The 288358-nt window shown below is 44.9% G+C and overlaps 2 protein-coding genes and 1 long non-coding RNA gene across 4 annotated transcripts in view; 1 reads left to right on the top strand and 2 right to left on the bottom strand.

The window, feature by feature from the left end:
• Positions 1–27576, bottom strand: part of gnat1 (guanine nucleotide binding protein (G protein), alpha transducing activity polypeptide 1) — a 65496-nt gene extending 37920 nt beyond the window's left edge. The window contains exon 1 of the mRNA XM_055648062.1: positions 26801–27576. Coding sequence (XP_055504037.1) covers positions 26801–27128 — 328 coding nt within the window. The 5' untranslated portion in view covers positions 27129–27576. The remainder of the gene's footprint in view (positions 1–26800) is intronic.
• A 23509-nt stretch (positions 27577–51085) lies between these two features.
• Positions 51086–260237, bottom strand: sema3fb (sema domain, immunoglobulin domain (Ig), short basic domain, secreted, (semaphorin) 3Fb). 2 transcript variants are annotated; one of them, XM_055648059.1, is made up of 18 exons: positions 259595–260237; positions 254563–254709; positions 123058–123218; positions 116655–116717; positions 110435–110554; positions 103617–103710; positions 99457–99576; positions 87673–87809; positions 86085–86199; positions 70776–70845; positions 68520–68664; positions 66011–66233; positions 65118–65206; positions 63419–63460; positions 61857–62014; positions 58172–58239; positions 57227–57360; positions 51086–53960 (listed from the first exon to the last, which is right to left on the bottom strand). In XM_055648059.1, exons 2-18 carry the CDS (start codon positions 254663–254665, stop codon positions 53517–53519), a joined length of 2286 nt encoding a protein of 761 aa, XP_055504034.1. In that variant the 5' UTR covers positions 254666–254709; positions 259595–260237; the 3' UTR covers positions 51086–53516. The 2 variants fall into 2 exon arrangements, with proteins under 2 accessions (XP_055504034.1, XP_055504035.1); XM_055648060.1 differs by lacking the exon at positions 259595–260237 and adding an exon at positions 258801–259051.
• Positions 258244–287189, top strand: LOC129704746 (uncharacterized). Its single transcript, XR_008724769.1, has 3 exons — positions 258244–258416; positions 286038–286127; positions 286972–287189. It is a non-coding gene; the product is annotated as an uncharacterized LOC129704746 (long non-coding RNA).
• The last annotated feature ends 1169 nt before the right edge of the window (positions 287190–288358 follow it).

The raw sequence follows: 288358 nt of genomic DNA, 5'->3' as shown, positions 1-288358 counted from the left end.
AAATCCAGTTACTTTAGACTTTAGAGATACAGCCCGGAAACGGGCCCTTCGGCCCATCGAGTCCACGCCGACCAGCGATCACTGTCACCGTACACCAACACTATCCTGCATACTGGCAGCAACTCACAATTTACAGAAGCCAATTAGCTTACAAACCACTATGTCTTTGGAGTGTGGGAGGTAAACGGAGCACGCAGAGAAAAGCTACACGGTGACAGGGAAGAATGTACAAACTCCATCCAGACAGCACCCGTAGTCAGGATCGAATCTGGGTTTCTGGCGATGTAAGTTAGCAACTCTGCTGCTGCACAACTATGCCACCCTACTTGAAGTTGTAAGGTTCAATATTGAGGCTGCAACGTGCTACATTTCTTGCATTTTATTCAGGCGGCAAAAATAGTCGAGGCCTGGATAGAACTGAAATAAGGGCTGTTTCAAATAACCCTCACCAAAGGTGAGCAAAACATGGGCCCATGCAGGTGCCCATGCAGACATCCTGGATGTTGAAAAAATGAGAGGAGTTGAAGGAGAGGTTACTCAAAGTGAGAACAAGTTCAGCCAAGTGAACGAGGATGTTGGTGGAGGTCAACTGGTTGGGTCTTTGCTCTGGGAAGCACTAGAGGGCCCTCAGACTACCTGGGAATGGGATGGCGATGTAAAGACAATATACTTCCATGGTGAAGATGACTCCTTTGGGACAATGGACAAAGTGGCAGTGAGGAACTAAGGTGTTATAGAATGCGTAGGAAAGAACTGCAAGTGAATGAAGTTTGAAGAAGACTTCCGACCCGAAACGTCACCCATCCTTTTTCTCCACAGATGCTGCCTGACCCGTTGAGTTACTCCAACGTTTTGTGTCTATCTGCTGTGTTATTGATACAAGTGGGATGAGACTGGCAGGAGAAGTTGGTAGGGATAAGAGGAGGGGGGAAGATGTGTCTGGTGGTGGAATCTCTGAAGGTGGTGGCAATCACTGATGTGGAGGGTATGTTGAATGTGGAGGCTGGTGGGTTGGAAAGTTAGGACCATGGGCTCTCTATTGTTCCTCTGCCTCAATGAGAAGGGGTGAGAGTACAGAGGTAGGAAGAGGTCGGTTTGGTGGGGCAAGAGCAGGTTAAACCAATGGGCCTGCCAGGGCAGCCCTGTTTATAGAATTTGGGCAGCAGATAGATCCCTAGAGGTGTTCTCCTAACCTACACCCTCACAACTAAATGGATGCAACGTGATTGCAAATCTTAGCATTGAGGTTATCAGATCCATCTTGGGTAATGGGAGCGCGTGTTACATAATTAACAGGGTATTTGGAGTTAAAATACAACTCTGTCATGACCGACTGACCGGACCAACCAGCTCAAAGGGCTGAAGGCTCTTCTCTTGTCCCAATGTAATCCCCGCGGAGCTATTAATTAACAATGAGGATGTCGGCAGAGGTGAACTCTTAACAATGTGCGCTTGTTTTAATTTCATTATAAGAACAGTTAAAATATTTCACCATGAAAGAGAATTCATTGTCATCGGAGATCCACCTGTCAGTGATGGTGCACTAGATTCAGGTACGATGGAGGTTTTATTAGGAAGGTATTTCTTTCAGAGAATAATACAACGGCTGCTTTCACTAACTGTTCATAAGGTGCAAGATCACATCACCTGTAACTTGCACCAACTTATTAAAAATAGCTGCATTTAATGAAAATGTTGCATAAGGGCAGCACAGAGGCACAGCCGGTAGAGATGCTGCCCGGCAGCACCAGAGACCCCGGTTCGATCCTGACCTCAGTTGCCCCCGATATCTGTCTGAAGAAGGGTCTCGACCCGAAACGTCGCCTATTCCTTTTTTCCATAGATGCTGCCTCACCCGCTGAGTTTCTCCAGCATTATTTGTCTACCTTCAGTTGCTCTCAATGTGGAGTTTGCACGTTCTTCCTGTGACTGCGTGGGCGTCCTCCGGGTGCCCTGGTTTCCTCCCACATCTGAAAGTCGTGTGGGCTTTTAGGTTAGTTGGCCTCTGTAAAACTGCCCCAGGTGTGTAGAGAGAGAGAGAGAGAGTCTGATAAGATAGAACTAGTGTAAACATTTGATCAATGGTAAGGCTGGACTCAGTGGGCTGAAGTGCCTGTTTCCATGCTGTATCTCTAAACTGCATTTATTTCTAACCTGCACCATGCATCCTCCTCATTTCTACAGAATCACTACAGAATCTTGTACAGAATCACTAGCGTTATAATTTTGAGGGTGTTTTGGGAGGGGGACAGGTGGGAAGGGCTGATATTAATGTCAGTGGGAATAGTGACACATCACTATCATTACACTATAAGCAGATCTGAAGGATCGACAGCAGGTCGGATGGACAGGCTGAGTGGAGGCAGGGCTGAGTGCAATAAAGCTAATCTCATTTGCAATGCAGTGCAACTTACTGCTGGAGCTGCCTTTCAGTTCCTTTCCTGGCTGCAGTGAAGACCATAAGATATAGATAGGAGCAGAATTAGGCCATTTGGCCCATCGATTCTGCTCTGCCATTCGATCATGGCTGATCTATTTCTCCCTCTGAACCCCATTCTCCTGCCTTCTCCCCATAACTTTTGATGCCCTTACTAATCAAGAATCTTTCCATCTCCCATTTAAAAATATCAAATGACTTGGTTTCCGACCCGAAACGTGACCTATTTATGTTCTCCAGAGATGTTGTCTGGCCAGCTGAGTTACTCCAGCGCTTTTTGTGTTTTAAACATTAGCTATGTTTCTCTTAACACAGATTCAATGAATTCCACAGGTTCACAACCCCCTGGCTAAAATAATTCCTTCTCATCTACATTCTAAAGGTACTTTTTATTCTGAGGCTCTGCCTCTGGTGCTAGACTCTCCCACGTCCACTCTACCTAAACCGTACAAAGACAGGCAAGTGAAAACATTTTACTGCACTATATTCATTAACCGGGCATTCTTCTGACCAAAGGAATCCTCACCCCTTGTAGTGTTTGAAAAGTTAATGACGTGTTACTCAGCCTGCTTTGTAATGAGTGGCTCATTAAGCATGTCTGCAGGAGTTGGTTCCTCATTTTTGCTGCCCTTGGTTATAGATTACCAGGTCTGCTCAGTTCAGTTTTCCTACTTCCTACCTCATACCAAGCAGTGGGTACATGGGCAGAAAACGGCAAAGCAAAGGGTCATTTCTGACTCTTAGCTCTGTGCAAATGGTCTGGTTTGGAAGCTAGAACAGAAAATGCTGAAAATACTTAGCAGGTCAGGCCGCATCTGTGGGAAGAGAAATAGAACTAATGTTTAGGTTTAAGTTTATTATTGTCATGTGTGCCAATGCAGGGTGAAAAGCTATGTTTTGCATGCAATTCCTTCAGATCAGTTACACCATATGTGCATACAGTCAAGTCAAACTAAAGTACAATAGATAGTGCAGAGGGGGGAAGATACAGAGTGCAGAATGTAGTTCTCAGCATTGTAGTGCATCAGTCAAGAGACAAAGTCCAATATCCACAAAGGGGTAGAGGTGAATCTGACAATACACAAGCTTGTGGAAGGACTATCCAGAAGTCTGATAACGGAGGGGAAGAACCTGTTCCTGAGTCTGGTGGTGCACACTATCAACCTTCTGGTCGACAGTTCTGATAAAGCATCTTCAACATAAAATGTTAGCCAGGGAGACCCAAGGAACTGCAGATTTACCAAAAAAAGGCACAATGTGCTAGATAGGTGGCATTTCGGGTCAGGACCCATCTGAAAAAAGGTCCCAGCCTGAAGCATCACTCCAACACTTTGCGTTTTGGAAACATTAGCCATGTTTCTTTTAGCGCAGATTCAACTAACCTGCTAAGTGTTTCCACCAGTTTCTGTGTTTTTTCTAGATATCCAGTTATTGTTGTTCACTGGTTTATAAGTGACTTGAACCTTGATTGAGCTAAGCTGGATAAGGAACAACAGGATCGCTTGTGTTGTTTGTATAATATCTTCTTAAAATATCAAAGGAAGCCATTTGACCCATTGAGTCTTTGCCAACTCTCTGATTGATTGATTAAAACATACAGCATGGAAATAGGCCATTCGGCCCATCAGGTTAAAACCGACCACTGATCACCCCTTCGCACTAGCTCTATGTTGTCCCACTTTCTCATCCACTCCCTACTCACGAGGGACAATTTACAGAAGCCAATTAACCTACAAAGCTGCACATCTTTGCGATGTGGAAGGAAACTGGGGCTCCTGGAGGAAACCCATGTGGTCACAGGGGAAAAAGTGCAAACTCCACACAGACAGCACCCAAGGTCAGGATCGAACCTGGGCCTCAATCACATCAATTCCCCAACCCCATTTATTTCTCTGTAACCTATTCTCCCTCCACCACTCCTGCCTATCACCAACACCAGGGATAAATTACTATAGCCAATTAACCAGCCAGCACAATGCTATGGGATGTGGTGGGAAACAAGACCACCCAGAAAGACAATGTAATCCTGTAGAGAATGATCCTGTTGGTCAGGATCAAGCCTGGGTCGCTGGATGCATGTTATAGCTGCACTAGTTGGTTCCTCATTGTGCTGCCCTTGGTTATAGAGCACCAGGCCTCACAAACTTCAGATATGAGATTCTAGGAGGTGACCTCGTTTTCCCGAGGATGAGAGGTTTAATAGATATTCTAATCGTGGCAGGGAACGGGTTAGATTGGGAGAGAGCATTTTCTATTCTATACAATCACAAAGGGAATAGATCGGGTGAATGCACAGAGTCCTCTACCCAGAGTAGGGGAATCAGCTTCCCAATTGTTACCAGGCAAGTGAACCATCCTAACAGCAACTAGAGAGTGGTCCTGAGCTACAATCTACCTCATTGGAGACCCTCAGACTATCTTGAACCGGAATTCACTGGACCATCTTGCACTAATCAATATTCCTCTATCATGTATCTGCACACTGTGGATGGCTCAATTGTAATAATGCATAGTCTTTACGCTGATTGGTTAACATGCAACACAGCTCTTCACTGTACCCCGCTACTAGTGACACTAAACTAAACTAAACTCAAGAACCAAAGGATCTGGGTTTAAAGTGAGGGGGGAACCTGAGGGGGGAACTTTTTCACACAGAGGGTGGTGGGCATATGGAACGAGGAGGCAGTTGAGGCAGGTATTGAGGCAGATACGGGCCAAACATGGGCAGGTGCGACTAGCTTAGATGGGGCATCTTGGTCGCCATGGGCAAGTTGGGCTAAAGGACCTGTTCCTGTGCTGCATGACTCTGTAAAGGTCGGTAACTGGAGAATATATATTTATGAGCATATCATGAGAGAATAGGAAAGACCCATAATCATAATCATTATCAGAGACATAAATAATGGCGTTGGGGGGGGGGGGGGGGGGGGGGGAAAGATATTTGTAACACAGAAAAAAGAAGCAATGATGTGCCCCCATTAAGCCATGAACTCAGCCTCTCAGAGATATTCCCTTTCTTCTGCCCATCTCTCACCTGCCGTCACAATCTTATTTTACACCTCTTTCCTAGGTCCAAAGAAACATTTGCCGCTTCTCTTTCCAAAGATGCTGCCGGACCTGCTGTTTCCAGCACTGTCTGATTTTATTCCAGATTTGCAGCATCTGCACTTCCTACGAGATCATTTTAAAATAATTAGTGACAGGATGAAAGAGGAATTGAAAGAATTTTTCTTTTCGGAGTTAGAATCTCTCATCAAAATTAAAGAGCACTTGCGTGTGCAAAGACATGCTTGGAGTGCAGGGGCTATGGGGCAAGAGCATTTATTGGACTTTGGAAATGATGGCAAAACATGGCAGCGCCCGCAAATGTAAATATGCAAAAAGAATTTCACTGTGCAGTTGCACCTGTTACAAATAAAGTACCAGTGAACCATTGATGTGTAATTAGTTTGCAATATTCTATCTCATGCACCATTGACACTATAGATAAATGGATGTGCTATATACTCCCATGAATGTGGCACAGTGGCGCAGTATTAGAGTTGCTGCCTTACAGCGCCAGACACCTGGGCTCAATCCTGATTACGGGTGCTGTCTGTACGAAGTTTGCATGTTCTCTCTGTGACCTGTGTGGGTTTACTCTGGGTGCTCTGGTTTCCTCCCACACTCCACAGATGTACAGGTTTGTAGGTTAATTGGCTCGGTGAAATTGCATAATTGTCCCTAGTGTGTGTGTGTGTGTGTGTGTGTGTGTGTGTGTGTGTGTGTGTGTGCGATAGTGTTAATGTGTGGGGATCGCTGGTCGGCGTGGAATCGGTGGGCCGAAGGGCCTGTTTCCGCGCTGTATCGCTGAAACTAAAAAAACGAAAACTATATTTGACCACTTGAAATCTGATGTTTGACATTTCCAAATAATTCCCTGCCTCCTGCTGATGTATGTCAACCAAGGGAAATCAAACAACAGTTAGTATGTGGTTATTTTCACTTTCTGGAGTACCTGGAAGAGTTACAGGCAGCGGCTGTCTGAATATCTTATCGCTTCACTTCATGTGGAAGAGATTACTTGCGACATTTTGATGTAATTGGTGCTTTTCTTGGAAGGCTGTGGGAGGTACGCAGCAAAATGAATAAATGTGGAGCATATTGATGAGGTGATTTAACGGGAGAAAATAAGCCCCTTCAAATATTTGCATTGAGACTTTCTTGATGGCTGCCAAGCTTTATAATTGCATGGTGATTATTATTTTAATGGCATGATTGGTCTTTGTTAAAGATTCCTACCTGTAGAGAAGGAAGATTACAATACGGGTTCACTCTGCTCGAAATAAAAGACTTTTTATCTCAGTGACAAGGTGGGCAGAGAGGAAAAAAAGGAAACTGTGTGTGTTGGATATTGTGCCTTTGTTGCCTCAATTCAGGTAATTCCTGTAACGTTTAAGAAATTATGAACTCCGCGGTTTAGATGTGGGCAACATATGGTGGTGAATCTGTGAAATTCATTGCCAGAGAAGGCTGTGGAGGCCAAGTCAATGGATATTTTTTAAGACGGGGATTGGAGATTAATGTCAGGGGTTATGGGGAGAAGACAGGAGAATGGGGGCGACAGGGAAAGATAGATCAGACATGATTGAAGAAAGTTGAATACATTTTATTAGTCAAGTATGTATACATACAAGGAATTTGTATGAATGGCAGAGTAGACTTAATGGGCTGAGTGGCCTAATTACATAGAAACATAGAAAATAGGTGCAGGAGGAGGCCATTCGGCCCTTTGAGCCAGCATTGTGATCATGGCTGATTGTCCCCTATCAATAACCCGTGTCTGCCTTCTCCCCATATCCCTTGACTCCACTAGCCCTAGAGTTCTATCTAACTCTCCCTTAAATCCATCCAGTGACCTGGCCTCCACTGCCCTCTGTGGCAGGGAATTCCATAAATTCACAACTCTCTGGGAGAAAAAGTTGTTTTCTCACCTCAGCCTTAAATGACCTCCCCTTTATTCTTATTCTGCTCCTAGAGCTTATGAATTTATGAATATGTTGGGCTTGTTATTCTTGAATAAAGATTTCATCCTTCTGGACATCCTTCCCAAATGCAAACAAAGGCAATAACCCAGATTTTTCTTGTCAAATTTGTGATAAGTTTAACATCTCTGTGTTTACTAACGTGCTGATTATCCAGCAGCTTGTGGTAAAAAAATAAATCTCCAAGGAGTTAGTGAATTGCCCCCAGTTTGTTGGGTGATATTGCCCACGGGGTATTGGACTGGTGAAATCAGCAGTCAGCTACCACGTGCAGTGCATGTTAATGGACCACTACACTTGCCGTGGTGCTAACAAGCAGTGTAAGCATCTTTCTAATGAGGACTTCTATAATTTATATTCTTTGATATAGATTTTTATATTCCTGCCATGCCAAGCAAACTCTTAAGCCTATGTACTAAATGCTAGCTAGACAATTCTAATATTTTAAATGCAATGGTTTTCTTTTTTTGTTTTATTTAACTATCCACTCACCATCTTGGTCTATTTTTTAAATCTTTCTTCATTTCCCTTTCAAATATTCCTTGGAGACACTCGGACTGTCTTGGATCGGACTTTACCAGCTTTATCTTGTACTGAACGCTGTTCCCTTCATCATGTGTCTGTACACTGTGTTTGGCTCAATTGTAATCATGTATTGTTTTTCCGTTGACTGGTTAGCATGCAACAAAAGCATTTCAACGTACCTTGGTACACGTGACAGTTCAGTTTATTGTCACGTGTACCGAGGTACAGTGAAAAGCTTTAGTTGCTTGCTCAGCAGAAAGACAATACATGATTGCAAACCAGCCTTTCACATGTAAAGGGAATAACGTTTAGTGCAAGGAAAAGCCAGTAAAGTCCGATCAAGGATCAAGTCCAACAATAAATTAAAATTGAAGAAGGGTTTCGGCCCGAAAGCCAGTAAAGTCCGATCAAGGATCAAGTCCACCAATAAACTAAACTAAACTAATTGTGTCACCAAATGCATTGTCTTCTCTGTCATTCTCTAACCTTCTATGTCATTGGTTGAGGAGGTAGACTGTGGCGCCACCATTCATCCAGGCCTCTCATTGGCCTGTTGATCTCGGCCGGCTCCTCCAGCAAGTTCAAAGTCAAGCTTGCGATGGTTCTAATGGTGCCTCATGCTAAGATGTCCCGTGCAATTCAAAGCTGGGCCAAAGGATCTATCAATTTGAGAAGCTTAGGTAAGGCCCCATGAGCCATCTCGGTGGTTGTGAAGGCAAGCAGTGAAGTTGAGGTCATTTTGATTATCTGCTTTGGAATAAACCAGACTAATGGTATAATCCTCAAAGCTCTTGGAATGACCCGAGGCAGGGAAAGGCCCTATAAATGTCATACTTTTATTTTCCCATTGTTACGTTTTTATAACATCTCTGTGTGAACTTTTCCCATTGTGATTTTTTTTATGGATTGGAATTGAGAAATTTAATTGGCTTCACAATGCTAGGGGGTGTCCTATGGTTATGAAAGATTTACACAGAGAGTTGTGGGGCCTGGAACGCATTGCCAGGCGTAGTGGTGGAGGCGTTTAAGAAGCTTTTTTGATAGGCACATGGATGTGCAGAGAATAGAGGGATATGAATCATGTTCAGGCAGATGAGATCAGTTTAACTTGGCAACATATTTGACACAAACATTATGAGCTGTACTGTTCTATGTACTTTTATATTCTAAGCTGGACCTCTTTAGTGTAAGATTGGGTGAATCACTGACATTTGGAAATTCTACAGATGTGAAAATATTTCTTCACCATCGGCTATAACTCATATTTAAGAGAATCTCCGAGTGAACGTACAAACATTTAAGTTTCCCTGCCCGAAATGTGACATATCCATGTCCTCCAGAGATGCTGCCTAGTCCACTGATTTACTTCAGCACTTTGTATCTTTTTTTTTTTGTCAATCAGTATCTGCAGTTACTTGTGACTAACCATATAACCATATAACCATATAACAATTACAGCACGGAAACAGGCCATCTCGGCCCTACAAGTCCATGCCGAACAAATTTTTTCCCCCTTAGTCCCACCTGCCTGCACTCGTACCATAACCCTCCATTCCTTTCTCATCCATATGCCTATCCAATTTATTTTTAAATGATACCAATGAACCTGCCTCCACCACTTCCACTGGGAGCTCATTCCACACCGCCACCACTCTCTGCGTAAAGAAGTTCCCCCTCATATTACCCCTAAACTTCTGTCCCTTAATTCTGAAGTCATGTCCTCTTGTTTGAATCTTCCCTATTCTCAAAGGGAAAAGCTTGTCCACATCAACTCTGTCTATCCCTCTCATCATTTTAAAGACCTCTATCAAGTCCCCCCTTAACCTTCTGCGCTCCAGAGAATAAAGACCTAACTTATTCAACCTATCTCTGTAACTTAGTTGTTGAAACCCAGGCAACATTCTAGTAAATCTCCTCTGTACTCTCTCTATTTTGTTGACATCCTTCCTATAATTGGGCGAAAAATTGTACACCATACTCCAGATTTGGTCTCACCACTACTAAACTGTTCCTAAATTGTCAGTTAACACTAAAACAAGTTAATTAGAAAAGGATTGTGCAGAGGTTGCGTTGCTGCCGTACAGCATCAGAGACTCGGATTTGATCCTGACCACTGGTCCTGTCCGTACAGTGTGTGTACATTCTCCCCGTGACTGCGTGGGCGCTCTGGTTTCCACCCTCACTCCAATGATGTACAGGTTTGTAGATTAATTGGCTTTAGTAAAAATTGTAAATTAACCCTAGTGTGTAGGATAGTGCTTGCGTACGGGGAACGCTGGTCAACGCGGACTCGGTGGGCCAAAGTGCCTATTTCCACACCGTATCTCTAAACTAAAACTAAACTAAACTAAACAGAGAGAGAAATTGAAACAAATATAATCTAACTATGACTGAAACCAACAGTTTTGTACTTCCTTAGATTCAAGGTAGATGTGTCTATTTTATTTAGATGAGACAGTTATCTAATCTAAAGGGGATCAGGATCTATGGCCAGTGACCTATACATCATGCTGAACATAGATAGAAGCAATCTTTTAAAGTACAGTCACTCCCTTACTCAAAGTAATCCTTGGGATTAGTCTACTTCAAAGAGAATAATGGTTGCTAGGTAACCTTTGCATTAACTAGCTGTTCATTATGTACAAAATGACAGGGTCAAGCAAAAGTCGTCCTTGGCACTTTTGAAATTAGGCCTGATAATCTCCAGCTCATAAAATTCTTTCCAAAAGTCTCTAATTACAAACTGTCTTTGAACATCTCATCAATTCAATTCTTGATGGAATATTGTCTGCATTATTATTGTTTATTGTTGCAGGAAGGAACTGCAGATGCTGGTTTAAATCGAAGATAGACACAAAATGCTGGGGTAACTCAGTGGGACAGGTAGCATCTTTGGATAGAAGGTGATGTTTCGGGTTGACACTCTGAAGAAGGGTTTCGACCTGAGATTGCACCCATTCCTTCTATCTAGAGATGCTGTCTACCCCGCTGAGTTACTCCAGCATTTTGTGTCCATCTTACTGTTTTAGTTCTGACAAGCCTCACGTTATATCCTGGTCATGGTCCAATCTTACGTATGAGATCCCAGCACTTCACACATCTTTTACCAGCTCCTCCGATTAGTTTAGTTTTAGAGATACAGAGTGGACAGAGTGTCCGTGCCGACCAACGATACTAGGTTTATGTTATTCCAGATTTGTATCCTACACTCAAGGGGTAATTTACAGAAGCCAATTATCTTACAATCCTACATGTCTTTGGAATGTGGGAGGAAACTGGAGACCCATGTGGTCACAGGGAGAACGTGCAAACTCCATACAGACATCACCCGTAGTCAGGATCGAACCCAGTTCTCTGGCGCTGTAAAGGCAGCAACTCTACCGCTGTGCCACCGTGCCACCAGATGGACTGTGAAGATGCATAGAACAATAGCAGATAGTTAAACTGATCTATAGTGTCAAGGAAAGGCCAATTAGAAGAAGTAACACATTTTGCTGCTGAACACTGATTGGAGTTGGCCATTCGCTACACAGTTTTAAAAAATGCCATTCGGAGGATGTAGATATCATTGGCAATACAGACAATTATTGTTTATCCTTCATTACTCTGCATTGTGGAAGCAGTTGAGAGTCAACCCTTCTGGTCGGCTTGAAGTCACACATGGGCCAGGCCAGATAAGCACGGCATAGTTCATAGTTCCTTCCCTGAAGGATATAGAGAACCAGATAGGGTTTTACAGTAATCCAATTGTTTCATGCGTGCTGTTACTGACACCTGTTTTTGAGCAAGGTACAGATTGATTTAATTATTTGAATTTAAATCCTCAATGGCTATGGTGATATTCAAGCAGACGTCTCTGACTCAGTGATTCAGTATTCTGACTGCAGGCTCTGTTAGTTAATCACTGTGCCCCATCACACAGTGAGCCTTGCTTTTTGAGACGAGACGTTGACTTCTTTCTTTCATACGCTAGGGAGGCACAGTGGCGCAGTTGGGAGAGTTGATTTCTCACAGCGCCAGGGACCCTGGTTTGATCCTGACCTTGGGTATTGTCTGTGTTGAATTTGCACATTCTGTTTGTGACCACGTGGGTTTCCACCGGGTGCCCTGTTTTCCCTTCCACATCCCAAAGACGTGTGGGTTTGTAGGGTAGTTGACCTCTGTGCCTATTTTGCAGGAAGTAGATGCGATAGTGTGAGAACATAGAACAGATGGTTGAAGCTTGGTGTGGGTTCGGTAGGCCCGACGGGCCTGTTTCCATGTTGTTATATCTTAAAACGAATCTAAACAGGAGGTCTGATCCTTGTAACAATACCAAAGGGATATTGGGTTGCCAGAAAGAGGAATCATCACTGATATGAAAAACTTGAAAATGCCAACATGAGAAACTCGGTGAATTTAATATTTGAAAAATAGTAATGGTAAAAATAACTCAATGTTTTTATAGAAATTAAAAGAAATTACAGATCAATACTATCATTGATTTTCCAATGGGAATTAGAATTGTAAAACTGCAAATGGTTTAGGAAAATATCGGCAGTTCAACATCTACTCATAGAATCTATGACCGAAGCTAAGTTATGAGATGCATTGTCTTTGCTTCAGGAGGTCAGGTTGAATTAATTCAGGTCTTCAACATGTTTCTAAAACCATCAGCATAGGAGGTACGTGGAAGTAGATTGTTTATGTGAGGGCCTCCAGAATAATGTGGTCCATTTTTAAGATACGAGACAAATCATCTGTAAATGAAATCAGGAAGAGCCCGTTCACATGTCTGAAGAAGACAAGTAGTCTGAAGAAGGGTTTTGACCCGAAACGTTGCCCATTTCCTTCGCTCCAAAGGTGCTGCCTCACCCACTGAGTTTCTGCAGCATTTTTGTCTATCTTCCATTCACATGGAAATCCATTTCCCAAAAAGGTAGTGGATGCTGGTCAATGATATTTCAAAACTGAGATGGACAGATTTCTATGAATAATGTGACTCAGAAGATACGTGTAACTGAAAAAATCTGTTATCCCATGGAATGGTGGAATATGTTTGGACTGGCTGCAGTCTGACAGTAATATTTTGTTCTGCGATATTCAACCTGCCAAGTTCCTTGAACCGGAACAATTGTGGTAATATTGAAGTTAAATAATGAGATTAATATCCAGAGGGCAAGATTATTGTGCCAGAGAACTGGGTTCAATCCTGACTATGTGTGCATGGGGTCTGTACGTTCTCCCTGTGACTGCGTGGGTTTTCCCCAGGTGCTCCGGTTTCCTCCCACGCTGCAAAGACGTGCAGGTATGTAGGCTAATTGACTGTGGTAAAAATAAAATTGGAATTTGTCCCTAGTGTGCAGGATAGTGCTAGTGTACGGGGTAATTACTGGTCGGCATGGACTCGGTGGGCCGAAGGGCCTGTTTCAGCACTGTATCTCTAAAATCTATTGACTGGATTGTGAATCCCACCAATATATAGCTAGTGGCTTTTCCCCGCCCATGTTTAATTGTGTGAATTAGAATTATCCTCAACATTACTGGTCACCCAGCTTGTGAATTAGTCCAACAACATCCTTCAGGGAAGAGAATATTTCATCATTATCTGTTTTAACCTTTATGTGACTCCAGGCCCACTGACCTCTGCAAGGGCACTTGCTTCATGAATACCAGGACAGGAAATAAATGCTAGCGTCGTCAGTGATGCCCACATCCTGCAAATGATTAAATTTATTAAAAAAACACGTTCTATCTTGTTCCGCCCGCACTATTCTACCTGGAATCCATTCCACATGTTGCTTCTGCTGTGTGCAGAAAATATCTTGATATCTGACTTTAATTTGCCTTGCACTAGTTTGAACTTGCTACTTCTGTAATTTAATTTAAAGAAATAAAGTAATTTCCTTTCTTGATATCCTTTGTTATCTTAGCATGCTTGTTCGAGATGAGTGTCAAGCTTTTTGGTCTGTGCTATAATTTAGTGCAGACTGAGTATCAATAATATCATGAAAGTTGTCAAGTGAAGGACTATTTGGGCCATCATGCTGTGCTAGTTCTTTGTAAGACAATCGGTTATTCCTACATTATCTCTGATTCTACTTGCGTGTTGACATCAGGATTTCACCCTGTTTTCTATTACCCCTCGTGAGCGCCGGTTAACTCTTTAAAAGGTGAGCTCACGGTCAGCTGCTTTGATATGTGATTTAACAATACGTTTCTGCTACCTTGCTCCTTACTGAATGTACATTAAATGTCTGAAGAGTCCCCACCCGAAACGTTGCCCATCCATGTCATCCAGAGATGCTGCTTGACCAACTGACTTAGTGTTCTGTGCAGTATTCCAGCATCTGCCATTCTTTTTGACTACATTAAATGTTTATGTTGGCCATAGGATCTTGGTCCTAAGTTCTAGGAGCAGTATTAGGCCATACGGCCCATCAAGTCTACTCCGCCATTCAATCATGGCTGATCTATCTTTCCCTCTCAACCCCATTCTCCTGCCTTCTCCCCATAAGTTCTGACTCCCAGACTAATCAAGAATCTATCCATCTCTACCTAAATAATATCCATTAATGGCCTCCACAGCCTTCTGTGGCAATTAATTCCACAGATTCACCACCCTCTGACTAAAGAAATTCCTCTTCATCTCCTTTACAAAAGTTACATCCTTTTATCCTGAGGCTATGGCCTCTGGTCCTAGACTCTCGCACCATGATCAAGTGTAAGGATTCAATTCCACTGCTCTCCAGAGTAATCAATGGATTAGCAACAGTGTTCTTCACTGAAGATCAGTAGATCACTGATGAAGCTCAAGGAAATGTTATCCACAGACCAGAGCAAATTTCTATTCCCTGACCTGGAAGGTTGGCATTAGGCCCACCATCTGATCAGTTTACACTCTGGCAGTAGATGTTTCAACATCCTGAGGGGTAAACACCCGAAATATCGCCTGCTTCCTCTTCTCTTTGCAGATGCTAACTAACTTGCCGTGGGTCCTAGTGTTTTGCTTTCCATACCACAGCTTGAAGCCACGTTCTTCCCACAGAAATTATAACCAGCGACGCAGCTGTTTCCTGGCTCCTGGGTCAGTGAGTATTCCCAAGCCAGGGATAGTGGGAAGGATCCAGTTTCGTATCATTGGCAGGCGTTGACAATTTGGACAGCTCCAGTTTTGAAAGAGTACACATGAGGTACTTCTCATGTTTCCTCCTCCTCCTTTGCTTCTACCATTTGAATATTCCTGGCAAGTCTATTCCTTCCCATTTGTAGCGTGAAACTCTTGTCGAAGGCGAAGGAAATCTCCCCGAGAGTTATTTGCATTGATATCCTCGCCACTCTTCATCCCGCGAAGAATATTGTTTACCTTTCCTCCATTTTCCACTTTGTGTCACCATCGATCACTCCGACAAGAAAATTGGCACATGTCTGCAGCATCTTTCAAGGATTCAGGATGTCCTAAAGTTCCGCACTATTAATAACATACTTTTGAAGTGTAGTCACTGGAGTAAACTAGGAAACACGTCTGCTGTGTTTTTGAGCATAACAAGCTCAGAGAAGAAGTATGTTCAGCTTAGTTTTGTTTAGTTTGGAGATACAGCGTGGAAGCAGGACCTTTGGCCCACCAAGACCGTGCCGACCAGCGATCCCCGTACACTAGTTCTATCCTACGCACTAGGGACAATTTACAGAATCCAATCAACCTACAAACCTGCACGTCCTTAGAATGTGGGAGGAAATTGAAGCACCTGGAGAAAACCCACGGGGAGAACGTACAAACTCCGTACAGACAGCACCTGTAGTCAGGATCGAACCTGGGTCTCTTGTGCTGTGAGGCAGTAATCCTACCGCTGCGCCACTGTGCCGCAATAAGAAAATAATCACTGTTTGTTAAGTGGTCCAAGAGAATTCTTGCTCATCCTCAGAGTAGTCTTTTGCCACTATTTGTATCCAGGTAGGGTCTCAGTTTAATAACACACCCTAAGGTCAGCATCTCGGAAATCACAACTGCTCGCTATTGGGATTTTTTGGTCTCGACTTTGTGGTCAAGTCCTTGGAGTGGGATAATTCCCGACGGCTGCCACACATGTAAGTATTCTCTGGAACCTCAGCTACCATGTGCACGGTGATATTCCTCTATGTTATAACCAGCACGCCATAATCATAAAAAAATACACACCAGTAAAGGAACCATATATTACCCCTGACAAATCGTCGGGAGGTTACAGCTTCTCGGGTACCTGAATCTTTGCTAATATTTCAATAACAATAGGTAAATAGTCAGAGGTTCTTGCGATAGCATAACGATCAACGCACACTGGGCTAGTTAGCATATAGGTCAAAAGTAGACTAGAACCCTGTTATTGTTAGCCCAATGATGTATATCTGCTTCAAGGTGTGGAGGTCAGTGTCTACAGTGTCAAGAATGATGTTTCCATGTCCCTTGACGACCTATTTGAGTGGCACCATTAATTTAGTGCTAATTGGTGTCGTGTGATGGAGAGATATTTTTTTTGTTGGAGTTCATTCTCCTGTATATTAAACCTGTCCAAATACTCGTTTCTTTAAAGGTACCCATACCAGGCAGAAAGCGGAGACTTTAATTCAAAGCCTGCCCTTCGTTTGACCCCGTGGAGGAAGAGAGAAAGAGCAACGTTCAAAGACAGTTCATCGGTAACTGCAATGTTCCTTTGTGTGGGTTTTAATATACCTGATGATGAGTCTGTTGGAGCACAGATTATTACAGCGGGTTATTATATTTGGCACACTGGTTATATCGCTTTGGGATACAATATACCGCAGTTGCTGGAATCTGGAGCAAAAAAACAAATTGCTAGAGGAATTCAGCGGGCCAGGCAACTTTGTGTTTTATATTGCCTTATTACACTGCTGACAAACATGCGGGCAAGCGCGAGAGAATATGTTGCAGTGTATTGCGTACAAACTCTTTCTGCCATTACTAATTCAGCAATTGTGACTTGTATCTCTCCACTTTTTACTGATCTGCCATTGCTGGCCATTCACTAAATTCCTACATTCCCTTAAACGATTACCACTCTTCCATTATTTTTAGTTTTAGAGATACAGCGCGGAAACAGGCCCTTCGGCCCACCGAGTCCGTGTCGACCAGCGATCGCCGTGCACTAGCACTATCCTCCACTCTGGGGATAATTTACAATTTTTACCGAAGCCAATTAAACTTACAAAATTCTTAAGGGGTTGGACAGGCTAGATGCAGGAAGATTGTTCCCGATGTTAGGGAAGTCCAGGACAAGGGGTCACAGCTTAAGGATAAGGGGGAAATCCTTTAAAACCGAGATGAGAAGAACTTTTTTCCCACAGAGAGTGGTGAATCTCTGGAACTCTCTGCCACAGAGGGTAGTTAAGGCCAGTTCATTGGCTATATTTAAGAGGGAGTTAGATGTGGCCCTTGTGGCTAAGGGGATCAGGGGGTATGGAGAGAAGGCAGGTACGGGATACTGAGTTGGATGATCAGCCATGATCATATTGAATGGCGGTGCAGGCTCGAAGGGCCGAATGGCCTACTCCTGCACCTAATTTCTATGTTTCTATGTTTCTAACCTGTAAACTTCTACATCTTTGGAGTGTGGGAGGAAACTGGAGCACCCGGGCAAAACCCACACAGTCACAGGGAGAATGTGTCGTGTGGTCTGGTACGCAAAATATTCTCATTCAGAGCGAATCAGTAAAGACTTAATTAAAATTATTTTATCATATCAAATGCTTGATATTAACATTCATACTCACAATTTGGTGAAATTCATTAAAAGCATCATTTGATACCATTCATTAATTTAAGTTCATGATTCTTCCTGATGGATTGACATAATCCTCAAAATGCACAGCAGAAAGTTAGTTACATTAACTGTTGTGAAAAGAATGCATTGCGCACATTATTATAACTTCCTACAAACAGGCCCATTTTTGACAGTGGTTGTAGTTTGTATGTAGGTTGACATAAAAAGCTGGAGTAACTCAACGGGTCAGACAGCACCTCTGGAGAAAAGGAATAGGTGACGATTTGGGCCGAGTCCCTTCTTCAGACTGTCACCTATTATTTTTCTCCAGAGATGTTGTCTGACCCACTGAGTTACTCTGAGTCACCCTTCTTAAGGGTCTCGACCTGAAACGTCAACCATTCCTTCTCTCCAGAGATGCTGACTCCTCGATATCTTGCAGCTCTGATCTTGCTCCCCCTGATCTATTCCTATCAAGGTCAGAGTTCCTCTTGTCCTCCGCTTCCACCCCATCAGCCGTTGCATACAACATATAATCCTCCAACATTTTCTCCACCTCCAGCGGGATCCCACTGCTGGCCGCATCTTCTCATCTCCACCCCTTTCTGCTTTTTGCGGAGACCGTTCCCTAAGCAATCTCCTGGTCAACTTGTCTCTTCCCACCCAAACCACCCCCTCCGCAGGTACTTTCCCCTGTAACCGCAGGAGATGCAACACCTGTCACTTTACCCCTCCCCTCCTCGACTCCATCCAAGGAACCAAACAGTCTTTCCAGGTGAGATAGAGGTTCACCTGCACCTCCTCCAACCTCATCTACTGCATCCGCTGTTCCAGATGTCAACTCCTGTACATCAGCGAGACCAAGCGCAGGCTCGGCGATCATTCCGTTGAACACCTCCGCTCAGCCCGTCTTAACCGACCTGATCTCCCGGTTGCTCAGCACTTTAACTCCCCCTCCCATTCCCAATCTGACCTATCTGTCCTGGGCCTCCTCCAGTGTCAGAGTGAGGCCCAGGGCAAATTGGAGGAACGGCACTTCATATTTTGTTTGGGTAGCTTACACCCTAGCTGTATGAACATTGACTTCTCTAACTTCAAGTAGACCTTGCTTTCCCTCTCTCTCCATCCCCTCCCCATTCCCAGTTCTCCCACCAGTCTTACTGTCTCCGACTACATTCTATCTCTGACCCGACCCCTCCCCTGACATCAGTCTGAAGAAGGGTCTCGATCCGAAACATCACCCATTCCTTCTCTCCAGAGATGCTACCTGTCCCACTGAGTTACTCCAGCATTTTACTCCAGTCTACCACAGGATATTAAGTAGCTGGAATCCCCTATAACTAAGAGAGCTTAAAGCAAGGTGTATCTGAAGTGGAACAATTCAATGTGACTAATTCCATGCTTCGAGATGTTTAGAGCAATGTTGTATTTCACAGATCATTGAAATACAGCTCGCAATGAAACAGAACGGTATTGAACTATTTCACACAGAAAGGTGGGTAGCCTGCTCATTTCCCACTTTTATCCACCAATAGAAATATACTGGTTGAAGATCATAGCCCGAGCGGACATGGACTTTGTGAGAGGGGAGGATGAGCAGCAGAGGTCATGGTCCATACTGTGGAGGAAGGAATTGCAGATGCTGCTTTACACCAAAGATAGACACAGAATGCTGGAGTAACTCAGCAGGTCAGGTAGCATCTCTAGATATAAGGAATGGGTGACGTTTCGGGTCGACACCCATCTTCAGATGTCGGGCTGCCAGACCCGCTGAGTTACTCCACCATTTTGGGTCCATAATGGTCCATATTGTCACAGAAGTCAGAAGGGAGATTCGGTCCAAAAATAATTTAGGAACATTTGACCTCCAGGGCTACAGTCTCCAGTTTACTACCTGTGCCACATACTAGTGAGGCAAGAAATAGAAAGATCGTGCAGTTCAATACGAGTCTAAGGAGTTGGTACAGGACGGAAGGCTTTCGATATATGGATCATTGGGATTACTTCGAGTCAGGAGAGACCCTGTGCAAGGGTGACAGGTTGAACCTGAACTGGTGGGGAAGCAATATCCTCCCAGGGATATTAAATGAGAGCTTAAACAGGGAAGTGGGAACCAGAGCAGCAGGTCAGGAAGTGGAGGGACTGATGGAAAGGTTAGAGATTATGACAAGTATGAGGTTGAGAGGGAGAGATAGATCAGCCATGATTGAATGGCGGAGTAGACTTGATGGGCCAAATGATCTAATTCTGCTCCTATAACTTATGAAGTAAGTCTGAAAGGACGGAAATGCCGGGACAGGTTAATGAACATAGTAAGATTGATAGGCTGAAGTGTTTGTATCAACCTGAGGAGTATTATGGGTAAAGCAGATGAACTAAGAGCCTGGATCAGTGCATGGAACTTCATCATCTACATCCTCCCCCTTGGTCAGATACTCCGCCACTTCAACCTGGACTTCCACTGTTACGCCGATGACACCCAGATCTACCTCGGCACCAAATCCCCCCACAACCCCCCTCTCTCCCATATCAACTCCTGTTTGTCAGCTAAAAAAACCTGGATGCAACATAACTTCCTCAAACTCAACAGCGATAAGACAGAATTCCTCCTCATAGGCTCCAAAGCCACACTCAGCAAAATCAATAACCCCACTCTCAACATCGACGGCACCACTGTCTCCTCATCTCCCCAGGCCCGCAACCTTGGCGTGATCTTTGATTCCACCCTTTCCCTTGTGCCTCACATCCGCCATGTCATTAAAACCTCCTTCTTTCATCTCCGCAACATCGCCAAACTCAGACCCTCTCTCCCACCGCCCGCTGCTGAAAGACTCATCCATGCCTTCATCTCCTCCCGACTGGACTATTGCAACTCACTTCTCCTTGGCATCAGCTCCACCTACATCAACCGACTCCAACTGGTCCAGAACGCAGCCGCCCGACTCATCACCCACACCAAATCCTGGCATCACATCACTCCAGTCCTCAAACAACTTCACTGGCTTCCCATCTCCCACCGGATCACCGACAAAATCCTTATCCTCACCTACAAAGCCCTCCACCATCTGGCCCCCCCATATCTCACTGACCTCCTCTCCCCCTACCAACCCTCAGATCCACATCAGCCGGTCTCCTCTCCATCCACAAGTCCAACCTCCGCAGTTTTGGGGACAGAGCCTTCTCCAGGGCAGCTCCCAGGCTCTTGAACTCCCTCCCCCAACTGATCCGCAATTCCGTGTCCCTCACCATCTTCCAGTCCCGCCTCAAGACCCATCTCTTCACCTCTGCCTATCATTAACCCCACGTTCCCCCTCCCTTTTCATCTGTGCATTAATTGCCTCATATTGTGTTTTGTATTGAATTCTGTATTTACTTTGTGTACTAGTCATGTCTCTACTATTTATTTCATTCCCCTTACATGTTTTTCCTCTACCTGCTAAATCTTTGTAAGGTGTCCTTGAGACTCTTGAAAGGCGCCCATAAATAAAATTTATTATTATTATTATTATAATGATGTGGCCATTACAGAGACTTGGTTGCAAGAGGGAGAGGACTAACAGCCTGAGGTTCCAGGGGTTTGATGTTTTTGAGGGATGGGAAAAAGTTGGAGATGGGTTTAGTTTTGTTTAGAGGTTCCGAATGGAAACAGGCCCTTCAGCTCACCAAGTCCGTGCAGACCAGCGATCAACGTAGACTAGCACTATCCTACACACATGAGAATTTTACAATTTTACCAAAGCCACTTGTACAAAAGGGATGTACAAAAACATTGTGTGTGGCATTTTGAGGCACCGAGGGTTCACCTGTGATTAGCTACGTCAAAAAATCAAGAATCGTGAAATAATGTAATAAAAATTAACTACAGATGCAGCTTTATACCAAAGAGAGACACAAAATGCTGGAGTAACTCTGGAGAAAATGGATAGGTGAAGTTTCGGGTCGGGACACTTCTTCAGACTGAATCTGAATCAATTTATATCCTGTAACATTAAGCTGTGTTCATGGAGAATTACCTCTCTTGATCATTCTGAAGAAGGATCACGACCCAAAACATCACCGTTCCATTTTCTCCAGAGATGCTGCCTGACCTGCTGAATTACTTCAGCATTTTGGGTCTATCTTAAGAAAGTTTGAGTCAATTATCCCACGTTTATTTTCCCTGCGTTTAGCTGTAGGAAGTGAAACGTGTTCCTTGTCTTTATCCAGCAATGGTTCGTCGGCTGGTAGTTGTGGTGAATGCTGTGGCTTTACACCCCTTGGACAATCAACATTAGGAGTCATGGATTTTAATAGCAAAAGTATTATAAAAGAATGGGAATATAACATAAAATAATATATTATATTTTAATATAATAGGTGTTATAATATATTATAATAGGGTGGTGCAGCTGGTAGAGCTACTGCCTCTCAGTGCCAGAAATCCGGATTTGATCCTGGCCTCAGGTGCTGCTTGAGTGGAGTTTGCACGTTCTCCCTGTGGTCACATGGGTTTCCTCCATGCTCTGATTTCCTCCCTCATCTGAAAGATGGGCTGCGTAGTTTAATTGCCCTCAGTAAAATCCCTCTAGTGTGTTGGAAGTGGATGTGAAACTTGGATAACAGAAAACTAATGTGAACAGGTCTTCCTATTGTGATGGCCGGTGTGGGGGTTTGCGGGCTGAATGGCCTGTTTCCAGGCTGTATCTTTGAAAAAAAGATATCAAGGGCCAGAGCATTGCAATTCACCAAGTAAACAACTGGTTTTGGAGAAGAAATCAAATGTTTTCGGTGTCTCTCTGTATGATGGTTTGATATAGCATTTGTTCATCTTGCAATTCTCCCAATTGGTTCATGGAATTGAAAGTTGTTTGCAATGTAAAAAGTGTGGCCAATATAGCAGCAGTCATATTGCATTATTGTTCAGTCAGTCTGCAGGTGAGGGTCAGCTGTGACTGATGTTCATGAAGCATTTTTAAATTGCTGGCATATGTGTGTATGTGTGCAAATATGTCTGTTTGCAAAGCTCCTCTAAAAACAGTCATACTAATGTCTTGCCCAAGTGACCTCACCGGGGCTTTGTAGACACAAGGAACTGCAGATGCTGGTTTACATTAAACAGCACAGTGCTGGAATAACTCAAGGGGTCAGATGGCATTTTTGGAGAACATGTGTTGGTGACTCTTCTTCAGAAGCTACCTAGTTTGTTCCGAACTCTCATTCTGAATCCTGTCAGAAGCTCTCTCCCTTTCCCCCCCTCTCCCCCTCTCCCCCTCCTCCTTTCTCACAATCTCTCTCTCTCTCTCTCTCCCTCTCCCTCCCCCCCTCCCCCTCTCCCTCTCCCCCTCTCCCTCGCCCCCTTCGTCTCTCTCCCTCTCTCCCTCTCTGTCTCTCTGTCTCTTTCTCCTTCCCCTCTCTCGCTCTATCTCTCTGTAATGCACTTTGTGTTTTATCTCCATATTTGATCAAAATGTGAATACTCCTATGACTAAGAGGATTCATGATTCTGTGCACAATCCAGGTTAGATAACAATGAACTTAATCTTGAATACACTATCAATTTATCTCCTGCGGCATTAAGCTGTAGATATCTAGAATTACCTCTAACGATTGTTCACGCTGCATTGAATATCTAAGTACTTCACCTGCAGTAAAATCAGGTATGTAATGATTGGCACCAATAGCCTTTAACAATTATTAAGACATATAAGTTAAAGACTGTATCAGATGAATTGCTCCACTGAATATATACAATAAATAGACGATTCGCCTGTCATCAACCAAATATGTCCAAGAATCATTCTCTGATTACTGTTATCTTGTTCAATTACAGGAACTGAAGACTTTACCATGGTGTCAGAGCTAACATTAATCACTCAACCAACAATTGATTATTCCTGCACTGCAGGGCTGCACAGTGGTGCAGGATTAGAGCAGCTACCTCACAGCATCCGGAATCTGGATTCAATCCTCATCTCGGGTGCTGTCTGCGTGGAGTTTGCACGTATTCCCTGTGTCTGTGTGGGTTTTCTCCGGGTGCCTGGAATCCTCCCACATCTCAAAGTGCGGGTGTGTAGGTTACTTGGCCTCTGTAATTTGCCTCTCGTGTGCAGGGAGTGGATATGAAAGTGGGATAACATAGAACTAGTGGGAATGGGTGATCGATGATTGATGTGGACTCAGTGGACCGAAGGGCCTGTTTCCATGCTGTGCCTTTAAACGATTCAATGATTCAATGCTGTGAACAAATTGGTGTCTGGAATTCCCACATTACAATAATGACTGCATGTCCAAAGTATTTCATATACTTTTCTGTCCATTCAGATGGCACGGTATTGTAAAAGGCATTATATGAATTTAAATCATGTTTTCCCTTTTCGATTTTAGTACATGTTGAAACAATACTGGGACATAAAGAAAGGAACTGATGCCGGCAATGGTGTTATGTAAATACAGGGCACACATATGGATCTTTTCTCTTTTGATGGATTAATAGTATTTTAATATACATCAGCTAGTTGATGAGATGGATACAAGCACATTGAGTTGCTAGTGTGCCTGCAATAATTGCCATTGTATAAAACAGCAAATGCAAGTAGAATAATAACTTTAACCAGAATTAACATTAAGGATATACATATCAAGGAAAAAAAGAAATGTGTTCATCCACTTGTTCCAAAAGGACAATATAGGAACATTGAATAGATGAAATAGGTCTGAAGAAGTGTCTTGTCCCGAGACATAACCTATTCCTTTTCTCCAGAGATGCTGTCTGACCCGCTGAGTTACTCCTGCTTTTTGTGTCTATCTTCAAATGAAATAGAGTGCTAGAAATAACTTATTTGTGTGTTTATAGGAAGAGTTTCTACCCACTGACAACGCAGTGGTGCGGCAGTTATTGCTGCTACCTCTCAGCTTCAGTCTTGACATCTGGTGCTGTCTGTGCGGAGTTTTCACGTTCTCTCTGCAATTGTCTACATTTCCTCTGGTTTCCTCCCACATTCTAAAGACTGTAAACTGCCTCTTAATGTAGGTAAATGGGGGGGAAATGGTCAAAGATTAGCAGGTGTGGGAGAGAATAAGGTGCAGAGGTTTGGTGGAATACGGAGAGGGTCAAATTGGGACTAATTGGATGGTACTCCTGTGAGCCAACATGGAATCATTGGGCCAAATGGCCACCCTCTATGTCATTAAAAATTATAAGATGGCAACTCTATCCTACGATGATCGGAAAGTTGGGTGAACATTGCATAAAAGTAAGACATTCTCAGAAGTGTATGGTAGAAAGTTCTCTTATCAGCCGGCACTGTTTGGATCATAGTATTCCATGCATCACAACACAGTTCAGACACACTGATTAGTTTAAAGATGCACTTAAGCAGAAGGCTGGAGAAGCTGAAACCATTTAAAAATTGGTTCAGAGATGTCTTCAAAGTCTTTCACAAGGAAAGTCTTTATTTATATAACCCATGTCAGACCTGATGATGCTTCAAAGTAGTTTTTAGCCAGGAAAGTAATTTTTGAAATGTAGTCAATGAAGGGAACAACACATTCTTTTTGCCTCACAGAAAGCTTCCACACACATGACTATAATAATCGGCCTTTGTGATAAAAGTTGAAGAATAAATATTAGTTGAACCGCATTGGCAAGTTATATCAAGATGAAGGTATATCTAGCGAGACGTAACAAAGGGCTCTTGTGTGATCGATGGCCACTGTAATGAATTGAAAGCAGTAACTTGAATAAAGTGGTTACAAAATACTTTTGAAAAGACATTCAGGAAAGCATAATAGACAAAAGAAAATAATAGATATTAAACCGATTGCCCTGTTAATAAGTAAATTCATTGTTGTCACTTACTTTAAACTCTGACCCACATTGTGGAAAAAATACCTTCTTTATTGGATCGTGTTCAACAATGACAAATGGTTGAATAATTTGCCCAGTGTGCTGGAGAATAGATGGTACTTACTGCAGGATGCCATGGATGTGGGATTTATTAACTCTAATGGCCATTATTTATTCTATATCTTTACACTGTGCTTATGTGAAGGCATATACTTAGATATGGTGATTGGCTGCAAACAGGTTCCCGAATATAAATGGAGCAAATGATAGCTCAGGGTTAACTGTTCAAGACATTGTGGCCATGATATGTTTTAAGAATACTCAATGATGAGCCATCAGAGGCAGCTAAGGATCACAGGCTGATCTTCATTTCTCATTGATGTACGAGGTGCTTTTAAAGCAATATGGGCGGCAAGGTGGTGCAGCGGTAGAGTTGCTGCCTTACAGGCGCCTGGGACCTGGGTTCGATCCTGACACACAGAGTTTATACATTCTCCCTGTGACATGCATGGGTTTTCTCCGGGATCTCTGGTTTTATCTCACACTCCAAAGACATACACGCTTTGTACAATTGTAACTTGTCCCTTGTCTGTGTAGTGTGCGGGGCGGATGTTTGGTGCGGACTCGCTGGGCCGACAGGCCTGTTTCCGTGCTGTATCTCTAAAATAAACTAAAGAAAACTAAAATAAAAACTTTCACTTTGCAACAATAAACATACATGTGACAATAAAATAAACAAATACTGTATAGTCATTCTTCCTCTGGATTTCAATCACAGTAAGTAGGAGTTTTATTGAGTAATACAGGAACATTTGCTGAAACTAATTGCAAAAGGGATCTTTTCATTGTCTGATTACGGAAAGCATAATGACTATTGAATGCTCATTATGAGCTTCAGTATAATAAATGACTAATTTAATAGTTGGAGGTGCAATTAAGTGATATTTAGGAATTGAAAGGAGCACATTTCGTATAGAACCGTTCTGCCAAAGGTGTTCGTTTAAGTTAATTTTCTCTTGTGTAATCTTTTACAATAGGTAAGAGGAGAGCACGAGATTTCAGTCTTCATTAATCAGCTTCCATAGTAAAGCCTTTATGCACGTAACTCCTTATCAGCGGCTGGTTAGGCAGCTACACAAACACAGAGGTGTTGCAGTTTCATCTACATTTATCCTTAACAATACGTTGAACTCAATGTCTAGATGCGAAGGCAAAGACATCTTTCTTTGGCCTTGCCTCTTGGTTTACCCACCCAGCAGTAGAAGCTTCACCGTCCTCGCATCTTTCTCAGCATCTTCTTTCAGCTTCTTTTCCAGCTCCCTGGAATGTTTCTCCTCAGCGCTGGCTCCTGCTCCCATTTCGACAACCAGAGTCGGCAACTGCTGCTCCCCTTCGTCTATTAGACTCGCCTCACTCGCCCTGCGTGAGTCTGACCCGGCTTTCTCTTCTGTGGCCAGAGTCCCTGCTCCAGGGAGGGAGGCCGTCACTGGAGCTGCATGGGGATCAACCACGGGCTCTGAATAAACTCCAGATCTGCCATTCAGCACTTCTGAGAGGGATTTTGAGTTGGGGCACGCCATGTGAGGATTGTATTCCAATCAGGGACAAGGGCAAGGACAGAATAGAGAATGGTGTGTTCAACGGAATTAATAGACTTGCTACCGTCAGCTGAAGCTGTGGGCCAAATGGAGGCAAATCCTTAAATCTCCAAGCTGTTGCTGCAGTCAGAAATAGGTCTGGGCTGAATTATACCCAAGGGATCCTCTGTTTGTGTGTGTGTGTGGGTGGCTTACTTGTAGGAACTTAGTTGGAAAATCTATGTTCATATTGAAATTATTCTCATTATTGTTGCTTGTAATATTAGTAGGACATCATTGAGATACTAGGCTGATTTGCAAAATAAGCAAGTCTTTCCTTAGTTGACATTTCAACATTCCTTTCTAGATTGTGATACAGTTTGATGCAGTCACATCATTGGAGATGAATCATAATTAGAATAGTCTCTGTCTCTGTCTCTCTGTCTCTGTCTCTGTCTCTGTCTCTGTCTCTGTCTCTCTGTCTCTGTCTCTGTCTCTGTCTCTGACTCGCTGTCTCTGTCTCTCTGCCCTTCTCTGTCTCCCACTTGTCTTTCTCTTAGTCTTCCTGACTATCTCTCTCTGCCTCACTATCTGTCTTTCTCTGTCTCTCTCCCTGTCTGTTTTGCTCTCTGTCTCTCTCTCTGTCTCTCTTTCTCCGTCTCCCTGTCTCTGTCTCTCTGTCTGTCTCCCTCTTTCTCTCTTTCTCCACCTGCCACTCTCTGACTCTCTCTGTCTATCCCTCTATCTGTCTCACGATCTGTCTCTCTGCCTCTGTCCATCTTGCTTTTTTTACTTTCTTTTTTTCTCTCTCACGGACAAATGGAGGAAATCAATATCAGCCTCACTCTCTTGTCCTTAGAGATTTGATAGCTATGTTCACAGCTTAGAATGTGTAAAACCCTCTGATGTGATTACAGCTTCTGCAAGACAACTTGTCAAGTTTGATTGACCCCAATCCCATCCAAGCAGAGGAAGCTGAGTTGAGGCCTTAACTAGTTAATGATCCATTGGATCATTTATTTAGACCTGGAAGAGAAGGCAGTTCCTTGGTTTAATAGATCATCCAAAGGTCTGGATCTATCATTGTGCTGTTGTCCCCTCAGAGTTGCGCAGGAGAGTGAACGTAGATTTTTGTGCTACTGTTAATAGAATGTAGCTCAAATCCACGCATGACTGATTCAGGAGCAAGAACTGAACCACAAATAAAGCACTCGGCAAGTGTTCTTTGCACTCTGCCCAAACCTACCCTGCATAATTGAATAGGAAGATCTATAGAAGGAGTACAGGTGCACAGTTTTCCTGACGTGTCGAGTCAGGTGAATACCGTGGTGAAGAAGGCGTTTGGTTTCTGTGCCTTCGTTGGATAGGATATTAAGCACAACAGTTGGGACATCATGTACAGGTGTACAAGCCGTTGGTGAGACCGGACGTGGAGTATTGGGGTGGGAGATTGCAACCAACACGTGGTCCGCCCTGTTTCAACGAATGCAATCAATCTGCCGTGCAAAATCAAATAAGATCAAATAGAACAAGTTGTCCTGCAACTTTAGGCTGTGCACGCCATTAGCAAGAAGAAGACATGGGGTACTGTGCCGCCCAGCTACAGGAACGATGTCATTACGTTGGAAAGGGTGCAGAAGACCTTCTCGGGATGTTACCCGGGCTTGCGGGCATGAATTGTAGGGAGAGGGTGGATATTTTGAGATGTTTTACTTTGGATCATAGGAGGCTGTGGGGTGACCTGATTGAGGTTTACAAGATCATGAGGGGCATGGATAAAGTGAATGGACATCATCATTTTCCAAGGGTAGATGATTCTAAAACTACCGTAGATGCTTGAAGTGATGGGGGAGACATTTATGGGGGACCACAGGGCAACATTTTCACATGGAGACTGGTCCACATCTGGAATGAGCTGCTATAGAAGCTGAACAATTACTTTTAAATGACATTTAGACAGATATATGTCTAGGAATGTTCAGAGGGTTATTGCCCAAATTTTCACACACAGAGTGGTGAATCTCCGGAACTCTCTGCCACAGAGGATAGTTGAGGCCAGTTCATTGGCTATATTTAAGAGGGAGTTAGATGTGGCCCTTGTGGCTAAAGGGATCAGGGGTTATGGAGAGAAGGCAGGTACGGGATACTGAGTTGGATGATCAGATTGAATGGCGGTGCAGGCTCGAAGGGCCGAATGGCCTACTCCTGCACCTATTTTCTATGTATCTATGTATCTAAATGTAGAAAACAGCAACTAGAATAGAATAGAATAGTTTCTTTATTGTCATTGTAACATGAGCCATGTACAACAAAATTTAAAAATGTCAGCCAGTCAGTGCACCATTCAAACATTTCTAAAAGCTAACGATACATACAAGGTAAAATATTAAAAGATAAACAACTAAATAAATATCATGAAAATAGCACGCATAAACACCCAACCCTCCATCCTTCTGTCGATTTCACAGTGTACCACAGTCCCTTAGTTTGTCTCGCCCCTGCGTTCCTTGGCGGCTACATTTAGTTATTTTATAGCAGTGGGGTAAAAACTGTTTTTTAGTCTGTTCGTCCTTGTCCTTGTAGATCTGTACCGTCTGCCTGACGGCAACAGTTCAAACAGGGAGTGTCCGGGGTGGGCCTAGCCTGTTTCTATGCTGTATCTCTAAATAAAAGCAACGACACTCATGAAGTTGCAAATTGCTTCAACATCCTTTGTCTAACCAACTGATTATCAACATCTTCCCCTGCCTCTATCAAACTGTTGCTCATCAGGCTTTGTCCTTCCCCTTCTCTCTTCCAGCCCACTTTCTCACCACCCACCACAATCAGTCTGAAGAAGGGTCCCGACCTAAAACAAGTAAAATACTTTTCCTTTTGATACCTTTCATGCATTAGTTCTTTGTACATTTTCATATCTCTGGTTTCCCTTTCCCCTGAATCTAATTCTGAAGAGGGGTCTTGACCCGAAACGTCACCCATTCCTTTTTTCCAGAGATGCTGCCTGTCCTGCAGAGTCACTCCAGCATTTTGTGTGTATCTTCAACCTAAAACATCACCTGTCCATGTTCTCCAGGGATGCTGCCTGACACGCGGAGTTACTCCAGCACTTTGTGTCTTTTATTGTCGAACATCCATCTGGTCCTGTTAAAGATACCCATTGCGGCTGAGTATGGTACTGAGGGAGTACTCATCCTGATAGATACCAGCTCCATTGTTGGCTGCCAATAATTTTGACAACTGATCACTTAGTGGAACCTAGGAAAGATCTCTTCATGCATGCCAACACAGACACACAATTACATCCTGTACTGAGGCAGCACACAGGACAACATCTCACCATAGATAGACACAAAGTGCTGGAGTAATTCAGTGGGTCAGGGCAGCATCTCTGGAGAATAAGTGAAGGGTCAGGACCCCATTCTTCAGAGATGCTCCCTGACGCACTGAGTTAAGGGGCTGTCCCACTGCGGCAACCTAATTGGTGAGTTTAGAAGAGTTTAGAAGAGTTTGAAAAAATGTCATGTTGAAGACCTCCTTCGACTATGTAGAAGACTAGCTTCGGGAAAATTGGCCACAGAATAATGGAGAGTGAAGACAACCTCCTTCGATCTCCTTCGACCTCCTTCGACTATGTTGCAGACTATCCACCATTAACTTTGACTATCCGCGATTACTTACGAATAAAATGCCGACTTACTACGACCTACTTCGACTAAACCCACGAGTAAACAAAATATTGATTTTTTTTCCATGGCAACTTTTTTTTACTCGCGGGCATTTTTCAACATGTTGATAAATACTCCGCGACCTAGCTGAGGCCTCGAGTACGCGGGGACTACTCTCGAGCATGAAGGAGAGTTACAAAGACCTCCTAGGACCTCATGTCGACCACGCTGCGAGTATGTCTAGGGCAAACTCGTCTGAACTCGCGGATTATGTCACCGCAGTGGGACAGCCCCATTCACTCCAGCACTTTCTGCCTATCCCTGATATAAACCAGTATCTGCAGTTCTTCGTTTCTACATGAAATCTCGCCATGTTGTAAATAATTAAATCTGCCACAAGCAGGCTTAGAAGGTTCCAGAAGTTTCAAAGGACACTTTATCTGGTTGGCACTGAATGCATGATTCACCAGCATGGAATCATACAGCAGAGAGAAGATCCCTTTTGTCCATTTTCCCAATGCCAACCATGAGTTATCTTGTGGAGACACATGGAACTCCAGATGCTGGAACCTTGAGTAAATCACAAAGTGCTGGAGTAACTCAACAGGTCAGGCAGCATCTCTGGAGGGCATGGATAGGCAACGTTTTGAGTCAGGGCCCATCTGCAACCTGAAGAAAGTTCCTGAGCCAAAATGTCACTTGACCAGGTCCTCCAGAGATTCAGACTGACCTGCTGAGTTACTCCAGCACTGTGTTTTAATGAAGCACATAGCACTGTTTACCAGGATTGATGTGTAGCCTTTGTTATGCCATTTATGAATCAAGTATTTTACCGAGATATAATGTGGAGAGAGTATGAGCTTTGACCATCCTCTGACAGATTCTTCCACATATCATCTTAAACCAATACCCACTAGTTTTAGACTCCCTTACCCTGGGAAAAAGACTGTGAGTATTCATATCTACTCCGATCATAATGTTATAAACCTCTGTAAGAACACCCCTCAGCACCAAAGATAATAAACCTCTATGATCTTTGCTTAGCACTTCTTCACTTCAGGAAAACCAGTCCCAGCCTCTCCCATCTCTCCAGTCCAGGTGGCATCATTGTGAATCTTGCCTGCACCCTCTCTAGTTTGATCACACCCTTCCTGTACCATGGCAACCAGAATTGCATGTATTATTCCAAATGCAGTCTAACGATATTTTGTACAACTGTAACATGACATCCCAATTCTTGTGCTCAGTCCCACAGCTTTAAGAGTCTGTCCCACGAGCATGCGACTGCATGCGGCAAGCGCGACCAAACCGGAAGCGGGGGCCGTGCGGAGGTCGAGTGATCCCATACAAGTTGATGTGTAGTTCGAGCGAAGTCCGCGGGAAGTTCGCGCTAGGCGTACAGCGTCATGACGCGGCGCCCATCGAGGCGGTGCGTACGGCCTCAATGCGGCTGCGGGCAGGCAGGCGGTTGCCGCGCGGAATATTTGGACAGTCAGTTTTTCGGAGCCCCGAGCGATGTCGGGACCAGCTCCGCACAACTCCATATGGCTCCGGCGATCGAAGTGGGACCAGCCCCGCAAGGCCCTACGGCTCAAGTGACCACGTTAGGTCGCGCTTGCTGCATGCAGTCGCATGCTCGTGGGACAGGCCCTTTAGACTTCAGACTTTAAAGATACAGGGCAGAAACAGGCCCTTTGGCCCACCAAGTCCTGCTGACCAGCAATCACCCGTACACTAGTTCTATCCTACACACTGGGGGGCAATTTACAGAAGCCAATCAACCTACAGACCTGTACGTCTTTGGAGTGTGGGAGGAAATCGGAGCATCTGGGGAAAACCCATGTGGTCACAGGGAGAATGTACAAACTCCATACAGACAGCGCCCGTAGTCAGGATCGAACCCAGGTCTCTGGCGTGATGAGGCAGCAACTTTCCTGTTAAGCCACCGTGCCACTGTTTAGACATATGTTTAGATTTAATGTCTCTGGTATTCAGACATATTATTTTTAATTTTTGGATTGTGTTTTGTGTTATACACTATCCCACAAAGGTAATAATCATGTAGGTACACAAAAAAGCTGGAGAAACTCAGCGGGTGCAGCAGCATCTATGGAGCGAAGGAGATAGGTAACGTTTCGGGCCGAAACCCTTCTTCAGACTGAATACATAATCATGTATTGTCTTTCCACTGACTGATTCTCACACAACAAAAGCTTCACATTGTACCTCGTTACATGTGGCAATAAACTAACTTAATGCGTAATCAATCTCAGTAGATGCTTCAATTGTACTAAACATATCGATTAGATAATTCCTTTGTCTTATACATCAAAGGAAATAACATTTGTATATTTATGCTCCCTTCACAACCACAGCGATGTAAATAAATGCATAAAAAAAGACAGAAAGTGCTGGAATAACTCAGCGGGTGATAAGAGAAGTGTTGGGTCACTTTCTTCAGAAGTCTGGATAGGTGACGTTTCGGGTCAGGGCCCTTCTTCTGAATCTTGACCCAAATCGTCACCTCTTCCTTCTCTCCAGAGATGCTGCCTGACCCGCTGAGTTACACCAGCAATCCAGCACTCCAGTTTTTGTAAACTAGCATCTGCTGTGCCTTGTTTCTGCACAAATAAATGTGTGTTGTGAAGCAGAATTAAAGGTGGTTCAGAGTCCAGTTTTCCCATATGTTGGAGATGGGGAGGGAATTAATTTTAGTGGCAGTACAATTGTGTTGGATGAACATTGAGAACGTTTCTTGTACACTGCCTTTGATGTAAGTCAGGGCTGCCGACATTGGGTGAGGGTTGAGAGTGAGAAATTGCGAGGGAGGGTAGAGACCGTGGGGGGGAGGGTGTGGGAGGAGGGTGTTCCCCCTCCCATAGAGGCTCCAGAGACACTCACCCGGTCCACTCCTGGCTCCGGGCCGGGGTTGAAACTCCATGGGGTGTGGACAGAGCGGTCGACGGACATAGAGCTGCTGGAGGTGAGGGTGGGAGGTGTGTGCCGTGCCTCAGGGAGTAAGGGGGAGGCGGGTTGGTGCTGGTAGTTTGATAGCCCTGCTTTAAACCGACCCCCTCTAGTGCTTGAATCACATATCCTGGGAAAAAGACTATAGAAACATAGAAACATAGAAACATAGAAATTAGGTGCAGGAGTAGGCCATTCGGCCCTTCGAGCCTGCACCGCCATTCAATATGATCATGACTGATCATCCAACTCAGTATCCCGTACCTGCCTTCTCTCCATACCCCCTGATCCCCTTAGCCACAAGGGCCACATCTAACTCCCTCTTAAATATAGCCAATGAACTGGCCTCAACTACCCTCTGTGGCAGAGAGTTCCAGAGATTCACCACTCTCTGTGTGAAAAAAGTTCTTCTCATCTCGGTTTTAAAGGATTTCCCTCTTATCCTTAAGCTGTGACCCCTTGTCCTGGACTTCCCTAACATCGGAAACAATCTTCCTGCATCTAGCCTGTCCAACCCCTTAAGAATTTTGTAAGTTTCTATAAGATCCCCTCTCAATCTCCTAAATTCTAGAGAGTATAAACCAAGTCTATCCAGTCTTTCTTCATAAGACAGCCCTGACATCCCAGGAATCAGTCTGGTGAACCGTCTCTGCACTCCCTCTATGGCAATAATGTCCTTCCTCAGATTTGGAGACCAAAACTGTACGCAATACTCCAGGTGTGGTCTCACCAAGACCCTGTACAACTGCAGTAGAACCTCCCTGCTCCTATACTCAAATCCTTTTGCTATGAAAGCTAACATACCATACCATTTGACACCCAGGTCTCGTTGCATCTCCCCCTTTCCCAATCGGCCACCATTTAGATAATAGTCTGCTTTCCCGTTTTTGCCACCAAAATGGATAACCTCACATTTATCCACATTATACTGCATCTGCCAAACATTTGCCCACTCGCCCAGCCTATCCAAGTCACCTTGCAGGTTACACAGAAAAGCTGGAGAAACTCAGCGGGTGCAGCAGCATCTATGGAGCGAAGGAAATAGGCAACGTTTCGGGCCGAAACCCTTCTTCAGACTGATCAGGGGTGGGGGTGGGTGGGGACAAGAAAGGGAAAAGGAGGAGTAGCCGGAAGGCTGGAGGGTGGGAGGAGACAGCAGGGGAGCTGAGGAAGGGGAGGAGACAGCAAGGACTAACAGAATTGGGAGAAGTCGATGTTCATGCCCCCGGGGTGCAGACTCCCCAAACGGAATATGAGGTGCTGTTCCTCCAATTTCCGGTGCTGCTCGCTGTGGCCATGGAGGAGACCCAGGACAGAGAGGTCAGAGACGGAGTGGGAGGGGGAGTTGAAGTGCTGAGCCACCGGGAGGTCAGCTAGGTTATTGCGGACCGAGCGGAGGTGTTCGGCGAAACGATCGCCCAACCTCCGCTTGGTCTCACCGATATAGATCTGCTGACATCTAGAGCAGCGGACGCAATAGATGAGGTTGGAAGAGATGCAGGTAAACCTCTGTCGCACCTGGAACGATTGCTTGGGTCCCTGAAAGGAGTTGAGGGGGGAGGTAAAGGGACAAGTGTTGCATCTGCTGCGGCCGCAAGGGAAAGTGCCCGGGGAGGGGGTGGACCGAGAGGGAAGGGAAGAATTGACAAGGGAGTTATGGAGGGAGCGGTCTTTGCGGAAGGCAGATATGGGGGGAGATGGGAAGATGTGGCCAGTAGTGGGGTCACGTTGGAGGTGGCGAAACTGACGGAGGATTATTTTTTGTATGTGATGGCTGGTGGGGTGAAAGGTGAGGACTAGGGGGACTCGGCCCTTGTTGCGAGTGCGGGGATGGGGAGAGAGAGCAGTGTTGCGGGGTATGGAAGAGACCCTGGTGCGAGCCTCATTTATGGTGGAGGAGGGGAACCCCCGTTCCCTGAATAGTGAGGACATTTCAGATGTCCTGGTGTGGAACGCCTCATCCGTGGAGCAGATACGGCGTAGACGGAGGAATTGGGAGTAGGGGATGGAGTCCTTACAGGAAGCAGGGTGGGAAGAAGTGTAGTCCAGATAGCCATGGGAGTCAGTGGGTTTATAGTGTATGTCGGTTAGAAGTCTATCACCTGCAATGGAGATAGTGAGGTCAAGGAATGGTAGGGAAGTGTCGGAGATGGTCCAGGTGTATTTCAGTGCCGGGTGGAAATTAGTGGTGAAGTGGATGAAGTCAGTCAGTTGTGTGCGGGTGCAGGAGGTGGCACCAAAGCAGTCGTCGATGTAGCGGAGGTAGAGGTTGGGGATGGGGCCCTGGTATGTATGGAACAAGGATTGTTCGACGTAACCTACAAATAGGCAGGCATAGCTGGGGCCCATGCGTGTGCCCATAGCTACGCCTTGTATTTGGAGGAAGTGGGAGGAGTCGAACTCGAAGTTATTGAGGGTAAGGACCAGCTCCGCTAGGCGGCGGAGAGTGTCAGTGGCTGGGTATGGGTTGCTTCTCTGGTCGAGGAAGAACCGGAGGGCTGTGAGACCATCGTGGTGGGGGATGGAGGTGTATAGTGATTGGACGTCCATGGTGAAGATGAGGGGGTGAGGGCCTAGAGAATTGAATGCGCGGAGACGACGGAGAGTGTCTGAGGTGTCTTGGACATAGGTAGGGAGGGATTTAACCAAGGGTGATAGGATGGAGTCAAGGTATTTGGAAATGAGTTCGGTGGGGCACGAACAGGCGGAGACAATGGGTCTTCCGGGACAATCTGGTTTGTGGATTTTAGGGAGAAGGTAAAATCGGGCTGTGCGGGGCTGGGGAACGATGAGGTTGGAGGCTCGGTCGGGTAGGGCATTGGAGTGGTTGAAGTTGGTGATGGTGCTGGAGATGGTGGCCTGGTGCTCGTCAGTGGGGTCATGGTCCAGGGGTAAGTAGGAGGAGGTGTCCGATAGTTGGCGCGTGGCCTCAGCTTTGTAGAGATCGGCGCGCCAGACTACCACGGCACCTCCCTTGTCAGCGGGTTTGATAACCAAATCTGGGTTGTTGCGTAGTGAGTCGATGGCAGAGCGTTCCTGTGGTGAGAGATTGGAGTGAGACAGGGGAGTGGAGAAGTTGAGGCGGTTGATGTCGCGACGGCAGTTATTGATAAAAAGTTCTAAAGCCGGAAATTGGCCACGAGGGGGGTTCCACGAGGAGGGGGTGCGTTGGAGACGGGAAAAGGGGTCATCAGTGGGGGGCGAGGACTCCTTCCCATGGAAGAAAGCTGTGAGGCGGAGGCGACGGTAGAAGCGCTCCAAGTCGTGGTGTGCGCGGAATTCATTGAGGTGGGGACGGAGGGGGACAAAGGTAAGACCTCTGTTGAGGACGGACCGTTCGGTGTTGGAGAGGGCACCTTAGCATCCTCCTCACAGCTAACACTGCCCCCCCAGCAACTATGCATTTAGCAATGTTACAAAATTTTGAGATTTAAAAAATCAAGTCTGCAATTTATCCCATCAGATAAAGCATAAAAAGAAGTTTAATTTGACACCTAATTCACTTTCATATCAAGAGTCAAGAGTCAAGAGTCAATTTAATTGTAATTTGGACCCCTAGAGGTCCAAACGAAATGCCGTTTCTGCAGCCATACATTACACACAAATAGACCCAGACACAACATAATTACATTTTACATAAACATCCATCACATAGCTGTGATGGAAGGCCAAAAAAAACTTATCTCTCCACTGCACTCTCCCCCCCCCCGATGTCAGAGTCAAAGTCAAAGCCCCCGGCTGGCGATGGCGATTGTCCCGCGGCCATTGAAGCCACGCCGGGTGGTGCGAGGTCGCACACCGGGTCTTGGTGTTGGAGCCCCCGGTGTGCGCTCGTAAAGTCCCGCGGCCGTTCCAGCCGCGCGGGGCAATGGTGTTAGGCCCCGCTCCAGGAGCTCTTCGACCCCGCACTCGGGCGGGAGAATTCGCCGTTGCAGAAGCCCCGAAAAGCGGTCTCTCTCCAGGGAGCCGCGGGTCTCCCGGCGTCGCTGTCCGTAGACCCGCAGCAGCAGCCTCCGACTCAGCAGCAGCAGCAGCAGCGGCAACGCTCCTCCACCGCTCCGGACTCGGCCAGCCCCGCGACGGCGACGGTGAGTAGCACCAGAGTCCCCGGCTCCTCCTGTTGGAGGCCGCTCCTCGTTGCGGCCTCAACGACAATGGAAACCCGACGAGAAAAGGTCGGGTCTCCAGTGCAGGGAGAGATTTAAAAAGTTTCCCCCCCCACCCCCTCACACACACACCCCAACAAAAAAATAACAAAAACTACATTGAAACACAGACAGAAAATAATAAAAACGCGGACAGACTGCAGAGGCCGCTGCTGGCCAGAGCCGCGCCGCCTACCGGATATCTCAAGTAATAAAAATGTTATGGCCATTTGCATACTCGGAAATTAGTATCTTGTTCCCTATTGATTTTCTATGGACATAACAAAAAAGTTGTGATCATGGACAGTCAAAAGCCCATAACCTTCTTAAAAATTAAGAGAACTGAATGAATTTTTCAGTTATCATAGATTGAACCATTCTGAAACAAATATAAAATAATCTTACTTGGATGACCTGAAATTAAAGCATATAATTAGTTAGTTACCCACTTGTAGCTAATTTCAAACTTCAATTACTAGATCTAAACATCCATCCATTTCTTAATAAATGATTAACATTTTTAAATAGCCTAAGTGTCCAAATAATATTCACAAATAATTCACAATAAAACATGATTTTTAAATCTCATTTACATCAATTTATAGGCCAAATGGAAGGAATTTAGTGTTCAATTGCTGTAAATTAAAGTCCATTTTAAATCAGCTTTCTAGTGGGTTCCTGTGAACGCGCTGGTTTAGAACGTTCACATTGCGCTGGATTTGTGCCCTCAAATGCCCAGAAAAATGCTGCGGGATATAAAGAGCCCAAAATGAACTACTCGCTATAGTAAACTTTGTATAAAGGGGTCTTAAGAAGCCCCTTTTAATGTAAAAATAAGGTACATACCTTTAATTGTTTGCTTTATAAATCCCTGGGGCTGCGAGAGGTCGCGGGTTGAGAGAGTGATTTTAAAACTATTATAACTATTATTCGAGGCCTATAAAACTAATAATACCTTTTGCGACGGGGTCTTTCAGCGATTTTTCGTTAATGATTTACTAGGCTGAACATCTTCGATTGGAACATATATATAAATCGCGTTTTAAACCCGCCCCCTCTAAACAGCGCCAAAATCGCGCACACGGGCTTAGGCAGATTCTCAGCGACGATTCAGGTAGGTTTTGCAACATACCTAATGCATTCACCTGATATTCCCCTCATCGTTTTTACTCACCTCTAAAACAATTTTTGCTTTATTTTGAACTTTCAGCGCCCGCAGATATTTAAGCGTGAGAAATTTTGTGATCAGCGTGAGAGCATAAGAATTTTGTGAAATGCGTGAGTCCCACGCTCAATGTGTGAGAGTTGGCAGTCCTGCTAATAATGCAAACATTTTATGCAAGTTCCAATTGTTTGGACAAAAATCACTTATTACTGCTTTATAACAGTTAAGTTACTTTAAGACCATTTCAGAAATGATGGCACTCGACAAACAATCAACTAACAAATTAAAGCAAACTAAAAAGAAATAACATGTTCCCTTTCCTGACTCTACCTCATAAGTACTTTAACGCTGTTAACAGAGCAAAGGGATATTAATCTCAAGAATCAAAATGGGGAAAGTGGGGGCAATTTTGCTTAAATGGTCATTCTAAGTCCATTCAGATCTTGATAGAGTCAGAGTTATACAACATGTACGTGGCTGGCCCAATTTGTCCATAATGATCAAGTTGGCATTCTGCGTGCCCAGGGACTGGCTGCCGTTCCCAGATCAGCTTGCGTCGCAGGGACTGGCTGCAGTTCTCACGTCGGTTCGCCTGCCCCGACCCTGCAAAAACGAATTGAAAAAAAACGTGGTTTTTCGGGTTATGGGCCGGATTCAGCCCGTGTCCCGTAGGTTGCCGAACCCCGTCCTAGATGTTTGGCCCCATTGTGGTCCTCCCCATGTTTTACAACCGATTCACCTGGTTAGTTTTATCTCCGGCTGCTTCATGTTGTCGGCGGCTGCACATCCAACCAAGAAAGAAGAGAAGAGAAGAGATGCAACGTCACTCACAGCCGCCAACTGACGCGTTTCCCCAGACTGCACAGATCGTTGTGATACGGCGCAAAAAGACAAACTGTGCAGGGACTGAAGACATTCTGTCATCAGCGTGAGAATTGGCTGAAATGCGTGACTCTCACGCTCAAAGCGTTTGAGTTGGCAGCCCTGTCTAAGGCCAGGATGTGACAACAGACACACAGGGAGACACATACACAAAGGAAGACACACACACACACACACACACACAGGGGAGACACACACACACACACACAGGGACACAGACACACACACACACAGGGACACACACACACAGGGACACACACACACACACACAGGGAGATACAGACACACGGGTAGACACACACACAAACAGGGAGACACACAGAGACACGCACCCACACACAAGGAGACTCACACAGGGAAACAGACACACACACACACCTTTCCTTCCCCCCCTCCATCCTCCCCCTCCCTCCCTCTTTCCTCCCCCCGTTCCTCTCTCTTTCCTCCCCTCACGCTCTTTCCTCACCCTCGCTCTTTTTCCTCACACTTCCTCTTTCTCCCCTTTCTTCTTCCCTTCCTTCAATCCATTACTCCATTCCCTCCCCCTGTCTCTCTTTGCCTCCATCCCTCCCTTTTTTTCTTTCTCTCTCTCTCTTTCTCCCCTCCCTCTCTTTCCCCGGCCGCCCAATGGGGAGTCTGGCGGGCACGGTGTAGCGTGGATTGGCGGCGCTGGCGCTGCCGTGTGAGTTGAAGGGCAGGAGGGAGGGAGGGAGCGAGGTTGCCGCGGCAGCCGGAAGCGCAGCGCTCGCAGACGGCGCACAAAAGCGCTGACACCCGCTGCCCGGGACCGACGCGCTTCCCCAATCCGTGCAGATAGATCGCTGTCATGTGGCGCAAAGAGACAAACTGTGCAGCAAAGATCCTATAGCTCTGCTATGCAGCTCCACTATAGGATCTTTGCTGTGCAGGGACTGAAGTCAGCGTGAGAATTCTGTCTTCAGCGTGAGGGCGTGAGAATTGGCTGAAATGCGTGAGTGTCACGCTCAAAGCATGAGAGTTGGCAGCCCTGTGTAAGTGAACGTCACTCCTGGTGGTGATACTGTAAAGATTTGTATATACTTTTAAGTTGCTTAGGGTGTCATTATATCATGAATCATACTGTAAGTTTGCAGTTTCAACAGTTAGTAATTTACCATATGTTACCTGTGGAGTGTTGGGAGTTATTTTAAATATGTTTTCAATTGTGTTCTCTTCCCCTTGTTAAGTTTGGCACAAGGCCCCTGCTGCCTTCTCTGAGGTCGCTTTGCATGGTGCAGCCTGCAATCGTTTCTGATCCATTAATTACACAGCTCCAAGCAGTTGCCTAACTGTATTATAGTGATGGAGACACAAGGAACTGCAGATGCTGGTTAACACAAAAAAAGACACAAAACTGCTGGAGTAACTCAGTGGATCAGGCAGCATCTCTGGAGATGCTGAGTCTGAAGAAGAGTTCCAACCCAAAACGTCACCCATCTTTTTTCTCCAGAGATGCTGCCTGACCCGCCGAGATACTCCAGCACTTTGTGCCTAGCTCTGGAAAACATGGATAGGTAACATTTCGGATCAGGATTATTCTTCAGTCTGAAGAAAGATCCCGACCTGAAAGATCCCGACCCACTTTAGTGTTCATCTGTGCTTCACACATTGACCAGGTTTGGATGGGTTTATTTAAGATATGACCAAGACATGTGTCTCCTGTCATAATGTCTGAAGGTGAGCAGGCATTGCCAAGAATTTGGTTCACTTGAAATTATTTTCTGAGGTCAGGTGCTGAAGGATGTGGAGCAGAGGCAGGTAAAAATATTGTAATTCGGTCAAATATAATTTGATAAATTAAAAGATCAGGACGTTGTGATTCCTCTTTCTCCTGCTCATCCATCAACATCACTGATCTTTTCACTGGGAGTATATTTGTATTGTTTTAATTTAGTTTAGTTTAGAGGCACGGGATGGAAACATGCCCTTCGGCCCATTGAGTCCGCTCCTACCATTGATCACCCGTTCACACTAGTTCTGTGTTATTCCACTGTTTCATCCATTCCCTCCACACCAGGGACAATATGCAGAGGCCAATTAACCTACAAACCCAGGTGACCTTGGGGATGCAGGGGGAAACCAGAGCACTTGGATGAAATCCATGGGGCGACAGGGAGAACGTGTAAGCTCCACACAGACAACTCTACCAGCCTCCCTACTAGAACAAAATATTATAATATATATTATATTAAAAGGTGATGTCTGTACAGAGTTTGTACATTCTCCCTATGACTGTGCGATGCCTTGGTTTCCTCCCACACTCCAAAGATGTGCAGGTGTGTAGGTTAATAGGCTTCAATTAAATTGCCCCTAATGTGTAGGATAGCACTGGTGTATGGGTAATCATTGGTTGGTGGAGACTCGATGGGCTGAATGGACTATTTCCATGCTGTATCTCTAAACTACACTGAACAAAACTAAAGTAAACTAAAGTAAACAAAGCTAATCTAAGCTAAACTAAATTAAACTAAACTACACTAGACTAGACTACACTAGACTACACTACACTACACTACACTAGACTACACTACACTACACTACACTACACTAGACTACACTACACTAGACTACTACACTACACTACACTACACTACACTACACTACACTACACTACTACTACACTACTACACTACACTACACTACACTACACTACACTACACTAGACTACACTACACTAGACTACACTAGACTACACTACTACTACACTACACTACACTCTACACACGACACTACACTACACTACACTACACTACACTACACTACACTACACTACACTACACTACACTACACTACACTACACTACACTACACTACACTACACTACACTACACTACACTACACTACACTACACTAGACTACACTACACTAGACTACACTAGACTACACTACACTACACTAGACTACACTACACTACACTACACTACACTACACTACACTACACTACACTACACTACACTACACTACACTACACTACACTACACTACACTACACTACACTACACTACACTACACTACACTAGACTACACTACACTACACTACACTACACTACACTACACTACACTACACTACACTACACTACACTACACTACACTACACTACACTACACTACACTACACTACACTACACTACACTACACTACACTACACTACACTACACTACACTACACTACACTACACTACACTACACTACACTACACTACACTACACTACACTACACTACACTACACTACACTACACTACACTACACTACACTACGCTACACTACACTACACTACACTACACTACACTACACTACACTACACTACACTACACTACACTACACTACACTACACTACACCACACTACACTAGACTACACAACACTACACTACACTACACTACACTACACTACACTACACTACACTACACTACACCACACTACACTAGACTAGACTACACTACACTACACTACACTACACTACACCACACTACACTAAACTGGTTGAAGGGATTGTTTTTTGGCCAAAGCAAATGGAAAAGAAGGTAATGATGGTACACAGGGTACCTAGGAAAGAAAAGCCAGGAAATATATGGGCTGATAAAGACATAACTAACAACAATGAATCAGTGGAATTCTTTGCCAGAGAAGGCTGTGGAGGCCAAGTGGGTGGATATTTTTAAGGCAGAGATAGATAGATTCTTCATTAGTACAGGTGTCAGAGGTTATGGGAGAGAAGGCAGGAAGGAGAATGGGGTTAGGAGGGAGAGATGGATCAGCCATGATTGAATGGCGGAGTAGACTTGATGGGCCGAAAGGTCAAATTCTACTCCTACTCCCTATGACCTTATGAGATGAGAAATGCCGAAGGACCAGTGAAGTGGAAGTTTAGTGGAATTTGCGATGTCCGTGTAAGTTGCAGAGATTGCAAGTGGAAGGAGTTATAACGAAGTGTCGATGGGAATCAGAAGCAAGTATAGGCGGAGGGTGATGGTGGTGCCGTATGCTACCTTATTCACAACCTCTTCACATCTCTAAGCTTTCCCCACTCTCATCACATATTAGTTTTCCAGTAGAACTTTGCTTCATTTTACATGATAAATGGTGATCCTGCCCTATTCTGATTTCAGGGTCTGACGTATGAGTTGGCTAATATGTTTTTGTAAACAGGTATTGAATATTAATCCTTGAGACCAGGGACAAGGTTGCCCTTTGATATATTTTGTATGCTTATTTTGCTTGGTCATATTTTTGGCAATGAATGGTTGAGTGCCTTTGTAAACTAGTTTACTTTTTACCTCCTGCTGTCAAAACATGTCGTTGTTTTTTGTAAGCTCCTTGTCCAATAATATTTCGCTGGGAATATTTTGTGGTCTCCAGTTGCTTTGAGCGCCCTGTGCTATGAAAGCACATATTTAGAAGGATTAGCCTTGAAATGCGCAAGGTGTATGTAGCATAATCCAAATTGAGTAATTGAAGACAAGGATTCCACAAATATTGAATTCTCCAGCTGTTAAATTATAAATTGTTTCACCAACACAGCGCTATATTTGTTTAGTGAGGGTAGTAGTCATGTCATAGAGTCATACAACGTGGAAGCAGGCCCTGCTGCCCACTTTGCCCACAATGACCAACGTGCCCCATCTACACTTATCTCACCTATCTATGTTGGGCCCATATCCCGCTAATCATATTCTATCCATGCACCTATTTAGTGTTGAGATAGCACCTGCCTCAATAACCACCACCAGCAGCTTGTTCCATACACCTACAACCCTTTGTGTAATGGTATTACCCCTCAAGTTCCCATTAAATCTTTCCCCCCCCTCACCTTAAGCCGATGTCCTCTCGTTCTCGATTCCCCTATGCTGGGTAAAACTTTCTGTACATTTACCCAATCTATTCCTCTCATGATCTTATGCACCTCTATAACATCATCTCTTATCCACCTGTGCTCCAAGGAATAAAGTCCTAGCCTGCTCAACCTCTCCCTATAGCTCAGGCACTCAAGTACTGACAACTTCCTGGTAAATATTTTCTGTACACTTTTCAGCTTAACAACATCTTTCCTGCAACAGGATGACCAAAACGTATTTTCATCAGATCTCACAACTTCTGCTCCCCGTGTTATTCCAAGCAATGGACAATAAGGTTGAAAATGTATTAGTGTCTAACCCTTCATGAGCCCATCTCAGAAATCCACCACCAGGTAGGCGGAGACTGCTCAGGATGACTTTCATCACTCCTTCAATGTGAGCAACCACATGGCTGGTTGGGAGCCCCTGGCCTGGGGAAACCAGGAGCATGATATAGTCTCACAGTGTTCAGGCTACTGGGCTTTCAGTGATTGGGGTTGCACAGCGCCATAGACCCAGGTTCAATCCTCCCTACGGGTGCTGTTGAGGGCGGCACAGTGTCGCAAAGGTAAAGCCTGAGATCTTCATTAACTGAAGGATTAACCCAAAAGACAAAAGATGGCATGGTGGCGTAGCGGTAGAGTTGCTGCCTTACTGCGTCAGAGATCCGGGTTCAATCCTGACTGCGAGTGCTGCCTGTATGGAGTTTGCACGTTCTCCCCGTGACCTTGTGTGGTTTTTGCCGTTGCTCCAGTTTCTTCTCACATTCCAAAGATGTGCAAGTTTGTAAGTTAATTGGCTCTTGTAAAAAAATGTCCAGAGCATGTAGGATAAACTAAAGTTTAGTTTACTTTAGAGATACAGCGCGGAAACAGACCATTCGGCCCACAGACACCACGCCAACCATCATTCGTCCGTCCACCCTAGTTTTATGTGATCATACTTTCTCATCACTCCCTACACACGAGGGACAATTTATAGAGGCCAATTAACCTGCAAACTCATCTTCCGGACGTCGAAGGAAACCGGAGCATCTGGAGGAAACCCAAGTGGTCACAGGGCGAACATGCAAACTCCACACCGGCAGCACTCGATGTCAGTATTGAAGCCAAGTCTCTGCTGTGAGCTGTACCATTGTGTTCTACCAGTTGTACCACTGCGTTCTACAGTCATATCCAGATATGGCAGTTTTGAGTGTTCTGCAGATGTTGGCTTGTGGGCTGTACGACGCCCTGATCAAATGAACTTCCCAAACGTGACAGTTTCTGGGTTAATTGTTGGAGAGCCTGCATTTCTATTAACCATAGACATTTTGTGCTTTCTGAAGTAAACTTAAATGACTGTGAGGGTGGTACAGTGGCGCAGCGGTACGGTTGCTGCCTTACAGCGCCAGAGACTCGGGTTCGATCCTGACTATGGGTCCATGTCTTCTGGAGCTGCTGCCTGAGCAGCTGAGTCCAGCAAACAAAAAAAAGACCCAAAGTACTGGAGTAATTCAGTGCTCAGACAGCATCTCTGGTGAACATGGATAGGTGACATTTCGGGTCAGGATCCTTCTTCAGTCACCTATCCATGTTCTCCAGAGATGCTGCCTGATCCTTTGAGTTACTCCAGCACCTTGTGTCTTTTTTTGTAGGCCAATCTCTGCAGTTCCTTGTTTATCTGAGGTACTCCAGCACTTTGCTCAAGATTCTGCCATCTGCCGTTCCTTGTTTCTCCGTTCTGCTTCTATATCTGACCTTAGTGAAATGAATTTCGGAGATGGAGATAAAGCATTGACCTGCTTTAGATAATGTGTTTAGCATCATCATCCAGGCATTTTTGCTTCTAATATTTGCTTAGAGCTCCTCAAGTGGCTCAGCTGGTAACAGCAGGTGAAGGTTGTGATAAGTAGCAGTGTGACTGAGAGATGTACTGAACAATCTGATGTTGACGTTTTTAGAATGAGGCCTTACATAGATACATAGACAATAGGTGGAGGAGTAGGCCATTCGGCCCTTCGAGCCAGCAGCGCCATTCAATGTGATCATGGCTGATCGTCCACAATCAGTACCCGTTCCTGCCTTCCCACATGCCCCTTGATTCTGCTAGCCCTAAGAGCTCTATCTAACTTTCTTTTGAATGCATCCACTGCCTTCTGAGGCAAATAATTCCACAAATTCACAACTCTCTGTGTGACAAAGTTTTTCCTCATCTCAGTTCTAAATGGCCTACCACTTATTCTTAAACTGTAGCCCCTGGTTCTGGACTCCCCCAACATCGGGAACATGTTTCCTGCATCCAGCGTGTCCAATCCTTTAATAATTTAAAAAGTTTTGCCTCTCATCCTTCTAAATTCCAGTGAATACAAGCCCCTTCTTTCATCTTATGACAGTCCCGTCATCCCGGGGATTAACCTTGTGAACCTACGCTGCACTCCCTCTATAGCATGAATATCTTTCCTCAATTCAGGAGACCAAAACAGCACACAATACTTCAGGTGTGGTCTCTCCAGGGCCCTGTACAATTGTCTGCAGAAGGACCTCTTTGCTCCTATACTCAACTCCTCGTGTTATGAAGGCCAACATGCCATTAGCTTTCTTCACTTCAATTTGAGCCTTAATGGCTCCTGTAAGTATATTGTCAGAACAAGTTGTAGAGCTATTAAGAAATACTCCAAGTAATGATCCAACAGATTTATTAGCATATAATAAAGTTATACAGCAAGTTGTCACCACTGTGACCACATACCGACTACCCGCTAGTGTCTAGAAGCGTTACTAATAATTGGCGAGAGTATGGTAAAACCCAGACTGGATTATAGATCTGAGTGATGTATGGCATGTGTGTATTAGTATTAGGTAAGACAGATCTACACAAGTGTAGTGGGAACTGGTCAACTTTGTTCTCCCTGGTTAAAAGCTGGAAGGTGCGAGGTCCCTTCACTGAGGAAAGGAAGGAAGCACATATCAGTCTGCTTGGGGTGGCACAGTGTTTAATAGCCGCTGCCTTGCACCTCCAGCAGTCTGTGTTCGATCCTCACCCCAGGTGTTGATTGTGTGAAGTTTACCCATGTGCACATTCTCTGTGTGTCTGTGTGGGCTTTCACCAGGTGCTCCAGCTCCCCCCACCCCCCCACCACATCTCAATGGTGAGCAGAAGGGTTAACAGGCTGCTGTAAATGAGGCCTGGTGTAGATGGGCGACAGTGGAATCTGGAATTGTTGATGGTCATGTCAAAGCGAAAGGTTAAAGGGAAATGAGGGGAGGAATGGGACTGATTTCAGGGTCAGCATAGCCTTGATGGGCTAAGGAGTCTCTTTCTCTGTAATTAGAAAAATCTGAGCAGTAGACGGTGCAGCGGTAGAATTGCTGCCTTACAGCGCCATAGACCCGAGTCCAATTAGCTTTACAGAGTTTGTACGTTTTCCCCACCACAGCGTGGGTTTTGTCCGGTTTCCTCCCACATTCTAAAGACGTACAGGTTTGCAGGTCAATTGCCTTTGGTAAAGATTGTAAATTGTTCCCAGTGTGTAGGATAATGCTAGTGGACGGGGATTGTTGGACGGCACGGACTTGATGGGCTGAAGGGCCTGTTTCCGTGCTGTATCTCTCTAAAAAAAACTAGGTGCGTCCCAAAATTGCCCACTAAGGTGAAAGCACTTGGTTGTAATTCTTGCGCTCACGGCCCAGACCTCCATTCATGGAGACACAAGAGAGTGCAGATACTATAATCTTCAAGAAAAAAAAAATCGCTAAGAAATTCAGCCGGCCAGACGGCATCCATGGGGAGAAAAGAGCTGGGAAGATTTTGGGGCCCAGACCCTTCTTCAAACTGTTTTTATGGTTGTGTAATGACTTACAAAGTGGAGACCAGAAATTCAAGCAGCCATTATTGCTGGGTTAATCGCTGGATGTGGATACATTCTCCAGAAGATATTGCCTTCCCAGCCCATTTCCCCAGAGAATATGGGAGCAGAATCCCTTCAAGCCTGTACCCATGTTCAGCACAATTAATGCAGATCCATTGCTGAAGCCCTCAATCCTTCAAAAGGACACAAAGTGCTGGAGTAACTCAGCAGGTTACATGGTTAGGTGACGTTTCGGGTTGAGAACCTCCTTCAGAAAGCTGGAGGTGGGGGGATGGGGAGGAAAAAACTGGAGGTAGGTAAATGGTTGGAACAAAGGCCAGAGATAACAAAGGAAGGTTTAGTTTAGTTTAGTTTAGCTTAGTTTAAGAGAGAGATAAAGCATGGAAGCAGGTCCTTCGTCCCACTGAGTTCACGCCAATCAGTGATCACAAGCATTATCCTACACACTAGGGACAATTTACAAACTTTATGAAAGCCAATTAACCTACAAACCTGTGCGTCTTTGGAATGTGGGAGGAAACCGGAGCACCCGAGGAACATCCATGTGGTCACGGAGAACGTACAGACAGCGCCCATAGTTAGGATTGAGCCTGGGTCTCTGGCGCTGTAAGGCAGCAACTCTAATGCTGTGCCACCATGCCACCCTTTGTCCTTTGGTTCATCCTTCGGTTAATGAAGATCTCAGATTTACAAATGTTACATCGTATTCAACATCAGAGCATTCCAAATGTCGACTGCCCTCTGAGTTCACTCATGGAAATGGTGGCTCCAATTTTTAGACCATGCCTCCTTGCCGTAGATCCCCGAAGCACCTTATGGAGTTATCCCCCGGGGCAATAAATAAACTGTTGGAGGAACTCAGTGGTTCAAGCAGCATCCTTGCAGGGAAATGGACAGACGTTTCAGTTCAGGGCCCTTCTTTAGTCTGAAGCCTATTCTCGATCCTTTGATTAATGAAGATTTACTCATCTTGGTTTCAAAGTTTTTCATCTCAGCAAACATCAGCGAATTCTATTTTGGACTAGAAAACTGCCTGACCAGCTATGTTCCTCCAGCAGTTTGCTTTTCGCTCAAGATTCAAGAGTCAAGAGTGTTTTATTGTCAAATGTCCCAAAAGGGAAGATCAAATTCTTACTTGCAGCAGCACAACAGACATATAAACATAGTAGTCTGTAAACACCATTTTAACCAACAAAAAGATGTTCAGTACATTTAAAAAACAAACCATCAATAATAGTGCAAATAATAATAAAAAATATCCCCCCCAGTCAATGCAATTCAGAGCTTAGTGGGAGGTTTTAGTGTTTAATAGCCTGATGATTCTTTGGAAGAAGTTGCTCCAGAAACTGGGTGTTACAGTTTACTTGTTTCTATACCTTCTTCCCGATGACAGGAGTTAAATGAGAGTGTGATTTAATTAAAATTTTAATTTTAATTTAGAGATACCGTGTGGAAACAGGCCCGCCTTTGGCACACCGAGTCCACACAGAACATTTCACCCATACACCAGTTCTATCCTAGACGATTTACAGAAGCCAATTAACTAACAAACCTGCACGTCTTTGAAATGTGGGAGGGAACCAGACCACCCAGAGTAAACCCACACAGTCACAGGGAGAATGTACAAACTCCGTACAGACAGCACCCGTAGTCAGGATTGAACCAGGTCCCTGGCGCTCTGCCACTAATTCGCCCAGGGTTTTGAGGCAGCAACTAATTAAGGTATTCCAGCATCAGCAGTGTAGGAAGGAACTGCAGATGCTGGATTACACCAAAGATAGACACCAAATGCTGGAGTAACTCAGCGGTTCAGGCAACATCTCTAGCGAAAAGGAATAGGTGATGTCTCGGGTCGAGACCCTTCTTCAGACTGAAGATGGTCTCGACGCAGAAACATCACCCATTCCTTTTCTCCAGAGATACCGCTTGACCCGCTGAGTTACCCCAGCATTTGGTGTCTGACCCGCTGAGTTACTCCAGCATTTGGTGTCTATCTCCAGCATCTGCAGTCTCTTGTGTGTGTGTGTGTTTAAAATCTATATAGGTTGAAATCAGTCACAGCAATAAAAATAATAATGACTGGAATCTGCAAGTGCGATTTACATTAAAGAGATGAGCCAGTATTTATTTGGTTTGCTGTTATCCACAGGAACTCTGTGTTATTTCACTCCACTGTCATTTGCACCAAACATGAATAACAAATACACTCAAGAATCTTTCTTTTCTTTGATTTACAAGTATTTACATGTAACAGAATATATGTTCACTGACATTTGAGCCAAGTTTAATAAAGTTATTAAAAATAAACTTGCTTCCTTTAAAAAACAAATATTAGAAGCTGGGTTAAGTGACATCACAGAATATATTATATACCATTACTGGAGAAATGCACCAAGGGGAGGAATTATTGATGCGCATTTTGCCAGCACACAATTTAGTTTTTTTTTTAATGTTCTTTTAATAAAAGTAACGGCACCAACAACAAAAAAATTCATTTAGAAAAAAAACATGACCAACTTTAACAAATTATACATCCTTTTCTTCCAAAGCTATTTCATTTATGACAGTAAGTAAAATCAAAGAGCAGTCTGAGTGTAGACTATTAATGCATTCTAATATAAAATACAATGCAAGTTTTAAAAAAATCTACAGGTGAGACTGAATAATTGTTAAAGAAGCTTCCTATTCACCTGAATTGAGGCATGATAACTTAATGCTCTAGAGTCTGTACATTTGTCACTGATACCATATTTCTGCTTGGAAATTCCCAATCCTTTGTGTGTTTTCTTCCATAATACTGCCAGGATGCGTGAGGAGGTCTACATAGGGCATGAAATGCCTGCACGGACAGTGAGATACTCTTGAGCTGTGCATTGTCTGTGATCCTGTGCAATTTAGCCAAGGAACTATGATCAGCATTCAGCTTCTCTATGTGATGTTTCCGAACAGGAACTGTGTCTGCTCTCCGCTGCATTAGGAGATAGAGGGAAATATTTTGCGATATCACAGGCACTCCCCGACTTACGAAACCTGTGGTCCCTGTATCTGTGCTCCCCCCGTGGTCTCCACGTCGGAGCTCCCCCGTGGTCCCTGCATTGGTGCTCTCCCGTGGTCCCTGCATCGGAGCTACCCTGTGGTCTCCACGTTGGAGCTCCCCCATGGTCCCTGCATCAGAGCTATCCTGTAGTCTCCACGTTGGAGCTCCCATGTTGACTCTGCGTTGAGCTCCCTTGTGGTCTCCAACTGGTACTATACAGTATGAATAGTTTATTTATGTGTGCGCAGTAGCACTTCCATTTCCGACTTACCTAACATCTAGCTTATGAAAGGGTCTGCTGGATATAACCCGGTACGTAAGTTGGGGAGCGTCTGTACAGTATATCCATTCTATTTTGGAGGATTTCGGTTTATGGCTCCTTGTCTCCTATTTCTTTTAAGCCTCTGGATCGAAACGTTATCTTATTGTTGAGATATTGGCCATGATCCAACCACTTTTCCCCCCTTCCCGCACCCCACATCCCCCACCTTCTCCAGCACTGCTGGAGCATTCGAGGGTCTCCGGAACTTTGGAGGTTGAGGGGAGACTTGATAGAGCTATCTAAAATGATGAGAGGCATAGATAGAGTGGGCAGTCAGAGCCTTTTCCCCCATGGTGGAAATGTCTAATGCTAGAGGGTTTAGCTATAAGGTGGGAGGCGGCATGTTTAATGGAGATGTGCGGGGCAGGTTTTTTTTTTACACAGAGAGTAGTGGGGGCCTGGAACGCATTGCCAAGGGTGGAGATATGATAGTGGTGTTTAAGAAGCTTTTAGATAGGCACATGGAAGTGCAGGGAATAGAGGGATATGGTTCATGTGCAGGCAGATTAGATCAGTTTAACTTGGCATCACGCTCGGCACGAACAATGTGGGCCGAAGGGCCCTTTCCTGTGCTGGACTGTTCTATGTTCTGTGTAACTGATGAGATTGCTGCAGAGAAGTTTATATTCCCGGTAACTATGGAGTTCGGTCCCATGTGGTACAGAGATGCGGGAATGATGGGGACAGTGGATGCTGAGGTTTTGGTTGGATTTCCCATGAATTGATGGAAAAGTCCCATCTTATAGCTGTGAAGGGTCAGTCTAGATGTTTGGCTGTTTAGGTTAGGAACTGTAATGGCTGAACGTATTTTTGATTCCCCTTCTGGGAAAGGGAGCTGGTGAAGTATTTAAAGTTTAGGCTTTTGGAAGAGCAAACGGATGAATTATCCATGAAAATGGCCCAAGCTGAGACAAAGAGATGCTCAGGAGTCAAGAGTGCGTTCCTTACCAGTTGAGTATCTATCCATCCTCTCCATTTTATACAATGAACTCATTTGCCCCTTAGAGCTCTGGGCTCCTGCTTTTTTTTTTCCCAGCCAATGCAGGATGAAGCAATAATCACCATAAGAAGACACAAAGAGCTGGAGTAACTCAGTGGCTCAGGCAGCGTCCCGAGAGAACATGGATAGTTGATGTATCGGGCCGGGGCCCTTCTTCAGACTCGAAACGCCACGTTCTCCAGAGGCGCTGCCAGACCCCGCTGACTCGAGTTTCTCCAGCACCTTGTGTCTTCTTTGTCAATCAGCATCTGCAGCCCCTTGTTTCTACAATAACCAACAGACCTAGTTGATAGGGTACAACCAAAATACTTTACAATGCCTTAAAGTTATGGGACAATTCAGGAGAATACTGCTCCCATTGTGAGTACCTACATATCATACATAATGTCATGGGGCCTGTTGTAAGTACAAGGAAGTTGAATTATCATACTATATACAGCCTACAATAAATACTGTCTGTTGTAAGGGTAGTTATACTTTATATTAAAGAAATTCTAATCTCCCAGAGCTTCATGTTTGCTGGAGAATGGATGTGTGGTAATTTCTGCGGCTCCGGGGTTTTTTCTGTTCTCGGATGGGCTTGGGTTTGAGCTGCTTGTTGAGGTTTTCCTTCTGGATGTGGGTCGGCCGTTGCCAATAGTCCTCGCAGTACTGGTTGATGAGTCCCATCTCCGGTTGGCTCAGGAGCTGTAGCAAGTCCTTGTATCCGGGGTTCGGGCTCCTGGAGGTGGCGGGGCTGCCAACGTGCAGGTTGGCGACGCCCGGCGACAGCCCGCCCTGCGAGAGCACGGCGTTGACCGTGTTGTTGTTCAGTACCCGGAGGTGCACCCGCGCCAGCACGTGCTTGAAGTTGTTCTCCGTGGCCGTGCACTGATACGTTCCGCCGTCCGCCATCTGCAGGGCTCGGAGGAGAAGACCTTGGCCTGTCCTTACCAGCCGCTCATCTACCTTGATCTAGACGGTCGAGAGAGAGAGAGAGAAGGGGTGGCAGAGGAGAACAGTGTCAATGGCGGATTAATACAGCTTCCAAATCTACGTGGAAACAAAGAACTGCAGATGCTGGAGTAACTCAACCGGTCAGGCAGCATCTCTGGAGGACATTCTGAAGATTCCCGACCCGAAACGTCGCCTATTCCTTTTCTCCAGAGATACTGCCCAACCGGCTGAGTTACACCAGTGTCTATCTCTGCAGGACATTGGGTAATGTAAATCAGTCTGACAAAGGGTCCTAACCCAAAACTTTACCTATCCAATGTTCTCCAGAGTTGCTGCATGACCTGTTTTGTTACTCCAGCACTTTGTGTCTTTCTCTGCTAATATCTCTTTGGGAATTTCCCAAGCTCGTGAAAGCCAGTACACTAACACTGTCACACTAGAGACATTTACAATTTTACCAAAGCCAATTAACCTACAAATTTGTACGTCTTTGGAGTGTGGGAGGAAATCAGGGAGAACGTACAAACTCTGTGCAGACAGCACTCGTAGTCAGGATCGAACTCTGATCTCCGGCGCTGTTTGTCAGCAGTTCTATTGCCGCGCCACCGCCTGATCCGCTGAGTACTCAGCACTTTGTGTATTAGTTATTGCAGAAATGCACCCAGAGTTTACTTTCGTGTATCATCTCTCTTTGGTGTGCCACTGTGCCACCCATGAGGCCTGTTCCAATATCCCGGTTCTGGACAGATGCAGACACACTGATCTGTTCCATGGTCCCATCCATGGGATGATGCCTCTAGATCCTGCAACCAGTTCACCATCATGCCCAGGCAACAGCAGAAAGACAAGGCAGACAAAAATGCTGGAGAAACTCAGCGGGTGAGGCGGCATCTATGGAGCAAAAGAAATAGGCAACGTTTCGGGTCGAAACCCTTCTCCACACTCCAGACTTCTCCAGCCACTGCGAAATCTCCTCAAGGTATTCCTACTTTGAAGAAGTTCTTCTCCTCCCTCCGAATCCATAGATGCTGCCTCACCCGCTGAGTTTCTCCAGCATTTTTGCCTACCTTCGATTTTCCAGACTCTGCAGTTCCTTCTTAAACTTTAAGTAGAAGGACAAGTGTGCCCCAATCTTCCTGAATGCAGGAGGCCGATGTACAGGGATCACAGTAACAAGCCCTGACTTCTACCTTTCAGGCCACGTTTTTCACAGCAGCTGGTAACAGCCTGAACGCAAATCCCAGGTGTATAGCGGCATGTTGGTCCGCTGAGGTGAGTCTGTGCTGAAATGGGGAGCTTATTTTTTTATTGTGAGTCTAGGCAGGAATGCTGAGCTACTTATCGAATAATAATGTACGGACTTGCTAACGCGTGAAATATTATTCATTGGGAACCCTTGGGGTCAAGAGCTGTTGGTCCATAAATTAGCCACTCCAAACCTAGTTTCCATGCAGAAAGCACCACGCTGAGCTCTCGTTCCCTTTTACACAGCCTCGGTATAATTAGAGTGCTCTTTCGAAGGGCTCACTAATGTTATTATGCTCCTTCAGAAGAGTTAACTGCCATTCCTGTGCCTCTCGAAACCCATCATTGTGCCTTTTGAGATAGTCTGCCTTCTAATTATAGAATGTCTTTAGATAGGGCTTGCTGAAAGTGTCGTGTCTAAAGTGCTTTCTCAGCTTTAGTTAACCCTTCACATTGCTTACTTGCATGTTTCTGCATTTGTCTGCTGCGATCACCCTTGGATGGAGAAACTGCACGTTTTAAATCAATGGTTCAGCCGACCACTATCACATCTTACTAGCTTCCTGCGTAGATGTTACAGCGAGTGGCTGATATCCTGAACACTGTGTCAGGGGAGATGATGGAATCATAAACAATGTCTATATTTAAGGGGCAGTTAGACAGATACTGAAATTGGTAAGGCGTAGAAGGAGATGGTTCTGATGCAAGTCAACGGGATTAGTTAGCTGAGTAAGAAAAATCAGCATGAACATAGTGGGCCAAAGGGCCCATTTCTGCACGTACAACTTGATGAAAGCTATGCAAAAAGATAGTAGAAACAAGGAACTGCAGTTACTGGCCTACAAAAAAGAACACAATGTGCTGGAGTAATTCAACAGGTCAGGCAGCATACCTGGAGAGCATGGATAGGTTTTATGTCGGGACCCTTCTTAGAGTCACAGTGTGGAAACAGGACCTTTGATCCAATATGCCCACACTGACCAACATGCCCCATCTACTGGTTCCATCTGTCTGTGTTTGGCCCATAACCCTCTAAACCTTCCCCATCCATGTGCCTGTCTAAATGTTTCTGAACTGTTGTGATAGTACCTGCCTCAACTATCTCATCTGGTAGCTTGTTCCATATACCTACCACCCTTTAGGTAAAAACGTTACCCCTCAAGTTCCTTGTAAATCTTTTTGCCCTCACTTTAAACCAATGTCCTCTTGGCTCTCGATTCCCCAGCTATGAGGATCTGGACTCTTCAGTGGAGGTTTGCTGTGAATGTGTTAAGTCTTGCACAACGATCACCGCGAAAACCCTTCCCATTTAGCAAAGGTCCTTCCTGCTTGGGTTGTGCATGGCCCTGTTCCTGACCGGCTTTGGGTGAAAGACAATGATAAGCACCGCCCTTTCCATGTGAAAGGAAGTGCCGCAGCCCCAGTGCCGAGTGACTCATTTCCCACCAGCTGAGGATCAACGGCTGATGGGGACACGTGGACCGCTGGTCTTGGGAAATTCTCACATCAGTGCCGGAGACCTACGTCAGCTGGGGGGCTCCTCCCTGGTGGCATGAACAATGGTTTGAGATGGTGGTTCCTGTTCTATGGAGTGTGTCAGGTGGTACCTCCGGACAACATAGAAAGGTGACCATTCGGGTCGGGTTTCGATGGTGATAAGCATATGGGGTGAAGAATTCAAGATTCAAGATTCAAGAGAGTTTATTGTCATGTGTCCCAGATAGGACAATGAAATTCTTGCTTTCAATGCTTTGATAGGACAATTTAGAAAAACATTGATGCATACAATTTTACATAGACCATTCGGCCCAACTGATCAATGCAAAATTGTATGCATTTTATCAACGGTGCACACTTTAGTGATGTCTTCAACCCTCCCCCCCCCCCCCCCCCCCACCTACTCTGCAAATACAAGCTCAGATGCCCCTGAAGGAATATAAACCTTTTTATTGCCCATGAAATTAGTGAAAGGTCATAGCGTAGACCCTGGTGATTGAACGCTGGGAAAGGGTGGGTCAGATATTATCCACGCCATTTACCTCCTTCTTCCGGTCGCTGCCAAGTCGCTGTAGCACCCACTTTATGCTGGCCTGGGGTGATTTGGGCTGGCACTCCAGGAACGTGCTACTGCCTTCCACACCATACTGCTCCGTCTCCACCGTTTTCCTGTTAGCTGTCAACGTATCGATAGAGCGTTAGGACTCAGCGTGATACCACCTCACCATTAGAATGCACAAGGATACTCTACAATTGTACAAACACACACACACCATCTTGCATAAAAGGGACACAAAGTGCTGGAGTAACTCAGCGGGCCAGGCCGCATCTCAAATATCACTGTACCTTAATTGGTGCATGTGACAATAAATGTGAACTTGATCAGAGCTAAAACGCTCAGAGATTAGAGTGGGCAGGCAGAATCTTTTTTTCTCGGGATGGAAAAATCAAAAACTAGTGGGCCTGGATTTAAGATGAGAGGGGCCAAGTTTAAAGGAGTTGTGCGGGGCAATTTTATTTTACACAGAGGGTGGTGAGTTTCTGGAACGTGCTGCTAGGGTTGGGTATGAGGCAGATCTGTTAGTGGATAGGCTTGGGGGTTAAAACATGTACGTGAAAACCCCTTTTGGATAGACATATGGATATGCAGTGAATGGAAGAATATGCGTTATGGTCGGGTGGATAAATGATGGTCTTCGTATCATATTCAGCATGTGGGCTGAAGGGCCTGATCTTGTGCTGTGCTGGTCAATGTTTTATGTTCCAAAATGCAAAGTCACACATCTTAAAATATTTTAGTGTGCTCAAATCCCACTGTACTTTACATTTAAGAGATTTAAAGCTATTGTACAACTGGTAGTTGTTGTTTTTTGATATCTCATTGTGTTCGTACCTCTAACACACCCTTGCCTCTCACTATAATGCCCATCACACAGAACTAAGGTGATGTCCACCTTCTGGGGACTAGGAAAAGTCTCAGCACTCACCGTTGGAGTTGTAGCCTCGGCATTGCCGGATCGGGTTGCCATGCCGCACGTCTTGCCTCCGGCTTCGCCTGTCAAAACCAAAGGAGAACGGGTTCCGGTGAGAGCTGTCAACATGCATTTTGCAGTGCTTAGTTTATTATTGTTTCCAGTGGAAATAATCATCTTTGTTCATTGTGTACTAAGATTCAACATCAAAGCATCCCAGATTGGTCGACCATCCTCCACCAAATAAATCAGTGTGCCTGATTTACCTTTCCTCACATTTTATATTTCATTCATTCATTAACTACAAACCCGAACGTCTTTGGGATGTGGGAGGAAATCTCAGCACCTGGAGGAAACCCATGCGGTCAGAGGGAGAACGTGCAAACTCCGCACAGATAGCACCCGAGGTCAGGTTTACAAACTGCACAGCTTGCCAACCAGCATGGCTGCAGACCCGCACAATACCAGAGTTACACATGGGGCTGTTTGTTTGAATATTGCTATTTTCTTGAAATGCATTTATGTTGTTGTTCTATTGATGGGCCATCATTGATCATATAATGCAGAAATCAGCCATTTGGCCCGACATGGCTGTTCTGGCTCCTCAATTCATTCTAGCTCGTGTACTCTTACATCAAAAGTCTCTCCTCGTTATGCATTCATCCAAGGTATTTTGAAGGTTACCATAAAATCTCACTCCAATTTTCAAGGTGGCACAATATAGTTCTCAAAAATCTTCAGCATAAAATAATCAACTTCATCTCCCAATGTATCTTTTTCTGATCTTCTTAAATTGTCATCTGTTTACACTCCCATCTCCAGCAGTGGAAAGTGGCTCCTTTTACATAATCCATCAAAAGCCCTTCATCAATGTGCTTCAGTTAGACTGACAAGTGCAATTACACATTGCATCTCACAGCTGGCTGTGACATATCCTATTGGGAAAGAATCTTAATAAGTAACTTTGTAGTTGAATACAAAGCCTGGCAATGACGTTTGTCCCTGTAGTGTCAAACAAATTTAAATCCAATTTACTTTCCCATCGAGTGCGATAAATAGTAATTGATTTATTAGTCGGGCTGATCCTATAGAGGTGTATAAGATCATGAGGAGAAAATATAAGGTAAAAACACAGAGTAAGGGAATCAAGAACCCGTTATGTACTGTGTACTATTTTTCTCCCATGATGTACTATGTTTATATATTCTGTTGTGCTGCAGCAAGTAAGAATTTCATTGTCCTATCTGGGACATATGACAATAAAACACTCTTGACACTTGACTCTTGACTTGAGGGGACATAGATTTAAGGTGAGAGGGGAAAGATTCAATTGGAACCTGAGGGGTAACTTTTTCATGCTGGTATATACTGTAGAACAAGCTGATAGAAGAGATAGTTGTCACGGGCGATGGAGGAGACCAAGTCTGGGTATTTTTAAAGCTGAGATTGACAGGTTCTTGATTAGTAAGGGCATCAAATGTTAATAAAGGAGAATATGGTGGAGAGCAAAAAATAGATCAGCCATAATCCAATAGCGGAGCAGACTCGATGGGCTGAATGGCCTAATTCTGCTACCACGTTTTATGGTCTTAGTATTTTAGTTGAGGTAGGTAAAATAACAACATTTAATAGTTAATATGGACAGGTAGTTTAGTTTAGAGATACAGCGCGGAAACAGGCACTTTGGCCCACCGAGTCCACACCTACCAGCGATCCCCACACATTAACACTATCCAACACGCACCAGGCACAATTTACACTTAGACCAAGTCAATTAACCTACAAACCTGTACTTCTTTGCAGTCTGGGAGGAAACCGAAGATCACGGAGAAAACCCACGCTGTCATGGGGAGACCATACAAACTCCGTACAGACAGCACCCGTAGTCGGGATCGAACCCAAGTCTCAGGCGCTGCAAGCGCTGTAAGACAGCAACTCTACCACTGCGCCACCATGCCGCCCGTACATGGTAGATGCATAGGAAAGCTTAAAGGAATATGGGCTAAATGCGGGCAGGTAGGACTAGGGGCATCGTGGTCGGCAAGGGAAAGTTGGGCCAAAGCGCCTGTTTCTGTGCTGTATGCCGAGTCGCTGTAACGTGGACTTGGGTTATTTTGGCTTATCCATGATGTATTAGTACGTAATAAGAAAGTGTGAGACAAAAGAGAACGGTGGGACCGTTGGACATGGGGCGGCACAGTGGTAATGTTGCTGCCTCAGCGCCAGAGACCCGGGTTTGATCCTGACTTCGGGTGTTGTCTGTGTGGACATTGCATTTTCCTCCTGTGACCGCGTGGTTTTCCTCCCACAGTCCACAGATGTATAGGTTTGTAGGATCATTGGTTTTTATAAAAATTATAAATTGTCCCTATGTAGGATAGTGTTGGTGTACGGGGTGATCGCTGGTTGGTGCAGACTCAGTAGGCACGAAGGATCTGTTTCCACGCTGTATCTCTCAAGTCTAAAAGAGAACAAACTTACTTATTGCAGCTTTTGGGAGTCAAGATGTATTTTGCCCCATCTCTGCATTTGTCAGAATTTAATACTCTCCTGTGGGAAAACTGCACAAAAACTGTGACCCTCAGCATTGAGTTTCAAGATGCAACCTCTCATGAAAAGTGACACAGACCAACTACTTCACATCAACGTTCCTGGAGTGCGCGTGACACAAAATGCCTGCTTTTTAAGAGCCAAGGAATTCCCAAACCAAATTTATGTCAGACATTTCAATTTGACAGATGCTATTGGAAAACTTGCTATGGACTTGACTGTCAAACTGAGGCAACATTTGGGGATGGGGACAGGATAAGATGGATCACATAATTATTTTCTAAAAAAAAAAGAAACCACTTAAAACACAAGATCACGGAAAGGGATTAAATGTGTTTAAGTAACTTTGATTAATTAACATTTTTTACAAATTACATGAAACATTCCTCTTTTTTGACGGCCATTCCTCACCAATAGTGACACTGAACTTGCGCCTGCCACAGGTTCAGTTGGGAGATTTTCTAGCTTACCTTGGCAGAAGTTGCAAGAAGTTGGGGGCAGCACAATGGTACAGTTCATGGAGCTGCTGCCTGACAACGCCAGAGGCACGGGTTCGATCCCGACCTCGGGCGCCGTTTGAGTGGAATTTGCATATTCTCTCTCTCTGACCGCATGGGTTTCCTCCTGCACCCCAAACACGTGCGGGCTCGCAGGCTAATTGGTCTCTTGAAATTACCCCTAGTGTGTAGAGAGGGGATGTGAAAGTGGGATAACAGAACTAATGTGATCACCCCTGGCACCAAAATGGGGCCTCTAGCATGTGGACTCAGTGGGCTGTTCTGTACATTCTACAAACCGGGTGATTGTGCTCATGTATGGTGATAGTCTTCCTGATCTGTATGCAAAAAATGTATTTCACTGGTACACGTGGTTCTTGAATAGTACGGTTGTCAGGGGTTATAGGGAGAAGGCAGCAGAATGGGGTTTAGAGGGGAAAATAGATCAGCCAAGATTGAATGACAGAGTGGACTTGATGGGCCGAATGGCCTAATTCTGCTCCTGCAACGTATGAACTTATGAACGAGATAATAAAGAAACCATTGACAATTTTGTGCAAAAGATATAACATTGAAGTCCAATAAAGTCCGATCAAAGATAGTTCAAAGGTCCCCAGTGAGCACAACTGGTGACAAAGTCCATTGTCAGTTACCTCTTGGACGATGCCAAATATCTGGAACAAGCATTGCCGTCCCAAGCACAGTATGGGTCTCTAGCAAGGCAGCAGTCAGCACAGGCCTCTCCGTAAACATCGCAGCGGTGAAGGGTAACCTGCGTAATGCCCAAGGCAGAGCCGACATACAACTGTTGCTGCAGAAGAATGAAAAACAAACAAAGGCTAAGACTAAATCTGGAGCTGACCATTTCTGAACAAGATTAGTCATGGCGTCATACAATGTGGAAACAGGCCCTTTGACCCATCTTGGCCACATCTACCGACATGTCCCATCTACACTAGTCCCACCAACCTGTTTGTTAGAGTGAATAAGAGAGTCAGTTCATAAATCTCTTTTCCATGGTACATTAAATTATTCTCTTTAGACCATAAAGAACCCAGGCATAAATGTAACACATGGAAAACTAATCAGATGTGTAAAATATGCTGCTTTTTCGTGCCGATGTTTGGCACCAAATTGATTGTACATGATGTTTAGACTGGGAGCTGTGGCTCCGAGTCAGAAGATTGTGGGTTCAAGACCACTCTGGAGACCTAAGGGCCTGTCCCACTTGGGCGTCATTTGCGTGTCACGCAGATGGAGCGCGAAGATTTTGTACATCCCAAAATCACGCGCGTCACTGCCTACGTCACCACGCACCATGTGCGAGTAATGCGCTACCCCATCCGCACCAGTCCCACCTCTGTGCACCTGGTCCGTGGCCCTCAAAACCTGTCCTATCCATCTACCTGTCCAATTGGTTCTTAATCGTTAACTTAAATTGTCAAACTCTACACTGGTGGCCACGTGCATTCCAGGGATTAGATAAGATAGTGGATCCTTAGTCAGCCTGAGAATTCTTTAGCTTGGCACATCAGAAACACAGTCGCTCCGACAGAGCAGCTAGTCATATCTCAATATTACATACGAAACTAGGACTTTATTTTTTTTTACTTTACAGATTCAGCACGGCAACAGGCCCTTCAGCCCACTGAGTCTGCACCGACCAGCGATCACCCCGTACATTAACTTATACACACTGGGGACAATTTTACAACCTACCCAAGCTAATTAACCTACAAACCTGTACATCTTTAGAGTGTGGGAGGAAACTGGGGCACCCGGAAAAAAAACAGGGAGAACGTACAAACACTGTACAGACAGCACCCATAGTCAGGATCGAACCCAATTCTCTGGCAGTGTGACATAGCTGCACCATTGTATCGCCCTACAGTAAGCCTGTAGTAACTTGGCATCCTGTTCGGTACGAACACTGTGGGCCGAAGGGCCTGTTCCAGTGCTGTGATTAAAGCCACTCAGATCCATCAGTTTCTAGCTGTTTAATAAAAACTGCTGCTTCAGTACTTTTTCCGCTTATCCCGTTATCTCTTGAATAAGATTTCAAATCGTCCAAGCTTTATTAAAGGAAGCTTTAAGCTTTTTCACCATTATTGAAAACGTGGAACTAATTATTTTAATTTGATTTTCTTCCATTAAACATAAACTGTACCACAAACTGAAGATTTAGGGATCAAACAAGTAACAGAGGGATCCTCACCCTTTTGGAAGAGATCTTCATTGTCCTCAATTGTGTCGGCGTCTGTAAAATTCAATGCAGTTGATCATTAATGCATGGTAGATGCACGTCAAGTAAATTAAATTGTAACATCAATTGCAAGTTTTAACTCTTCCTGTGGCTGATGCAGTTTGGAAGAGACGCAACCTTGGTTATTGTGTTTTTGGCTCTTTGCTCTCTCTTTCTGCCACGAATTGTCATAAGTGAGAATTGTTGTATGATGATTCAATTCAATGATTCAACGATTCAAGTCAATGATTCAACGACACTTTATTGTCCAATGTACCCAGGTACAGTGAAATGCTTTGTTTTGCATACAACCCGGTAAAACCATACAAGTGAACAAGAGTCGCCACGTTTTCGGTGCCGACACAGTTACAAAAAGTTAATTGAACAGTTTTATCTTTTACTCGCAAGGGCAAACCAGGGACAAGGTATAGTTGGTGATCTTGTTCTCAAATCCCATCTCAATCATCTCTTGCAATCTGACCATTGTAGAGACCTATGCTCCTCTAATTCTGATCTCTTCACCATTATTGAATGTTATTGCTGATGACTTTACTGATCTATCACTGATGATTATATTTCATCTACAAAGGCACAAAACTCTGAAATTACACTGCCCTTCAAACCTCTCCAATTCTCCTTCTTCATTTAACATGTAAGATCTTTAATCTTGCTTTTGCCCGAACCATCTATGTTGCTCACTTTCTGTCATATCATAAATAAAATGTAAAGGTACCTTTGAGAACAGAGTGTATCACATAGATTGATCGCAATACATTGCTGTAATAGACACCTACTGCCCAGTTGAAAGCTACTGCCTTCAATAAAGGATGTTCAGCCCTACTTCCAGAAACACAAAGACAACCATAGACACTGCAACAGTGAATCTTGTGAAATACCTTGCAATATTTTGCTTCTTTAAAAATATTAGTGACATTTGATTTGTTTTATAGAGTCGCACAGTGTGGAAACAGGCCCTTCAGTCTAACTTGTCGACCACATGTCCCATCTACATGTCCAACTTGCCTGCGCTTCGCCCATACCCCTCTAAATCTGTCTAATTGCTAATTGCTTAAATGTTGCAATAGTCCCTGCCGCAACTCCCTCCTCCAACAGCTCGTTCCATACACTATTTGTTTGATATTGCTGGCATTATCAACACTCTGAACATGAATACTATAGTGGCAAATGGCTTGGAGTGAGATGAGGACAGAGAATGTATGAGTACTTCGTAACCAGAAATATTTGTCATTTAAAAAAACTATATTAGCACTCGTGACTTGAGAGTGGTCCCTATTAGGAAATTAATAGTTTTAAAACAAATCTTTAAAATTGGGGCGATTTGGTATTGTAAACTGACTGCTGCTATTGGAGAGGTGTGGTGTTGACCTATCTGGTTTACACATTTTCATCAAATTCTTGCCAAGTTCTACCACTCACCTACACACTAGAGCAAATTACTGTGGCATTTAAACTGCCGACCTGCCTGCTTTTGGGATATGTGAGGAAACCCATGTGGGAGAACATGCAAACTCCACACAGACAGCACCGGAGGTTGCGATTGAACCTGCGTCCCCACTGCCTGCACATCTGTGTCACCATTAAAAAATACTTCGGCCTCTTGTAAAATGCAGCAGCTTTACTGTTGTGTAGTTCTGAAAAAATTGACAATGACCTTGAAAACCTCGACCTCTTCAAGCATCAGTTCTTCAGTTTCCATGTCATCCTTGGGCAACACGATGACTTTCTGCACTGTCCCCCGATCTGCATGGGAAAAAGCAGGAAGAACAGTGAATGGACTGCAATGGAGGGTTTCACCTTCATCCTGTGAATGAGTTGAGAGCATCATTCAGGTTGCAGTCAGACTACAGAATCCAGCGGCCATCACAGAGACACCGTGAACTAGAAATCACAGGAGATTGCAAAATGCTGACAATTGCTTATGCAGTGGAAAGTAGTTTTGATTTGATAAATCAGGTGGATCACATACAGTTTAGTTGCTGCTGTCATTATGCAGAGCAAATATGGGACTCCCAACTCAGTAACATTATGGGAGCACCACTCCCCACTCCCCACATAGATAGGGTTGGTTTATGAAGGAGGCCTCCCACCATCTCCTCCAGGGGAATGAAATGTAAGTTGGGGTCTTGCCCCAAGAATGAATGAAAGGAAATAGCAGTTTGTGCCTGAGTTCTGTGATTTACCTGTGTTGAAATCAGTCCACAGTCATTTGGAGGTAAACGTGGATTATATTTGTGATTGTCATTCAGTGTGATCTCCACTCGTTAAACTGATCTGATCTGTTAGCACATGATTCACATCTCTCTTTTGCCAGCACTTCTGCAGTATGTGCCTCTTAAATGCCACAATCATATTTGCCTCCACCACCACCCCCCAGGCAATGCGTTCCAGCCCACCATTACTCGCTGTCTAATAAAAACTCCCCCTCTCACCTTATACTTATGTCCTCTAAGTGTTGGACATTTCCACCCAGCTTCCTGCCCTACCCACATCCCTCCCGCTGTATTTGGGTAGGAAAGGGTTAATTGTTCTCGCTGGATCCATTACCTGTGCCGAGGAAAAGCACCTCATATCGTCCATCTGCTGCATCCACCTGGTCCACGGCAATGGTGGTGAATTCATAGTCCACGTTGGTCCTGACCACCAGAGGTCGCTTGTGCACTGGATAGATGACATTGTACATGGTGGGATGGTTCCTCATGAAGTTAATCACTTCGTCCGGATAATCTTTTGTAGATTTCATTAAAGGTGTAAAGGTGCCGCCGGGACACTGCAAAACATATCAAGAAGAAAATCCCCTCAATTAAAAAGTTCACGTTTGGACATGTACATGGGGGGTAGGAAAGGTATCGAGGGATTTGGGCTAGACACGAGCAAATGGGACTCGCTTGGTTGTGTCATGTTGTAATCAGCTTGAAGAAGGGTTCCGACCAGAAACGTCACCTATCCATGTTCTCCAGAGATGCTGCCTGAATCGTTGAGTTACCCCAGAGCTTTTGGGGTGGGACATTCTGGTCGGCATGGACAATTGGACCGAAGGGCCTGTTTCCATGCTGTATGACTCTGTGACATGTTGTCCATGCCAATCTATGGGTATGGCTCAAATAGTATGGCTATGGGTAAGTTGAAGAAGGGTCCTGACCAAAAGGATGTCGCCTATCCATGTTCTCCTGAGATGCTGCCTTACCTGCTGAGTTACTCCAGCACTTTGTGTCTTCCCCAGCACTGGGTCACTGGGTAGAGGTCTCAGTGTCTGGTCAGAGAGCATTGTGAGATCAAGTCCTACTCCAGAAATCTTAGAACATGGTGTTCGTGGTGGCCATTTTGGGCCCAGGAAGATCCCAGCATCAACAATAATGGCAGACACGTAATCACCCTTGATCATGTCGGCCCTGGCATCAATGTTGGCAATGCCACTCTCTCCCACTGTCTGTTTACAAGTGGATGGATATCATTAGTTATAGGAGCAGAATTAGGTCATTCGGCCCATCAAGTCAACTCCGCCATGGCTGATCAACCTTTCCCCTCTCAACCCCATTCTCTTACCTTCTCCCCTTAACCCCTGACCCCCGTACTAATCAAGAATCTATCAATCTCCACCTTAAAAATATCCATTGACTTGGCCTTCACAACATTCTGTGGCAATGAATTCCACAGATTCACCACCCTCTGACTGAAGAAATTCCTCCTCATCTAATTTCTAAAAGGTACGTCCTTGTATTCTGCTGCTGTGCCCTCTGGTCTTAGATTCTCCCACTAGTGGAAACATACTCTCCACATCCACTCTATCAAGGCGTTTCACTGTCCGGTAAGTTTCAATGAGGTCCTCTCCCCCCCCCCCCCCCCCTCCCCCTCATCCATCTTTCCCACGAATTTTCCATGAGTATTCGGTCACAATTTTTTTTAGACGTTTCCTCTTAACAGAAGAAGCAGCTCAGCTGTTCCCATGACTTCATTGGCAGGGAGGAGGCCCAGTTATTTTTGACCAGCTCCACTAACTGGCACCGACTGAAAGCCATTTGCTGCAGAGGATGACGCAAATAGCTGTCCCACCCCGTCGATATCAATGAAAAAGTATTCTTAAAGGGGTCGCCTTTGAAGCTCGCGTTATCTGATTGCTGCTGTAATAATGGTGCAGCGGGTTATTGCAGGCTTTGCTCAGAAGGGTGTGGAGGATAAGCCCTTATCCTCTGAAAGAGGAAATGTAATGATTCCCAGTTGAAGCTGTGGTACAGGGAGGGTGCTATTAACCTTCACAGGGTCTTCCTGTCAGAGGAATCTTTTACTCTGTTACACCTACCAACTAATACTACCTAGAAGGAGATTAGACATCAATAAATGTTATGACAGATAAAGGAGTCAGATTAATACAGATAAAGGACTCTTTCAAAGAACAAAGAGGGACCGTTGGGGATTACATTGAATAATTGTAACTTTGTCTATGGCCCATACTTTGTGCATGATGCGCAAAACAAAGAATGTCACCGTGACACGTCCCGTGATAAATCCAAGATAGCGCCCAACCCAGGCGACTATTTGCGTGCTAATCACAGATGTGGATATACAATCATATATTACAATCGCTCCACACTCTTAATAAACACTGTTTCATGTATTGTAATCATGTATTGTCTTTCCGCTGACTGGATAGCACGCGACAAAAGGCTTTTCACCGTACCTCGGTACACGTGACAATAAACTAAACAGAACTGAGCAAAGCATCAATCAATTGATCAATATTTCAGGGTCTGCAAACTCTCTGACCGTGAATCATCCAGTAGGGAGGAAGAGCAGGGGAACATGTGACGGAAACAAACGTGGAGGAGTCCCCACGCTTCCTGAGGATCAGTGGACACGAATTGGCTGAACGAACCAAAGTCATAACTCTGTGTCTCCAGGGAGTGCATTCTTCCTCTCCAGAACAAGCAGATGGAGCCACATCATGAACTCTAGTGGGTAGAAGGCCGTGAGTATTTTGCTTCAGATGCAGAAGACCAATCTACCACCCTCCCTCCCGCACTCAGCGATGGGGAGAAAGTTCAGCCACGTTACTTACGGTGCCGGGCCTGGGGTACGGTATCTTCTTCGTGTAAGGCATCCACTGGTAATTCGGCCCTTCCTTGTGGGCGAAGGGCCCGTTGAAGACCGTACGGATGTCGGTCATTGAGTACACACACACAGCCGACCCTTTAAATACTGATCTGTTGACACAAGAATGAACAGACCATGAATGAATGGCCGGTCAGAACGCACAATAATTCCCGGTTTTTAATAAGAAGGATAAAGATCGTGAAATGACACTGGGAGTGTGTAGAGGTAATGCTGTTGCAAGGAATATTGCAGTGATATGGTGGTGCATTCATACTCTTAGGGGTCATTTTAATCAAGAGTGTTTAATTGTCATATGAACCGACAACGAAATAATGAAACACTAAGCAGCATAACAAGCCCACAAACATCAATAACATATAATGAAAAATGCCAATAAATTATTAACCACAATAGTGCAAAACCTAAAGTCCTTTGTGCAACTAAAGACAGTCCATAGAAGTTCGTAGCTGAGGTTAGTATTGTGTGGTGTTCAAGAGCCTGATGGTTGTTGGGAAGTAGCTATTCCTGAACCTGATGGTCAGACTTGTGTACCTTCTTCCTGATGGTAGGAGTTAAATAAGAATGGGGGCAGGGTGGTGTGTGTTTTTTTTTTAAATGAAAGTGGCTACCTTTTTGAGGCAACCTCCCTCTAGATCCCTTCAATGGTGGGGAGGTCAGTGCATGTGATGGGCTGGGCAATGTCCACCACTCTGATTACGCAGAATTCTAATTCACCTAATTATCTTTCAGGGGGTGATTCACTTCTCCTGGGATTTTACACGATATATATCTCAGGGTTTTACTCTCTCCTGTCTTCTGATCACTTTGGTCAATTTGTTTCATCAAATTGGTTTCCATTTCCAGATCTGCTTTCTCGTTTGGATCATAAGGTCAGGATTTGAGGTCCTGTGCCATCTTGCTATTCACTGGTGGGTGGCTCATTGGCATGACTGCTCTCTGGCAACAAGATGGTAGGATTCTGAAGCAACCTGACATTGGCACTGCATGGCCTCGCTGAGGACCTACCTACATGCAGAGGGTGGTGGATATATGGAACAAGCGACCTGGGGAGGTAGTTGAGGCAGGTACTACAGCAACAGTTAAAATACGTTTGGACAGGTAAATGGATAGGAAATGTTTAGAGGGATATGGGCCAAACTAGTGGGACTAGTGTAGATGGGGCATCTTGGTTGGCATGGGCAAGTTGGGCTGAAGGGCTTGTTTCTGTGCCGTGATGACTCTATGGCCCAACATGCAGGTGCTGTGTGGTGCTGAACTTCAGCCGTTTGTTGCAAAGGGCCATTTGACCTCCTGCATTTGTAATGGCTTTGTGAAAGAGCCACCCAATAGTTTCACCAGCCTTTGAACCACCCCTCAATGCCCTGTTACAGTACAGAGACAACGAAATCCCTCAATACCCTGTTACAAGTATTGATAAATCATCCAGATAAGCACATACAGATATCTTCACATTCCAACAACCTTCTGCGTGCGCAGTTTTCTTCAGACTTCTAGAGATACAGCGAGGAAGTAGGTCCTCCGTCCCACCGAGCCCGCACTAACCATCGATCACCTTGCACACTAGCACTATCCTGCACATGAGCGACAATGTACAGAAGCCAATTTATCTGCCAACTTGCACGTCTTTGGAGCGTGGGAGGAAACCCGAGCACCTGGAGAAAATCCACGCGGTCACAGGGAGAACGTACAAACTCCATACAGACAGCACCCGTAATCAGGATCGAACCCAGGTCTCTGGCGCTGTAAGGCAACAACTCTACCACTGTACCACCCACCCCACTTCCTCTAAGTTCTTGCTTCAACCACCTAGCAGCCATTGTCTCCATTTACCATGGTCCCAGTAAATATATCTGAGGGTTTTACTCTCCCCACCCGAGTCCACACTGAACAGCGATCCCCATGCACAAGCACTATTCTACACACTAGGGACAATTCACAATTCTTACTGAAGACAATTAACCGACAAACTTTACATCTTTGGAACTGTTCTAACTAACTGAATTCTGAAAAAGTTCCTGCCTAATCCATAAAATTAAAGTTGCTCTTTCTTCCAGTAATACAACACATGGAAATGCAAAGTGTGACTAAATCATTTCTTCAGGGTGGTTGCGATGATAAGGTAACGTTTGTAGAACAAATTTGTTAATTTTGTGCCTCGTATGATCAACCCATTCCTGAACGGAGTCCCCATTGTACCTACCCCGAGGCTGTGAATGCAGCGTAGATGATCGGGTTCTTTATGTCTTGGGTCTGTTGAATGAAGATGTCCTCTGGAGAGAAAGAGGGGAAAAAAAGTGTTACTTGCTTTCGGCTTTGAGCACAGTCAGAAGTCGGATAATATACTTTGGCCAAATTACCAAGCCGCCCTACTAAATAACAAGGGCAATCTGTTGCTTGGCGCAGGGTGTTACCCCATCCCACCTGCGGCAAGGTTAAGGCTTGTTTCTTAAGTGAAGGATGTTATGATGGATGGGAAGCAAAAGTCACTGAGACTGGAAAAGTAATGCATCATCTGCAAAGGTTGTTTCCGCATTCCCGAGGTGAAACAGTAGGAAATTAACTTAGCTACAAGATCGTTGTTAATGATTGTGGTTTGTACAGGAATTGTCTGAGACCCGCCATCTGTTTCTCCATCTTCAATTCTAATTGCCTGTCAAGCGTGGAGTCCCAAGTCTGCGACCTATTACTCCAGTGTCTTTTCACTGGTGTAGTCCATCAGAGCCCTGCCAGCAACGTAAGTGCTTCAGGACATTTTACTACCTGAAAGACACGGTGTTGATGGCAGGTCTCCCTCGGTGACTCGGGGTAATAATAGTGGGTTCCCTGAGCCGTGGAAAGCTGCTAAAGCAATGACGCAGTGCGTTCCTGAATCCTACTGCCTTTGCGCCTATTCCTTTCCACGGACATGCAGCCAAGTGAACAAGTCCTTGACCTTCAGCTTGCCGCATTAACCACCATTAAGTCAGAGAACGGAGAACAAAATAAAAGCACTAAATAGTTGCCGTTAATAAATAATAGGGGTACATTAACCAAGTCCCTATCCCTCCGAGCCAATGTACTTTTGTGTACTTTATACCAGCTGAACTGATAATGATTGAGAACAATGCAGCTTTCTCTTAAAACATTAGACATTACGGAGTGTTAAACTGTTAAAACCACATCTATTCAATTAAGATCACGGATTGAGTTCATAATAAGTCCTGAAAAACTCTTCAACACCAGGTTCAAGATAGTATATATTTAGCATTGGGAGCAGGAATCACAGGTTCATTTTAAAACAAACGCTCGTGTTTAGTTTAGAGATACTACATGGAAAGAGGCCCTTCGGCCCACTGAGTCCACACTGACCATCAATCACCCATGTACACAAGTTCACATGTTATCTCACTTTCACACCCAATCCCTACACACAAGGGGCAATCCACGTCTTGGAGATGTGGGAGGAAACCGGAGCACCCGGAGGAAATCCGCTCGGTTACAGGGATAACATGCAAACCCCACACAGACAGCGCCCGAGGTCAGGATCGAACCCGGGTCTCTGGCGCTATGAGGCAGCAGCCCTACCAGCTGCCCCACTGTGCCACCCTAAGTTAAGCAGGCATGACGAGGTTTTAACAAGCATTTTGAAGATCGGTAAAGAAGGGGAGAAACAGAGGAAGGGAATTCCAGAGTTAGAGGTTTGTCATCACTGTTACCAATATTGGATCAATTAATTTCAGACTGTGACCATCATCATCTCCCAGTTAGGCCTCGTGTTTAATGTCAGCCTATCAGCCAGAGCTTGGTGAGACTTGAAGAGCTGGCAGGCTGCTGCCGTTCGGTTCGAAGGTTCAACGTAATATATTGATTCAACTGTGGTGCTGGTGTCAGCCCATGTCCGAGACTGTTAGCAAAGTGTGTGCTCAGTGACAAGGGAGTTCAAAGAAGATGTCAACACTCATACCAGATTACTCTGACCTGAACACAGTGAATTAGTGGATTACTCTTCCACTATTTGTTTCCCAGGTCTGGACCCTATCATTTAGACGGCATATCTCTGGTTCTAATGAGTTTGCAATGCACCGCAACTGTGTGTAACAAGGGGAAGGGAGACTTCTCCTTCAATGTTTTAACTATTCAAAGACAGCCCATTACATAAAAATAAATCTCCTTAATGGTTATCAGGTCTCCCGAGTCCTATAAACTAATCAAAAAACATGGGAAAAAGTTGCTGATAGGTTTATTGATTTTACATAACAATTCTTTGTTTGAACTACCCGTAACTCCCAGAACACAAAACTAATGAGTCTGGAACATGGACTGAGCCAAATATCTTAGTTAAGTTTATAGGACTTGATATTATAATCCCTGCTATAATTGGCACCTTCTAAATATCTTGAGTGGGGGTCGGGGTAAAGACTTCATTGGGGTCATCAGGTGGGCACCCTCCTTCCTTGGTGTTTCGTTGATAGGCCCACGGCACCTCCAGAAGGCTCAACAGCAACACCTGGCATTGCAGATGCGCTCCCCTCTATTTGACCCCTCTTGCTGGTCATTTTGCAGCCCAGTTGGAGTCCTTCCTCTTCAGCCACAGCCAGTGGCTGCTTCGCTCGGCAGCCTCTGACAGCGACCTCAGGAACCCCATTCCCTTCAGGAGTCTGGTTGTTGACATGGCTACAAACCCTCTACAACCAGCCTCTACAGGGAGCACATGAGTACGCCAGCCGCATTGTTCTGCCTCGGCTGCTACGTCTGAATACTTCAGACATTTGCGTTCATGCGACTTCACTAACTGCAGCCTCCCAAGGCACAGTTAACTCCACGAATGTACAGGGACTTCGGTGAGGTTGACCCCAAGATCAGGTTCAGCCTGAGATTAGTTGTGATCATCTCTGGTGGATAGATGAGCTTCTGGTCTAGATCAGCCTGCATTTTCCAGTCCCGGGCAGTGTCCAGGAGGGTCAGTTCCTTTCTTGCAAATGGCTTCTGTGGAAGTTGTCCTGACTTTACAAAAGGGGTGGTGTTCGAGAAACCAGGCGTTGGAGGAGGGAGGGCATTGGTGGTAGTCCTCCTTCCTTCCAAGGTACTCGCCAGTTGTCGCAAGACCTGATTGTTCCTCCAGGTGTAGCGGCCTTGTGAAAGACTGGTTTTGCAGCCAGTGAGGATGTGCCTTAATGTTGCTGGGGTTTGGCAGAGAGTACATGATGGATCTTCTCCAAGCCACTGGTTTAGGTTCTTGAGTGTGGGAAGAACATCGTAGGTGGCTCTGATGATGAAGCTAAGACGGCTTCCTTCCACTTCCCACAGGGGTTTAGACAGTCACCAGTCTGGTGAGACAGTGGAGCTAATGAAGAATACATGCATTATAGATCCAGCCTGAATGTGTGTGTAATTGCACGCCAATTACACGGCGTATAGAAGCAGTAACTGTCTTATGCTGGTGTTTAGCTTCCAGGCGAGTGTGAGTCCAAACCTCATCTGCCTGCCTTGTTCCGTTACAACACCAATCAGGTGACAATGAGATGGCCTGTGCTTCAATTATTGGGGCATTGTATAGCCTCACCTACTCTACCCTGCCTTAAACTGCTTGCATGTATCCACACAATCATCAAATCGATAAGTCCCAGACATAATGGAGGTCATGTATAGGAACTGCAGATGCTAGTTTACATTGAAGAAAGACACAAAATTGCCAACCCGAAACGTCACCCATTCCTTCTATTCAGAGATGCTGCCTGTCCCACTGAGTTACTCCAGCATTTTGTGTCCATCTCAATTCCTATATTCTGTCAATTGCATTGTAAAACAAGCATCATGATTATTCATGGCCATATTTGCTTGAGGGCATGTATTTAATGTGATCACAAACGATCACACTCACTATTCACCCTGTTCTGTTCCATTCAAGGAAAAAGTATTAAGATTATATATTTAACAAAATGTATTTCCTTGCACTTACATTCAACCCCATTATATATTGTGTGTACTTTATACCAGAAAAACATAAGCGACATAGGAAAGGGGAATAGAAATTTCTAGAATTCACGACTAATCTGCTGCTTTACACCCTTGAATTTCATCGTTTGCTAATAAAATCTAGGAAACGCAGATTTTAAAGTGACACTTGACACAGAAGCAATTCTTATTTATTGAATTGAAACATCTAATAATTCTATTTAGTGTAGACACATTTCACAAATTGAACGAACTGGCTCTGAACTTTGGCTTCTGGTCTGAAACTCCCCAGTCAACCTCTGTATAGCTTCCATCACCCCTGAGAATAAGGTACAAAGCCTCTTCCTTTGGTACGTCTGCCTATTTGGACACCTGTCTCTCTGGCCCTACGTCCAATGCATTGATGTTCCTAGTGAACAGAAGCCCTCCCTCACCAGAACCCCATGGGACACCTCTTCCCACATTCAACCAACTGGAAGTGATTTTCAAGCCTTCACAAAGGAAAATGCAAAGATTGTCCGCAGTGAATGGTTCCACTTTTCCAATTATGGCAATGAATGTATCAAGTGCTGTTATGTTAAACGCTGTTTTTGGAAAGGCCTTGCTGTCAGCTTTGACTCCCGTGAATGACCTTTGCAACAAAGCTCTTTTGGTCAAGAAGTTGTAGGACTTTGTGTTGGACATTGGATTGTACCTATGATTTCCCACCATGTCGCTATCAACCATGCACCAGAATGGGAGGGAAATCAGTTTTGTATATTGCCATGTGTACTGAGCTACAGTGAAAAGCTTTTGTTATGTGTTAACCAGTCAGCGGGAAGACTATACATGATTACAATCGAGCGGTCCACAGTGTATCGATATGAGATAAAGGGGATAATGTTTAATGCAAGATGAAGTGCAGTAAAGTCAGGATATAATATACTGTGATATACCATAGGCTATCTTTATCAGTAGAAGCACCTTCGAACTGTTATATATTTAAAGCACAATGCCATTGGTATACAGTATATTGTCATCACACTAACACAAAAATTAGTATCTGAATACCAGGATAAATAAGGCGAAGGAAAAAGGCAACGTTTCAGGTCGAGACCCTTCTTCAGACTTCACGGTCTGAAGAAGGGTCTCGACCCGAAACGTTGCCTATTTCCTTCGCTCTATAGATGATGCCTCACCTGCTGAGTTTCTATAGAGCAAAGGAAATAGGCAACGTTTCAGGTTGAGACCCTTCTTCAGACCCGAAACGTTGCCTATTTCCTTCGCCTTATTTATCCTGGTATTCAGATACTCATTTTTGTGGCATTGTGCTTTCTCCAGAATTTTTGTCTACCTTTGATTTTCTAGCATCTGCAGTTCCTTCTTAAGCAGGATAAATAAGGCCACATTTTAGAAATATATTAATACACAAGCTTCTTTGTGTAAGAAAGGAATTCATGTAAATTGTAAAGTCAGTGATCACGAAGAGCTTGTTAAAATTCTACTTAAAATTGCCGTAGCCACGAGGGCACTTCTTTCATTTATTCATGGGATGTGAACAAAGGTTTCAAGGCCAGATTTTTTACCTCAGTATTTTGTGTTCTCCAGAGATGCTGCCCGACCCATTGAGTTACTCCAGCATTTTGTATCTATCTTTGGTATGAACCAGCATTAGCAGTTCATTTTTTTTAATCATAACAAGGCCTGTATTTGTTACTATCCTCAATTGTTTAATTTAGTTTAGTTTAGAAATAACGTGTGGAAACAGACCCTACAGTTCACCGTGACCACACTGATCATCGATCACACGTACACTAGTTCTATGGTATCTCATTTTCTCATCCTTACACATGAGGGGCAATTTACAGACACCAAATACCCCACAAACACGCACGTCTTTGGAAAGTAGGAGGAACCCACGTGATCACAGGGAGAATGTACAAACTCCATACAGACAGCACCCATGGTCAGTATTGAACTGTGGGGCAGCAGCTCCTGAGCAGCTCCTACATTTGTCGTCTGTACAGATTAGCTACCATATTCCCTACATTACAACAGTGACCACACTTTACAAGTAATTAGCCCCAATCCCCCTGGTACAGTATATACTCAGACTGCAAATAGCCCTATGATGTAAGCAATTTACTGTTCCTTTAGCAAGCATGCACTGCTTTGCTTTTTGTTGTGTAGGCTATTGTTTCTCTCCTTGAACAGATTCTTTATCCCATTTTCCTGTCTGTTCTCATGGGTAACACCATGAAAGTGTAATGACTTGGATTTGACTGGAAATAAGAAATAAATTGGTTTTGCTCTCCAGCCAAGACAGGGAGACCACTGCAGGGGAGATCAGATCACACCATGCCATAGGTTGGTTCAAATGACCAAACTATTCCTAAATTGACAATGTTCTCGAAACGAAGTGTCCATTTTGGGGAGTTCTCTCCCATAAGGCTTGGAATCATCACAACAGGCTAAAAAATCATGTTCCATCATAGTTCTGTTGCCGCACAGACTGCTGGGGTGATTTATGCTGAAACGCAGGGTTGTTTTTTTCCACAACATTTGTACAGGTGTTGCAAATATACACTGGGTTGTTTTCCAGGAACCTTATTTTCCTTTCCCTTCATCCACTCCCGGATAATCATTATAGAGTCAAACGGCATGGAAACAGGCCCTTCGGCCCACCATGTCCATGCTGATCATCAATCACCGTATCAGGGGCGACTTACCAAACGTTGTCTGTCCACTTCACCTAACACAAGAAAAACAACTGTAAATATTAATACCATGACTGAAAAATTAATTCTACTTTTTTGATGCTGTGCTGAATAAATATTTGTTTGAATAACACAAGATGGACACAAAAAGCTGGAGTAACTCAGGAGGACAGACAGCATCTCTGGAGAGAAGGAATAGGAGACATTTCGGGTCGAGACCTTTCCTTAATGGAGCATCATAACCATGGGAAATCCCTTCCCTCCCATTTTCTGTGCAAAGTTTATTTGATCATTCTCTTAGTTTAGTTTAAAGATACAGCATGGAGGCAAGTCCATTGGTCCACCAAGTCCACAGACGTTCCCTCACCCGTCAACATTAGTTCGATGTTGTCGCATTCTCTACACATTAGCAGCAATTTTACAGCTGACAATTAGCCTACAATCCCGCAAGTCTTTGAGGTGGTCTCAGGAAGAACGTGCAAACTCCACACAGGCAGCACTCAAGATCGGGATCGAACCTGGGTCTATGGTGCTGTGGGGCAGTAGCTCTGCCATTGTGCCGTCTCATAGACTTATGAGACTGTATATGAAGACTGAAACTATGCCTAATGTACTATGAAACAAAAAAAAAAACTGCCGGAGGAACTCGGTGGATCAGACAGCCTCTGTGGATGGACATGGTCAGATAATGTTTCGGGTCTGGACCCTTTTGCAGATTGACTCCTAAACTAAGGAAGTTTGGCATGTCTCCAAAGACACACCACATTCTACAGATGTGCCATAGAAAGCATCCTATCAGCATGCACCACAACCTATTGGGCAACTGCTCTGCTCAATATCAAGTCCAATACTCAAATGTAAAATTCTGTAACAAACTGATCATACATTGGAGGTGCGGGCTAGTAAATGCAATTAAACTCCTGCCTGCTATCCGTTTCCATTTGAACTCTAACCAAGCCACAGCGGTGTAAAATGGTGGGTTAGCTTCATGTTTCTGGTGGTTTTTGTTTTGTCTATGTAGTTGAGCAGGCCATTAAATAAGCTGTCTGACTAAAATCTGCAAATTGATTCATATTTTATCTGCATTGATGTACAAATCCTGATCATAGCAGAACTTTTCTTGGCAAAGCTGCAAGGACTGACAAGGACCTAATAACATAAGACATACGGGCTTATTTTCCAGTAATAAATCAAGAATTCACCTTTGACACGATCAAGTAACATGTGCAGACTCAATGTCTAAAGCAAGAAATCAAATTTGTCAAGTAGTCACACTTCCGACAGGGATTAGTTCTTTATCTGACTATCTCGCTGTTCCATTTTGTGCACAAACATGGCTTATTCAAAGTGCCCAACCATGAACATAAGGGGGGGGGGGGGGGGGGGGGGAAGGGGGGTCGAGCAAACATGACCGTTGAGCAATATGACGTGAAGTCATTTTTATTTTCTCGACGAGCTTATTTTTTTAACGTGTCAGGATAAGGGGCCTGTTGAAAGTTGGGCGACAAGGCATCCGGGTGTGCCAGTCATGGCAAGTTGCTGAGGGGTTGGGAATGAGCTGGCAGCATTCCCAACTCGCAGCCAGGAAGGATGAATATTGTCCATTCCCTGAGGGAATGGTCCACCCTTTGTTTGTCTGTTTCCTCAACAAGTTGAGTTGAGTTGAGTTTACTTTCGAGATACAGAGTGGAAATAGACCCTTTGGCCCACTGTGTCCACGCCGACCAACGATCACCCGTACACTAGTTACGTGTTATTCCAGTTTTGCATCCTACACACCAGGGGGCAATTTTCAGAAGCCAATTAACCTACAAACGTGCAAGTCTATGAAGTGTGGGAGGAAACTGGAGCACCAGGAGAAAACCCACACGGTCACGAGATGAACGTACAAACTCCATGCAGACAGCAAAAACCAAATTAAATTCAAACTTGGGTCTCTGGCGCTGTAAGGCAGCAACTCTACCAGCTGTGCCACAGTAGAATTTGAGATTAAGAATGGAGCGTCTGGGCTTGTATACACTGGAATTTAGAAGGATGAGAGGGTATCTTATTGAAATATACAAGATTATTAAGGGATTGGACACGCTGGACGCAGGAAACATGTTCCCTATGTTGGGGGAGTCCAGAACCAGGAGCCACAGTTTAAGAATAAGGAGTAGGCCATTTAGAATGGAGATGAGGAAAAACCTTTTCACCCAGAGAGTTGTGAATCTGTGGAATTCCGCTGCCTCAGAATACAATGGAGGCCAATTCTCTGGATACTTTCAAAAGCGAGCTAGATTACTATTTTACTATCTTTAGTTTTTTTTGCTAGAGATATTGCGCGGAAACAGGTCCTTCGGCCCATCGAGTCTGCGCCGACCATCGATAATCCTGTACATTAACACTGTTCTACACACACTAGGGACAATTTACACATACACCAAACCAATTAACCTGCACACCCGTACAGCTTTGGAGTGCAGGAGGAAACCGAAGATCTCGGAGAAAACCCACGCAGTCACGGGGAGAAGGTACAAACTCCGAACAGACAGCATCTGTAGTCGGGATCGAACCTGGGTCTCCAGCGTGGCAAGCAACGCAAGGTAGCAACGCTACCGCTGCGCCACCATGCCGCCCTGAAAAATCTCGTATAGTCTTTCTGCTTGGTTTTGGCTTTCTCTCATTCTGACACAAGATGCTGCTCGAAGATCACACTCAGCAATATCACTGTGTACATTTTAATTGGAGTTTCACTCTGCACAAACCAGGAAGATTGAGGGGACTCGAGAGATTGCAGTGCGATTTATTCCAGACTATGAGGCCTCCTGCAGTGGACTATCTGTATGTGATCTCCCTGGGTTGGGAATCTCCACAGTCAAGACCAGACGGTGGAAAATGAGAGTGATGTGTGTTCGATGTTCCCATTAGCTGTCTGTTTTGCAATACACACAGAAACTAAATATTATCATTAGTTTAATGGATAATGACAGAAAACAAAAAAACAGTCATCACCTTAATTGTTGAACACTTTGCAAATACTTTACTTATTCCAAATCAGTGCAATGCTTCAACATAAATCTTGCAGGAGTATTATTTTCCTGCTTTAAAAAAAAAAGTAAATATGCCACTGGGAAATTAACTGCAGCTATTTGGAAGTAAAGTGTTGTTTGATTGGCACAAAGTAATCCCCAGGCATTCACATTGAGCAGGTCCCTATCAATTGCCGGAGGTCTTTTAATTCCTCTGCATGTTTTCAGTGGATGAGATGACCCAGCTGGTGAGAGGGTCATGGAAGGGATGGAGGCAAGTCAGCGCAGGTTGGGGGTAGGGGAGGAGGGTGGTTGCAAACAAATCTGTCACAGTGGTGCAGCGGTAGAGATGCTGCCAGGGACCCAGGTTCAATCCTGACTACGGGTGCTGTCTGTACGGAGTTTGTACGTTCTCCACGTGACCGGGTGGGTTTTCTCTGGGAGATCCGGTTTCCTCCCACATTCCAAAACGTACAGGTTTGTAGGTTCATTGGTTTCGATAAAATAATTGATTTTTCCTGGCGTGGAGGATAGTGCCAGTGTACGGGATGATCGCTGGTCGGTGCGGACTCAGTGGGCTGAAGGGAATGTTTCCGCAATGTATCTGCAAAGTTACAGAAGGCTGTGGAGGCCAAATCAATGTACATTTTTAAGGCGGATTCTTGCTTAGTACGGGTGTCAGGGATTATGCGGAAAAAGTAGGAGAATAGATAGATCAGCCATGATTGAATGGCGAAGTAGACTTGATGGGCTGAATGGTCTCATTCTGTTCCTATAACTTATGAACTTATTACCAACATAAACATTCAATGTAGTCACAAGGAACTGCAGATGCTGGAATACAACATACAGCACGAAGTACTGGAGTATCTCAGTGGGTCAGGCAGCATCTCCTGATGACATGGATAGGCAACGTCTCCGGTTGGGACTCTTCAGACACTCAATCTAAAGTCGAAACTACGGGACGGAGAGAGCTGTAGAGAAACACGGGCCAGTTGACCCCCTCGCACCGCAGAAGTAAAATCAAATACTTCCTGTCAACATGCCGGCTAATGAGATCCTTCATTAGGGACACTCTGGTTACAGAATTGAAGACGAACATGGGACGTGTGAGAGGCCTCCGAGAGCAGTCATCGCAGATCCAGCAAAGGCATCACTCCTCGACACCCCCGAGGCTGGCAATGGGCCCAGACTCTCTAATGATTTAATCTACAACAACCGAGCCGCCAATGGCATCCCGTCACTCAATAATCTTCACATCGTTTCTGAAGGAGAATTTAAAAGAAGCCTCTGATTTCATGGAAATAAGTTTTGTTACTAATAAACTGACTGTTTTTAAATGGATTGCTATTGGATTTATTGAAATGCTTTGCTGTTTCTGGAGTGGAGGGGGGGGGGGGGGGGGGGGGGGGGGGGGGGGGGGGGGGGGGGGGGGAGGGGAATCTTTTGATACTTTCCAGGAGTTCAAGGCGAGGCCTGATGCCCTCGTTGTAATGAGAAGTGAATTATTTCTTTCCCTCCCACTGACATTTTGATGTCATTAATTCTGTTGCGTTGCAGATGGTTTAGAGCATAATCTGTACCATTCTGTGACACCTCCCTCAAACAGTTCCCAGTCGTAGGAAACCAGATGGACCCGTTCCATCTCATTGAGTCATATTTATCTCTCATTTCTAAATTGCGTGTGTCTCATGGAGGCGATATAGTGAACCCCTAGTTTTAAACACAAAACGGAATATAAAACATACAAAACCAGGAATGATTGAGGTAACATATGATGAGCGTTTGAAGGCACTGGGGGGGGATGAGGGGGAACCTCGTTGAAACTTACCGAATAGTGACAAGCCTGGATAAAACGGATGTGGAGAGGATGTTTCCACTAGTGGGAGAGTCTAGGACCAGAGCCCATAGCCTCAGAATAAAATGAAGTACCTTTAGAAAGGAGATGAGGAGGAATTTCTTTAGTCAGAGGCTGGTGAATCGGTGGAATTCATTGCCAAAGATGGCTGTGGAGGCCAAGTCATTGGGTATTTTTTAAGATGACAGATTCTTAATTAGTACGGGTGTCAGAGGTTATGGGGAGAAGGCAGGAGAATGGGGTTGAGAGGGAAGGATAAATCAGCCAAGATTGAATGCCATGGGACGAATGGCCTACTTCTGCTCCTATACCGTATGAACATAAACTGTTCACACTGCTCCTTTAATGATTTCCAGGTGTCCAAAGTACTTTGGCCTTATGCAACATAGAACATAGAACAGGCCCTTCGGCCCACAATGTCTGTGCTGAACATAATGCCAAGACCAATTCTAATCCATATCCTTCCCTTACTTTTCTATGCATATGCCTATCCAAAAGATTCTTAAAGGCCACTATTGTATCTGGCCCAACCTCCACCCACAACTCTTGTCATTGTTGTAATGTAGGCAATAGATTAATGCCTTACCATGGTGATTAGATAAACTGTTAGCAGTAATGATGATTTAGGGTTAAACATATAAAATTATTAAGGGATTGGACAGGCTAGATGCAGGAAACAATGTTCCCGAGGGATTCAAGAAAAAGGGGTCACAGTTTAAGAATAAGGGGTTGGCCATTTAGGACTGAGATGGGGAAACACTTTTTCACCCAGAGAGTTGTGAATCTGTAGAATCCTCTGCCACAGATGGCAGCGGAGGCCAATTCACTGGATGTTTTCAAGAGATATAGCTCTTAGGGCTAACAGAATCAAGGGATATGGGGAGAAAGCAGGAACAGGGTACTGATTTAGGATGTTTAAGAAGAAACTGCAGATGCTGGAAAACCGAAGGTAGACAAAAATGCTGGAGAAACTCAGCGGGTGAGGCAGCATCTATGGAGCGAAGAAAATAGGCAAAGTTTCGGGCCGAAACCCTTCTTCTGAAGAAGTGTTTCGGCCCAAAACATTGGTGATTTGGTGATTTTGTGCTATGGTGGGGGGTGTGTTACCACTGTTTTGTTTTGTATCGTGTTCGTAAATTAATTATTTTTGATACAAAAGATAACCATGCACATTCTTAGGATGTGGAAAGACTACAGAGGACCTAGAGGAAACCCATGTAGTCTCAGAGTCTGGTGGGGACACTCCTCAAACAGGGGAAGGGATATCACCCCAGGAGGCCACATGAGTAGCATGGGTATTTAGTTTTGCTTAAAGTTAGTTGCAAACAATACTGGGTATGACACTAATGAATGTATAGATGCTGAAAATGCCTGAAGAGTTTTTGCACGGTTTTGGTTTTGTAAATATATTTATTCTGAATATACCTGTAGTTTAAAAGAAAATGTGGTCTCATAGGGAATGTGAAAACCCCACACAGACAGCCCTTAAGTCAGGGGTCACTGGAGATGTGAGACAGCAGCTCTATTATCTGTACAGAATTGGGTATGTTTAGTTCACCCATACACTAGCCCTATCCCACACACTTGGGACAATTTACAGAAGCAAATTAACCTACAAACCTGCATATCTTTGGAGTGTGGAAGGAAACTGGAGCACCCGGAGAAAACCCATGCGGTCCCGTACAGAGAGCACCGTAGTCAGGATGGAACCCAGGTCTCTGGCTCTGTAAGACAGCAACTCTACCACTGCGCCACTATGCCGCCTCTACACACAGGATGAGGGTACATGTCCAATCAGTGGCTACACTGAGCTAAGATGCATACTCAAGTAGAGTGCATTCTGGGCCTGAGTGCATCTTTGGGCCATTGCTTGGTCATATTCATGGTCCATCTACACTTCACGCTGCCTCAGTGGACCAGTGTCACCCTGGTCACTCGCTCTTCTCCCCTCTCCCATCAGGCACGAAGTGCAGAAGCTTGAAAACACACACCTCCAGATTCAGGGACAGTTTCTTCCCAGCTGTTATCAGCAACTGAATGTTCCTCTCATAAGCTAGAGAATGGTCCTGACCTCCCACCTAACTGATTGGAGACCTTTGAACCATCTTTAATCGGACTTTATCTTGCACTAAATGTTGTACCCTTTATCCTTTATCTGAACACTGTGGATGGTTTGATTGTAATCACGTGTCAGGCAGTACAGCAGTTGAGTTGCTGCCTTACAGCGCCAGTGGCTTGGATTCGATCTTGACTATGAATTCTGTTTGGACGGAGTTTGTATGTTCCCCATACGACTGCATGGGTTTGCTCCGGGTGCTCCGGTTTCCTCCCACATTCCAAAGACGTACATGTTTGTAGGTTGATTAGCTTCGTTAATAATTGTAAATTGTCCCTCGTGTGTAGGATAGAGTTAGTGTGGTCGTTGGTTGGCATGGACTCAGTGGGCTGAAGGGCCTATTTCCATGCTGTGTCTCTAAATTTAAAGTCTAAAGTCTAGTCTTTGACTGGTTGTCACCCAAAGAAAAGCTCTTTACTGTACACCCGACAATAATAAACTAGACTAAACTAAACATGGCACGGACTGAACCACAGTGTTAACTGAGTCAATGCACCTGACAGACTATAGAGATGCTGGTGGTTCTTCTGCCCCACGGACTCACTGTGTAATAGATCTGGACAGACTGACTGAACAAGCGATTCTCCTCACAACCCACAGCAACCCCTCGGCTGAAACCCGGTACTATTACTCTTCACTTATGCATCATTACCCAATCTCTACTTAGGACTTCTCCTTGACTTTGATTGAAAGCCTAACATGTGGAAACCATCTCAGTTTAGAAGTAGCTGTGACCTTTAACAAAGGGGCTTACGATTTTATGGTGCAGGCAATGGCCATTTGTAGCGGAGTACCCGGAATGGAGAGACAGAGAACAGATAACAGCCAGTACATCCTCCCACTGCACCATCAAGTGGAAATTAACTCGATAACCTCCTCCGAAAATCTTCCAAGTTCATCTTGAGCAGGGGTAAGAAGAGCATTTGGAATTTGGGTGTGAATTAAGGTTAAGAAAGAAGTTTAGAAGTGATCCGAGGAAGTTTTTGCTCTCGCAAAGGGTGATTGATATCTGGAACATGTTGCATGATATAAACAGTTTGAGAGCTCCAACAGAGGGAGTTCTTCATGTAATTAGTGGCTGGTGGAGGCAGATAGTTTCACAGCATTTAAAAAAAGATCTGAACTGGTATTTGAATTGCCAAGAATCATCAAACTGAATTTAAAAACATATAGAGTCACTGGGCACTGAAGGAGGCCATTCAGCCCTCTCTCTTTATGATGGCACTTCAATAGAGTTATCCAACCGGTTCCATCTCATTGAGTCATGGAGTAATTCAGCAAGTAAACAGGCCCTTTGGTCCAATTTACTCATGCCAACCAACATGCCTCAACTACACTAGTCCCACCGGTCTGCATTTGGCCCATATCCCTCTGAACCTATCTTATCCATGTACCTGTCCAAATGTTTTTTGAATGTTGTGATAGTACCTGCCTCTACTGCCTCCCATGGCAGCTCGTTCCATACACCTACCACCCTTTGTGTAAATAAAGTTGCCCCTCTGGTTCCTATTAAATCTTTCCCCCCTCGCCATAACATCTCACCTGATGGCTACCTCTCCTTGTATCCTCCTCAGAGCCTCCAAGGGAGGCTAAGGACCAAGTGTTGGTAAATGGAATTGGTGTAGATAGGTGTATGATTGTCAGCATAGGCATGGTGGGCCAAAGGGCCTGTTTCGATGCTGTGTGAGTCTATGGCTATGAATTCCAAGCCAGAGCCTGCTTGCAAATCCTCATTATTGCCACTAGATGCTGCTGAAATGAGAGTGCTAACAGATTGTGCTGTGAAAACAGAGAGTGCTAACAGAAACACTCTTCCATCAGCCCGGCAACCTTTAACACAATAAAATGAGCCATGGCCTCTGTTGACCATTAACTGGTAATTTGCAACACTTACGGAGTTCATCAAAGTGCGTTTCGATTCCATCAGGGCCTGGTACTGAGCAGATGAGCCGGGCTTTGAGGAATGTGCTCCATTTATTGACAAGGCAGCAGTGACCCCCATCATCATTCTGTAAAAGAAAGGGATTTAAGTGGTAGGAACTGACAATTCCAACTTGTTCACCTTTTACTCTCCAGGTGGAGAGTGGTAACAAGGTTATTGACTAATCAAGGCAATCATTCTCAGTCAATTTTCATTCATTAGACCTGGACACTAGTTTAGTTTAGAGATACAGTGTGGAAACAGGCCCTTCGGCCCACTGAGTCTGTGCCGACCATTGATCACACATACACTAGTTCTATCCTACACACTAGGGGTAAATTTTCAGAAGCCAATTAACCTACAAGACTTTACGTCTTTGGAGTGCGGGAGGAAACCGGAGCACCCGGAGAAAACCCACGCAGTCACTGGGAGAACGCACAAACTCCGAAGAGAGAGTACCCGTAGTCAGGATCGAACCGGGATCTCTGGCGCTGTAGATTTATGCATGTGCTGAGCGAGGTATCCATTCCTTATCCATGAAAGATCCTTTTAATTTCTTGGTCCCTTTGCAAACTTTAATCTATGAAAACATACAAACCAAATAGAGTGTCTAACGAAGACACATGGAACTGCAGATGTTGGTTTACAAAAAAAAAAGATACAAAGTGGTGTAGTTTACAACAGTTCAGGCAGCATCTCCGGTGATGTTTCGGGTCCGGACACTTCACCAAACTGGTCCAGACCCGAAACGTCTCCTATCCATGTTCTCCAGAGATTTTGTCTGACCTCCTAAGTTACTCCAGCACTTTGTGTCTCTTAGAGTGTCCAATTAATGATCTCATTGGTGTTTCTGGGACCTTGTTGGGTTCTGATTCACAGACAATTTGCCCACATCTGTGCCCACACTTCCAAAATTGATGAGTTGCTTCCGAGGTATGTTGGAATATCCAGGGGCACACACACAAGATACAGACACTCCCCAACTTACATAGGATTGCGTTCCGTAAACCCTTACGTAAAACAGATTATATGTACGTCGTAATCACCAGCCCCATCCCCTGCCTGAAATAACTCACAGAGTCTAAACCCGAACCGTCACCTATCCGTGTTCTCCAGAGATACTGTCCAATCCGCTGCCTGCCTGGTGCCACTGAGAGTATTAATTCTCTCAATGGCGTCTGGCTATGCCTAGGGCCCCGACTGCAGTGCACGTTTTTCTGGGTAAGCACGGCCGCCATTACCAGCTTGTGAAACTTGAGTGATCATACAGTGTTGTGCAAATTACAAACTGCCCTGACTGCACCAGGAACGGCGCACAGAATTGTTTACATATGTGTGAGTGTACATGAAGTCGTCTATCGTGTAAGTTGAGGAGTGTCTGTATAGCTAAGTTACTTAGTTGCTTTCCAGTAGTTTAAATCAGTATATTTTTACCACCTGTCTCCATAAAAGAACAAATAAAACAGGTTTATAGATATAGCTTGTGATAATCTGCCTGGTGCCTGATAATCTGCCCGACGGTATTTTAGCTGTTGCTCAGAAGGTTGACCATCGCACATACCAGGCAGATCCTTCCTATTCTCGAGTGAACGGCTGAGTTGCCAGAGTCGATTGACTTCTCTCGGAAGAAAAAGTAAAGTTTATCGTCATTCTTTTCGCCGCTATCTGGGATCAACTGGGCTCGGATGAACGCTGGATCTGAAATGAGCAGAAGAGGAAGACACACAATGAATGCTGCTTCACAAACACATCACACTTCATAATAACCTGCCTCCTGGTTAATAGCTGCGGCTCAATTGGTGGCAACCTCACCTCCGAGCCAGAGTGTTGGCGCCGTTATGTTCCACTTCTGACGTAGGAGCAGTGGACAAGACAAGGGTCAAAAACTGCAATTCCAAGGGAGTGCTGTACTGGAAATAATTGACATTATACAGAAGTAAAACTCAAAGTGCTGGAGGAATTGAAAAGGTCAGGCAGCATCCCTGGAGGACTGGATAGGTGGTATTTTGGTTTGAGATCCTTCTTTAGACTGACTGGTTACGAAAGCCGGTTACGAAAATGGGGCCGAAAATTACCCATGAATCAGCCCATGACCGTACTATGTCTTTTTCACCGAGTGATCTATCTTGCTTGCTATAGGATCTTTGGATAAAAGCACTAATCACTGGAATACATCCCACTAACACCATTTTGGAAACAGGTGGGATCCTGAGCAAAAATTAAACTGATAATGAGGTGCAAATTGGAACCTGCAAGAAACCTGGTCCATCATGGGTTAACCCTCCCCACCATCAAAAGCATCTACATGAAGCAATGCCTCTAGGCAGCATCAACCATCAAAGGTCCCCACTATTCGGGCCATGTCCTCTTCTCGTTGCTACCATCAGGCAGGAGCTACAGAAGCCTGAAGTTGCACACAACCTGGTTCAGGAATGGCTACTTTCCTACAACTATCGTTCTTGAACCAACCTGCACAATCCTAATGTGTAAGAAGGAAATGCAGATGCTGGTTTAAATCGAAGATAGACACAAAAAGCTAGAGTAACTCAGTGGGACAGGCAGCATCTCTGTAGAGAAGGAATGGGTGATGTTTCGAGTCGAGATCCTTCTTCAGACTGATGCATCATGAAAAGGGTCTCAATGCCAAAAAGTCATCCATTCCTTCTCTACAGAGATGTTGCCTGTCCCGCTGAGTTACTCCAGCTTTTTGTGTCTATCTGCACAATCCTAATCCTACTTTGGGAATGGAACTCACTTCTTGTACTACAATAGATTGTTTTTTTTTGTTCTAACTCTGTTTAAGAGCCTGTTTCCGTGCTGTATCTCTGAAGTCTAAGGTTTGATGGGGGTCCATAATCAATATCTTATAGAAACTTACAAAATTCTTAAGCGGTTGGATAGGCTAGATGCAGGAAGATTGTTCCCGATGTTGGGGAAGTCCAGGACAAGGGGTCACAGCTTAAGGATAAGGGGAAAATCCTTTAAGACCGAGATGAGAAAAACATTTTTCACACAGAGAGTAGTGAATCTCTGGAACTCTCTGCCACAGAGGGTAGTTGAGGCCAGTTCATTGGCTATATTTAAGAGGGAGTTAGATGTGGCCCTTGTGGCTAAAGGGATCAGGGGGTATGGAGAGAAGGCAGGTATGGGATACTGAGTTGGATGATCAGCCATGATCATATTGAATGGCGGTGCAGGCTCGAAGGGCCGAATGGCCTACTCCTGCACCTATTTTCTATGTATCTATGTATTCTATGTAATATGCACTTCTGAGCCATACCTACCTGTGATTGAATGAATTGGTTGAAGCAATCACTTAACAGGCAGGTACTCTAACAGCTTTTAAAAGACATTTGGACGGTTACATGGATAGGAAAGGTTTAAAGAAATGTGGAGCAAACACAAGCAAATTTGACGAGCTTAGATGGGCATCTGGGAGAGCATGGATAAGATGTGCAGAATGCCTGTCTCTATGCTAAATGTCTCTGCAACAGAATCAGAAGGATAAGGGAAGAAAGTTGCAAAGAAAAATAACGAATCAGAAGAATTTTCAGTTCGTTCTATGTCTCATGGGCTCATCTTATTTGGTCTGTTTTGTTCAATCACAACAAACAGAGGGAGGGGAAATAGTTAGTGAAAGGTACACAATGAGGGAGAAAGGAAGGCCAAAAATGACATTAATTTTGCAATGGGATTTTAAAAGGGAATACACAGAAAGATAAAAATAATGAAGGAGATACAGTGGCTTGCAAAAGTGTTCATACCCCTTGAACCTTTCCACATTTTGTCACGTTACAACCACAAACGTAAATGTATTTTATTGGGATTTTATGTGATAGACCAACACAAAGTGGTGCATAATTGTGAAGTGGAAGGAAAATGATACATGGTTTTCAAATTTTTTACAAATAAAAAACTGAAAAGTGTGGCGTGCAAAAGTATTCAGCCCCCCTGAGTCAATACTTTGTAGAACCACCTTTCGCTGCAATTACAGCTGCAAGTCTTTTGGGGTATGTCTCTACCAGCTTTGCACATCTAGAGACTGACATTTTTGCCCATTCTTCTTTGCAAAATAGCTCAAGCTCAGTCAGATTGGATGGAGAGCGTCTGTGAACAGCAATTTTCAAGTCTTGCCAGAGATTCTCAATTGGATTTAGGTCTGGACTTTGACTGGGCCATTCTAACACATTAATATGCTTTGATCTAAACCATTACATTGTAGCTCTGGCTGTATGTTCAGGGTAGTTGGCCTGCTGGAAGGTGAACCTCCGCCCCAGTCTCAAGTCTTTTGCAGACTCTAACAGGTTTTCTTCCAAGATTGCCCTGTATTTGGCTCCACCCATCTTCCCATCAACTCTGACCAGCTTCCCTGTCCCTGCTGAAGAAAATGGCCTACTCCTGCAACTAATTTCTATGTTTCTAAATGATGCTGCCACCACCATGTTTCACAGTGGGGATGGTATGTTCAGGGTGATGTGCAGTGTTAGTTTTATGCCACACATAGCGTTTTGCATTTAGGCCAAAAACTTCAATTTTGGTCTCATCTGACCAGAGCACCTTCCTCCACATGTTTGCTGTGTCCCCCACATGGCTTGTGGCAAACTGCAAACGGGACTTCTTATGGCTTTTTTTCAACAATGGCTTTCTTCTTGCCACTCTTCCATAAAGGCCCGATTTGTGGAGTGCACGACTAATAGTTGTCCTGTGGACAGATTCTCCCACCTGAGCTGTGGATCTCTGCAGCTCCTCCAGAGTTACCATGGGCCTCTTGTCTGCTTCTCTGATCAATGCTCTCCTTGCCCGGCCTGTCAGTTTAGGTGGACGGCCATGTCTTGGTAGGTTTGCAGTTGTGCCATACTCTTTCCATTTTCGGATGATGGATTGAACAGTGCTCCGTGAGATGTTCAAAGCTTGGGATTTTTTTTATAACCTGCTTTAAACTTCTCCACAACTTTATCCCCGACCTGTCTGGTGTGTTCCTTGGGCTTCATGATGCTGTTTGTTCACTAATGTTCTCTCACAAACCTCTGAGGCCTTCACAGAACAGCTGTATTTATACTGAGATTAGATTACACACAAGTGGACTCTATTTACTAATTAGGTGACTTATGAAGGCAATTGGTTGCACTGGATTTTATTTAGGGGTATCAGAGTAAAGGGGGCTGAATACTTTTGCACGCCACACTTTTCCGTTTTTTATTTGTAAAAAAATTTGAAAACCATGTATCATTTTCCTTCCACTTCACAATTATGCGCCACTTTGTGTTGGTCTATCATATAAAATCCCAATAAAATACATTTACGTTTGTGGTTGTAATGTGACAAAATGTGGAAAAGTTCAAGGGGTATGAATACTTTTGCAACCCACTGTAGATAGAGGAATGGCTAGAGAGAAAGATAGAACTGTATGAAAGGATGGGTAGAGATGGAAGAGCAAGCTAAATGATAGACCAAGGTGGATGGGTGTTGACGAACACAAAAGACATTGTTTCTTGCTTGATGCACCTGACAGCAGTGCCTTCCTTTCCTCATTAATCTGTCTGCTTTGCATCATGACGTATTATAGACAATTAGGTTGAGACACAGTGGATAATTGGCCACTGATGCGTTAACAAAGGAGTGGGGTGGGGGAAGTCTACCACGGTAGACAAAGCTGCAGTGAAGTTTCCTTTGTGTATATCAGTGCATCAGCATGCCGTTTAGTTTAGAGATTTGGCACGGAAACATAGAACTATTTTGAACAGGTGATCGATGCCCATTGAGTTCACACTGACCATCGATCACCTGTTCAAAAGAGTTCCATGTTTTCCTACTTAATATCCCTCCATTTCCAGCATATCAATGTGTGAATCTTAAAATACCGCCATGATATCTGCCTCTGAAAGTGCGTTCCAGGCATCGACCACTCTCTCGGTAACAAACGTGCCCCGCGCATTTCCTTTAAACTTGACCCCTCTCATGTTACAGCTATACTTTTTAGTCTTTGACATTTCCACCCTGGGAAAGATGTTTGGACCACCTAGCCCATCTGTGCCCCTCATGGGTTTATATACTTCCAACAGATCTCCCCTCAGCCTCCGACGCTCCAGAAAAAACACTCGAAGTTCATCCAACCTCACCTTATATCTAATCCAGGCAGCATTCTGATAAACCTCTATCCTACCTGTAATGGGCCAACCAGAACTGCACACAATACTGTGAATACAGCCTAACCAAAGCTGCAATATGACCTTCTCACTCTCAGACACAATGTCACAAACTATGAAGACGTACACCACTTGCCTCCTTTACCACTCTCTCTACTTGTGTTGCCACTTTCAGGGAGCTATGGACATGGGCCCGCAAGATCCCGCTGTACATCAATATTCATAAATACTTCTGTAATTGTCACCACACATAGTCCCCAGAGCGATATTTTAAATCACTCAGGAACTGTGGCCAGACGAACAGTTATTAGCCATGCGATGGAGATTTTGCAGGGTCATTTCAGAGGGCAGTTGTGAGTTAACCATGCAGATCCAGACTCACACACAGGGTCTGACCCAAGTAAGGCTGGCATTTTCCGTCCTTAAATTAAAGTGAACAAGACATTTTAATATTTTTTAATCTAGACTCCATCTACAATCCTTGCGTTCTAGCTGTGGTTTTAAGTCACTGCATTTAGTAGTTTAGTTTAGTTCAGTTTAGAGATGCAGCACGGAAACAGGCCCTTCGGCCCACAGTCCATGCTGACTGGCGATCACACTAGGGAACATTTCCAATTTTTACCGAAGCTAATTAACCTACAAACCTGTACGTCTTTGGAGTATGGGAGGAAACCGGAGCACCCGGGGAAAACCCACACGGCCAAGGGGAGAACGTATAAACATACAAGTCTCTGGCGCTGCAAGGCAACAACTCTACCGCTGCGCCACCGTGCCGCACTGTAAACCTTACTCTCAGTGGTTTAGATGTTTGGATTACTACTCCAGTTACAACACCACCATGTTACCACTCCCTTTCATCTTATTTCATGATGAAATGGACATAATTAACTTTATTCTGTAAAAATGCACAATCTCCTGTTCTGCGTAACAACAAGTTAAGATGGAAATGACTGAGGTTGACTTCCTGGTTGCCACTGGAGGAACTCAGTGGGTCAAGCAGCATCTGAGGGAGTGGGGGCAGTAAGGAATGGTTGATGTTCTGGGTTGAGACCCTGCATGGAAACGAAATTATGACCATTCCTTCCCCACAGATGCTGCTCAACCTACTGAGTTCTTCCAGCAGTTTGTTTGCAGTTCCAGATTCCACCATCGGCAGTCTCTTAAGTCTCTCTCTTTGACCTCCTAGTTATGGCCTTCAGTGCAATGGTTTCTGATGGTGATGGGCCTTCAAGGGTTAATTGGGGACTAGATAGACCGGTGTACAGCCACGGTCGATACGATGTATTTTTATTTCATTACGCGGACTGTTTGGATACTTGAAATCTTTTCACTTCTAACCACTAACAAAGCATAACTCAGTAATCTTGACATGACTTTAAACTGACACCAGCAACCCTAGAGCAGTGCCTATTTACACAGCTGCTCGAGGCTGGTCTACCATGCCGGTTCGATCCAGCTGTTGGACTACAGTCCGATCATTACAACATATCGGATGTAAAAGCTCTAGGAGGTGACGTTAGGAATAATTTTCAGCTCCCTCTTCACCAGCCCCACTATGCCTCACCATCCTGCCTGCACAATGGATGGGAAGAATAGTTGGACAAGATGTTAACAACAGGCCAGTCCGCTTTTCCCTCGTGCTGGGTAAGGTTATAACTATACCTTGGGGTCCTGCAAAGGACAGGAAAATCGCACAGCAACTGACGGATGCATTTGACCATCTATCTCCCCTTTGTACACAAGCCTATGTCCCACACTCACAGCGTGCGATGAATGATTCCAGATTTTCTTTGGCTGCTTGACTCATTCCAGACGATTTTTCCAGGAATTAATTGCTTTGAGCTTGAGTAAAGCGTTTCCTGACACGTCCTCATCTTGCCTTTTACGATTCGGTGCCAATGTCCCCAGCAAGCATTGGTCACGGTACAATAGTATCCCAGATTAACCTTTGCCACTCTTCAATAATGGCTTGGGTGGTCCAATGTTTAGACCGACCATCGATCACCCACTCCCACTAGTTCGATGTAATCCCACTTTTGCATCCACTCCCGACGCACTCGGCTGCATTTATCGAGGGCACTTAAGCTACAACCCCATCTTTGCCATCTTTGGGATGTGGGAAGAAACCGGAGCACCCAGACCAGAGGAAACCACAATCACAAAGGAGAACGTGCAAACTCCACACAGACTTTGCAGGCCTGCACTCAAGGTCAGGATCGAACCCGGGTCTCTGGTGCTGTGAGGCAGCATCTCAACCAGCTGTGCCACTAGTTTATCATTTAAGTAACGAAAGGGAAACTTATCTCAATTTGTCTCACAAAGTCCTCTCTCACAGTACAGCAGCACACTTCAAATCTCTATTCATTGTTCCAATAAAGGGTCTCGACCCGAAACGATACCCATCCATTTTCTTCAAAGATGCTGCCTGACCCACTGCACCTAGTATCCAGCTTTGTTATAAACCAGTATCTGCAGTTCTTTGTTTCTTCCTGAGTTTAGCATTCCTCTATTTCGTCAAGCAATCATGCAATTTATTTCATGGCTCAGTGCTCTGATCTGGGATTCCTTATGATGCAGAATGAACAGTGACCAGCCATAGTTTGTGATATAGAGACAGCAATGGTCCGGGAACGTTTGTGAACTAGAATAGACAGAGAATTGGGAGCATTTGTGATGTAGGAGAGGGGCCAATTTGAATATTGCCTGAATTAATGGATATAGGTGAACAAAAAAAAAGTGATTAAGATAACATTGAAATTAAACCCTGTTTTAAGATAAGCTTAACAATAGATAACAGTGTAAGGTGAAGGGAAAAAGATTTAATAGAAATCTGAGGGGTATCTTTTTCACACAAAGGGTGAACAAGCTGCCAGAGGAGGTAGTTGAGGCAGTGATTATCTCAACATTTAAGAAACAGTTATGGGGCTGTCCCACTGCGGCGACCTAATTCGCGAGTTTAGAAGAGTTTCGGAGAGTTTAAAAAAATGTCATGTTGAAGACCTCCTTCGACTATGTTGAAGACTTGCTTCGACTTGCTTTGGGAAAATTGGACTCCGAATAGTGGAGAGTGAAGACGACCTCCTTCGATCTCCTTCGACCTCCCTTCAACTATGTTGAAGACTATCTACGACTACCTTCGATTACCTTCGACTACACTCGATTACCTACGAATAACATGTTGACCTACTACGACCTACTTCGACTAAACCTACGAGTTAAAGAAGTATCGATTTTTTTCCATGGCGACCTTTTTTTACTCGTGAGCATTTTTCAACATGTTCAAAAATACTGAGGCCTCGAGTCTGCGGAGACTACCCTCGAGCTTGAAGGAGAGTTACTAAGACCTCCTAGGGCCTCGTGTCGACCATGCTGCGAGAATGAGTCGGGGGAAAACTCACCAGAAGTCGTGGATTAGGTCGCCACGGTGGGGCAACCCCTTTAGGCAGGTGGATAGGACAGGTTTGGAGGGAAATGGACTAACTGCGGGCAGGTGGGACTAGTATGGCTGGGACATGTTAGCTGGTGTGGGCACTTTGGGCCAAAGGGCCTGTTTACACTCTTTGTCTCTATGGCCTCTGCTTCGGCCTATGTCAAACATCAAGCCACACCCCTTCTGTCTGTTCATAATAATATGGTTCAATGGCTCAATGATGCTTAGTGAAATTATTTTCCTACATACAGTCCAGTGCAGTATTCCCACACCTAAGCACAATCCTCTATTAGCAAAGTGTACAGTAATAGTCCACTGAGCCCGTGTGCAGGGGGCGCCATGTTTTGGCGCCATTTTCAAAGTTCGGTCCTTGCTTTAGTTGTTTTGAGCAGTGCCCGATCCAGACAACATATTACAAGGTGTTCAGTAGGAACACAAACAATATCCGTAGAACATATAATATCTATTGAAGGACATTATGCAAACAATATCACCATGTATTGCTCACAGTTGTGTAATAACTTTAATGGTATATTATTTCTTTAAATCTACAAACTGTTGATGCAGAGTATTTAAGTGCATTGTTTGCTGCTGCCAACACGAAATGGAGTAGCTACTTAAATGTCCCTTGATATATCTGTTACAACTTGACAGAAACAACATTTCTTATGAGGTAATAAAATAGTAAAATGATTAAAATATCCCTGCAGAGCATTTGTGTTTGTGTTATGTGCTCATTATATACAGCAGAACAGGGTTTAGTGTGACTTTATATAAAACAATGTGCACTTCTTTCCCTCTTCAACTGGGCGAGGGTTATCCTGAAATCTGAGCTCCCGTTATTGTTTAAAATGTTGGCCAATCTCCTGTTGACTCTCAGCATTTTTTTTTTCTCGCGAATGTCAAGCATTTCCAGATTTCCCTTTTGTCTCCTGTAACCGTGACCCTTCCCTGCTCACGAAAATGAGGGTGAGTTGGGTTTCTGTTCAGTGTGAGAGGCAGTGTAATCATACCCTCCACAGGGTGAGTGGCAGTGTTCACACCCTCTCTGTAGCCCATAGCCTAGAAACAAGCTTCCTCCCCTATTGAGCTAATAACATCTCTCAGCGTAATACTGTAAGGAAGCAATAATCAACCATTATTTCACAAAGAGAGAAGGACTAATCTGTCCAATCATCATTTTAAGCCTGGGGTAACAGCTATCTCAACAAGGGAGATGGGGAATTAATTACATCATTTTGCCGCTTTTTAATGTGGCTTTTAGAATTGGCATATCGTTTAGTTTTTAGATACAGCATGGAAACAGGCCTTTCGGCCCTCCGATTCTAGGCCGGCCATCGATCGCCCGTTCACATTAGTTCTGGGTTATCTGACTTTCTCATCCACTTCCTACACACTCTTGACAACTTACAGAGGACAATTAACCAACAAACCTACATGGGGTCACTGAGAGAACGTGCAAACCCCACACAGCCAACATCTGAAGTCAGGATCGAACCTGGGCCTCTGATGCTGGGAGGCAGCCGCTCTGCCAGCTGCACCACTGTGCCACCTGGCTAACCTACAAATCTGCACGTCTTTGGGGTGAGGGCGAAGACCTGAGAAAATGAGGGCTGGCCACAGGGAGAACATGCAAACTCCTCACAGACAGCACCCGAGGTCTGGTAGTTTATGAATGCTTACAATAAATAAAGTGTACCCAGTTAATGTATCTAAACATGAATCAAATAGGAGTTGCTCTGGGGCTACAGTGGTACTAAACTAATGGTAAGTAACCCTGCCTCTGGGGATATAACACAATAACCCACACAGCGAATAACTCTTCCTCGAGGAATACACTGTGGAGCACACACAGGAAATAACTTGGCCGCTGGGAATATAACTAATCATCCACATAGTGAATAACACTTCCTTGAGTATATGCTGGAGTGGTAGACAATAGGTAATCCTTCCAATAGTTAGGAACAAGACACAATAAATATGCATGATGTAGCTCTATAGGACTTTGCATGTGTAGTTCTGGTCTCGCCATTGCAGAAAAGATATGGAACCTGTGGAGAGGGTGTGGAGGAGGTGTGCCAGAATAATGCCTAGATTAGAGGGTTTCAGCTTCAGGGAGAGCTTGGATAGACACAAAGTGCTGGAGTAACTCAGCGGATCAGGCAGCATCTCTCGAGAAAAGGAAAAGGTGAGGTTTCGAGTCGTGACCCTTCGTCAGTCTGAAGTCACCCCCATTCCTTTTCTTCAGAGATGCTGCCTGACCCATTGAGTTACTCCAGCATTTTGTGGAGTAACTCAATGTTTCGGTGTAAACCAGCTTCTGCAGTTCCTTCCCACACAAGAGGTTGGAAAGGTTTGGGGTGCTTTCGCTGGAATGGCGAAGGGTGAGGGGAGATTTGATAGATGTATATATAATTATGCGAGGCATAGAAAGGTACATTATCTTGGGAATATAGTGCTACAAAACGCAGAGTAAATAACCCTTAGCACCCAAAATACAGTGCAATGTGTACACAGTAAATAACAGTATGATTATATAATGGGAGTATGGATACAGTTAAATAACATTCACTCTGGGTAACACAGTGCATCATTGCCAACAGTAACTAGCCCTTCCACTCTACATACATTGGAAACATGAATGTACCGGACTGTCTTATGTTCCCTCTGTGGATACAGCAGTTCTACATAAACTGTAAATAACTTTAACCCAGAGAACACAGTGGAAGTGTGCCCAGAGTAAATAACTATATGCAGCTGGGTAACAAACTCAACATAGTTATGCACTGAAGAGAAAATGCTGGAGTAACTCAACGGGTCAGGCAGCATCTCTGGAGAACATGGATAGGTGACGGTTCGTGCCAGGATTCTTAGGTACTGGCTGACCCGCTGAGATACTCCAGTGTTACGTGTTGTACACAAGATTCGAGCTGCGCCCAACTAAGTCCGTGCCGACCAGCGATCACCCGAACACTATCCTACACTCACGCCATCCTACGCACGAGGGACGATTTATAATTTTTACCAAAACCAATTGATCTACAAACCTGTACGTCTTTGGAATGTGGGAGGAAACCTGAGCACCCGGAGAAAATGTATGTGGTTACAGGGAGAACATATAAATGTGGTAACAGACAGCACCCACGGTCAGGATCAAACCCGGGTCTCTGGCACTGTAAGGCATCAACTCTACCACTGTCCTGCCCCTTTACTGCACTGAGCAAACTGTGTGAGGTTTTGCTATAATACCACACACTTCACGGAATACATTGAGCATACGTGATATTACATAATGTCTTCATGAGTTTATAAACTCCAAAAGGAATAGTATTTGCTGCCAAGCTGTCCTCGGGTTATGTTAACACAAGGAACTGCAGATGCTGGTTTACAGAAAGCGGCTCAAAGTGCTGGAGTAACTTAGCGGGTCAGGCAGCATCTCAGGAGAACATGGATAGGCGATGTTTTGGGTCAGGATTAAAGAAGTCTGTCGAGACTTTTTCAAGTCTGAAGAAAGGGTCCCGACCTGCAACATCACATATCCATGACCACCAGAGATGCTGCCTGACCCGCTGAGTTACTCCAGCAATTTGAGTCCCCGGGTTAAATGTATTTCTTCCATGTAGTTCGCCTGCCTCACATTCTCGATGACTGACACTAAGGTGCGTTAGGCCTACGCCACTCCACTGAGGTTAGGCAGAGGTCCGGCTGAGATGTGGGCTGCTGGATCCCAGCCTCTCTTGTTCCACGGCCTGTGGTCACGGGTACTCACCGTGCAACCAGCGGGAGTTGTACTGGTCAGTCCTCATGGCCGTTTGATGGCCCATGGTGCGGAAGATGGCCGCGTCCGTTCCCATGAAGTCGAGGTAGACGCCCGCGTAGAGCTCACCGTCTGCCCAGAAACATAAGAAGAACTGAATGAGAATGGGGAGCAGCAGGCGACAGAGGAAGTACGAAGATATTGTACAGTACAGCAACCTCCACAACCCCCTACATGCAACAGTAATGTTTCAGGTCGGTACATCCATCACCTTACATCCTACAGCCATCAGGCTATTAAACACTACAACCTCCAAATAACCTCTGATCTACATAGACTGGGGGGGGGCATTGGTTTAATCCATTTGCACGATCATTGTTTTTTTTTTTAATTATGTGTATGTATGCATGTGTGTATGTGTCTATATATATGTATGCATGTGTGTATGTGTCTATATATAGTATGTATATATATATATATATATATATATATATATATATATATATACGTATACAAACACACACACACACACACATATATATATACACTGACATTTTTGTTTATTATATTGTTTACAGAATACTATGTTTGCATATTAAGAATTTGTATGTCTGCAAATAAGAATTCCATTGTTCTGTCTGGGACATATAACAATAAAACACATGACTCAGCAGACTGATTCAATCTCTTGTGCTCTATTCAGCAGTCAGGCAGAGATGATCTCGCTCAGAACAGAACTGAAGCAAGGTCAGCCCTAGATAGGGAGGAAATTCCCTCAAGTCCAGTGAAACTAACAGAAAGAATGCCCAAAACTCTCAGCAGGTCAGACAGCATCCATGGGGGAGAGAAATGCATGGGACAGTGGTATATATAGCCAGTAAAGCTGCTGACTCATAATACGAGTGAGTGTTTTGCGTTAAAGTCCTGACCTCTGATGTTTACTCTGTGAAGTTTGCACATTCTCTGTGTGACTGCATGGGATTTCTCCGGGTGCTCCGGTTTCCTCCCACAGTGGTGCAGTGGTAGAGTTGTTGCCTTACAACGCCAGGGGCCCATGTTCGATCCTGACCATGGGTACAGTCTGTGCACAGTCTGTGTGTTCTCCCTGTGACCAGGTGTTCTCCTGGTTGACGTGCACAGCCTAAAGTTGTCGGACAACTTGTTCTATTTGATCTTATTTGATTGTGCACGCCAGGTTGATTCCATTCGTCGAAACAGGGCGGACCACGTGAAGGTTGCAATTTCCCACCCCGCGCGTGGTCCCAGTGGGTCGAAGGGCACGTTTCCGAGCTGTATCTCTAAAGTCCAAAGTCTATCCCAAGGGTATGTGTTGCTGGGGTAATTGGCCACTGTAAAATTGTCCCTGTGTGTGTGTGTGTGTGTGTGTATAGTTGTGTGGTGTAGCCTGGGAGATGTTGATGGGAATGTGAGGAATGTAACAAAATGATAAGCTTCGTGTAATTGGTGGCTTGATGGGCAACAGGGACTCTGTGGGCCGAAGGGTCAGCTTCTCCGCTGTGTCTAGGAATAGAGTCCATGTTTCTGATTTTAAAAAAAGAGTCTTCATTAGAATTGGAGAGGTGAGAAAACAAGTGCATTAAATGCGGTGGGGCAGCGTGGAGGGTAGGAGAGAACAGAGGGTTTGGTGATGGAGTGCAGACTAAAGTTGTCAAGGTAACTGTGACTGCATGTGCCAGCAGTTGCAGTTAGAGGAGAAGAGAAACCAAAGGAATACATCGAGGCTGAAAGATCCAGCAAAATGGTCGAATTCAGTATTGGGGCAACACCCCCGGTCAGGAGACAAGGTGCTGTCTTTTACTTTGGGGTCATGGGAACAATATAGAAGGTGAAAGGTGGAGAGGCGAGAACGGGAGTGGGATGGAGAATTAAAGTCAGGGGGTGAACTGGAACCTCAGGCTCTCCTGTGCAGTCTGCAAGGAAGCCTCTGGTTTTCAGTCACCTGCCTCTTTAATTCTCCGTCCCACTCCCATTCTGACTTCTCCATCTCAGTGCTCCTGCACTGTTGTAATAATGCCCAGGTTAAACTCAAGGAATATCTTATGTCTCGGCATTCTGCAGACTTTATGACTCAAACTAAATCCAACAGCTTCAAGTAACAAACCTATGTATATGGGGGTTTTTTGCTGGACATTTCAGTTTATGTGCATTCATTTCTTTTCTTTCCTAACTTCAACTGCCAGAATTTTAAGTAATGTTCACCTTGACAAATTTGGTCTGCATCCGATCACAGAAACCTCTGTTCTACTGCAACCCCCCCCCACACACACACCCCGCCTTTCTGCAACTTAAACACACACACTTGTTTTCTCACTTTTCCAGTGCTTATGAAGGGTCAGTGACCTATAACATTGAATCTCATTTCTCTTTCTCGACCTGCTGAGTGCTTTTGGCATTTTCTGTTTTTGTTTCAGGGTTTCCAGCGCCCACTGTTTTTTTGCTTCGTGTCCTTGAGGAATTGGTTGATTGGATACAAAACAAATATGGGAGTTTCGTAAGGACTGATACCTCAAACTTTAATGCATGAGTGTCCATTAGGCCAAGCAACAGGCTCATGTATACCCAGACGAAATAAAGTACAGATACTGCAAAATGCTTCACATAAGCAGGAAGTCGCTGAACATATTGGAAAAAAAAGATTAATATCTTTGACATTTTTATCAAATGTCCTGGAAGGTGCTTAAACACTGTTGAAGCAAACGGTTTAATTTTAATTTAGAGCTACAACATGGAAACAGGCCCTTCAGCCCACCGAGTTCGCACCGACCAGCGATCCTCATACACTAATGCTATCCTACACACTAGGGACAATTTACAATCTTTACCGAAGCCAATTCACTTATAAAACTTCCAGACAGCGCCAGAGACCCAGGTTCGATCCTGACTACGGGTGCTGTCTGTACGGAGGTTGTATGTTCTCCCTACGACTGCGTGAGTTTTCTCCTGGTGCTCCGGTTTCCTCCCACATTCCAAAGACGTTCTGGTTTGTAGTTAATTGGCTTCTGTGTAAAATTGTAAATTGTCTCTCGTGTGTAGGATCGTGCTAGTGCACTGGGTGATGGCTGGTCTGCGCGGACTCAGTGGGCTGAAGGGCCTGTTCCCGCGCTGCATCTCTAAAGTCACCTATCCATGTTCTCCAGAGATGCCGCCTGACCAGCTGAGTTACTCCAGCACTTTGTCTTGTTGCAATATGTGTGCATCTGTGCATGTGGGTATATGCAAGAGTGTGTTTGTCTGTTGGCTTGATGTGGCCACAATACTGGGCGTCAGGAACCCTTAAGGACTGCAACAATTTAAAGTTTTTAGCAAAGGATGAAGAGCAAATTCTAACTTTGTTTTCTGCAAATATCTTCACTGAATCACTCTTGGACAAATTGGGTGAGGGGACTGGTGAGAAGAAAAGGGGGTAAGGCGAAATGCCTTGCCTGATGGGTGTGGGCAAAGATGCACAGGTTTGTAGGTTAATTGCCTTCGGTAAAGATTGTAAATTATCCCTCGTGTGTGGAGGAGAGTGTTATTGTGCTGGGTTTGCTGTTCGGCACGGACTCGACGGGCCGAGGGCCTGTTTCTGCGCTGTATCTCTAAACGGATGGTGCAGTGGGAGGAAGGAGTCATGGGCGGGGAGGACAATCATACAAATGAATAGAATTTAAAAACACAAGCCAGAGCAGACATCTGCAAAGGCAATCCTCCTCTCAATGCAAATTCCCAGTCTGCATTCCAGGTGTTCATTGACAAGTGGGGCCTCAATCATGCACAATGACATTAACCAAGCAAAAGTGCTTCAAATCACTCAAGCAAACAATAACAGTTGCAAGAACGTTACCGTGGCTGACATACCAATGCAATTGCCTCCATTGACAGAGATTCTTGCTAAATGTTGATTCAACCATTGGGTTTAGTAATTAACAGGCAAGATAACATTCATGCCCACCCACTATAGACAACTCCCCCCCCCCCCTCCCCCCTCCCCCCCCCCCCCCCCCCTCCCCCCCCCCCCCCCCCCCCACCCCCACCCCCCCCCCCCCCCCCCCCCCCCCCCCCCTCCCCCCCTCTCTCCCATCCCCACTTTAGCTTCTCTCCTTCCTTCCCTTCCTATTCCGGACCTGTCAATGTAGGCACCAAGAGCCAAGGAGGAGCAGAGAAGGACTCACTAATTAACGATGACACGCTGCTGAACTTGGGGTCATAGGAACACTTGCCCTTGCCTGATTCAACCTTTCCTGGCTCCAGATGGAAGATGTAATCCTGAGAAAGTGAAAAGAAAACAGAGACGGGGCAGTCATGGGAAGGGAGAGAGTGAGAGGGGAAGAAAGTAGAGGGAAAAAAATGTTGGTTAAACACTTTTTTCAATCAACATTTTGGACACCTTCATGTCTTGCAAAAGGCTTTTCATTTATAGTTTCATGTTGCTACAGAATCAATTACAAAGGGTATGTTTGAGCTGGAACACACATTGCGTATAAATCAGGAGATAAAAAAAGCATGAATGCACCTTTTATAGCGGAAACATGGTCCACCAGCACAAGCTATCAGATGCAGTTTCTTCGTAACACTTATACATCTAAACAATTTTAAAACATGCCACTTCCTTACACAAACTTCCCTAAAACATGCCACAGCGAAGCAGACTGCTTTTGGGAGTTGTGCCTTTTGACAAATTGTACAACCACTCTTTTAATAACACACTTTGTCCTCATAAACGTTAGTAATTAGGGTTTCATGGAGACACTGTGGCAGTAACAGGAGCAGGTCGGAAATTCAAACACATGGGTCAATGCATCTGATTTGTTGCCCGGACGTAATTTCCGTCCCTTAATTGGATGTAAAATGGTACGGGGAGGGAATGGAGAGTGCTGACCCATTCCCAATGCCTGCAAACCCTTGCTCCAGCAAAACTAGTTTGCCAAATTGACTGTGTCATTTCATAATAGTGTTGCACTCTCTCTCTCTCTCTCTCTCTCTCTGGCAGTATCCGTACAAACTCCAGTAAGTTTGACATTAATAGAAAACTCTGAATAAATATGACCCGCAGAGGCGTGAACTTAAAAAAATTGACAGCACTTGTTGCTTGTGGCTCCGGTAGTATGGGTAACATGTAAACAAATATATTTGATGATTTCTAAAATGCTTTCAGTAAAGCTCAGAAATTGTATTTTTGGTTAGAAAGCGATACACTTTTACCCAGAAACTGAATTTTATCCTTTCTTTGGTGCAGAAACAATGTGCAGCTAACATTTACATACATCCCCTATCAAGATTGATGAAATTAGCTAAAAATAAAATAGCGCCTGAGACCCACTTCGATTCTGACCTCTGGTGCAGTCTGTGTGGAGTTTGCATGTTTTTTCTATGACCGCGTAGATTTCCCCTGGGTGCTCCGGTTTCCACCCGCATCCCAAAGACGTGTGGGTTTGATTAGTTCATCGGCCTCTGTAAATTGCCCCTTGTGTGTAGGAAATGGTTGCAAAAGTGGGATCACATAGAACTAGTGTGATTGGGTGATCGATGTTCGGCGTGTATGTGGTGGGCTGAAGGACCTGTTTCCACGCTCTATCTTTCAGTCAATCAATCAATCAACATATTAAAGCAGCACCCATGCGAGTTTGCAGATACAATTATGGACCAAAATACGACCTGTGCAATTCCTCGTAAAAACAGCCTGCAATTACTGCGTCCTTGCCACGCCAATGCACAGAGTCTCTTGCCCAGAGTAGGTGAATCGAGGACCAGAGGACATAGGTTTAAGGTGAAGGGGCAAGGTTTTAATAGGAATCTGAGGGGTAACCTTTTCACACAAAGGGGTGTAGGTGTATGGAACAAGCTGCCTGAGGAGGTGGTTGAGGCTGGGATTATCCCAACATCTAAGAAAAACAGTGAGACCGGTACATGGATAGGACAGGTTTGGAGGGATATGGGCCGAGATGTCACCTATCCATGTTCTCTGAGTCCATCAGCCACTAACACTATCCTCACACTAGGGACAATTTACAATTTTTACCAAAACCATTAATTGTTACCTGCCTGACCCGCTGAGTTACTCCAGCATTTTGTGCCTATCTTCGTAATAAACCAGCATCTGTAGTTCCTTCCTTCACGTTTCAACCTACAAACCCGTACTTCTTGGAATGTGGGAGGAAACTGCAGCACCCAGAGTAAACCCACGCGGTCACAGGGAGAACGTACAAGCTCTGTACAGACAGCACCCGTAGTCAGGTTGGAATAATCTCCACCCAACTATAGTTACCCAACCAGATGCAACTAAATTTAAAGTAGCTCTTTCTTCCCAATAACCCTTTCTGGCTTAAGCCCTCCCTTCACCACCTCCAGGTTAAATTCCATTTTGAATATTTTGGAGGACCAAGAAACCAAGAACCAAGAAGAACCTGGGTCTCTGGTGCTGTAAGGCAGCAACCCTACTGCTGCGCCACTGTGCTGACCTGCTGAATTACTCCAGCACTGTGTCCTTAATGTATTGAGAGATGGTTTGGTGTGGATGTAAAGTGGGTGTTGTGTTCTCTGTAACGTTTGGTGTAAGTTTAAGGAGGGCGTTGGTTTGATGTATATGTCTGGAGGGTGTTATGTTTTCTGATGGATTACTCCGATGGTTTAATAGATGCATATCTACGTTCTCCCAGCAGTTTTGCTTTCTGATTGTACTTCTGGAGTAGTGGTATTCTATCTGCTTTAAAGGGAGATGGGGGTGAGAGGTATGGGATGAGGTTGCACCTACAGACGTTCACCTTCAGGTTTGATCTAAAGTGACAAAAACATAACATAGAGCTGGTGATGGGGAGAGAAATTATTTTGCTTGTGTTCCTGATGCTTTCTTCAACACTCACCTGTCATTTATCATTGGAAAATGATATTTCCCTAAACCTCATCGAGTGGACATTGACCGTTTCAGTAATACGACAACTTGTCAAACGCAACCAGTTGTGGCTCTGACCAGACCTCTTGGGTAAAGTGTGCAGCTTTTCTGACAGCTAGTAGGGCTGTCCAGTTTTCAAAATTGTCACACATGCGTCAAAAATTTTGACATTGTCAAAAATCCGATGACAGAATGTTCCCGTCCTACCTTCTGCTGCTGGGAAAAACATAGAGCGTAGAACCGTCCAGCACAGGAACAGGCCCTTCAGCCCACACTGCCCATGCCGTACATGATGCTTATTTATCTCTTCCACCTGTACATGGTCTAAATCCCTTCATTTCTTGCATTCCCTACATGTTTATCTAAAGCCTCTTTAGCAATGCCAACATTTATTTTGAGAGGAATGGATATAAAGGGTTTTATAAAGCTGCTCCATGAATATTAAAACAGAGGCCACCCTTCCTGGTTTCAAATACTGTACATCTTTTATGGTGGATAATTCCAAAGTTCTATGTAGAACCCCCCCCTCCTTGTTCCTAACAGGTAGATGTTTATTCAGCTCCTGAACAAATGAGCACAAGTGGTGGTTTTCAGGGGTTGAAAGAGTGAAATTCTTTTGCTGGATAGTTTGCCTCTGATGTTTCAGCAAACCTTGTTGACTCACCTGCTTCCCTTTTCAGTATTGCCGTTTGAAGTACAAATGTTCACAGTGTGGGCCAAGTTGATGTGGGACTAGCCGTTAATGCACAGATTCCCACATACGCTAGGTGCTACAATCACCATCCTCCCTCAAGTACTTGGCAAGAATGCAAAGCCCCAGCTGGTAGAGTGTGCCATGCTGGTGAATAAGGGGTGGCACAGCGATGCAGCTGGTAGAACCGCTGCCTCACAGCACCAGAGACCCAGGTTCGATCCTGACCTGGAATGCTGTCTGTGTGGAGTTTTCACCTTCTCCCCATGACCCCGTAGGTTTCCTCCGGGTGCTCCCGTTTTCTCTCATGTCCCAAAGACGTGTGGGATTGTCGTTTAAGTGGCCTCTGTATTTGCCCCTACTGTGTTGGGACTGGATGCGAAAGTAGGACAACGTGGAACTAGTGCGAGCAGGTGATCAAGTCATGAACGAGAGCTAATGAACAGTCAGCTTATTACAAGGTACTCATATTCTAATTTACTATTTTCCTTTCACTGCAGGTGGCTTGGTAGGGAGAAGATTGTGAATATAGTGATTGAGATATTATGCTTCCTGATGCCTTACCTCATGAAATACTAGTAATAAAAATAAAACAAGAAAAAATTGGTTTGCTGCAGAATGGACCCACACAGGCATTAGAGATCCAGATGTGAATTCACTAAGAATTACAGGCCAGGGAGGGATGATTAATTGTCAAGAAAAAATAATAACATGTGGGTAAATGGGAGCGATCTAGCAAATCATAACGAATCTTGGCTTTATTAATGAAGGGATTTGCCACAAAATCAGGGTTGGTTTAGGTAAACAAGATGATCCGGATTTAACATCAAATTAACGTCAAACTTAAGGAAGGAACTGACACTCACGTGATGCGTGTATGGTGCGCATTACACGTGCATGGTACGCGATGACATAGGCAGTGACGCGCGGCGTCGCAGGAATTTGCGATGTACAAAATCTTCGCGCGCCATCTGCGTGACACACAAATGACAGCCAAGTGGGACAGGCCCTTCAGAGTCTCTCCGAGGATCCTTCAGTGCTTCTACTCTGAAAGCATCTTGTCCGGCAACATCACAAACTGGTTTGGGAACAGCTCTGCCCAGGACAGGAAGGCTCTGCAGAGAGTAGTGCGTTCAGCTGAACACACTATGGGAACTACACTCACCCCTCCCCTGCAGGAACTATACACCAGGAGGAGCAGATCCAGAGCCAGCAACATTATGGGGGACCCCTACCACCCCAGCAACAGACTGTTCCAGCTGCTACAGTCAGGCAAACTCCTCCGCTGTCATGATGTGAAAACAGAGAGGATGAGACGGAGTTTCTTCCCACAGGCCATCAGGACTCTTATCTTATCTCACCAGGGACTAATTTACTCTCATTTACTGTTGTGTTGTGTCTTTTGTAAAAAAATATTTTCTAACATGTAAATACTGATTCTGTTCTATTCTGTTCCGCAGTTTTTGCACAATCTGCAGGCATTGCCACTTTCATTTCACTGCACATCTTGTATGCGTATGCGACAAATAAACTTGACTTGACTTGACTTGAGATGCACCAAATATAGACACAACATGCTGGAGTAACTCTGCGGGTCAGGCAGCATCTCTGGAGAAAAGGAATAGGTGACGTTTAGGGTCGTGACCCTGCTTCAGACTGAGAGTCGGGGAAAGGGAAACTAGAGGTATGAAAACGTACAGAACAAATCAGAGATCGTTTAGAAAAGACGGTGAAGAAATATTTTTAATGTTCTGAGTTATAGAGAGATGCAGAAGGGTAACAAGCCCTTCACCCCATCAAGTCCAGACTGACCATCAACCATCCATTTTATAGACAGCTACGTTAATCCCACTTTTTATCCTCCTCACGTTCTCTCCTATGCCTCCCCCTGGATAGGGGACGTTTCGGGTCGAGACCCGTCTTCTGAAGAAGGATCCTGACCTGAAACATCACTTATCCATGTTCTCCAGAGATTCTGCCTGACCCACTAAGATACTCCAGCATTTTGTATCCATTATATATGGGCGTTGGGTATTCATTATATGTGAAAGATTCCCATGGGAAAAGATGGAAGGAATTAATGTTGAGATGAGGTTATTCCAGAAATAATGGCTCAGTTCATGGCTTCCATCTAAGTGAGACATGATAAATTCCGAGCACCCCACTGCTGAGGTATACTCTCACCTCGTGCTTGGGTCTGTTGTAAACTAGCAATCATTACAGTGAGTACTGTGGCACAGAGGTCACATTACTGGATTAGCAACCACAGCCTAGATGATTGATCTGCATGGACTTGAAACGCACCATGACACCTGGAGAATTTAACCAAGCAGTAACCAGGTAACCAATTTAATCAGGGGCAGCAGCAGTAGTAGAGTTGCTGCCTCACAGCGCCAGAGATCTGGCTCCAATCCTCAGTACGGGTGCTGTCCGTACAGAGTTTCGATGTTCTCCCTGTTACCGTGTGGGTTTTCCCCGGGTGCTCTGGTTTTCTCGTGCATCCCAAAGATGCACAGGTCTGTAGGTTAATTGGCTTCGGTAAAAAATTGTAAATTGGCCCTTATGTGTGGGATAGTGCTAGTGCAACGGGGATAGTTGGGTGTACTCGCTGGCCTGAAGAACCTGCTTCTGCACTGTATCTCTAAAATTAAAACTAAAAAAACGAGTTAAATTAATCTGGAATAAAAAAGCTGACATCAATACTTGTGACCATGAAGCTACTAATTTAGTATAAAATCCTTTCTTCTTCACTGAACTTTGGGGTAGGAACTCGGCTTTCCTTATCTCCTCTGACTCACAGCAGAGTGGTTGCTCCTTAAGTATCCTCTAAAATGGCCAGGGACGGCAGCAACACTTGTGAATGAATAATCGAATACAGTTGTTTCCATTAGTGACTAATTCCAATGAATCGTTGACATGCTGGTAGATGGTCTCCCTCTCCACCAGTAGTTTCCACGTCAAGTAGCCATTTGAAGGTAGTGAGGTGACAGGTGTTGCTTAGGTAAAACCCCTTCCACCCCTGCAACGGACTGTTCCAGCTGCTACGGTCAGGCAAACGCCTCCGTTGCCATGCTGTGACAACGGAGAGGTTGAGAAGGAGTTTCAAGAAGGAGTTTCTTCCCATTCGGACTGTAAACTCCAATCTCACCAGGGACTAACTTTACTGTACCACTCTGCTGCTTTAAAAAAAAAATTATTGCTGTTTTTTCCCTTTTTCCTTCCGCCCACAATATTTAATATGGAAAAGAATATTTGATTCTGTTACATTCTGTTTGTAGTTTGTTTGGTTGTTTGTTTGTTTGTCTTTTTGCACAAAGTCCTCGAGCATTGCCACTTTTCATTTCACTGCACATCTCGTATGTGCATGTGACGAATAAACTTGACTTGACTTGACTTGACTTGGTACTTACCTCTGCCTTGCGTCCTCTGTTGATGTAAGTGCAAATAGGATGATAAGCTCCAGTCCCACACACATACAGGTGTGTACGGTTCCACGGCTCAATGAGGCAGATGAAGTTTGCACACTCACCCTGACAAAATTAAAAGAGAAGAACACCATGAGCATATATCAATCATTTAGAGCTACAGCGTGGAAACAGACCCATTCAGTGTACTGAGTCCACGCCGACCAGCGATCACCCTGTACACCGACACTATCCTACACTCAAGGGACAATTTACAATTTTGCCGAAGACAATTAACCTACAACCTGTACGTCTTTGGAGTGTGGGACGAAACAGGAGCGCGCAGAGAAAACCTTCGAGGTCACATGGAGAATGTACAAACTCTGTACAGACAGTACCTGTAGTCAGGATTGAACCCGGGTCTCAGGCGCTGTAAGGCAACGACTCTACCACTGCGCCACTGTGCCGCCCCGCAATAAGATGTTCGCTGAACATTAAGTTGGCTGTTGGGGCAGCGTTCTTGGGTTAACATTTTGGGGAGCGTGAGGACATTTTGTTACAGTGCCAACTTCTACAGTTTTAAGTGTCACCTTATATCTACATTATGGTAGCCAGTTCTAGAACCCGAATTATAAACCCACAATGAAACAGAGAACAGGTTAGATAGAACAAACATCTCTGTCAGACGTGGATATGTTTCTATATATTCACTGGACTACCCTCTGAGGAACTTTGCCACAGGATGGGGAGAAGATGCTGCTTCTAGTGGACAAATCTGCAACCTGGCATTACTGTTTAATAATAAGGGGTTGCCCATTTTAGAGGGTCGTGAGTCTTTGGAACACTTCCTCGTAGATTCATTGAATATTGTTGGGGCAGGGGTAGATATATATCTGATGAGCAAGGGGACGACGGGTTACCATAGATGGTAGGTAGGAATGTGGGGCTGACATCGCATGGTGGTGCTGACTCACAGCTAAAGCAACTTAAATCCAGGTTCAATCCTGATCTCCGGTGCTGTCTGTATGGAGATGGCATAGTCTCACTGTGACATGTTGCTTCCCTGTATTCTGGTTTCCCCCCAAATACCAAATACATGTGGGTTGGTAGGCTAATTGACTTCTGTAAGTGGCCCTTCGTATGCTGTGACTGTTCCTAATTAGTCCATTCTCTTCCAAATGTAAGCAGACCCTATTCTTAAGAACCTCTCCAACAGTTTCCCCACCACTGATGTGAGGCTGCTTGAACTATCATGTCCTTGATTATCCATATTTCTCTTCTAAAACATTGTCTACTCCCTAACCCTCTGGGACTTTGCCTGTGGCGAGATAGGATAAAATGATTTCAGTTAAGACCCCAGCCATCTCCTCCCTTAATAACATGGGTTAGATCCTTCTGGGCTTAAACACTTCAATGGTCTTCAGGTAATCCAGAACCACCTCCTCCTTCATCTCAAAATACCCCAGTGTGTTAGTATACGCTACACTACATAGTATATCTCTATACCATAGATGGACACAAAATGCTGGAGTAACTCAGCGTGCCGGGCAGCATCTGTGAAGAGAAGGAATGGGTGACGTTTCGGGTCGAGACCCTTCTTCAGACTCACGTTTCGGGTCAAGACCCTTCTTCAGACTTCTCTCCAGAGATGCCGCCTGACCCTCTGAGTTACACCAGCATTTGGTGTCTATCTGCGTAGTGTCTATCTACCAGTATCTGTAGTTCCTTCCCTTCACTGTACTCCATGTAGTTCTCTCTGGAGAATACTGATACAAAGTACTAATTTAGTACCACACTTATATCCTTGATGTCAGCGTGGACAGTGGGCCAAAGCGTCTGTTTCCATAGCGAATCTCAAGGATCCCTTGTGACTGTGCTTCAGGAACATGAGGTATTATCTCCATATCATAAATGAAAACAAATAAACTGGAGATGTGGAACCTGAAGCAACAACAGTAAGGCTGGAAGACAGTCAAGCTGCATCCATGGGGAGAGAAATCAGTTAATGGCTGAGACCCTTCCTCAGAATCCCTCTAGACTACCTAAAGCATGGACTGGTTTCTTTCTCCACAAATGCTGCTTGACCAGTTGATTTCTTCCAGCAGTTGTTTGCCCACATCATACATGTTTGCCCACATCATACATGTTTGCCCACATCATACATGTTTGCCCACATCATACATGTTTGCCCACATCATACATGTTTGCCCACATCATACATGTTTGCCCACATCATGCATGTTTGCCCACATCATACATGTTTGCCCACATCATACATGTTTGCTCACATCATACATGTTTGACCACATCATACATGTTTGCCCACATCATACATGTTTGCCCACATCATACATGTTTGCCCACATCATACATGTTTGCTCACATCATACATGGCCCACGCAGCCATTTACGATGGAAAGTAAAAGGTTAGCATCTGTTTGGATGTCAAATACCACCCTTCACCTTGTCAGGAATAATCACACCACAAAGAATGTATTACATGTTAACAAAGCATATTTAAAATGATTAACTGGGTAATAGATGGTATCTCTGTCATATGTAACAAAGCCAGTTATTAATAATAAAAACTCGGCTAGGATGTAAATGCCTGATTCTGAAACATTCTCAGAGGCTCGAGTTACTGGTTTGGTTATTTTTCCTGGGGACCACTTGTCAGATGTGTTACTCCTGAGGGATGAGTGTATGAAGGGGCGGAGACAAGAGGATGAAAGGCCTGGTTCCGATGATTTAGGCTTGCTTTGTTTTAGCACCTCAGCCCTCCTTGCTGCTGTGTCAGTCACTGGGAGCTGTGGTACTTGAGCAGCACAGGGACGGTGTCGCAGTGGTAGAGGTGCTGCCATACAGCGCCAGAGACCCAGGTTCAATCCTGACTACAGGTGCTGTCTGTACGCAGTTTGTATGTTCTCTCTGTGACTGCATGGGGTTTCTCCGGGTGCTCCGGTTACCTCCCACATTCCAAATACGTGTAGGTTTGTAGATTAATTGGCTTCGGTAAATTGTCCCTAGTGTGTAGGATAGAACTAGTGTACGATGATCGCTGGTCGGCATGGACTCAATGGGCCGAAGGGCCTGTTTCATTGCTGTATCTCTAAACTAAACTAAACCTGAATATAAACTAAACATAAACTAAGCAGCATACCATGAAATAACATAAGAACTAGGGTGGCACGGTGGCACAGCTGGTAGAGCTGCTGCCTCACAGCTCCAGTGACCTGGGTTCAAACCAGATCTTGGATGCTGTCTGTGTGGAGTTTGCATGATCTGGGTTTCTTCCAAGTGCTCCGGTTTCCTCCCACATCTCAAAGACATGGCAGGTTTGTAGATTAATTGGCCTCTGTAATAATTGCCCCTCATGTGTAAGTAGCGGGTGCGAAAGTAGGATAATATAGAACTAGTGTGAATGGGTGATCAATGGTTGGCATGGACTAGTGGGCTGAAGGGCCTGTTTCATGCTGTATCCCTAAACTCTAAACTAAACCAGTGTGAATGGGTGATCGATGGTTGGTGTGGACTCGGTGAGTTGAGGGGTGTGTTTCTATGCGGTATCTCTGAAACTAATACAACTTGCTCGGGTTAAACGACATTTTTCTGTCCGTTTCTGCAGCTGATCTTTATCGGGGTGTATGGTCCGACAGCCTTCCTCACTGTCACCAGTTTTAGAGGCTGGTTGGTGATGTTTCTTGCCTCAGCTCCTCGTGAGATGCTTTGATATGTTTTACCTCATAAACTGATCTACTTAAGGGCAGTCCCACGGTACGAGGTAATTCAAGAGCTCTCCCGAATTTATAAAAAATCAAACTCGTGGTAAGTACGTAGAATGTACATAGCGGGTACGTCGGAGCTCGTGGATGTCTCGTAGCGGCTCGTAATGCTAACGGCAGGTACTCGGGAAACGTGGAAACTCGCAAAGTTTTTTCAGCACTGTGAAAAATGTCCACGAGAGCCCCGAGTACCTACGAACGGCTATTACCGTAATTCTCCGAGTTCGAATCAGGGGAAACTCGGGAGAACTCTTGAATGACCTCGTACAGTGGGACAGGCCCTTTACAAGCATGTTATTGACGAGGAGTGAGGCCAGGTGACAGACAGTAGTGTTGAAAGGGGGTAGATGCCTTGTGTACATCGGTGGCTGGGTGCAGTCTGGTCTGCGAAACTCTTGTATACACAACACCAACGAGCATGGATCATTTTTTCAGCATCCTTGCCCCAATTCATGAAAGATGATTACCAATGCAGGGGGAAAAAAAAAAAAACCTTTTTATGCATGTGCAGCCAAGAGGAAAATTTGAGTAAGTCCAGAACCATTCATAATTGTCATGAGTGAAACACGATAATGTGAGCTGTCACCTGTACATCTCGGCATGTCTATTCGAAAGCCTCTAAAAGATCGGTTAATCGATCCCACAAGTATTCATGCTAAGTCAAAAAGTAATCCTAGTAATATCCTGGAAATGCAGTCGCTGACACAAGGTCAGATACACAGTAATTACTCAGGCATTTACTGTTGCTTGTTACAGTTCATTGAAATAATATTGCTTGTTTAATACTAGTGAGTCACTGCTATGTGTTCTTGGCCAAGCAATAAACCATGTTATTTAAAGGAATGACCAGGGCCTAGACTTGGAGTCATAGAGTCATACATCATAGAAACAGGCTCTTCGGCCCAACTTGCCCCATCTACACTAGTCCCACCTACCTGCATTTGGCCCATTTCCCTCTAAACCCGTCCTATCCATGTATCTGTTTAAATATTTCTTAAACATTGCGATAGTACCTGCCTCTACTGCCTCCTCTGGCAGCTTGTTCCATACACCCACCGTACTTTGAGTGATAAAGTTACCCCTCAGGTTCAGATTAAATCTCTCCCCCCTCACCTTAAACCTCTGTCCTCTGGTTCTCGATTCCCCTACTCTGGGCAAGAGACTCTGTGCGTCTACCCGATCTATTCCTGTCATGATGTTGTACACCTGTATTTGATCATTGCTATGGAATTCTTACAGGTGCCAATTTGGCATGACTGTTGCTTTGGATCAAAGTTGTGGGCTCAAGGTCCCTCTCCCTGATGTGGAGCCATGAATGAGGCAGATGCTTCAGTGAAGCAATGAGGGATTCCACAGGGAACATAGAACAAACACAGGAACAGGCCCTTCAGCCCACAATGTCCATGCCCAACATGATGCTAAATTACACTAATCTTTCGGCACGTTGCCCTTCATCAGTCAGAGTATTGAGTATAGAAGCTGGGAGGTCACGTTACAGTTACATAGGACATTGTTGTGTATAAAATCATGAGAGGGATAGATTGGGTGAATGCAGAATCTCTTGCCCAGAGTAGGGGAATCAAGAACCAGGGGACATGGGTTAAAGGTGAGGAAGGAAAGATTTAATAGGAACCTGAGGGATAACCTTTTTTTATGCATAGGGTTGTTGGGGTATGGATCGAAATGCTGGAGGTGGTAGGCGAGGCAGGTACTATTGCAACATTTACAAAACATTTAGACAGGACCATAGATAAGACAGGTTTAAAGGGCAATATGGGCCAAATGCAGACAGATGTGACTAGTATAGATGGGGCATGGGCAAGATGGGCCGAAGGGTCTATTTTCACGCTGTATGACTCAATGACTATCTGCTCTGCCTGCAAATGATCCACATTCTTCCATTCTCTGTATATCCATGTGCCTCTCTAAAAGCCTCTTAAATGGTATAAGTACTTCCATGGCTGTGTGCATGTAAACATGTGATCTAATTGCAAGCGTGCCTTCCAACCCACTTCTGAAAATATGCTTCACTGAAATTAATATAAACACATTTAAAAAGCATAGTTGAGCTATTGAAGACAAATCTCAAGAGATTTTAGACGAAGATTGCTTTTACAGATGCATAAGGAAGAGTTTAAAAAACTACACAGTATATTTCCCTTTGAGTAGGGAATTCAGGTGTTCGGGCCCACAATAGTCCATCAACCTCAGATTGAGATCTTCCCTATTGGCACCCGACCTGTTTGCAAATGGTTGTGCTCTTTACTTAATATTACAATAGTCCCTATACTTGAAAGATAAATTTGGGGTTGGGACCTCGCGAGGATGTGATAAACATTGTATAAATGCTTTTTGTGCCTGTGTGAATGGCAAACGTTCTACCTATACTTGTACGGCTTCTGTCAATGGAGAGCTGAGGCAGGTCAGATAGGGCAAGCACTTACGTTCTCATCTTTACCAGAAAGAATGCACTCGTCACGTCTCTGCTGACTGACAGACCAGTGAATCTGAAAGAGAGAAAATGGAACATTGGCCATTGAAAGTATGTTGGTTATTACCGGGTACAAAGCCCTGCATGACTCAACTGGTCCCCGCTCATTCCACACCACTGTATTAGTTACATTTCCCCATGTAACCGTTCATACATAGAACATAGAACAGTACAGCACAAGAATGGGCCCTTCACCCCATAATGTCTGTGCCGAACATGATGCCTAGCAGAACTGATACCTCTGCCTGCGCACATCCCTCTATTCCCCACATTTCCATGTGCCTATCCAAACCCCTCTTGAGCATCACTATTGTATCTGCCTTCACCACCACCCCCGGCAGCACGTTCCAGGTCTCCACCACCCTCTGTGTAAAATTCTTGCCCACGCATCTCCATTAAACATCCCCCCTCTCAACCTTATTCCCTCTAGTGTTGGACAGTTCCACCCTGGGAAACAGCTTGTGACTATCTACCCTATCTATGTTAATCACAATTTTATATAAATTCTATCGTCACCCCTCAACTTCTGATGTTCCGGAGAAGACAATCCAAGTGCACCCAACCTCTCCCTGTAGCTGAAACCCTCCGCCCCAGGTTGCATTCTGATATAAATCTTCAATTAATCTTCAATACTACAATTTACTTGATTTTGCGTCTCAGAATGATGAAAACTCGGTTTATTGACTCACTGGTGACTCAGTGTAAAGAGTTCCCGGTCCAAAATTCCTATATTAATGCTCCCTGACCCACAGTAATGCTCACCTTGTGATAATACTCACGTTTTGTGACACTCAGTTGGTGAGATAATACAAACCGGATGCAACACTATCCACATTGGGTGCTAAGCCCCCTGACGTGCGATAATACTTAAACTGTGTTATAATGCCCAAACTGTGCATCTTGCAATTGAATTCACACTTTGAGAGAGTGTTCGCACATTATGATCACACCCGCACTGTGTAATAATGCTCAGAATCCGTGATAATACTCACAGTATGATAATTAACCCACTCTGTGATAATGCTCACAGTTTGCCTTAATGTACACGCAGAGCATTAATGCTCACAGTGTATAATGCTCATAGTGTAATACTTTGTGATAATGCTCCCACCTTGTGTTTTAGTGCTCCCACCTTGTGCTCAAACTTCATAATGCTCACGCTATGTGTTAATAGAGTACACTGTGGGATAGGCTAACACTGTGACTAACATTCTCTGATAAAATTCATAACTTTGTAAGTTTTCAGGAGCAGAATTAGGCCATTTGGCCCATCAAGTCAACCCCACCATTCAATCATGGCTGAACTATCTTTCCCTCTCAACCTTGTTCTCCTGCCTTCTCTGCATAACCCCGCACTGATCAAGAATGTATCAATGTCTACCATAAAAATATCCACAGATTCACCATCCTCTGACTAAAGAAATTCCTCCTCATCGCCTTTCTAAAAGCATGTCCTTTTACTCAGAAGCTATGACCTCTGGTCCTAGATTCTCCCACAAGTGGAAACCTCCTCTCCACATCCACTCTATCCAAGCCTTTCACTATTCTGTAGGTTTCAATGAGGGGTCCCCTCATCCTTCTAAACTCCAGCGAGTGGAGGCCCAGTGCTCAAGCCCAGACTTCTTTACACAGTAATATTGCTCCCACTTTAGTCCTAGAGTGCCATAATAATCACACTCTTTGATATTGCTCATTTCATCCCGTGGCACTGTCAGCGATGGCAGCCTCACCAACGTTCTGTCTGTCTTTTCGTCTTTTTTGTTATTTTTAGTGTGTTTTAAAAGTATGTGTTTATTTTCTCTGGTTTGTTTTATGTGGGGGGTGGGGGAAGGGGTTGGGGGAAACCTTTTTTCAATCTCTTACCTTGCCGGAGATGCGATTGTTTTCCGGATCGTATCTCTGGTCGCTCTGCGGCCTAACATCATGGAGTTGGAGGCCTTGCTCGAGACTGACTTTGAGACCAACCGCGGGGCCGAGGAATTACCATCAGAGCCTGCGATCCCTTGCCTGGGATCGACGCTGAAACTGCGGCCTGCGGATTTCAACATCGAGGAACTCGCAGTTTCAGGGTAGAGACTGATGTCGGGAAGCTCCAAAGTCGCAAGAGGCTCGACCAGCCCCGACCCGGGGTCCGATCGCCTGGTGCGGGGGAGCTGAGATCCCCCCCGATACGGGAACATGATCGCCCGACGCGGAGGGCCCGCCCGCCGGCTACGGGAGCCAAGATCGTCCCGTCAACGGAAGGCTCGAGGCCCCCGACCGTGGGAGAACAAAGGAGGGAAGAGATTTAACTTTTTTTTCGCCTTCAGTCACAGTGGGGAATGCGGAGGAGTCACTGTGGTGGATGTTTATGTTAAAATGCATTTCGTGGGTTTTGTTGCTATTTATTGGTATGACTGTATGACAAATCAAATTCCTCGTATGTTGCAAAACACACTTGGCTAATAAAGTATGATTTTGATTATGATTATAACAATATTGCCATCACCCTGGGTCCTCTTACCGTGATGTTGACAACTTATGCATACAATGATGACTTTGCACTAGCTCCCCCACTGGCATTGTAAGGGATGAGCGGGGAAAACCTCTGGGGATGTTATTTAATTATGCTTCCCTTCAAAATTATAATTTTTCAAACCATTGAATCTTTGCAGTTCAAATTAAAAATGGAAACACAATTTTTGAGCTTTCATTCATTAACTTCGTTATTGCTTAAGTGCCACATAATATAATCTTTCCATGGGCTTATCTCTGACAACAATGTAGGTAACGCCACCCATTCCATCTCTCCAGAGATGCTGCCTGTCCCGCTGAGTTACTCCAGCATTTTGTGTCTATCTTGGGTAACAAAGGCATTGATGAAGATAGACGTTATCTGTATAGACTTTAGTAAGGCATTTGACAAGGCCCTGCATGGTAACATGGTAGATAAGATTAAGGCACATGGGAGCCAAGAAGAGCTACCAAATTGGATCGCAAATCAGTTTGGCGATAGGAAGAAGAGGGTGGTGATGGAAGGATGTTTTTCTGTTTGAGTCTGTGATGAATAATGCACTCCAGCGAGTGGTGTTGTAGACTTTAGAGATACCACAACATTGAAGCTGGCCCTTTGGCTCATTGAGTCCGTGCTGACCAATGATCACCCGGTACAAAGGCGCTATCCGACACACTATGGACAATTTACAATTTTACCGAAGCAAATTAACTTACAAACCTGTACATCTCTGGAGTGTGGGAGAAATCCGGAGTACCCGGAGAAAACCCATGTGGTCACAGGGAGAATGTAAAAACTCAATACAAACAGCACCTGTAGTTAGGATTGAATCTGGGTCTCTGGCACTCAAAGGCAGCAACTCTACCGCTACACCAGTGTGCTAGGATCTTTGCTACATTTGTTATATAATAATGACTTGGATGTGAATATAGAGGGTATGATGAGTCATTTTGTGGGTGCCATGAAAATTGGTGGTGCTATAGATATTAAGGAAGATTGTTTAAGGCTCAGATATGGATCAGTTTGAAAGCTGGGCAGAATATCGGCAGATGGATTTAAATCCCCACAAGCGCAAGGCGATTTCGGGAAGTCAAATGGGGGAGGGGAAATACAGGAAATGGAATGGCACTAATGAAATTGAATGAACAGAGGAACATAGTCGTCCAAGTCAATAGTTTCTTGATCGTGGCAACACAAGTGAATAGGGTGTTGATGAAGGGAAAAGGCATGCTTACCCTCGAAGGTCACGGGCACGGAATATAAAAGTTAGGATATTGCTTTGCAACTTTACGAAACTCTGATTAGACATTACTTGGAGTATTGTGTACAGTTCTGGTCAGCACACAACAGGAAATATATGATTGTACTGGAGGATCGTTGCCTGGATTGAACCACATTAATTATGGGGAGAGATTAAATAGGCTGGGATTGTTTTCCCTATAGTTAAGGAGGCTGAGCAGTGACTGATAGAAGTATATGAGATTATGAAAGGTACAGATAGGGTAGATAGCCAAAAACTGTTCCCCTTGGTTGCAGTATGAAAAATCACGTTGTAGTTTTAAGATGCGAGGTGGGACTTTTAAAGGTTTCTGAGGCGTAGGGTTTTTTTACACACAGAGTGATTGACATCTGTGAAGAGCTACCAAATAAGGTGGTGGATTGGGATACAATTATTATGCTTAAGAGGCATTTTAACAAGCACTTAAGCAGGCAAGATATGGAAAGATAGGAACCTAATGGAGGTAAATAGGGTTTGTGTTAATGAACCAAAATGAATCTGATGGTCCAAAGACCCCATTTCTGAAATGTACAACTGTGTGATTCCATAACTCTATGACTTTAACAAGGTGCTTAAAGATGCCTGCATTAGTACATTCACATACCCTCCATCACGCAGACAGGTAATGTTGAGATAGGAATAAATTGGATGCAAAACGTTCCGATAATTCCGCCCTTGCGTTGGAGAGAGATGCCGTTATTTTAGCTCCTGTGAATCACATGTTCATGAGGAAATGAAGCCATTTCACACATAGAACCAGCCTGTGCTTGCTAAGTAGGTCAAGGGTGCGTGATTAAGGAGGTTTATGGAGCTCTAAATGGTTGGTTCCTACAGTAAAACGGTTGGAGTGATTTATCGTCTGTACGGATACAAGGCTGCAATGATGATGTTAAAGGATCATTTCTTGGAAGTAAAAATAAGGTTTCATTCATACGCTCACCTCCTCCCCATTGTGTGGTAGCGCTTGTGAGCTTGGACTTTCCAAACTCACTCCTCATTCACAAGTGAGATTGCTTTTCAAAAATATATGAAGTTCAAAAATATGAGAATCTCTGCAAGATATGTCTTACTTATTCACTTTTCAGGATGTGGCCCTAGCTGGCAAGACCAGTAAATATGGCCCATACCTAACCAACCTGAGGAAGATGGCACTGAGTTGAATTCTCCTGCCTCAACTATCTCCTCTGACAGCTCGTTCCATACACCTACCACCTTCTGTGCGAAAAAGTTGCCCCACACCTTAAAATAAATCCTATTAAATCTTTCCGCCCTCACCTTAAACCCATGTCCTCTGGTCCTCAATTCCCCTACTCTTAGCAAGAGGTTCTGTACATCTACCAAATCTATTCCTCTCATGATTTTGTACACCTCTATAAGATCACCCCTCATCCTCCTGCACTTCAAGGAATAGGGTCCTAGTGGGTTTTCTCTGGGTGCTCCAGTTTCCTCCCACACTCTAAAGACTTGTAGGTTTGTAGGTTAATTGGCTTCTGCAAACTAAATTGTCCCTAGTGTGTCAGATAGTGCTAATGTATGGGGTGATTGCTGGTCGGCATGGACTCGGAGGGCCAAAGGGCCCGTTTCAGCACTGTATCTCTAAAGACTAAATTTGCCCTTTCTCCTATGATTTCTCTCCTTTCTTCTCTGGTGGGAGGGCACATTGACATTCTGGACTAAAGAAATCTGTGGGATCAGATTTGCTGCTTTTACTGCAGATCTCAGGAAAATCATGTTCCCATCTGTATTCACCTTTTCCGATCTGTGCACTATCCTAGGAAGATGGGACCTATGTGGGAGGTGCAGAGGGCCCTGCAGATTACATCTCCTGTACATTAATTCATGAACTGTGTACGGGCTTATACTGTACGGAGTACTTGGAGAAAATTGTAACATGTACTGTCAATGTTTTTATATGTTGTGTGCAGTATTTGTCCCTATTTGCACCAATTACATCAATTGCGTACAGAATATTATAGTCATTGGGAAAGGTGCTATGTAGTTACAGTACATACATTGTATATACATATGTACACACAATATATAATTGGTTATTTGCACTGAATACCAGGCTGCATATACTTATATACATTACGCAGTATCATAAAGATTATATTCTATAAATGGTTCCAAAGGAAAATAGAGACAGGATATAAAATGATACGTATAGGCATTTATGGTGTATATATTGTGTATAATCCTCAGTCTAAACATGCCTCTTTTACTAGGCATGAGGCAATGTATTTAGAATTCTACAGACTGTGGAGGGTAACATGGTCTGTATACAGTATGTTATTATGTATGGTTGCATTCACCACAGTTATATGCATGGTTTAGGTAAGTGGCAATATAACACATAAACGCATAAGGGATTATTTGCACTGTGTATACAGTTACATAAACGTATACAACATCAATGCACTAAGTATTGATTTTATGACTGGGATAGAGAATTAAAAGCACTGAGTTGGGTCTAATGTTAGTATTTGATGGATGTGCATATGTCCCTTGACATTGTGGCATAAAAACCTGCAGATTTTGTTGAGAGTTTAATGAGAGCTGTGTGCACAAGAACGTTTCTCTTACTAATAAAGGTTCCCGGTTGATGTTGTGCAGGTCCAGGGAGACAATGTAGTCCTTGGTGCCCACGTACATGCGGTCGTGATCTTCATCCATTAGCAGGATGCGGTAGTCGGTGGTGTTTTGCAGGAGGTTGTAGTGCCGTGCTGTGTTTGATTGCTGTAGCTCTGCAAGGGGACAAAAGGACAGACAGATTTGGTAAACAGTGTGTAGGAAGCAACTGCAGATGCTGGTTTAAACCCAAGACAGGCACAAAATGCTGGAGTAACTCAGCGGGACAGGCAGCATCTCTGGAGAGAAGAAATGGGTGACGTTTCGAGTTGGGGCCCAGTCTGCAGAAGGGTCTCGACCCGAAATATCACCCACTCCTTTGCTCCAGAGATGCCGCCGCCTGTCCCACTGAGTTATTCCAGCATTTTGTGCCTATCTACGGTAAACAGGGTGCAGACAGATAAAAGTGTTCCAACTGCAGAACAACATCACCCCCTTCCTGCAGGCAGACCTGAACCAGCAGCTATCTGAGGAACGATAGAGGTCTCATCTTTAGACATAGAACATAGAACAGTACAGCACAGGAACGGGCCCTTTGTGCTGAACATGATACCATTAAACAGATCTCATCTGCTTGTACATGGTCCATTTCCCTCTATTCCCTGCACTCCCACGTGCCTGTCCAAAAGTCTCTGAAACTCCACTATCGTATCTGCCTCCACCACCACCCTTGGCAATGTGTTCCAGGCCCCTACTACTCTGTGTAAAAAACATGCCCTGCACATCTCCATTAAACCTTCCCCCTCTCACCTTACAGCCATGCCCTCTAATCAGAAAGGGAGACGCTTCAAGATTCAAGAGATTCAAGATTCAAGAGAGTTTATTGTCATGTGTCCCAGATAGGACAATGACATTCTTGCTTTGCTTCAGCACAACAAAATATAGTAGGCATGAATACAGAACAGATCAATGTGTCCATATACCATTGTATAAATATATACACATTATAGAGTAGACTTTAGAGAAGAGGCCCTTCAGCTCTCTAAAGTCTCTCCCTTCTCACCTTTAGCCATGCCCATTAGAGTTCGACATTGCCACCCTGGGAAAAATACCTCATAATGTTGTATACTTCTATCAAGTCTCCCCTCAACCTCTGATGTTCCAGAGAAAACAATCCCCATCTACCCAACCTCTGCCATGTAGCTGAAACTCTCTAATCCAGGCGGCATTCCTCATTATTAAATTTTTTTTTTTTAATTACTGCACCATGCTCATCCGACAAACTATTTTCACAATAACTGCAACAACAGCCTTTGAAATGAAGCATCTTTGACCTTTATCTTAAAGGAAAATTATGGAATAAAATCAAGCTGCTGCATTTAGCACCTGGTGCAGTCCTACAGGAAACTTTATGTTTGTAGATTTACACTGTCTTCAACTCTTAATACAGACGGTACATCACCAACTCAGTATTACAGCGGTGATAAGATGTGATCTGCCTCGAGGAAGTTAAAGTCGACCGTTCTTCTCACAAAAAATGGGCTAGTGGGACAGATAAAGCATACATAATTCAGCCCCATATCGGGTGGCACAGTGGCGCCAGAGACCCGGGTTCGATCCTCACCTCGGGTGCTGTCGGAGTGGAGTTTGCACGTTCTCCCTGTGACCCCGTGGGTTTTCTCCAGCTGCTCTGGTTTCCTCCCACACTCAAAAGACACACAGGGTTGTAGGCTAATTGGCTTCGATAAAATTGTAAATTGTCAACATATCACTTGCCAATTCTTGCCCTACCGCTCCCATCACCTATTACTAATTGCCTCTTGTGCTCTTGTTTGTGTTCTGTTTTTGTTTTGTTTTTGTTTTTGTTTTTTGTTTGCCTTGTCTTGTAAAGCGACTTTGAGTCCTTGAAAAGCGCTATATAAATTCAATTTATTATTATTATTATCACCTCTCTTTACCAGCTTTCTCTCCTCTACTCCATCAATCAGTAGAAGGATCTTGACTCAAAACATCGTGTGGGGTGGCACAGTGGGCGCGGCGGTAGAAGGATCTTGACTCAAAACATCGTGTGGGGTGGCACAGTGGCGCGGCGGTAGAGCTGCTGCCTCACAGCTCCAGAGGCCCGGGTTTGATCCTCACCTCGGGTGCTGTCTGTGTGGAGTTTGCACGTTCTCCCTTTGGCTACATGGGTTTTCTCCGGGTGCTTCGGTTTCCTCCCACACTCCAAAGACGTACAGGATTGTAGGTTAATTGTTTTCAGTTAAATTGTAAATTGTTCCTAGTGTGTAGGATAGTGCTGGTGGACGGGGTGATCGCTGCTCAGCACGGGCTCTGTGGGCTGAAGGGCCTGTTTCCGCGCTGCATCTCTAAACTCTAAAAGTCTAAAGAAACTACAGACATCCTTGTTGTGTTGGGGAACAACCTACTCCAACTGATCAATTAAATATAACATTGTGGGTGTCATTCTGGCAGAAGTGCACATGCTGCCAGATTTTACAAGCATTTGGCGCTAAACACAATGTTTAATTTTTAATAAAATGGCATTAGGAATCCTAATTACAGGACCCCGTTTTCAGTATGTTTTTGCCTGCCTTGAATAAAAAATTCTGCCACCCACCCACCGTGCCTCTGTTGGTCAAGGGATACTAACATCCAATCTACCACATTTCTGTGCGGTTTGTTGATCTCAAAATAATAGGCTATGTTTATTCTCAGGGTCAGTTAGTCACCTAATATTGTGTGGTCAGTCAATCTCTTTGCAATGTGTCTTTGTGTTACTATGGGGTCAGTTGTCTGCAATGCTGCAGTAATTCTAGAGGTCAAACAGTCCACATAGTTATGGGAGCTGTGTGTAACTCTGGGGGCCAGTCAGTCATTTAGTGACAGGTCGGCCTGTGTTACTGTGGGGACTTGTAATGGTGATACGTTGACTGTGAGGGCCAGTCAGTCACAAACATTGAGACTCTTCCTCTCTCCCCCACTTCCCACATCCAATCCCCCTGACAAAAACTCCTGCTGCCAAACCACTGTGTATAAATAAGTTAGGGCGACACAGTAGCATAGTGGTCGAGCTGCTGCCTTTTATGGCGCCAGAGACTCGGGTTCGATCCTGACTGTGGGTGCTTTATAACTTGGGTTAGACAATAGACAATAGGTGCAGGAGTAGGCCATTTGGCCCTTCGAGCCAGCACCGCCATTCAATGTGATCATGGCTGATCATCCCCAATCAGTACCCCGTTCCTGCCTTCTCCCCATATCCCCTGACTCCGCTATTTTTAAGAGCCCTATCTAGCTCTCTCTTGAAAGCATCCAGAGAACCTGCCTCCACTGCCCTCTGAGGCAGAGAATTCCACAGACTCACCACTCTCTGTGAGAAAAAGTGTTTCCTCGTCTCCTGGCTTACTAAATGGCTTACTCCTTATTCTTAAACTGTGGCCCTTGGTTCTGGACTCCCCCAACATCGGGAACATGTTTCCTGCCTCTAGTGTGTCCAAGCCCTTAACAATCTTATATGTTTCAATGAGATCCCCTCTCATTCTTCTAAACTCCAGGGTTCTAGAACTGACTGCCATAATGTAGACATTTAACACTTTTTAAACCTAATAACGCTGCCCCTAATGTCCAGCGACCATCTTATTGTGGCACGGCACGGTATCGCAGTGGTAGAGTTGCTGCCTTACAGCACCAGAGACCCGGGTTTGATCCTGACAGCAGGTGCTGTCTGTATGGAGTTTGTACATTCTCCCTGTGACCCAGTTTGTACGTTCTCCGGGTTCTCTTGTTTCTTCCCACATTCCAAAGACGTGCAGGTTTGTAGGTTAATTTTCTTCTGTGTAGGATGCAAAAATGGGGTGACATTGGACTAGTGTGCGGGTGATTGTTAGTCTACGCAGTCTTGGTAGGCCGAAGGTCCTGTTTGACTAAACTAAACCAGGTTCTGATGGACAGTTTCCCTTTCAAGAGGCCCTGACAGTAGTTCTTCCTGCAGTGAAGGCCATTAGAATTATTTTTCACCTGCTTCGTGTCTACAAGCCATCAAAAATCCACTTTAAAGTGGACCCTTGGCTGGAAATAGCCTGCAGGCCAAGAGCCCGGAAGTTTCAGTTGCATAAACATACCTTGCTCAACAGTAAATTGTGATAATAATAATTATTATTTCTTGCATTACATCCATCATACTTTCACCAAAGAGCTCATTACCGAAGGACCAGAGAGCCATGAAATCTGAAAAGCAGCCTCCTCTGGCTGTGGGCATGAATGGGAGCTTTGTTGTCAAGCTTTCTTGTTGAACTAACCAGGATTTCTAACCCTGCAATTTAGGTCATGTTTTGTAACACAAGCAACATATTTCATTAAGATAAAACATGGCCTGGTTTGAACCACAGATCCGTGTCATCGAATGGTTTGGCTGGTAAGTGCGACGTATGATGTGGTTCTCAACCACATTGGTCAGGTGTGATCTGCAGTTGTGCAATTAATTAGTAGCTGGGCTGCTCCTGTTAGTCACAGTGCCAATGTACTAGAAACTAGAGGAGTAAGCCAAACGCCTCTCCAAACCTCCTCTGCTATTCAACATGATGCAGCGGCACAGTGGTGCAGCAGTAGAGTTGCTGCCTTATGGCAGCAGAGACCCGGGTTTGATGCTGACTATGGGTGCTGTCTATACAAAGTTTGTACATTTAGACTTTAGACCAGAGATCCAGCGGAATCAGGCCCACCGTGTCCGCGCTGACCGGAGACGAGGAAACACTTTTTCTCACAGAGAGTTGTGAGTCTGTGGAATTCTCTGCCTCAGAGGGCGGTGGAGCCCAGTTCTCTGGATACTTTCAAGAGAGAGCTAGAAAGGGCTCTTAAAAATAGCGGAGTCAGGGGATATGGGGAGAAGGCAGGAACGGTTTGGGGATAATCAGCCATGATCAACCATGATCAGAATTGGGGATGATCAGCCATGATCACCTTGAATGGCGGTGCAGGCTCGAAGGGCCGAGTGGCCTACTCCTGCACCTATTGAGTATTGTCTATTGACCAGCGATCACCCCGTCAACTAGCACTATCCTACACGTTAGGAACAATTTACAACTTTACCGAAGTCAAATTAACCTACAAACTCACATGTCTTTGGAGAACGGGACAATCTCATGCATTCAAGGGCGAATGTGCAAACTATGTACAGACAGCACCTGTAGTCAGGATCAAACCTGGGTCTCTGGCGCTGTGAGGTAGCAGCTCTACCGCTGCACCACTGTCACAGCCCATTAGGTTGAAGGGCCTGTATCCATTCTGCATGACGATGTGACTCTGTTATCTTTATGTTGTATATTCTTGTATACAAGGGAAATAGCCTCTTGTTATCTTTAAATTTTCCTCGGATACACCAGTTCCGGATTGAGTGTTACAGATTTTCCCGATGTTGCTCGGAATCAGAGAAGAATCTCCAAGTAAACCAAGAGAAAAATAAAATCAGTGAGTCACTTCAAAAATATACCTTTACTGAATGGCAACGGTGGGCTGGAGATAGATTTTGAGATCAATCTTCCTGAGCAACAAACTCTCTGCTGGAGGAAGGTGTAAATATAGGTGAACAGGGTGGGGAAGATGGTGTTTGACATGCTTGTCTTTATTGGTCAGGATATTGAGAACCGGAGCTGCAACATGATGTTACAGCTGTACAAGACATCGGTAAGGTCAGGTTGGGTGCTGCACACAGAGCCGGATTTACGATTAGACTTCATAGGCTGAAGCCTAGGGTATCGAAATCTAGGGGGCCTCCAGCCAAGTGTATAATATTTTTGACACTGTCATAGGCCTTTCTTACATATGCTGTCACAATACACTGCAGTCTCGGAACAGGCCTTCAGTAATTTTCCTTGCCCTCCATTTCAGAATAATAGTGTTTTAAGCTGATAACTCGACACTAGCACTGGCAATAAATAAATAAATAAATAAGCAAACAAATAGATAATTAATAAATAAATAAAGTGCAGCTTTCCAGCCCCTAAATAAATAAAGTGCAGCTTTCCAGCCCCTGTCTCATGGGCCACACTCGGCTGCAAATTGGTGTCAATCTGGTGGACCATCTTCCTCTAGCCGTGAGGGTGGGGGATTGGGAGGGGCCTCACAAGTGGAACAGCCTAGAGCCTCTCTTCATCTAAATCTGGCACTGGCTGCACACAGTTCTGGTTGCCTAGCTCTAGGAAGGATGTCATTAAACTGAATGGCGCAGACCAGATTCATAAGGATCCTACCAGGTCTTGTGGGTGGGGGTTGAGATACAAGGGGAGGCTGGATAATAAAGTCATAGACTCGTACAGCGTGGAAACAGGCCCATCAGCCCAACTTGCCCACACTGACCAACGTGTCCCGTCTGCACTAGTCCCACCTGCCTGCGTTAACTTTCTCCTTCAGCAGAGGAAGCTGAGGGGTGACTGTATAAAGGTTTATAAAACCGTGAGGGGCACAGATGGAATAAATAGCCACAGTTTTTTTCCCCAGGGTAGGGGAGTCAAAGACTGGCGGGCATAGACTTAAGGTGGGAGGGGAAAGATTTAAAAGGAACCTGCCAAGCAACTTTTTCACATAATGGGTCCATTCCCTCCACAGATGCTGCCTGACCAGCTGAGTTACTCCAGCACTTTGTGTTTTACTCAAGATTAGAGAGTCCTAGAGTGTGGAAACAGGGCATTCAGCCCAATTTTCCCAACACTGCCCAACATGCCCCATCTAAACTAGTCCCACCAGCCTGCTTTTGGTCCATATCCCTCTAAACGTACCCTATCCATGTGCCTCTCAATGTCTCTTGAACATTGCAATGGTACCTGCCTCAACTACCTCCTTCGGCAGCTTGTTCCATACACCCACCACCCTTTGTGTAAAAAAGTTACCCCTCAGGTTCCCATTAAATCTTTCCCCCCTCACCTTAAACCTATGTCCTCTGGCTCTCGATTCCCTTAGTCTGAGCAAACCAATCTGTGCATTTACCCGATCTATTCTTTTCATGATTTTGTACACTTCCAGCAACTGCGGTTCCTTGTGCCTCGGGAACAGTTAATCTGGTGCTTTTCACATTGGTGTTAGTCAAGCTTGCTCTGCACAAACACAATTCGGTCAGCATTTTTCCTTCCTTAATGACTACAACGCAAAAAGTGCTCGCTTGGCTATAAAGCATCTTATGCCTGGAGGTCGTGAAAGGCGTTACATCAATGCAATTCTTTCATTTGTCCCACAGAGTCAGGCTAAATTTAGAACCCCTCCTGAAGGCATGGTTGTCATTCGGGCTTGAAGTTTGTATCCAACTTCTTGGCAGTTTTGTGAGGATTGTATTTCTTCACAATTCAATTCTGCTCTGAATATTTTTATAAAATGCCTTGTTAAATTTCAATAACAAGAGTGATGCCAATTGCATTATGCAATCCCCGAATCACCTTCTGATATTTACTTGGCACGATATTGAAAACACAAATTGTTAATTTTCTTGGACGGGGTGTTGTGCCATCCAATTCTGCCACAGAGGGTCAAAGGATGTATGGCAGTTCACCCTTCAGTGAGGACTTCAGTCAGACTCTCATCCCCGAGACTAATGGGTGTCGTTCTAATACAGTATATCGGAGACCCTACAGACAGAGAGGGGCAGAGAAAGAGGGGTGCTTTAATGCTGTTTGTCTGGGTTAGATCCAAAACCAACTCTTAAATGTGAAATGCCTAGGAAGGAACTGCAGATGCTGTTTTACAGCATAGATAGACAAAGAATGCTGGAGTAACTCAGCGGGTCAGGCAGCATCACTGGAGAAAAGCAATCGGTGATGTTTCGGGTTGAGACCCTTCTTCAGGGGAGAGAGAAACATAGAACAAGTGAATGACAACAATGGACCATTGTGGGCTCCACCTTTCCTTGATCATCGTTGCTGGCTTTGATTTGTCCTTTTGCATACCTTTCATTCATTTGTACTATGTACCTTTTCATATCTCTCGTTTCCTTCTCCCCTGCCTCTCAGTCTGAAGAAGGGTCTCATCCCAAAGCGTCACCTATTCCTTTTCTCCAGAGATGCTGCCTGACCCGTTGAGTTACTCCAGCTTTTTGTGTCCGTCTCATGGGTGAAAGGTGAGTCTGATGCTCGGTGTCAGCCAGTGCCTTTATTTTTACAGCTGAGAATTGACTCTAGTGTTCTAACACAAAGCAAACTTGTCCAAGCCAAACCTTGGCATCCAGTGTATTCATTGGTAGCCTGATATTTATTTTCACAATTTAGCAACAGCAGAGAGGAGGGGAGGCATCCATCCTCACTCTCAGGCTCCCTTTATTATCTGCCTTTCAGCCCTAATCAAGTATATTGAGTAAGAGAGAGGGGAATGTAAACTGAAATCTATTCAGGTGAAAACCAGCATAAAACATTACTGATCTCTCCAGCCTGAAGTTGCCTGGTGTAATTATTTGCAGAACACTTATCTGGTAACCTGTCCTTACATTTCACGTGTTCATTTATAACATGCAATCACAATTTTATTTTAATCTCTCTGACAAAAGCAGAAATATGTTCCCTCTTAGCAGGGGTCACGGTGGCTACAATTACTGTCAAAACACAATGCCTCTCACAGAATGGGAAAGATAGCATACACACCATAAATTCCAGGCTGCCTTCCAGATCCATTTATTGCCCCTACACTTTAATATCAATTTGTTTGAACAAAGACTCCTAAAGTACACTCAGATTGAGTCAAAGCACCAAGGCGATGCACCAGTGACCTTTTCAACATCTGTGGAGTAATCCCCCTCTCTGGTTCTCCGGGAGCTGCTGCTCAGCTTTGAAGCTTTGCAGAACTGGCAGAAGAACACAGTTTTTGCTTAAAGAAAGTTTGTCACATTAACATGTCCACAATTACAAAATCCCAGCTCGGATACCCTAAATATATTGCAAACACATGTTCCGATTCCTTTCCAGGCTCAGGCCCGGAGGTATACTCTACCTGCTGATACAGCTCTATAGGATTTTCAGTCATGCTGCATTTGGACTACAGCTTTGATTACCCCATTCCAGGAAAGATGTGTTCACAAGTTCATAGGTTCATAGGTTATAGGAGCAGAATTAGGCGCATCAAGTCTGCTTCACCATTCAATCATGGCTGATCTATCTTTCCCTCTCAACCCCATTCTCCTGCCTTCTCCCCAAAACCCCTGACACACAAGGATCAGTCAATCTCCGGCTTAAAAATATCCATTAAATTGGCCTCCACAGCCTTCTGTGAAAATGAATTCCACAGATTTACCACCCTCTCACTAAAGAAATTCCTCCTCATCTCCTTTCTAAAGGGACGCGCCTTTTTAGGCAGCAAACATGGATACAGTTGCAGCAATATAAGCACATGTTTCATGTGGAAGATTTCTAAATTGTATTCAAATTCCCCCCTCCCTGCTCCAGTCCAGCAGAAGGTACAGTAGCACTACCACCAGACTTAGGAACAGCTTCTGTCCTGTTATCAGCTTCTGAACGGTACTTGCAACAGCTAGGGTAGTGTCTGATTCACCTCGACCCGATTAGGAATATTGAACTTTGTCTATGGACTGATGCACTACAATGCTGAGAACTATACTCTACACTCTGTATCTTCCTCTTTGCTATATCTAAAGTACTTGATTTGACTTGATTGTATTTATATATAGTATGATCTGATCTGATGCGAGAGCATAAAAACACAACGTTTTTTGCTGTACCTCAGTACACATGACAATAATAAACCTAAACCCAGTCTGAATCCATTAATCTCCATGAGATCACTGCTCACGAACCACTGAAATGGACCAAGGGCTTGACTCTGTGTTATATTGGTTGATTTGGATTCATGCCACATAGCAGTAAAAATCTTTTTTTTCCTATTCCTATGAGCAGCAGGGTCAGCTTTAATTCTTTACATTTTTTGCTCAAGCAAAGCATGAACAGATTCTTTCACCCGCTGAATTCATTTTTAAAGTAACTTCAGGTGAGTCAATACAAAGCAAAGACTGATTTAACTTAACAAAGCTGGCCGCCACTTTCACAAGTGGACAGCACAGTTCATTCTTGAATGCATTAACCAGGCCGTTTGATACTGATAACTCTACAATTCCTCATAGCCAGACCTTAGTTTAGTTTAGAGATACAGCCTGGAAACAGGCCCTTCGGCCCACCGAGTCTGCACTGACCCGTTCATATTAATTCTATGTTATCCCACTTTTGCAACCACTCCTTACACATTAGGGGCGATTTTCTTACAGAGGCCAATCAACCTACAAACCCTCACGTCTTTGCGATATGGGAGGAAACCAGAGCACCCAGGCAGTCACAGGGAGAACATGCAAACTCCACACAGGCAGCACCTGAGGTCAGGAGCGAACCCGGGTCTCTGGTGCTGTGGGGCAGTAACTCTACTGCTGTGTACCACTGTGCTCTCCTAACACCGAGTCAAATCATCATATTCTTTGTGTTATCAAACCAATCACTGTAAATGTCAACAGAAGTAAATATTTGTTCTAAGCAATTCAGTTTTTTTTAAGAAGATGCAGTGAAGAAATATGTTTTGATTACTGTAGGAGAAAGGCTATTTGGCAAATGTTTCTCTTGACCAGAAACATAGATGAGAATGTTACTCTATAAAAGGCATACTTGTGGAAAATGCTTCTCATTAAAAGGGATCACTCATGATGAGTGTACTGCCTTATAAGGCACCATTAAGGATGAGTGCCTCTCCTGAAAACGTGATTGAATGGTGTGTTCTTTCTTAAACAAATCCATTACTGAATAGTGTTCCTTTATACAAGTGGACCTGTGCTAGTGAGAGCTCCTCTTCAAAATTTGGCATTGAAGGCAAGAATCCCTTTCCAATAAATAATTCACGGGCAGCACAAGAGCCTAGAGTTCAATCCTGACTACAGGTGCTGTCTGCACAGAGTTAGTACATTCTCCCTGTGGGTTTGCTCCGGTTTCCTCCCACACTACAAAGACGTACAGGTTTATAGGTTAATTGGCTCCAGTACAAACAATTGTAAATTGTCCCAAGTGTGCAGGATAGTGCTAGTGTATGGGGGTGATCGCTGGTTGGTGTGGACTGGATGGGCCGAATGGCCTGTTTCCGCGCTGTAGGTCTAAAGTCTAAAGCCTTGTAAAATCACCTGTAAAAGATAAGGCTGGAAGGGCAAGTGATTGCGTTCGAAACTCTCCTCGATGGCTTCTTGATGGGTTAACGTGGCCACGTAAACATAAACTAGCGGACAAAGAGACTGCTGGAGCAGAGTGGCTCCGTTTCTCAGGACAACAACCTCCAGGAGAGGATCTGCTATTCCAATTTCCTGCTGCCTTAATCCAGACCTTGGGTGGTGCCTGCACAGCTGGTGTAACCGTAGCTCTGGGCACAGGTGCTCCGACTGGCAGCATCTGGGAATCTATTCACCGAGACTTGAAATCTCCACAACACCGCGATTCCCACTGGCCCCAGCGGATGTCCTTCCTGACAGGGGAGCACCACCTGTATCGGGGTGGGTGGGGAAAAGCTGGGCAACGGGGGTGGTTCTGATCACACATATGACCCCAGTCAGCTGCTGGGATCGATGTCAATGCAGCAGCGAACGCAAATGACACAAATCGGTCTCTTATCATGGTTGGGACTAGGGTAAGAGGTGAGGAGAGGGGAACAAAACGACTTTGTGTATGAAACGGCCAGGAGTACGAGAGGAAATCGACACAGGAAACCGACACATGGGTCACTGTCATTAATTGTCGTTTAAGTCCCACACGTTCCGCTGCTGTAAAAGGATCGCTGTAACAATCAGCGGGGCGGGGTGGAGAAGCACAGGGTTGCTGGTGCAGGGAGGTCAGGGCTGCGATTACCATCTAACCCCACGCAACCCCGATAAGGCAACGCCGGATACAAGACCGTGGCTTTCTCCGTCCGAGCCTTCGAGGTGAAGCGGCCGTGCCACACGTACAGACACAAGAGAAGGACTTTCATTCCCATTCTGTCAGGTGGAATTTGATCCCACCTTGATAAGGTGAAACCATATACTCGGTTCTACCCCCCCGCCCCCTTGCAGTTGAGTTCCCCCTTTCAGTGAGAGAAGCTGCTTTTATCCCCCTCGGTCAGAGTGTGGCCTGAATTTGAAGCCAGCATCCCGGGGTGAAAGGGTGATATGCTAACGCTTTCTGCCACCCAGAGTGAAAGAGCAATGTTTCTGCTCAACTCCTCCGTGACATCCGAGGCTTGGTTGGGTTGGGTAGGGGGTTCAACGTGAGAGAAATAAACACAGGCTCAGGCTTGCCTTCCCTGCTCTGGAGTACACATTCACACATTCTGTGTGGATTAGCAGAAGGGAACCATTGTGGTTTTAAAGAGGCACTAATAGCGTGACAAGGTGACACAGGGAACTGCAGATGCTGCAAACCTGTGCAAAACGCAAACTGCCCGGGTAATTCGGTGGGTCGGGCAGCATCTGGAGAGGGAATGGATGGGTGACATTTCAGGTCGGGACCTTTCTTCAGACAAGGTGCTTGATGTCTGGAGAAGGGTCTCGGCCCGAAACATCACCTATTCCTGCTCTCCAGAGATGCTGCCTGTCCCGCTGAGTCCCTCCAGCACTTTGTGTCTATCGCCGGTGTAAACCAGCGCATGCAGTTCCTTCCTACACAAGGTGCTTGGGGAGATCCTTGCTTTAAAACTAAAGACGATGGAATAAATTTGATTTCAGGCAACAATAACACTTATATGCATTTAAATAGCATCTTTACTGTGGTAAATATCAGCCATAGGTGCAAATCAGGATTTTTTTCAGGAGTATTTCATACCAAGTCACATAAGGAGATATAAAGCAAAACCTAATTACTTGGTTAATGAAGATGGTTTAAAGGATCAACATTAAGGAAATAAAAGTGGCAGAGAGACAGGAAGATTTAGAGAGGAAATCCCAGCTATAGAGGCCTAGACAGGGGGTGAAATTAGGAATTGGTGGTAAATAAAGCTAGATTAAAAGGAACATACGTTCTTATCTGATGATAGCTTTCAAACAGTGCTTCTCAGTAGAATTCATGAGCTTCAGAAGGCACCAGATGGTGTCATTATTCCTGCAGTCCACAGCTGTACAGGAAGAAAACTGCATTCACAGCGTGGAGCAAACAGAAGGAGAAGGATCCCGTGACTTATGTCACAGAGAGCTACAGCATGGAAACAGGCCCTTCAGCCCACCAAGTCCATGCTGACCATCAATCAACCATATGCTCATTAATCAGGCATTGGGGTCCACAATGCAGATTTCATGCATGTTGCAGATTAAGATAGAGGTAAGAGCAAAGACAGGTGATAAACATCATAGAGGAATCAGCAAATGAGTTTAGTTTAGTTTAGTTTAGTTTAGTTTAGAGATACAGTGCAGAAATTGTATTGTATTCTTTGTATTGTATTCAAATTTATTGTCATTGTCTCAATTTGAGACAACGAAATGAATTTTCCTTACAGGCAGTATCATATAAAAATCACAAAAAAAAGATTAATAAAAATAAATAATAAATAAATAATAAAACATATTAAAAATAAAATTGAAATTGAATAAAAAATTTTAAAAAAGCACAAACACAGAAAGTCCATGACACAACATAACATAAATGGCACCAAGGTGAGGAAGGCACCATAGTCCAGCCAGCCTCCCCTCCGTGTTCATCCGTGGTCGGGGCCTTCCGAGCACCCGCAGTCGCCGCCCCGGATGGCCCGATGTTCAGGCCCTCACGCCGGGCTGGTGGAACCATTGTGGTTTTAAAGAGGCACTAATAGCGTGAATAACTAGAAACAGGCCCTTTGGCCCACCGAGTCCGCACCGACCAGCAATCCCCGCACATTAACACTATCCTACACACACGATTGACAATTTACACTTATACCAAGCCAATTAACCTACATATCGGTACGTCTGGAGTGTGGGAGGAAACTGAAGATCTCGGAGAAAACACACGTGGTCACGGGGAGAATGTACAAACTCCGTACAGACAGCACCCGTAGTCAGGATCGAACCCGGTGTAAGGCAGCAATTCTACCGCTGTGCCAGTTGAGTTTAGTTTATTGTCGCTTGTGCCAAGGCACAGTGGAAAGCTAGCAAAATTGGCAGCCGCGTCTCCTACATAATAATGTCGACTGCACAGCAAAAAGCACATCATTGGATGTAAAGCCCTTTGAGTCTCACTGAAAGGGATATGAAAGATGCTAAATAAGTGCAAGTCTTTCTTGGCTCCTTGGCTTTGCCTTAAAACACTTATCACTTTGATTTCATGGTACAGTGGCTACTTATAGCCTCTAGGGCACAGTGTTCTATGTCACAAAACACTTTGAGAAGATTTTGAACTGGTTTTCCAGATGCCAAGAGAAATACGAGAGAAAAAATACAATAAGGGCAGGAATAGGTCACCTGGCCCCATGCCCGTCCTGCCATTCAATGGAATCGATCTCCAACCTCCTCTGTGCCAGATTTCAATGGATAACCTGACAAGAGAATTCTGATACAACAGGAAACCCTAGTGACCTGAGATTATTCAATTCAATATCGAGTACCAAAGACTTAGATAAAAGATGAGGTATTGTTCTTGAAGATTACACTGGGGTTATCTGAAGTATAAACTAACCAGTGTTTATACCTTGTGGTAGATTGCCCTGCTAGAGCAATGATTTATTTCCGACAATGGGCCATTATGGACTCCACCCTTCCTGAGGTCAAAGGTTGCCAGCCCTGCTTTGTTCGGGTCTTTTCTATATCTCAATCTGAGCGTTTGATAGGACTGGACCTCTACTCGCTGGAGTTTAGAAATTGGGTGAGGGGGCTGAGGTGAGGGGGGGGGGGGGGGGGGGGGGGGGGGGGGAGGGAGGAGGGGGGGGGACACCTCAGTGAAACAGAATAATGAAAGGCATAGATAGAGTGGATGTGGAAAGGATGTTTCCACTGGTGGGAAAGTCTAGGACCAGAGGTCATAGCCTCAGAATTAAAGGGTGTTCTTTTAGAAAAGAGATGAGGAAGGCCTTCTTCAGTCAGAGGGTAGTCAATCTGTGGAACGCATTGCCACAGAGGGTTGTGGAGGCCATCAGTGGATATTTTGGTAAGGCATAGATGGAGGCCATCAGTGGATATCTATGGTAAGGCATAGATAGACAAATTCTTGATTAGAACGGGCGTCAAGGGTTATGGGGAAAAGGCAGGAAAATGGGATGAGGAGGCAGAGATCCGCCATGATTGAATGGTGGAGTAGACTTGATGGGCCGAATGGCCTAATTCTACCCCTATAACTTGTGAATTTGTTAAGGGTTCTGACCCGAAACGTCACCTACTCCTTTTCTCTAGAGATGCTGCCTGATCCGCCGAGTTACCCCTGCATTTTGTGTCTATCTTCTCAAGGAGCTCGCTCTGCATGTTGACTGCAGTGGCTCCCTACATCATCTCAACCTAATATCGTGGAGTTTAGTTGGTGACTGAATAGCCATTGCCCAATGTGTTGGCAGACCAGCCACAGGGAGGACAGGAACCCAGGTGGTTTGGAAACGTAGAACAGAAAACTGGGACAGTAACACATACATAAAGTGGCATATGCTTTGTACATGGAATTACTTAAGGACATCCCAAAACACCATACAGCTAATGAAACATTCTTTGAAAGTCCACTTACAACACTCCGAGGTTCTTACAGAGTTAAATTGCTGGAAAAAGCAAAGTTCATCTATAAATCATAGACGCCAGGTTAAAATGCCAGGAAGTCACCATGCTGGGGGAGTGGGAGGAGAACATGAAGCGAAATTCTGAAAACACTTGATAAATGTGTTTATTTTTCACCAGTAGTTAAGCAAAGCTTTGGTGGTTGATAGTAAGACATAACAATGTAGTTGGAAAGTAGTTTGGATACAAATGGCTTTAATCAGCAAACAGATTAAACAGTATCAGCAGCAAGACCTGTGTGAGAGATTGGATGTGCCAATCAATAGTTTCTGATAACGATGTGTGTGTCTGTGTGTATGAATGTCGTGGATGTTTATATTTTATATGCATAGTAGTCCCGTGCATATTTTGTTGACATTTAGTTTAGTTTAGAGACACAGTGCAGAAACAGGCCCTTCGGCCCACCGAGTCCACGCTGAGCATCAATCAACCTGTCCACTAGTTCTATCCTACACTCCAGGGACAATTTATAAAAGCCAATTAACCTAGAAATCCGCACGTCTCTGAAATGCGGGAGGAAATCAGAGCACCGGAGTGAGAAAACCCACGCGGTCACAAGGAAAATGTGCAAACTCTTTTCAGACAGCACCCGTGGTCAGGAGTGAACCAGAGTCTCTGACTTTGGAAGGCAGTGACTCTACTGCTGCGCCACTGTGCTGCCACAAAATATAATCAGCATACTGCCGGATACCAGGGTTACCTCTGTTCCCCAGACTTGCCCTGTCACTAGACACTGTGCAGTGACACTTGCTTGGCACATGTTGTCATTAGTGTTAATTTCATTTGACAGAGCTGTCAATAGATGCTATTAGCCATGCTGGTCAATAACAGAGAAGGCTTTAGAGAGCCCCTGTGAGCCATTAAGGCCAAGCGATGCGAAATGTTGTTGACTAATTTAATCGGACGGATAAAAGGATGTTGCACAGATGGTGGTCGATGAGGTCAGTTAGATTGCAGTGTGAACGCGAGAATTGGTAGAAGTGAGCCGACGGATTAAATTAGCTTTCCAAGTTTAATGAAATTCACACTAGTAACCCAGGATATTTCAAATCCAATGTTATTGAACTTGTGACTCGCCTTTTTGGCAACGTTTTCAACCCGTCCCAATTTGGTATGGTCAAGTAATAGACCTCCCCACCACCTTTTAATATCGCAGTGTTATTTGGGCACTTTGCAGTAGTTAGTCTGATGCAGTCCATTTGAAGAAGAGCCTCAACCCGAAAGGTCGGCTATTCCTTCTCTCCAGAGATGCTGCCAGCCCCGCTGAGTTACTCCAGCATCTTGTGTCTATCTGCAGTCAATCTCCCGCATGTCAACAGTGAGAAGTCTGACATGCTCTAGTAATTGTCTAATTATAGCTTCGATCTGCAGGTATAAACTGGTGCTCTTTAGCTCCCAGAAGGTCCCAAATGGTGGAGTTTATCTCCCAAATAAGCTGCGAGATCTGGCTCCGTGCATCGCTGGAGAGCTCTCAAGGCTGTGCTGAGATAAGACCACTTGGTGTGTTCTCCATCTGTTGCAAGACGGAGATTAATTTATCTTTAGGAAGCCGTCAGACCTTAAACCCACTTTAATTTCCCAATAACAATCTCGTTCCTCGCTCAAAAGATATATATTTTTAGATGCACAGTGTAGCACTCTTTATGCCCACTTAAATGTCTCCATTCTCTGCTCACTTGCTGTTATTGTCAGGGCTTATCAAACTGCATCAAATGGTTCATTTCCCTGCGTGACCTTCAGTTGAAGCCAGCGGGTGCTTTTTTCCCCCAACGACGTGTGAAGAGAGAGCTCTCTTGTTAAATAACTCCGCTATTGCACACAAAGCCGAGCAACTTTCAACGTCTCTATCCACTTAAGTCAACCAACAAAGTAATATCGAAAGCAAACAATTCCTTTGCAGTTCGGAATGTCAATCCTGCTGCTTTGTAAGGACAGCGGTAACTGAAGGGAATGGGTCTAAATATTCAAAGGCTTGTGCGTGTGGGTCTTGTGTGTTTCTGTGTGTAAATATAGGGCATTTTAATGGAACTGCAAATGGTGGTTTACACCAAAGATAGACACAAAATGCTGGAGTAACTCAGCGGGTCAGGCAGCGTCTCTGGAGAAAAGGAATAGGTGACCTTTCGGGCTGAGACCCTTCTTCAAACTGAGAGTCAGGGGAGAGGGAAACTAAGAGCTGTGAAAAGGTACAGAACAAAATAGTCAACATCGACGACCAGGGAAAGGTGGATCCCACAAGGTCCATTGTTGGCTGTGGAAGAGGTGATAACAAAGGGCTACATGGATGCGAATAGTGAAACTAGCAGGATGACTAGGGTGGGGGAGGGACGGAGAGATGGGGAATTCAAGTGTTACTTGAAATTAAAAAAATTAAATTCATACCGCTGGTTTGTAAGTTGCCCAAGCGAAATATGAGGGGTTGTTCCTCCAATTTGCGTGAACCTAATGATTGGAAATAGGATGAAACCTCATATTGGACTGCACACAAATTAGAGACCTACACAAATATTCCTTTAAGCCGAGCTCAGTGGAAATGAAAAATTGGCTAAGCTATCCGATACTGACCATTTGATTCATTCCACTGTTTTTGCATCTTTGTCGATGTTGGTGCGTCAATGTGCTATAACATCATTAATTCTCCTTGTGCATTCATGTTTGTGTGAGTCCAACTTCCAGCACCAGTGTCAGTGAATGCACAAGAGGATAGACACAAAGCGCTGGAGTAACTCAGCGGGTCGGTCAGCATCTCTGGAGAAAAAAAAATGGGTGACATTTCGGGTTGGAGCCCTTCTTCAGTATTAAAGTAGAGGGTAGGAAACTAGAGATACAAAAAGGCCAGATCAAATCAGGGCCAGCAACAGATGACCAAGGAAGGGTGGAGCCCATAATGGTCCATTGTTGGTTAGGGAAGACGTGATAACGAAGGGATACAAGTATATGAACAGTGGAACTAGCAGGACGCCTAGGGTGTGGGAGGTGGGGAGAGAGAGAATGCAGGGGTGACTTAAAATTAGAGATCTTCTAAGTTACTGCACATGCCAGCACACAAATATCTATTACTATATTAATGTATGACCATGTGTGAAATATGGCAATGTATGTAAAAGCATATGTATCTTTGTGCTCGTCATTTTCCATATGTTTCTTTGTATCTATGGCCATAAGTGTGTCCCATAGTTACATGAGTACATGCTCATAGTCATAGGGTCAGAGAGATGCAGGGGACAATGTGCAAACTCCTGCTGAGGTCAGGATCGAACCCAGGTCACTTGAGCTGTGAGGAATTGGATCTCAGCTCCACTGTGCTGTCATGTGTTTATGAATATATAGTATATATAGTATGTATGTATGTGTGTAATTCAATGATTCAATTATACTTTATTGTTACATGTACCTACGTGCAGTGAAATGCTTTGTTTTGCATACAAAACCCGGTAAAATTATAATGCAGACATCACCTAGGCAGTGCACAAATGTCACCAGGTTTTGTCCGCAAAAGTTACAAAAGTGTGTATGTGTACGTGTCAGTGGATGTACAGATGTGCATCCTAGAGTGTGTACATGCAGTATTTAACATTGTGCTTATGGCTGCAGATGCTGGTATAGAATGACGAATCCCCTTCGCAGGGCCGAATGTCCTGCTTCTCTTTACTATGTCACTGTGTGCCTCGGATTGCCTGTCCCCAGCACAGCCTGCCCACTGAGATCTCAACACTCATTCCATGGATAATAACAAAGTAATTATGGGAGGGGGGGGAAGGGGAGAAAAGATGAAGTGGGACAGATGGATAGATTTTGTCTCTGAAGAAGAAATGTGAAAGCTCTCGGCTGTAATCACTGTTTAAGAAGCAGTTTTGCATCAAGCTGTTGTGCTTAACAGGAAATAATTGCCAGAAGTGTTTTAAACCATTACATTATCTATTTGACAGCGGTGGCAGATTTATAATGTGCCCTCAACAGCAATTTCACCAAAAATGCACCATCATAACGCAGAAACAAAAGACTGCAGATGCCAGAATCCTGAGAGAAAAAAAATTGCTGGAGGAACTCAGCGGGTCAGGCAGCATTTGAATAAGAGTCCCAACCTGAATTGTTCACTCCCCCACACAGATGCTGTCTGACCTGCTGTATTCTTTGTTCAGTTTATTATTGTCACCTGTACTGAGGTACAGTGAAAAGCTTTCTCGTTGCGTGCTATGCAGTCAGCGAATAGATGGTACATGATTACAATCAAGCCATCCACAGTGTACAGTTACAGGATAAAGGGTATAATGTTCAGTGCAAGATTAAAGGGCCTGTCTCTCTTGGGATCCAGCACATAAACAGAAACTCTGCAATAGCCCAATAATGTTGCTAAACCAACACAAATCACTGGGTTGCAATCCATTCCAGGAAGCTCACTAAAATATGCATGTGGACTCCATCTAAATGCAACAGCTAAACAGTTATACATTGGCATAAATGGGTTAAATTACCAATATTAATTCATCTCTGCTAGTTTCACTGTTTGTATCCCTTCGCTATCTCCTCTTCTACTGCCAACAATGGACCATTGTGGGCTCCACCTTTCCTGGCTCTGATTTGTCCTGCATCTTTTCATACCTCTAGTTTCCCTCTCCCCGACTTGCATTGTACTGAGCACGACAGACTCCATCAGGCAGACAGGGCGTTATTAATTGGCTTCAGCTGTAGTCTAAATGGATACTCAGTTATCGCACATGTAACATAGTCAACTCAAGTTTAATCATGTAGACTTTGAATTCATCCTAAAGTTTGAGCATTTCAGTGAATTTCATTAGGAATTCCAGCATACTGATCTCTATCTAGCCTTTGGGCGGCTCTTTTCTCATTACCTGGTCATTGTTTGCTTTCGCACAGAACTATTTAGTCTTTACAATTTGCGAACACCGGCATCTCATATGAATTCAGAAATCAGACAAAGGTTTTCATCACATCCCTACGTTCACAGACTTTATCTGCAAAAACAATCTTCACCTTTTCATTTACATGAGTAGATACAGGAAATATCTTGAAAGTCCAATGGCACAACTATGCATACCTTAGTAGTTGTGCTCAGGACAATCATCGTTGGTCTAACACATAAAGTCATAGAGTCATACAGTGTGGAAACAGGCCCTTTGACCCAACTTGCCCACACCGACCAACATGTCCCTTATATACTAGTCACACCTGCCTATGTTTGGCCCATACATATCACTCTAAACCTGCCCGATCCATAGAAACATAGAAAAATTAGGTGCAGGAGTAGGCCATTCGGCCCTTCGAGCCTGCACCGCCATTCAATATGATCATGGCTGATCATCCAACTCAGTATCCCGTACCTGCCTTCTCTCCATACCCCCTGATCCCCTTAGCCACAAGGGCCACATCTAACTCCCTCTTAAATATAGCCAATGAACTGGCCTCAACTACCCTTTGTGGCAGAGAGTTCCAGAGATTCACCACTCTCTTGTTCCATGTACCTGTCAGAATGTTTCTTAAACATTGTGACAGTACCTGCCCCAACTACTTCCTCCTGCAGTTTGTTCCAAACACCCACCACCTTTGTGTGAAAAAGTTACACATTAAATATTTTACATCTTTTCCCCCCCTCACCTTAAAACAACGCCCTCTGGTTCCTGATGCTCTTACTCTGGGCAAGAGACCCTGTGTGTCTACCTGATCCATTCCTCTCATGTACATGACCCCTCATCCTCCTGCGCTCCAAGGAATAGAGTCCTAGCTTGCGCAACCTCTCCCTATAGCTCAGGCCGTTGAATCCTGGCAACATCCTTGTAAATCTTCTCTGCGCCCTTTCCAGCTTGACAACATGTAACATGTATTGCGCACAAAATCATGTCGCAATCACAGCAAATACATCCTTGAAAATCATCCATCCTAAGAGATCCTAATACATTTCCCATTACAACACCCTACTTTACAGTCCTAAGATAAGGGATGTCTTGTGGTGAACACCAAAGTGCTGGAGGTACTCAGCGGGTCAGGCAGCATCTACGGAAGGATTGCACAGATAATATTTTGGATTTGGATCTTTCTACCTACTGATGAAGTTTTTGGCTGGGACCATTCTGCAGACTTCTTGGTTTGTTCACCTCTGTCCCCTCCCCAGCAATTTTCCCTCCAACTGCAGTTTTGTAGAATCTCTTTGTAAGTCTTGTGGTATTGTCCTGCTCTGGCTACAGTATCTGAAGGTGATTAAAACTGGGCGGCTTATATTAAATGTAAAGTTTGATCAGGGCACCTTACGTTTCATCGATACGCCCTTCATCTCTTGAAGATGGAGTTGACTATCTTACTGTGTTTATTAAATGGTGCACCGCATTCGTTCAAAACACAAAGTGTTGGAGGAGCTTCAGTGGGCCACACACAACTGGGGAGGAAATGGACAGCCGACATATTGGGTCAGGACCCTCGTTAGCTCTGTATTCGTTATCTAGTCTAGGGTCATTCTCAGTTGTTTCATTACAATTCCTGATGCACACAAGAACCTTTTCTGCGCGTAGCACATCAGATCTGCCTCAGATTTTATCCCAAAATGTTTGGATTATTTCCATATTTTGTCCCTACACGATGAGCTTGGAGTAAAGTCAAAGACAAGACACCCCTCTTCCCTTTTTCCCAGCATAGAAATGCCAATGTAGAGGGCATAGCTTTAAAGTGAGGAGGAGACCCATGCAGTCGCAGAGAGAACGTGCAAACTCCGCGCCGACAGCATTGGAAGGTCAGAATGTGCAAACTCCGCACAGACAGCATTGGAAGGTCAGCATGGAAACCAGGTCTCTGACGCTGTGAGGCAGTGCCTCCACTAGCTGCACCACAACACCTCCCTTCCCTGGTTCTCTGAAGAATATGTGGAGATCATTGTCACTGTCATGGTGGGGTGAAGACACTAGGGTAAGGATATTTTCTTCTGCCTTGAATGTCCACTGTTCTCATCTGAATGTAGCTAAGTGTCCACCATTCTCATCTGAATGTACCCCCATATCCACTATTCTTACCTTCTTACCTAAATGTACCTCTATATCCACCGTTCTCATCTGAACCTTGATACTTTTCTTTATGTGTCACTACTAGCACATGCCTTTATGATGTTGCCGCACCCCTGCTGCTGATTATGAAGAATCAGGATGACCATCCATCCCCTTGGTTGAGGAATGGTTGTGTGAGTCAGCGGGTGGGGAGAGGTAAGACAGCAGCTAATGAATGGGGATAGGCAGAAATAATTATGTTTCATGCTGAATGCATTCCTGCCGGGCAAGCCAACAGCGGGGTACCTGGGATATGGTGGGAACACGCTAGATTAGCGGGGAAGGAACTGTCTTGCATGTAATTGCCTGTCTAGCTGGAGTGCAACCATTAATGAAATGTAGTAAAAAATAGTTAATTATAAAAACTGACAGGCTCATTTCATCGAAATGTACTTGTAAACTCCTTTGCAGGTAAGCAGAGTGATGGATTTCTTGGCTAGACTGCCTGGTGGCAGATGGTGAATAAATGCTCTGTGCTGTTGGTATAGGGGCAGGGACGTACCGGATAGCTTGTGCCGTGATTTATAATGCAATAATCGACACACTTAATGAGGCACTTACATGCTCACAACCCACCTGGATTCAATCACTCCTGAAATGTTACCTTACTGTCACTGTCGGGAGAAATTCAACAAGCATCCTGACAACAACCCAGAGTGAACAAGTTAATGAAATAGGGCTTTGGAATTCCTCTTGTGAAAGTGGGCAGAGAACATGTGCTTCTGGAGAGTAACAGTCTCTCATTCATTCATCACCTTCCTGACCCGACTTCCTAACAATGTGTTTCTCTTAATTCAAGTTGCTTAATTTTAAAGATTTGAAATGTTCAAACCCGTTGACTTGTTGTTTTCTCACAGCAACCAACACGTGGCTGGGTTTGCCACATGGCCGAGACCAAATGAACAATTTCTTACGGTGAAACTTTGAGTAGATAACTCGAACAAATGTTAATGCAAAGAACTGCAAATGCTGGTTTACTAAGAAAAATATTGAGTTTTGGAGTTACTCAGCGGGTCAGGCAGCATCTCTGGAAGACACGGATAGGCAATGTTTGGTTCGGGACCTTCATTAGACTGAAGAAAGGTCCTGACCCAAAAGGTCTCCAGAGATGTTGCCTGACCTGTGGAGTTAGTCCAGCACTTTGTGTTTTTATTTCTACCATGACACCGGATGGCCATCAGCTGCAATTCTTCAGGTACCAGGCAATAAATGTGATGCTTCACATCTGTAACTGATCCTTGCTCTAACTGTGATCAAGTTTTCCAGCCACAACTAGATACACACTTTCAGTTGTCCCACAAGAAAACGGTGGGAAATATATTGGAGACAACAAATTCTCCTGTCGTTTGGTCTATGACCCAGATGGTTATTCAACCTTTTATCTGCTTGCGCTGTATTTGCCAAGGATACCCATATACCGAAGATAGGCACAAAGTGCGGACATAACACAATATCCAGGCAGCATCTCTGGAGAAAAAAGATGGGTGACGTTTCGCTTAAGGACCCTTCTTCGATTTATTTGTTTCTATGAAGATGTTTATCAATGCTGATGGTATTATATAATTGTTTGCATTTTTAATAGTGCTTAACATGACATTTGAAATAACCCCTCAGCTAGTGACTGCCTTTTGAAGTGTGGCCAATGTGTTTTTTGTACGCGCTGAGGCAGCCAATTTACGCACATGGTTCCAGAAATAACTATGAGATAAAGGACCAGTTTAATCAGTTTTGTCAATGTTTGTTGAGGTTTACATTTTGGCCAGACACTTGGCTCTCTTCAGAGCGTGCCATGTCATCTTTCACATCCATCAAAATAGGGGCTAGTGGAGTCAAGGGATTATGGGGAGAAGGCGGGCACGGGTTATTGATAGGGGACGATCAGCCATGATCACAATGAATGGCGGTGCTGGCTAGAAGGGCCGAATGGCCTTCTCCTGCACCTATTTTCTATGTTTTATATGTTTCTAAAAGTTTTTCACTGTACCTCGGTACACGTGACAATATTAAACTAAACTAATCTAAACTAGACAAACGCAGCTTGATAAACTTTTCATCCATAAATCAGAGTTATTGACAGTAGAACAGCCTCTCAGTGAAGTACCACAGAAAATGAAAATCAAAAGGCCACGTGCTGGAAATTATAACTAAAAGCTGAAAATGCAGGAAACACTCAGCAGGTTGGGCAGTATCTGCGGAAAGAGAAACCGAGCTAATGTATTGAATAATATCAGAATTAATTAGTTATATTGGGTCGTCCATCTGAAATATTAACACTGTTCCTCTTCCCAGATCTGCTGCCTGAACTGTTAAGGGTTCCCAACCTTTGCTGTTTTTATTTTGTTTAGTTTAGAGATACAGTGCGGAAACAGGCCCTTCGGCCCACCGAGTCCTCAACGGCCAGCAATCCCCGTAAAACCAGCACTATCCCACACACTAGGGACATTTTACAATCTTTACCTACAGCCAGTTAACCGACAAACCTGTACGTCCTTGGAGTGTGGGAGGAAACCCGAGCACCCAGAGAAAACCCACACGGTCACAGGGAGAACGTACAAACTCTGTTCAGACACACCCCGTAGTCAGGATTGAACCTGGGTCTCTGATGCTGTGAGGCAGCAGCTCTACCATGGCGCACCAGGCAATTATTTATTTATTATTAATCTATGGCAGTGACAGACTAGAGTTTGTGTTTAGATTTTGTGAGCGATCTTCAATCCTCGAGCTTTTAACGGTGATGCAGAGATTTTGCCAAAAACCATTTGTTCGGTAGTCACATTCTATGATAAGTGCTGTTTTGCAGATTTACAGAACAAGGCGCATAGATACATCACATTAGAGCCGCTGTCTAACAGCTCCAGATACATGGGTTCATCCTTGACTTTGGATGTGGTCAGTGTGGAGTTTACACTCTCTCCTCATGAAAGGGTGGATTTCATTTGGTTGCTCTGATTTCCTCCAAAGACGTGCAGGTTTGTAGGTAAAATAAACTTTGTTTGTTTCATCTGTGGGTCAGTAGTACTGAACCTAACACCCATGGGGAGAACCAAGCAAATAAACGTCGCAGAGGATGGAGCAGCCATGACCCAAGTGTAGGTAGAAATAAAGAACTGCAGATGCTAGTTTTTTTAAACCAAAAATGGACACAAGGAGTCAAGGGGCAGCATCTCTGGAGAAAAAAGTTAGGTGACGTTTCGGATTGCGACCCTTCTATCCATATTCTCCAGAGATGCTGCCTGACTGCTGAGTTACTCAAGCATTTTGTTTCTACCCAAGTAAAGGGCCTGTCCCACAAGCATGCGACTCCATGCAGCAAGCGCGACCTAACGTGGTCGCTTGAGCCGGACGGCCTCGCGGGGCTGGTCCCACTTCGATCGCCGGAGTCGAAAAACTGACCGTGTTCAAAAATTCCGCGCGGCAACGGCCTGTCAGCCCGCAGCCGCCTCGATGGCGTACGCACGTCTTGACGCCGTACGTCACGCACGAACTTCCCGCGGACTTCGCTCGAACTTCACGTCACTCACTCGACCTCCGCGCGGTCCCCGCTTCCGGTTTGGTCGCGCTCGCCGCATACAGGCGCATGCAGGTGGGACCGGCCCTGTACGGGGATCACTCGACCTCCGCGCGGCCCCCGCTTCCGGTTTGGTCGCGTTTGCCGCATGCAGGTTGCATGCTTGTGGGACAGGCCCTTAAAGGTGTTGGCTTTGGATGGGGTCAGGTATTCGAATAAGTTTAAATCCTTCGGCTTGGGTTTTGGGTTCAGATTTCTCGTGGTTGCGTTGGGTTTGGTGCAGCTTTGGATATTACACTCATACAGATCTCCACATGTGGGACTGTGAGCAAACTCGACGGAGCCTGCTGAAGGCGACGGGAGGGGGCTGACTGCACTTAATTTATTTTTAAATCGGGGACTTTTTTATTGAGCCCTCGGAGAGTTCACACTGAGTCACTGCAGGATTTGGTTCAGAGAAGGGAATGGGTGAAAATTAATCTCCGATTTAAAATAAAACAGTCAAGGTTACATCAAAGCAGATTAAAAATATTAAATTCAATGGGGAAACCTTCTGGCTTCTTCAAAGTGTGATTAATTTCCCATTTCTGGACTCATTCCAAGATCCGTCTGGGAAGAATTTTATTTGAACACCATGACATTATCAGTAAATAAAGGTTAAGAATCCAGCTTTAATATACTGTTTCATAATCAAAATGAATCTCTTTTGTGTAGGGGTAGGTGAATGTCGTTTGGATCTCTACAATGTTTCACTGGTGTAGAGTTAATTAAGACCAGGCCATTGATCACTGTCACTCAGTCGGTGCTGTATCTCTGCCTCTTAGTTAAAAGATAAATTGGTTCTACACAATAAAAAGCCTCTCCTAACTCCTTGCATATTCTTACGCTTTTCCTGCTCTTCAAGTAATTCAGTGGTTAAGAAAAGGACAAAAAAAAACGCGATGAGTGAGTAAGTGGGTAAGAATTGTTGTCTTGGCTTAAAATAATGTGTTTTTGGGAAAATAATTCTTCCCGGTGAAGGGAATGCTTTGGCCAAGCAAAGGAGCAGAGAGTGAACAGCTGCTGATGTAGGAAATGCAGACCTGTCACTGGTGTTCATTATTCACAAAGGTGGAGTCTAAAGTGATTTACCAGCTTCCTGGCCGTTGTAAAGGCTCTGGTGGAATTCGTAAGACAAGGTCACTTTTGTGTACTGGTGGGATCCAGTGGCGTTGCTGGACATTAATCCTTGTTGGCCTGCTTGTGGTTTGGGATGGGAATGATGCGAGGGTTTCCGATTCTTCCTGCATTGAAGACATTGCATGAACTACACACAGTAATGCCCCTTTTAATACAGCAGAGAGAGATTTACATAATGATTGTACAGAGAATGGCGTGGAATATCTCTGGAATCTAGAAAGAGAGAAATATGGGATCACGTTGCATATTGGTCACAAATACACAAAATGCTGGTGTAACACAGCGGGTCAGGCAGCATCCCTGGAGAACATGGAAAAAATGTGCTCCTCCACTTAGAGTCATTGAGTCTTACATCGTGGAGACAGACCCTTTGACCCAAGTTGCTCACACCGGCCAACATGTCCCATCTACACTAGTCCCACCTGCCTGCAATTGGCCCATATCCCTCGAAGCTTGTCCTATTTGCTTGTATACTTGCTTCCTCTGTTAGGTCTATTATATTCATTGCTCCAGTATCTAGGTTCTCCTTCAATGCTGTTTGCTTCAATCCCACATGAAATCCTTACTCACATTTGAGACGACATAAAATGTTATTTTAGGAAAGAGGGACATTTGACCTATCCAGCTCACTCCCACACTAAGTCACGTATGTTGTACAATGTATACCTTCAACCGCAAATCCAGTCCCATTCCGTGCTCTGCTGAAATGGAATCTGTCTGATTCTATTTGGAATCTTTTACCAACTTCACTTTCCACTGGGGAGCGATGCTCCGAATGATTTATGTGTGGGAAAGAACTGCAGACGTTGGCTTACACCGAGGATGGACACAAATTGCTCGACTAACTCAGCTGGGCAGGCAGCATCTCTGGAGAAAAGGAATGGGTGACGTTTCAGGTCGAGACCCTTCTTCTGACTGAGAGTCAGGGGAGAGGGAAACGAGAGGTATGAAAAGGTACAGAACAAATCAAGGCCGGCACCGATGACCCGGGAAAGGTGGAGCCCACAATGGTCCATTGTTGGCCGTGGAAGAGGTGATGACGAAGGGATATATGGATGCGAACAGTGAAGATGACTAGAGTGGTGGTGGGGGGTGTGGGGGGGGGGTGGGGGGGGGGGGGGGGGGGATGGAGAGGGGGGGAATGCAAGGGTTACTTGAAATTGGAGAAATCCATATTCATACCACTGGGTTGTAAGTTGCCCAAACAAAATATTAGGTACTGTTCCTCCAATTTGGTGTGTTTAACTGCTCAAAATGTGAATAGAATCATCCTTAAATTAGTTTTAGCTGATAGATTCCTTAGCTTTTGCCATTCAAGAATCTTATCATCTCTTCCTCCATTTTATTGAATCCATTTGCTCTCCCCTTCCTAACTGTTATAGACACACCGTTGCAGTGAAAAAGTCAGAATCACAATAGCGTTTCAGAGCACCCTGTATGTTGGTACACTGGCCGACACACGAAACTGCAGATGTTGGAATCTTGAGCAAAACACCAAGTGCTGGAGGAACTCAGTGGGTCAAGCATCATCTGGGGGAGGGAATGGACAGGCAACCGTTTGGGTGTATCCGATCCTTCTTCAGACAGATAGCAGGGCGGACAAAGCTGGGAGGCTGGAAAAGAGAGCGCTGCAGGATAAAGCATCCTCTTAGAAGAGAGAGCCTGGCTTTACAAAGAAAAAATTGTAATGGGTATAAATGGAAGGGGGTTGCTTGGCAAATGGATGGAGTAAGCAACAAAGGTTAGAGATGAAAGGGTATCAGTTAAGAAGAGGAGAAGTGAAATGTAAAGCCAGAGGGAGGGCTTGAGAGGGAAGGGGACAGAGGAAGGGGAAAGAGGGGGCTAAAAGTGAAATGGGGGATTGGGGGATGGGAGGTGTGTGTACGAAGGAGAGAGGTGAGAAAAGTGACTGGGGGGGGGGGGGGGGGGGTTGAAGATGGTAGGAGATTCCTGATTCCAATAAAACTTGTTAAAGTGTGAAAAAAATACTATGAATTATGAATCCTTTGCTCATTCTTTTAATCAATGATATGAGAGAACTCCATATTCTGCTCCCTGTCCTGTCATTGTATGAAGATTTCAGAGTAATACTCATTATTTTTCTCTTACAAAGAGATAGTCTATGGCACAATTAACAGATAGCCATCCAAAACTGGCCCGTGGTGATTTTACAATCTAATGCTGTGTCACTGATTTCTATTTACATGTCTTTCCAGACTGCCATAAAAAAGATAAAAGATCAAAATTCTCACATTTCCAGACATCTGAATACATTAAAAAAAGAACGGTTTGAATTTTTCCAAGCATTTTTCGCATCGCTTTCAAAATATCTCATTGCCTTTATGCACTGTAGTTTTGAGGTATGGTTAAACTGTGGAATTCTCTGCCGCAGAAGGCAGTGGAGGCCAATTCACTGGATGTTTTCAAGAGAGAGTTAGATTGAGCTCTTAGGGCTAAAGGAATCAAGGGATATGGGGAAAAAAAGCAGGAACGGGATACTGATTTTGGATGATCAGCCATGATCATATTGAATGGCGAGGGGCCGAATGGCCTACTCCTGCACCTATTTTCTATGTTTCTATGTTACCATTGTAATGTGGGAGATGCAGCAGTCAATGTTAGCATATCAAGCCCAACAAACACAATGTGACTGGATAATTTGCTACACTGATGTTGACTGAGGGATTGATGGGGTTTGACTCGAGGAATCCGCTCAGATTAAAGACCATTGGGAACAAGTGTGAGAATGAAGCCAAGATCAAAATCGCCCATGTTTCTTAATGGCAGAGACAACTCAATGAGCCTCTTAGTCTGATTTGTCATTGCTCTTATACTGTAATGGCTCGATTGTAATCATGTATTTTCTTTCTGCTGACTGAATAGCATGCAACAAAAGCTTTTCACTGTACCTCGGTACACGTGACAATAAACTAAACTGAAACTTATTCATCTATTTTGGGAGGAGGTTTTCGTGAAGGAATCTCAAGGACCTCAAAGAGAAGCATTAGCACAGATGCAAACAACCTACAAGTCTCCTTGAACATATCTAGGTGAGGCAACATCGACCCTACTTTATTCATTCCTTCTCTGTGTCTAACAACATAGGGAGCAATTCACAGACTATAATAGGCACTGCATCCTCTTAGAAGAGAGAGTCTTTCTTTACAAAGAAAAAATATGTAATGAAAATAACTGAGCTACCTACGATGCCTCTGATAAATCGCAGCAGAAATCGAGGCTGGAAATGTTGATATCCTTTGTGATGTTAAGCTTTGATGGAATGTTTCAAGCTTAAAATAGGTTGAGCAAAGAAAAGCATCTCATACATCAATTCAGCTGGAATTCTCGATTGTTTCAACTTTACCAACTCGTGAATAACATGCTAGAGAATTAATGTAAAAGTCACAGAGGTGAAGTAAGTCATTGGATCAAGCAGCATCTCTGGAGGACATGGACAGAGAACGCTTTGGGCCAGACTCTTCTTCAGACTGATGTAGGTTGACTCAACTGTGTGTGTATATGTGTGTGTGTGTGTATATGTACACATGTGTGTGTATGTACACATGTGTGTGTATATGCGTGTGTGTATATGTATATGTGTGTGTATATGTATATGTGTGTGTGCGTGTATGTGTGTGTGCATGTGTGTATATATATATATGTGTGTGTGTGTGTGTATATGTGTCTATGTGTGTGTGTATATGTGTATGTGTGTGTATGTGTGTGTGTGTGTGTGTGTGTGTGTGATGGAGAGAGAGAGCGACAGAGAGAGGCAGAGAGACACACAGGGAGTGAGAGAGAGAGAGGGGAGAGAGAGAGAGAGAGAGAGAGGGAGAGAGGGAGAGAGAGAGGGGGAGAGAGGGAGAGAGGGAGAGAGAGGGGGGGAGGGAAAGAGAGTGGGAAAGATTCCAATCAGCTGAATACCCTGGTTAATAGGTTATTAATGTTCACAAATAAATAAACCTTTAATTAATGATTCAATACTGTCAATGGATTACATGTATTAAATGATTACTCTAGCTACTCAAATTGAGGGACAATATTATTGTGTTTGCAGCTAAATCTCATTCGGATTTATCTATACAGACTTTATGGCGTCCATCTTGCCTCATCCAGTTGATAGGAAAGAGTTAATGAGTTACAAAGATGGAATGGAGTCAAGTACTATCATTGTGATTGATGAATACAGCATCAAATTAGAAGTGTAATCCATCCTAAGACATTCAGTCTTATCAGTTGATGGTGTCACATTATACCTTCTCCTGGATAAGAGGGTGAGGTGCTGAGTGTGAGGAGAGGGGAATCATATTGTAAGGTCTTCAGATAAAGGTTGCTAATTTCATTACACAGATTGAAGAAAGTCAGCATCTCATTCCTATTCTGCCGACAGAACAAGGAGATGTCAGCAACATAAACACATCAGTTCAGCAGAGGCTTTCAGATGAAAATTAAACTAAGCTTCTGTCTGCTCTCTGAACAATACACAAAGGATCCGCAGGCACTCTTTAATATAGTGTCCAGACTTGGAGGGGTGGCAGAGGGATGGGGGCTGAGACTGGTGGTAGAGACATCGTTTCCCCTATGGTCATTGAACACATTGGGGCGGCACACTACTCTAGCGGTAGAGTTGCTCCTTTACAGCGCCAGAGACCCAGGTTCAATCCTGACTACCGAGCTGCCTGTATGGAGTTTGCATGTTCTCCCTGTGACCGTATGGGTTTTCTCCGGGTCTTCCGGTTTCCTCTCACATTCCAAAGACGTGCAGGTTTGTACGTTAATTGGCTTTTGTAAATTGTCCCCATTGTCTAAAATAGAACTAGTGTATGAGTAAATGTGGTCGACACAGACTCGGTCGGCCGAAGGGCTTGTTTCCGCGCAGTATCCCTAAAACTAAAACATTCAGTACATCATATGTGTATAGCATGCCTCTGTTTAAAGTGAACCTGTAAAAAAAAAAAATTTCAATCTCTGCAAAGTTCTCCTCAAATTCCTGGCAAATAGAGTCATAGTCATACAGCATGGAACCAGGGCCTTCGGCCCAACCAGCCACAATGGCCATCATGCCCCATCTCCACCTGCCTGCGTTAAGCCCATATCCCTCTGTAGAAGGAAAAAAAACCTCCTCATTTAATTTTGATTGGGATTAAACAAGGTAACAAAAGGGTGTGCGGAGGTGGCAATTGGCATCTCCCGTGGACCAGTGGCAATTGGCATCTCCCGTGGACCAGTTGCGGAAGAAGATCATGGGAATTTGGCAAAATAAGTTTCAGGCACATTGCCTCTTGTCTGGGAATGTGTAGTATGGTGAATAATGCACAACAAATTTAAAAAAAGTTGTTTATTGCACTTACAACTGTCGGGCTAATTCTGCTGCGAAGTTGAAGAACTGTTAACTCTCCATGACATTATGCAATAAAGCCTCTTGAACCTTGAAGTCTCCATTTTTCCCTTTGATTTCCCTCTGTCAATTTCCTCAACACCCTCTAAACTTATCCTATCCATGTACCGGTCCAAGTATCTTTTAAAGGTTGTGCCTCAACTACCTCCACTGGCAACTCGTTGCATATACCCACCACTCCTTGTGTTAAAGAGTTGCCCCTAACATTTCTATTAAATCTTTCCACCCTCACCTTAAACCTACTGTATGTCCTTTGGTTCTTGATTTCCCTACTCTGGGCAAAAAACACTGCGCAGTAAGTGACAGACGGTTACAGCATTTAGAAGACACTTGGACAGGTGCATGAGTAAGGAAGATTAGGAGGGATGTGTTTAAGAAGGAACTGCAGATGCTGGAAAATCGAAGGTACACAAAAATGCTGGAGGAACTCAGCGGGTACAGCAGCATCTATGGAGCGAAGGAAATAGCCAACGTTTCGGGCCGAAACCCTTCTTCAGACTGATTTGGAGGGATATTGGCCAGCCTGTTGGGATTAGCTCATTTGGACTATTTGATTGGCATATAAACATGTGTCATACAAGCACTCAGCGCAAAATATGCTCATTCTCAAGACAACCATGTGTACAAATATGGAGAGGGACAACTGCCCACATAAAGATGTGCCATAAATTATTCACTTTGTGCTTTACTGCTTTGGTTTGACTGATGTGATCAGAATAATGTTCCTTCACTCGGCGGCATTATAGGAGTGATTTTCAGATCATTTTAATCAAATTTCCCAAACACATAGGAAATGCCTTTATTTGCCCAATGCATTCTTTTAGCTCAGCAACAGCAATGGGCCTTAACATTGCAACCTTAAGACTCAAGTTGCTTGATAGGCGGGCTACCAAGCAAACCCCAGATCCGGCCACCTTGGTGTGAAGCATTATGCTTGGCTAGATCAGCATTAAGGAGAACTTAGAAGGGACGCGGTAAAGGTTGAAGGTGGATTTTCAAGTTTAAACGGTAGTCAGGAAGGCTCAGGGGCTGACTATATTTCTTTGGAACTCTCTTCCCTTGAACGTTATTGGGAAGGAGTTTTTAAGGCAGTCGGACATAGATTCTTGGAGGAAAGATGAGAGTGAGGGTGGTCTGGAATGCAGGGTTGAGGTTACAATCAGATTAGCCGTGACCTTATTAAATGGTAAAGCAAGTTCAATGGATTGAATAGCTTACATTTGCTCCCAGTTTATTTGTCTATATGTTTCTAATGTGGATTGTTTAAATTTGGAGACGTTGAGCTGGTCAGAACTCACCCCATAATATAACGAGGCTGAGTCACATAGGCTTCTCTACCATTGAGTTCAGGGCGCGTTTACCTTATAGTGGACAGTAGGTCATGCTGATGCCATGCACCGAGACATTAGGTGAAGTGCAATAAAGAGTTAGGGGAGTGAATTTGGATTTGCAAAACTCCAGAACAACAATCAGCATAAAGTGACTAATGCACTTCTTTGGTTGCTGGGTGAAATAGACACTCAGAGAAACATAGAAAATAGGTGCAGGAGTAGGCCATTCGGCCCTTCGAGCCTGCACCGCCATTCAATATGATCATGGCTGATCATCCAACTCAGTATCCTGTACCTGCCTTCTCTCCATACCCCCTGATACTGTACCTTTAGCCACAAGGGCCAAATCTAACCCTCTTAAATATAGCCAATGAACTGGCCTCAACTATCTTCTGTGGTAGAGAATTCCACAGATTCACCAGTCTCTGTGTGAAAAATGTTTTTCTCATCTCAGTCCTAAAAGACTTCCCCCTTATCCTTAAACTGTGACCCCTTGTTCTGGAGTTCCCCAACATCGGGAACAAGTGGTATAAGCAAATAGAAGTGCTCCAAGAAAAAATAAGATTGTTAGTTTAGTTATTCCTTTGCTCCATAGATGCTGCCTCACCCGCTGAGTTTCTCCAGTAGTTTTGTCAACCTTTGTTAGTTTAGTTTATTGTCACATGTACTGAGGTACAATGAAAAGCCTTTTTATTGCGTGCAATCCCATCAGTGAGTAGATTATCCATGATTACAATCAGGGGAGCAGGGGATACGTACAGATACAGGATAACAGGACTAACGTTCAGTGCAAGATAAAACTCAGTAAAGTTAAAGATAGTCTGAGGGTCTCCAATGAGTTAGTTGGTATCTCAGGACCGCTCTCTAGTTGGTGAAAGGATGGTTCAGTTGTCTGACAATGGCTGGGAAGAAACTGTCCCTGAATCTGGAGGTGTGCGTTTTCACCTCTTGGCTAATGGGAGAGGGGAGAAGTGGGAGTGTTTGGGGTGAGACTGGTCCTTGAATATGCTGGTGGCCTTGCCGAGGCAGCTTGAGAGAGTGGGCATTATGGTGGAAGGGGGGAGGGAGGTGGTTCAAGGTACTAGCAGCAGTAAGTTGTAATCTACTGTCAGAGCTTTATAAGTGCAATAACTCACTGAGACACATGTGGTGCGAGTGGAAGGGATCTGAATGGGATTGTGACAGGGGTTGGTGATCTAAACCAGATTCAGTTCTGGCAATCATGCTGCACCAGAGAAACAAGATTGGGCACTGTTTACAGCAAACAGCCGATTATGCATTTCCTTTTTTTTTCAAAAAATACGTACATATCTAACTCGTTACAACAATGGAGCTAGATTAATACATTGGGGTGAAAACATGAGAAGCCTTTATTGAATGTAGCATTCTCCTGCAGAATGTAGGGAGCATTATAATCAATTGTCAATAGTGTTTTATCTGACACATATGCAACTGTACAGTGAAATTCATTGTGCATATGTTACACATGCGGGCGCCACCATTTATGGCGCCATTATTCAAAGTCCGGTTGGCCCACACTCTCGATGTACTGGGGCAGATCCTTAGCGATATCATTTAGGGTTCAACTAGACACATCCAACTCTGAGACAATTTTACTTAGAGATTGTTGAGAGACCGGTTAGATGTATATGGATTTATGAGAAGCATAGATAGGGTAGACAGTCAGAACCTTTTGCCCAGGGTGGAAACGTCAAAGACTAGCGGGCATAGCTTTAAGGTGAGAGGGGCAAAGATTAAAACAGGAATGCAAGGCAAGGTTTTTTACATAGTGGGTGTTGGATGCCTGGAAAACGCTGTCAAGGTGGTGGTGGAGGCAGATACGATAGTGCTGTTTAAGAGGATTTTAGATAGATACATAGATATGAAGGAAATAGAAGGATATGGATCATGTACAGGCAGTTTAACTTGGCACCGTTCGGCACAGACATTGTGGGCCAAAGGGCTCATTCCTGTGCTGGACTGTTCCATGCTTTATGTTCTATGTATAGGGAGATGGGATTAGTTTATTTTGGCATCAGGTTCGGCACTGACATTGTGGGCCTGTTCCTGTGCTGTACTTTTCTATGTTCTATGCTAAACCTCAATTTGCTCCTTGTAGCTATATGGTTGTGGCCTTAAGTAGGGCTTCCTTCAGCCAGAGGGATAACTGCGTATCTAAGGAGAATAGGGGTATATGTAACACCCCTTACAACGAACCAAGGAATGTCAAGGATCATCTGGAAAGAAGTCATTCTCCCCCATCCCGTGGAGAATCAATACTATTCACTGGAAATTAATGATACGTGAGAGGGTCTGCCTCTGTGTTTTAATCATTGAACAAACAAGGTGCAGCATATGAGGCATTAGTCTTGTGATTTCCTGCATCTTGAACATCCTGTATGAATGAGGAACAGGAATGAAAAATAAGTCAAGAATAAGAAAAAAAACTCATGCTACCCATTGAAAATATTACCCTGATTCATCCATGATAACATCTAACTTGTTTTCAAAAAATCCCAACTTTGATCCAAATCCCACTTTTCACTCTTTAAAAAAAGTTATTTCAGGTATGGGTTATTTCAAGGTGATCAACAATATAAAAACTCATCTCCTTGCGTCTATTTGCTAATCTCCCTCCTGCTCTCTCTTCTTGCTTATTTCTTTTCCTCACTATCCCTTTCCCCTTTTATTTTACACACACTTCACTTTTCTCTATTCTTTACTATCTCTTTCTTTCTTATTTCTCTCTTTAAAAGAAATACAAAATGAAGTTGTACAGAGAATGTATTATGTTAACATATATTTGGCACCTGTAAAAAGGTACCACTTTATTGTATTTAAAAATTAGATTAAAAAAAAAAAAAAAAAAGTTATTTCTAGCATCTTGTCGGAAAGTATTTTTAACTAATATGGTAATAACTTCTGATGTTTTTTCTTGCTACCTTTAATGTGATACCTTATCTTTAGTACATAGTCTGTGATGTACATCAATGACGCTGCCTCCCTTCACTCCTTCCATTTTTGCCTGCAGGGTTTAGATTGTCTAATTTATTAATGCAAAGGTCTTCCTTTCATCAGAGATTGTCGCTTTTAACATCAGAATAGGTCTCCTCTTGTTCTCTCTGCAATACCTTCTGCGCTGTATTGACCAGAGCCAGACTTAATTTCCGAAATAAAGTTTTCTTTCTGTACGGTTAAAAATACAGAAAGCTTCCACTTGTCACAGAGGGGATGGGATACAGAAACTGCTGGCTGTCCTGCCATTCCAAATCATTAAACATGGAAATGGGAGCATTGATGGGAGAGAAAAGGAACTCAGGATCTTGTGAAAATCCTGCTTAATTTAATCTCACCATCAGTATTCATTCCAACAATCTGTTAAGTGTTTATGGGTTGGCTTGAGTAGGAACACAACATGAACAAGATTTTAATTTAACAGCAGAAACTTCCAATGGTACACGATGAGCCAACTAAGAAATAGAAGAAGAATAAAACCAATGGTTATGGCATACGTAAGAATAGAATTAATTTCTTCTTTTTATTGTGAGTTTGGCGAAGATGTGATAAAATACTCTTCCAAAAGAACGTCTTGTAAATAAACAGTAAAATTGGGACAACGTGTTCACTGGTCAAACAAGAACACAAGTAAAGTCCATGCAAGTAGAGAAAATAGTTCAATCATAATGGAGACACAAGAGACTGCAGATGCTGGACATAATGTTCAGAAATCAAACTTAATCTTTCGTGGTCAATTTTTGAAAAAGGGTTTTTGATGGTGGTGTATGATGGAAGCAACTAACTACTGGGAACCACGCAAGGCTCGACTTACATACCAGGGCAACAATTTATTATTGTATCATAAGAAAAATTCGCAAAAAAAGCAGCTCAAGCATTTGACTCACTTGGTATCATTCTAAAATTATTGATTCTAAAATGTTTTAATCTGGAGATATAGCATGAAAACAGGCCTTTCAGCACACCGAGTCCATGCCGACCATTGATCATTTGTTCATTCTAGTTCTATGTTATCCCACTTCCCCATCTAGCTCCTTCACACTAGGGTTGACTTTACAGAGGTCAATCAGTCTGAGGCAGCAGCTCTACCAGCTGCACCACTGTGCTGCCCTTAACTGATAACTCTTCCTCTCCTATCTTCAATCGACAGCAGTTGATCTAATCTTCCACCTCCCTGACTTCACTTTGTACGGAAACCAAAACTCATTCAATATTATAATATTCCTTCCCAGGAACTCAAACAAGTCCTTCTTACCCCAAATAAGCGTCTATATCCATTGACTATTCTTATCAAATTTGCTGCCACCTAGTCTTTATTTATTCGGTCTTCTGTCCTCTTTTACTTATGAACTGCAATCGAGGTTTGATGGAGTTAAAGTTCATGTCATAGGAGCAGAATTAGGCCATTTGGCCCATCGAGTCTACTCTGCCATTCCATCATGGCTGATCTATCTTTTCTTCTCGACCCCATTGTCCTGCCTTCGCCCCCATACCCGACACCCGTATTAATCACAATATCCATTGACTTGGTCCCCACAGCCGTCTGTGGCAATGAATTCCACAGATTCACCAACCACTGACGAAAGAAGTTCCTCCTCATCTCCTTTCTGAAGGTGCATCCTTTCAATTCTGAGGCTGTGCCCTCTGGTCCTAAACTCTCCTATTGGTGGAAACATCCTCTCCGCATCCACTCTATCCAGGCCTTTCACTATAGTTATACACTGTAGTGGTTCATATCGATTTGCTGGTCTGTACTGGCCTTCACTGAAGTTTCTCAATAATGAAACACAAACTGAGGCGAGTCATTATTTTGGCATTGAGTCAAGCAAGGATTCAAAACAGACACGGGTGGGACTAAATTCATATTGCACACACATTGGAGCTCATTAGTGCTTGCATTGAACAAAGGCTGGGTGTTTTTTTTAACGTATATTAATAACGTAATATGAAACAGCTGTCAAAGAGTGTTTCCAATTACAATGATGGCCAGCAGCACTTTGCAACTGTTGCACGGGGCACAATTTCCTCACAAGAACAAGGTTGTGTGTAACTGCGGCAGGAATTTCACAACTCAGTAACTGCCGCACGAAATTGCTGAAAGTTGTGGATGTAGCCCAGTCCATCACACAGCCCAGACTCCCCACCATTGACTCCATCTGCACCCCACGCTGTCTCAGAAAAGTAGCCCACATAATCAAAGACTTGTCCCACCCCGATCATTCCCTTCCCACTCCGATTCCATTGTGCAGAAGCTACAGAAGCTTGACAGTGTGCACATCCAGACTTCTACCGCTGTGTTTAGTTTAGCTTAGTTTAGCTTATTATTGCTATATGTACAGTGAAAGTCTGAAGAAAGATCTCAACCCGAAACGTCATATATCCATGTTCTCCAGAGATGCTGCCTGACGCTCTGAGTTACTTCAGCACTTTGTGTATCACAGTGAATTTGTTTGCATGTTATCCAGTCAAAAAGACTATATATAATCAAGCATCTGAATAGCCTTCCATGAGCAAGGGAAATGTCCATTTCCCCTCTACCCCATAGTGGACATTGGACTTTGTCTGTGGAACTGGTGCTCTACAATGCTGAGAACTACATTCCGCACTGTATCTTTCCCGTTGCTCATGAGGTTGACTTGATTGTATTTATGTATGGTATTAGCTGATTTGTTTGGGGAGCATTCAATACAACGGTTTTCACTGCGCCTCAGAACACGTGACAATAATGCACCTAAATCTGTCATTGGCAAATCTCACATTATTACTGGGTTTCAATCAAATAGCTCTTTTAGCTTTAGATTATTCAGCTGAATATTAATGAGGGAATTAAAGGGACTCAAGTTAGAGAGACTGCCACAATAAAACAATAAGGAATTACCTCCCCCCCTCCCCCCCCCCCATCCTTCAGTCTGAAGAAGGGTTCCGACCAGAAACGTCACCCCATCCTTTTCTCCTGAGATGCTGCCTGACCCACTGAGTTACTCCAGTACTTTGTGTCTATCTTTGTTTTAAGGCAGAATATAATTTTATCAGCAGCAGATTTACTAATTTTGTGTAAGACGAATGTGGAAATTCTACCACAATATCAAGATGTTGTCCACCCTGTTTCTTGATATTCAGAACGGAAATCTCAATGTCATCATTCTGGATCTCACATTATTCTACCAGCTGTTCTTCAAAAGAGGATGATCTGAATCTTTCCCTGGGATGAGATGCTACCAGAGTGAATGAGAAACAAGCCGACAATGACCCCTTATGCATTCTTAAGACAGAGATGGCTTCTCACCTTTGGGGTGGCACGGAGGCGCAGCGGTAGAGCTGCTGCCTTACAGCACCAGAGACCGGGTTCGATCCTGACTGCGGGTGCTGTCTATGTGGAGTTTGACCGTGACCACGCGGGTTCCCCGGTTGCTCCGATTTCCACCCTCACTCCAAAGATGTACAGGTTGGTAGGTTAATTTGCTTTGGTAAAAATTGTAAATTGTCCCTCGTGTGTAGGATAGAGTTAGTGTACGGGGATCGCTGGTCAGCGCAGACTCGGTGGGCTGAAGGGCCTGTTTCCACGCTGTAACTGCAAACTAAACTGAACTTAACTAAACTCACACAATTTGGAAGGCTCATTTGCCAATCGACATTGCTGGTAAATAGTGTTTTAGAAACTGCTGGTCATATTCACGTGCAGAGGGTTGTGGGAAATGTACTTGCGAAACAACGGTTACGAGAAACTGGTTTCCTGCAGACAACCACTTTGTTTAGGAGAAACAAACAATTGCACATGAAGCTAAATGTTAAGATGCCCTATACCCATGGCAACTCTCCTGACAAATGCCCAGCCATTTGGTTGTCACTGCCTGTGACCACATGGGTGTTCTCCAGGTGCTCCGGATTCTTCCCACACTCCAGAGATGTGCAGGTTTGTGGGCCTAGGTAAAAATTGTAAATTGCCTCTAGTGTGTAGGATCATGTTAGTGAACAGGGTGATCGCTGGTCGGCACAGACTCGGTGGGCCGAAGGGCCTGTTTCCGCATTGTATCTCTAAAGTCTAGAGTAAATCTAAGAATTCATTCTAAGTATTGAGTTAAATTATTAAGTCTGGTTGCATTAAAGGCTTGCACTGAAACGGCTAAGTATGATGATCAAGAAAGAACTGCAGATGCTGGAAAATCGAAAGTAGACAAAAGTGCTGGAGAAACTCAGCGGGTGCGGCAGCATCTATGGAGCGAAGGAAATAGGCAACGTTTCGGGCCGAAACCCTTCGGGTTTCAGCCCGAAACGTTGCCTATTTCCATCGCTCCATAGATGCTGTTGCACCCGCTGAGTTTCTCCAGAACTTTTGGCTAAGTATGATATTATTGCCCTTAAGAAAGATACGTTTACTACTTTGAAATAAAATGCACAGTTGCTATCTGCTATAGACGATGCAACATTTAGAGTTATGTTAGAGAGTTATACGCCACTGAAACAGGCCCTATGGTCCAATAAGTCCATGCTGATTATAATGGCCCATCCAAGATAGTCATACTTGTCTGTGCTTGGCCAATATCCCTCTAAACCTTTCCACTTCATGGACTATCTAAATGCCTTTTAATTGGTGTCATTGTACCTGCCTCAACTAGTTCTCCAAGTACCATTGTCCCCCCCATAGCTCCGGACCTTTAGGTCCTGGCAACATTTAATACCAACAGCTCAGTATTTCAAGCATTTTATATTCTAATCAGGTTCAGTCTTTTGCTGTTGTTGTCTCGTGGCGCTGTCTTTAGAACCGATACAATCCTGCACAGCAAGCAGGCTCCTTAATGGTGGGTCCAAAGGCTGCCTCGGCTTCTGTTTTCCTGGCAGTTCATTTATATTTCATGATCATTTTGTTTTTAATTCCTTGGCTGGGAAATCTTTCAACAAGTCAACTTTTTAGACGTTTCTGGTAACAAGTTCCTGGCAGTCTGGACCTCTGCTGACATTTGGAGGGCCAATGATGTTGATTGAATTCGGTGGCCATCAGCAGTAACAGTGCTGCAGGCTCTTTCTGCTGTGACTTCATGTTCTCGGCCAGGGCAGACACGGCTGCTCTTACACCACCGCACTCATTTCTTGTCAGAAACTGTTCCACCAGAACTATAATGGAAATATCAGAGCCTGGCATCAGAGGTCATCCTGTGAGTTGATTCCCTTCTTCCTTTGCCTTGCCATCAGTGGTTGTGGCTTCAGCGCTCTGCTCTCTCCCTTAATCTCCATCCCACTTCTCTCCTTTTAAGGATCTGCATAGAATCTTCCTCTTTGACCAGAGGAACATGAGCCAAATGAGAACAAACGGGGCCAGCTTAGATGAAGCATCTAGATCAGCATGAATGAGTTGGGCAGAAGGGCCTGTTACCATGTTGTATGGCTGTGAGACTCTATGAGAAGGGAACACATTAGCCGTTCAAGGGTTAAATCTGAATGATTGTTTGTTGAATTCATTTCAGCCTCTGTGTCTGGAATTACTGAAATAAAATAAATATTCAAACTCTTGACAGAATATTGAGAGGGTGAGTTGATTATTTGACTGGATAATGTTCACTGTAAGATATTTGTTAAACAAAACAAATCTATAAATTGAGATATGACATCAAGATTTGAAAATCTAATAAAAGCAACTTCTTTTATAAGCACTGGTAGAATTTCCATTAAACTATTTACCACATTGTTACAAAGCTTTGCCTGGTGTTGTGATTATAACACTAGCTATATGTTCCACCTTACAGAGTAAATCATTAAAACATAACGAACATATGAAACATAGAACACAGAGGACAGGAATAGGCCATTCAGACCACAATGTCCCTGTCGGAACATGATGCTAAATTAAATTAATCTCCTCTGCCTGCATGTGATCCACATCCCTCCATTCCCTGCATATCCGTGTGCCTATCTAATGCCACTATCGCACCTGCCTCCACCACTACCCCTGGCAACATGTTCCATGTACCCACTACTCTCTGTGGAAAAAAACCTTACCAAAACCTCTTCTCACTATTACCATCGGAAAGAACTGTTCATGGACATCTTCCTCCCATCAACCATCAGGATCTTTTTTTAGTTTAGTTTAGAGATGCAGTGGGGAAACAGGGGCTTTGGCCCACCGAGTCCACACCAGCCAGTGAGTACCCTACTTCTATCCGACACATTAGGGGCAATTTACAGAAGTCAATTAACCTACAAACCTGCAGATCTTTGGGAAGAAGCTGGAGAACCCGGAGAAAACCTATACAGTCACAGGGAGAATGGACGAACTCCATACAGATTAGGAACGAACCCAGGTCTCTGGTGCTGCAAGACAGCAACTCTACCATTGCACCCTTGTGCCACTGTGCCGGCCTTGAATCACCCTGCACCACTCTAACTACAAATCTATGCCACCAGGAGCCTCAATGGGCCTTGCATTAGTATGGTTGCACTGCATATTTTAGCTTGCACCATCATGGTCTGAGTCACCTAGAACAACTGATAATTCATTGCATACTTCCTGGCTGCAACATTGTGTTTCATGTGTCTGCCACAAGTAAGAATTGAATTGCTCCAGTCCCGGCGAATTGGACAATTAACTATTCTCGACGCTAGGTTGGAGGATCATTCTAAAGCAGGAGAGGGAGCTGGAGAGATGGAGAGGTTGGGGGAGGAAGTTTAGTGCTCATAGCCTTCACCATCAGTGGGGGAGTGAAGCAACGCAAGGAGCAAGAGGCCTGAATTAGGGAAACAGGGAATTCTTGGAAGGCTGGAGAGCTGGATGGAAAGAGGTCCATACTCAGGGATCAGATTTTTAAATTGAACACAGATGAGGAAAGTGAACAGAAACTCCCCGAATATCTCCCCGCTCCAAAAGAAGTAGGATCCCGCTTTAATCAGGCAAGCTGTTCTCCGAATGTCTTCAGTAAATCATTTCTATTCCTTTTGCAAATTGTCCGTTTGCTCATTCCCCTTTATTGATTGTAAATCTCGTGGTGCTGAAAACCGCGATTTTATTAGGTACCTCTACCCATTTCTTACCGCTGTTGAAGGTAACATGTCACTTATGGAACCAACTTAGCTCCTACTAACACAACAGTGGACGTTTTTGTGATAGAAACACAGTGCTTCATTCAGAGATCACATACACTGGAGGCACATGTAGCAGGAAATTCAATATTGGTGGATTGTTCGTAAGGATGAGGTCAGAAGGGCATTGGCTACAATCCTGCTACATAATGCCAGTGGGATTATTCTCATTACTTTGCAATCAGGATTGTGGCTGGCATTTGGCTCACTCTTTGCTTTTCTTTCTCTGAATGGGAAATTCTGAAGGGCCGGACAGATCCATTGCCATCGAGCCTCTCGAGTGAGTGCATCTTCAATGGACTTTGCTCAATGAAGTTGCAACGCAGGGCGGAGCAGTGGTACAGCAGTCACACAACTGCAGCAAACCAGCTTTCATCATTTGCGATGCTGTCTGTGTGGAGTTTGCAGTTTCGCGGTTGAGTTCTCCCTGCAACCATTTTTGTTGCTCCCTTTATCCTGCATCTGTACACTGTGGAAGGCTTGGTTGGAATCAAGTATTGTCTTTCCACTGACTGGGTAGCATGCAAGAAACAAAAGCAGAATCCGCAGCACCCGGAGAAAACCCACGTGGTCACAGGGAGAGCAGACAATCTCTGCACAGGCAGCACCCGAGGTCAGGGTCAAACCCGAGTCTGGCACTGTGAGGTTGCAGGTTTACCGTTTGCTGAAATGCAAGCAGGTAAAAGCTTACCATTGCTGCTGGTTGGTGGGTAAGGTGGCCACAGTACTGCAAAGTCCCCATTGCAGGGGTGGCAAGCGAAAGACAGGGGAATGGGACTGTTGGAAAAGTTATGAAAGCTAGCACAGACATGATGGGTCAAATGGCCTGCTTCTATGATGTGAGACAATTGAGCTAAAGTGAACTATATTGGTGGCACAGATTGGATTGGCAGAATGGGCAGCAGGGTGGCACAGCGGTAGAATTGCTGCCTTACAGCGCCAGAGACCTGGGTTCGATCCTGACAAAGTGTTCTTGTCTGTACGGAATTTGTACTTTCTCCCCATGTCCTGCATGGGTTTTCACTGGGATTTTTGGTTTCCTCCCGCACTCCAAAGACGTTCAGGTTTGTAGGTTAATTGGCTTTGGTATAAATGTACATTATCCTTCGTGTATAGGATAAGTGTTAATGTGCGGGGATCGCTGATCGCACAGACTAATCTTCCATGGTCCCAATGAACTCTTACCATGGACAACAACAGGCACGGAAATTGCTCTCAAAACATGGGGGGTATACAATTTCTTGGCGGCCGCGCGCGCATGCGCACACACGTGAGGCTTCGGCCATGGGCCTTTTGGATGGTAACATCGGGAGCTGACCTGACTGGTGACCGACTCCGAACTCCAGCAACAGCAACTTTGTGGGACTTCAATCGGTCTGTTCGCGGGGGCTTCAACATTGGGAGACTCGATCGCCTCGACGCAGCAATTTGACCGCGGGGCGGTGGAAGATACCGCGGCCGGCCGCGCCGGGCGATGAAAGGCCCAGCGAACGGGCCGATTCAAGCTCCGCTCTATGATCTTTGCTCCACGGACCTGCAATCACCATGCTCTACCCTCAGTCCCACCACCCTACGTCAGCCTCTGCCCGAAACCTCCCTCCTCCAATCATCACGCTGAATCATCATGGCACCCCCCCCCCCACTGCTGTCCAATCTGCGCCCTTGATCATCAGTCCCACCCCCACTATCTCGCGGATAGCGGAGATTTTTAATAGATTCTTTTTACCGAGTTTTAAAATACAGATTACAAATCATGGGGGGGGGGGGGGGGGTCGTCCCCGGCCTCTCTAAACATGGGGGGGGGGGCCGTGTGTCCCCTGTCCCCCCTGTCCCCCCTGTCCCACCTCTGGATTTCCGCCCCTGGACAACGACATGTAGATCACTCTGAACAAGTCATTATTCCACACCAGGGTCCAATCCCAATGGTGCAGGCCTCGGTTTGTCAGTGAAAATGGAACAGTTTTATTTATGTTACTGAATGAGCGCTGGTGCCCAGAAATGATTTACCACTCAGCACTGGCTCCTTCAACTCTTCATGTGTGGCAAAACTGCAACTTTCCTTGTAACTTGGCTCCGAACATTGAATTTTGTTGGGCTCAAGGAGCTGAATGTTTGAAGGAATAGTCTGCACAGCACGGTCAAAAGTACAAACAGACAGAACCAAGTAATCTTGCAAAACCATGCCAAATCCATTTGTTTAATTCTCAGTCTCACGACAACATATATCCAAGGGCTTGACATTTGCCTCAATCCAAACCGTGACTATAAAAATGGCCAATTATCAAGCTCACTATCAAATTATTCCCCAGTTTGCTGGTTTCCAGATTGAGCTGAAAACAGAATTAAGATGGGGAAAGTTCAGAGGAGATACAAGTAACTGCAGATGCTGCGATTTGGAGTAAAATACAAAGGGTTGTAAAAAAAGACATAAAGCGCTGGAGTATCTCAACATGGATGGACGATGTTTGGGGTCAGGACACTTCTGCAGACTGAAGAAGCGTCCCGCCCTGAAACATCACCCATCCATCTTCTCTAGGGATGCTACCTGACCCGCTGAGTTGAAAAAAAGACACAAAGTGCTGGAGTGAGCAGTTCAGGCGGCATCTCTGGAAGACATGGAGGCGACGTTTGCAATGAGGACCCTTCTTCAGGCTGTTTGTAGTGGGGGGGGGGGGGGGGGGGGGGGGGGAGCTGTACGAGGTGGGGGTGCAACAAAACCTGGCAAGAGATAGGAGGACACAAAATGCTGGCGTAACTCAGCGGGTCAGGCAGCATCCCTGGAGAGCATGAATACGCAACATTTTAGGCCGGATCCCTTCTTCAGACCCAAAACACTGCCTATCAGTCTTCTCCATGGATGCTGCCTGACCCACTGAGTTGCTCCAGCATTTTGTGTTTATCTTTGGTCTAAACCATCATCTGGAGTTATCGCAAGTGATAGGTGGATACAGATTACGATGGGGGGAGGGGGGATTGATAAGCAGATGGGTAGACAAAGGCTAGAGATGAAAAGGAGACAAAAGGGTGTGAGAAAAGGAGGGACGAGAATGAACTGTAAAGCCAGAGGGAGGGAAGAAGAGGGAAGGGGATGGGGCATGGGGGAAAGAGAGCAGGATAGTGGGGAGAAATGGGTTTGCACTGTGGAAGGGGAAAATGGGATGGAGAGGTGGGTGGGGTACAGAAAGGGAATCATTACTTAAAATTGGAGAATTCAATATTAACACCATTGGGTTGAAATCTACCCAAGCTGAATATGAGGTTCTGTTCCTGCAGAAGAGACTTCTGAAGTGAGTGTTTTGGAGATGTCCTTCAAGTCTCTGCAATGAAGTGCCTAATGAGCAAATGTTATCACAGTATTAATGTCCCTCTTCATAGTTTTTCAATCAAGGAGTTCTCACCAGGATGAAGTGCAGTGATGTTAGACAGAGCCGGGGATGTTTAAATATTGGAATGATGTAAGCATTTATGGTTCCATGGTGCCTCAGAAACATCCTCACACAAGGGTTCATTGTCAGGAACTTTAGACTTTAGAGACAGAGGCCCTTTGGCCCACCGAGTCCGCACAGACTAGCGATCACTAGCACTATCCTACACCCAAGGGACGATTTATAATTTTACAGACGGCAGTCAACCTACAACCTGCACGTTTTTTCTGAATATGGGAGGAAACCGGTGCACCCGTAGAAAAGCCACGCGGTCACTGGGAGAATGTACAATCTCATAAGGTCATAAGGTCATAAGTGATAGGAGTAGAAATAGGCCATTCAGCCCATCAAGTCTACTCTGCCATTCAATCGTGGCTGATCTACCTCCTAACCCCATTTCCCTGCTTTCTCCCCATAAATACTGACACCAGTACTAATCAAGAGTCTATCTGACTTAAAAATATCCACTGATCAAGAGTCTACTAATCAAGAGTTTATTTGTCTCTGCCTTAAAAAATATCCACTGATCCACTGACACTGATCTCTTTTCAGAAGGCACCCGTGGTCAGGATGGAATCCGGGACTCTGGCGCTGCAAGACAGCGACTCTACTGCTGCACCACCATGCCGCCCCCTAACATTGAATATTGATTTGCAAGGGATGGGCTGGTTTTCAGTGATCTTCTCCGACAACATCCATTAGATATATGGCTAGTTTAGTTATGTTTCTGATTGATGGTGACTCTTAATCCCACTAGGATACTGCTGGGGTATTAGGCTATTGAATGGGAAGGCTACGTGACAGCCTTTCTTGGTGCAGGAGTTTTTTGGCTGGTAAATATTCAGCAGATGCAATACTTGCCACTTCTTAATGCCACGTATCAGCTCAAGATCTTGTTGCAAGTGGGAATAAAAATCTCTTTTCCAAAAAACCCCCCAAACTAATGTTAAGTGTTGCTTTCCACATTTATTAAGATAGACGTCAGAAAATGTATGTTTTGGCACAATGCGGACAGAAGTACGATCTGGCTGTTTGGTTTGCCATTCCCAAATGTTGGCCAGGCAGCAAAATGTAACAGAGATCGAAGAAGTTGAAAAAGATTTTCTGTTCTTATTAGGTATTGGCTTCAGATCACTTGGCACGCAAGATCACGAGGCCAGGAGCGAAACTTGCTTCCAGTGCTTGTACCTCCAGCATTATGTCCCAACATCTCTTCATTGGCATAGTGCATAGTTGGAGCTAGAGAGGTAGGAGCAGGAAGTCCTTCACACAACGTCCAATTTCTAGAAGCCCACAGAGAGAACATTATTTTTATTTTTGGGGGGGGGGGGATTCTGGCAGAAGTATTTGGGAATTCCTATTTTCTTACGGTTTAATAGATGGTAAAGGATGGCACCTGCTGGCTTGCAGTTCCGAGATGTGCCGCTGCTGGAGGATTAGGCTATTTGTCAGGAGGAAATGGAGCTGGCCCAGATATTGGAACATGGAACATAGAACAGTACAGCACGGGAAAAGGCCCTTTGGGCCACAATGCCTGTGCTGAACGGACATGAAGCCAAGACTAACTCTTGTATGCCTGCACATGAGCCATATCCCTCCATTTCCTGCATATACTTGTGCCTATCAAGCATTTGGATGGCACAGTGTCGCAGCGGTAGTTGCTGTCTTACAGCACCAGAGATTGCGGTTCGATCCTGACTACTGGTGCTGTCTATATGGAGTTTCCACGTTCACCCTGTGACCGCGTGGGTTTTCTCTGGGTGCTCCCACACTCCAAAGACGTGCAGGTTTGTAGGTTAATAGGCTTCTGTAAATTGCCCCCAGTGTGTAGGATAGAACTAGTGTGAACGGGTGATCGCTAGTCTAAACTATATCCAAAGTCTCTTAAATGCCACGATCGTATCTGTCTCCACCACCACCCCCAGCAGCACATTCTGGGCACTCATCCCGATCTGTGTAAAAAAAAATTGCCCTGCACATCTCCTTTAGAAACATAGAAACATAGAAAATAGGTGCAGGAGTAGGCCATTTGGCCCTTCAAGCCTGCACCGCCATTCAATATGATCATGGCTGATCATCCAACTCAGTATCCTGTACCTGCCTTCTCTCCATACCCCGTGATCCCTTTAGCCACAAGGGCCACATCTAACTCTCCTCTTAAATATAACCAACGAACTGGCCTCAACTACCTTCTGTGGCAGAGAATTCCAGAGATTCACCACTCTCTGTGTGAAAACTGTCAACTGAATGTTATGCCCTCTGGCATTTAATATTTGCAATCAGATTTGCAAGTCAGATACTGACTATCTATCTTATCTACGCCTCTCGTAATTTAATGCTTTTCTATCAGGTCTTTGCTCAACCTCCAGTATTCAAGAGTAAAACTATCCAAGTCTGTCCATCCTCTTCCTCTAGCTAATACTCACTAATAAAGGAATCCTCCTCTTCATGCTTTACAAAGCCTGCAAATCGTTCTTGTAATGGGGTAACTGGGACCAAATTCTCAGACCAATATCTTAGGGATCAATCATAGACGTTTGGTTTAGTTTAGTTTAGTTTAGTTTATAGATACAGCGTGGAAACAGGTCCTCCGGCCCACCGTATCCATGACGACCACTCAGCCCCGTATGCCAGCTTCTATTCCAATTTTTACTGAAGCCAATTTACCTACAAACCGGTCCATCTTGTTGGAGTGTGGGAGGAAAGTGGAGCACCCGGGGAACTCTACCGCTGCGCCACTGTGCCGCCAATGTAGTTTCCGATGAGGGATGAGTAGATTAAAACAAATCCTAGCATACTATTTTACAGACAGAAGGCCTTCATAGCATCTTCAGAGCGAGTCTGGGCATTGGGACAATACTATTCATGAAAGGTTTCTGTGTGCAAATTGGCTGGTGTGTTGTCAACATTACAACAGTGCTTGAGAAGAAGGCTCTTCAAGACATGGCCAGGGTGTGAAAGGATCTCTATGCACTGTATGTAGGCCTTTCTACTTTCTGAATGGGCGTGCAAAGAAAATTGTCACATGCGAGCAGCCGAGGAACGTACCCGGGTCAACATCTGTTTTAGGTCTCTGCACTGACACACAAGGAACAACACAATAAAGAAAAGTGAACTTGTAAGCTGCTGTGACCTGCAGCGATTATTAAATAAAGGAGTATAAAGTTTGCTGCAGATGATATTTTGCTTGCACAAGCAGTATAAGCAAGAGCAGCTAGTGTGCATCAAAGATAAGCTGACAACGATGAGGAAATGAAATGGCGATATCTCCCCCCCCACTCTGTAAATCACATTGTGTCAAAACCTACAGTGAAGGACGAAGGGAGGTGTTTGTTGAAAGCTACCTCAGGAGAGCTGAATACATTGGCGCAGCTGGCAGAGCTGCTGGCTCACGGCGCCAGAGACCTGGGTTCAATCCTGACCTTGGGTGCTGCCTGTGTGGAGTTTGCATGTGCACCCTGTGAGCCATGGGTTTGTACGTTAATTGGCTCCTGTAAAGGCTGCCCTAGATGCTAAGACACACTGCTATTGTTTGTTTGGTTGTTTTTATGTGTACGTATGAATGTACATACTCTATACATACATATATATATTTGCGTGTGTTTGTATGTATAGAGTATGCATATTCATATATATATATATATATATATATATATACTGAACTTATTTTTCTCATTTATTATATTGTTTACAGAGTACTATGTTTACATATTGTGTTGTGCTGCTGCAAGTAAGAATGTCATTGTTCTGTCTGGGACAGATGACAATAAAACACTCTTGACTTGATCTGCCTGCACCTGGTCCATGTCACTCTATTCACTGCATATCCATTCTCCACATGTGCCGAACCTGCTGGGGTGGTTCGAGGCACCAATGCAAATAGGTGCATGGACATATGATTTAATATGCTTTACAATTGTGATTGGGGTAGCTTAATAGGATCGACTGCCTGCTCCACACCCCTCCCTGTGCATAGCCCTTCGTAAAAGCAAAGGATGGGATTAATCAGTGACACTTTCAGTGAGCTAGCACGGGTAACGATGGGCCAAACAGCCTCCTTTGGTATGTGATTCTGCCATTTCATGATCCTGCCTGAGCATATTGCTGCCTTGTCTGTACTTGCAGAGGCCACTGGCGGCCAACCTCTCCCTGCCTCTGTAGCAGGCAAATCATTGTTAGAAAATGCTTTGGTACGATGGAGATGGAATCCTTAACATTTACTGCCCTGCCCCCTACCTTTTCACCAGCACCTGATGCATGAATCCCTCCCCAGAATGTAATCCTTCAACCAGTTTGATGACATCCAGTGATTAATACCTGTCTCTGCGCATGGAGTTTTCACTTTGGTTTTTGATGAAGTGATAACGTTTCATGTTTTGGGTGAGGTGTATGAGTGAGAGGAATGTGATTTCAGGCGAGTGCAAAAACGTATGTGTGTGTTAGCGGGTTGGGAAGTGAAAGGCGGCTGTTGGGAGGGGGAAGGAGTAGGGCTGGGAACATGAACAGGGCAGGAATTCAATGTAATCACATGGGAGGGAGAGGGGGTGCGTAGGTAGCGTGGACGGGGAAACGCACACGGGCTGGCTGATGATCGCAACTACCTCATGCCCATGGAACCCACTCTATCAACAATGGAGAGAGACAAGAAACTGCAGATGCTGGTTTGCAAAAAAAAAAAAAGACACAAAATGCTGGAGTAACTCTGCGGGTCAGGGAGCAACTCTGGAGAACATGGACAGGTGATGTTTTGGGTTGGGACCCTTCTTCAGACAGTTTTTACATTGTTGGGATTATTGCGGTGTAAACATGGGCTGTGAAGAAAGGTCTCAACTTTTTATCAATGTTCTCCAGAGATGCTGCCTGACCTGCCGAGCTATGCCAGCACAATGTGCCAAAGAGACATAATGATAAATGGAATTAGTCATATAGTGTGGAAAGAGGCCCTTCAGCCCAACCTGCCAACACTGCCCAACATGACCCATCTACACTAGTTCCACCTGCCTGTGTATGGCCCACATCCCTCTAAACCCATTCATGTGCCTGTCTAAATATCTCTAAAAACATTGCAATAGTACCTGCCTCAAATACCTCCTCAGGCAGCTCGTTCCATACACTCACCCCCCTTTGTGTAAAAACGTTACCCCTCAGGTTCCTATTAAATCTTTCCTCCCTCATCTTAAACCTATGTCCTCTGGTTCTCGATTCCCCTCCTCTGGGCAAGAGACTGCGTGTTCATCCGATCAATTATATATCTTACCTATCCCTCCCAGATTGTGTCTGTGTAAACAAATGTTGCTCTTGTTCGATACAGCCATGCTGTGGCAGGACGAGAAAGGGTTAATTTCATGGCCCCGTTTTATTTGAGAAGAGCTATTTTAGTTCAATCATTTTTCATCTTAGATTATTGAGAAAGTGAGAGGGGAGAGGCTGAAAGCAGAGTGATGGCAGGTATTCCCTGCCCAGCTGTTCTGAGGCAGGCAGAAATGTGCCGAGGCAGGTCAGGATTTATCATCTCGTCTTTGGAGACTTTCCATCGCATTACACCAAATGTTATACAGATCAGTCTCGGAAATCGTTGAGTGATTTCTTTTGTGACTTTTGCTGCGTGTGACTTTGAAACTTTCAGTGCAACTGCTCGCTGGCTTTTGTCCAACTATCTGACTATTAAACTTCCCCCCCCCCCCCCCCCCCCCCCCCCCCCCCCCCCCCCCCCCCCCCCCCCCCCCCCCCCCCCCCACCCCCCCCCCCATCTATTACCTGCCACGCTTTGTCCTGCCCCTTTGCTCTCTTCTGGCTTCCTTTCCCCTCCTAATTCAGATTCAGATTCAGATTCATGCCCCTGTCCCACTTAGGAAACCTGAACGGAAACCTCTGGAGACTTTGCGCCCCACCCAAGGTTCCTGGAGGTGTTTGTCAGTCTCCTTACCTGCTTCCACTACCTGCAACCTCCAGCAACCACCTGCAACCTCCGGGAACCGCACGGAAACCTTGGGTGGGCGCAAATACAACATCTACCCCACTGCAGGCCCGAGCAGGTTTGTGCGAGGTGTCGCTTTTTTAGCAGGTGTACAGGATGGAAACTGGCCCTTCAGCCCACTGAGTCCACGCCAGCCATTAATCACCCTTTCACACTCATTCTGTGTTATCTCACTTTCTCATCCACTCCACATAAACTAGAGGCAATTTGCAGATGCCTGTTAACTTAGAAACCTGCAGGTATTTGGGATGTGGGAGGAAACCAGAGCACCCGGAGGAAACCGATGCAAATTCCACACAGACAGCACCCGAGGTCAGGGTCGAACCGGGCCTTAGGTGCTGTGAGGCCTTCAGGCTATGGAATTGTGTAGGTTTATTCACAATTCAATACCCGACCCATTTAATTCTGTTCCACTGCAAATTTCCATTGTGGCTTGCTCTCCAAACAGGAGAGTGGAGCAGGACATCGCTTCAAATATCCTGCCCCACTTCACTGTGATTTTTGTCAGACTCTTTTGACGTTGATCATGATTGGACTCTTAAATGCAAAAAAACGTTGAAAAGAGTTCCTTGACAGGTGCTGTCATGTTCTGCTGAGTACATGCAAACGCTGGCAGCATCCAGCAGCGTACTGATCAACCACAAAGAAAGACAAACCTTTTCCCTCTACGCCAGCTCAGTTGTTCCACCGTAGGGAGCTGATTGTGCAACAACTCACTGCATCCGTTCCACCTTCAATCAACAGCCCTGCCAACAGCGTGAAGGATAAGGACCCTCAGAAGACTCCTAACTTTGGAATATTTGCATCACCTTCCACCTTCCCACCCCTTCCTCTTCTTCCACCGTCCCACTCCTTCTGCCATTTAAGGAAGAGTAATAAATACTGTCCTTGCTAGTGATAAGACCATGAGACCACATGACTATAAGGCATGGGACTACAATGAGGCCATTCAGCCCATCGAGTCTACTCCATCATTCAATCGTGTTTGATCTATTTTTTCCTTCTCAACCCCATTCTCCTGCCTTCTCCCCATAATCTTTGACGCTCTTCCTAATAAAGAACCCATCAATCTCTGCTTTAAAAATAACCAAATAAGAAGTTGTACATGAAATGTAATCTGCTATTCATGTCTTATTTTATTGTACATTGCTTCTACTAAAAATATAATTAAAAAAAACAAAGATTGTCCTCCACAGTTTAGTTCAGAGATGCAGCGTGGAAACAAGCCATTCAGCCCATCGAGTCCCTAACGGCCGGCTTTCACCCGAACACTAGTTCTATCCTACACATAAGGAACGTTAAGCCAATTAACCTACACACCTGCACATCTTTGGAATGTGGGAGGAGACTGGTGCACCCGGAGAAAACCCAAATGGTCACAGGGAGAAGTACAAACTTCATACAGATAGCACCCGAGGTCAGGATTGAACCTGGGTTTCAGGTATTGTGAGGCAGTGACTCTACCACTGCGTAACGGTGCCACCCATAAAGCCATCGGTGTGGTAATGAATTCCAGAGATTTACCAACCTCTGGCTAAAGAAATTACTCCTCGTCACCATTCTAAAGGCATGTCCTTTTATTCAGAGGCTGTTCCCTCTGGCCCCAGACTCTCCCACTAATGGAAACATCCTTTCCGTCTCCACCTTATCTAGCCCGTATGTTATCCAGCAGAGTCATAACATGATAGAATCATGCAGCATTGAAACAAGCCCTTCCATCCAACTTGCCCACACTAACCAACATGTCCCACCTGTCTGCAGTTGGCCCATATCCCTCTAAAACTGTGCTACCCAAGTCCTTGTTCAACTGTTTCTTAAACGTTGCGATAGTACTAGTCACTACCTCCACCGTCAGCTCGTTCCATACACCCACCACCCTTTGCGTAAAAAAGTTCTTATTAAATCATTCCTATCAAATCATTCTTCCCCTCACAGTAAACCTTTGTCCTCTGGTTCTAGATTCCCCTACATGAGGCAAGAGACTCTTGCGTTTACCCGGTAGGTTTCAATGTGATCGCCTTTCCAAGTCTACATCCCATGTAGACAAGTGCAACATCAAACCTGAACAAAACCCTGGATTGATACATTAGCTGTATTATTCTGGCACAGAAATAAGTGTTTGTTTCTCAGCGGAGTGACTAAGAATGGGGAAGAGCTTGGCAGGAGCAGAGAGAAACAAAAATGACTATTGCAAATGATGAGGAACTATTCTTTCTTTCAGTTGCAAAGATGTACTCCCAATGTCCTGATTTCCTAACATGGGTAGGACAAATTATAAAAGTCCAGGTGGTGCAGTACCACAGCTGGTAGAGCTGCTACCTCACAGCACCAGAGACCCAACTCCAATCCTGACCTCAGGTGCAGCCTGTGTGGAGTTTGCACGTTATAAAATGTCTCTAGTGTGTAAGATAGTGCTAGTGTACGGGCGGCCATTGGTGGGCCGATGTGTTTCGCACTGTATCTCTAAACTAAACTAAGCAATAGTTCACTGTGTTCATTCTTGCGTGGTAACAGCTACCAGGCCAATTGCGCAGACATTTATTATGTGGAGTATTTTTAACCTATTGTTGATTTATTTTAGTTTCTCAAATAGCTTGACCCACTTCCTCCTCAAGCAGTGCAGGCTCCCAAAGGACTAAACTACATCGCCTTTACTGTCATTGTATAGAATCATCCAACGCAATGTAAACAATTACAGATTATCCTGCTTTTAGTCATGGGTTCTCTGTCAGTGTTGGCGTTACACTATTTCAAGGGGTTCTGGGTTTTCTGACACCCCCTTGGGTAAAAGTTATCTGTGAAACTTTATCCAAATACATCGAGCAATGCAGTACCAGAGGAAATGAAACTGCCCTGTCTTTTTGGTCTTCAAGGTTTAAATTTTAATTCATCTTTAGACTGCTGTCTGAGGGAAATCCCCAAACTCTGGAGTTGTTCATGTATCGAATGGTGGCATAACTAGCAGGGGCAGCATTTAGCAAAGGGGGCACAGTGGCACAGCGGTAGAGTTGCTGCCTTACAGCACCCTGAGACCCAATTTCGATCCTGACTATGGGCGCTGGTCAGTATGGAATTTGTACGTTCTCCCTGTGACCGTGTGGGTTTTCCCCGAGTGCTCCAGTTTTCTCCCACCAAAGACGTGCAGGGTTGTAGGTTAATTGGCTTTGGCCAAAATTGTGAATTGTCCCTAGTGTGTAGGATAGGGCTAGTGTACAGGGTGATTGCTGGTCGATGCAGAATTGGTGGGCCAAAGGGCCTGTTTCCACGCTGTATCTCTAAAGTAAACTCTAACATCAAGACTTTTGACATGCATTGCGGAAACAGGTCATTGAGCCCACTGAGTCCGCGTTGTTCAGCGATCAACCCATACACTTATCACCACCCACCATGAACAATTTTACAACAATTTACCAAAGCTAATTAACCTACAAAATTACGATTTTGGTGTGTGGGAGAAAACCGGAGCACCCGGAGAAAACCCACGCGGTCACGGGGAGAACGAACAAACTCCATACAGACGGTAACCGTAGTCAGGATCGAACCCGGGTCTCTGGCACTGAAAGGCAGCAACTCTACTGTAGAATTTGGCTTCCACAGAATATTCCCATCGTGCGGCACTGTTGCGGATATATCCTGCTGCCTTCAGGAAAAGTTGACAATTTAAAAGGACAGAATAGTGAAACAGCTCAACAGATTCAGCCAGAATCACGACGAGTGATAGAGATGCCCATCAATAGATGGGTCCACTGTGTATTTCTGACATTTTTGGTTTTCATCCGAAGATCCCAGGGTTTCTTTGATCTTAGGTTTTTGAATCAATATTCCCATGCATGATCAGACAGGTTAAATGATGGATTTAATTTTGTGTCAAAAAATGCTTTCGTTAGTTTATCGTTATCACGAGGACCGAGGTTGCGTGCTATCCAGTCGGCGAAAAGACTATACATGATAACAATCAAGCCGTCCACGGTGATATAGGGTACAGGATAAAGGGAATAACAATTAGCAGAGTTAGTGTAAGAAATGCTGCAGTTGAAATAGAGATTTAAAAGAGTGGGGCGAATGAAAGCAGACCCACTTCTGGGACCAGCGCGCTGGGTCGCCTGGCCTTGGTGCCATCTTAGTGCCATCTCATGGGGGCATCCGTGAAAATGGAGCCAGATCGTTGCCCAGGGACGGCCTGTACACATTACCCACAGAAGAATTATTTTCTGGAGAGCTTTTACATCCCATTCTCCTTCACACAAGTCTAATAATAACTCCACAATCTGCAAACAGGGACCCGACTTGGCCACCGAGTGTGATGCTGGTCCACTGAGTGTTGCTGCTGCCGGCCAGTCAACTTGCATCAAAGCTTCACCATCAAGGCCCTAATTCTACCTTCAAACTCCCTTGGGAGAGGAAGAGGAAAGGTACAAAGGGAGGGCGAGGAAGTGGCGTATGTCGTCATGTACCACGCAAGCAGCTATCTGTGACCTGCGCTCGGAAGTACAGCAGATGCCAAGAAACAGTGTCACGGAAGTTCTCATATCCCTTTACCAAAACGGATTCAAACACAATTCTCTGCCTGGATGATTTAGCGGGTGTCTCTATTTTACTGTGAGAATTCCAGTTGTTGCTTGAAGAAATTGAGTCTGTTTCTGCAATGAGAAATGAGGTGATTCTCCGAAATCATTCAGGGAGAGGTTCCAACCTGCCAGTGGTTGAGAAGTGTGCAGGAAGGAACTGCAGATGCTGATTTATACCAAAGATCGGCACAAAAAGCTGGAGTAACTCAACAGGTCAGGCAGCATCTCTGGAGAAAAGGAGTAGGTGACGTGTCGGGTCAAGGCACTTTGATCGTCGGTCAATAGTGCCTCAAAATTCCATTCCAATTAGGTCCTAGAATATTTAATTTTGTTAAAGACATTTACATAAATAACCTCCCTTCTCCTCTTCTGTGTCAACCTATCACTTATCAGGCTTTGTCCCATCCCACTTCTCTTCCAGCTTTCTTCCCCCTAGTACAATGTTGAAAAAGGGTCCCGACCCGAAATGTCACCTATCCACGTCCTCCAGAGATGTTGCCTGACCTGCTGAGTTACTCCACGACTCTGTGTATTTTTAGTTGTTGTATCTAACTATCTGGTCTTTAAATGCTCCTGAAACTATTTTACAAAAGATTAGTAAAATCCATTCACCCGATCGTACCTGTCCTCTCAGTGTCCCAGTGTGGTCCAAGAATTGAGGACAAAGAGATCTAACTCAAGACGTTGGATTTGGATCAGTTTAAAGAGAGATCATGACCTGAACCATCACCCATCCATGTTCTGCTTGAGCCGCTGAGCTATTTGGTGTCTTCCTAGGCTTGTCATTGGGACAGGTTTTAATTTTATCTTGGTACAGTAAACCACGTAACAAACTCCAATTCACATAATTAATTATGTGAGGAAACCCCCATCCACTGAGGAAACCTATAAAAGCTCTGAAATATTTATGACTTCCACCGCCTTATTGTTCAGCCTTGACCTTTGTGCCTGATATCCTCCATTCAGTAGAACTCTGAATAAGGTAGTAACAATTTTGTTGGGGTATTTCCATTTTAATTTCTCCTGGGGCACATCAGTAGCATCCCTGCCCCTTCTGTGAAACGGCGTAACGTCCATCCCCCCATACACACTGCACAATGGGATCCCGGCTTGGGTTCTAGTTCCAAACCCAGAACAATATCCTGTGTCATCTCAACAATCTGTCAAATCCACCCACACACACGTTGAAGCAAAGAACTGCAGATGCTGGTTTATGCCAAAGATAGATACAAAGTGCTGGAGTAGTTCAGTGGGTCAGGCAGCATCTCTGGAGAAAATGGGCGGTACGGTGGCGCAGCGGTAGAGTTGCCGCCTTACAGCGTCAGAGACCCGGGTTCGAACCTGACTACGGGTGTGGTCTGTACGGAACTCGTACGTTCCCCCTGTGACCTGCGTGGGTTTGCTCCGGGAGCTCCAGTTTCCTCCCACACACCGAAGAGACAGGTTTGTGGGTTAATTGGCTTTGGTAAAATTGTAAATTGTCCCTAGTGTGTGCAGGATAGTGTTAGTGTACGGGGATCGCTGGTTGGCACAGACCCAGTAGGCTGAAGGGCCTGTTTCTGTGCTGTATCGCTAAACTACACTAAACTAAAAAAGGATGGGCTACATGTCCACCAGAGATGTTCTCCAGAGATACTACCCAACACGCTGAGTTACTCCTGCACTTTGCGTCTATCTTTTGCTAGTCACATGCCTTATTACAAACAGGATTTAAATGTATTATTTTATAGGCAATAGACAATAGGTGCAGGAGTAGGCCATTTGGCCCTTTGGGCCAGCACCACCATTCAATGTGACCATGGCTGATCATCCCCAATCAGTACCCCGTTCCTGCCTTCTCCACATATCCCCTGACTGCTATTTTTAAAAGCCCTATCTAGCTCTCTTTTGAAAGCATCCTCTGCCCTCTGAGGCAGAGAGTTCCACAGACTCACCACTCTCTGTGAGAAAAAGTGTTTCCTCGTCTCCATTCTTTTGTTGGTGTTGATTCAGTTTGGTGGTGCTTTTATATACATGTTTGACAAAATTGGGTGCCGTGTGTTAATCAAAACACTCACTAGTGAGATCCATGAACGTTTAATGCAACTAAATCTGCTTCAGTGATAATAACAGTTATTCCCCAGCTCAGACGTTAGTTTAATAAATTCTTTGCGAATATCACCATTTCGTTCTGCGTCCCATCTCTGTTTTAACTCTTCCTGTGTTACTCGCCATTATTCCCTATGAATCCTGAGGACTCATGAGATTCATTGGTGTTTAAATAGTTACTAACTTTATCAACAATATTTTTCTCTTGCAGGTCATGTCTGGTATTTTTAACATAGAGCGAATGAAAACATAAATTCTGTATGGTTTCTATTTAATGTTGGCACAGACTTTTATTGGTGAAAAAGAATAAAATAACGGACTTTTATTGGTGAAAAACAAAATTTCCGGAGAGGCTTTGGGGTTATTTTGTCAGTTATTATTAATAGTTTAAACCCTAATATGGATCTCACTAGATAAATTGTAAATTAACTCACTGCAAACTAATCCCTCATATTATCATTTTCCTGCTGCTGGTTTAGACCCTGGAGCTAATGCGTTTCAAAGTTTACATGCGTCTTTTCCACTGTCTCTCCATGTCTTAAATCATCTGATTTGGATGAGGCCTGAAAATAACTCAAACTCCTTGCATTGTAATGTTTTAATTTAGAGTTTAGAGATACAGCGCGGAAACAGGCCCTTCGGCCCACCATGTACCCTTTTAGACTAATTCCACACAAATCCTTATCCTATCCATGCACCTGTAAATGTTTCTTAAACGTTGTGATAGTACTGTACATGCCTCAACTATTTCATCCAGCAGCTAATTCTATTCACCCACCATTCTGTGTGTGAATAAGTCACCCCCGCCCCCACCCCGCTCCCACTCACCTACTCTGGGCAAGAGGCTCTGTGCGTCTACCCGTCTACCCGATCTATACACCTCTATAACATCACCATCCTCCTGTGCTCCAGGGTATAGAATCCTAGCCTGCTCAACCTCTCCATATAGCTCAGTGCTGGAGCTTTGTTAGGCAGCTCCTAGGCCCTCATCATTTACGTGTTGATGTCATTAAGGGCCAGTCTTCAGTTCAGTCTTCCTGTGGAAGGTCAGTAATGTTGACGGAGGCAGCAAGGCAACTGGGATGGGAAAAATGCACGGTAGACAAAAGTGCTGGAGAAGCTCAGCGGGTGCAGCAGCATCAATGGAGCGAAGGAAATAGGCAACGTTTTGGGCCGAAACCCTTCTTCAGACTGCACTGAAGAAGGGTTTCGGCTCGAAACAGTCTTCAGAAGGAATGGTGGGAAAAATGCACTTCAGGTAAGTTGATATCAATAGAAAATTATTAGTGGTTTGGTCAACCAGCCAATTCAAATAGCGAGGCCAGTTTGTCTCTGTCACGTCAACGACTCAGTGAAGATTTCAGAGCAATTCCTCCATCGAAGTTATTGACACTCAGCACTTACACACAAATGGCTGCAAGTATGATTATGGACAGATGCAAAATTGAAAATGGCTTGAAGAAATTGTGTGGCTTTTTCTGAGCGAGTTAGCCAATATGTTAGTTTGTCTGTATGTGCACGCTGATATCCTGGTGTCAAACTTGCTGCAGTGGCTTCAACCATAGACTAACACCTAAAAATCTTCGTCAGCGAGAAATTCAACTTCAGCCTGAAGGACAATAGTCGATCTTCACTCGCACATGGACTGGTGTTTACTAATGTTGATTGCTCTGAACACACATCCGTCTGAAGAAGGGTCTCGACCCGAAACGTCCCCCATTCCTTCTCTCCAGAGATGCTGCCCGTCCCGCTGAGTTACTCCAGCATTTTGTGTCTATCTTCTTAATTAAAGAGCCAGCATGTTAAACCTGATTTATAGCTCGATTATTGTCAGCAGCTCTATACACTCACAGCACACAGCCTATACTGAAGGCAAAGGCTTTCTCACCTCCGCAAACACTGGGACAACATAAGTTGTCATGATGGCCCTTTATTCAGATCTACCAGTTGCTTCCATGGGTGACAAGGCATCTCCCAAGAGGACACCCTCCCAGAAGGGTATGCAGTCAGAATCCTTTTCCCAGGATTGAGAAATCAAATACAAGAGGGCATAGCTTTACGGTGTGCGAGAAAAGTTTTAAGGAGATGTGCAGGGTAAGCTTTTTGCACAGAGGATGGTGAGTGCCTGGAACATGCAGCCAGGGCTGATAGTTCAAGCAGATACAATGGGTGGCACAGTAGCGCAGCGGTAGAGTTTCTGCCCTACAACGTTGGAGATCAGGGTTCGATCCTGACTACGGGTGCTGTCTGTACAGAATTCTTACATTCTCCTTGTGACTACGTGGGTTTTCTCCAGTTTCCTCCCACATGCCAAAGACGTATGGGTTTGTAGGTTAATTGGCTTCAGTAAAATTGCAAAATTGTCCCCTAGTGTGTAGGATAATGCTAGTGCACGGGGTGATCGCTGGGTGGCGTCGCTGGTCGGCATGGACTCAGTGGGCCAAAGGGCCTGTTTCCGCGCTTATCTCTAAACTCTAAACTATCAAACCCTCATGCACCCTTGCAGCCATTGAACCGTCTATTCTCCGCACACAGACGCTGACTAACAGGAGGGATGGGTATTCCATGAACATCCACTTGGGAGCCAAGCCTCAGAGGACCATTCATTCCTTTGTTCAAGAAGGAACTGCAGGAAAAATGTTCCCAATGTTGGGCGAGTCCAGAACCAGGAGCCACAGTCTTAGAATAAAGGGGAGGTCATTTAAGACTGAGGTCAGAAAAAAACGTTTTCACCCAGAGAGTGGTGAATTTATGGAATTCCCTGCCACAGAGGGCAGTGGAGGCCAAGTCACTGGATGGATTTAAGAGAGGGTTAGATAGAGCTCTAGGGGCTAGTGGAGTCAAGGGATATGGGGAGAAGGCAAGCACGGGTTATTGATAGGGGACGATCAACCATGATCACAATGAATGGCGGTGCTGGCTTGCAGGGCCGAATGGCCTCCTCCTGCACCTACTTTCTATGTTTCTATGTTTCTAACTGCAGATGCTGGAAAATCGAAGGTAGACAAAAATGCTGGAGAAACTCAGCGGGTGCGGCAGCATCTATGGAGCGAAGGAAATAGGCAACGTTTCGGGCCAAAACCCTTCTTCAGACCTTTGATCAGTTTCAGATTTGCTGGCAGTTCCCACCACACATTTGTTCTTAGCAAAGGACACCTGCCTCTTGTCTTTCAAGGGCCACGATGCCCTGCGGTGTGGCTTTTGGGGAGCAAGAGCTTTCTTCTGCTCAACCGGCCAGCCACCTACCCACAGCTCCAAACCCAGCAGATGAGCAACACTCCAAAGTTCATGTCCATTCTTCCTGGGACTGCGTGGGTTTTCTCCAGGTGCTCCGGTTTCCAACGACGTGCGGGTTCGTAGGCAAATTGGCTTCTGTAAATTGCCCCTAGAGTGTAAGATAGAACTAGTGTACGGGATGGTGGCTGGTCAGTGGGACAAAGGGCCTGTTTCTACGCTGCATCTCTAAACTAAACTAAGCTAAACTTAATTACTGTGCATGATGAATTGGGAGCTAAAGTGTTTTGGCTCGGAACACAAGAAGCAAGTAAATTCCAAAGTGTACAGCAGGTGATTATTTCACTAAGATTATTGGACTTAAAATAGTTTCCTAATGACATCAGTACTTACAACGATAAAAACTATTTTCCATCATTTGTGTGTTGAATATGAACAGCCGAGGAACTAGCTCTGACAGTGGAATTCATGCCCACCGTCTCTAAAGGGTTAAATTCTTATTGACCACATATTCACTCACAAGAGTGCGTGGAGATGATGTCCATAAATGCCTCCACACCCACGCTAACACCTTCTCTTCAACACATTCCCCCCTTCTACTCTCTCCTATTATTGCTCCTCACCTTTATCCTTGAGTGTTAGCGAGTGAAGACAGGTCTCCATGGATTTCAGGTCACTTCTCACAAGAGATTCATTACCACTTAGTGAGCTAGCTTTATCTTTCCCGCTGCTCATTGATGGTGTGCAGACAAACGTGGTGCAGAGATAATGGGCACAAAGAAGGAATAAAGATGTGAGGCTGAGATGACTTTGACACTCCGACAATTCTAGCTATTCCGACATTGACCCTGCTGTAAGGTGAATGGAAGGGAGGTCACGGTGGGGATGAGCTAAGGCACATCTTGGCTTAATCTCCCTTTGACATGTCTTCATCGGCAGCTGTCTGATACGAGTAGAGGCAGAGGAGGAGATGATACAGATTAGACCCACAGACACACTGGCCCTGATGGAAGTGGGAGCGGCCATGAATTGGGGCAAGGGATCGATTGGAACTGCTTGCGACCGCAGACATCCAGACCAGACCATCCCACACATCATGAATGACTGACTGCCCACTGTGGCTTTTCCCTGGGGGCATCAAAGCCATCCACCCAGTAACTGATGCTGTCCTGACCTGGATGTCTGCCCTTGACCTACAACTTTAGGCTGTGTACGCCATACGCATGAAGAAGAAGAATAAGCCTGTGAATGTAGGACCTCAGGTAGAACGGAAAACAGCCGGCAACACAGAATCCAGTTGGAAACTCTGTGGCATGGTGGCGCAGCAGTAGAGTTGCTGCCTTACAGCACCAGAGACCCCGGTTCGATCCTGACTATGGGTGCTGCCTGTACGGAGTTTGCACGTTCTCCCTGTGACCGCGCAGATTTTGGTTTCCTCCCACATTCCAAATATGTGCAGATTTGTAGGCTAATTGGCTAAATTGCCCCTAGTGTGTAGGATAGAACTAGTGTATGAGTGATAGTTGTTGACGCAGACTCGGTGGGCCGAAGGGCCAGTTTCCATGCTGTATCTTAAACTAAACTAAACTGAAGATATCTGGGTATATTCCCCCAATGGTTCAAAACCAACTCTTGCCATCAAGACCCCTTTTCATACTCAATGCATTTCTCGTAATTTAGAACTCTACAATCTATTGATTTTATTAGTGCTATCATGCTCAGAAAGAGGGCCATGGTACTATATTAGAGAAGGGCCTGTGCACATACACATGCACATGCACACCTGCGCATGGACACATACACATGTGCATGCAAACTGGTATTGCTACAAAGCCCATACCAACAGGAGCCTCAATAATATAGCCCAGTTCATCCCTGTTCAGTGTCCAAAAATAAATACAGTAACCTGCCCCAGAAATTTCAGCAGTCTTTAGATTAGTTTAGTTTAGAGATACTTGGAGGCCACTGAAACGTTTTTACCTAAGTCATGGAGTGATAGTGATAGAGCTATAGAGCTTGGAAATTGCCCCTGGCTTGAGCCCAAATTGTCCATGCAACCAAGTTGGCATTCCATGCTAGTCCCATCCATTGTTTCATTCCTCTCCTCAAAGTTATGCCCTTGTCTTCATCATTAAGACCACCAGAAATGTTTTCCTCTATTATAAATCCCTCTGCATTTCACTTCCACTTCACTCCAAGGTCTGGGCTGATGCTATTTCTTGACCCTACTTAAGAAGAAAATGAGTGAACAAGGCTCGTACATATGAAATGCCAGTCATGGCTCTTCAGGCCCTTATGGGGTGGAGAGACGCTGTTTTGAAATGGCATGGTGGTGCAGCAGTAGAGTTGATGCCTCACAGCGCCAGAGACCCGGGTTTGATCCCGAAGTACAGGTGCTTGGCTGTACGGAGTTTGTACGTTCTCCCCGTGACCAGCGTGGATTTTCACTGGGTGCTTCGGTTTCCCCCCACACTCCAAAGACGTACAGGTTTGTAGGTTAATTGGCTTGGTAAATGTTAAAAATTGTCCCTTGTGGGTGTAGAATAGTGTTAATGTGGGGGGGGTCACTGGTCGGCGCGGACCCGGTGGGCCGAAGGGCCTGTTTCCACGCTGTATCTCTAAACTAAACTAAACTAAACTAAACGCCGGAGGAATGAGGGACAGTGATTGACCTTTGATCGACACCCAACACCTCTGGCACAATGCTGAAGGAAACAAGACACCACAAAATGGGATCCTATCAACTTGTAACGCCAACATTTCAACAATAGTGGGGTCATTACATGGAGGATTGCACCCACGTAATTGCAGATGAGGGTCTTTAGCGTGAAACGGCGGTCTAGTCAAGAGCAACATTCCTGGGCATCAAACCTTGAAACATTCATTACTCCGTAAGCGAGCTCCAGTTTCAAGCACATTCATTTAACAACAAACCGAAACGCGAAACAATTCCAAGGGCAAATAAAGCTCCCAATGAATCAATGTTTTAACGCTCGGCTCAACTCAAGTGCTATAAGCCCCAGGGGCATACAGCACAGTTTAGAAACATACAGTAATCACTCTAGCGTTAAGTTTATGTTTTTATTCAGCGTTTGCCTCGAGTCGCTGAATGATTAAATGGTACAAAGATTTACAAGCTGAAGACTCTGCTCTGAGTGTGTGGAATACCTGAGGCTGGAAGAATTTATCTTGGCCACTTTCTGGGTTAAGGCAGGGGCCTTCCATCACTGACAAGTCCCGCTACATTAAACAGTTAACAGGCACACAAATAATAAGGAGTAAAACTGACCTAAAATTCATGGAATTTTGTCTGAAGAAGGGTTTCGGCCCGAAATGTCACCTATTTCCTTCGCTCTATAGATGCTGCTGCACCCGCTGAGTTTCTCCAGCATTTTTGTGTACCTAAAATTCATACCGTTCCCTCAAACTAAGGCAGCTACTATCACAGGAGAGGGAACAGACAGGCACCTTACAAAGGCATCGTGGGGAAGTAGATCGATAATAGTGGAGAGAATTTTCTGGAGAGAATGATTTAGTGTTTGAAAGCATTTTTTTTTTGTAGTTTTCTCACCAACTAATGCTTTTCTCTGGAGATGGTCTGTTTTACAGCTTTCAGTCAGCTGACTTGAATAGTAATCAGATCTGGAGAGTTACAAAAATGGTTGAATCAAAATTGTGTTAAAACTCTTCAGCAGATGCTCGGGCGAGGAGGCATTGGCGCTGGTGTGATTTAATTAGGCCTGCTCTGGCAGCTCATCCTTCACAATCCCTCCCCAAAAACCACCCTCCCTGTTCTGCAGTATGCTCCATGGGGTCTTGGCTATCATCACATTCTTCACGTGCGTGTGCTTCCCACCCAGATCTTGGACTGCAGAAGATTCACTATTTGGGAACCATGACAAGTCAATGCTCTTTCACTCTGCCTATCGTAGCCACAATCACAAAGGAAGCGGATGTGTGTCTGTTGTGCCATCAAACTATGGGGCATCCTGCGGTAGTTTGCAGAGCCACATAATGCGATATATATGGGCTGGAGCCCAAAGGTCAAAGGTAGATCACAAGGCAGTGGATCTCAATGGAAGAAGGTGGTAAGAATTAAGGGAGAGAAGTTTAGGGGTAACATGAGGGGGAACTTCTTTACTCAGAGTGTGGTAGTGGTGTGGAATGAGCTTCCAGTGGAAGTGGTGGAGGCAGGTTCAATTTTATCATTTAAAAATAAATTGGATAGGTATATGGACGGGAAAGGAATGGAGGGTTATGGTCTGAGTGCAGGTAGATGGGACTAGGGGAAAATAAGTGTTCGGCACGGACTTGAAGGGCCGAGATGGCCTGTTTCCGTGCTGTAATTGTTATATGGTTATATGGTAACACGGTGGGAAGGTTCAGGCAAGTAATTCCAGAGCTCATATCCTTTCCTGTTGAAGGCAAAGCTATGATTTAAGGTAGATAAGAAGAATGATGTGACTCTCTGTTAAATGAGGAGATAAAATGTCGATTTTGGGCTATACTCTCTTTAGCTTAGAAGATGAGTGGTGATCACATAATACATTCAGATGAAGCTTGGCAAGGTGTTTGACCTAGTTATAATGTCGAGAGGGGGATGGCACAGTGGCGCAGCGGTAGAGTTGGTGCCATTCAGTGCTAGAGACCCGGATTCGATCCTGACTACGGGTGCAGTCTGTGTACATTCTCCTCGAGAAGGTGCAAACTCCACGCAGACAGCACCCGCAGTCAGGATCGAACTCGGGTCTCTGGCTCCATGAGGCAGCAACTCTAACTCATTGCCACTGAAAAAGGCTGTCGGACCAGCAGGGGATTATGAACGCATTTCAATATCTATGAAGGAATTCATTAAAAATCGCCAACGGGTAAGATTGGAAATAAAGCAACAATATTCAAGCCACATTGTGGATGCATGCAACAACTCCCCATTGAAGATGTCGAGTGAAAAGAGGAGAATATATGGCTGATTTACACTGCTTGCATCCTTCTGGAGAAAGAGAAGAGAAATAACTTAGCGTTCCTCACATTAAATGACCCACAACTGGCAACATTCAGAAATGGACTCCAGATGCCAGGGGCGTGATCAGTCAAGAGGCTCACAAACTGTAATTAGTTTCAGAGTTTCTCTGGATACTTCTCCCCTTCTATTTATTTCAATAGAAGTTAGCTGAGATCAAATCCAAGGAGGACCTCACTTATCTATTGCTGAAAATTTAGATTGAAGACAATCCATTGCCGCCCATTTTTTAAAGATGATGGAGACTTGAGTATTTGAAATATGACTTGGGACATGCTTTGCTCAGTTGCAGATTGAAGCTGGTGAGATCAGCTGCTAGAGCGACTGCCTCATAGGGTCAGAGACCCAGGTTCGATTCTGATCTCGGGTGCTGCCTGTGTATGGAGTTTGCACGTTCTCCCTGTGATCTATGCAGGTTTTATCGGGTGCTGCGGTTTTCTCACACCTCCCCAAGACAGGTTAACTGGCAAACTGTAAATTGCCCCTAGTGTGTTGGAAGTGGATGAGAAAGTGGGATAACATAGAACTATAGTGAGCGGGTGATCGATGATCAGCGTGGACTCATTTCACCTACCCCCCCACCCCCACCCCCACCCTATCACAACCTCCGCAACAGTCCGCACCATCCTCTCCCCAACCTCCAACATTTCTTGTAGATTAACACGACTACCAAGCATGGTGGGAGGCAAACAGTACACCTGAAGTCAGACACAAAATGCTGGAGTAACTCAGTGGGACAGGCAGATGTTACTCCAGCATTTTGTGTCTATCTTCCATTTAAACCAACATCTGCAGTTTCTTCCTAAATATTAAACCTGGGCGGCACAGTGGTGCAGCGGTAGAGTTGCTGCTTTACAGCACCAGAGACAACTGGTTCAGCTGTCTGTACGGAGCTTGTACGTTCTCCCTGTGACCGCATAGGTTTTCTCTGGGTGCTCTGGTTTCCCACCAACCCTCCCAAGGGTGCTAGTTGTAAATTGTCCCTGGTGTGTAGAAGAATGTTAGTGTACGGGGTGATTGCTGGTCAGCCCAGACTCGGTGGGACAATGGGTTTGTTTCTGTGCTGTATCTCTAAAGTCTATGTCTAAAGTCTAAAGTCTTTCATTGAACACTGGAGTACAGCCCTGACCCAACAGACAGAGCGGACATACACAAAATGCTGGAGTAACTCAGCGGGTCCGGCAGCATCTCCGGCGAAAAGGAATAGACAACGTTTCGGTTCGAAACCCTTCTTCAGACTGAGTCAGGGAAGAGGGAAAAAAGTCAGAGCCGGCACCGATGACCAAGGAAAGGTGGAGCCCACAATGGTCCATTGTTGGCTGTGAAAGAGATGATAACGAAGGGATATATGGATGCAAACAGTGGAGCTAGCAGGGCGACTAGGGAGGGGGAGGGGTGGAGAGAGAGGGAGTGCAGGAGTTACTTGAAATGAAAGAAATCAATAGTCACACTGCTGGGTTGTAAGCTGCCCAACCCAGCGGAAATATGAGGAGCTGTTTCTCCAATTTGCGTGTGGCCTCACTCTGAGAATGGAGGACTCCACACACCTCACAAGGTTATGTCTGTTGTCGTTATATTTTCCAATAGTTTACTGGCTGGTTCAACCTGCATTATGAAGTTTCGACTGAAGAACAATAATCCCTTTGTTAGCACTTGACACAGTCATTAGTTCTAGGTTAGTAACTTAGTAATTATGCAGCTAAAGCCACAACAATCACTTCAACCACTAAAAAACCCAAGAGTGACAACTTAATCCTGGAGTTTTGGAGAAATATGCTGACAAACTGTCAGGATCGACTGCGACATAGAAACAAAGAAAATAGGTGCATGAGGAGGCCATTTGACCGTTTGAGCCAGCACCGCCATTCATTGTGATCAGGGCTGACCATCCACAATCAGTAATCAGTAATCAGTAACAAAAGCACGTAGTATTTCCTCCATAGAGTTGCCAATAAAAGACTATGGATTCTAATCATTGTGTGAGTCTGATCATTTCAACACTGCCTTCTCCTCATATCCCTTGATTCTGTTAGCCCCTAGAGCTCTATCTAACTCTCTTTTAAATTCATCCAGTGAATTGGCCTCCACTTCCTTCTGTGAAAGGGAATTCCACAAATTCACAACTCTCTTGGTGAATTTCTCATTCTTCTAAATTCCAGTGAATATACGCCCAGTCTTTCCAATCTTTCATCATATGATAGTCCCATCATCCCGGGGATTAACCTTGTGAATTTCAGATTCAGATTCAGATTCAATTTTAATTGTCATTGTCAGTGTACAGTACAGAGACAACGAAATGCATTTAGCATCTCCCTTGAAGAGCGACATAGCAAACGATTTGAATAAAAAATAATAAGTGTCCGGGGGGGGGGAGGGGTGGTGATTGGCAGTCACCGAGGTACGAATTTACGCTGCACTGCCTCAATAGCAAGGATGTCCTTCCTCAAATTAGCAGACCAAAACGGCACTCAATACTCCAGATGTGGTCTCACCAGGGCCCTTTACTCCTATATTTGAATCCTCAAGTTATGAAGGTCAACATGCCATTAGCTTTCTTCACTGCCTGCTGTACCTGCATGTTTACTTTCAGTGACTGGTGTACAAGGACACCCAGGTCTCGTTGCACTTCCCTTTTTCCTAATCTGACACCATTGAGATAATAATCTGCCTCCTTGTTCTTGCCACCAAAGTGGATAACCTCACATTTATCTACATTATACTGCATCTGCCATGCATCTGCCCACTCACTCAACCTGTCCAAGTCACCCTGCAACCTCCTAGCATCATCTTCGCAGTTCACACTGCCACCCAGCTTTGTGTCATCTGCAAATTTGCTAGTGTTACTTTTAATTCCATCATCTAAATTATTAATATATATTGTAAATAGTTGCGGCCCCAGCACAGAGCCTTGCGGCACTCCACTTGCCACTGCCTGCCATTCTGATAGGGACCCATTTATTCCTACTCTTTGTTTCCTGTCTGCCAACCAATTCTCTAACCTTGTCAATACTCTACCTCTAATAGCATGTGCTCTAATTTTGCTCACTTATCATCTGTGGGGGACCTTATCAAAGGCTTTCTGAAAATCCAGATACACTACATCCACTGGCTCTCCTTCATCCATTTTACTTGTCACATCCTCAAAAAATTGCAGAAGATTAGTCAAGCAGGATATCCCCGTCATAAATCCATGGTGAAGAGACATGATGAAAGAATTTGTATTTATTTTGCAGCTCGCATGTCCCTTAAGCATTTTAAAACAGACAAATGTTTCTCATAGAAGATTACTGTTTTAATATAAAGACAATTGGTCAAAGCAACTCACTTTTATGTGCAAATCACCAAGATAGGTAGTCATAGAATCATAGAGTGATACAATGTGGAAACAGGCCCTTTGGCCCAACTTGCCCACACCGGCCAACATGTCCCAGCTACACTAGTCCTATCTGTCTGCATTTGGTCCATATCCCTCCAAACCTGTCATATCCATGTACCTGTCTAACTGTTTCTTAAATGTTGGGACAGTCCCTGTCTCAACTACCTCCCCTGGCAGCTTGTGCCATACACCAACCACCCTTTTTGTGAAAACGTTACCACTCAGATTCCTATTAAATCTTTTCATCTTAAACCAAAGTCTACTGGTCCTCAATTCACCTTCTCTGGGCAAGAGACTTTGTGTATCTACCCGATCTATCCTCTCAATGCACCTCAATAAGATCACTCCACAAGGAATAGAGTCATAGCCTACTCAACATCTCCCTGTAGGACAGAACCTCTAGCCCTGGCAACATCCTTGTAAATCTTCTCTGTACAGTTTCCAGATAACGTACAAAACCACCAGGGCAACACATTCAGCCATATTCCAACACTCAGTATAATATTGAGGCATAAATCAACACAGAATAATACACACACACATGCACCAGGGATTCCTCATTGTTTTGACATATATACAGTGTAATGTTAATATGATAAATGTTTCACTCAATTCCTTCAAATATGGACTTTAGCAATCAAGAGAACACAAACATTCCTTTATAACATGGGTGGCTTAATGACGCAGCTGATAGAGCTGCTGTCTCCCAGTGCCGGAGACCCGGGTTCGATCCTAACATCTGTGTAGAGTTTGTACATTCTCCCTGTGACCACGTGGATTTACTCCAGGTGCCCCAGTTTCGTCCCACATCCAAAAGACATATGGGTTTAGAGGTTAATTGGCCTCTGTAAATTGCCCTCGATGTGCAGGGAATGGGTGTGAAAGTGGGCTAACATAGCACGTGGTGAATGGGCGATCAATGTTTGCCGTGGACTCGAAGGGCCTGTTTCCTTTAGTCTTTAGATTTTCTATCTTTCAACCTTTAGTCTTTAGATTTTAGAATTTAGAGATAGTGTACAGCATAGAAACAAGCCCGTCCGCCTTCCAAGTCCGAGCCGACCAGTGATTTCCCCGTACACTAGCATTATCCAACATTCTAGGGACAATTTCCAATTAACAGAAGCCAATTAACCTACAAAGCTGAGATAGACAAAGTATTGTCGTAACTCAGCAGGTCAGGCAGCATCTCTGGAGGTAAAGGATGGATGACGTTTTGGGGTGGGACTCTTCTTCAGATTCTAGAAAGGAATTGAAGATGCTGGAAGGATTTGCAGATATGGTTTGTAGAAAGGTATTGAAGAAGGGACCCAACTTGAAACGTCACCCATCCTTTTTCTCAAGAGATGCTGCCTGACCCGCTGAGTTACTCCAGCACTTTGTGTCTATCGTCAGTGTAAACCAGCATCTGCAGTTCCTTTCTGCACAACCTACAAACATGTACGTCTTTGGGGTGTGTTTGGAATCAATTAAAAATATTTCAATCATTTCTGCTACTGTCCTTTGCATGAGAAAAAATAGGAAGTTAGTTCTGCTCAAAGGCCTATTATTCAATAGCACCTTTCCAAACTCAGGTAGCTGTGTGGCTTACTGAGTGATTTATTTTCACACAAAAGATGTCGTAATGTCTCCTCCACACCCTCCAAGGACCTCCACACAACCATTGCTGAATGTTCATGACCTGTTGGTAATGCACAGCAATAGGTTTGGCATTCCTAAATTCAGGCAGTGAAAAAGTTGTTAATTGTGCAAGGCTTAAGCAAACACATTAAAGCGACTGAGCCCCAGTGGTGAAGTCATTCCATTGATTACATCACTCCATTTAATTACAATGTACATTTCTTTGCTGGCCCCCATTCTTCATATTCAGGTACTTTGTTCTCTAGTACATATTTCTTCCCAAGCCAATTTTTTTCCCCCGACAATGTATAAGTTAAGGCACGTTCCAATTCTTTAGATCTGTGGCTTAATGACGGCATTGCCTCCAATCTTGCCGCAGAAGACGTCGACCCTTTCTGAAGCATGGCTGCAGTGACAAGGGCAGGACCTTACCCAAGGAGTCAACTCTTATTGATGCTATTTTGCTATGAACCAACAAACTCACAACCAGACTAATCCTGCCCCTTTCTGATGCCCTGTGTGGGAATTTGTCACTGGGACATTAGGATCCTTTAGACTTTAGAGATACAGCGCGGAAACAGGCCCTTTGGCTCACCAAGTCTGCGCCGACCATCGATCACCCTGTATACTGACATGATCCTACACACAAAGGACAATTTGCAATTTTACCAAAGACTAATTAACCTACAAACCTGTACGTCTTTGGAGGGTGAGAGAAAATCCAGGCAGGTCACGGGGGGAATTCACAGACATCACCCATGGTCATAATCGAACCTGGGTCTCTGGCACTGTAATATGCCCCTGTCCCACTTAGGAGACCTGAACGGAAACCTCTGGAGACTTTGCGCTCCACCCAAGGTTTCCGTGTAGTTCCCGGAAGTTGCAGGTGGTTGCCAGAGGTTGCAGGTAGTGAAAGCAGGTAGGGAGACTGACAAAAACCTCTGGGAACCTCCGGAAACCTTGGGTGGGGCGCAAAATCTCCAGAGGTTTCCGTTCAGGTTTCCCAAGTGGGACAGGGGCATAAAAGGCCGCAACCCTACTGCTGCGCCATTGCGCCACTGTGCCAGGCCCTAGGGAGACATTTTTTCTTGGAACTGCAAGTAATTGAATGTGACTAAAGCATTTAGAGCCGAGATGGAAATGGAGCTGTGAAGGGCATTAATAATACAGGCCCAGCATTCAATCATATCCCTCCATTTCAGACTAAAAGCCTCAGAAGAAATAGTTGGTAAGCAGCAGATATTGTAGCTATTTTGCGTCAGTAATCACAGCAGGGCTACCAACCATTCAAGATTGTTTAGCAATACTTAAAGATTAATCTCCCACGCAATGCCTCAGTAACTCTTGAGAGAAAAATCATAGGGGCACTACAGAGAAGATTATTTTTGTAATTTCTTGCTTTGTTGGTTACACGGATGGATTTGAGTGGAGAAAACACCAAAAAGATGCATTCAAATAGAACGCTTTATATATCTTTCTCAGTGCTTTAAACCCAGTTCACAGCTAAAGGCATATCTTTGGAAGTGTAGGAAGGACGTCAGCAAGCAGTCTCCCACAATCATCAATGTAATGAACAGATAGACACAAAGTGCTGGAGTAACTCAGCGGGTCAGGCAGCATCTGTGGTGAAAAATAATTGGCGAAGTATCAGGCCAGAACCCTTCTTCAGATTGAAAGTAGAAGTGGGGGGGGAACTGGAAGTACCAGAACACATTGTGGGCTCCACCATTCCTGAGGTCATCTGTTGTCGGCCCCGATTAGTTCTGGCCCTTTCTTGCCTCCAACTCCTCGTCCCAACCCAAGCTCCCCACTCCCCCACCCCCCCCCACCTCTACTTTCAGTCTAAAAAGATGGATTCTGACCTGAAAGGTCACCTATTCTTTTTCTCCAGAGTTGTGGCCTGACCCACTGAATTACTCCAGCATTTTGTGTTTATCTTTGAATGATCTGAACTCTTGGCAATAGGACTCTCAGGTTTCCTCGAGTTAAACAGGAGTTATGGCCAAGGAATTTCTACTTCCTCTGAAGGTTGAGAAGATGTCGCCCAAATACTCTTTCAAACTTCGACAGGTGCGCATGGTTGACAGCATATTTCCATGTTGCATTATGGCCTAATTCAATAACTCGAATGTCCGAGGACAAAGGAGACTGAACAAAATGGTGGGCATTGCCCAATCCATCACGGGCATTGACCTTTCCACCATCAAAGGGATTTACAGGAAGCTCTGACTCAAAAATGGAGCTAATATCTACAAAGATCTACATCACCCTGGTCACGCTGCTACCATCATGAGGAACGTACAGGAGCCTAAGAACCGTGACCTCCAGGTTCAAGAACAACTTCTTCCCAGCAACCATCAGGATCTTGGACCACCCGGCACAGCCCTAACCATAACCCTACCTCAGCAACGGTCTACAATGGAGTTTGTTTATCTTGCACTAAGTACTTTACACTATTATGGTCTGGTTACCTAGTAATACTGATCATTTATTGCATTATTAATTATTGAATATTTATGTTTTATGTGTTGTAGCATGAATATGCCTGTAGCATGAAAAGCTGCAGCAAGTAAGAATGTCATGGTACACAAAAATGCTGGAGAAACTCAGTGGGTTCAGTCTGAAGAAGGGTTTTCGGCCCGAAACGTCACCTATTTCCTTCGCTCCATAGATGCTGCTGCACCCGCTGAGTTTCTCCAGCATTTTTGTGTACCTTCGATTTTCCAGCATCTGCAGTTCCTTCTTGAACACAAGAATGTCATGGTTACTGTCTCTGTAGAGATGACAATTAAACAATCTTGACTTTTGATTCGCTCTTGACTTGAGTTTCCTTGTCAGGGATCCATCATTTTAACATTTATGAAAGCGTGAGTGTGTGTGTGTGTGTGTGAGTGTGAGTGTGAGTGTGAGTGTGAGTGTGAGTGTGAGTGTGAGTGTGCATGCAAGCATGCATGTGTATGCGTGTGTTTGTGTATGTGTGTGCATCTTCGAGCATGTGCCTGTGAGTATGCCAAGTTTCTGTTTATGTATGTGCATACCTGCTTGTGTGTTTGCGTGCATGCGCGTGTGCGTGGGTCTTCGAGTGTGTGCGTGTGTGTATTTGTGTGTGTGCGTGCATCTCCGTGTGTATGTTTGTGTTTATATGGGTGTGTCTGCTTGCATATGTGTGCGTGTGCTCGCGCATGTGTGCGGATGTCTGTGTGGGAGTTATGTTGCTCTCTGTATTTGCTGAATCATTTACTTCGAGTCATTGCACAGCTCTCACCCTCTCCAGTACCCTTCCCGCTTCAACTGTGTGCACAGCAGTTTGTGAATAACTTCCCAGGAAGGTTTTAATTTGTTTAAATGTAGGAACAAAGGTGCAAAAAGAAAGAAAACAAAAGCTCACCACCCCCCCCATTGCTACACCACCCCCACACCTCCTCCTTCACCTCATGAGGCTATTGGTAATCAGGTTATCAGCAACATAACATCCCACGGTTCGCTATTGTCTAGTCTGCAATATCAGGAAAAAATCAGCAGTGACACAACCAAGGAATCTCAGTAGGAGTTTAAGAATTACACTTAATGGCACACAGCCTTCAAATAAAATAATTTTTTGTAAAGTTAATTAATATGAGGTCAGCTTTTAACACTCATTTCAACGTGAACTGAAAATTCATTAGAACTGTTGTTGTTGGCAGGCATATGCCGAGTAGGAGGGAGGGAGCACGTGCTTTAATTTCTCAGCTTTCACTTTACACTGGACCCTGTTATTGCATAGAACTAAGTGATTTGGTACTTGTTCCACCCAAGGTTCCTTTAGCCTTTGTTAATTGAATTTCCTATCACGTGCATCAATACAATTTGCGATTCCATGAGAAAACAAGCCCAATAAGGGTGGCATGGTGCACAGCGGTAGAGTTGCTGCCTTACAGCGCCAGAGACCCGGGTTTGATCCTGACTATGGGTGCTGTCTGTATGGGGATTGTACATTCTCCCTGTGACCGCATGGGTTTTCTCCGGGTGCTCCGGTTTCCTCCCACACTCCAAAGATACACAGGTCTGTTGGCGCATTGGCTTTGGTAAAAATTGTAAATCGTCCCAAGTGTGTAGGATAGCACATGTGTACAGGGATAACTGGTCAGCGTGGACTTAGTGGGCCGAAGGACCTGTTTCCGTGCTCTGACTCTAAACCAAACTAAACTAAAAAAACAGTAAATGCATCAACAGCTGTGGTTGAGAATAGGAGCACGGAATGTGTTCCTGTGTATGTGATTAACTTCATTAAACTTCTGTAAACCCAGCTACCACCCAAATTCATCTGCCCAGCGAACTGCACACATGACAATGTGGTGAGCACATAGTAGTGATTTCAGACAGGGCTACTGCCTGGAAAAGACACATTAGCTCTCTGAGATTGTGGAGAGCTCTCCCAGGCCATGCTAGCATGTTGGAGCAATGCCGAGCACAATGAAACTGTCTCTGTTACGGATCAGAGTAATGAAACAACATTGATTCATCTGTACAGAGCGCAGCGGTAGTGTTGCTGCTGCCTCACAGCGCCGGAGACCCAGATTCAATCCTGACTACGGGTGCTGTCTGTACGGAGTTTGGACGTTCTCCCTGTGACTGCATGGGCTTTCCCCTGTGTGTTCCGGTTTCCTTCCACACACCAAAGACGTACAGGTGTGTAGGTTAATTGGCTTCAGTAAAAATGGTAAATTGTCCCTAGTGTGAAGGATAGTGCTAGTGTACAGGGATCGCTGTCAGCATGGACCCGGTGGGCTGAAGGGCCTGTTTCCGTGCTATATCTTTAAACTAAACTGATACCAGGAAGTACAGTTCACCAGAGAATTACCAAACAAAAATTGACAGAAGAGGTTCCCCTGAATGCTGCCTGGATTAGCGTGTATTTGGGACAGGGTTGGACAAACTTGTATAGTTTTAGTTTAGTTTGATGTCATATGTATCGAGATACAGTGAAAAGCTGCATGTTATCCAGTCAGCGGAAAGATTATACATGATTACAGTCAAGTCATCCACAGTATACAGATATATAATAAAGGGAATAACAATGAATGCACAGTTAGAGTACGATATGTAATGACCTTGGACCAGTACACAAAGAGTCGCCTGGCTTGGGCGCTATCAACGTCACAGGTTGAGAGAAGTATAGAAAATTACCAGAGACATAGATAGGGTAGACAGTCATACAGTCAGTCATTACAATCAGTCACGACCCAAAACGTCACCTATTCCTGTTCTCCAGAGATGCTGCCTGACCCGTTGAGTTACTCCAGCACTTTATGTCCACTCACAGACAGTCAAAATCTTACCCCCAGGGTGGATATGTTTTCTCCCACACTCCAAGGATGTATAGGTTTGCAGGTTAATTGGCTTTGGTAAAGTTGTAAATTGTCCCTAATGTGTATAGGATAGTGTTGGTGCAGGGGGATCGCTTGTCTGAGTGGACTCAGTGCGTCGAAGAGCCTGTTTCCGCGCTGTATCTCTAAACTAAATGAATGGAAGGAAACGCCAGCTGAGGTATGCGGGGCTAATTTAGTTCCAGACTGATGGTGCTGCGGCCAGAGGGGGTGAACACCATGGGTTTCCCTGGGGATGGAGTGGAGGGAATGGCGGTAATGCCATCTTGGTGCTCAGTGTTTGGCACCCATGTGTGGAGGGTTTATCGGGATTAACCTGGGTGTGAAGGCAGATCTGACCTTTTAACACCATTCTGACAGTCCATTATCACGCAAAGCTCAGCTGAATATGAAGCCCAGACCATTCTCTCCCTGTAAAAGGGGAGCTGACACATCCAGGCCTTTCACTTCCATCAGTGGGGCAACAGGGGCGTTACTCCACAGAAGACAAAGGCTCTCCTCTCCCAATGCAATTCAATATTATTTAGCTGAGCTGGCCTCTCTTTTTCCCCGTAGAAACGTTGGACACACAAGATGCTTAATCCGATCTTTCTTACCCTGTCCACAGCTTCAGTGGGGAGCTCAGAAGGATTGTAGATCAATACGATTTTGTCCCCTCATCTCCTCTCTTCTTTTGTAACTGCCCCCCCCCCCCCCCCCTCGCCCCCCACCGCCCCCCTCCTCACCACGAACCTCCCGCCCACCCGCATCAGCCTTCGCAATGAGTGCATTTGTTCAAAGATCAAGGAGAAGAAAGAAGTGAATTCAAGGCAGAGTGCATGCGAGAGCATGAGGGGTGATCTTATAGAGGGTGTACAAAATCATGAGAGGTATAGATCGGGTAGATGCACATTCGCTTGCCCAGAGTAGGGGAATCGAGAACCAGAGGGCATAGGTTTAAGGTGAGGGGGGAAAGATTTAATAGGAACCTGAGGGGTAACTTTTTCACACAAAGGGTGGTGGGTGTTTGGAACGAGCTGCTGAAAGAGGTAATTGAGGCAGGTACTATTGCAATGTTTAAGAAACATTTAGACAGGTACATGGATAGGACAGTTTTAGAGGAATACTAGGCCAAGTGCTGACCCGTTGGGTCTGCTCCCCCAACGCAGCCGTTCCCTACCCGTAGCCCCAATGGGAGACGTGGTCCTCCAACTCAAGCTGTTCAGGACTCAGCAGTGCGGCTGTTTTTAAATGACGTCTTTGAGGTGAGATGCGGGGCCCAGCAGTCGTTAGTGTCGCTGGCCAGCAGGAGGCAACAAAATGAGTGAGTGGGGGGGCGGAGAAGAATTTTATTAAACATGTGTACATAAACACGATGAAATTTAATCAGGAGTGAATACTTGGAATGAAAAGTGAAATCTCTACCGAAATGGAAAACATCTGGGCGTTTGTGGGTCTGGTGTTGGCGTAGCAACGAATCAAAGGCTGGCACCCACAAGACACACACACACACACACAGAGTTTTAATATTATATAGAAGATGGGCCAAACGCAGGCAGGTGGGATGTAGCATGTTGGTCAGTGTGGGCAAATTGGGCCGAAGGGCCTGTTTCCATGATGTATGATTCCAATATCCCTCAGTATCTCCAAGATCAAAACAGACCCTCACATCACTGCGGGACACATTAAATTAAAAAAAAACAAATGAAAATAAACATGTTTGAAGAAATAGAGACTTATTGTAACTGGGTAGACTGGAGGCCGCAGAGACCAAGTGTGTGCCATGTCTAAGCAAACAAATGAAGGATGACCAGAGTGAAAGCAGATCGCAATAAAATACACCTTTTATACTGTTGGAGAAATGCAGCTTATTTAATCTGCTGGTCCACGTTACCATTAGAATTCCAGGGCTGTAAATTGGCAGGAATTTCAAACTCTGGTGTGGACATGTGGGTACAGGGGTGAGACAGCAGTTAAATTACTCGGTCATCAATTCAGAGACCTGACCTAACATTCTGGAGATCTGACTTCAAATCCCACCATGACAGCTGTGGGCTTTAAATGCAGCCAATAATCAGGAATGTGTGACACCGACCAGTCTTGGTATCGGTCCAGATCCACCACCGATTTTCCGACACCCTTAGTTTTCAGAGCCTTTCATCTAGGCCTTTAACTCTCCGGTAGGTTTCAATGAGGCCCCCCCTCTAAACTGCAAACATAGCAATGAAGATCAGCCTTAAACCATCACATTGTCAGCACCATCTCCTTAAGGACCGATTAGGGGAAGGACAATAAATGGTGGTATTGCCCACATCGTAGAAGTAGAAGAGTTATAGCACAGGAACAGGGAAGCAACAGTCTCTCAGGAGGGGAAGCTGCCATCACTAGCCACTGGAGTAAGGTGTGTGAATTTCAAATATTTACTGGTTTTCTTTCTGATTTCCAATAATATTGTTGGGTTTGGTACAATATTTCCCAAGGTTTCCCATAGATAATTAGCACTTGTCTGACAGGCCTGGATGGTTTTATTTGCTGACTGCCAGAAATCACATAAAAATACATTAGGGGCAGCATGGTGGGGCAGCGGCAGAGTTTCTGCCTCACAGCGCCAGAGACCCGGGTTTGAACCTGACCACGTGCCGTCTGTACGGAGTTTGTACGTTTTCCCTGTGATCACGTGGGCTTTCTCCCACATTCCAAAAGCGTACAGGTTTGTAGGTAAATTGTCCCTAGTGTGTAGGATAGATGAGATCCAGAACAAGGGGTCACAGTTTAAGGATAAGGGGGAAGTCTTTTAGGACCGAGATAAGAAAAACATTTTTCACACAGAGAGTGGTGAATCTCTGGAATTCTCTGCCACAGAAGGTAGTCGAGGCCAGTTCATTGGCTATATTTGAGAGGGAGTTAGATGTGGCCCTTGTGGCTAAGGGGGATCAGGGGGTATGGAGAGAAGGCAGGTACGGGATACTGAGTTGGATGATCAGCCATGTTCATATTGAATGGCGGTGCAGGCTCGAAGGGCCGAATGGCCTACTCCTGCACCTATTATCTATGTTTCTATGTTTCTATGAGATAATCGCTAGTCAGGCGCAGACCCAGTGGGGTGAAGGTCCTGTTTCCGCACTATATCTCTAAAGTAATCTATTATCACAAATAGATGGTAGATATGAACTTCTCCTTCATTAACATAGTACGATCTGGTCTCAAACACTATTTATCTTGGGTTCCTGAGTGATTACAATTTTCTGAAGGAGGATCTCAACCCAAAATGTCACTCATTCCTTCTCTCCAGAGATGCTTCAGCTTTTTGTTTATCTTCGACTACGATTTTTATCTTGATTTTAAAATTCTCATCCTTTGTTTTCAAATCCATGCATGTTCTAGGTCAATGTCCTCTGTAATCTGTATGTGGCTCCACTCCTCTGTGTCAAGATGTTTTCAAGGGAGAGGGGGAGAGAAAGTGCGAGAGAGGGGGAGAAGGAGAAAGAGAGAGAGGGAGAGGGAGTAAGGAGGAGAGGGGGAGAGAAATAGTTGGGGAATAGAGAGAGTCAGAGAGTGGGGAGAAAGAGGAGAGATAGAGACAATGTGGGAAAGAGAGAAGAGGAGAGAGTGTGGGATAGAGAGAGAGAGGGGAGATAGGGAGAGTAGGGGAAAGACAGAAGGATAGAGAGAGAGAGTGAGAGAGGGGGTGGAGGAGAGAGGGAGCAGGTGGGAACGGAGAGGGATGGGGAGGGGAGGAGAGAGAGAGCAAGACAGAGAGAGAGAGAAAAACAGAAACAGAAACAGTGCGAGGGTATTTTATCCAATGGATTTGAAGTGAATTCAGATATTGAACACAGACAAAAACATCAGCCATTTTTGCATAAGAGGATTCCACGGACATTAAATGAAACATATGATAATCTGGCGAAGTAATTACTTGTGATTTATTCAAATTGCACACTGGGTAAAGAGCCAAACATTTTCACAGGAGCTTAAGGGAGATCATCGTTAATTATTGGATTTGGAACAAGTTAGTGTGATCTGATTTGGAAAATGAGAATCTCTGACAAATTACTGAGGAAAAGGCTTCCATGACTGTTGAGGTGGAATAACCCCTTGTGCTCATTAAAATAAGAGAGAGAGCTAGAAACAGAGAGAAAAAGAGGGTCTGAGAGTAAGGACAAACCTGGTTCTTTTAAGGTAAATCTGACAAAATCTTTGAAACAGCATAAAATCACAATGACAATTCTTCTTCTCAGCTTGGAAAAAAATGGGCTTAAAATGCGATGATTTCAATGTTTCATTTATTATCACGTGTATCCAGGTACAGTGATATTCTTTTTGTTTTGGATAAAAACCTAATGCTTTAAGTGCAATGAAATTTCCTGTCACATAAATCTAAACATTTCTTCCCCAAAATGCGAGCCTAGATTTGTCACTGGCCCTTTCCCTCGCTCTCTTCCCCCATTGTAATGAGCTCAAAGAATTTATTTCTCTCATAACGGTTAACGAAAGCCTTTCCTCACGGTTTTTGTGAGAGATTCTTATTTTCCAAAACGGATCGTACAAAAGAGTGGATCAACCTGTTCCTCTTTAACTCTTCTTCCTTGCAAACCCGATAATGAACAGAGATCTTTCTTAATCTCCCGTGGAAATGTTTGGCTCTTTACAGCGTGCAATTTGAATAAATTACAGGGAACTGCATTCGCATAAATAAATATTTATTATATTCCAGCGGTGTCTACTATCGCTCTCCATTGTGTGGGAATCTTTCTTCTGTCAGTCTCTCAGCAGCCATTTTATCAGTATTTTCCCTCGAGGGGGCCTTGTGCTTGGAGTCAACACCGCTGGGCTCGGCCTGTCTGGGATGGTCACCTTTGACTATCCACTGACTATGGCGACTGGATGGAACTCAAACGGTTTTGTCTGTGTCCAGATCCCAAAAGGGGCCTGATTCTCAAGGGAGACAGCGGAGGGCAAAGGATGAACAGTGGGAGTCCCGCTCTGCTGCGATTACTGTTCCGCAGAGGACATGCTGAATCAGTGTGGAGGAAGGGATGTAAAACGTGATCACTTCTGGAGAGCCATGTTAAGTATAAGGCCCCGACTCGAAACGTCGTCTATCCATGTTCTCTGGAAGTGCTGCCTGACCAGCTGAGTTACTCCAGCACTTTCTGTCTTTCTTTGGCCTAAACCAGCTAGCAGAGTTGCTGCCTCACTGCTCAAGCGACCTTGTTTAATCCTGGTCATTATGTGGAGTTTGCACGTTCTCATTGTAACAGCAAGGGTTTCTCCTGGGTCTTCCAATACCCCCCCCCCCCCCCCCCAATATATGTGGGTTGGTAGGTTAACTAGCTACTGTAAATTGCTTCTAGTGTGTGAGGGAATGGGGGGGGGGGGGGGGGGGGAGTCATAGACCATAAAATATAGAACAATGCAACACAGGAAAAGGCCCTTTGGCCCACAGTGCCTGTGCCGAACTTGGCGCCAATTTAAACAAAGCTCCTCTGCCTGCATATGATGCACATCCCTCCTTTTCCTGCAGATCCAGTGCCTATCCAAAACCCTCTGAAAGATCACCATCATATACCTGGCCCCACCACTGCCCCTGGGAGAACGTTCTAAGCACCAACAACTCATTGTCCAATACCCATTAGCATTAGCATTTCCAAGGGCGGACACGGTGGTGCAGCGGTCAAGTTGCTGCCTTACAGCGCCGGAGACCCGGGTTTGATCCCGACTACGGGTGCTGTCCGTATGGGGTTTGCACGTTCTCCCCGTGACCGCATGGGTTTTCTCCGAGATCTTCGATTTCCTCCCACACTCCAAAGACGTACAAGTTTATAGGTTACTGTAATTAGCTCGGTATAAGTGTAACCTGTCCCAACTGTGTGTAGGATAGTCTTAATGTGCGGGAATCGATGGTCGGTGCGGACTCGGTGGGCCGAAGGGCCTGTTTCCGTGCTGTATCTCTAACCAAACAATAAACTACTCTCTGTGTAAAGAAAAGTTGCCCTAGTCTTTAGAAAAAAAAGGGGAATCAGTGTCAATATCTGACAGTGTACAGAGAAAATAAAATGGGATTAGTGTGAACAGTTGTCTGATGGTTAGTATGGGCTTGGTGGGCCGAAGGGCCTGTTTCTGTGCTCTGGGAGTCCATGCCTCTGCCTCTTTAATACACAATGACTACACTATCTAAAAGCACTTGATTGACAATAAAGAGCTTGCAAATGTCCTGAGGGTGTAATGGGTGCTATATAGAAGCAATCTTCCATTATTTTTCAATTCCCTGGCAATAAATATTAGCTGACTCCATGAGAATCAAATATAGCCCATACAATCTTGAAAGAGATGGATTACTTTCCTTTACATTATTGTCTTTCTTCCAGAGATCATAGATTTCCTTTTGTGGTTCAGTATAAATTGCATTTGAGTGCTTCCACCAGTCTATCAGTGTTTCTCCTCTCTCTGCCCAACAGGTCAGTGGCAAAGAGTGGGCAGGAGAGAGTGAGAGAGATGGTCTCCTTTTATTTTAGGGATCAGAAAGTGGCTAGTCTGTTTACTGAATCAATGATTAGCCCTTTCATAAAAAGACAAACATGCCTGTCGAATGCATTGCTACTCAATGGCCATTGTTCCCAAATGAAGTGGTTCAAGTGGGTCAGAAGGGGTCAAAATACCAACACAGCCTGACGCTGCACCTTGGAGCTGGGAACAGCCTCAGCTCCCGATCCACCCCTGCTTCATTTTCACACATTGCATTTGATAAACCCAACCAGCATTTAGATTAAAATGGATGCACCCAGCATTCTGAGCACGTGCTTTGAGGTGTTCAGCAATGGGTGACATTTAGTTTCTACACTCAGGGACTTGCTTTGTTGCATTTTTCATATTTAGTTTTTAGTTTAGAGATCCAGCACGGAAACAGGCCCACCGAGTGAGTCCGCACCGAACAGCGATCCCCGCACACTAACACTATCCCACACACACTGGAGACAATTTACATTTATACCAGGCTAATTAACCTTCAAACCTGTATGTCTTTGTAGTAAACCGGAGCTTCCCGGAGAAAACCCACGCAGGTCATGGGGAGAACGTGCAAACTCCATACAGACAACACCCGTAGTCAGGATCGAACCGGGGTGGCAGGGAGCAATCGACCGCTGCGCTACCATGTGTGATGGAGGGTGAAAGTGAGTTGATTCTGGAGAGGTCTTGGATCATAGAACATGGAACAGTACATCACAGGAACAGGCCCTTCAACGCACGATATCTCTGCTGAACATGATGTTTATCTCTTATCTGCCAGCATGGAATTCATCTCACTCCATTCTCCGCCTATCCGTGTGCCTATCCAAAAGTCTCTTCAGTTTTCATGGGGAGAGGCATCACACAACAATCAGAGTGTGGGTTTCTCCATGCAAGCGTGCCCTGGAAACATATCGCCAGTTGTTTCCTAGTCTTAGGATGTGGTACAGGAGGCACGGACTTGCCGAGATTTTGTAGACTGTTTACCTGCACCCCTGTTTATGCATCAAATGAGCCTCCTCTTTAAGGTCCCTACCACAGACTCCCAGTCACCACAAGACCATAGGACACAGGAGCAGAATTAGGCTGTTTGTCTTATCAAGTCTGCTCCTCCACTTGATCGTGGCTAATCTACTTTTCAAGAGAACACCCGGAGAAAACCCACGTGGTCCCATATCCCTCTAAACATTTATTTTCCATGTACTGGTCCAAATGTCTTTTAAATGCTGTTGTGTACCTGCCTGCCTCAACTACCTCCTCTGCATGCTCGTTACATAGACCCATGTAAAAAAAGTTGCCCCTCAGGTTCCTATTAAATCTTTCCCCTCTCACCTTAAACCTACCTCCTCTGGTTCTTGATTGCCCTGCTTTGGGTAAAAGATTGTACATTCACCTTATCTATTCACCTCATGGTTTTATACACAAAATCACCCATCAGCTTCCTGCACTCTATCCTATCCTGTCCTGTCCAAATCTACCTATAGCTCAGGCTTTCAGGTCTTGACAACAGCTTTGAAAATCTTCCCTGCACTTTTTGCAGGTTAACAGCACCAATGAGGAGGAGGAGAAGGATCTCGACCCAAAACGTCACCCATTCCTTCTCTCCAGAGATGCTGCCTGTCCCCACTGAGTTACTCCAGCATTTTGCATCTATCCTTCAATGAGGAGGAGGTACATTCAGGACAGGGTTGAAAATCTCAAGTACATTGCACATTACAAGCGCAGAGAAGTCCAGTGTAAATGATAGAAAGCACATATCCCTTCCATCTGCCCTCCCCATCAATCTTCCACATGCATCAGAATCTAAGGGACCCACATCCACCATCTCAGATCCAATGGAACAGGGATTGAAACAGGGAAACATAGAAAATAGGTACAGGAGTAGGCAATTCGGCTCTCCGAGCCAGCAATGTGATCATGGCTGATCATCCAAAATCAGTACCCCGTTCCTGCTTTCTCCCCACATCCCTTGATTCTGTTAGCCCTAAGTGCTATATTCTAACTCTCTCTTGAAAGCATCCTGTGAATTGGCCTCCGCTGCCTTCTTTGGCAGAGAATTCCACAGAGAAACAGGGCATCCTTGATCCCGAGCCAACCGGCCAAGAAGATGGGAGGAAAAGGAGAGTTGTTGTATGTGTGGGTGTGTGTGCAAGAGCAGGCGACTGTGGTCCTGAGTATGTTCTTCAGTTCCTCCCTCAGTCACGCCAAAGAAGCATGTAGTTACATTTGTTTGGGCAAGGCAGATTAACGATATGTAGGAAAGCACATAAGGCCGTAAATGATAAGAGCAGAAACAGGCCAATCGGCCCATCAAGTGAACTCCGCCATTCAATCAAGCCTGATCTATCTCTCCCTCCTAACCCCATTTTTCCTGCCTCCTCCCCAGATTCCCTGACACCCACACTAATCAAGAATCTATCTATCTCTGCCTTAAAAACTGGAGATGGAGATGGAGCTGGAGTTGTGGCCTTGAATATTTTGTAAACAAGGCAGCTGGCTTGAGGAGTTAACAAGCATCACAGTGGCCACGTTTGCCGACACAATCAGTGGGGAGTGGGCAGTTTGAATTCTCTCTGTTAACCCAACCATCCAAGCTGGGCTGCACACTTCACTGATCATACAGGGGATAAACGGACCCATTTTGACAGCCAGCATTCAAAAAACAGCTGACGACGGCAGACTGGCAAAGGTTCCAGTTAGCTGGAGTGACACCTACTCCTCCCCTCCTCTTTCAACCACCACCCATTATCTCTCCATCCATTATTGTTAATTGTACTTAAACCCTTGAAGATGACAGACATGTGGAGCATCCTACTAGCTGACATCTGACCCCTGTCAAGAATGCAATGGGCCCTCTGGCAATGAGAACCCACTGTCAAGATCCTTCACAAACGTTGCCTTTTTTATCTGGTTGATTTGTTTCACTTTGGGTGACCTCCACCCCAAACACTGTCAGGTGGATTACGTCAGGTTCTGAATGAACTGTTATCCTGTGGGTGTGTGTGAGGGTGTGTACATGTGTGTGTGTGTGTGTGTGTGTCTGTCTATGTCTGTCTGTGTGTGTTTGTGTGTATGTGTGTGTGTGTGCGTGTGTGTGTGTGTGTGTGTGTGTCTATGTCTGTCTATGTGTGTTTGTGTATGTGTGTGTGTGCGTGTGTGTGTGTGTGTGTGTGTGTGTGTGTGTGTGTCTGTGTGTGTGTGTGTGTGTGTGTGTGTGTGTGTGTGTGTGTGTGTGTGTGTGTGTGTGTGTGCGTGTGCGTGTACGTGTGTGTGTGCGCGTGTGCGCGTGTGTGCGTATCAGAGAGCGGAATGGGGAGAAATAATTCCACCAACTGCTTTACAGACATTTGTTTTAATGAAATTCAACCCACATTGTTCTATTTTTATTTTTATTTTTAGAGATCCAGTGTGGAAACAGGCCCTTCAGTTCACCGAGTTCTTGATTCCTCTACTCTGGATAAAAGAATATCCAGAATCCAGTACCCCTCTCATGATTGTGTACAGATCACCCCCTCATCCTCCTGCGCTCAAATATGGAATAAAGTCCTAGCATAGCTCAGCCCCTCGTGTTCTGGCAAAATCCTTGTAAATGTTTTCTGCATCTTTTCCAGCTTGACAACATCTTTCCTATAACAGGGTGATCAAAACTGACCACAATACTCAAAAATGTGGCTTCACTAACAACTTGTATGAGTGTAACATGGCCACCCAAATTCTTTACAAGCTCGAGTAACTCAGCGGGACAGGCAGCATCTCTGGTGAGAAGGAATGGGTGACGTTTCGGTTCGAGAACATATATTGACTGAGATGAGAGAGTTAAACATAATATCTCTGAGTTTGTGGATGATATGAAGCAGATGAGGTGAGGACGATGCACAAAGCTCCAGCATGAGCAAACAATAAAGTGATGGAGGAACTTATTAAGAGTGTCAAAGGTTACAGGGAGAAGGCAGGAGAATGGAGTTGAGAGCGAAAGATAGACCAGCCATGATTGAATGGCGGAGTAGACTTGATGGGCCAAATCCTAATCTGAAACTTTGCTTGTCAGTCTGAAGAAAGATCTCGACCAGAAACATTGTCTGTCTATTCCCCTCCAAAGATTCTGCCTGCCCAGCTGAGTTCATGTTCATTAGTCATAGGAGCAGAATTAGGCCATTCGGACCTTCGAGTCTACTCCGCAATTCAATCATGGCTGATCTATCTTTCTTTCTCAACCCCGTTCTCCTGCCTTCTCTCCGTAACCTTCAACATGCTTGGTGAGCCATGTGACAGAAGGATTCCGGCAAGTTACGGCCATAGCCAGGCATCAGGCCTGGCGGGGTCACCGTGGAACCGGAAACCTGGCCAGAGAGGTAGGCTGTCGAGCCCGGCCCCTGCTCGCCACCAAGGACCGGAGAAGAGGGAGTCAGAGTCGGAACTGGAAGCAGACCGGCTGTGGGAGGCAGTGCAGTGCCTCGATGGCGGAGCGGGCCATTGGAGGCCCTGCAACAGCCTGGGGCTTGGCTGGATCGGGGACCGCTCCATGAAGCTGAGCACGCGGACCGGATGTGACCAGTAACTACACAGAGTGGTGGAGCAGCAGTGGAGGTCGGTTTCGCTGGGCCAGGCTGACCCTGCAACGTCACCAGGACAACGGGCCTTCATGATCAGGTTAGGAAACTCTGCACTTACAACAACTGAGGCTTGAAAATGGCTCCAAACCTGGCGACTCTCTATACTGTCTCAATGTACTACTACTGCAAACTTGTACTGTACCTAAGATGTGCTTATATATAGTAATACTGTACCGAACTGTATGCAGAACTGTATTTCACATGTGGCAATAAAGTACCATAGACCCATTGAACTGAATAACTTCCTCCAACATTGTTTTTTTCTCATGCTGGTGCTTTTCCATATTCTTCTCACAGCTCAAATTCCCATCAGCTTTGTGTCAGCCTCAAACTCAGAGAATATTAATAAAGGTTTAATTTCCTCATACGAGTCAACAGCTTCAGTCAAAACACTGAATTTTACAGATAGAAAAAGACCTGCTTATATCTACACTTTCTTTCCAACTTGCCAACTCTATCCATGTCAGTACATTACCGCCAACCCCATCTGCACTAATTCTCCACACTAATCTCTTACGTGGGACCTTGTCATAATACTCTCCAAGCCATAGGAACGGATCCAAAGTGTAAAGAATGTTGGAAAATGACACCAATGCGTTCACTATTTCTGGACCACATCATTTAAGTGCTGTGGGATGCAGACTATCAGGCCGAGGGGACTAATCAACCTTCCAGCGCATCAATTTACCTCATAACATTTCCCCACAAATAATTATCTTTCATTTGCTTCTCACTCACTAGATCTTAGGTTCTCTAATATTTCGAAGAACAAGGGGTCATAGTTTAAGGATAAGGGGGAAATCTTTTAGGACCGAGATGAGGAAAACTTTTTTCACACAGAGAGTGGTGAATCTCTGGAATTCTCTGCCGCAGAAGGTAGTTGAGGCCAGTTCATTGGCTATATTTAAGAGGGAGTTAGATGTGGCCTTTGTGGCTGAAAGGCAGGAACAGGATACTGAGTTGGATGATCAGCCATGATCATATTGAATGGCAGTGCAGGCTCGAAGGGCCGAATGGCCTACTCCTGCACCTATTTTCTATGTTTCTATGAAGAGGTCATTTTTGAAGACAGACCCAAACTACTTGTTGAATTGACTTCGCATTTCTTTGTTCCCCGTAAGAAAGTCTGACTGTAAGGAGCATACACATATCTTCACCATTCTTTTTTTTAATTTCACATCTACATAAAAGCCACAGGAATGGGGAGGATGAGGCCACGGAAAGATTTGAACACATACAAGTTCATAAGTTCATAAGCTCTCAGAGCAGAATAGGTGGTGCTTGTCTTCAGTTGAGGAAACCCACCCCCATCTCCTCTATGCCCCATCTAAACGTACTCCTATTTCTCCTCTCCTCCTCCATCTACATTCCTTCCTCTAGCTTCACAATTCACAACCATCTTCTGCCTTTTCATCTCTGGTCATCTTTGTCCAACCATCTGCCTATCAAAATCTCTTCCTTCACTGTTTCAACCTATTACCTGGCCCTCCTCTCTCCCCCCCCCCCCCCCCACAGTCAGTCTGATGATAGGTCCCAACCCAAAACATCATCTATAGTTCTCCAGAGATGCTGCCTGACCTGCTGAGGTACTCCAGCACTTTGTGTCTTCTTCAGATGAAATATTACTTGACGATCTCCCAAGTGGACACAGAGATACTAAGCCAATGCTTTGAAAATGAATTCTAGACAGTAGTTCATCTTTATCATTCATTGAGGGGCTGTGATCAGATTATTTTGTACATCGCCACATTACTGCCCTTCCATATTCTTCTGAATGTTTCTATTTTACACAAAGCGTGGTGGGTGTGTGGAACGAGCTGTCAGCAGCAGTATCGCAACGTGTAAGAAACATTTAGATAGGTACCTGGATAGGGCAGGTTTGGAGGGATATGGGCCAAACATAGGCAGATGGGACTAGTGTAGATAGGACAGGTGGCTGGTGTGGGCAGGATGGGCCGAAGGGCCTGCTTCCACTCTATATTACTCTATGACATTCTTTGCACCAATTACTCTTTCAGGTGAGTACACATTATTTCAGGACCAAAAAGCTGGAGTAACTCAACGGGCCAGGCAGTATCTCTGGAGAGAAGGAATGGGTGATGCTTCTTCAGATTAGTCTGAAGAAGGGTCTCAACCTGAAACGTCACCCATTGCTTCTCCCCAGAGATGCTGCCTGATCCGCTGAGTTACTCCAGCTTTTTGTGCTTATCTTTGGTTTTAACTAACATCTGCAGTTCCTTCCTACACATGTCTCACCAAGTGTCCTGGACATTATTTAGCCCTCGTTCAGCTGTAATCACTGCTTATGCATTGTGATCACAACGCAGTCAGTGAGAGTTTGCTATGCTCGTTGGCTGTGGTGTGTCCTCTGTTACAACAAATGACTCAATTTCAAAAGAATGCACTGACTGTGAAACGCTGCGGCATGTCTTAAAAAGTCCTTAGGTGAAAATTTCTGCATAGGTTCAAACTTAAAATTTTTTTTTTTTTTAATCTCCCTAAAGCCCAACCGCCATAAATTACCGCCTTGCAGCCCATCAGTGGTCGCTTAGCGCATTGCAAACTCTGCAAAATACAGCGTTAAAATTAACAACTGTACAACATCCACCACGAGTGGAAATGTCACGTGCAAATTGACGGGAAATCTGCCCTGTGTCTTGAGTTCAGTGACAATTAATTATATTTGGAGATAGAGCAGGAATTGAGTGCACATCAATTACAACCTAGTGCAAAGAGTGAAGGCACTAATTTTCCCATTGCCTGCAATATTAAAGGCAGGAGCACCCTTCAGTTGGTACATATCCCATTAGTGCACTCGTTCAGTGCCTGGTGCTGGCTGCTTGACCTGTCACATCCGTCAGTGTTGAAGGCTCCCCTGGGATTTGCACGCTCCTCACCAACAAACATGATCTTCCCGCTGAGTGATGAGCTGACAGGCCCGACAATGCTACCTTCGTTATTAGTCGAGCGTTCAGGGAGATGCAGTGGGGAAACAGGCCCATCAGCCCACCAAGCCTGAGCCGACCAGCAGTCCCGTGCACGATAATACACACTGAGGGCAATCTACAACTTATTAGCCGACTTTGGGATTTGGCAGGAAACTGGCGCATCCGGAGAAAACCTACGTGGGCAGAACGTACAAACTCTGTACAGACAGCACCCATGGTCAGGATCAAACCTGGGTCTCTGGCACTGTAAGGTCTACTGCTGCGCCACCGTGCTGTATGTTGTGCTTTATGCTGCTTGCCTGTCCTCAACCCACATCCACTTCATCAACCAGCATGGGCATGTCAATGAAATGCATTTACGCAACGTATTTGTGGATCAGAACTAGGAATATTAAACGGGTGAAGTATCCAGTAATCGAATGAACAGAACTGTTTGTGAAGAGTGAGATTTCACCTCTATTTTTTATTGCTACAATAAGAGGTGGATTTGTATTGCACCTTGGTGATGATCAAAGGTTGAGGAGAGTCTTGCATTCTCCTTATCTACATTTTGTTGCCCGGTGATTTTATTTAAATATATTGCCGGCTGGCTGTGCTTCAGACATGAGCCGTTTGGGTTAAGAACAGTTCTCAGGACAGAGCCCGATTGTAACTGCGGAGGACCTGTCAATACTGAACAAGCCTGGGACTGGCATTGACAGTGATGCAGCTGGTAGGGTTTGCTGCATCATGTGCTGCCTGTGCGGAGTTTGCATGTTCTCTCCGTGACCGCGTGGGTTTTCCCCGGGTGCTCCGATTGCCTCCCACATCCCAAAGGCCTGCAGGTTTGTGGGTTAATTGGCCTCTGTAAATGGCATGGGCAGTGATGAGAGGGAGGTGGTTGGAGTGTGGGAAGGGGCAGGAGAAAGGTGGATAACATAGAATTAGTGTGAATCAATTGATCGATGGTCGACGTGGACTCGGTGGGCCTGTTTCTATGCTGCATCTCTGAAGTAAATTATCTCTAATCGCAAGTAAAACGTAGAAGTATAGAAGCCAGAGAAGATCACCAGGTCCCTCGATCCGGCCCAACCATTCATCAACAGTGTCCTCAACTCCCCTTCTGTGCTTGATGCCACAACCCTCAATTCATCCATTTATCTGCCATCACCTTGAATACAGTGCCTCTATCGATCCAGCCTCCACAAACCTCTGGCCGTTCACCATCGCTTTACGAAGACAAATACGTGGAGACGACAGAAAAATGGGCTTTGCCAGTGATCCCAAAGGCGTGTAAATAAATAGAAATTGTGCACAAGCAGATTCCCCCAAACACCAACAACATACAAACCAGATTTTTAAAATCAATCTTTGTGCCAGTAGGGGAAATACTCAAGCCATTTTTTTGAAATAGTATATTTTATGTTTCATTGAGAGGGCAGGGTCTAAAATCTGATGATTCAACTACAATATGGCACAGTTTCTGACGGGTTGAAACCTGAAAGGTTGCTGTCTTACAGCGCCAGAGACCCAGGTTCGATCCTGACTACGGACGCTGCCTGTTTGGAGTTTGTATGTTCTCCCCGTGACCACGTCGGCTTTCTCCGGGTGCCCGACTTTCCTCCAACATTCAAAAGAGATGCAGGTTTGTAGGCTAATTGGCTTCTGTAAATTGTCCCTAGTGTGCAGGATAAAATGAGTGTTCGGGGATCGCTGGTCATGGTGGCCTTGGCGGGCCGAAGGGCCTGTTTCCACACTGTATCTCTAACCTAAACTAAACTTAGTACTGCACTGTCAGCCTTAACTTGACATACGAGCCTCTGGAAGAGATCTTGAAGCCAATGGAAGTCATTTGCAACAAGAAGTCACTTTAATGGTGTTTTTGCTATTTTAGGAGCTGGAGGTTTTTGACACACAGATTGGCATCTTTCCATATCAAACCGAACTGTCATTCCTTATTAATGCGACTCGTGTTTAAAAGCCTTTGCATCCTTGACAGTTTATCAGATTTAGAGTTACAAGTTGACAGCCCTGGTGTTCAGACATGCCTAGAATCCACTCTGTTGGGGTGACAAAGTCAATTCGGAGCATTTTTGTTCATGCTCTGCTTAGTATGTCACTAATCATTGAATAATATGTCAAGGGGAATGTGGGAGAAGGGGAGTGGGGGGAGGGGGAGGGGGTTGCAGGATGAAGGTCGGACTCAACACGCTGGGAGCAAAGAGCATGGAATTTAAGGGACTATCACAATGGCCGCTTGTAGTTAGGTGAAACGGCATTTCGTTTGGACCTCAAGGGGTCCAAATGACAATTAAATTGAATCTTGAATCTTGAAGTAAAAGCAAGTTGTTTCAAAGGGGCATTAACAAACAAATCAAGGCATCACAGTGGCACAGCAATAGAGTTACTGCCTTAAGGCGTCAGAGACCCAGGTTCGATCCTGACCATGGGTGTCGTCTTAACGGAGTTTGCATGTTCTCACTGTGACCGTGTGGGTTTTCCCCAGGTGCTCCGGTTTCCCCCTACTCCAAAGACTTGCTGGTTTGTAGCTTAATTGTCTTCTGAGAATTATAAATTGTCCCTAGTGTGCTGGATAGTGCTAGTGCACGGGATGATCGCAGGTTGGCATGGACTCGATGGGCCGAAGGGCCTGTTTCAGCGATGTACCTCTAAAATCTAAACAAAACAAATAAGCAACCTAAGGAGATGCCAGGTGACAAAGGTGTATTCAAGTGGGCTCATGAGTGCTTGAATAGCAGATAAGAGGAAAGCAATTTAGATTAAAGGAATTGAAAGAAATGACTCAATGCCCAATTTGGTGAGAGTCATCTGTGCAATGAAAATGCACTTGGTTGATAAAGTAGCATGGGTGATGCTCCTGCAAAATTCTATTGTACATTAGAGGAGTATAGAAGTTGGGAAGTCATGTTACAATTATACAAGTCATTGGTGCGGACATATTGAGAGATTGTGCTCAGTTTCGATCGCCATGTTATAGGAAAGGTATTGTTAAGCTGGAAAGGTCGCAAGGATGATTTACGAAGATGTCGCCAGGACTCGATGGCCTGAGCTACAGGGAGAGATTGGTTAAGAGCGTATGAGGATGAAAATCCCGAGAAGATTAGATTGGGCAATAGCTCAGAGTCTTTTGCCCAGAGTAGGGCAATTAAGAACCCGATGACATAGGTTGAAGGTGGGGATGGAAAGATTTAATAGGATCATGAGGGGTAACTTTTTTACACAGTGGGTGGTGGGTGTATGGAACGAGCTGTCAGAGGAGGTAGTTAAGGCAGGTACTATCACAAAGTTTAAGAAACATATGTCTGTCTTAAGAAATATTTAGGCAGATATATGGATAGGATAGGTTTAAAGGGATGTGGGCCAAATGCAGGCAGGTGGGATTAGTGTAGATGGGGGCATGTTGGTAGGCGTAGGCAAGGTGGGCCGAAGGGCCTGTTTCCACGCCTGTATGACTCCATGACTCTATCTTGAGTCAGTAGTTGGAATCCAGAGAACATGGGGTAAGGTCCATTGTCTGCACAGGGGGAATATAATGAACAGGGAAGCAGGAGCGGATTGGAATTATTGCCAGAGTGTAGCAGCAACACCAAGACTTGATCACCTGGATAGGTTGCTCCAACTTTTAGTTTAGTTTAGAAATACAGGCCCTTCGGCCCACCGGGTCTGCACCGACCAGCGATCCCCGCACATTAACACTATCCCACACCCACTAGGGACAATGTTTACATTTACCAAGCCTACAACCTGTGTACGTCTTTGGAGTATGGGAGGAAACCGAAGATCTCGGAGAAAACCCACGCAGGCCACGGGGGGAACGTACTAACTCCGTACAGACAGCGCCCATAGTCGGGATCGAACCCGGGTCTCCGGCGCTGCATTCGCATTAAGGCAGCGACTCTACCGCTGTGCCACCGTGTTTACAAATTAAATGTAATGTTCCCCACATTGTCAGGCGGAGACTCCGTCAGTGTGTGGGGACCAATGCACAAAGAGGGGATCTCCCACCCTCTCGCATGTGGACATGCTCCACCTGAAGTGGGTGTGCGTGGAAACTTTCCCCATCGCTCTTGGCCTCTCCCCAATAAGTGCACAATTATCTCGCTCTCAAAAGTTTTTCAAATGTCAATAAATGTGGAACTAACCCATAAATCATTTTGGAGATATGACAGAATTGCAGCACCAGACGTGCCGCTCTTACCTAAGGCTAGGCTGTTGGATGGTGGACTCGGATTACAATGGCTACCTTCAATCCTCATGCCTTTAGTTTGACTGCGATGTGTACATACAGGTTTTCTTGCTGAATTGTGGTGTGGTGTACATACATTATTACAGGTCAGAGAGTTCTTTTCATCAAGTACATGTGGAAAGAGTCTCGCTGGTGGACGTTAAGCAGCTAAAATAAATGCCTCTGAGCTTGTTTGTACTTTTCATACATGTGTTTATTTGCACTGACATGACCACGGCTGCTTGGCTGGTTTAGAAACACAGCCAAAATGCGTGGAGCCCAAACTACACACAGTCCACCTTTGGGATCATTATTAAGTAATTTAGAAAGTATGTAGTTTGTTTTTAGAGAAACAGCGTGGAAACAGGCCCTTCGGCCCACCGAGTCCACGCCGACCAGTAACACTATCCTATACACACTAGGGACAAATAACAATTTTAGGAAGCCAATTAGCCAACAAACCTGTACGTCTTCGGGTCATGTGGAGAACACACAAACTCTGTACAGACAACACCCGTAGTCAGGATCGAACCCGGGTCTCTGGCGCTGTAAGGCAGCAACTCTACCACTGTACCACCATGCACTATAATGTTGCAGAGACATTAGGAGTGCAGATGCTCGAGTCTTGCATAAACACAAAATACTGAAGTCACTCAATGGATCAGGCAGCATCTCAGGCGGTTCGGGTCGAGACCCTTCTTCGGGCTGAAGATCCAAAAATCGCCTGTCCATGTCCTCCAGAGATGCTGCCTCAGCCACTGAGTTACTCCAGCACTTTGTGTTTTTTATAATATAGCAGAGTTTGGTTTGAATTTTTAAATTGTGGAGGAGCGATTGACAAGATGCATTATACCAAAGATTAGACCAACGTGTGTAAAGAGATTGATGGAAGTGATAAAAGGAAGGAAGTGGAATGTATTTGAAAACACTTCACTAACAGGTGCACCACTGACTGAAGTAAATATTCAAACATATTACCGAGAGAGTATCTAACATATTCTTTCAACAACGAATACAAGAGGGTTAGGATGAGGGGAAATCAAGGACTATGACACTGACGTACAGATCCAGGAACTGTAGTGAGAGATGTGAAATGTAAAGAAAGATGTGAGACTGAGGGTTGTGACAAGGAGTGTACCACTGAGCGGGTAAGAGATATATTAGAATGTGCTATAATAAGCATGTACATGGTGGAATATTAAAGTGAAGGTGCATCAGAGGGTGTTGCACTCAGTGAGACATCGATCGGTGAGTAACCGTGAGGCCATTTTAAAGAAGAGTGTATCACATGTTTGTAACCAAAGTAGATTCTACTTGGGAATTAGAGTTTAGTGGAGGCATGGAGTCATACAGCATGGAAATAGCCCCTTTGGTCCAACTTGCCCACTGACCAACATTACCCATCTACACTAGTCCCTCCTGCCTGCATTTTTGCCTATATCTCTCTAAACCCCTGCCCTATCCATGTACCTGTCCAAATGTTTCTTAAACATTGAGATAGTACTTGCCTCAACTACCTCCCATATCACTCATCCCATATACTCCACTGTGAAAAACAGTTACCCCTCAGGTTCTTGGTTGGTTCTTAGTTTCTTGGTCCTCCAAAATATTCCAAATGGAATTTAAACTGGAGGTGGTGGAGGGAGGACTTAAGCCAGAAAGGGTTATTGGGAAGAAAGAGTTACCTTAAATTTAGATCCTATTAAATCTTTCCCACCTCACCTTAAACCTATGTCCTCTGGTTCTGGATTCCCCTACTCTGGGCAAGAGTACACTGTGCGTCTACCCGATCTATTCCTCTCATGATTTCGTACACCTCTATAAAATGAATTGAGACAGGGGAGCCTTAATTGTATTCCCCGGGTCCAATGAACAGAGTATTTGAATGGGCATTTCAGAGGAGACTAAATAAATATATCTCTAATTAATAGAAATCTACACTTAGAAACAGCAACCAGGTTACTAGCAGGTAGTGGTGAAACAAACACCACGTTCACTCCAATAGAGAGAAACTGCGGTGCTGTTTAGTCTGAATTGTACCTGACTCCAGATCCACCAATGTGGATGACTATTGACTACTTCCTGAGTTTAGCAGCTATCAAGAATGTCCATGATGGCAATAAATGTGGAAACTGCCAACGTGCCCAGTGCATGTCCACAGAGTGACTGCCACAGTGTTCCAGGTCTAGAGTCACCTTAAGGGACTGACTTGGTAAGGAGTCAGAGGGTGGTGAGTATATGGAATAAGCTTAGAGATACAGCGCAGAAACAGGCCCTTTGGCCCACCGAGTCCACCCCAACCAGCGATCCCCGCACAATATCACTATCCTAAACTCTAAGGATAATTTACCAAAGCCAATTAACAACCAACATGCCTGTTTGGCTTTGGAGTGTGGGGGGAAACCAGAGCACCCGGAGAAAACCCACGCGGTCACAGGGAGAACCTATAAGGTCCATACAGACAGCAGCCGTCGTCAGGATCGATCCTGGGTCTCTGGCGTTGTTAGGCAGCAACTCTAACGCTGCACCACCGTGCCACACAGAGCTGCCAGAGGAGACGAGACGTTGAGGCGGGTACAATAACAAATCTAAGGGTGGCACACTCCCTCGTCTCAGACAGAACCAAAATGTCTTCATACATTCAATTTTCTATGTATTTTGTTGAAGACTTACTTAATTAAGCAGCAGAGTTGGAAAGGTTATGGAATTTGCAAAACGAGTTTAAGAGATTATATCAAGATCAAGCAAAACACATGAAGTTTTAATATTGGAATTCTTTGAATTCTTCATCAGGTAGGGGGCTCGACTGGGTTTTCTCAGCAAAAACCTTTCAAAGGAAAAAATATTTCTATGCCGTTCACAGACACCAAACCTCATTTTTATTAAATGTTATGAAATACCTGAATGATCAAAGTGGCTGATGTCAAGCATCAGACAGTGAGATGACCTAAAAGATGTGACTACATTCTTTGATGATCATAAGTCCATAAGACATAGTAGCAGAATTAGGCCATTCAGCCCATTGAGTCTGTTCCGCCATTCGATCATGGCTGATCTATCTTTCCCTCTCAACTCCATTCTCCTGCCTTCTCCCCATAACATTTGGCGTAATCGAGAACCTTTACCACCGGAAAATCCCAAATCAAAATGGAAAATGCTAGAAGTGCTTGGCAGGTCAGGCAGCAGCTGCAGGGAGAGAAACAGGGTTGTGTCGGAAGGAACTGCAGATGTTGGTTTAAACCGAAGATAGACACAAATTGCTGGAGTAACTCAGCGGATCAGACATCATCTCCGGAGAAAAAACAAAGGTGACATTTCGGGTCAAGACGCTTCCTCAGACAAAGGGTCTCGACCCGAAATGTCACCTATTCCTTGTCTCCAGAGATGCCGTCTGACCCACTGAGTTACTCCAGCTTTTTGTGTCTATCTTCAGAGAAACAGAGTTGATGTTTTGAGTGAAAGATCCTTGGGCAGACTAGGAGAAGTGAGATGACGAATAGATTTTAAGTTATAGACAGAGATGGGATGGAGAAACAGTTGACAATGTTAAGGTTCAGACCAAAGTTGTCAAGGTATTGATCACTTCAGAAAATGCAATTGGAAAGAAAAGCAAGACAACTTGAAACAGACAGGTACAGTCTCATCAGTTGAGCATTACCTTGGAGGGGAGGGATAAGTTGAGGCAAATTGATTGATTATAAGATACAGCATGGAAGCAGCCCTTCGGCCCAGCACATCAATGTTGACCATTAATCACCCGTTCACACTAGTTCTATGTTATCCCACTTTCCCATCCACACCCTACACACTAGGGGCAATTTACCAGAGGCCATTTAACCGACAAATCCGCAAGTCGTTGGAATGTTGGACGAAACAGGGGGAAAGGCACAGTCACAGTGAGAACGTGCAAACTCCATACAGACAGCACCCGAGGTCAGGGTCGAACCCGGGTCTTTGGCGTTGTGAGGCTGCAGTTCTACAGCCGCGCTACTTTGCCAGCCTTAATAAGATCGTGGTTGGACAAATTATGATTCAGGCAGCACAGTTTTTCGTTAGGTAAAATTCACAAAGTTTCAGGATTTCAACATTCTTAGAACTGTGTGGCTTCGATCATACACTGGATTGCTGGAAGAATTTTCCTTATAACAGCGTTTTTTGCCCAGCGTCTGTGGATCCTGATAACTGAGAAGACTTCTTAGTGAGTTTTTCCAGGGGGCTGTCTGTTTTCTGTTGACTACACATGCAGCACATGAAACATTGGAAATACAACAACATAGAACAGATACAGGCTTTTCGGCCCACAATGTCTGTGCTCAACATGGTGCCAAGAACCATCTCTATTCTGCCTGCAGGTGAACCATATCCCACCCTTCCCTGGGTATCCTTGTGCCTATTCAAAAGTCTCTTTAATGCCACTATCAAATCAGCCTCGACCAGGCAGTGTGTTCCAGGCACTCACCACCCTCGGTGTCAAATAGAACCCCTGCTTTGCACATCTTCTTTAGATTTTGCCCCTCTTAACTTTAAAGCTGTGCCCTCTGGGGAACAGGGTTCTGAGTGAAAACATTTTCTAAGTTATGCTGTCCATTCTGGCTCTTTGCCCCTCCCGTCTTCTCAAGGAATCAGTCAGTCTCCAGTCCACTCATGGACAGAGTGAATTGATTTTTTCTCGCTGAATGACTCAGACTATATTCCTTTTTAATTGCTTATTCCGGGAGGCTAATCCCTCCCTGTCCGTTCTCTTCTCCCTGGCAGATTTATTTAGCCCATGTTGTAGTATCAGCTCCCATGTTTCTTTCAGTGGGTAGACGGGAGTCAATGACCTGAATCTGAAGAACCTGCTTGATGCATTCCATAGCTTCCGATTGTGCAGCTCCTGACTGGAAGCAAGTTCCCAGTGCCATCCCATTCATGCTCCACTTCACTAGTTTGATCCTGCTCACTTTAGCCTAATGATCAACACAAAAGAGACCTCCAGAGAGAGAGACAATCACACAGTTAAATCTAAAATAAGTGGCCCACCCTGACATTCCCTTCCAGGCCAGTTGGCTTACCTTGGAACTTGGAAGTACGTGAAAACTGTGACAAATCGCACTACATTTTTCCCTCGCTAAAGGTAATTAGACTGCACTTAAAAAAGCGACACAGAGTGCTGGAGTAATTCCGCGGGTCAGGCAGCATCTTTGGAGAACATGGATAGGTGATGCTTTTCAGGACTTTTCTTTGGGTCTGAAGAAGGACCCGAAACTTCACCTAGCTTGAGTCTGAAGAAGGGTCCCGACCCAAAACGTCACCTAGCCATGTTCTCCAGGGATGCTGCCCGACTCCCTGAGTTACTCCACCATACTGTGTCTTCTTAACTGTAGCGATAGTTTGTTCTACTCTGCTTGGCTGAGACATCGCTGTGATCTTGGGATCCAGAGATGAATCAATGTCCATGTGTACGTGTTAGAGGCCATCATATCTGCAAGATGTCTTCTACACGGCACACAGCAAAGGACTCTAGGACCTGAGCCATTGGGAAAGGTTGGGCAGGTTAGGACTTTATTCCTTTGAGCGCAGGAGGCTGTGATGTGATCTGATAGAGGTGTATAAAATTATGATAGGAATGAATACAAAACTTTATAATTAATCCCGGGTGGTGGAATAAAGAACCGGAGAGCTTAGGTTTTAGGTCTGAGGGGGAAAGACAATAGGAATCCGAGAGGCATTTTTTTCACACAGTGGGTGGTGCGTATATGGAATGAGCTGTCAGAGGGGATAGTTGTGGCAGGTACTATAACACTATTGAAAAGACATTTGGACAGGCATGGATAGGGAAGGTTTAAAAGAATATGGTCCAAAAGCAGGCATGTAGGAAGGGAGCACATCTCAAGCAAGTCTGAAGAAGGGTTTCGGCCCGAAACGTTGCCTATTTCCTTCGCTCCATAGATGCTGCTGCACCCGCTGAGTTTCTCCAGCATTTTTGTGTACCTTCAAGCAAGGACAAGTTATGAATCCAAGGTTTCCTGATATAGGGTCATACAGCATGGAAACAGGCCCTTCAGCCCAACCTGCTGACCAACATGCCCCATCTACACTAGTTCCACCTGCCTGCATTTGGCCCATATCCCTCTAAACCTGTCCTATCTATGTACCTGCCTAAATGTTTTTTCAACGTTGTGATAGTTCCTCCCTCAACTACCTTCTTCTGCAACCCGTTCGACACACCCACCACCCTTTGTGTTAAAACGTTGCCCCTCAGGTCCCTATTGAATCTTTCCACCTCGCCTTAAACTGATGTCCTCTGGTTCTCGATTCCCCTGCTCTGGGTAAAAGACTCTGTGCATTTACCTTAGCTAATCCCCTAATGATCTTATACACCTCTATACGTTCACTCCTCATCTTCCTGCGCTCCAAGAATTAAAATGCAAGCCTGCTCAACCTCTCCCTTTAGCTCAAGTCCTGGCAGCATCCTCATAAATATTCTCTGCACCCTTTCCAATTTAACAACATATTTCCGAAAGCAGGGTGATCAAAACTGGACACAATATTCTGAATGTGGCCTCACCAATGTCTTGTACAACTGTAACATAACCTCCCAACTTCAATACACAATACTCTGACTGATGGAGACAAACGTGCCAAAAGCCTTCTAGAACCGCCCTATCTACTTGCGTTGCCATTTTCAAAGAGGTACTGTATGTGTTTGTGCTCCCAGATCTCTCTGTTCTACAATACTACCCAGAGCCCTAGCATCCACTATGTAGGTCCTGCCCCAGATTGACAGCACCTCACACTTCTCTGTATTAAACTCTATTAACCATTCCTTAGCCCACCTGTCCAACCGATCAAGATGCTACTGCAATTTTTGACAACCATCTTCACTATCTACGATACCACCATGTTTAGTGTCATGAGCTTCCTTTTAGCTATGTTCCACGCTGGGAATATTGGATTGCAGGATTTTTTTTAACACAGAAATCTGTGCTTATTAGGGGAAATATTCTTTGCTCTGGTTTGTATTACATTGCTGTCAGTCACTTGATCAATAGCATGTACTTACATTACACACCAAAACATTTACTGGTTCCCATTAAATTTTCAATAGAAATTGGTTGATCATAACATCATGATACAAGATAATGGCAGCTCAGAGCATCTGGATAAGTAGAATCTGCCAAATTATATGTGAGGGAAGTTAGATATTCAGCAAATATCGATTTTGTGTCTGTGGACAGATAGTATTACCAGGTGATTTTTGAGCAAGTTACTGGAATATTAACTCTCATGAGATTTTTGGTTCAATATTCTTAAAAGGCCCATCACTCTTGTTCTCCGAGAGCAAGTCTATGCAAGCGAGAGAGCAAGGCCTCACGAGGAGAACTCATTCAGACATATTTCTCTAGGCTCCTTTCACAAGGCTGTTGCTTTGTAACACTTCATCCGGAATCTCATTCTGCAGCTATGAGTTATTCAACTCTGAATAACCTGACGACTGTAATGTATCGTGCATAGGAAGGTACTGCAGAGGCTGGTTTAAACCGAAGATAGACGCAAACAGCTGGAGTAACTCAGCGGGCCAGGCAGCATCTCTGGAGAAAAGGAATAGATGACGTTTCGAGTCGAGTCTAAAGAAGGGTCTCGAATCAAAATGTCTGCAGACGTGCTGCCTGACCCGCTGAGTTGCTCCAACTTTTTTTGTCTATTGCCGACAGTAACGCATCAATAGAATTTGCAGCCAGTGTTGGAACATGTGTGTGGCAGAGGCTGGTGTGGGAAGATTGGTGATCGAGGAATTGGTAGAGGGAAACATTTGTTTCATATTGATGAGGGAAAATATCTCTCAACTGAGTCTTCCCAGCCCCAGGCAAGCACACTCTTGAAGGCACCAGTCACTTTCCATACGCAGGTCTGGACAGGTGGATAGAGAAGACATTATAATGAAAAAAATTCAAAAAATAATTTCAAAAAAGGGATTAATGTAAATGGGTGTTGAAAGATACTGCATGGAAGCACCGAGTACATGCCGACCATTGATCCCTGCTTACACTAATTCTATGTTATCCCACTTTGCATCCACTCCCTATTCATTAGGGGTTAATTTACAGAGTCCAATTAACATACAAACCCGCACGTCTTTGGGAAAGTGGGAGGAAACCATAGCACAGGACCAAATCCACGCGGTCACAGAGAAAACATGTAAATTCCACGCAGACAACACCTGAGATCAGGCTCGAACCTGGGCCTCCGCCGCCATGAGGAAGTAGCTGCACCAATGTGTGGTCCGTTGTTTGACTATTGGTGTGGCCTAGGTGGGCTGAAGGGCCTGTTTCTTTGCTGTATGCCTCTGCAGCCCAATGGGTCTATGGTGCCTTCTTGTCACATGCGTGAAGTGCAAATGCATGGTGAAATTATTTTTGTACAAACAATCCAATAGAGTATTGCCATACCATCCCCGATTAGAAATTGTTTAGAGATAGTCGACTGAGCCCGCATGCAAGAGCCGCCATGTTGTGGCGCCATTTTCCACGTCCAGGGTATGTAAACAAACATTAGAGATTATGGATTTACTTTTTTATCAAACCGAGGATACATCATTTGCCAAAGTGACTTTTCACCATTTGGTCTGAATCAGTGTAGAGCTACGTTTGGTCTCCCCCTCGTGTGAGAACTATTTACATGGGAAGGTGCCGAACAGCTGGCAGATTCACTCAGCAACTTTTGCCCTCTGTTCTCTGTATAAACTGAACATAAGAAAATGAGTTTGTTGGCTACACAGCCAAGACAAATACCAGCATCTCAGGAATGACTAATGGAGGATATTTCCCAGATAGGATGATGTTCTTCTAACAGCACCCATGAGAATCTATTCTGCTGTAGTAAGCTTCTAAAGTTCGACTGCTCATGTCATATACTTTCAGACTTTTCCCTTACTCTGCCTCTTTTCCCTCAAGTTTGACATCCACACTTCATTTCTTTGACTCTGCTTAATGCTCTCATATATTCTCCCCCTTATGTGATGGAATTTCAAGCCACTATTCAGAGCAGGATTTCCTGTATGGAAGTAATGACTTGCTCTTGAACAAGCCCCTGCAATCATTGGCCTCATCCCAAGAACCTCCGACAAATGCTGGTGAAGTCCTAAGGGAACCCTTGCAAACATTAGCCTGCTCTCTGAGGACCCTCTGAAAATGCCAACACACTCCCAGTTCTCTGACACTCTTTCATTAGACCCTGTTCAAAGAGGCTAGAGTTGGCTTCTCAATGGAAAGCACAGCTAGAGCCACAGGAAGCAAGGAAAGACTTCTAACATATCAAATTCCACAAGGGTCCTCAAATGGTTTACAGTCGATAGAGGACTTTAAGAATTGCTGTCACAATTCATGTTGCAAACACAAGGGGCATGAGATCCCATGAAGGTGTGACATCCTGGCCAATGCTCATCACTTAGTCAATGTCCATGGTCATCACCGCATTGCTGCTTGCTGTGTGCACACTGGTTATCATATGTGCTACACACAAAGTGCTGGAGGAGCTCAAAGGGTCAGGCAGCATCTGTGGAGAGAATGGACAGGCGACGTCTCGGGTTGGGATCCTTCTTCAGTCTGAAGAAGGATCCCGGCCCAAAGTCCTCAGGTGCTGCCTGTCCCGCGGAGTTACTCAGGCACTTTGTGTGTTTTGCTCAGAATTCCAACATCTGCCGTTCCTTTTGCCTCCATCGTATGTGCAGCAGTGATTGCCTTTCAAAGAGTAAAGCACATTGGAGCAAACTGAGGTGTAAGCAAGATGTTGTTTTCTAATGGGACAAGCTTCAAAGAATAAATGAGGGACATAAAAGGAGGATCAATGATTAGTACTCTCCCAGTGAAAGATCGTGTGGTCACATCAGGGCCATAGACAGAGTCCAATGTTCTCCAGAGATGCTGCCTGACCCTTCAGTTACTCCAGCACTTTGTGTCTTTAGCTCATGGCTAATGTCGTCAGCATATATCGTTTACATTTTAGGTTTATTTAATTACTTGAACTTAAGCTTCTATGATGGGATTTGAATTAGAACTATCTAGAGACACAAGATACATTTATTTGTCCCATGTACCAATTGGTACAGTGAAATGTGTGGTCGCCATACAGCCATACAAATAATAACGAGCACATAACACAAAGTCTTAACACAAACATCCCCACACAGCGGGATCAAAGTTTTCCATTGTGAGGGAAGGCTCCAAAACTATAACAGAAACTCACGTTTCAATCTTTTCTATAACTTCAGTTCAAAAACGTCAGTTGCTAGTCCACCGACTTAATTGTTCTGCTACTGTACCTTGTAAAACTAATTCAAGGCACACAGCTCTAGCCATTGAGGCCCTGACCCATTTCCCTCTCAGCATACAGTAGTGGTGCATTCAACTGTGTCACCGCATTAATTGTCCCGTCCCCCCCGGCCCAATTCACTCTCAGTACATACTCTCGCCAGTGCTTTCCGCTGCTCCACAACAGTAACCATCTCCCCAGGGTGACTTTTAACAAGGAAACCCTTGTTTATTTTACTGCATCTTTAACATGCAAAGTCATCGTTTTGAACAGTCAGGGAATTGTTCGTCTAATTAAAAAAAAAATAGAATTAACGAAATGGACGTCCACAAACAGGTCCAGTATATCGTGATATCAAACTGAGAAAAGAAAACTTCATGGAGGCTTGTCACATATTTATGAAGTTCATTACTCAGAGTGGAACCATAAATGTCTGCTAATACCTGCTCTTTGATTAATCACCTGACATGTGATAACATGGCAGTACGGGAAAGAGCCTGTTGCTCCTGGCTTTAGTCATGCAGTCTTGCCTCGCACTAAAACTTACCAAATAGTGAAAGGCTTGGATGGAGAGGATGTGGAGAGGATGTTTCCACTGGTGGGAGAGTCCAGGACCAGAGGTCATAGCCTCAGAATTAGAAACATAGAAAATAGGTGCAGGAGTAGGCCATTCGGCCCTTCGAGCCTGCACCTCCATTCAATATGATCATGGCTGATCATCCAACTCAGTATCCTGTACCTGCCTTCTCTCCATACCCCCTGATCCCTTTAGCCACATCTAACTCCCTCTTAAATATAGCCAATGAGCTGACCTCAACTACCTTCTGTGGCAGGAAGTACCAGAGATTCACCACTCTCTGTGTGAAAAATGTTTTGATTAAAGTGCGTTCTTTTAGGAAGGAGATGAGGAGGAATATCTTTACTCAGAGGGTGGTGAATCTGTGGAATTATTGCCACAGAAGGCTGTGGAGGCCGTCAATGGATATTTTTAAGGTAGAGATAGATAGATTCTTGATAGTACAGGTGTCAAGGGTTATGGGGGGAAGGCAGGAGAATGGGGTGAGAAGGGAGAGATACATCAGCCATGATTGAATGCTGGAGTAGACTTGATGGGCCGAATGGCCTAATTTTGTTCCTGGAACTTATAACCATATGACCTCTTCCAGGACGTGATCGCCGGGTCTTCTGAGCATGGGCCGGATCGGCAGCTACCAGCTTCACATGACCACGGCTCATATCTACAAGGCAAACCTAATGAAGCAGCATGGTATGGTGAGACGGCACACTGGCGTGGCTGTAGAGTTGCTGCCTTACAGCGCCAGGGACCCGGGTTCCATCTTGGGTGCTGTCTGTACAGAGTTTGTATGTTCTTCCCGTGACCTGCGTGGGTTTTCTCCGGGTGCTCCGATTTCCTCCCATGCTCCAAAAATGCACAGGTTTGCAGATGAATTGCCTTGGTAAAACTGTGAATTGTCACTAGCGTGTGTGGGGTAGTATTAGCGTACTGGGATCGCTGGTCGGCGTGGACTCGGTAGGCCAAAGGGTCTGTTTCCATGCTGCATCTCTAACCTAAACTAAACTAAATTAAACTACAATAACGAAAAGAGAGATAGATGATACAGGTGCTCTCTGGGTTAGGGGCACCTCATTTAAGGGCATCCCAAAAAAACATTGGGAGGCCAGCAGGATGGATTGGGGATGGATTTATTGACTGTATCAGGGCTGCAGGCATCTTCTGCCAGCTGGGAACAGGGCATTTCCACCTGCTTTCTCTCCCCCAAAGCCTCAACAACCCGGGGCTGGGGAAAGCCAAGCAGAGCTAGGAGTGTTGAGCAGACTCACTGAGTCAGGTACATAGTTCCTTGAAAGTGGTGTCACAGGTAGATGAGGTGGTCAAGAGGGCTTTCGCCACATTGGCCTTCGTCAGTCAGGGTATTGAGTATAGAAGTTGGGAGGTCATGTTACAGTTGTACAAGACAGTGGTAAGGCCACATTTGGAGTATTGTGTTCACTTGTGGTCACCCGGTTATAGGAAAGATGTTGTCAAGTTGGAAAGAGTTCACTCGAGGGCCTGAGCTACTGTATTGGGAGAGGTTGAGCAGGCTAGGACTTTATCCCTTGGAGTGCAGGAGCATGTAGTGTAATCTTGCAGAGGTGTATAAGATCATGAGGGGAATAGATAGGGTGAATGCACTGGATCTTTTACATAGCATATGGGAATCGAGAACCAGATGACACAGGTTCAAGGTGACGGGGGAAAGATTTAAAAGAAATCTGTGGGCACCTTTTTCACACAGTGGGTGATGAGTATATGGAATGAGCTACCAGAGGTGGTAATTGAGGCAGGTACTATCGCAATGTTCAAGAAACATTTAGACTGGTACATGGATTGGATAGGTTTAGGTTATGGGGCAAACACAGGTAGGTGGGATTAGTGCAGATGGGGCATGTTGGTCTGTATGGGCAAGTTGTGCTGAAGGGCCTATTTTCATGCTCTATAACTCTATGTCAGTGAAGCTGGCTAGTGCTGCATCTTTCCAAGCCCATTCGCTGCCCCATCATAGATGTTTCTGTGATCTAATGATTTGGACCATTTCCAACTCATGGATGGTTTGCTTTGCAACGGTTTGGCTGGCGGACAATCTGCAAGAACTGAACCCTGTCACAACCTGCGGACTTTAGTTTAGAGATACAACGTGGAAACAGGCCCTTCGGCCCACCGTGTCTGCGCCAACCAATGATCACCCGTACGCTCGTTCTATCCTACACACATTAGGGACAATTTCCAGAAGCCAATTCACCTACAAACCCGCACATCTTTGGAGTATGGGAGGAAATCAGTGCATCTGGAGAAAACCTACGCGGTCACAGAGAGAACGTGCAAACTCCACATAGACAGTACGTAGTCAGGGTCAAACCGAGGTTTCTGGCACTGTAAGGCAGCAACTCTACCGCTGTGCCACCATGCCGCCGCTGGCTATGTAACAGATTGTAGTAGCGATGTGCAGACTATGTCTAATTGAGGGGCTCAGCTGTTTATAGCATTCATACACAAACATAAAACTCTAGTTTTGATTCTGATAACATTATCTGGCACGGGAACAAGACTGCTCGCTTTATTACAATCGTAAGATTAGATTAAAACCTTGTAATTTGTTTGTTGCAACTAGAGTGCTTGAGTTATAAGGACGCGTGCAAGAGTATTTCAACAGTATATCAAACTCAGAACAACACCCCATACTGTACTAAAGTGGCATTTCCACTCCCTCACCTGACCTCTGTTGGATACATTACTGAAAGTCTGCTCATTTACTGTAAACCTCAAAATGACTTCAAACACATTTACGTTCCTTAATGCCGTGCATGAGAGGAAGCCTGCAGACATGGTCTGGAATGGATTCCAAGTTTCAGGGGTGGGGGTACAGAGAACAGTGGGGGGGTCACAGTGGCGCAGCTGGTAGAGCCATTGCCTCACAGTGCCACAGACTTGGGTGCGTGTCTGTGTGGAGTTTGCACGTTCTCCCTGTGACCGCGTGGGTTGTCTCTGGGTGCTCCGGTTTCCTCCCACATCTCAAAGACGTGCGGGTTTGTAGGTTAATTGGCTTCAGCAAAAATTGTTCCCTGGTGTGCAGGGAGTGGATGTGAAAGTGGGATAACATAGAACTAGTATGAACGGGTGGGCTCGGTGGGCCGAAGGGCCTGTTTCCATGCTGTATCTCTAAACTAATCTAAACTGCCTGTACTACTGGGACTAAACAAACAAAGCTGTTCAAGCAAAAGAAAGTCTTCCCTCTAATAAAAGACACAGGAGCTATTATAACTGACGAGGCAGGGTCCCAACCAGAAACATCACCTATCCATGTTCTCCAGAGACGCTGCCTGACCCGCTGAGTTACTCCAGTACTTTGTTTTTTCCCCCCTGTAAACCAGCATCTGCAGTTCCTTGTGTCTCCATTTTAAAGTTCAGATAACATCAGGACTAAACAGGGCGCCTGTATTTAACCTACAAGTGGGATTTTAACCCAGATTAAGTAACAAAGGATATTTTCAGCTTTACTGAGGAAGTACATTCCCTGTGGCACTAAACAGGATCTTAGATGACTAAGATCAAACATGCATACATACACTCATCTCGCACTATGGTCGATCACACCTGTAGTATTGCTGGCTAAACTAAAATAAAAATCGTTCTTTGTAAAATCGACTGCAAGCAAGATACATGTTATCCTCTTTGCTACTTCCGTAATTTAAATGTGGAATTCATATTGAATTTGACAAACAGGGTACAAAAAGGAGATACAGCGAGGCGCAGCGTAGACGCTGGCCTATTAAACACCGACGCAACCACAGGGAGAACGTGCAAACTCCACACAGACAGCACCCAAAGTCAGGATTGAGCCCGGGTCCCTGGCACTGTGAGGCAGTGACTCTACAAACTGCCCCACTGAGCTGCCAGGTTTGAGAGAAATTGTCAGCATAAATGAGGTAACAGAAGTTTAAAGGAGGAAATTGGATTTGGTTTCTGGAATAACAAGGCAACTGTGGCTAGGTGGACGAGGTGGCCAACATTCTTCTCTTTGTGTTACTGTGTGCCGTGGTGTTGAATTTCATCCCCCATGAAGTGTATGTTCTATTTTCATTTGTGATGGTGATCATACTCATATTTCACTTGGAGGTGTGAACATTCTACATTTGTACTTCGAGCCTGGCACAGGGAACAAAGTTCCTGTTCTGTTTACTCACCTTTATCAATTTGTGTCTGCCTAAATCACTGCCTTCACATTCTAAAAGTATCTTTCGCACAATGGGACATTGACACAACGTGACAATGCTGCAATATTTGCCAATCTTTGATGTTCTTTGCATTCTATGTTCCGTCAATGACTAAAGAAATGGTGGAAATTCCGTTCTCTCTTTCTCCCTCTCTCTCTCTCCTCTCCCCTCCACCCTCTCTCTCTCAACCTCTCTCTATCTCTCTCTCTCTCAACCTCTCTCTATCTCTATCCTTCTCTCTTTTCCCCACTTTCTATTTTCAATTCAATTTTCAATTAAAAAACTTTATTGGCATGATAAAAAAAAATTGTTATATTGCCAAAGTATAAAACATGACATACATATTTAAAATGCATAAGTATAAATACAAGTATACAGTGCATGGATAGATATGTCCCTGTACATAAACTCGCAATAGGCCTATAGCCCTTTATTGATTGCTACACGTTCTTGCAGCTGTAAGTAATCACTCCCCCCTCTCTCTCTTTCCCCCACTCTCACTGTCTTTCTCTCTCCATCCTTCTCTCTTTTCGGCACTTTCTATCTCTCCCCCCACTTTCTCTTTGCCCCACTCTCTGTCCTTCTCTCTCTATTCATCTCTTTCCCCCATATCCTCCATCTCTCCTCTCTTTCCCCTCACTCCCTCTCTCTCCCCCCTCTTTTTCTCCCCCTCTTTCTCTCTATTTTCTCTTTCTCACTCCCTCTCTCACTTCTCCTTTTGATTGAGTTATGTGGAATTATTTGTAATTAGGAATGCATGCAAAAGTATTTCAGCATCGAGTCAATCTCAGAACCGCACCCCATGCTGTATCTCCCTCAAATCCCCTTTTTAGAATAACAGGTCTGGCAATGAAACAATTTGATGTAGACAAACTGAAATAAATGATCGATTTAAGTGTCCTCCCCATCAGTTCTGATAAAGGGTTGATCCTGAGACATGCCATCCTAAGCTGCCTTGGTGATTGTCTTTGGGACCACGTTCAGGTTTGCATTTTTTCTATCCGTGGGTGCTAACAAAGTAACTTGCTTATAATTCCCTGTTGTAACTCCCGACCAGCTTCTGCCATTGATTTAGATCATTATGTTAGCGTAAGGTGCTACAATGCAATCAGTGCTTCACATTGAATCCAGTCTTTCCCTACAGCTCAGGCCCTTGTGCCCTGGCATCATCCTTGTTAATCTTCTGTGCGCACATCCGACCTTAATGACATCCTTCCCAGAGCAGGGTGACCAAAACTGAGCAGAGTACTCAAAATCCATAAGATGTTGGTTGGGCCACATTTAGTGTTGTGTTCAGTTTTGGACACCGTGTTATAGGAAAGATGTTGTCAAGCTGGAAAGGGTGCAGAGAAGATTCATGAGGATGTTGTCGGGACTCGAGGGCATGAGCTATAGGGAGAGGTTGAGCAGGCTGGGACACTATTCCTTGGAGCACAGGAGGACGGGAGGTGATCATTCAGAAGTGTACAAAATCGTGAGAGGAATAGATCGGGAAAACGCACAGTGTGGGACAAGTGTAGATGGGACATGTTGGTCGGTGTGGGCAAGTTGGCTGATGGGCCTTTGTCCACACTGCATCTATGACTCTAAGTTCAGCCTCACCAATGTCTTGTAGTATAACGTCCCAACTGCTATACTCTATATACGTTAAATAAAGGCCAATGTATCAAAAGCCTTCTTTACCCATCTACTTGTGACGCCACTTTCAGGGGACTGTGTATTTGTACTCCTACATCTCTCTGCTCTACAAGGCTCCCCAGAGCCCTGCCATTCACTGTGATGGTCCGGTCATGTTTTGACTTCCCAAAATGGAACATCTTGCCATTTACCTGGATTAAACACCAGTAGCCATTGCAGGGTTTGTTTGCCCAGCTGATCAAGACCCTGCTGCATTTTTCGATAACCACTTTCTACGAAACCACCCACTTTAGTCTCAGCTGTGAACTTACTAATCATGCCTTGCACATTCTCATCCAAATAGTTGATATAAACCACAAACAGCAATGGGCCCAGCACCGATCCCTGGGGCACACCATTAGTCACGGGCCTCAGGTCCGAAAACTAGAGTCTTGGGCAATTTATTCAACTGCTGGAGGAAACGCAAGCAAGTCCAACCATGCTCGCAATAAGCATCTGTACAAGTGTGGTTTCCAGCTGCTTAGGGAGTCAGGATGTGGAGGCGGGTTGGGACATCTCTGGGAGGGCAGCATGATAGACTTGCTGCTTCACAACGCTTGCAGCACCGGAGACCCGGGTTCGATCCCGACTACAGGTGCTGTCTGTACAGAGTTGGTACGTTCTCCCCGTGACCTGCGTGGGTTTTCTCCGAGATCTTCGTTTTCCTCCCGCACCCCCATGTAGGTAAATTGGCTTGGGAAATGTAAAAATTGTGTCCCTAGTGTGTGTGTAGAATAGTTTTAATATGCGGGAATCGCTGGTCGGCACAGACCCGATGGGCCGAAGGGCCTGTTTCTGTGCTGTATCTCTATGACTAAACACTAAAACTAAAATTTCTATTTCATGCCATTGAACAGAGAGGTTGAGAGCAGGTAATGGGATGAAGAAGTGGAAGGGGTACAAGTTGGAATGCCATCTCATTACTACTTGTCAAAGTGCTGCGTTATAATCCAGTTATGTTGCTGGATCAACAATGCAGAAGCCAGGGCCACTAATCCAATAATATGAATTCAAAACCCAGGTCAGATGGACAATTCAAACCCACCTACTGGATTGTTTGAAATGGCGAGATTGCTATGAAGACCCAAGTGTCGGTCAAACTGGCGAGGCATTGCAGGGTCTACATGCCACACACTGCATTGATAATGTGCCAGGCATGATGCCACAAGTGGGACATTAATCTTATTAAAACGCAGAAATGGCTTGATTTGTAACGATCACCTTTGTATGTCGGAGGTCGGGGAGGCCCTCGGAGAGCTACCCATTGGGGCCGCCGAGAAGGAAGGTTGGCCTGAAGGGGAAGGGGATGGTAGACCTGCTGCCAGACAGTAGATAAGGCTGTTCAGTGAACCTTTGTAACGTTGCTTGCACCAAAACGTGGCGACACTTGTGAGGTCTGTTGTATGATTAGTTGTATGCAAAATAAAGCATTTCACTGTACCTAAGTACATGTGACAATAAAAATATAATCGAATCATTGAATCCAGTAGAGCTATCCTAGCCTTAAACAAAAACATTCATCTTTTGGTACACAAAAATGCTAGAGAAACTCAGCGGGTGCAGCAGCATCTATGGAGCGAAGGAAATAGGCAACGTTTCGGGCCCGAAACGTTGCCTATTTCCTTCGCTCCATAGATGCTGCTGCACCCGCTGAGTTTCTCCAGCAATTGTGTGTACCTTCGATTTTCCATCATCTGCAGTTCCTTCTTAAACATTCATCTTTTCTCAGGTTTAGTAGATTGGGAGGCAAACAGCTGCTTCTCACCACTGGCGGTCTCTGAACCATCTGCTGGCTAGATAAGAGAAGTTTGGAGGTGGGCGTCTCATCCCCACTGAAGAACAGCCTCTGCTCCACCCATCTCAATTGCACAAAGCTGCCAATTCAGATTAAGAAGGGTGCATGGTGTTAAAGTGCATCGTCATCCCGGCTGGCATGTGACAAATGTCTTACGCAAGATGCAGTTAGTGTGGGTGATAGTGCGAGTGGTTACACCAGTGTATGGGTGTGTGGGGAAAATCTGTCCGTGAAGGACGGTATACAAAAATAAGGGTGTATCTTTGTTGTTGAGAAGGGTGAACACATATAAATGTGTGTCTGTAGAAGTCTAAGTGTGTGCATGGTGTGTGTGTGTGTGTGTGTGTGTGTGTGTGTGTGTGTGTGTGTGTGTGTGTGTGTGTGTGTGTGTGTGTGTGTGTGTGTGTGTGCATTTTTCTGTATGTATTTGTGTGTGTGTGTGTGTGTAACAGTGTGTTTATTTGTGTGTATCCAAATGAGTGCGTCTCAGTGTGTTTAAGGTGTGTGTGTGTGTGTGTGTGTGTGTGTGTGTGTGTGTGTGTGTGTGTGTATGTGCACCTGCACGTACGTGTGTTAGTGTATGTGATTTTGGCTGTGTGTGTTTTCATGAATGGATGTCAGAATGCATGTCTTTGTGGATGGGTGTGTGTTTGTGTGTGTGTGTGTGTGTGTGTGTTGTGGGTGTGTTTGTGTGTGTGTGTGTGTGTGTGGGGGTGTGTGTGTGTGTGTGTGTGTGTGCGAGAATGTGTGTGCATGTGTGTTATTAGCAAGTTACTTTCTGCAACTCACAGGCCAGAAAGAACGGTGGAGTCTGATTCAATTGTTACTTTCAAAAGGGAAGTGAGTGTGTGCTTACAAAGGAAATCAAAAATCAAGGGAGTGGGTGGGACTGGCTCATTCTTTGAATGAGGCAGCACCAGGGGGACATGTCAGATGGCTTCCTTCTGTGCTGTGCAATTCCCTGGCCCTGGATAAACCCTTTCAGAGTTGGCTGAGAAGACACTGTACTAATAAGTCACCACCCAGTCCCCGGAGCTGCATACTCCTGCCTCTGCTCAGTTCCAGATTTTCCCCATGCTGAGTAGCTTCCGGCAGAGTCAACCTCTTTCATTGGCAAACGCCCGATCGTTGCACGGAGGTTTGACTCACTTGGTGGAAGGGGGAGGGGGGGGGGAGGAGGGGCTGGGTGTTGGTGAGGAACACCAGACGAAGCCTCTGCCTCTCCCCTTTTCTCACTGTCCTTTTCCCCCCTCCCCGCCCCACAGTGAACACTGCTCAGTCCATCGCGGTTACGGACCTTCCCACCATCGAAGGCATTTACAGGAGTCGCTGCCACAATAAGGGAGCCAGCATCATCAGAGACCCACACCGTCCTGGCCACACACTCATTTCATTCCTGCCTTCCGGAAGAAGGGAAGAAAAGATACGAGCCTGAAAACTGTACCGTCCAGATTCAGAAGCAGCTTCTTCCCTACAGCCATCACCCTATTAAACACTACAACCTCCAAATGGGCTCTGAAAAAATGTAGACTTGGAGGCATTATTTCTTTCTGTACACTGTTATTGCAACTCTACCAACTGGTAGCAAGTCGACCACTGTGCCACTGTGCAGCCCTGCAGATATTGTCAATCAGTGAAATAAATTGCTCTGATTTTCTAGCAAATGGTTGTCTGTTTTAAAGGATTTGGCAGATGTTTTTTTTTCACCAAAAAGAATCAGCCTCCGTGAACCCTCTATGCAATTCTCCTAACAAAATGTTGCCTGCTCACTTTCATGCTCAAAATATTGTATCACCGCTCTGCAGATTTTACATTTGATTTCTTTTTTCATTCCTCCTCTGCCGCTCAAATTGGTGTGTGTCAGGATATTTCACCAAGGTGCGTAGTGGTAGAGTTGCTGCCTTACAGCGCTTACAGCACCAGAGACCCGGGTTCGATCCCGACAACGGGTGCTGTTCGCACGGAGTTTTGCCTGTTCTCCCCGTGACCGCGTGGGTTTTCTCCGCGATCTTCGGTTTCCTTCCACATTCCAAAGGTTTGTAGGTTAATTGGCTTGGTATAAATGTAAAATTGCCCCTTGTGTGTGTGTAGGACAGTGTTAATGAACGAGGATTGTTGGTCGTATGGACTGGGTGTGCCGATGGGCCTCCGTCTGCGCTGTACCTCTAAACTAAACTAAAAACGAATGGGAATTTATCGTTATATGAAACCCACATCTCAGGAATGTTACTTGCTTCTTATCAGCAAAAGATTGGCTGTTTCTGGTGAGTATGCAGCGATGGTTTCATGCATAATCACACATTGCTTCAGCGAGGCTTCAAGCAGGAGATATTTATTTTGGCAAAAAATGGGTAGCATAATGAGGTAAGCAGCCTTATCATCCTGGGGAAATGAAGCACTGTTAACGAGTTTGCAGGATTTATACATCTTAATCCCCTAACAAGCTGAAAGTGTGAGACAAAACTAAATTAACAGCTGAGGTGTAAAGGTTTATCTGTATACCAAGCAGTTTCCAAACCAAGCTTCTCCAAAGGCCTAAGCAATTTATTTGGCCCAACAAACACATAAATCTTATCTTCTGGAGTTGTGCGATGTACCCAAGTCCCGTCAGGCATATCTAATTAAAATAGATCACTTTAATGGCCAGGAATGTGAAAAATTATACCCAGATTCTCCTCAGGCCCAGCAGATGGGTGGCACAGTGGTGCAGCTGGTAGTGCCGGAGACCCACGTTCGATCCCGACATTGGGTGCTGTCTATGTGGAGTTTGCATGTTCTCCCATGTGACCCCGTGGGTTTCCTCCGGGTGCTGCGGTTTCCACCCACATCCCAAAGACGTTTGTCGATTCATTGGCCACTGTAACTTGCCCCCAGTGTGCAGGGAGTGGACGGGAAAATGGTGTGACATAGAAGTAGTGTGAATGGGTGATCTGTGGTTGGCATGGAATCGATGGGCCGAAGGGCCTTTTACCATCCCTAACACTAAAGCTAAAAAACCTAAAAACAAAAACACCAGAACATAGAACAGAACAGTACAACACAAGAACAAGCCCTTTGGCCCGCGATGAACCCTGCATATCCATCTGCCTACCCAAATGTCTCCTAAATGCTAGGAACCCCAGTATCACACCGAATATAAACTCATTCCCAGAAGACTATCTCAGTCATGAGTAGACAAAAATGCTGGAGAAACTCAGCGGGTGAGGCAGCATCTATGGAGCGAAGGAAACAGGTCTCAGTCATGGGTGTATGCCACTTGATAGATTCAAGAGAGTTTATTGTCATGTGTCCCAGATAGGACAAGCAATGATCAATTTCCAGCAGGTAAACTGGGCAGATACTGAACATCATGAAAGGATGTGATTACGGAACTCCAGGAGATACTAAATTCTATGATAAACCCAGCAGAAATTGAACTCTCAGCTAAACACAGAAGAGGTTGCGGTCTGTCAAAATGTAGAAACAAGGAGCTGCAGATGCTGGTTTACACCAGAGATAGACACAAAGTGCTGGAGTAACTGAGCAGGTCTGGCAGCATCTCTGGAGAACATGGATAGTGGCGTTTTGATTCCCTCAATGTCCACAATCAAACAATCTATTCTTTCGAATATAAGCAGCAACTGAACCTCTGTCACCCCTTTGCAGAGGGTATTTAAAAGATTCACGGGCCTCAGGGCGAAGAAATATCTTCTCATCCCTACCTAGAATGGCTGTCCCCTGGTTCTATGTAATTCAATTGGGGAAACATCTTTCTTTCCATCCACCCTTTCAAGTTTCATCACACTTACAATATATGCGTTTCAATGAGACCACCTCTCATTCTTCTATACCGAAGGGAGCACAGACCTAAAACAACCTCTCCTCAACAATCGTCACAATCATCCTGATGAACCTTTGTGTGCAATCCTTCCATCACCAAATATAACCTTCTTGGGGAAGGGAGACCAGAGCAGGACGTGATATTCCAGGTGCAGTCTCACCAGGGCCTGATTATAATTGCAAGAAGATGTCTTTATTCTTGTACTCAAGTATATCTGCACAATAACATCCAGTGATTCCAAAACAAACCATCTGCTATTAATCCAGTTCCTTAACTGAAGACTTGCAGGTACCCAGACTGTTAAGGAGAACCAACATGGTGAATGGTAGAGCTCTGGGATGTGAGGTAGAGCAGAGGGATCTAGGAATGCAGGTGCGTAGTTCCTTGAAGGTGGCATCATACTGGGTAGCGTGGTCACAAAGGGTTTTGTCACAATGGCTTTCATTATTCAGAGTATCGAGTATAGAGGTTGGGAGGCAGTTATATGAGATGTTGCATAGGTCGCATTTGGAGTTGTGTTCCATTCTGGGCACCATGTTATAGGAAAGTTATTGTCACGTTGGAAAGGGTGCAGAGAAGATTTACCGACTGCAGAACCAGCCAATTTCCATCTACTAACACACTCCTCCGTTCATCCTTTACCAACTTAAACTGGTCCTTACCCGTAACAACTTCTCCTTCGACTCCTGCCACTTCCTCCAAATCCAAGACGTAGCTATGGGCACCCGCCTGGGCCCTAGCTATGCCTGCCTCTTTGTTGGGTACGTCAAACAATCACTGTTCCAGGTGTACACTGGCCCTATCCCCGAACTACCTCTGCTACAAACCACCCCCTCCCCAGGTACTTTCTCCTGCAACTGCAGGAGATGCAACACCTGTCCCTCTTCCTCCCCCCATCTACTCCATTCAAGGACCACGACAGTCTTTTCAGGTGAGGCAGAGGTTCAATTGCACCTCCTCCAATCTCATCTACTGTATCCGCTGTTCCAGGTGTCAACACCTGTATATCGGTGAGACTAAGTGCAGGCTCGGCGATCGTTTTGCTCAGTCCGCCTTAACCTACCTAATCCCCCGGTTGCTCAACACTTTAACTCCCCCTTTCTGTCCTGGGCCTCCTCCATTGTCAGAATGAGGCCCAGCACAAATTGGAGGAGTAGCACTTCATATTTCATTTGGGTAGCTTATACCCCAGCAGTATGAACATTGACTTCTCTAACTTCAAGTAGCCCTTGCTTTCTCTCTCTCCCCATCCCCTCCCCTTTCCCAGTTCTCCCACCAGTCTTACTGTCTCCGACGACATTCTATCTCTGTCCCGCCCCCTCTCCTGACATCAGACTGAGGAGGGGTCTCGACCCAAAATGCACCCACTGCTTCTGTCCAGAGATGCTGCCTGTCCCGCTGAGTTACTCCAGCATTTTGTGTCTACCTTCAACATAGCTCTCATCCTCGATTATTGCCAATGAAAGGCCAGTGATTATTGCCAATGATTTAAACCAGCATCTGCAGTTCTTTCCTACAGAATTACATGTTGCCAGGACCCGAAGGTCTGAACAATTGGGGGAGGTTGAGCAGGCTAGGGCTTTATTCCTTGTACTGCAGGAGGATGAGGAGTGGTCTTATAGAGGTGAATAAAATATCGAGGAAGGGCCACCTCGGAGTCGGAAGACGTACCGCTGAGAATGAAGGAGGACCCAGCGTGGAAGAACCGCTTAGCCTAGATTAGAGGAATAGAGAACCAGAGGGCATAGGTTTAAGGTGATGGGGGAAAAGATTTTATAGGAATCTGAAGGGCAACTTTTTCACACAAAGGATAATGGGTGTATGGAACAAGCTGCCGGTGGGGGAGGGGTAGTTGAGGCTGGGACTGTCACAACATTTAAGAAGCAATTAGACAGGTCGATGGATAGGACATGTTTAGAGGGATATGGGCCAAATGCAGGCAGGTGGGGCTAGTGTAGATGGGACCTGGTGGTCGGTGCGGGCAAGTTGGGCCAAAGGGCCCGTTTCCACACTGTTTGACTTTATGATTCTATTGCTGTCCTCCTGTCTGGTTTCTGAGATAAAGAGAGCAGATTATTTTGGATATAAATGTCACTGAGATGCAGCTTTTGAAAGTATTTTGGAATCACATACTGCTCAACAAGTCTGTGCTTAGCACCAGGGCCGTGCATGTGGGATTATATTTCAACAACATCACTGTGGGGTTTGGTTTAGTGGTTACAGAGACGCTTTTGGCAGGCGCGCACAAACGGGTCCAATGTCATCCTGAACATGCTTTGTAAGTGTATCCAATTAAATGCTTGTTTACACAGTAGGCCCTTTTTGCAAGGAAATCCCCTGGTCATATGTCATCCCGTCCCTATCCCTTCCCCTCCCCCACCACCCTACCCCACATGCCATCCTAGGTGTATTTTTAATCTCCTGGGTCAGTTTGTTGCCGTTTCTTCTTTCCCGAGGGAAAATCTGAGGCTGAGCTTATACCGAATGGCAGTGCTGTGGAAGGGAGGGACTGTGTCCTTTAGTTTAGGGATACAGCATGGATACAGGCCCTTCGGCCCACCATGTCCCTGTCGATCTGCGATCACCCTTCACACTAGCACTATCCTACACACACAAGGGACAATTTGCAATTTTACTGAAGCAGATTAATCTACAAACCTGCACGTCTTTGGAGTGTGAATGGAAACCGGAGCTCCTGGAGAAAACCCACGCAGGTCACCAACTCCGTACAGACAGCACCCATGTTCAGGATGGAACCCGGGTCTCTGGCGCTGAGGCAGCAACTCTACCGCTGTGCCACAATGCCACCCTATCATAGAATGGTGTCCTATTCCAAAAATGAATGATATGCTCAGATAATATCGATCACTCAGCTGGAGTGAAAACCGTTTCCCCGCAATCTTTCACTTGCTCGCAGTTTCCACCGTTTTCCAGGGTCCAGTCAAAGGGCTGAAGTGAAGTACTAGTTGTGGCTTAGCAGCACAGTTAGTTTAGTTTAGTTTAATATTGCCACTTGTACGGAGGTACAGTGAAAAGCTTTTGTTTGTGTGCCATCCATTTGGATTCCTTGCATCTAGAGCAGTGGTTCCCAACGTGGGGCGTACGCCCCACAGGGGGGCAATTTGATTTTTAAGGGGGGCAATTGAGCGCGACTGAGGAAGTCTGGATCCAAATTTTCGATTTTTATTTTTTTGGATTTTCCATCAGGTAAACATATGTAGTTTATGTTTCAGATGTTATTTTGAGTAAATAATTTTTTTTTGGGTAAAAAAGGTCTTTATTGTGTAGTTATTACATAATCACCACAATGTTCTTTTGAAGCTTGTTTAAACCAAGTTATTGGCGTTTTAAGCTTCTTCAGCTGAAACGCAGTTCACTTTTTAAATGAAAAGAATTATATATCACCACATGGGGGGGGGATCAGGATTTTAGAGGTGATTAGGTGGGGCATGGCCAAAAAAAGGTTGGGAACCACTGGTCTAGAGATACAATGAATATCCCCTTCATAGTCCACCAACTCCAAGAGAAATGCAGAGAACAATAACTACGAAACATGGCACAAGACTGGGTGGGCAGCCCGGCAGACATACTCGACCCGGTGGGCCGTGGCCTGCAGGGGGAGCCGCCGAGCCGGCCCCTACTCGTCCCCCCGAAGAACAGAGGGATCCGGCAACAACAGTCGCGAGGAGCAAGGCCGGTCGGAGGGTGAACCGGGGTCTGGCCTTTCCGCCCTCAAGATCGGATGCCCGGGGCACAGAGGCGGACGGGTGAGAGGTCTCCTGCCTTCTAACCATAACTCCAGACAAAACCAAACTAATCAAGAATCTATCAATCTCTGCCTCAAAAATACCCAATGACTTGGCCTCCACAACCGTCTGTGGCAATGAATTCCACAGAATCACCACCTTCTGACTAAAGAAATTCCTCCTCATCTCCTTTCTAAAGGTACGTCCTTTTATTCTGAGGCTATGGCCTCAGAATAAAATAACTTGCAAACTCCACGCAGACAGCACCGAGGGTCGAGATCGAACCTGAGCCACTGGAGCTGTGAGGCAGCAGCTCTGTTAGCACCACCGCCCTGTGGCCCAGGGGAATGGAATGCTGCCTGGAGGCTGGGGTGTGCAAGGTTGCTCATTCATAACAGCTGGGTAAACATTCTCAGCACTACATGATTCCCATTCCACGGAGAGGCTGAAGACAAGGGTCTGAAGGAAGCTTTCAAAGCTGTAACGCAATACCGCATGATGGAGGGAGAGGGTGTTTAAGGAGAGGGATTTCCAGTTTGCAGACCTATGATGCCACAAGGAAGGAAGCTGGGATATTCCCTTACATTCTTCCCTGTGCCAACTGAAATAGACAGGATAGACTTAAAATGCTGGAGTAACTCAACGGGTTGGGCTGCATCTCTGGAGAGCATGGATAGATGATGTTTCGGGTCGGGACCTTTCTTCACCCTTGATCTGAAGAAGGGACCCATTCCAAAACGTCACCTATTCATTTTCTCCAGAGATGCTGCCCGACCCGCTGAGATACTCCAGCATTTTGTGTCTATCTTTGGTATAAACCAGCACCTGCAGTTCCTTTATATTACATATGTGCGCAAGTTAATTCGTTATACGAGCAGCATTAAGCCGTTTAGCCCATTAATATTCCGTCATTCATTCATGGCTGATCTATCTTTTTCTCTCAATGCCATTCTTCTGCCTTCTCCCCATGACCCCTGACACCCGTACTAATCAAGAATCTATCAATCTCCTCCTTAAAGAAAACCACATTCATTTGGCCTTCACAGCCTTCTGTAAAATACACAGGACTTGGGGCATAAATAGTTATTTAGTGGACAGCAGGGCAATGTATCTTTTCTTGTTGAACACATGGTGGGGAAGGGGTCATAATTATATTTGTCCCGACAGGCTCAATGACTGAGGCAGGTTTCCCATTGAGGAGATGTGAAAATTTGACTGGATTAAAAATAGACCCCTTCACAGCATGGGCCCAGCAGCAGCAAATCCAGGGTCTCATATCACCAAAGAGTCACCCGTGGAGCACCCGCCTATTCTTGGAGCGTGCACTGCTCAGGCATTTGATTCTTTTTTTCAGGCTGGTTCTCAAGCACTAATGACCAAGGGCTGACGTTTAACCCCATTTTTGCCATAACCCTCCTTGTATTTCTGTCGTCAGGACAAATAAAAGCAGGCTTATTGTTCAGAAATTGCTGGCACATGGATTCAGCGATACAGCGAGCGAGTGCACAAAGTGGTGAACACTGCCCAGTCCATCACGGCCACTGACCTCCCCAAAATCGACCCGATCCACACGAGTCGCTGCCTTATGCCCCTGTCCCACTTAGGAAACCTGAACGGAAACCTCTGGAGACTTTGCGCCCCAAGGTTTCTCTGCGGTTCCCGGAGGTTTGCAGGTAATGGAAGCAGGTAGGGAGACTGACAAAAACCTCCGGGAACCGCACGGAAACCTTGGGTGGGGCACAAAGTCTCCAGAGGTTTCCGTTCAGGTTTCCTAAGTGGGACAGGGGTATAACAGATCTTCAGTGAGAATCACACCACCCTGTCCACACTCTCATTTCACTCCTGAAGAAGAGATAGGGGCCTGAAAACTCTAACATCCAGGTTCAGGAACAGCTTCTTCCCTTCAACCATCAGGCTATTAAACACTACAACTTCTAAATAGGCTATATACAGTGTGTGTGTGTGTGTGTGTGTGTGTGTGTGTGTGTGTGTGTGTGTGTGTGTGTGTGTGTGTGTGTGTGTGTGTGTGTGTGTGTGTGTGTGTGTGTGTGTGTGTGTGTGTGTGTGTGTGGAATATATGAAATAAAGAGATAGATAGATAGATAGATAGATAGATATACACATAACTGTTTTGTTGTTCATTGTGGGTTTTGCAAAGTACTATATCTGTTGAGCTGCTGCAAGTGGGAATTTCATTGTTCAGTTTTGGTACATATGACAATAAAACACTCTTGACTCCTGACAGCATTGTGCAGGAATGCGCTGCATCGCTACGGCAATCCAATCGTGTGAGTGGGGATGATATGGGTGCCAAAGGCTCGATATAGATCGGTGGATTACTCATCTGAAATCTCCAGTCTCCCTAATGAGCCAACATTTCACTTAAATGCATCAAGATGTACTTTATATGAATACCTCCCCTCCACGCCCCCTTCGAGTCCCCGAACTGCAGCCTCCTGCAGGTGCTCAGCATCAGATGAGAACTGCTGAACACATGTGTGTGTCCCACCAGCGCCTTATCTACTTTCCCACCTTTGAGGGGCAGACTACTCCAATAGGAAGGGACATGCACATCCCAGTCGAATGCCTCTCATATCCAGACACACTTTCCAGTGGAGACCACCAGAGAGGAAAGAGATTGAGGGGCCTGATTCTGTTCTCCCTTTAGCCCTAATGATAGGAACTTGTCTGCAAATCAAACCTTCAACACTGCAATACCTTGCAAGAAATTGTACTGGTTTCAAGTGCTGGAGTAACTCAGCGGGTCAGGCAGCATCTCTGAAGAACATGGATAGGTGACGTTTCAGGTCAAGACTCTTCTTCAGATGTTTCAACCACCGTTCAAGTCTCTGGAGTGCTATCGAAACCAAGAGAATTCACAGCAGACCATTTAGTCTGACCATCACATGCTATATTTTCCATGACGCTAAACTGCATACCATCTTTCCTCATCTAGTTATCAGCATAACCTTTTGTTCAGGGTCCCGACCCAAAACGACACCTATCCATGTTCTCCAGAGATGCTGTCTGACTCTATCTGTTTTGGCTCTGTACGGTACCAGCAAGTGTCAGGGACACATTCCTGGTATCATTAGTAATTCATGCTCCTCATGTCATGATCTAGACTGCACATCTGCACATTGACAGACCTGGAGCACTTATTGAGAGCCTGTGGAAGAAGTCCATTTAATCCACTGTTACAAGGCTGCCTCCTTTGAAACAGTTTTCATTCACGTACTCTTTCTTCGTGGTCCTGTGATGCACTTCCTTTTCAGTTAGATAGTTAGTTCCCTTTGGAATGGTGCCATTGAATCTGGTTGTCTCCTTATCGGGCTGTGCAATGCACAATTCATACCGTTATTCCTTACTTGGCGTCAGGGTAACTTATTTGGCATGGTCATTGTAAACAGCACTCAAGACATGACGGCCTGGACGATCACCTGAAGCAATAGGGTGGACTGCCACATGTGATATTCATTGTCTGGGCCTAGACTAAAGTGAGGAGGAGATGGTGAAGAGTTGCCCAACTCTTCCATGCTGACCAAGATGCTCCATCTAAGCTAGTCACGTTTGCTCAACCTTTGCAACACTGCTGGAGCTGCCATCTTGTGGGCGAGATGAATGACCACTACCATCTCAGATGGATGCAAAAGGCCCAATCGCATTATTTGATGAGGTTTAGAGGGAATTTTCCTGGAGTGCAGCTAGTGCGTATTTCTCAACCATACCTAGAAACATTCCGAGTTAGAAATCCATTCTTGCATGAATCCACTTCATGCAAATACATTAAAAAGTGGCTAATTGTGGAGGTGAAATTCTGCTTATTGTTTTATGCTTTAGAATTCCAACTTATTTCTACCCCATCACTTACTCATTAACATGTTGCTGTTTCTGCGACCTTGCTGTGCACGAGGTAGAGTTGCTGCCTCACAGTGCCAGAGACCCAGGTACGATCCTGACTACTGGTGCTGCCTGTATGGAATTTGTACATTCTGGACCGTGTGGGTTTTCTCCGGGTGTTCCGGTTCCCTCCCACACTCCAAAGACATGCAGCTTTGTAGGTTAAATCGCTTCTGTAAATTGCCCCTAGTGTGTGGGATGCGAAAGTGGGATAACATAGAACTAGTGTACGGGGTGATCGATGGTCGGCGTGGAATTGGTGGGATGAAAGGCCTGTTTCCATGCTGCACCTCTAAACTAAACTAAGCGGACATTGTGGGCTGAAGGGCCTGTTCCTGTGCTATACATGTTACATGTTGTTCTCCTACGTTCTGTGTTTAATGCGGAGTCAGAGCTTACTTGCAACAGGGGTATAATTGTCACAGTGCGAGCAGCATCTCCGCCAGGTAACCAGTAGTGGAGTCAGTTTGCACTTCACCACCTGAGTGTAAGGGCTTGCCTTGGTACCTGACCACAGACTTCCGACCACAGTCAAGCTGTTGAGATGCTCAGCAATCCAATGACTCATCGTAATAAGGGAGAAGCCAAACTTCTCAGCACGACCCAACACTGTCCTATTTATCATAATTCCCAAACTCCTACCCAAGGTAAGTACTGAACACTGGACAGTACTGGTTTTCAGAGGCCAGTAGCACCATCCATAGGACAATGGAAGTCCCAGCAACTAGATTTTAGATATACAACGTGGAAACAAGCCCCACCGAGTCCTTGCCGATCAGTGATCACCTCCGTACACTAGCATTATCCTACACACTAGGAACAATTTACAATTTTTACCAAAGCCAATTAACCTACAAATCTGTACATCTTTGGAGTGTTGGAAGAAACTGGAGCACCTGGAGAAAACCCACGCGGTCACAGGGAATGCGTACAAACTCCATACAGACAGCACCCATAATCAGGATCGACCTCGGTTCCCTAGCTCTGTAAGGCAGCAACTCCACATCTGCACCACACCCAACTCTATTCTCCGAAGATAGACACAAAGTGCTGGAGTAACTCAGCGGGTGAGGCAGTATTGGAGAAAAAGGATGGGTGATGCTTTGGGTCAGAACCCTTCTTCAGACTGAAAGCAGAGGGGCAGGGCTGGGGGGGGGGGTGAAGCCAGGCGTCACAGGGAAACAGGGTCATTCTCCCCTTTGCTCTTCAGGCAACATGGTGAAAACATCGACACGTTTTTCTTACTGCTGCTGAGAAACAAATATTCGTTGAAAGTGAGATTGAAAATATGATCCCCAAGTCTGGAATTCGATGCTGTGGCTCAGTAGATTTCAAAAGGATGGTGAGAGAAACAAAGTAACTATAGACTGCTGGCCTGACATGGGTAGTGGGGAAGTCCAGGCCCAGGGGTCACAGGGACAGGATGTGGGTAAACCACTTAGGACTGAGTTGATGAGAAGTTTCTTCACCCAAAGAGTGGCGAATCTGGCCCGAGCCGTCTGCCTGCCCCTTTTCCAGGGTCACGTTCGTGCCCGGGTGCTACTAGAAAAGGAGTACGCGCTGTCCACTGGCAACATGCGGGGTTTCCGGGACTGCCAAACTGTGGAATGTATCCTCAATAAGGATGGGGAAATAGTTATGCCATATTTAAGAATATTTGTTTATTTTGTATTATGGTGGTGGATTTTTGTGTATTTTTGTAAATAGTTGATTTAAATTATTTTTGGTTAAAAAAAGTGCCGAATCTATGAGTTTTCTACCATCGAATCATTAAATATAAATCATTAAATATATTCAAGAAAGGACTAACTAATTGCACCACCTACATTCATATCCAATTCTTTAATATACATCTCAAACAGCAAGAGATCCAGTATGATCGCTAAATGCACCAGTAACACAGACTTCCAGTCAGAAAACCATCCTTGCACCACTTGCCAAGGATATTTCATGGCCCTTTTTTGGCCTCCTAATTTCTTTCTTAAGTTCTGTCACGCACACTCTCAATATCTCATCAGACTCCCTTGGTCCCAGTTGCATTTTCCTGCCATGTATTTATTTTTACTCCCTGATAAAATCTTTGATGTCCTTTGTCAGCCAGGATTCCCTGAACTTGCCATCTTTGCCTTTCAACCTTCGTGGGACCTGTTGGCCCTAAACTCTTACGAACTCCCCTTTAAAATAAAAGTCCACCTAGTTTGTTGATGTTTTATCACCAGTATCATCTCCCAATTTATTTTGCCTAGTCCGCTCCTTCGCTGTTATAGTCAACCTTCCCCCTAATTCAAGACTTTATTTGCAGACCTATCTGATCCCTTTCCATAACTAGAGTTGAAAATAATGAAATAATTCATATTATTCATGGCAGTTCATTGAAAAATGAATCAGCTAATAAATCCACCTTATGACACGTTTAACATAGCAAATGCTATTTAAAACACTGTTATTAATTAAAATAAAGTTGAAACAAAAACAAACCACTTACCTTCACTTACCGCTTTAATTAAAGTTGGTGACCCCATAAAGTGAATGTGGCTGCAATAGTTAAATATCAGCCACAGTTGGGTTGAGTTTTAATTTTGTACTCGGGCAGGTCACTCATTCTATGTATTCCGGATGCCAACATTTCATTGGGGTCATGAGGGGGACTCACAACAAGAAGTGCCTGGTAAAATTATACAAGTGACGCAACACGACCTGGAAGTTGGCGTTAACATGCTTTGCCCGAGGTCAAAATCATTGAATTTAACACCGCAATGTCAATGAATTTTACAGGCAAAGGTATTGAACCTTAACCAGCAGTTCCCCAGCTGGGCGCATCCAACGCATTTGTTTGGACTTCATTCCATCAGCATGGAGACCGCCCAAAACCTCTAGTACGTCACAACTCGACCCCTCCCACCACACCCACCAAATAACATTGAAAGCCAACAACACTGAGGCGATAAAATCATCACAAATAAAGTCAACTTGGAGGTTTATTCCGGAAACCAAGAAAAGACGATTCTTGCAATGAAACATGAGATTCTAAGTCACAAATTCATCAGTTTTCACATCAACCAGCACTGCAGTGAAAATGTACACACTAACATCCTGCACAGTGAAGACATAACATTGAGACACAATGTGCTGGAGGAACTCAGCGGGTCAGGCAGCATCTCGAGTCTGAAGAAGGGTTCTGACCCGAAAGGTCCCCCATCCTTTTTTTCTCCAGAGATGTTGCCTGACCCGCGAAGTTACTCCAACACTTTGTGTCTATCCTCAGTATAAACTGCAGGTCCGTTCCACACACAAAGACATAACATTAACTATCCAGCACTTGAGCAATTGGGTATATTATCATCACCAGATTGAAGACTCATAATTCTAAGGGCACAAACCCTAACTTCAGCAACCCCCATTCACCCCCCCACACACAATCCACATGCATCAATGTAACCAAGGATTCAACCCTATGTGAGACCTGACCAGCTACAAAGTGTTTTTCACTTGTTTAACGCTAGCTTGGTGAAACCTTGCAGATGCTGGTACCAGTCTGAATTAGGTTGGCTAATCATCAATGATGGTGAGATCCCTGTTACTGAGGCGGTGACTTGCTCAGAGGACAAATCCATTATTGTTCATCGATTAAACGCAAAGTGACGAGGTCTGTTTAAACCTTTAATTGTGCCAGTTTGCTTCTCACTGTATTGACAACGTGAGCACCTTGTATTGGACTGGACACGGATAGAATGGCACAGCACACATTTGTATCCATTTGCTCAGGAATACACACACACTCACACATACTGTCCCAAAACACGGTTTCTACCCTTGGTGCAAACACTCCCCTGGGCAACTCTGTGACAGATTTCACAAAAAAACGTGTTTGCAATTATAACCCCTGCGAATAAACTCTGGAAACAACTGTGGTCTTTGCCCTATAATTCTCAGGGCATGGAGCAAGGAAATTAATTGCAGTTAATAAAACACTGTGGGTTTTAATTGGAAATAAAGAGAGTCCTTGGAATGATCGTTGACAATGAATACATCTCTAACATTTAGTTGTGGAGAAAGACCATGCCCTGCCAGCTACAGATGTAGGGTAAAATATTATTAATTTTCCAAATAATTTTGCTCCATTATAAAACAATGACTAACCCCATCTCCAGCCCTCAAAGCAACTGATAGTTCTACAGGATACCACTCGTTGCCTTTGTGAAGATAGCTCGATAAAACACTGCTTGCCTAATACCAACAAACTCGTCAAGCAATAAATTGCCTAGCCTTAAATCATTGCCAAGTTGCCTCACAATGACACACACATTGCTTACCTTTAAAGCTGAGATAAACCCGGGGGGCATTCTGCTGCTGACCTCTTGTAGTGAAGCTCCACAGGGAAAGGACCAGGGACCAGGTAGCCAGAAGGTGACCCATGGCAACTGGAGCCAGCGATTACAAAGAACCAGGAGTCTTTAGACCTGCATCAGGATTGAGGTACAAAGGACAAGAAAAACATAATCCCTCATCAGTTGAGTGGTTAGGCAAACAGCTCAGTGGTGATTAAATCCAGCTTTTTGTGGGTTTGTTGATACGAGACAGAGAAGGAGAGAAGTCTGAATACCATAGTAACTTTAATATCAGCGCAGGGAAAAATGAGGGACTGAAGGAGGTGTTAGGGTGGGATGGAAGAAGGGCGGTGTCGGAGGGAGGGTTGGGGGGAGTGGACTTATTACAAAAGAACAAAATCCCCTGTGCAGAAAGAAAAGCACAATGGCCTTGCAGCAGAGTCAGGGCACAGCGTGAAAACAGTTATCAACGCAATAATTAATCATTGTTTGAAGCATTAGCTTTGGCACATGCAAATAATCCCTTTGAGTACATTAAGCAGATCTCAACTCCCGTACAAAAATAAACACTTATTATTGCTGCAAACCGGTCCCATTTCCATTCTAATTCCAGCACTGCTCTCTGCACTAACAAAGCTGTTTTGTGAGTCTATAAATTCCTACTTAAAATAATATTATTTATAGCAGATGTGAACCTCCTTTAAAGGTGCGATTCTTTGAGGGGCGAGCAAGCTAGCTGCAGATACACAAGCAGGCTCCCTTGATAGTTAAGTGCCAGATCACCCTCTCCACCATCTCTCCACAAATCCTGCAATCTTTCTTGTCGAATTCTAAATTCCCCAGACCGCTAGATATGCCAACTCGGATAATGCATTTCATTGGGGATTTGAATCTCAGCCGAAGACTTGGGATGATTAGGGTTGCGAAGCAGGCTGTTAAAACTGGTTGCAGGAATATTCCCATTAAGCAACAGTGAAGGGAAAACAATTACATACAAAGGGCTCAATGTAAAGGCTATAGATTAAAATAAAAGTCAGGGTAATTTCTGCCCAGAGAGAGAGAGTCAGTAACACGGTCAGGGTGACCGAGGAAGGTTTCATTAATGGAACTCAGTAGAAATTCATGAAGCTGCAATGTGGACTGAAAATTCAATTCACCACCGTGACCGCTGAGAAAATGGAATAATACTTCCGAACAAGGTAATTTAAAAACGGCAGGTCACAGAGCAAATTGTTCAGTACTTCAAGGAAATTTTAAAAAAAAGGACCTTCAATCAATGGGTCCTCAGACACAGAAACACACCACACTGTCTCTTTCTCACACACACTCAGACACATACAGAATAACATACACACACACACACACACACACACACACACAGAGTAATGTACACACACACACATCCACACAAATACAAAGTAACATGCACACAGACACAAACACATATGCACAGAGGGTGTATGCACACACTCACTCACAGACTGTACCACACACATGCAGTGGCATACCAATCTGGACACATACACTCCCAGTAACACATACGCAATCACTTGTAGTAACACACTGACAGTAACACACCCTCACAGTAATACATACATGCATGGGTACACTAATAGATACAGACAATTGCCATTGCAGTTATACACATACACACTACATATTACACACTTTTGGTAATATATACTCACAGAAATACATTTGCATTCACATAACATAATTGCAGATACTCAGATACACACATACACAATAACATACACAAATGCATACTCTTAGTAACAATACACTCAGAGGTACAGATTCACTCACATTATCACACATACTTACACACTCATGGTAATACACACATTTGTAATAACATTGCCAGAAACATAGGGACAGATATAGACACCTACTCTCTCTCTCACACACACACACGCACACGCACGTTTCACACATACACATGCACTGACAGTATACAATACACAAACACATGCGCATACTCACACTCAGATTCACACTCACACATTTCATACAAACACATGTACTGACACACCCTCTTTGTTACACTCCCATCAGATTCACACACACACCTTTTATACACACCCATGCACTGACACAATACAATGACACACACTCGTAGTTTCTCACACACATACACAATGGCTCACACTCAGACAGATGCACTCGCTCAATGCACTGGCACTAAGAGTGCATTTGTGCACGTTACCTCATAGTAACACACACACACTCACTAACCGCACAGCCGGCATAGCAATACGCCGGCTGTACAAGTCTACAAGACGCGAGTAAACACGACAGCCAAGCCGGCATCCGTTTCCAAATGTAACAGTCAGTCCCAATTTGACAACGGGGACTCAGTGTTCTGGCAGTGGCACAAATTGACTCTAAAATCGGGATGTCAGGGTGGAAATCCCAAATGGATCTTTGTCGGTTTAATTCTGGACTGCGTGCAGATTCCAGCGCCCGGGTTTCTTTGCGGATCAGTGCAGGAAAAGCAACCGCGAAAGTTGCGCGCACTCTTGGACCTACAGAGGGGTTTAATCCCGAACAAAGTCAGCCTGGGGTCAGTCTTAGTTGCTCCAAATTCCAGGCTCAAGTCCAAGCTCTGTCCGAATGAACAAGCAGGGCATTCGGCGCTCTGTAGTATTTCATACACGCTCTTATTACCAGATACACAATTGAGTTTATGTGTAGGAAGGATCTGCAGATGCTGGTTTACACAGCCAAGATGTAACACAAAATGCTGGAGTATCTCAGCGGGGCAGGCAGCATCTCTCTGGAGAGAAGGAGTGGGTGACATTTCGGGTCGAGACCCTTCTTCAGAAACGACACCCACTCCACATTTGAACTTAGTTTAGTTTACTGGTACAGCAAAGAAACAAGCCCTTCGGCCCACCGAGTCCGTACCGACCAGCAATCACCCGCAGACACTAGTTCTATCCTACACGTGAGGGACAATTTACGGAAGCCAATTAACCTACAAACCGCACGGCTTTGGGATGAGCAGCGGTAGGAAACCGGAGCGCCCGGAGAAAACCCACTCGGTCACAGGCGAGAACATGCAAACTCCACACGGACAGCACCCGAGGTTTGGATCAAATCTGGGTCTCCAGCAGCTCTACCACTGCACCACACTAGGATGTGTATATTTAATAAAATAATTATTAATGATTGGATTATCCTGTTGGAAAAAAAGGTCGGGTTTGGTAGGTTTTGATAAATATTAATTTCAAACAAATAGGCAATAAAATATAATTTTAACAGTCGAAAAGCAAATCTGATCATCATAGTCATAGTCTTACAGCGTGGAAACAGGCCGTTCGGCCCAACTTGCACACGCCAGCCAACATGTCCCATCTACACTAGTCGCACCTGCCTGCGTTTGGCCCGCATCCGTCTAAACCTGTCCTATCCATACACAGTATTGTACCTTTAATGTAGTGTTATTAATCCCTAAATGCATTTAAACACGAAATTCTCGTTTGATAAGAATTGTTCACTGAGTTTTTATTTTCCCCAATTTTATCCCCAAGATTTAATAAAACGTTGATCTGGTAGCGGGAGTCGGGAGTGAGTGGACCATTGCAAGCGTCGGAGGCACACGAGCACACGGGGATCTTTACCCCATCGTTACCCCCTGCTGGGTATCTACACCACGCCGTGTTATGACATGCAAAAGGCATCGCACTCTGACTATGCGCTCTCCGCCCCTCGAGGAGAAAGCAAACGGACAGGAGGAATTCTGCAAAGCAAACACAAACCCTCTTCTACCCCACCCAGCTTAAGCGCACACGCCACTGGAGAAAGATGGAATAAAGAAAACGAAACTGCAATGCGAGGTATGAAGAACAGCAACGCCGCACCCCACCCCCCCCCCCCCCCCCCCCCCCCCCCTCTCCCCCACCCCCCCCCCCCCCCCCCCCACCCCCCCCCCCCCCCCTCACCCCCTCTCCTCCTCACCCCCTAGCTGGCAAATAATCCAGTTGTGTGCAAAACAAAACTGCCAGGTACACAGGGTTGATATTCACACCAAAAACCTTTGCACAGAACGGGCAATAGTCCGGGTCAATTTTGTGTTCACCCCATGTGTTCAACTCTCTTCAAACATTCACCCGGTCTCTGCAGCCCCCAGCAACGCAAAGCCGGGCTGCTAAAACAGTGCGTTTGCAGAGCAACAATGTGCATGCACACGGAGTCGGACAGAAATAGAAAATAAAACCGACCTCTGCCAATACACCAGTCACAGAATTTACATGTAGACTTTGAAGAACAAATAACCATCCCCTCTTGTGTTGATTTCTCTCACCCACCAACACCACCACCACACCGAGAGCCTTTACTTTGTTTCAGCGGCAACATTGTGTTTCAACACACTCACAAACACACTCTCTCTCCCTCTCACTCACTCATTCAGATGCACACATACGCTCATACAGGGACGTCCACACTCACATGCATATACACACTCATGTACACACATATGCACAGAAACACATGTAGATTTACAGACATATGCACACTCACTCACACATACACATAGTCACACTCACTCATTCATACACTCATACGGAGACGTTCACACTCACATGCACACGCACACACTCATGTACACACACCCACATACACACAGAAACACATGTAGATTCACCGGCATTTGCACACTCATTCACATACAGGCGTGCACACACACATTTACAGGCATGTGCACACTGACACACACACAACACATATGTATATACACACGCATATGCACACTGACATGCACACACAACACGTAGATTTACTTGCATAAGCACACTGACATACATACACAAACAAACGTGTAGATTTACATGCATGTGCACACTAACACACACGGGAATGTACATAGAATTACATGCATATATACACTAACACACAAGAGAACTACGTGTAGATTGACATGGGTATACACATTCTCACATACACACAAAACATATATAGATTTATATGTATAGGTACACTCACACTCACACATAGAAAGCTTGGAGTGAGTTACCTTTCAGTGACCACAGCTGCTTGTCAAGGAGAGCCCTGCGAGACTAACTTTGCAGAGGCGACGCGCTGAAGAATACCTTCTACCAGCAAAATACACAGCGAAAGATAAAATGGGATAACATTTCTCAGTGACAGAAGCCACAGAAAGGAAGCGTCACAAGTATATCTCCGTGGCACGCAACGCTCAGCTTCAGTTCATCCAAAGTGATAAGCCTGTGGATGAAGGAACAACAGACTGCCACCACCTCTCGCAGGTAGATAGATGTTCAGCATGAGCCGCAGCACAAGCCTTCTCTGCCTTCTGCTTGTCGACAAGGTTTCTCTGGTTTGCCAGTGATAAGTGGCTAAAACCTTGACTTTGAAAAAGGGGAAGCCTCCTCTCTCTCTCTCTCTCTCTCACTCATTCACTCACTGCTTCTGAGTCAAGTCTCTGAGCCGCACTGAAGAACATATCAGGTGGCTGGGAAAACACAGACGTTTGCATAATGCAACCTCCACAACAAAGTTGTGAGAGTGAGTGTGTGTGAGTGTGGAAAGGCGCACTGGTGCCGCCTCCGGGTGGCTTGTGGTATCTGCGCTCTCCTTTCTCTAGCTGCGGAAGGGTGAACTCACGGGAATGTTAACTCAAGGCAGAGACAGAGAGAGTTCCAGCAAGCAATGCCATTAACCTTTTCTCCACCGCAGGACAAGACACCCACTACCATCTTCCCTAACCGTGCCAGTCTACCAACTAACGCAGGCTCAGGCTGCTCAGCATCAATGATAATTGTGTCAATGATGCTTTTATTATCATAGGCGTGAAGTGCAAACGCACAGTGACATTATTTTCTTACAAACAATCCGGGAGAATGTTGCCATTTCCAAGCACATTCCCGATTAGCAAGCGTACAGAAATATCCACTGACCCCGCATGCAAGGGGAGCCGTATTTTGGCGTAATTTGCAAAGTCCAGTCCGCGCTCTACTTGTGCACGAAGGAACTGCAGATGCTGGTTTACACCGAAGATAGACAAAAAATTGCTGGAGTCATTCAGAGGGTCAGACAGCATCTGTGGATGCCACAAGGATCACGTTTTTTTTTTTTAATTTTAAGGAATTTTAAGCAGCTTTGTCACTCAACCATCAACAAAACAACATTTCTACGGTAGAGTTGATATCGTACAGCGCCAGAGACCCGGGTTCAATCCTGACCGTGGGTGCTGTGTGTACGTTCTCCCTGTGACTACATAGGTTTTCTCCGGGTGCTCTAGTTTCCTCCCACACTCCAAAGATGTACAGGCGTGTAGGTTAATTGGCTTTGGTAAAAATTGTAAATTGTCCTTAGTGTGTGTAGGATGGTGCAAGTGTACGGGGATTGCTGGTCGGCACAGACCCGGTGGGCCAAAGGGCCTGTTTCCGCGCTGTATCTCTGAACTAAACTAAACTAAAGAAAGACAGGCACTTTACTAATCACAATTCAAGGTCACGAAAAAATGCAAACCTTGGGATCAGAGCTAACCTTCTGAAAAAAGGGTGCCAACCCGAAACGTCACCTGTCCTTTTCCTCCAGAGATGCTGCCCGACTCTTTGAGTTACTCCAGCACTTTGTGTCTATCTTTAACCTTGCCCATGTCGGCTTTTTCAGTCAAAATGCCTTTTCCAGTGACTGGGCTCCTCCTTCAAACAGAACATCTCACCATAACAGTGGAGGAAAGATGGATGCATAAAACACCGTGTTTTAATCCTTAGACTCAGAAAACCTTAAATGAGGAGCATTGGAGATGCCTTTTTTTTCACATGATTAAATCTAAACTCTAAAGCCAAGGGCAATCTCTCTTTTTGTTTTTTGACTAAACAATTTTAATAAATGGTTAGAGGTAACTGGCTGGGAGCAATTGGTTGCCCTGACCTTGTGAAGGAGTTAGATTAAACAAGGCAAGGCCATGCGTTCCCCCAATGTACAGGAAGGCAGGAGCAACTATGTTATGTGGCACGACCAAAATTGTCGAATTTACGTCTCCGAAATGTGATTTTAGTAAAGGTCACAGAAGGCAAACAGCAGGCACTCACTATGCAGTCAACCCTTTATACTGCAGCTCAAACAGACAAGGAACCACTGAACAGTGTAAAACACAGCTGTAGAAGCAAGAACAATAGTTTAAAACTAACTGAGAAATATACTTTTTAACTAGCTTGGTTAGTGAAGGCAGCGTTCACAATTGATGTTGAGCCATTTCTCTCCACAAGTATATTTTTCTACAGAAAGTTACCTTCTATGGTAAAGTGTATTGCACAGTAACCAGGTCCCTTTGTGTGTTGGAAGGAACTGCAGATTGCACCAAAGATGGACATAAAAGAGCTGGGGTAGCTCAGCAGGTCAGGCAGCGTCTCTGGAGAAAAGGAATAGGTGACGTTTCGGGTCGAGACCCTTCTTCAGTGAGAGTCAGGGAAAAGGGAAATGAGTGTTATAGAACAAATGAATGAAGGATATGCAAAAAGCAACAACGATCAAGGAAAGGTGGAGCTCACAATAGTCCATTGTTGGCTGTGAGGTGGGTGATAACGAGTTATACAGACAATGAAACTCAACAGGACGACGTTTAAACTGGTAACGATGACTAGGGTGGAGGAGGGATGGTGAGAGACCTTGGACCTTTGTTTCCAAGTCAAAATTCAAACTCATCCCTGAGGATTCTATGGTTACACAGAAAAGCTGGAGAAACTCAGCGGGTGCAGCAGCATCTATGGAGCGAAGGAAATAGGCAACGTTTCGGGCCGAAACCCTTCTTCAGACTGATCAGGGGTGGGGGTGGGTGGGGACAAGAAAGGGAAAAGGAGGAGTAGCCGGAAGGCTGGAGGGTGGGAGGAGACAGCAGGGGAGCTGAGGAAGGGGAGGAGACAGCAAGGACTAACAGAATTGGGAGAAGTCGATGTTCATGCCCCCGGGATGCAGACTCCCCAAACGGAATATGAGGTGCTGTTCCTCCAATTTCCGGTGCTGCTCGCTGTGGCCATGGAGGAGACCCAGGACAGAGAGGTCGGAGGCGGAGTGGGAGGGGGAGTTGAAGTGCTGAGCCACCGGGAGGTCAGCTTGGTTATTGCGGACCGAGCGGAGGTGTTCGGGAAACGATCGCCCAACCTCCGCTTGAACCGATATAGATCTGCTGACAACGAGAGCAGCGGGCGCAATAGATGAGGTTGGAAGAGATGCAGTTAAACTCCCCAATTCTGTTAGTCCTTGCTGTCTCCTCCCCTTCCTCAGCTCCCCTGCTGTCTCCTCCCACCCTCCAGCCTTCCGGCTACTCCTCCTTTTTCCCTTTCTTGTCCCCAGATCAGTCTGAAGAAGGGTTTCGGCCCGAAACGTTGCCTATTTCCTTCGCTCCATAGATGCTGCTGCACCCGCTGAGTTTCAGCTTTTCTGTGTAAACCTTCGATTCTCCAGCAACTGCAGTTCCCTCTCTAACCCTGAGGATTCTATAATCATTTGTGCATTTGGACTCTGCAATGGATTTTGCATAAGTAACTTCCAGGCAAATTAAAACCTTCAGGTCTACGATTGAAGATAAAACCTTCAGGCCTCCGATTCAGCAGTGAGTTCCCATCCAAGTATTGGATAAACCTGAGCCTGCCTAGCTTCTAAGATCAGTCAAGACCAGACCTTTACAGACAAGCACCAACAGGGAACTTCACAGAACAGAGAGGAGAATATTTGCAATATTGAGCATGCAGTTATAATCGTAGTCATATAAACATGCAGCACAGAAGGATGCCCTTCTGCCCAACTCATTCGTGCCTACCAAGAGGCCTCCTCAAAGCTGGACCCATTTGCCGTGATAGGCCTATATCCCTCCAAACTTGTTAATAGTACCTTCCTCCATTACCTCCTCAGGCAGCTCCATATACCGGCCACCCTCTGAGTGAACGTTGACCCTTAGCTTCCTATTACATTTAGTCCCCCTCACCTTAAACTTGTGTTCCCTGGTGATTCCCCTGCCTTTGGTAAAATGTTCATTCACTCCGTCTATTCTCCTCATGATCTTATGCACCTCTATAAGATTACCCCTATAACCATATAACAATTACAGCACGGAAACAGGCCATCTAGTCCCTTCTAGTCCGTGCCGAACACGTATTCTCCCCTAGTCCCATATACCTGCGCTCAGACCATAACCCTCCATTCCTTTCTCGTCCATATAATTATCCAATTTATCTTTAAATGATAAAAACGAACCTGCCTCCACCACCTTCACTGGAAGCTCATTCCACACAGCCACCACTCTCTGAGTAAAGAAGTTCCCCCTCATGTTACCCCTAAACTTCTGTCCCTTTATTCTCAAGTCATGTCCCCTTGTTTGCATCTTCCCTCCTCTCAGTGGGAATAGCTTATCCACGTCAACTCTGTCTATCCCTCTCATCATTTTAAAGACCTCTATCAAGTCCCCCCTTAACCTTCTGCGCGCCAAAGAATAAAGACCTAACTTGTTCAACCTTTCTCTGTAACTTAGTTGCTGAAACCCAGGCAACATTCTACCCCTAAGCCTCCTGAGCTCCCAGGAATAATGTCCTAGTCTTCCCAACCTCTCCCCATAGCACAGGAACCTCTAATCCTGGCAACATCAACATAAATCTTCTCTGCGGCCTTTCCAGTTACGTTTAAAAGTAGTTGAAGGTGTGGACAAGATGATGGTGTGTCAGGATTCAGGGCGGTGGGCAGGAGTGGTGATATTTTTACATTTAAAAGGAGGCACTTTTAATTTATACAATACCTTCAATACAGAAGGAGAGTGTAAGGTGTATCGGATTGCATTATGACAAAAATGAATGCCCAGGCATGAACTATTAGGCTGGATGACTCAACATTCATAAAAGAGCTGTGCTCTGTGATGGTCATAGTGGTGCAGTGGAGGGATAACTTGAAGGGATTTGGCCGTCTGATGGTTGGAGTTTAGTTGCATTAATGAGACTGTAAAGTTTCAGTCCGCATATGACTGGTTTAACATACAATGTGCGTTTGACGGCACTGGGCCTGCACTCACAGGAGTTTAGAAGGATGAGGGGGTCCTCAATTAACTTACCGAACAGTGAAAAGCCTGGCTAGAGTGGAGTGCAGTTTTCACTAGTGGGAGAGTCTAGGACCAGAGGGCATAGCCTTAGAATAAAAGGACGTACTTTTAGAAAAGAGATGAGGAGGAATTTGTTCAGTCAAAGGGTGGTGAATCTGTGGAATTTATTGCTCCAGATGGCAGTGGAGGCCGTCATAGATATTTTTGAGGCAGAGTTAACAGGTTCTTGATTAATAAGGGTATCAAAGGTTATTGGGAGAAGGCAGGAGAATGGGGTTGCGAGGGAATGATAGATGAGCCGTGATTAAACAGCGGGGTGGACTCAATGCAGGGTGGACCTGCTCCTTTGGCGTATAAAGGCAGAAAATGCTAAAAGTACTCAGCAGGTCAGGCAGCATCGAGGGGAAGAAAAACAAAGTTTACATTTCAGGTAGAAGACTCTTCATCAGTACTCTTTCTATGAATGCTGCCTGATCAGCGGAGTGTTTGCAGCATTTTTGTTTTAATTCTGTTTAATTTTGTTTATCCTCTCTAAATAGGCATATGGATGAGAAGGGAATGGAGGGTTATGGTATGAGTGCAGGCAGGTGGGACTAAGGGGAAAAAAAATTTGTTCGGCATGGACTTGTAGGGCCGAGATGGCCTGTTTCCGTGCTGTAATTGTTATATGGTTATATGGTTATAAAACAGGCCAAAAAGAAAATGTAATTTCAAATTTAATACCAGCCCTCCCATATCTTAGTGTCATAAAGGTGGAAGCAAGCCATGCCGACCAAATTGTCATAGAAGCCTTGGTCCATAGCCCTCTAAACCCTGCCTATCCAGACATCTGCCAAATGTCTCTTAAATGTCTTATTTGTATCCACTTCCTCTGCAGGTCATTCCAGATATGGACTACTTCTGCGAGTGAAATATTTGCGCAGGAGGTCCCTCTTAAATCTCTTCCATCTCACATTTAATCAATCCTTTTAACCATGTATCAATAATTGAATCTCATGATCCAGTACTGTCATTGTCGCCGTTTCAATAGACAATAGGTGTAGGAGTAGGCCATTCGGCCCTTCGAGCCAGCACCGCCATTCACTGTGATCATGGCTGATCATCCAGCCTCAGTACCCTGTTCCTGACTTTTCCCCATATCCCTTGACTCCGCTATCTTTAAGAGCTCTATCCAACTCTCTCTTGAAAGCATACAGATAATTGGCCTTCACTGCCTTCTGAGGCAGAGAATTCCACAGATTCACAACCCTCTGTGTGAAAAAGTTTTTCCTCATCTCCGTTCTAGAAACATAGAAATTAGGTGCAGGAGTAGGCCATTCGGCCCTTCGGGCCTGCACCACCATTCAATATGATCATGGCTGATCATCCAACTCAGTATCCCGTACCTGCCTTCTCTCCATACCCCCTGATCCCCTTAGCCACAAGGGCCACATCTAACTCCCTCTTAAGTATAGCCAATGAACTGGCCTCAACTACCCTCTGTGGCAGAGAGTTCCAGAGATTCATCATCTCCGTTCTAAATGGCGTACCCCTTATTCTTAAACTGTGGCCTCTGGTTCTGGACACCCCCATCATTTGGACCATTTCCTGCGTCTAGCGTGTCCAAATCCTTAATAATCTTATATGTTTCAAAAAGATCTCCTCTCATCCTTTTAAATTCCAGAGTATACAAGCCCAGCCGCTCCATTCTATCATCATATGACAGTCCCGCCATCCCAGGAATTAACCTCGTGAACCTACGCTGCACTCCCCCAATAGCAAGAATGTACTTGCTCAAATTTGGAGACCAAAACTGCACACAACACTCCAGGTGTGATCTCACGAGGGCCCTGTACAACTGCAGAAGGACCTCTTTTTTACTCCTATACTCAACACCTCTTGTTATGAAGGCCAACATGTCATTTGCTTTCTTCACTGCCTGCTGTACCTGCATGTTTATTCAGAGACTGATGAACAAGGACTCCCAAATTTTGTTGTACTTCCCCTTTTCCCAACCTGACACCATTCAGATAATAAACTGCCTTCCTGATTTTGCCACCAAAGTGGATAATCTCACATTTATCCACATAAAACTGCATCTGCCATGCATCTGCCCGCTCACCCAACCTGTCCAAGTCACCCTGCATCCTCAATCAATATCAATATCAGTTTTATTCGTCATTTGCACATAATCAAATGTGCTGCTATTTCATCTTTTATAATTGACTCCAGCATCTGCCCCACCACCGATGTCAGGTCTACATTTCCCTGTTTTCTCTCTCCTACCTTTCTTAAAATGTGGGATAACATTAGCTACCCTCCAATCCACAGGAACTGATCCTGAATCTATAGAACAGTGGAAAAATGATCACCAATGCGTCTACGATTTTGAGAGCCACTTCCTTAAGTTCCTGGGATGCAGACCATCAGGCCCTGGGGATTTATCAGTCTTCAGTCCCATTAGTCTACCCAACACCATTTCCTGTCTAATGTGAATTTCCTTCAGTTCCCCCGTCACCCTAGATCCTCTGGCCACTAGTACATCAGGGAGATTGGATTCACTAAGGAAGACACAAACAAAGTACCTGTTCAAAGTACCTAATTAGGATCCAAAGTCCTGTTCAACTCGTCTGCCATTTCCTTGTTCCCCATAATAAACTCACCAGTTTCAGTCTTCAAGGGTGCAACATTGGTCTTAATTAATTTTTTCCCCCATCACATACCTAAAGAAGCATTTACTATCCTTTCTATTCTTGGCTAGCTCACCTTCATACCTCATCTTTTCTCCCTGTATTGCCTTTTTAGTTATCTTCTGTTTCTCTTTAAAAGTTTCCCAATCCTCTGGCATCCCGCTCATCTTTGCAATGTTATACTTCTTCTCTTTTATTTTTATGCTGTCCCTGACTTCCCTTGTCAGCCACGGTCGCCCCTTACTCCCCTTGGAATCTTTCTTCCTCTTTGGAATGAACTGATCCTGCACCTTCTGTATTATTCCCAGAAATACCTGCCATTGTTGTTCCACTGTCATCCCTGCTAGGGTATCTTTCCAGTCAACTTTGGCCAGCTCCTCCCTCATGTCTCCATAGTCCCCTTTGTTCAACTGTAATATTGATACTTGCGATTTTCCCATCTCCCTCTCAAATTGTAGAATAAAACTTATCATATTATGGTCACTTCCTCCTAATGGCTCCTTTACCTCGAGTTCCCCAATCAAATCTGGTTCATTACACAACACTAAATCCAGAATTGCCTTCTCCCTGGTAGCTCCAGTACAAGTTGCTCTAAGAATCCATCACGGAGGCACTCCACAAACTCCCTTTCTTGGGGTCCAGTACCAACTTGATTTTCCCAGTTTACCTGCATGTTAAAATCTCCCATAACAACCGTAGCATTACCTTTGCGACATGCCAATTTTAATTCTTGATTCAACTTGCACCCTATATCCAGGCTACTGTTTGGGGGCCTGTAGATAACTCCCATTAGGGTCTTTTTACCCTTACAATTCCTCAGTTCTATCCATACTGACTCTACATCTCCTGATACTATGTCACCCCTCGCAAGGGACTGAATTTCATTCCTCACCAACAGAGCTACCTCACTCCCTCTGCCCAGCTGTCTGTCTTTTCGCTAGGACATATACCCTTGAATATTCAGTTCCCAGCCCTGGTCCTCTTGCAGCCATGTCACTGTAATTCCCACACCATCAGACTTGCCAATTTCTAACTGAGCCTCAAGCTCTTCCACTTTATTTCTTATACTTTGCGCATTTATATACAACACTTTAACTTCGGTATTCACCTCCCCTCTCACACGGGTCACTATTGGCCCTGACTTTACTCTCTTATCCCTTCTTGAGCTTTCCTTCCCAATTCTTTTTTTTTTTTTTTTTTTTTTTGAAAATATTTTTTATTGGAGATAGGTACATAACCTATTACATCATTACTGTCTTACATTTTTAAATTGATAATATTGTCAGTTATTATTACATTGTCTCCAATACTTTTTGCCTTTTTCTTCATTTTTTTTAAAAACTAGATAGAACTAAAGAGATAGATGAAGTAAAGGAAGAAAAGAAAGGAAAGAAAAACAAAAACAAAAAAAAAAAAAAACAAAAACAAAAACAAAAAAAAAAAAAAAAAAAAGGGAAAGAGATAGTTAAAGAAGAATGGAAAAATGTATTAAAATAAAAAACATCGTTCGAGATATGTTCGTACATTTCAGAGTATAGCATTTCATCCAATCCTTCCCATTAATTCGAGAATCTTTTGTAACTTTTCATATACTCACTTCCCCTTTAACTCCATCTGTCTGCAGGTGCCTAATTGCCTAATTCGCCAATTTACCAATTTGCGAATTAAATTCCTCAGTTTTAAACAGTCTTTCCTTGTGACGCACCTTCTTTCTCACGGACTTTCAAGACTCTCTCTGCCTCTGCTTGCTGCTTCTCCAAGCTCCACGTAGGGACTGAGACTAGGGCTGGCTTGTGGCACACCTTTTAAACTGTCTTTACCTCTGACTCACCTCTGACTCTCAAGCATCCATTTCATCATCTTTTCCCACTCGCCCCCGGACAGACAGAGGTCACAATCTTTGAATACAAATGCAATTCAAATGAAAGGAATAATACAAAATGCTGGAGTAACTCAATGGGTCAGGCAGCATCCTGGAGTACAGGCTATCTGGGTGAAGTTTGTCCGTTCTCCCTGTGACCGCGTGGGTTTTCTCCGGGTGTTCCGGTCTCCACTCACATTCCAAAGACGTGCAGGTTTGAGGGTTAAATGTGTAAGAAAGAACTCCAGATGCTGGTTTAAACCGAAGATAGACACAAAGAGCTGGAGTAACTCAGCAGGTCAGACAGCATCTCTGAAGAAAAGGAATAGGTGATGGTTCTGAGGGTCTTGACCTGAAACATCACCTATTCCTTTTCTCCAGATATGCTCTCTGACCCGCTGAGTTACTCCAGCTTTTCGTGTCTATTTTCAGGTTTGTAGATTAATGGGCTTCTGTAAATTGTCTCTAGTGTGCAGGATAGTGTTAGTGTATGGGTGATTGCTGGTCGGCATGGACTCATTGGGCCGAAGGGACTGTTTCCATGCTGTATCTCTAAACTAAACTAAACTAAACTAAATTAAATTAAATTATCATGGGTCTTACGGACAAGCTGAGACAAAACTACGGGGTTGAAGGAGATTACTGAGGCAATGGGGAAGAACAATGAGATCTTCAATGAGTGAGTCTCCCAGCACATCCCATTGCCCCAGTGTAAACTCCCTCTGAAAGGCCCCACACAACTGTAGTTGCAGGATGATCAGTGGGACTGAAATTGCAACTATTTCACTGATGTGACTGAAATAAAAAGGCTGCAAAAAATGATGGAGCAAGGAAGAGTGAGTGTAAAAATATTTTGACCATTGGAATATGTCCATCAGATGCTGCAATCAAAACATTGAAGTCAGAAGAGTCCCTTTATGTTGTGTCTCATGGGGATTTCAGTGCGTTGTTCTCCTTGTTTTTTCAGGAATGTCGTGGCGACTTCATTCATCCGTGGTAGAATTCCACTCTCAGTCAAAGAGGGTGTGGGTCAATGATGGGGAGTTACCAACGTGTCACCATGGGCTTTCGGTGAGGCGTAGAGGTTCGGTGCCGTACCGTGGATAACAAAAGGAAGTGGTTTCGCCCCGAAAAGCACCGTCCCTGGAACGCACACGGTCAGATTGCGTCACAGTTTGGTTTGGGGAACATCGCTGTCCGAGACCACAAGAGGTTGCAGAGAGTTGTAGATGTAGCCCAGCTCATCATATAGACCAGATTTCCAACCATTGACTCCATCCGCACATTACATTGCCTCAAAACAACAGCCAACATAATCAAAGACTTGTCCCACCTCAGTCATTTGTCCATCTTCCTGCTCCCATCCAGAAGGTACAGAAAGTACACACCACCAGATTCAGGAACAATTTATTTCCCTCTGCTATAACGCTTCTGACGGCCATTCCATAAGCTAGATACTGTCCAATTCACCTACATTATCGTAGACATTGGACTTTGTCTATGGACCTGATACGCTACAGTGTGGAGAACGATATTCTGCATTATCCTTCTCTTTGTTCTATCTATTGATCTAATCTTGTGGAGGTGTACATGATCGTGTAGAAGTGTACAAAATCATGAGGGGAATAGAAGCATCACATCAAATCTTGCCTGATTCAGCATAGCACGTGTCACTGAGTACATTCATACTTCCTGTGGAGAAATCCAAATTCAGTCCTATACGTGAATACAATCGTCAAACTCAAGTACAATAAATAGAGCAAAGGGGGAGATGCAGAATATAGTTCTCTGCATTCTTGTGTGCATCGGCAATTCTTTGTTTCTTTTAGTTCAAATTAGAGATACAGCATGGAAACAGGCCCTTTGGCCCACCAAGTCCATGCTGACCAGCGATCCCCATACACTAACACTAGCCTGCACTAGGGACAATTTTTTCCAAGCCAATTTGCCTGTAAGCGTATATGTCTACAGAGTGTGGGAGGAAACCAGAGCACCCGGAGCAAACCCACGTGGTCACGGGGAGAACGTACAAGCTCCGTACAGGTAGCAACCGAGGTCAGGATCTCTGGCGCTGTAAGGCAGCAACTGTACCACTGCGCCTCCGTGTCACCAAGAGGGTATCCTGGCATGGAGTGTGACGAACATCTGCAGCTTGGAAGATAATTGGGCAAGTCTGTTGCTCAAATGGACAAGATGTTATTAGACCGGTTAGGGTGCAGTAAAGAGTCATGAGGATGTTGCCAAGACTCAAGGGCCTGAGCAATAGGGAGAGGTTGCGTGGGCCAGGACTCATCTTTGGAGCACAGAGAGAATGAGGGGGCGATCTTATATAGGCGTACAAGATCACGAGCAGAATAGATTGGGTAAAAGCACAAAGTCACCTATGCACAGAATAGATAGGGTAAATGCACAGAGCCTTTTTCTCAAAGTAGGGGAATCGAGAACGAGAGTACATAGGTTTAAGGTGAGGAGGGAAAGATTTAATAGGAACCTGAAGGGCAACTTTTATTACACAAAGGGTGGTGGTTGTATGGAATGAGCTGCCTGAGGAGGTAGTTGAGGCAGGTACTATCGCAACGTTTAAGAATTATTTAGAGATGAACATAGATAGGATAGGTTTAGAGGGAATTGACACAAAATGCTGTTGTAACTCAGCGGGACAGGCAGCATCTCCGGAGAGAAGGAATGGGTGACGTTTCGGGTCAAGAGTGTGGGAGGAAACCAGAGCACCCGGAGCAAACCCACGTGGTCACGGGGAGAACGTACAAGCTCCAAACAGGTAGCAACCGAGGTCAGAATCTCTGGCGCTGTAAGGCAGCAACTCTACCACTGCGCCTGGGTGACGTCTCGACCTGAAACGTCACCCATTTCTTCTCTCCAGAGATGCTGGCTGTCCCGCTGAGTTACTCCAGCATTTTGTGTCTATCTTCGATTTAAACCAGCATCTGCAGTTCCCTCCTACACACATTAGGTTTAGAGGGATATGGGCAGGTGGGACTGGTGTAGATGGGACATGTTGGTTGGTGTGGGCAAGCTGGGCTGAATGGCCCGTTTCCACACTGTATCACTCTATGACCATGACTCTATGACGGGAATCCAGGCTTACAGATAACAGAGGAGCAAAAACGCTGTGGTGAAAGATCAGCCACGATTCTAATGATTGGCGGAGAAGGTTCAGAGGGTTGAATTGCCAGCTCCTGCTCCTATTTCATCTCTTGTTAAGCCCGCAGCAAAGGACCTTGAAGCATAAGAATAAAATATTTGCCTCAGCATGAGTTGTACTCTCAAACAAAGCTCCCCCCGCCTCTTCATAGAACCGGAGTGTTCCTGGAGCATGCCAACTATTGCAGACAGCTGCTCAGCTTGGTACACAGCCAAGGGATGTCTCCAGTGTCTGGACAAGCAACTTTCTCCTCATTAAATAAAGGCACAGTGAGCCTGTGATAGCGACACCGTCAACCGTACCTTAACCCAGGAGAAAAAAAATACACAATCTCACCCCCATGCTATGAATAAAACAAGGTACAAAAAACATCCATTGCAACCTTACTCTTTCCAATTCTTTTTCTTATCGAGTCCACACACAAGATTAGTTGTTGAGCCAGAGCTGAACACACTTCTCAGCATCTGCATACAATGGCGTCTGTCCTGTTGCTTCTTGTGCGTGGTGGTGGAAAGATTGGTGGAAACAGGGCCGCGACGTGAACACTCGTTCCTTGACCGCACGCTTTCCAATATAAATGTCACTTGGTACTTCTGCTCAATGCTGGAGGAGCACAGTGGCTCAGCGGTAGAGTTGCTGTCTTACAGCGTCAGAGACCTCGCTTCGATCCAGACTACAGGTTCTGTCTGTACGGAGTTTGTCTACATTCTCCCTGTGACCGTGTGGGTTTTCTCCGGGTTTCCCGGTTTCCTCCCACACTCCAAAGGCGGCAGGTTTGTAGGTTAATTGGCTTCTGTAAGGTGTAAACTGTCCCTAGTGTGTAGGATAGTGCTAGTGTATGGGGTGATCGGCGATCACCGTGGACTAATTGGGCCAAAGGGCCCATTTCCGCACCGTATCTCCAATGTCTGAAGTCTAAACTCAGAGAGAGCTTTGTGCCACCTGAGCCACTCGGGAAGAGAGGGTGGGGGGAAGTGCAAGCTGAAAAGACAGGTGCAGAAATTCACCGGAGATAAATCTGTTTTGTCCAGCTACAAGGCTGTAGACATACAATGAACTGCAAACTGGTGACCCTTCTCCTGCACAAACGACTTTACAATAAACGCCAGGCTCACTTAATTTTCTCTGCAACCAGATACCCCGCGGGCCACTCTATTACTCACCAAAGCTTCTTCAGTTCCACTCATTTGCAGGCCTTCAAATCGGCAGAATGAGCAACACAGTGAGCCATTCCTCCCAGCCGCATTGAAAGGGAAAGAGGCTGTGAGAGAGAATCCTTCTTAGTTTAGTTGAGAGATACAAAGTGGAAACAGACACTTCTGCCTGTCGAGGCCACGCCGTCCAGCGATCACCCGTGCACCCGTGCTAAACAGATACTGGTTGATACACAAAAGGACACAAAGACCCAATCCCCATCCATGTTCTCCACAGATGCTGCCTGACCCACTGAGTTACTACAGCACTCTGTGAAACATCACCTATCCATGTTCTCCAGAGATGCTGCCCGACCCGCTGAGTTACTCCAGCACTTTGTGTCCTTCTATAGACTGCACTAACAACTTTGGGATTTTGTACCAGTATTGTAGTTATTGTAGTTATTTATTGTCTTTTTGTTTCGGGTGATGCAGTGGTAAAGCTGCTGCCTTACAGCACCAGAGACCTGTGTTTGATCCTCTCTACAGGTGCTGTCTGTACACAGTTTGTATATTCTCCCCGTGACTGTTTGGGTTTTCCCCCGAGTGCTCCGGTTTCCTCCCACACTCCAAAGATATACAAGCTATAGGTTAATTGGCTTCTGTAAATTGTAAATTGTTCCAAGTGTGTGGGATAGTGCTTGTGTAGTGGTGGTCGCTGGTCGGCAAGGACTTGGTGGGCCGAAGGGCCTGTTTCCACGCTGTATTTCCAAAGTCTAAAGTGTATTCTATATTATCTGTGGATCATCACACAGATAATATGTGTGCATTATAAGTTGCAGGAGTAGAATTAGGCCATTCGGCCCATCAAGTCTACTCCACCATTCAATCATGGCTGACCTATCTTTCCCTCTCAACCTCAGTCTCCTTCCTTCTTCCAGTAACCCTTGACACCTGTACTAATCAAGAATCCATCAATCTCCACCTTAAAAATATACATTGACGGCCTCTACAGCTTTTTGCGCTAATGAATCCCACGGATTCACCACACTCTGATTAAATAAACCTCCTTTCCAAAGGTACAAACTCTAGTCCTAGACTCTCCCACTAGTGGAAACATCACATCCATTCTATCCAGGCCTTTCACTATTCAGTAAGTTTCAATGAGGTACCCCCTCATCCTTCTAATCTCCAGCGAGTACAGGCCCAGTGCTGTCAAACGCTCATGAAATGAAAATGATGAAATGATTCAATTTATTGTCATTGTCAGTGTACAGTACAGAGACAACGAAATGCATTTTTAGCATCTCCCTTGAAAGGGAGACACAGGGCGTCGCGGTGTGCCCGCGCCTGCCGCCGTAACATTCCATTACAGGCAAAGGTGGGTGAAGTGTCTTGCCCAAGGACACAACGACAGTATGCACTCCAAGCGGGATTTGAACCGGCTACCTTCCGGTCGCCAGCCGAACTCTTAGCCCATTGTGCTATCTGTCGGCCTGATATCTATCATCATATGTTAACCCAATCATCCCTGGGATCATTCTCGTAAACCTCCTCTGGACCATCTCCAGTGCAAGCACATCCTTAATCAGATTATTCACCCTAAAACTGCTCACAATATTCCAAATGCGAGTCTGACCAGTGCCTGATGGAGCCTCAGCATTTTGGGAAGATGCATAGTGCTCAAGGGAGAGAATAGGAGAATTGGCATCTGCCGCACAAATAGCAAGTAAATGTGTTTTGAAAGCGGTGAATGAAGATTAGATCATTGGTGAATAGACTAAGCTACTGGAGAGAACTGGAAATGTGTTAATGAAGTGACATTTAATCATCAGTGTGCAGAGTGGGAAAGGAAAGAGGAAAAGATAACGGGCATATCACTGCGGCAATTCTCCTCCGCAAGATTAAACAGGTCAACGTTCAGGGTGGAAATGAACAATAATGTTGGGAGAGTGGTTCCTGGGAGCAGTGAACTAAACCCTATGTCCAGAGCGCACACAATGAAAGGCATTGTGTGAATGCTCCACACGGTACACCGTATCGATTTTAGTTCTTTTTTTTTCCGAGATATAATTAGGAAGGACAGTGTGATATTCCTGAGAACTGGTAGCTTTGTAAAATGAGGCATAAACTATCCAATGTGCTCAAACTGATCTCAAAATCCTGCTGACTTTGACACAGGTAACCCGATGCCCCGAGGCTCAGGCTGGCTGGAAATTGGGACCTCCTGAAGTTAAACGTCGACCAAAATTGCAATTTTTTTCACCACGTCGTGTAGCAACAAGCCTTCTTGGATTACATTTACAATGGCTCAGTTTTCCAGAAATCAGCACTGCAACAAAAGTCAAAGCTACTAACCATTTACAAGCTATTTCAAACACAACCAGGTTCATCTGTCCTTTAACTTTAACTGGTAGGAAAAAAAACGGTAAAAATAGAACAATTATAAGAATTGTGCCGAAGAATTAATAGGAGACATATTTTTTTCATTTGCTTCAATTATTTATCTTTTAACAGGGTTAAAAGAACATATGATATGCTGGGGTGTTTGAAGGCATTTTATTTCACGGGGACACAGCGGTAGAGTTGCAGCCTTACAGCGCCAGAGACCCGGGTTCGATCCTAACTACGGGTTTGTACGTTCTCCCCCGTGACCCGCGTGGGTTTTCTCCAGGGTGCTCTGGTTTCCTCCCACATTCCAAAGATTTACAGGTTTGTAAGTTAATTGGCTTTGGTAAATTGCAAATTGTCCCTAGTGTGTGCAGGATAGTGCTGGCAACATGGGAACATAGAAACATAGAAATTAGGTGCAGGCTATTAGGCAATTCGGCCCTTCCAGCCTGCACCGCCATTCAATATGATCATGGCTGATCATCCAACTCAGTATCATGTACCTGCCTTTTCTCCATACCCCCTGATCCCTTTAGCCACAAGGGCTACATCTAACTCCCTCTTAAATATAGCCAATGAACTGGCCTCAACTACCTTCTGTGGCAGAGAATTCCACAGATTCACCACTCTCTGTGTGTAAAATGTTTTTCTCATCTCGGTCCTAAAGGACTTCCCCCTTATCCTTAAACTGTAACCCCTTGTTCTGGACTTCCCCAACATCAGGAATAATCTTCCTGCATCTAGCCTGTCCAACCCCTTAAGAATTTTGTACGTTTCTGTAAGTTTCTGTAAGATCCCCCCTCAATCTTCTAAATTCAAGCTGAGTGTATCCAGTCTTTCTTCATATGAAAGTCCTGCCATCCCAGGAATCAGTCTGCATTTAAATACTCTTCAATGGCTTCAAGGTGTCACGAGGATCTTTTTCACAACCAAAAGATCTTCTGAGTTGCATTCACAGTTGTGATGAAGGAAATGCGCACATTGTGTACACTCTCGCAAGTAGCAAAGTGATAACGACCAAATCAACAGGTCTTTGATTGAAGGATAAATTCACCCAGGAAGACAAATGCTTCTTCTAAACAACATGATTGGATCATTCGCACCCAGCTGAGTGCAGAACCTCATGTGACAGACTCTTGACTATGCAACACCATCCCAGAGTGTAATTATTGAATTTGTGACCAAGATTAGCACAGGCCTTAAACCCACAAGGCTGCGAGGTACTCCCTGAGTCACAGAAACAAATTGTAAGCACATTGTAACATTGTTCATTTAGAAGCTTCCGTCTCAAACTTGGATTGCTTTCTCTAGAACGCTGGAGGTTGTGTATAGACCTGATTGAAGTACATAAAACTATCAGCTAGTTAGTGTATACAGTCAAAACTTATTTTCCAAGGGTGAACGTACATTAACATAGAAAAAATATAGAAAAATAGGTGCAGGAGTAGGCCATTCGGCCCTTCGAGCCAGCACCACCATCAGTACCCGTTCCTGCTTTTTCCCCATAATCCCTTGATTCCATTAGCCCTAAGAGCTAAATCTCACTCTCTTGAATGCATTCAGTGAATTCCACAGGTTCACAACTGGCTGAAAAGATTCACCCATCCCCTCCACACTGAAATCACAGCACACCTTCACAGGAGATAGATGCAGCATTACAGGAGACACGCCTGCTATTCACCCATCCCATCCCTCCCCAACCTCTCCCCCCTCCTCTCCCCATTCTCCTCTCCCTCCTCCTCTCCCTCCCCTCCATCTCCCCTCTCTCCCCCTGACCTCACCACTCTACCCCTGACCTCTCCACTCTCCCCCCTGACCTCTCCACTCTCTCTCCCCCACACTCTCTCCCGACCTTTCCCCTCTTTCCCAATCTTTCCCCTCTCCCCCCCCCCCCCCCTCCCCTCTCTATCCCCAGGTCTCCCCTCTCTCATCCTCCTTCCTCATCTCCCTCTCTATCTTCCTGCTGTCTTAGTCTCTCTTGTCTCCCCTCCTCTCACCTCCCCCCCCCCCTCCATCCCCCCCCCCCCTGTCTCCTCTCGCACCTCTCTCTCTCTCTCTCTGCCAGTCTTTCCGCTGACTGGATAGCATGCAACAACAAATAAAGCTTTTCACTGTCCCTTGTGGGCCTAGCTCTAAGGTGAGAGGGCCGAAGTTTAAAAGAAGATGTGCGGGCAAGTTTTATTTTACACACTGAGTGGGTAGGTGCCTGGAACGGGCTGCCAGGGGTAGTGGCAGAAGCAAATATGATAGTGGCCCTTAAGAAGCTTTTAGATGGGCATATCAATATGTTGGGAATGTAGGAGAATGGTCAATGACCAGGCAGAGGAGATTAGTTTAACTCAGCTTCATGTTTGGTACATACATTGTTGGCTGAAGTTCCTGTTCCTGTGCCTGTGCCATACTGGTCTCTACTTTGTGTTCCACTTCCATGTCTCTCTATTTAACTATATTAATGACTTATAGATACATCCACCATTTCCTCTCCAACATATCTTCCCTATTACGGATTAACGCGTTAAGAGAAATATACTCTTTTAAACTATGGCAACTCAAAATTGTCTACTAGATCATTACCAATCCAGATACACGGTTATAGCAAGGAACTGCAGATGCTGGTGTGTGCTAAAGATAGACACACCATGATGGAGTAACTCTGCGGGTCACGCAGCATCCCTGGAGAACATGGATAGGTAAGGTTCTGGGTTGGGTCTCTGATCCAAAGCTTTGCCTATCCATGTTCTCCAAGGGTGCTGCCTGACCCGCTAAGTTACTCCAGCATTTTGTGTGTGCATCTGTCAAGATACACATTAATTCTGCTTGGCTTTGGCCTTTGTGCAACGGCTTTTGAAGTCAGAGAAAACGTACACTCGAGGAGTGAGGCAATGGACAACGATACAACGTGGAAACAGGCCCTTCGGCCCCACTTACCCATACTGTTCCAGCTACACTAGTCGCACCTGCTCGCTTTTGGTCCTGCGAACTGTTTCTTAAACATTGGGATAGTCCCAGCCTCAACTACCTCCTCTGGCAGCATGTTCCATACCCCCATCACCCTTGTGTGAAAAGGTTACCCCTCAGATTCCCATTAAATCTTATCCCCTTCACCTTAAACCTATGCACTCTGGTCCTCGATTCACCTACTCTGGGCAAGAGACTCTGTGCTTCTACTTGGCCTATTCCTCTCAAGATTTTATACAACTGTGTGTGTATATATTTTTAATATATTGTGCATCGCGTGGGTGAGAACCAGCAAGAGCTGGCATCTGCCAGAGTCAATGATCATCCCTCATGCCAGAAAGCAGGAGGAGTGGTGCTTCTACTGAAGGGTTAAAAAAGTAATGAGTATGGAGCAGGTGCAGCCAAGCTAAGGAAGTTACGCCATACGGCTGGAGTGCCACATGCTCAGGGAATTTGGCACCGTTACAGGTTGCCAATGCTACAGTCTCCTTAAATGTTAACAGTTAATGATCCCATTAATCAAAGTGATATGTTAAGCATTGCACTGCCTTATTGCCCAGTGTGACCCCCTTGAACATCTGCCAAAGTCATATATTTCCTCGATGCTTGCACTAAGAATACGTCAATTTGCGTGCAAGTCTGAGAAATGTAGCGATATGTGGCGAAATGTTAAGACAATGTCCTTAGACAATGACATGACAATCAAAACTATTGTCATGTCAGAAGAAGGGTTTTGGCCCGAAACGTTGCCCATTTCCTTCGCTCCATAGATGCTGCTGCCCCCGCATAGTTTCTCCAGCATTTCTGTATACCTTCGATTTTCCAGCATCTGCGGTTCCTTCTTAATCAAAACTATTCGCTGGTCTGAAGAAAGGGCATGACCTGAAACTTCACCTATTCCTTTTCTCCAGAGATGCTGCCTGTCCCAGCTGAGTTACTCCAGCATTTTTTGTCTATCTTTGGTATAAACCAGCAGCTGCAGTTCCTTCCTGCACAAAGCTCGTCGCAAATTGATTTGCTTGAGTTTCAGCATGACCATTGAGTTGATATTCCTGGTACAAGGTTTCATTTAGTTGACAGAGGCTTAAAGAGTAGAAAAAAACCATGATTGAAAATTGGTAAAACAAGCTTCAAGAGCAAACTATTGTAAGTGGCCCAGGTGAGATATTATTGTGCAAGGTTTTGCATTCCTTGTCTCTTCAAAGGTATACTTTCTGTGAAGGGAGCATAGCAAATATCTGTCAGAGGGTTATGGGGAGAAGGCAGGAGAATGAGGTTGAGAGGAAAAGGTAGATCTACCATGATTGAACGGTGGAGTCGAGTAATTGGCCTTACGGCCTAATTCTACTCCTGGAATGGCGGCCCTGGCTTACGTTGAGCAACTGAGTCCATTTCCCCCAGTGCTCTAGAGCAGTGCGTCTTAAACAATTTCAGTGTCATTCACCCATGAGTCTTTATCACAAAATTTCATTCACCCTCGACTAATTGTCTGAGTATAGAAGCTGGGATGTAATGTTAAAATTGTACAAGGCATTGGTGAGACCAAATCTGGAGTATGGTGTACAATTTTGGTCGCCCAATTATAGGAAGGATGTCAACAAAATAGAGAGAGAGTACAGAGGAGATTTACTAGAATGTTGCCTGGGTTTCAACAACTAAGTTACAGAGATAGGTTGAATAAGTTAGGTCTTTATTCTCTGGAGCGCAGAAGGTTAAGGGGGGACCTGATAGAGGTCTTTAAAATGATGAGAGGGATAGACAGAGTTGATGTGGACAAGCTTTTCCCTTTGAGAATAGGGAAGATTCAAACAAGAGGACATGACTTCAGAATTAAGGGACAGAAGTTTAGGGGTAATATGAGGGGGAACTTCTTTACGCAGAGAGTGGTAGCGGTGTGGAATGAGTTCCCAGTGGAAGTGGTGAAGGCAGGTTCATTGGTATCATTTAAAAATAAATTGGATAGGCATATGGATGAGAAGGGAATGGAGGGTTATGGTATGAGTGCAGGCAGGTGGGACTAAGGGGAAAAAATTTGTTCAGCACGGCTTGTAGGGCCGAGATGGCCTGTTTCCGTGCTGTAATTGTTATATGGTTATATGGTTAATTCTTCTTATGTTTTTCGGAAATTTTTGCCTTATTCTCTCTTGTGTATAATTTTATATATTATTTATTTTGTCACATGAGCTAAAAACATAAATTAACTCATTTCTTAAGTGTTTATTTTATTCAACTTTTTGAACATCTTAAAAATATGCAAAAGAAAATTAGTGAATTTTTTTTTAAAGTACCACTGGAGTTGGAAAATCATTCTATTAGAATAATATAAAAAATATTCCAACGTCTAAACACTGGGCTTCAGCCCCATTATACCCTTTTGGGCTTTGAGTACTGCAGTTTCTTTCTTGTAAAACTAGCTCAACTAGCCATGGTCTTCCCTAAACGGTTATATTACAGCAAATTTGGGAAATATCCTGCTACTTTGAAATAGAAAACCATAGGTAGAGAGAAAAAACGTATCAAATTTCCAGCTCCACTGCCATTAAAAACAATAAGAGCTTACTAACCACTTTAATGGCAATGCCTTTTAGAAAAAGTATGGAAAAAAATATGTGAATATCTGAATAAATTAAGTCATTCACCCTTCATTCACCCCGCTAGTTTAATTCACCCCAAAATAATTTAATTTGCCCTTGGGTGAACCATTCACCAGTTTTAGAAGCACCGCTCGAGAATTTAGGAGAAAGGTCACCTTATTAAAACACAACAAATTATTTGAGGGATTGAATGGGGAGATACAGGGAGGATGTTTCCTCTCAGTCTAGTATCAAGATCACATTCTCAAAATAACAAAAAAGCCTTTTCGGTTTGAAAGGCGATCATGGAAGATAGAACAGTTCAGCACAGGAATAGGGCCTTCAGCTCACAATGTCTGCAAGGTAAACTAATCTCATCCTCTTGCACACGATCCATATCATGCCATTCCCTGTATGTGCATGTCAAAAAGCAGCCGAAAAGCCACTTCAATGCCACGATTGAAACTGCCTCAAACCACCCATCCCTGGCAGGTGAAACCTCTTCTCTCAGATGGTGATGAATCTTTGGGATTCTTTATCCTGGACGGGTCTGCGGGCTCACTGATCAAATACACACAAAACAGATCAATAGATGTCAGCACTTTTGGTGGGACTAAAAACATAGCCAGAAAATTGTGCCTTGTAGAAGATCAGCCTTGATAGACACAAAATGCTGGAAATAACTCAGCGGGCCAAGCAGCATCTATGGAGGGAAGGAATGGGTGACGTTTCCGGTCGAGACCCTTCTTCAGTCTGCCACCCGTTCCTTCTCTCCAGAGATACTGCCTGTCCCGCTGAGTTACTTCAGCATTTTGTGTCTACCTTCGGTTTAAAACAGCATCCGCAGTTCTTTCCTACACAGATCAGCCTTAATGTTCTTGAATGATAATGTCGGTTTCAAGGGATCAATGGCATTTTCTTGCTCCTACTTCATGTCTTTGACTATCTTCCGGTAGGGCGGCGCGGCTCTGGCCAGCAGCGGCCTCTGCAGCCTGTCCGCGTTTTTATTATTTTTGGCTGGAGTTTTTATGTAGTGAGAGGGAAATTTTATGAGGGGTGTGTGTGTGCGGAATGGGGGTGGGGTGGGGGGAATGGCCTAATTTTTTCCTATCTCTCCCTGCACTGAGACCCGACCTTTTGGCCTCGGGCCACACATCCATATGAATTGAGGTATTTCAACGGTGGAGCGGAATTGTCAAAAGAGATCGGGGACTCAATGTGTCGCCACCTCACCGTGGCGGAACGGCCGGTCCGGAGGTGTGGAAATGAGCTAATCTGCTGCTGGTGCTGTTGCTGAAGATTGCTGAGCTGTTTTCATTGCTGCTGATCAATGAAGGCTTGCTTTAAACAGAGTCCCCATGCTCTCTACAGTGTCTGTGGAACATACATCGCCACATAGGGACCGCAGGGGGAGACAGCGGTTCGAGTTGCTGGCGACTCACCCGCCCAGAGACCCACGTGCTGAGCTCCTGGAGTTTGTACATCACTGCCCCGACGGGCGGCTGTAGGCTTTCTCCGAGTGCTCACCGGGGGCTTTCCTCCCCCCGGTGTCGAAAGATGTCACCCGGCGTGCAGCTTAATTAGCTTCGGTAAGTTGTAAATTTGTCCCTAGTGTTAGTGTGTGCCTGATCGCTGGTCGGCTTGGACTCAGTGGGCTGAAGGGCCTGTTGCCTTGCTGCATCTCTAAAGTCTATTTTTGATGAAGTACGTTCACAGGCTGCATGTTTTCCCCGTAACCGCATAGGTCTTCTCTGGTTGCTCCAATTTTCTCACACAATCCAAAGACTAGCGGGTTTGTAGGTTAAATGGCCACTGTAAATTGCCCCTTGTGTGTACGGAGAGAATGTGAAAGTGGGATAACATAGAACATGGTGAACGGGATGATCACTGACCAGTGTGGACTAGGTGGGCCGAAGGGCCTGTTTCCATGTTGTATCTTTCAATCCATCAAAAAGTCTAATAACTGAAATAATCAATAGTTCTAAAAAGGCTTTAACATTAAGGAGGCACAGTGGTGCAGCAGTAGAGTTACTGCCTTACAGCGCCAGAGACCCGACTTCAATCTGAGTACAGGTACCCCTACTATGGATTTAACTCAGGTCTCTGGCGCTGTAAGGCAGTAATGCCCCTGTCCCACTTAGGAAACCTGAACGGAAACCTCTGGAGACTTTGTGCCCCATCCAAAGTTTCTATGCGGTTCCCAGAGGTTGCAGGTGGGTGCCGGAGGTTGCAGGTAGTGGAAGCAGGTAGGGAGACTGACAAAAACCTCCGGGAACCTCTGGGAACCGCACGGAAACCTTGGGTGGGGCACAAAGTCTCCAGAGGTTTCCGTTCAGGGGGAGGGGGAGAGGGGGAGGGGGAGGGAGAGGAGAGGGAGAGGGAGAGGGAGGGGGAGAGGGAGAGGGAGAGGGGAGGGAGAAGGAGAGAGGGAGAGGGAGGAGGTGGGAGGGAGAGGGGAGGGAGGGGGAGAGAGGGAGAGAGGAGAGAGGGAGGAGAGAGAGTGAGAGAGGGGGGGGGGGGGGAGGAGGGGGAGAGAGAGGGGGGGGGGGAGGGAGAGAGAGGGGGGGGGGGGGGGGGGGGAGAGAGAGAGAGGGGGGGGGGGAGAGAGAGAGGGGGGGGAGGGAGAGGAGGGAGAGGAGAGGGAGGGAGGGGGGGGGAGGAGAGAGGGGGGGGGAGGGGGAGGGAGAGGGGGGGGGGGGGAGGGAGAGAGGGGGGGGGGGAGGAGGGGGGGGGAGGAGAGAGGGAGAGAGAGGAGAGGAGAGGAGAGGGGAGGACAGGGGAGGGGAAGAGAGAGGAGGAGAGGAGGAGGGGAGGAGAGGGGGGGGGAGGAGAGAGAGAGGGGAGGAGACAAAGGGGGAGAGGAGAGGGGGGGAGGGGAGAGGGGGGGGGGGGGGAGAGGAGAGGAGGGGAGGAGAGGAGAGGGGGGAGAGGATAGGGAGAGGAGAGGAGGGAGGGGAGGGGGGGGGGGGGAGAGAGGAGAGGGAGGGGGGAGAGTAGAGGGAGGAAGGGGGGGGGAGGAGGGGGGGGAGGGGGGGGGGGGGGGGGGGGGAGAGAGTGTCTTTTTACTTCAACCCAAACCCAAACAACTATTTGCAGGCAGTGCTTTTTTACCTCTAACCATATTTTCATTTTCAAACCAAATTAACGGTACTCACAGTGCTGTAGACATTTGTCAGTGTCATTCAAAGCTCTGATTGAGGCACACCACTTGCAGAGACTGATTGAGGCACACCACTTCCAGGTTTTATAGTCGCTCCCTCTCCCTCCAGCAGGGGCAGCAGAGAGAAGTGGGAATGTTGTAAAAACATTAATATCTCTTGTCAATTTTCATCGACGGGAAAAAAATCCTCGGCACACACGCGGCGGAGGGGGGCTCTGAGCGAGGTGGTCAAAAATGACGGCCGTAGGTGGCGGTGTACTCTCGGAAACCGCAGCACAGAAAGCCGAAACCAGTCAAGAACAGAGTTTTAGTAATATAGATAGATAGATAACCGATGCCCATGAGATGGACACACTCTGTACACCTTATGTATAATTTATGTATCAATCTCTCAGGAGCAAGAGAGCACGCTAGTTATCAGGAGCGTTTGATTAGCGTTTGACGGCACTGAGCCTGTACTCGCTGGAGGTTTAGAAGGATGAGGGGGTACCTCATTGAAACTTACCGAATAGTGAAGGGCCTAGATAGAGTGGATGTGGAATGGATGTTTCCACTAGTGGCAGAGTCTAGGACCCAAGTGCCCAGCATTTGGAAAGGAGATAAGGAGACATTTCTTTAGGCAGAGGGTGGTGAATCTGTGGAATTTATTTGCAACAGAAGGCTGTGGACGCCAAGTCACAGGGCATTTTTAAGGCGGAGATTGACAGGTTCTTGATTAGTAAGGATATCAAGGGTAATGGGTAGAAGGCAGGAGAGTGGAGCTGAGAGGGAGAGGTAGATCAACCGTGGTGATGGCCTAATTCTGCCCCAATGACATGAGATGGGATCCTGAGCCAGGTGAATTGCAGTGACTCAAGTGACTCAAATCTACCACACACGGTGCCTCAGGAAGGCCGTCAGCATCCATAAAGACTCCTCACACCCTTGTAACGGACTGTTCGAACTACTTCCCTCCGGCAGACGTTACAAGGCCTTCTACGCCCGAACCTCCAGACTCAGAAACAGCTTTATTCCCAGAGCTATAGCGGCTCTGAACCGGCCCTGCTGAGTGTCCCCCCACCCCCCCTGGACTGTCTCCCTCGGATGGTCACGTCACACAGCTTATTTATTTATTTTACTTTTCTTTTACATGGTTGGAAGCTGCATACTAAATCTCGTTGCACTGACGTGTAATGACAATAAAAGATATTATTATTATTATTATTATTATTATTATTATTATTATTATTATTATTATTATTATTATTATTATTGTTAATGACAAGGCAGCAGGCTCATTCATCAATGGTGGGTAAGGGGCGAGCTTCTTCTGAGACTGCTCTGCGGTGAGAATGGTCCTCAAGTGTGGATCGGGGATCTTGTGGAACCTGTCAGAGAGCTCAGTGCTATGAGCTCTCTCTTTCCAGATGGCAGCAATGCGTTTCTCCTTGAGTCCCTTGCTCTGGAGAAAAAGGATGGGCGATGTTTCTGGTCAAAATGCTTCTCTTGATTCCAGATATTCTCCAGAGATGCCTCCTGACCCGCTGAGTTACTCCACTACTTTGTGACTATCTTCGGTATAAACCAGCATCTGCAGTTCCTTGTTGTAAGTATATCTTGATGCATTATGTCTGCAGACAACGCGGACTCCTTATCAGGAAGGCAAAAACACTGCAGATGTGAATTCCCAGTAGTTTGATCTAGGCTCCTATGCATAATTGAAGATGATACTTCAATTATGATGAAGGTGTAGTGAAATTCTTTGTTTTCACAAAGGTGCCGACAGTTACAAAAATACTCATCCCATCTTCGTTACCCCCACCCCCCACCCCCTCACCCACCCCAATGTTGAGTCCCCCTTTGTTCTCGCCAGCCATCCACATATTGGACCGCCGACTGACTGGCATAATCCCCATTCCTTTGCAAACCGCACTTGTAACCCCATATTCTTCTATCTTTATGTTTTAATAAATACTGTATCTTTTATTTTGTCAATGCAGCCAACACAAAACACTGCTTTAGTTCCCCGTGTCTATTACCATGCAATAGCGCGCCACATCATTCACCTCGCTCACGTTTTAATCCCTGCCCTCCAGTCTCAATCCTGTCATTTTGTCAAACGAAAGTAGTTAACGTACAGAAAGCAAACATGCTTAATGCCTCTCTGTAAGAATAAGCACTGGAAGATTCACAGATACCAAAGCAATACGCAAGTTGCCACAAAATGTATCTCTCGTTTCTTCTTTTATCTGTCAACATGTTTAATCATCCGTTATGCTTGCATTCGCCTTAAATCCTCATTCCTTACTTTGAAACGGCAATGTGACAGAGGAGATTTTGCTATTGCTCACAATTTAATAGATGGAACTATTTAGTAATAACCACCTGGAGAAAAAAGTGGTGAACACTGCCCAGTCCAGCACGGGCACTGACCTCCCCATCATCTACAGGAGTCGCTGCCTCAAAACGGCAGCCAGCATCATCAGAGACCCACACCACCCTGGCCACACACTCATTTCACTCCTGCCATCGGGAAGAAGATACAGGAGCCTGCAAACTGCAGCGTCCATGTTCAGGAACAGCTTTTTCCCTGCAGCCATCGGGCTATTAAACACTACAACCTCCAAATAAACTCTGATCTAAATAGACTTGGAAGCAATGGTTTTGTTTTTTTTGCACTATTATTGTTTGTTTTTTTGTTTGTTTTATGTATGTGTATGCATGTATGTAGAGTATTATGTTTACATATCAGCTGTGCTGCTGCAAGTAGGAATTTCATAGCTCTGTTAGGGATATATGACAATAAAATACTCTTGACTCTTGAGTTGACCCATCTACAATGGGATTCCATTAAGGTTCTCAAAACCAGTAACACATCATTTAATTGGCATGAATTATTGGCAACGCAGGTAAAAGAGTTTTATGTTAGGCATCGTGATGTGAATTGACAGTCTAATGTGAAGCCCAATTTACAGAAGACAAAATGTTTTACAGATTCACACCATGACCTGGTGTGAGCCTGGATCCCAGCTCTCTGGGATTCAAGTAATGGTGGGATGTCTTTGTATCACTGTGTTTAGTTTAGTTTAGAGATACAGCGTCTGAAGAAGGGTTTCGGCCCAAAACGTTGCCCATTTCGTTCGCTCCATAGATGCCGCTGCACCCGCTGCGTTTCTCCAGCATTTTTGTGTACCAGCATGGAAACATGCCTTTCGGCCCACCGAGTCCACACCAACCGGCGATCCCCGCACATTAACACAAGCCTACACACACTAGGGACAATTTATACCAAGTACACAAACCAAAGCCAATTAACCTACATATCTGTACATCTTTGGAGTGTGGGAGGAAACCGAAGATCTCAGAGAAAACCCACGGGGTTTTCATGGAGAGAACGTACAGACAGTACCCATAGTCGGGATTGAACCCGGGTCTCCAACGCTGTGAGCGCTTTAAAGCAGCACCTCTACTGCTGCGCCACCATGCCGCAATATTCCTGAAACATCTTCCACTCCGTCCACTGAGAATGCATGCTGATTGTTGTTCTCATGTCTCCCGAGACTTCCTTTACGGCCATACGAACAGCATTCGGAACAGTTTCAAAGCACAGGTCCTTCCCTGCCAGTTTCATTACACCCTGACTTATCAATTCACTGCTATGTTCTGCTAGAGAGCTGACAAGCTAGATGTTTATTTCCATATATTACCATGACACCTATCAGAATCCAAAACTGATTATATTTGTGTGTACATAGGCTTTGTGTACCTGTTATGTCAAGTGTGTGTGTGCACTTATATGTGTGTGTTATAGTTTGTGTACATGTATGCATTGCCTAT

The sequence above is a fragment of the Leucoraja erinacea genome, chromosome 16 (assembly GCF_028641065.1).
Source record: "Leucoraja erinacea ecotype New England chromosome 16, Leri_hhj_1, whole genome shotgun sequence".
Taxonomy (NCBI): Eukaryota; Metazoa; Chordata; class Chondrichthyes; order Rajiformes; family Rajidae; genus Leucoraja; species Leucoraja erinaceus.
Note: the sequence above shows the minus strand (reverse complement) of the source record. Positions and strands in the feature narration are given on the sequence as shown.

Bases quoted from the DNA above. Each gene is read 5' to 3' on its own strand.
- sema3fb (XM_055648059.1), bottom strand. From the start codon at position 254,665: ATGGGTCACCTTCTGGCTACCTGGTCCCTGGTCCTTTCCCTGTGGAGC. The intron at 87,810-99,456 runs GTGAGTACCCGT...TGCTCATTTCAG, and splicing joins CAACTCCCGCTGGTTGCACG to ATCCAGCGTTCATCCGAGCC. The intron at 68,665-70,775 runs GTAGGTACAATG...TTGTGTCAACAG, and splicing joins GCTGCATTCACAGCCTCGGG to ATCAGTATTTAAAGGGTCGG.